The sequence below is a fragment of the Halichondria panicea genome, chromosome 5 (assembly GCF_963675165.1).
Source record: "Halichondria panicea chromosome 5, odHalPani1.1, whole genome shotgun sequence".
Lineage (NCBI taxonomy): Eukaryota > Metazoa > Porifera > Demospongiae > Suberitida > Halichondriidae > Halichondria > Halichondria panicea.
In genome coordinates this window covers 5,057,904-5,303,377 of record NC_087381.1, presented here as the reverse complement: position 1 = coordinate 5,303,377, position 245,474 = coordinate 5,057,904, and the positions used below count along the sequence as shown (strand labels likewise).

The 245,474-nt window shown below is 40.2% G+C and overlaps 20 protein-coding genes and 7 long non-coding RNA genes across 40 annotated transcripts; 16 read left to right on the top strand and 11 right to left on the bottom strand.

The window, feature by feature from the left end:
* Positions 1 to 1,644: 1,644 nt before the first annotated feature.
* LOC135335736 (uncharacterized) lies at positions 1,645 to 14,887 on the bottom strand. The gene is made up of 10 exons (XM_064531277.1): positions 14,776 to 14,887; positions 8,344 to 8,379; positions 8,229 to 8,270; positions 8,085 to 8,147; positions 7,367 to 7,465; positions 3,421 to 3,540; positions 3,192 to 3,366; positions 2,485 to 2,655; positions 1,996 to 2,359; positions 1,645 to 1,841 (listed from the first exon to the last, which is right to left on the bottom strand). The coding sequence occupies exons 1-10, from the start codon at positions 14,883 to 14,885 to the stop codon at positions 1,819 to 1,821; spliced, it is 1,203 nt and encodes a 400-aa protein (XP_064387347.1). The 5' UTR covers positions 14,886 to 14,887; the 3' UTR covers positions 1,645 to 1,818.
* Positions 14,888 to 20,225: 5,338 nt separating this feature from the next.
* Positions 20,226 to 22,720, top strand: LOC135336392 (heat shock 70 kDa protein 12A-like). Its single transcript, XM_064532154.1, has 3 exons — positions 20,226 to 20,336; positions 20,471 to 20,698; positions 21,410 to 22,720. Exons 1-3 carry the CDS (start codon positions 20,226 to 20,228, stop codon positions 22,718 to 22,720), a joined length of 1,650 nt encoding a protein of 549 aa, XP_064388224.1.
* Positions 22,721 to 32,097: 9,377 nt separating this feature from the next.
* LOC135336056 (C4b-binding protein alpha chain-like) lies at positions 32,098 to 36,100 on the top strand. Its single transcript, XM_064531830.1, has 4 exons — positions 32,098 to 32,215; positions 33,539 to 33,730; positions 33,785 to 33,955; positions 35,162 to 36,100. The coding sequence occupies exons 1-4, from the start codon at positions 32,149 to 32,151 to the stop codon at positions 35,383 to 35,385; spliced, it is 654 nt and encodes a 217-aa protein (XP_064387900.1). The 5' UTR covers positions 32,098 to 32,148; the 3' UTR covers positions 35,386 to 36,100.
* Positions 36,101 to 36,280: 180 nt separating this feature from the next.
* Positions 36,281 to 38,289, top strand: LOC135336391 (sushi, von Willebrand factor type A, EGF and pentraxin domain-containing protein 1-like; the record flags this gene model as incomplete). Its single annotated transcript, XM_064532153.1, has 4 exons — positions 36,281 to 36,452; positions 37,533 to 37,703; positions 37,788 to 37,958; positions 38,064 to 38,289. Coding segments are annotated over 4 exons (708 nt in total), but the record flags the coding sequence as incomplete, so codon positions are not given.
* LOC135336389 (CUB and sushi domain-containing protein 1-like) lies at positions 38,270 to 40,550 on the top strand. Its single transcript, XM_064532152.1, has 6 exons — positions 38,270 to 38,273; positions 38,306 to 38,476; positions 38,557 to 38,727; positions 39,498 to 39,677; positions 39,729 to 39,920; positions 40,010 to 40,550. The coding sequence occupies exons 1-6, from the start codon at positions 38,270 to 38,272 to the stop codon at positions 40,315 to 40,317; spliced, it is 1,026 nt and encodes a 341-aa protein (XP_064388222.1). The 3' UTR covers positions 40,318 to 40,550.
* A 2,466-nt stretch (positions 40,551 to 43,016) lies between these two features.
* LOC135336388 (sushi, von Willebrand factor type A, EGF and pentraxin domain-containing protein 1-like) lies at positions 43,017 to 53,201 on the top strand. Its single transcript, XM_064532151.1, has 31 exons — positions 43,017 to 43,227; positions 43,312 to 43,405; positions 44,451 to 44,545; positions 44,609 to 44,782; positions 44,854 to 45,027; positions 45,090 to 45,263; positions 45,326 to 45,499; positions 45,567 to 45,740; positions 45,804 to 45,977; positions 46,045 to 46,218; positions 46,282 to 46,455; positions 46,511 to 46,684; positions 46,742 to 46,915; positions 46,961 to 47,134; positions 47,190 to 47,363; positions 47,426 to 47,599; positions 47,667 to 47,840; positions 47,904 to 48,077; positions 48,133 to 48,306; positions 48,377 to 48,550; positions 48,613 to 48,786; positions 48,842 to 49,015; positions 49,083 to 49,256; positions 49,314 to 49,487; positions 49,545 to 49,718; positions 49,785 to 49,955; positions 50,016 to 50,186; positions 51,129 to 51,308; positions 51,355 to 51,546; positions 51,697 to 52,811; positions 52,964 to 53,201. The coding sequence occupies exons 1-30, from the start codon at positions 43,167 to 43,169 to the stop codon at positions 51,957 to 51,959; spliced, it is 5,055 nt and encodes a 1,684-aa protein (XP_064388221.1). The 5' UTR covers positions 43,017 to 43,166; the 3' UTR covers positions 51,960 to 52,811; positions 52,964 to 53,201.
* Positions 53,202 to 55,243: 2,042 nt separating this feature from the next.
* Positions 55,244 to 76,995, bottom strand: LOC135335998 (uncharacterized). Its single transcript, XM_064531747.1, has 16 exons — positions 76,904 to 76,995; positions 74,836 to 74,883; positions 74,563 to 74,622; positions 71,560 to 71,610; positions 71,489 to 71,509; positions 71,365 to 71,406; positions 71,277 to 71,309; positions 71,172 to 71,222; positions 71,083 to 71,118; positions 69,966 to 70,043; positions 68,063 to 68,164; positions 64,233 to 64,410; positions 63,994 to 64,170; positions 56,074 to 56,232; positions 55,693 to 56,007; positions 55,244 to 55,464 (listed from the first exon to the last, which is right to left on the bottom strand). Exons 1-16 carry the CDS (start codon positions 76,915 to 76,917, stop codon positions 55,426 to 55,428), a joined length of 1,404 nt encoding a protein of 467 aa, XP_064387817.1. The 5' UTR covers positions 76,918 to 76,995; the 3' UTR covers positions 55,244 to 55,425.
* On the top strand, positions 61,937 to 63,101 carry LOC135336142 (uncharacterized). The gene is made up of 2 exons (XR_010394756.1): positions 61,937 to 62,076; positions 62,135 to 63,101. It is a non-coding gene; the product is annotated as an uncharacterized LOC135336142 (long non-coding RNA).
* A 240-nt stretch (positions 76,996 to 77,235) lies between the features above and the next one.
* LOC135335960 (heat shock 70 kDa protein 12A-like) lies at positions 77,236 to 83,887 on the top strand. The gene is made up of 3 exons (XM_064531699.1): positions 77,236 to 77,650; positions 80,215 to 80,442; positions 82,408 to 83,887. The coding sequence occupies exons 1-3, from the start codon at positions 77,285 to 77,287 to the stop codon at positions 83,746 to 83,748; spliced, it is 1,935 nt and encodes a 644-aa protein (XP_064387769.1). The 5' UTR covers positions 77,236 to 77,284; the 3' UTR covers positions 83,749 to 83,887.
* A 5,409-nt stretch (positions 83,888 to 89,296) lies between these two features.
* Positions 89,297 to 94,347, bottom strand: LOC135336088 (TBC1 domain family member 17-like). The gene is made up of 12 exons (XM_064531879.1): positions 94,210 to 94,347; positions 93,743 to 93,922; positions 93,505 to 93,654; positions 92,714 to 92,930; positions 92,552 to 92,644; positions 92,295 to 92,468; positions 91,786 to 91,954; positions 91,402 to 91,548; positions 91,144 to 91,225; positions 90,654 to 90,811; positions 90,342 to 90,483; positions 89,297 to 89,519 (listed from the first exon to the last, which is right to left on the bottom strand). Exons 4-12 carry the CDS (start codon positions 92,714 to 92,716, stop codon positions 89,411 to 89,413), a joined length of 1,077 nt encoding a protein of 358 aa, XP_064387949.1. The 5' UTR covers positions 92,717 to 92,930; positions 93,505 to 93,654; positions 93,743 to 93,922; positions 94,210 to 94,347; the 3' UTR covers positions 89,297 to 89,410.
* Positions 94,334 to 104,115, bottom strand: LOC135335968 (small G protein signaling modulator 1-like). Of its 4 annotated transcripts, none has more exons than XR_010394651.1 (12): positions 103,948 to 104,115; positions 102,503 to 102,660; positions 102,181 to 102,256; positions 100,902 to 101,637; positions 100,424 to 100,592; positions 99,961 to 100,107; positions 99,684 to 99,774; positions 98,192 to 98,340; positions 97,782 to 97,923; positions 95,705 to 96,739; positions 95,184 to 95,414; positions 94,334 to 94,557 (listed from the first exon to the last, which is right to left on the bottom strand). XR_010394651.1 is itself a non-coding variant. In XM_064531707.1 (10 exons), exons 2-10 carry the CDS (start codon positions 102,648 to 102,650, stop codon positions 94,449 to 94,451), a joined length of 1,767 nt encoding a protein of 588 aa, XP_064387777.1. In that variant the 5' UTR covers positions 102,651 to 102,660; positions 103,239 to 103,376; the 3' UTR covers positions 94,334 to 94,448. The 4 variants fall into 4 exon arrangements, 1 of the variants encoding a protein (XP_064387777.1); XR_010394650.1 differs by lacking the exon at positions 103,948 to 104,115 and adding an exon at positions 103,239 to 103,375; XR_010394652.1 differs by lacking the exons at positions 97,782 to 97,923; positions 103,948 to 104,115 and adding an exon at positions 103,239 to 103,376.
* Positions 104,116 to 104,231: 116 nt separating this feature from the next.
* LOC135335921 (uncharacterized) lies at positions 104,232 to 108,859 on the bottom strand. The gene is made up of 2 exons (XM_064531626.1): positions 108,432 to 108,859; positions 104,232 to 106,885 (listed from the first exon to the last, which is right to left on the bottom strand). Exons 1-2 carry the CDS (start codon positions 108,805 to 108,807, stop codon positions 104,538 to 104,540), a joined length of 2,724 nt encoding a protein of 907 aa, XP_064387696.1. The 5' UTR covers positions 108,808 to 108,859; the 3' UTR covers positions 104,232 to 104,537.
* A 328-nt stretch (positions 108,860 to 109,187) lies between these two features.
* On the bottom strand, positions 109,188 to 111,150 carry LOC135336061 (nucleoside diphosphate kinase homolog 5-like). The gene is made up of 5 exons (XM_064531836.1): positions 110,972 to 111,150; positions 110,412 to 110,509; positions 109,957 to 110,165; positions 109,631 to 109,749; positions 109,188 to 109,370 (listed from the first exon to the last, which is right to left on the bottom strand). Exons 1-5 carry the CDS (start codon positions 111,107 to 111,109, stop codon positions 109,302 to 109,304), a joined length of 633 nt encoding a protein of 210 aa, XP_064387906.1. The 5' UTR covers positions 111,110 to 111,150; the 3' UTR covers positions 109,188 to 109,301.
* Positions 111,151 to 111,188: 38 nt separating this feature from the next.
* LOC135335924 (cold shock domain-containing protein E1-like) lies at positions 111,189 to 130,221 on the top strand. The gene is made up of 29 exons (XM_064531632.1): positions 111,189 to 111,346; positions 111,440 to 111,650; positions 112,148 to 112,242; positions 112,469 to 112,508; positions 112,704 to 112,800; positions 113,179 to 113,303; positions 113,469 to 113,546; positions 113,736 to 113,792; positions 114,087 to 114,184; positions 114,538 to 114,601; positions 115,063 to 115,125; positions 115,629 to 115,712; positions 115,996 to 116,177; positions 116,677 to 116,851; positions 117,961 to 118,056; positions 118,421 to 118,468; positions 118,680 to 118,748; positions 119,301 to 119,392; positions 119,793 to 119,892; positions 120,427 to 120,519; positions 123,636 to 123,715; positions 124,308 to 124,440; positions 125,434 to 125,496; positions 125,851 to 125,970; positions 126,643 to 126,750; positions 127,338 to 127,534; positions 128,013 to 128,075; positions 128,738 to 128,821; positions 130,022 to 130,221. Exons 2-29 carry the CDS (start codon positions 111,642 to 111,644, stop codon positions 130,050 to 130,052), a joined length of 2,544 nt encoding a protein of 847 aa, XP_064387702.1. The 5' UTR covers positions 111,189 to 111,346; positions 111,440 to 111,641; the 3' UTR covers positions 130,053 to 130,221.
* A 1,886-nt stretch (positions 130,222 to 132,107) lies between these two features.
* On the bottom strand, positions 132,108 to 143,311 carry LOC135335911 (adhesion G-protein coupled receptor G6-like). Its single transcript, XM_064531614.1, has 16 exons — positions 143,216 to 143,311; positions 141,857 to 142,002; positions 141,499 to 141,630; positions 140,602 to 140,760; positions 139,788 to 139,928; positions 139,498 to 139,701; positions 138,160 to 138,392; positions 137,847 to 137,990; positions 136,817 to 136,911; positions 136,049 to 136,556; positions 135,952 to 135,994; positions 133,979 to 134,082; positions 133,780 to 133,901; positions 133,461 to 133,729; positions 133,276 to 133,342; positions 132,108 to 132,821 (listed from the first exon to the last, which is right to left on the bottom strand). Exons 1-16 carry the CDS (start codon positions 143,278 to 143,280, stop codon positions 132,290 to 132,292), a joined length of 2,964 nt encoding a protein of 987 aa, XP_064387684.1. The 5' UTR covers positions 143,281 to 143,311; the 3' UTR covers positions 132,108 to 132,289.
* A 911-nt stretch (positions 143,312 to 144,222) lies between these two features.
* On the bottom strand, positions 144,223 to 145,378 carry LOC135336138 (uncharacterized). Its single transcript, XR_010394752.1, has 3 exons — positions 145,136 to 145,378; positions 144,957 to 145,066; positions 144,223 to 144,693 (listed from the first exon to the last, which is right to left on the bottom strand). It is a non-coding gene; the product is annotated as an uncharacterized LOC135336138 (long non-coding RNA).
* A 455-nt stretch (positions 145,379 to 145,833) lies between these two features.
* LOC135336133 (uncharacterized) lies at positions 145,834 to 148,898 on the top strand. The gene is made up of 4 exons (XR_010394746.1): positions 145,834 to 146,680; positions 146,861 to 147,345; positions 147,562 to 147,654; positions 148,692 to 148,898. It is a non-coding gene; the product is annotated as an uncharacterized LOC135336133 (long non-coding RNA).
* Positions 148,899 to 155,746: 6,848 nt separating this feature from the next.
* Positions 155,747 to 159,898, top strand: LOC135335967 (uncharacterized). Its single transcript, XM_064531705.1, has 4 exons — positions 155,747 to 156,455; positions 157,357 to 157,938; positions 158,016 to 158,357; positions 159,524 to 159,898. Exons 1-4 carry the CDS (start codon positions 155,888 to 155,890, stop codon positions 159,799 to 159,801), a joined length of 1,770 nt encoding a protein of 589 aa, XP_064387775.1. The 5' UTR covers positions 155,747 to 155,887; the 3' UTR covers positions 159,802 to 159,898.
* A 3,987-nt stretch (positions 159,899 to 163,885) lies between these two features.
* On the top strand, positions 163,886 to 164,966 carry LOC135336049 (uncharacterized). The gene is made up of 2 exons (XM_064531823.1): positions 163,886 to 164,517; positions 164,704 to 164,966. The coding sequence occupies exons 1-2, from the start codon at positions 163,977 to 163,979 to the stop codon at positions 164,964 to 164,966; spliced, it is 804 nt and encodes a 267-aa protein (XP_064387893.1). The 5' UTR covers positions 163,886 to 163,976.
* Positions 164,967 to 165,026: 60 nt separating this feature from the next.
* On the top strand, positions 165,027 to 170,909 carry LOC135335983 (adhesion G-protein coupled receptor G6-like). 2 transcript variants are annotated; one of them, XM_064531728.1, is made up of 10 exons: positions 166,731 to 166,908; positions 167,332 to 167,561; positions 167,821 to 167,964; positions 168,024 to 168,118; positions 168,529 to 169,015; positions 169,072 to 169,114; positions 169,229 to 169,332; positions 169,401 to 169,522; positions 169,583 to 170,064; positions 170,319 to 170,909. In XM_064531728.1, the coding sequence occupies exons 1-9, from the start codon at positions 166,857 to 166,859 to the stop codon at positions 169,890 to 169,892; spliced, it is 1,587 nt and encodes a 528-aa protein (XP_064387798.1). In that variant the 5' UTR covers positions 166,731 to 166,856; the 3' UTR covers positions 169,893 to 170,064; positions 170,319 to 170,909. The 2 variants fall into 2 exon arrangements, with proteins under 2 accessions (XP_064387799.1, XP_064387798.1); XM_064531729.1 differs by lacking the exons at positions 167,821 to 167,964; positions 168,024 to 168,118; positions 168,529 to 169,015; ... (3 more) ...; positions 169,583 to 170,064; positions 170,319 to 170,909 and adding exons at positions 165,027 to 165,276; positions 165,378 to 165,716; positions 166,394 to 166,624 and having other exon boundaries at positions 166,706 to 166,908; positions 167,332 to 167,474.
* A 1,609-nt stretch (positions 170,910 to 172,518) lies between these two features.
* On the top strand, positions 172,519 to 231,959 carry LOC135335855 (uncharacterized). 9 transcript variants are annotated; one of them, XM_064531454.1, is made up of 40 exons: positions 172,519 to 172,642; positions 172,819 to 173,045; positions 173,240 to 173,538; positions 179,804 to 179,905; positions 183,382 to 183,597; positions 184,035 to 184,127; positions 184,285 to 184,389; positions 185,891 to 185,995; positions 186,234 to 186,338; positions 186,397 to 186,498; positions 186,554 to 186,658; positions 186,718 to 186,822; positions 187,060 to 187,164; positions 187,223 to 187,324; positions 187,380 to 187,484; positions 187,544 to 187,648; positions 187,708 to 187,812; positions 188,048 to 188,152; positions 188,211 to 188,312; positions 188,359 to 188,463; positions 193,970 to 194,071; positions 194,121 to 194,225; positions 194,670 to 194,774; positions 194,871 to 194,975; positions 199,665 to 199,766; positions 199,902 to 200,003; positions 202,361 to 202,462; positions 202,517 to 202,621; positions 218,213 to 218,314; positions 218,364 to 218,459; positions 220,445 to 220,549; positions 220,599 to 220,703; positions 221,749 to 221,850; positions 221,905 to 222,009; positions 225,879 to 225,980; positions 226,029 to 226,133; positions 228,596 to 230,883; positions 230,947 to 231,021; positions 231,181 to 231,525; positions 231,762 to 231,959. In XM_064531454.1, exons 2-40 carry the CDS (start codon positions 173,041 to 173,043, stop codon positions 231,768 to 231,770), a joined length of 6,543 nt encoding a protein of 2,180 aa, XP_064387524.1. In that variant the 5' UTR covers positions 172,519 to 172,642; positions 172,819 to 173,040; the 3' UTR covers positions 231,771 to 231,959. The 9 variants fall into 9 exon arrangements, with proteins under 9 accessions (XP_064387524.1, XP_064387522.1, XP_064387525.1 ...); XM_064531452.1 differs by having other exon boundaries at positions 218,364 to 218,468; XM_064531455.1 differs by lacking the exon at positions 184,035 to 184,127 and having other exon boundaries at positions 218,364 to 218,468.
* On the bottom strand, positions 176,803 to 177,381 carry LOC135336153 (uncharacterized). The gene is made up of 3 exons (XR_010394769.1): positions 177,261 to 177,381; positions 177,078 to 177,197; positions 176,803 to 176,942 (listed from the first exon to the last, which is right to left on the bottom strand). It is a non-coding gene; the product is annotated as an uncharacterized LOC135336153 (long non-coding RNA).
* On the top strand, positions 179,914 to 181,110 carry LOC135336121 (uncharacterized). Its single transcript, XR_010394729.1, has 2 exons — positions 179,914 to 180,815; positions 180,937 to 181,110. It is a non-coding gene; the product is annotated as an uncharacterized LOC135336121 (long non-coding RNA).
* Positions 231,960 to 237,106: 5,147 nt separating the features above from the next.
* On the top strand, positions 237,107 to 241,113 carry LOC135336387 (uncharacterized). The gene is made up of 11 exons (XM_064532150.1): positions 237,107 to 237,279; positions 237,832 to 238,559; positions 238,619 to 238,704; positions 238,758 to 238,923; positions 238,990 to 239,081; positions 239,139 to 239,334; positions 239,415 to 239,561; positions 239,670 to 239,846; positions 239,896 to 240,200; positions 240,652 to 240,659; positions 240,709 to 241,113. Exons 1-11 carry the CDS (start codon positions 237,174 to 237,176, stop codon positions 240,960 to 240,962), a joined length of 2,265 nt encoding a protein of 754 aa, XP_064388220.1. The 5' UTR covers positions 237,107 to 237,173; the 3' UTR covers positions 240,963 to 241,113.
* LOC135336038 (uncharacterized) lies at positions 241,057 to 243,509 on the bottom strand. 2 transcript variants are annotated; one of them, XM_064531807.1, is made up of 4 exons: positions 242,112 to 243,509; positions 241,852 to 242,006; positions 241,493 to 241,662; positions 241,057 to 241,439 (listed from the first exon to the last, which is right to left on the bottom strand). In XM_064531807.1, the coding sequence occupies exons 1-4, from the start codon at positions 242,291 to 242,293 to the stop codon at positions 241,227 to 241,229; spliced, it is 720 nt and encodes a 239-aa protein (XP_064387877.1). In that variant the 5' UTR covers positions 242,294 to 243,509; the 3' UTR covers positions 241,057 to 241,226. The 2 variants fall into 2 exon arrangements, with proteins under 2 accessions (XP_064387877.1, XP_064387876.1); XM_064531806.1 differs by having other exon boundaries at positions 241,064 to 241,439; positions 241,493 to 242,006; positions 242,112 to 243,507.
* On the top strand, positions 243,498 to 243,895 carry LOC135336135 (uncharacterized). The gene is made up of 2 exons (XR_010394748.1): positions 243,498 to 243,547; positions 243,666 to 243,895. It is a non-coding gene; the product is annotated as an uncharacterized LOC135336135 (long non-coding RNA).
* LOC135336099 (uncharacterized) lies at positions 243,553 to 244,847 on the bottom strand. Its single transcript, XR_010394693.1, has 2 exons — positions 243,853 to 244,847; positions 243,553 to 243,731 (listed from the first exon to the last, which is right to left on the bottom strand). It is a non-coding gene; the product is annotated as an uncharacterized LOC135336099 (long non-coding RNA).
* Positions 244,848 to 245,474: the final 627 nt, after the last annotated feature.

The window sequence follows — 245,474 nt, the reverse complement described above, 5'->3', positions numbered from 1 at the left end:
CCACAGGTGGCTGACTACCATGCATCCTCCACAATTTCTTGCTCTTTGATTTGCAGTGTATTCTCAGGAAAAGTTCTTGATAACAAAGTGCATGGGCTGCGACTGCTGCTTGTATTCTCAGTAGTATATGCTCAGCCTATATGAATGCATGCATGCATGCATGTGCTGTGTATACAATGGCTATGTGCTGCCACACTGTAACACAGGCCTTATTTTGCACATAATTATGGCTGCCTTATACTGTTATCGTCAGTGACCAAGCAGCACAGATTATAGGCTAGTAATATATTCTGTATTGGAGTTTAGATCTACATAAACATTATAGCCATTGATTCTCAACTCAACCTCCTATTACCGTTGTGCTGCATGGCTTGACTCCACTGCTCAGAATAGACTTCTCTAGGGGGGCCCTATAATCACTAAGGGGGGCGTATACCGCTAGTGCAATGGGGCCCCCCTTACACCCCAAATCGCTAGCGTTTTAGGGCCGGGGGGGCCCCAAAATAAGGGGGGGCCCATATCGCTTCTACACCGGTCTATAAAAGCGTGGGTGAATATCTTACGTCAAGATTGTGGGCTACATATCGCCCACGTTCATAAAAATCCTTGTGGATCACGCGATTTCCCGAACCAGGCCTTACTTTTTCTTAACTGTACGCCCATTTCTTTCTTTGCTGCCTCACGATGTCTTTATGGATGAACAGTGACAACAGCAAGAAAAAGTAAGGCCTGGGATCGAGGCTATACATTTTGCATGCAGCACAAATACCTACTCTGACTTAACGTTTCACAGGGAAAATATTTAAATTTCCTGCTACAGTGCTGCTACATTGCAGCCCATAAAATCTGCACATTTCCTGAAAAATGGCTGTCCTGCAAGTGTCCTGCAACCTACTTACAAAGGATAGTGCAACGTTTTCTGTATAGTTTCCTTTACTATTCCTGAAGAAGTTCAGGACATGTGTAAGATTCATAAAGGAAAGTCTACAGGAAATTTTGTACTATCCTGAAAGTATAGGAAATTTAGATATTTTCCTGTGTTTGACCGCGCCCACATTTGACCACAACAGGAAGCAAAATTTTAAGCCAGAAATTGTGTTTCTACAGTCCTGAAAAGTTGATTTTCAGAAAATTTTTGTTTTAGGGCTATTTTATACCCCACAAAGAACATTTTAAGGCAAAAAATAAAACTTTATTTTTTCATGGTACCTTCCCTTTAAAAAATAGTTTACCAACATCTTTCAACCTTTATTGGAAAGGAAAAACTCATCAAGCTAACTCTCCTTCCTCTCATGCACCATCATACTGGCAAACATCACTGTTCTGCATAAACTCTTCAGATCTCCAATTCAAGATACAACATTTTGGATTATGTCACACCAACTACAGGCTATACACCAGATCCTCGGACAATCATAGATTAAATCACACGTACTAACGTACGAACACTCTCAGTTTATCGTCTCCCAAGATTATGGAATAGCCTGCCACCAATCGAACATGAACCTCACGAGCAGCACCATCAAAGCCACATTGAAGAATTTCCTCTGGCAACACTTCCTCAGCAATTCCACTATATAGTACTTCAAATGCTCATGCAACAAAATTTATGTTGCAACATTCACATAATTATATATAGTTTTGTTGTTTATTACAATTATGGTAACCTGTTTCTATATACAGGCTTGCCATCAGCATTTCTAGGTTAGTACACTAGCTGCTATATACATTATTTATTTTGTCTATACGATATATTCATACTATATATATACTCTCTTCGATCTTCGATTCTCTTTATATCTCATTTCTGTCATGATTTTAGTCCATGGTACTTGCAGTATCTATATAATATATATACATCAAGCATTCATAATGCATAAATATAATACTGGTTATGCATCATAGCAATTAAACTGGGTGAGGTTTCACTACCATGCATAATTTATTATAGAGCAGCTATTATATCAGGACGTTATCATTGGTATGTATGTATACCTGCGGCTGGTTGCTGTGCATTTGTTGCATCCGATGATCCTGAAACAGTGTCTTCATTGTGAACACTGCTGGTGCTAGTGACCACCACTCCTGGGAGGAACACCGTCCCTTGATAGTTGTGGTATACAATGGGGCGAAGGTAGCTCACAGGTATTTCTGGATTTTCTTGAGGGTCTGGAGTTCCTCGGACATACTTCCACTCATGAAGTTCTGATACAAAATGTTTTTCAACGTTGGAAATGAGGTATGGTGGGACTCGTTTGCTCATTTTTACACACAGGGATAGTGCACTTTGAACAAATTTGTCCATGTTTGTCAATTGGCAACACTGCTTAGTTTCCTTGAACTTTGTTAGCATTTTAGGCTGTATAATTATATAATAACACTATCATCATCATATGCATGTATCATGTTACTCATTGTAACAGTATAGGTATATGTAGCATCTGCATGCATGCATGCATGCTGCGTTGTATTATAATTACTCACATAGAGGGTGAAATCCTCCTTAACCTTTGGGATATTAACAAGGATAGAAAAAGCACGCTGGACTTCTTTCAGATTAGTCTCCGCATCAGGGCTCGGCTGAGGAGTGAAAAGAGCTCTCAAACAATCAGCCATTCTCTCAATTAGCTCTTCCTGTACACTGTCACCAATGTCCTAATATTTAATTATTATGATTATAATTATGCAGCCTTCATAATTATAAATTACGCCTGACATGCACCCTTATAGTTATTGTCCACTATAATTATATGTATGGCAGTAAACCTCCGAGGCCGAGGGCAAAGCCCTAATAAGGAGGATGGTCACTTACGTTGCATAAATTCTAATGTATATAATTATATAGTATAGCAGTGGAGTATACTGACTTGTCAATGTCCCATTAATTGAGCTCCACCCTTTCCCCCGCCTTCCTGCATGGTGTTTAACGAGCCTAGCTCACCCACATGTCCTACCCTTGCCAACCAGTGTCTATAGCTTCATTTTGGTTGTAGTATAAAATCAGTGCACCCTCAACTCGGGCCTCAAGGCAAGGAAGTTTATGAGGAATGTGGAGTTTATGGTTTACCCCACCCAGTTGCTATGATACAGACCCAAGTGGGACCCCGATAAATAAGCACTGACTTTTTGCAGCATGTATATACATGCCAGTGAAGTATAATCATGATCATGCATGCAGTGCATGCACTCACCATGAACATGTCACAGAAGACACGGAGGATTTCATTTTTCTGTGAGTAGGTGATGTCTTTGGGTAAATCTTGAGCTTTATACAGAAATAAGTCATTCCACAGACTTCTCACAACACCTTCTTCTAACGAGTTATCTTGGTAACGTGCAAAGTCGGTATTTATTTTGACAGAAAACCTGTATGTTAATTGACACATTGTTAGCATGTCAATTATAAAATAATAATGCTACCTCTGTAAGGTAGTATCCTTGTCTTTGATGTCATCTCTTAACTCTTTTATTTTTTGCTCGAGTTCAGGGCATTGTTCACATGGTTTCCAAAACAGTTTGGACCAAATTGAACCTGATTTCCTGCATGCATGCAACCACAAAATAATTATTATAACAAAGCTGAAATTTCTCCAATCACTAAATCAGTATAGGTTTTACATAGGATTGGCAGTGGGTTTGCCTGTGTTTAGCAATATTATTTCATTTCATAATATTATTTTGACTCCTGTTTAAACTGTTCTATCTCTGCAGGGAAAGGCCACATCAAGAAACTGAATGGACAGATAGTTTATATAGCCTTTTCTCTCTTTGTATGTAAGTAAGTAAGTTTAATTCTTGCCCAGCATTTTCTCCAAGTACAGCCATATCCAGGACATTCTGCACAGGGTTTCCAAACGACTACAACCTAGATTACAAGCGCTTCTTCAAATTTGCGATTGCTTCCACGAGGCAGATGACCTCTCAGTCTCTACTTCTCTTACCTAGACAATTCCGCCATCTTTACGTTGTGGCCAAATAATAGATAGGCGTAGCTAAAAAACTGTGCGCTATGCAGTGCTTTTCCAGAGCCTGAGGTGTTGCTTTTCTTTACACTATTCAGCTCTAGCTCCCTTCCTCTGACAGGTATGCTATAATTATGCACTGGCTAGATATCATTGAAATAACTTAAAATGGCTGTTATAAATTTCAACATATCAAGCAATAAAATTATTGCACTATTATTATTAGTCCTGTCTTCTCTCTTAAACTTCTGTACTGCATGCCTCTTGACGTTCCACTTATCCATGTCATGATATGTAAAGTTATACTTATGTACTGAAAAAGAAAGGGAATCCGACTAGAAAAACATTTGCAATGTGAAAATTGCTAGGATTGGCGGGGGGACCACCGAAAAGCGTGGAAACAAGAAATCAGACGAGAGCATATAACTCCAATCCGTTACATTATAGTATAATTATAGACTGTGTTCCAGATCCATCTACCAGCTTCCATTCACCACATCATTCCATGCAGATCACCAGTAATGCATGTTACTATACGCATGGATGGACTGTGTGTACCTGTGCTCAACACTGCATGTATATTAGGAACATCAATTCATCACAAATCATCATGATTATATGCCCGTACATTCCAAAATGGATGTATATAAGGGATCGGTCCTCACCCCACCAGTAAAAATTGCTTGGATTGGCCGGGAAAAACATGGAAAACAACCAGTATATACATGTGAATGACGTTGTAACGGATTGGAGTTATGCTTTCATCTGATTTCTTGTTTCCATGCTTTTTGGTGGTTCCCCCGGCCAATCCTAGCAATTTTCACATTGAAATTGTAGTTGGATCTCATATAACTATTCCAAACATGGCTATAACTAATACATAATTTTCTAAGAAATTACAGCAAGTATATAGAGAGATACAATTATTATCTCGACAGAATGTCACATGGTGGGGGACAATAATTATAGTATGACTTTCTAACGTCAAAACAATTATACTCCCTCCATCACGGGCGAACTAATAGCTGCATGGTAAAAGTTGCAACTATCCCAAAGATTATAATTGTCTACGTTTATATTACCCCTCTCACCATGCATCAAGAGAGTATATCAATCACCTGCTTATAATTATCTAGCTCTCTTTCCAAATTTGACTATTACTGGCGATTTCATGATCAATTGCCCTAACGGTAACTGGTCTTCTCTTTCAGGCCCCTGTCTATACACTTATACTCCCAATCTCTATGCGATTTCATCACAAAACTGGATCAACCAATCCTTACGCTACTCCGATCACTTCTTATAGTTTTCACAGCCCAATCAAAATCGTACATGTAAGCAGCCTATTCCACAAGAAACTTTAAACTACAAACCATGCACAGGGGCGGATCCAGGGGTATAAAATAGGGGGATTATCCCCCCCCCTTCCTTCTAAGAACCTTCATCTAAGACTACAGTAGAACCTCGCTAATCCGGACCCCTTTCATCCGAAACCTCGCAAATCCGGACAAAATGCAAACTGAAAAAGAGGAGAGGCTGTCAGTACAATAGACTACTGCGCATGCGCAATCCATATTGCTTCATTCATAAACTGCTCAAGACAATTATGGCCACTGCAAAGAAAACAAAGAAAGAGCTCACAAGACTCACTGTATATTGGAGAGAAAGTTGAGATAAAAGACTGTTCTAGCTAGCAGCTTCCCTTCTGGCTACAGTAATATCATAATACATGTATAAAAGTGTCGTTGTTAATGATATTCATAATCAATTAATAACATCCGTTGATCCGGAAATTTCATGTATTCAGATGGTGTCTGGTCCGGCTCTATTCGGATTAGCGAGGTTCTATGATCTATCAGCTACATGTACTTACTGGATCACGATATGTAGCTAGGTGACATTATCATGACCACATGCACCCAGTTTGATACTGAGCATGACCGAGAATTCTTGATGAGCCGTGCAGAAAACACAAAAATTGATCCAGACAATCACCTCAGAACTAGAATATAGCTATACAGTAGACTCTCGCTATTCCGGCTCTCTGAAGTACGGCCACCTCGATATACCGGCCATTTGGCTTGGCACAGAATGCTAGCTATAATGTTTACTGCACAAAACTCACCCTGAAGTACAGACACTCGCTATTCCGTTTACCGGCCAGTGCTGGCTGTCCCAAACAAGGTTTTCAATGTAATTTTATACGTATAATTATTACGGCCGGATATAACGTTTTGGGTGTGGTTTAGCAAATAAAATTGAATTACACTTAAATAGAGAATAGAATAATTCATTATCCTACACTATCCTCGAGACAAGAACCGCAAAAGTAGTCATTAGATTCGAGGTATAAGGTAGTTTTTAAGCCGCGGCTATTTCCTGAGCTGCAGCCACCTCGCTATTCCGGCCAAGCTGCATGGTCCCAAGGGTGACCGGATTAACGAGAGTCTACTGTACACTGAAAAACAGTTGAGCTTTTTGACCTTTTTTTTTAGAAAATTGTTTTGTGATTCTCCCCCCCCTACCAACATTCCTGGATCCGCCCCTGAACCAATGTCAAGAATTACCCACAACAGCAAGGATAAACATAACGTGAAACGTATTAAAACCTGGACTTGCTCTCTGAAAAGGAAACATGCATGCATACTATACCGTAGCAAGCTATGCAAACTAGAGCAACTACAATTATACAAAACCAATCCCTCAGCTAAAATGTATTACGACACAAAACTATAGCACTGAGACTAGCAGCCAAACCCCAAAAGCTAAATTGAAACATTTGACTAAACTCCATGGGTCACAATTTAGCCTCCCTATAAACCCTACGAAGACAACATGCATGCATGCAGGTATATCGACAACATCAACCCCAAGGTTTTAAAAGTATAATTGTGCAGACTAGCTGAACCCTTAACCGACATCTTTAACCAAAGTTTCCAGCGAATGAAAACACCACAAATTAATATTAAATACATGCAGATACAAGCCTAGCAACCAACTAATACCGCCCCATGAGGAGCATCTTCTTCTCCAAAACAAACTAGACATAAGTTGAATAGAAAATTTATGCAGACCGATGATGCTATTATGAAAGATTCTGAAGAGACTGCAACATGCAGCCTTTACTGTGAGTCAAACTATAACCATAACTCGAGAAATAAGCTTTATAGTTAATACTTCCACGAATCAAAATTCAAGAGAACGTGGCTAGAAGCCTATATAGAAGCTGTTAGTTTTCGTCGCATTGCAACCATTGAGCAGTTACATGCAGTGGAACAGACACACACACAGACATACACACATGCAGTCATCTCTTTATTGTATTCCTCGTGCGGCTACGCCTCGAAGTATACTAATATAGACGAGATAATTATATAACGGGTGATAGAAAATATATAGCTTACCCAGCATGGGTATTGCCGTAATCTCTTTGACTACATGCACAGACCCGGGTGTGATTTTTGTCTGTCTCCATCAGTTTTTCCTTCACAAACTCTTGATGTCTGCACGATAAAACAAATTCTATCTGAGCCAACTGCATTGGATTGGATACCCCACATGCATATAGATTGGCTGTAGTTTTTTCTGTTTCTACTGCCACAAATCCTGTTAATTTAACCAAGGCCTTGTCGGCCCTTATAAGTATAGTTCTATATTATACGTATAGGGAGTACGCAGTATATATAGGCCTTAATTGGCTGATCATGATATTACTAGCATAATTTCGTAAGTGCGATGTACTTCTGAAAAATAAAAGTGTAATATTTATATAAGTTTGAAAGCCTATACTTTACTGCTGGCATGTTATGTATGAAAATGATTTTTCTATGTTTGCATACACATACAATAGCGTTGCGGTTCTATATTATATATAGATGACGTAATTCTCTTGAATTTATTTTAATGCATAACTAACTAGCTGCTTAAGCCTCCCACTCACTTATGTTTATGGATCTACCACTGTAAGGTCAGGGGTGTGTGCTCGAGTACCCTCTGCTATATAATTATGGCTGACTTGAAATGCAATTGCCATGCAGTTTACAAGCATGCATGCATGCACATGCATCACGTGAGCCTGCATGCATGCTATTATAGCCAGATATGCAAACAAACTAATCTTACCCATCACTTATCTCCTTATACTTTTGAACTTCCTGTTGCAACGACAATTTGTCTTCTCTGAGTCTTGTATATTACGTGAAAAATCAGTATAAGGTATAATTATAAGCATGTTAAGGGAATGCACCATCCATGCATGCAACTTACTTTTTACAGTCAGTTTCTAAGTTTTTGATGTCTTGCTGAAGACTGAAATTAAATGTCCCCAAAGTATAGAGAGTATATAATTATAGACTGTAGTCACATTACATGCATGATTTACCTTTTGATAATGCATGCCGATCTACACGAGCACTCTCTGGAATATATAAGCAGCAAGTAAAAATTAATGGTTACACAGCAATAAAAAATATCATTCAACGGCATCTTAACAAAACATATATTGCATGCATCATTATCATTAGCATGCCAAGGACTTTAAACGTCTGAATTAAAAGCACCATTGCACTTGGGTGCTTTTATTAATTCAGAAGTTTTTAGACGTTTCTATACCGTTTGTATAATTAATGGATGATAATTATACTAGGCTGGGAGAAGTACCATAATGCTGGAGAGAGAGAGAGCCGTACGTCAATCTGTAATAAGACTAACAACACCATGAACACTCTAGATTATAGCTATATATAAAGTACATTAATTGTTTAATGAAAGCACCGCGGGTGCTGATGCCTCGGTGGAGGTGTCAAAGCAAAGCTATAGCTTTTACACACATTATAATTATCATGATGGCACATTTTCTACGAGCATTACCATGAGGTACAGGGTCATTAAGTTAACTTGCACACCAACTGTACACACACCTAACTAGTTATGTTGATGATCATTACCTATTGTATATAACTTAAACTTGAAGATGCATAGATCCTTACCCACTAACTTCCACTAATGAATGAGTGGCCAAAAATATTCCTAGTGTTATCCACTTCTCTTGTCGTTTATGAAAAACATTTAGATGCACAAAGAAACTCAATTACGAGTGGGTAATGATCGACCATGATTGTTGTTAAAAATGATGGATGCCAAAAGTCTATAAAATGAATGGCTGCATCAGCAGAGCCTTACAGCTCTCTTCTCACTCTTGCGGTTATACCAATAGCTAGCGTTCTAGTGTAGAGCTATAACTACTAAGTATAGAGTAGTAACACTACATAGACAAGTTTTGCTACGCACTCTTCTGAAAAGGCTGCAAAGGCATTCCAAGTAAGCAAAAGTAGGCGAGAACGAAGTATTATTTTTGCAAATCCACGAATTAAAATCCATGACTATAGAAGCCTATATAGAAACTCTTACTAATATAGTTCATTGATCCTTGAGCAGCTGTAACACAGACAGACAGACAGACACACACACACACACATGCACACTATACCGTATACCTCGCTTGCATGCGCACCGAGGCATAACAAACACGGTCCACTTACATATAATATTATATGCATGATTGATAGTCATTGTCACTTATACATTTCGTGAAAACCGTTATATACACCGAATATCATTTTCATTAAATTGGCCTGTGTGCATGGGTGTTCCGACGTTGTGACGTGTTTTTGAGAATTATCACTTTGTGCATGAGATAAATAAAAAAGTGGAACTTTAAGGAAGCAATGAACTATTGGTTGAATGTTAAGAAAAGAAGACAGGACAGGGAACAAGCCTTTATTTAGCAACAATTATGTTGCTGAGGATATAACTTTGTGAGTTGATAAAATTATATGTCTGACAGGTAATTGGGCAGCTTAATTGAAGCCTAATCAGTCACTGTGTACTTTTAAGAGAGGTGTATATAGACTTAGTGCATGGAGGGAGGCCGCCTGCACGTCATGGATTATTTTGCCCCCCCCCCCCACCGACAACTAATCTATCCTTCAGTTCTTGTCCCTAAAAAACATTCATAAGATGCAAGCTGCATGCGCTGTGCTAATGCCTCTCACCATGCATGTATGTTGTTTTGCAAATTGTTGAATGAACCCATGCACACTGTCTTTATATAGAATTAAGAGGAGCTAAAATTATAATTAGACACTAGTAGATAAGATCTACATGGGAAGTACATGGGGGAAATGGTCAACAAATTGTTAGTAAATTTTTTGGCCTACTCAACATGCATGGGGGATGGGGGTAACATGGGGGAAAGTACACAGCTGATACATGCATGGGGGAAAGGTCACTGATGGGTTGTCACTTCCCCACGTTTCCCCCATATATCGCCCCAGGTGGGGGGGGGGCATATCATTGATAGGTGCATTAGCAATAGCTTTTATACACATAAATTATTAGAATATTAATTTTGCTGCATGCCGAGAAACTCAGAAGTGGTTTTGTCTCCAATTTAACACTAGGTCGCCTCCTCGAGCATGATTGTTGTTAAAAACGATCGATGCCAAAAGTCCAAATTAATGGCTGCAACAGCAGCGCCTTGCAGCTCTCTATAGTCTTCTCACTCATGCAACTACCAATTAATAGCGAGTGTTCTAACGCAGAGCTAACTACTAAGTAGAGAAGCAACACTCCATGGAAAAGATTTGCTACCCACTCTTCTGAAAAGGCTGCAATGGAATTAGCAAAACTAGGCATAACTCGAGAACCAAGCATTATTTTGCAAATACATGAATTGAAATCCAAGAAAACATGACTATAGAAGCCTATAGAAACTCTTACTTGAACTTCATTGTGATCCTTGAGCAGCTGTAGCAGTCTGTCTATACACTAGACACACTGACAGACAGACAGACAGATAGACACACACACACACACACACACACACACACACACACACACACAAACTACCGTATATACCTCGCGTGCGCATGCGCATGCACCGAGGCATAATTATATATAGCTTCTATCCTTGAAGATGATTCATCAAGCCATGCTTCAGATAGACTTTTGTTTCCATTAATTAAGCTATGATGTTCCAGTGTATGCTGGAGCTCCTTCAACGTGGAGGGAATGTATACACATAAATAATAGTTAGACACTGTTTTGGAGGTGCATGTCCATGGGATTTAGAAGCCCAAAGGCACTGATTTAGTATCTCGAACGTAGCGAGGGTACTACAAGTGGCTGAGGGCTTCTAAATCACATGGACACCGACAAAACTGTGTCTAACTCATTTAGATACTATAGTGCGCGTGCGCAAACCGCTTGACTAAAATACAATTACTTGACAAAACGGAATATACTAAGTAAATTTGCAGGTATACTAGCTAAGGTCACTGTTAGTTGCATACTTGTTTCAGCTCAACCTCCCTCCTCGGGTTTTGCTCACCTCCTCAATTAAGTCATTATTGCTGATGTCAGCCATTTTTGAGGTCAAAGTTCTTTTTTTTGCCGACATTGCAGAGCCAGTGTGTAAAAAAAATCAAACAATTTTGTTCAGACTCTGTCCTTTTGTGTATTTTTGTCAGTTAAAAAAACAGGAAATGACGTCATCATTTATCTGCTAAACCACACCCAAAACGTCATATCCGGCCGAATTAAACGTGTTAAAAACCTATAGTTTGGGGAAGCCAGCATGCACTGGCCGTGCAGTATACGGAATAGCAGAGTGGCCGTACTTCAAGGTGAGTTTTGTGCAGTAAACATCTAGCTATAGCAATCCGTGCCAAACCAAATGGCCGGTATATCGAGAGTCTATATACTGGGCATACGTATACATATACAGGAAAAATGAAAGGGGGGGGCTAGTAGAAAGGGGCGAAGTGATAAAAGTGCCTCAGAAATTTTGTAGCTTTTTACACTTTGCTCACAATTAGACCTTTGAACTTTCATATTAATGAGTGAATACTGAATCGAAAAAGCTTATTACAAAAACTCGTTTTAATCATGAACAAAAGGATTGTATATACGTACTTTATAAAATTAATGAAAGAATCACAATGCCTACTGCACTGAGAGTGAGATGGGGTGAGGCTGCTAAGCTTGCTTGCAACTGGCTAGGCTGAAAAAGTCTGAGATCTGTGCTCCATGTTGCATGCAGTAGACTAGCCTCGTTCCGACCTAGCGTTCAATTGGAGACGGATCGGCCTGGGAACGAGGCTAGCAGTAGACTAGATCTAGCTACAGAGGAGGTAGACTGGAAACCACGCCCCTTTCTTTAGGGAAAGAGACTGGCCAGGTGACTATCAACGACTCGTCCCAACGGAATGCTTGGAATGTAGTGTGTGCATGAATGCGTGGGAGATATCTAAACCTCAATGTTGCACACTAAGCATAAATTTTATTTATAATTGATATTTTTAGCTGTACAGTTGCAGTAAGTCTACTTAGCTAGCTGTTTGGATATAAGTTAGCCTCGAGACCAGCCGTTCGTTATCTGAAAGAACGCCTGGTCAAGTTCTAATGTGCAACTTGTCTAGCTGAGTCAGCGTTTTATAGCATCATAATGATATTCATGGGTAATACACCTTGTGCGGACCTTGTGCGGGCAATTACCGGTCCAAGAAATTCCTGGACCATAGAACGAGTGCTACATTAGAACTTGACCAGGCGTTCTTTCAGATAACGAACGGCTGGTCTCAAGGCTAGATATAAGTTGTCTATCAGTACTTCTCCAGAAGCAATTCTAAAGTTGCTACAACTTGGCTGGCTACAAGGCCACTGCAAAAATAACAGACAGAAGTAGCAGAGATGCAGAGATATATTTGTCTCTCTGCCGAATGGTTTATGGAAAGTCCCTTTGCTTTGCCCTATTGCAAGCAACATTTGAGTTTCTATTACAGCGGTATCATTGCCACAGACAGGACAAGAACTAGGTACATCCAGGTGACAGCTAGCTCCAGACTTGGACATAGTTTTGCAGCAGTTGACTTGTGATTGAAATTAAGTTTGGTAGGTGGCTGAGCTAGCTAGCTTGCTAGAGTACAGTAGATCTAGCCAAAGTATACTAAACCGCAACACTGGTGACCACACCCTTTTCCCTGAACCACTTCCGCAAAATTCAGTACGCAATGAAGACGAGTCGTTTATAGTCACCTGGACAGTCTCTTTCCCTAAAGAAAGGGGCGTGGTTTCCAGTCTACAGAGGAGGTTGGTCACGATTAATTGTTAATTAATCTTCTAATTTTCTTTGTAACCTCCAATTCCATGGAAACTTGAGAGCTAGAGAAAGTAGCTATCCTAGCTAAGCCAAAAGGCTGAAACGATCATAGCCTTTTATACTAGTAGGATACTCAGTGATACTAGAACGTGAATACTCGAAGTAATAAGCCAGAAACTAAGATTAGTCACAAAGTTCCAGTTGTTGCTGCACTTTCCTTGTTTCTTTGACTCCTGTATTAATATAGCAGGTGTAGCAACGATTGTTTTAAACTACTATGACTCATAGGCTAACAGGAGACGTAATACAAAACAGATAAACGCTCGAATGCCAAAATAAGATAAAAGTGCTGACTCAGCGGGTTGGGGTTCCTTCAATGGCTTCTGTGCATTTACTGTAGGAATTGGAGGTTACAAATAGAAGATTAATTAACAATCGTGACCAACCTCCTCTAGATCTAGCACAGAGAAAGTCCGACAACCGTGTGCCTAACATTCAGTAGTAATGTTTGGCAAACATTAATGTTAGGCGCACAGAGTCTGTTTGCTGAATCAGCATTTTCATAAAACTTGCCTTTAGAGGTAGGTGTTGCACTCTTGTTAGACTTAGCCCTCTGTCTTGTATTGTTAGGCCTAGTTTTAGTAATAGGAGCTCTAACTCTCCTGTAAAGGCAAGTTTTATTAAATGCTGATTCAGCAAATATTAATTCTAGGCGCACGGTTGTCGGACCTCCTCTAGCCTCGAATCCAGGCCGATTAAAATACGGCCTGGTATATATTGCATGTGTAATTAATCATAGGCGTGGTCCATACACGCCCATGTACTATCTACTATGTATATGAAGCTTTGTAGCCTAGCTATAGCTAGCTGTGGCCCTCTATGGTATTGTCGAGAAGGCAGAAGAGGCTCTCATCTACCTCTATAATGGTTGGATGGTCGTGTGATGTTCAGTTTGAACTTGGTTTCTGTACAAATGAGAGCTTCTGCTGGCTTCAGACTAGATGCAAGCCTTCTCGACAACACCATAGAGGGCCACAGCTAGCTAGCAAGCCTTCTCGACAACGCAATAGAGAGCATAAGCCACAACTTCACAGGAGACAAGTATTTGTTAAAATTAATACGGAAAGAAACTAGTAAACAAACCAGTTTACGGTATAATTTTACAAAGGTTTACTATAAAGTATACAAGTTACCCATATTCTGGGAGACTCAGTTAGCGCATGTGCACTATCACGCATGCAATAGAGACCAGGCCGTATTTTAATTGGCCTGGTCTCGAGGCTAGACCTCCTCTGGATCTAGCATGCAGTTGCAAACATAGCGCAAGCAGAGGAGGTACGACATAAGTTGACCTTTTTGCTAATGAGTTACTCCCGTATTGCATTCCTGCAGCATGACAGGATGTAACGCCCACATTTAGGTGTGGCCTCGCGTCATAATTTATCATCAAGTTTCACGGAGGAATTGTGAGTGTACGGAGAAAGAAGAGAATATACGGAAGCACAACACCAAAACTTGCTTTCCTAGCTAGCTAAAAGACTACAAACAATCATAGTACTCCACAGTAGTTATAAATAATGCCTAGCTATATCCTGTGACATAAGAAAATGAATACCATTGTCATAGTTGTGAAGAAATGAGCTATAAACTTACAGTGTAAGAGTTTGTTGCGCTTTCTTAGACTCTCCAGCCAGCCCTTCCTCGGGGTATAAAGGAACTTGTGGATTGCCTATCTGAGAGTTGTGCTGGTGGAATTTTAGCATGACATCGTGTATGACATCACCATGTGGTTTGTAATATCTGATATGCGTGGGTTGCAAATGGCTACACAATTACAAATAAGCTCCCCTTGCTTAGTTTGTGGCAGAGAAACCAAGAAACCATGAGAACTGGTTGGTAGAAGGCTACTGTCAAGCCCTTTCCATCCCCACATACTTTCAGACTGGAAAGATTTTCTCCAATGTAAGACAAGTGGTGCAAATCATCTACATACTAAAGTCACTGGAGGATTTGTCTCAATTGCAGCTTGATTGATAAGCTCTGCTTGGTCGCTTAATCTTGCACTAGCACAGTCTTGCCAATCCATCATGCATTGTACCACAAAGAAACTAACTAAGCGATACTGTGGGCGTAAGAATGTCACATGACATTGATACTGCACTCTGATTGGTCATTACCAGATTCAGGTAACGGCACAACTCTCAGATAGGCAATCCACCAGTCCCTTACCCCGAGGAAGGGCTGGCTGGCGAGTCTAGCGCTTTCTATGGCTCCTGTGTTAATGTAAGGCCACTCCAAGTGATACTCTGGTTTCTGGTCCACCGCCCGCATCAGATTTTATTCTATCTCATTATTGGATTTCTATCTCACTACGCATGCGCAGAATGGTCCACGTGGTACAAAATAGTGTGATAATGATATTTATTTGCAAAATAATGAGGTGAAATTGATATTGACATAATGAGAAAAGCCGCCCGCCCGCATGCAATTAGAAAAACTTCAGGACCAGAAACCAGAGTGTCACTTGGAGTGGCCTAACACTTATAGTAGATACTAAGATTGATAGACTAGTAGAAAATGCCTCTTGGAGAGACTCCACAAGAAAGCACAGTAAAATAGCGCTGACAGTGCATAAAAATACCTGCTGAGTCAACACAAATATCATGTGGGCGTGACACCTATCATGTTCCCAAAAATAGGGGGACAGTTCTACCATTCGTTCTACTGCATCCCGTACTAACTATGAATATCATTAATATTAGCCGGGCCTCTAACCACAGAGCTCAGCTTGCTGCATAGAAGGGAGGAGCTGGGAAGCCAATAAATGCATTACGTAAGGGCTATACAATCTGATTGGTGCTAAATGCATTATGTAAGCAGTCTGCAATCTGATTGGTGCTGCATGATTTTCTGCAGCAGAACGAATGCTAGATAGGGCTGCAACTCTTAGTAGTTAGACCTGGCTGTTGTCTATAGCATCTCTTAAGTCAGTGAGTCTACAGATGCATGCCATAAGTACAAGGTTGCATGGTGGAAAATTTTGTAACCTCAGACTAGCAATACATATATAGGTAGTTTTTTCAAAAGGGGGGAATTTAGCCCCTCAAAACCACCCCCTGGATCCGCCCCTGCGCAGGCGCCTCGCGGGAAGCTCTGATTTTGTTTTATGTTTGATAATAATAGCTAAATGAAAAGTAGAGAAAATAACTGTCGGATCAGACATGCAGTCGACTTGTCCTGTTGGAACTGTGATGTGTATAGTGTTAGGTCTAGTATCAGATCCACGTTGTTGTGAGCTTATAAAATATAATTATTATAAACTGTCATTGTACTTTTACTTTCTCTCTGCAGTAGCTAAAATAAAAACGTCATGACACTGTTTCAGTATAGATCTACTTTGTGATACCTCTAATATAATATGAGCTGACCTCTGCATGCTGATCTGCCTGCTGTCGCCTAGCTCTTGCTCTTCTGTCCCTCCCTAGCCTCGATCCCAGGCCGAGTTTTCGCTTTTATAATGGTTAGGCGAACAACTAGGCCTGGTACTAGTTGTCTGCGCATGCGTCAGTCGTTCGTCAGATTCTGACAAATGGATATTCTCGTTCACTTTCGTGACATTTATATTCGTGTACTATCGTGTACTAGAAGTCAGTTCCCATTTTATCACTATTGGAAGTTTGGAAACTAGTTTGGAATGGCTCTTAGCTGAAGCTTCTCTCTTCTCTGAAGCTTAGAAAACATTATTCTGAAGACTGAATAACAAGGGAAGAGGTATAAAGCTTTGTCAAGCTTGTTAAGGTTAGATATTTTTGTGTGGGCCCTATATGCTATCAAGTCTTGTTCATGTTTGGCAAGATCTATATAGGTAGACTACTATAGTTTCATCATTAATATGGTGGATAAGTGAAGAGTGTGAGCTAGAGAACTTGGTGCTTGCTGCCATCATCAGCTCGTCGACAATGACACTATAACTACGAGAAATTTAATCTACACGTATTTAGAATGTCTACTTCTCTGTACAGGAGCAATGGCTAATATCCAACTATCCCAGGCAACAGTGCTCCTCTTGGCTATCAGTTTGAGGTAAGGGTTTAACCGTCTTTGGATAATATTATCCTATACTCACAGGACTGGAGTATGACCTGCTCGTCCGAGCGTTGTTGGGTAGCTTAGAGGCATCAAGAGAATCTACGTTTTCTCAAGAAAAATTTAACTGAGTTACGAGTTGGGGCCTATAGAATCAGAGAAGTCCAGCAGCCTGCTAAATCTTTTTGAAACTTAATTTGAAGGCATTCAATCATCCTGAAGTTGCCCTGCATAGGTCACTGTAATCGTGCTGCAGCACAACTGGTAACTCCCCAGGCCCTTGTGAAGCAGCTCCGTATGTGCATCTTTTGTGTACTCACTCTGTGCAGTTTCTGTTCTGTGTACAAATTTCGATTATTTACTTATTAAATATTTTGCCGACCACAAATACAAAGAATATTTGACGCATGCGCAGACAACTAGTACCAGGTTCGCTTAACCGTTATAAAAGCGAAAACTCGGCCTGGGATCGAGGCTATAGTCCCTTCCTTGTGTTTGATGCACATGCAGACAGCTATATATAGAGACAGCTAGCCTATATGCATGTGATCTGAGCAAGAGAAAGTTGCACTGGCTTGCAGAGTTGCAGTACGAGGTGGCCACGCCTATGCATCTAGGCAAGTGCATCGTTTGTTTCTTTATTGCCTTATAGCGCCCCCGGGGGAGCCCAACCCACATCCGTTACAGACATATTTATATATATATCCACGTGGGCCAGAATCAGGTAGCACGATTATTCGCCTCACTTCCCGCTCGGCAATAAAGAAGATGGTTGATCTGCAATGAGTCCAAGTTCACAAGGGCTGCTGCATGCATGGCAGTGTATGTATACATGCATGCATCTTTAATTGCAGGCTTGCAGCTCTTTTCTGACTCTTGTATACTATAGCTAACAAACAGCTAGCACTTTACAGTTTAGGCCACTGTTAGTTGCATACTTGTTTCAGATGAGAATACTAGCTCGACCCCGATGAGGGAGGGAGGCTTTCATTACCCATTATCCCATTATTTGATGACGTCATATCCTGTTTTTTTAACTGACGAAAATACACAAGAGGATGGAGTCTGAACAATAATTATATAAAAATAGTTAAATTTTTTTACGCACTGGATTTTTGGTGCACAATGCAACTTGCAACATGGCACATGGTAAAATAATGCAATGTCGGCCAAAAAAGGACTTTGACCTCAAATAATGGCTGACATCAGCAATAATGACTTAATTGAGGAGGTGAGAAAAACCGGGGAGGGGAGATTGATCTGAAACAAGTATGCAAATAACAGTGGCCTTAGTACAAACTCATAAGTTGGATAGAAAGTTTGTGCGAACAAATAATGCGACTGCAACAGCATTCGATGTGAGTCAAACTAGCCAAAACTCAAGAAAGGAGTTTAGTTTACAAATCCATGAATCAAAATCCAAGAAAACATGGCCAGAAGCCTATAATACTATGTAGAAGCTGTTATAGATTTTGTCATATTTGCAACCGTTGAGCAATTATAACTATACAGCTGGAATTGACAGACACACACATGCATGCATGCACATACATGCATGCACAGTCAGTTTTACAGTATCCCTCGTGCAGCTACGCCTCGAGGCATAATTTAGCTATTGAGTAGGCTCAAACTCTTCACTGATTTCTGGGTGCATACATGGGCGTATTATATAGAGTCATATATAATACGTATTTTCATGAGGGACGGTATGGGTCACATGAACCTATAATCCAGCTCACCTCTAACAGCCCATAATTCATATTCACGATTGGTTGTATAGGCGTATATATACGGTTATTATCAGCCAACAAATTCCTGGCTCAGTAAGTTAGAAAGTGCCTTATATAGCGGGTAATTTCCGTGGGGCAAAATATTCGTGGTTTTCGTGGTTGAAGGTCTGACCACGAATATTTTACCCACGAATGAAGCGACCTTGCCTACCTTTACCTGTAGTGCAAGCAGCAACCACGAAAATATTACCCACAAAATGTCTCAATATTGCTGAATCACAAATATTTTGTCCCCTGAAAATTACCCGTTATACGGTATACATGTAATTGACCAAGCATTTTTCTGTCGGCCTAGCTAGTCTAATTGAGGGTCGAGGTTACTACATAGAACATAATTAGTTATAGAATCTTGACCGGGTTCTGCATTGTATGCATGTATATATATATAGCTCTATAGATATGTCTATATTTTTTTGTCGGATTTATCGTTACACCAAGCGAGCAACTCTATTCCTGTGCGCACACAGGGTAACCCATAATTCAGTATAATGCATATATAATTATTATAGACTATAGATATAAAGTTTAATGCATCAAACACAATTTATTTAGCTATATACACCTACTATGGCATGCATGCATGCATGTTTGGTAAATTATACTTAGAGCTCACCTATAATCAGTGGATGCCATTTCACAAAGAGACTGAAGATAAAACTATTACACTGATCAACAGCCACGACTGCATGTGCTCTCAGAGATTTAGAATCTTGCATGCAAGACTATAATGTAATGCTCATCGGATGTAGCCTCGATTCCAGGCCGCATTAAACATCGGCCTGGAATCGAGGCTACATCATGCAGTACACGTAGCCAACTCACCTGATCTTAACTAAGGTCATAAAATTAATTTTATAGAGATCCTTAAAAGCATGCCTGCATGCAGTTTACTAGATCTATAGTAAATTGTGATCGGTATAATTATACATGTACTTGCATGCATGGTAGTATATATATATAATTATGGCTACTAAGTCAGAGAGAATCGTATGTGACGACAACGGTTGCCACAAAGCAACTCGAGTAACTAAAACTTTGGAATCTTTTCGCTCGACTCCAAACTCAATTGTCGCCATTGATTTTGGAACAACGCATTGTTCTGTATCGAGTCTACTTGAAATTAAGACGCACCCCAACATTTCTGCATTGAAGCCATCGCTACTGAAACTTGATAATGAAGACCGAAAGCGAGTTCCTTCTTGTATTCTTTTTGATAATTCTGGAAAAATGAAATCCTTCGGAAAAAAAGCTAGAGATCAATATGCAAAACTTCCGAAAACAGAGATACCAGGTTATACCTTCTTTGAACATGTTAAGAAAGAAGTCCAAAGAACGGAAGTAAGTCTCAGCATGCATGCAAGGTATAATAATATTGTTATGTGAGGTAAAATAGCAAAGGAAAGCTCCTGATTATACAGTTATCAATCATGATGATGACATGCACACACACACACACACACACAACATTCTAGAATGTGGATAGGAACCACAAGATTCAAGCAATGAATGGAAAACAGTACTTCCTCATCGATGTAATTGCGCACATTCTATACTACCTAAAGGAAAAAACTCTCAAAGAGTTTCGGGACTCTAGGCTTTACAACAGCCCTCTAAAAGCTCCAGACATCGACTGGGTTATCACTGTTCCTGCCATCTGGAAAGCAAGAGGAAAGAGAATGATGCGGGAGGCTGGATACATGGTAAAATATCCACACTCGCATTATACTAATAATTATAGCTTATACTGATAAATTATGCTCGGAATAATTTTAGCATAAATAGCTAGGTGTCTAAGAATAATTGGCATGCATCAATGTCCATTTTTGCATGGTAAATATCATTACATTAAGTTTTGCATAACCATAATTATTCACATGGCAAACAAATGGCTGAAGGTGAATATTATGGATCAGCAAAACAACGCTGCATATAGTATAATTTATGTGTCTTGTGTCAGTTGTGTGCTGTGTTTACGCCTGTGCTAAATATTCATCACTATTATTCATTCTCACTTGATCAGCCTATTATTCAACTTCATCAGCCTAAGTCATTACTTTTTAATTTCAGCAGCGAAATGACACAAAAATGTGGTTTCAATTAACATTGTGGACTAACAATCATATCAAATTAGATTTACTGCCATGTAAATATGGGCGTGTTCTGAGCCATTGCACTTGATGTGCTTGATGTGCAACTCAATTAAACTATTTTCACAGTGCCTATTATTCAAAAAAGACCGCCTATATTACTCAAAAAATTATTCTGGAATATGTGGCACAGGCCTATAGCTGTGTTTATGTCTAGTCTTAATTTTGTCTATAATTTATTTTTTATGAAAAGCATATAGGGCCTACTATTAATTTATTAGTAACTGACTTAACTAACTAATTATAATGAGTATTAATTTACAGGCTGGCTTTTGTGATCCTCACGTGACGATGGGTAATCTGGAAGAGGCAACAGGACGAGTACAACCTCCACCAAAGGAAGAATTAAATCCTGAAAAACTATCGCTTGCTCTGGAGCCCGAATCTGCAGCAATCTGGTGCAAAAAAATGATTGATATCTCTCCTGGTGGAAATGATGTCAAAAACTACCTCATTGTTGATTGCGGTGGTGGCACTGTGGATATTGCTACTCATGGAATTATCGGCGGCCACGTACACGAATTAGCACCTTCAGCAGGTAACATGAGCGGCGGAACAACCATCAATGAAAGATTTCGGGACTTTTTAAGTCATTTTGTTGATGATCCTGGCTTTGTTCAATATTTCAGTGTTTCTGATGTTGTGGAAAGATCAAGGCGGAAGTCGGAGATAAACAAAATTGTGTACACCATCTTTGAAGATCAGAAAATGTATTTTGGCAGTGCTGAAATTGAAGAAGACAGCTTTGTTGTGGAATTTTGTCCTAATTTTGCACGAAGCTTTAGTCAACTGATGGAAGGAAAATCTGTAAAAAATGTGACGATTGAAGATGAGGGAACGCAGATGAGATTGTCCCATGCAAAAATGACAGAGTTTTTTCAACCGACAATTGATAAAATTGGTAAATTGATTTGTGACCACATTCATACAAATAATTTGGCTTCTAAAATCGACACAATATTTTGGGTAGGAGGATTTGGTGAGTGCCAATATTTGAGAAATGAACTTGAAGCAGCTATCAATCGGGACTTCTGTAAAGGAGAGAAAAAAATTCGATATAGTTATCCACCGGAGCCAAAGTTAGCCATAGTAAGAGGTGCTCTAGCATTTCGGTATGATCCTAGCGTAATACAGCAACGTAAAGCTGACGCTACGTACGGTATTGCATGTAGAATACCATTTGACGAGAATAAACATCCAATAGAGTACTGCGTGGATGATGAAAATGACTGTTCTAGAAAGTGGTGTAAGCACATTTTTTCAACCTTCATTGAAAGAAACGAAAGCATTTGCACAAATGAAGTTTTCGTTGCTAACTATTCTCCAGTGCGAAGCTCACAGAGAGTAAGCAGGTTAACTTTCTACAGTGCTCCACATACGAACGTTTGGTTCACAACTGATCGTGGTGTCACTGAACTAGCCAAAATGGATATCAATATCGCTGGTTATGGTCGAGATAGGGACATCGAGGTAGTTTTCGATGTCACTCACACTGAAATACAAGTGTGCGCTCGAGACAAGCAAAGCAAAAATGAATATAAAATTGTTGTTGATTTTTTGTTTTCCGAGCAGTAAACTAAAAGCTTGCTTTCACTAACATTTAAAATACTGATATTATACTTTGGAATAATTATAGACTATCGTCAGTTTAATTTTATTCTAGTTGATTTCCTGTTTTCTCAGCATACTAACTGAGTACGAACTAAGATAAATTTTAGCACGTAAAATAGTATTTGCCACGTAACGTTTAGCTTAGTTATTGCTGATTATCATTTGATGCAACTATATAATAATTGTAGTGGGTTGTGCAGTAATACCAAGGGCGTATAATTAAAAAAGAGAGAGCATGCAACTCACTATATCTAGTACATTGGCGGATGAATAATTTTTGTGAATTTGCATGAAGTGTTTTCTGTTTGAGTGATAGGAATCAATAAAGCATGACACAAAGGATTAGCAGGGTATTCCAAGAACTGATGCATAGCCTACAAAGATGATAGTCTGATAGATCTTACTGTGTGCTAGCCTCGAGACTAGGCCGTTCGAGGCTATAACTGTGTGCAAGTAGGATTGTGCAGTGGCGCAGTCAGAACAAAAGAAGTGACACTATTCTAAAGGAGGAGAATGTGCGCTGAGCGGCGCACAGAACAAAGGCGATTACAAGGTCAGCATTGTTTGGAGAAATCATTACAATGACATCACCGCATTCTCTAGTGCTTTTACACTTCACTATACCAAAAAGGTACACAGAGGCAGGTAAGGATTATTTACTTTTTAAGGAAGCTCATGTTTAACTTTACTCACCCTATATCCATATATCCCCCTCACATGCACCCCAAATCTGGAAAGTAGGAAGGAAAGGGTAGTTAAATTACATAAATAATATAATTATAGTGTCTGACAAAATAACGTTACGATAATAGTGCATGTATGAAAAGCTATATTTCCATGGCAGGATAATAATTACACGGCACTGAGCTCTGTAGCTGCAGCACGCATATATTAGTTGTTATACTGGCTTACAATTATTACAGGCTGGCCCCGGTTGTGTAATCCTCATAATTATGACAACACTGTTAAAAATGGGATGTTAATTAATTAACACACTAAGTGTGCTCGTTGCACTACTTATAATTATTTAAATATGCAGTGCAACGAGTACACTTGGTGTGTTAATTACACCCCAAAGAAGCTACAGGACGAACACAACCTCCACTAAAGGTAATCCTAGAATCTGCAGCAATCGAGTGCAAGAAAAATATCAGCTACAACGAAAAAAGAAATTCTTGATTGTTGATGTGGTGGCGGTACAGTGGATTTTTTGCTACCCATGAAATTATTGATGATTACATCCACGAAATACACTGTCGGCAAGTAACATGAGTGGTGGAACAATCATAAATGTGATAATTGGTGATCTAGTTTTGTTTGATACCTCAGTGGGTCTAATGCTATGGAAAATGCGAAGTGGATTTCGGAAATAACCAAAATTGTATACATAAACAGAAAATGACATTTGGTAGACTTCCCCCTTCGACAGCTGCTCGCAAGACTATCAAGTTTTTTCAGCCAACTGCATACATACAAATGATTTGGTTTCTATAGCTATGATCGATGCAGTGTTTTGGGGGGAGGATTTGGTGGTTGCAAGAATTTGAGAAGCCAACTTGAAAATCGCGAGTTCAATAAAGGTGAGAGTAAAATTCTAATTGACCCATCGTTAGCTGTTTTATAGTGTAAAAGGTACTCTAGCGTTTCAATGTCATCGAAGTGTAATACAACGAAGAAAGGCCCATACTACATATTGCATGCAGAATAATAAGAGTATACATCGAAAATACGTAAATAGTGGTGTAAAACATTTTGTTGCGAAAAACGAGAGTGTTGCACCAATGAAGTTTTTGTTGTTAACTATTCTCCAGTGCGACGCTCGATCTGTCTCTCATCTCTCTCTCCTTCCTCCAAGCTGAAGACATACTCGAGATACAAACGTGTGGACGGTGTGGTACACAAGTGATTGCAGTGTCATAGAATTAGCCAAAATGGATGCTGGTGATGGTCTAGATAGAATGCTGGTGATGGTCTAGACAGAGACATCACTGACACTATAGTGTGCGCCGGAGATAAGCAAAGTTGTTGATTTCCTGTTTTCTCAGCATATAATAGTAACTGAGTACGAACTAATATATTCCCTACTAGTTTAGCCATGTTTAGTTATTGGTATTTGCATTGTATTACAACCTTTTTCACCTCACTTGAAATGTACATTTTAGAAACAAAAAAAGAAATGTACCACTAATTGACCTCAGGTATGTGTACATATAGTAATGGTCAGAGCTGGGCATGCTCACAGTAAATGAATGATTGCAAGTAATAATGGGGGAACCTGGCTGTACAAAATCCTATAATTATTTGTATCTGAGGTGGAGAATGGTATGGCAAAAGCTTTTCAATTGCTGTACCATCGGGAAGCAGCAGATAGATTGTTTGTTGCTGAAGCTACTACATGTTTGGCCCGATGGTTGTTGATAGATTTCAATTCACTGGAAATGTGTCGCTGCTTATAAAGCCAGCCCAAGGGAGCACTGTCTAGATGATCTCACAATAAATTGAAATTATTTGTGAAAAGCTGACTACCTAAAATTCAGACCCAATTGCTTCAGTAGTTCAGATTACTGGTAGATCTAAAGTGCTGCCACATTATGCTGTCTACTTAAACGCCTAGGATTCACTCGAAAGAAGGCTAAACACATCAATACAACGCTCTAAAATAGATGTAGGTCTTGCACAACCAATCATTCATTTACAATTTGAAACTGAGCATCCAGCTCTGACCATTACTATACACATACCTGAGGTCAATTAGTGGTACGTTTCTTTTTTTGTTTTTAAACTGATATTTCAAGTGAGGTGAAAAAGGTTGTATAGTGGGTTGCATGTGCTACAGTAAAATTAATAGCGATCCAAGATCTATTGTTTGAGTGATAGCCTAATAAGAATGAAAGTCAATAATGTCTGCATGACTCTAAGGATGAGCAGAGTATACTAAGAACAATAAACAAAAGACAATTGTAAATGATGCTTCTGTGTGCATCTTCTACAACAAAGGTAGGGGATTGCGCTCTGGCGCTGAGCGGCGCAATAACTAGTACATAACAAAAGAAGTGACGTATAATGGTCTAAAGGCGTGTACACAAAGGCACATAAAAAAAAAAAAAAAAAAAATCACAAGGTCAGCACAGAAGTAGGTAAGGATCATTAAACAGACAAATTAATTTTTAAGGAAGCGGCTACAATCGAAATGAATATTCTTTACACACACTATAGCATAATTATATGCCCTCCCCCCCTCACATGCACCCCAAATCTGGAAAGCAGGAAGGAACACAGGTGGTTAATATATATAGTCAAAATAATGCTACGATAATAGTGCATCATGTATGAAAAGATGGGAGGATAATGATTACAGGGCAGTTCTATAGCTGCAGCACAGCATGTAGTTGTTATAGCAGCTTACAACTTTTACAGGATGGCCCGGGTTGTGTGATCCTCATGTGACAATGGGTAAGCTGGAAGAAGCTTGCAGGACGAACACAACCTCTACTAAAGGAAGAGTTAAATCCTAGAGCTTGAATCTGCAGCAATCGAGTGCAAGCAGTGACAACGAAAAAGAAATTCTGTCTGATTGTTGATTGCTGTGGCGGTACAGTAGATATTGCTATCTGTGAAATTAAATAGCACCATCAGCAGGTAATATGGGTGGTTCAATGAAATGTCCCCTGAAATGATCCTGCATGGCTTCGTTAAATACCACCTCAGTGTGTCTGAACTGTGCTGTGGTGACTCTCCAACCATTCCCACTATGAATGTATCCAGGGCCTTCACTGGTACAATAATTGGGGAGACAGCTACATACACTTGTGATGATGGGTACCAACTGTCAGAATCATCCACAGTGACCTGTCAGGCTACTAGCCTCCTTCACCGGCCTTCATAGAAAAGAAGGCCTGCTATCGACTGCTTGCGTATGTGCAAAATTATTGGATATTTTTCCCGTAACATTTCCAGAATTCATCAGAGACTAAAAGTCATACACAGAGCTATATATAGCTATAGCTAGCTAGAGACAGAGCTGTGTAGGTTTGTTGTACAGCTATATTCTTTTACTCCGTTTAGACTATTGTCATCCACACGGTTGCAGGCTGTGAGTCATTTGTTAACATAGCAGGCTAAGGGTAGCTATCAGAGAATGCTATCCGATGGGCTAGAAACCTTCAATCGAACTTCCTTCAATCCACTTCCGTTCGTTGTGATTTCATAGTTTTACTGAGCATATATACGATGTTATCCAAAGCCCCCAGATACCGGAGGGGGATATTAGCGCATGCGCAAGCAGTCGATACCAGGCCCACTTCCCTAAGTGAAGTGGGAAGTGTGGCCTGGGATCGAGGCTATCAGGCTATATGTAGTGAAAGTTGGGATGCTATATACCAACTAGTTGTCAACCAACGTACGATTTCTACTATACTAAAAATAGAAGCAGTAATTTTATGTGCATGTGTCCCCTAGCTGTGGTGATCTTCCGACCATTCCCAATCAGTAGTGCCAATGAAAGTCCTATAGACCCATTGAATAGGTCTAGAACTTTCACCGGCACTACTGTGAAGGATCGCATTTCTGCACTGTGCATGTCAAATCGACAATAACAAAACTCAACACTTAATACAAAACACCTACATCTATATCTAGAATGTTCCACCTAGTTTCTCCAATGTGCTGTTCCTATAATATGAATACTATACTCTACTTAGTTCATTAACTACATGATTGTATAGAAGTGAGATTATGATGTTGTGGTTTCCCACCTAACTAATTACTTCCTCTAAACAACCACAATCAGTCCTTTAAACTCGTCCCTCTTTCTTCAGCGACTGATATATTCTATCGTAGCGGCCCGAGAGAGTGCATCCGCATTTCCATCCAGTACGATGTTGAATCGAAAACTGAATTGGCTGCATCAAGTATATATAGCCTAGAATTGTTTTCCTTGATTCGATCCAGCCATTCCAAAGCACGATGATCTGTCTGAATGGTGAAGGGGCGTCCTACACATGAAAGGCCTTACATGCCTGTAGCTCTTCCATGGGTACAGTTTTCGACTGAAGAAAGCCACTTGAATTATCAGACTAACAATTGAATGCACATAATTATTCATCCAACGTACACAATTAACACAAAATGTACGCATAATTGTAAAAAGATACATTATGCTCCATCAATAACCAATAATACAACCTAATACATTGTTCAAGCCATTCTGATGAATGAGTAGGCCTAGGATTAGCTTCATTTGGTCTGAGGAAAGATTCATGAAAGCCTGGAAAATTACACACAAAGTGATTTTTTACATACTGTCTATTATAATTCATTCCTTACTGTTTCATCACCAGTGAGTATCACCTCCTACTTGCTATGACTTAGATATATGGCTACTGTGTCGACTATAAGCAGAGTTTCACTATATAAGTATTCACTGTCTTTGTTTATCAACAATATTGGCAGTATACGCTAACTGGGCTGCACCCGTTCTGATGGGTGCAGCCCATGCAGCTAGCAGTACACATGCCCGTTCTTCCGGGTGTACATTTGAGAGTATTGACAAATTCATTCAACACGACACACAACTCCTCATTTTGTGTTGTACTCAGTTTATCATTTAATAGTGACCTGCTCGTCCGCGTCTTGCCTCAAATAGCTCGTCCATATAGCAGCTCGAAGGGAGAGAATCCAGTAGAAGCTGAGGTACCTCCCGGTAGGCAAAGAGGACATGCATAAGGCAGTAGCTATCCCAGTATTTCCTGAGGCACACTTCCTCCGCATGGTCTACAGCTATAGTATCTGATTGAACCGCTCCACTACCATGCATCTGTCTGCGGGTGGTAAGGGCTTGTCCTAATTGCTTTCACATGTATCATGTTGTACAGTTCCGCTAAGAGATTTGTGTGCCCTGGTCCGTTAGTATTTTGTTGGGAACTCCATCCCCCTGGTTCGGCCACATGTTCTGCATCAATGGACTTTAGATCAAATGCCTCCGGATAGTGGGTGGGGCATAGTCGCACACCACTAGAATGTACTTTTTCCCCATTCGGCTTCGTGGTAAAGATCCCACAATATCCATATGCATTCGGTTCTTCCATAAAATAGGGAGTGGTATCATTGGTGCTCTTGGTTCCTTCCGTGTTGGTATTCTTCACAAGATCTGCAAAAATCCGACACATCTTTAAAGGTTTGGGCCAATAGATTCTCTGCCTAGCTGTTTTGTTTTTCCCGAGATGTCCAGCAAGGGGTATCTGATGGGCAATCTTCGATACTGCCCTTCGACAATAGTACAAGCTGCTCAATGGGTTCTACAATGTCATCTTGTCCTGGTACGGTGGGTTCTGGACTTTCACTAGTACCACATTTGGAGATACGGCCATGCATCTATACCTGTGACAAAGGGTATCAACTGTCAGGATCAGCTACAGTGACCTGTGAGGCTAGTGGAAGTTAGAGTACTGTGCCTACTTGCTCATGTAAGATTCTTAACTCTTTCTACTATACACTATACACTATAATTATAGACGGATCAGTGTTTTCTGTTTTAATTCTGGTTTATTTGCAGCAAATTCAAATATTTGTAGAAAGATGTATTTTGAGCTGCGTTTTAAGGTTGAATGGAAAGCTTGGAGTCAGATAGAAAAACGCTATGGACAGTCTACTCTCCAAATTACAGAGAGATTCATTTTGCGTTTTATTATTAGGGCAGACACACATAATCTATAAAATTACCGTTTACCCGTTTATATTAAGCTAAATAGAAGAAATCAAGTCTTAAAAGTATATAGCTTAATTGCTGTATATTATTAGTAGCCTGCTACACTCTACATCTGTAGCATGTCTCCTGTGGTGACCCTCCGACTATTCCCAATGGGTCCAGGACTTTCATTGGCACTACATATTGGGATATGGCCACCTACACCTGTAACACTGGTTATCAACGTTCAGGATCAGCTACAGTGACTTGTCAGGCAAGTGGAAGTTGGAGTACTGCACCAACTTGCCCACGTAAGATTCTTATATCTTTCACAGTTACTATAATTATATTATAGACGGTTAATTTGTTTCACCCCAGTGTTTGTTTTTAGATTTCTGGTGGACCTGTAGCAAATTCATGTGTATTTTTAAGCTGAGTGTTAAGGTTGAATGGAAAGTTTGCAGTCAGATATAAAAACTATATAGACACTCTCTACTTTCTTTCATTAGCTGTACAAATAAATTAGCGCGGACAGAATAATTATTTAGCATTTATTATAGCAATTCACTAAAGTTAGATCTACTGTAAATACATTAAGCTAGCTAAATAGAAGCAATCAAGTCTTACAAGTGTACCTTAATTGCTACTTTTATGTCTCTAAATCTGTAGCTGTCTCCTGTGGTGACCCTCTACCAATCCCCAATGGGTCCAGGACCTTCACTGGTACGACATTTCAGTGGGGATATGGCCACCTACACTTGTAACACTGGTTACCAACATTCAGGATCATCCACTGTGACTTGTTAGGTTACCAACTTGCCCATGTAAGATTTGTAGTTCTTACCTATCGCATAAGACAGAATGTATAATCAGACAGCTGCCAGATGAGAACGTATGTGTGGAACAAGCTGATTTTTCACAGGTCTACCTATGAACAACTTAGCTAACCTCCAAAATTAATAAAACCCAATTCTAAAATTAATATGCATGATAATTATTAGCCTCGTTTCCAGCCTCGTTGTTTCTAGCTAGGCCGCCAACTAGGCCTGGTATTGATTGTATCTGCATGGGCGTGATTAGGAACCAAAAAACAAAAGCAGAGAGATTTGCAAAAACAACACACCTGTCGACAAGGGCCGGTAGTGTTGATCCTACCTACTAGCTTGTAGTCCATCACAAAGGGCAGTGATTGATAGCAAGAGACATGCCATGCCATACTCTGTGCATGAAGCCGAGATATTTCAGCCATCATTCATTTTCAAATGGCTAAAAATGATGAGCAGCTGATTTCAAATTCAAGTTTATCTACTTTGAGTTTTGAAAGCTTAACTTTATCCTAGCTATGAGGCAGAATACAGGTGTGAAGTAACTCTCTCCTCATCCCAACTGCCAAATGACGTACTAGTTACAAGTGGAAGTTATGAGCTCACTTTTGACAGGGTAATAATACCATTGATTTGTATGAGGGGGATAATTGGACCCAAAAAATGAGGAACTGGTTCTCGTAGAATTACATGTGGTTTCACACTTGAACACCCATACACCAGATACGATTGATTTCACTACTATTATTGTGGGCGCTGCCATGGCGACTGTCATTGTGTTGCTGGTTGTTGTCTTTGTTGTTGTGATTGCCTTCAAGAAGTATCAAAGCAAAATTCGTGATTCTATGTAGGTACAGATATAATTATTATATGGAATGCCATTGGGTGGAATATCAGTCAGGATCGTTCATTTGCAGTGACCTGTCAGGCTATAATTATAGGTAGCGGAAGGTCATTTACCATTATTTTGACCATTTAAGTGTGTGGTTTCTCATAGAGTCACTCACTCAACAACAACACTATTAACCTGACCACTATAAATTCTACATAGCTTATTTGGATAATGGTCATTCACATGGCTAAATTAAGGCCCTTGACCACAATCTACTACCGGGACAATAAACAGCTTGTGTCACGAAATGCCATGCCTTAAAAACCCTTTGCTGCATATAGAAACCAGCATAGAACCACTTGCTGCGTAGATGTGAAAAAAATAATTCGGTATACATTTTGTTCTGTTTTTGGTGGCTGGAAATGAAATAGTAACTGCATCGAAACCATGCATGCATGCATATGCTGTCTAGTAAATTTCCCACAGGAATCATTAATGTCTCGTTGAATGTGTCACTATAAAAGCAATGATTTGATAGTTTGGGTGGGAGGTGGGAATCTTTACCGAAAGGTCAACTTACTGCAATAAAAAAATTATGCCATGTATTGGCACTTGCTATTCCTTTGATCTCAGAGGTCAAAAGGCAACAATATCCATTACTGAAATGAAATTTCATGATGACGTTTGTGGTCTTTGTTTTCGAAGTTTGAGGCCAATCAGCGAAAACTGCAAACATTTTATGCCTCGAAAATATCCCGCTATTATAGCTTAGTTGTATATCAATATCTATGGATTACTGAAATTATTTTATTCCGCCGGCAACACATGAATGTTCAATTCGGTATGTGATCAATTTTCGTGACGAATGTTCGTTGTCTTTGTATGTTGAAAGGTTTGCCTGTAAATGCATGTATGTTTATCTACCATAAGTACTAATTATGCAAAAGCAACTATAATTATATAGCTACATATACATCCAGTTAAGTGGGTTAAAGCTAAAAAAGCAATTACCTTACATGATTCCCAGTTTGGCACTGAATTGAGTTATAAAATGGCGTACTACATGAACCAAGCCAGAGCACTCTTGATCTTTTTTCTCTGGCACTGCATCGTTGAAGGTATGGGTGAAAATTCTAACTCTATAGACTGCTTTCCCCTTTTCTGTCAATTTTCTGTGGTAAACAGTTGGGGTATTAGAGAGACTCTATGACGGTGACCATTGGGATATCGTTTATATATAGTCCGGCCCCCTAAATATTCTACTCTCACTTCTATTCCATTCTGATTATCACGTGATATTTAGCGGACGGGCATGTGGATTTGGATTAATTAATGTATATACGATTTCAGTGCGAGCTGTTGTTTTATGCTTTAATTCTTCTCTTGTTGGAATATGTAGCGTGGAAAATTGCTAAAACACAATGTGAAGTCAAGCTGTGTACAATTCTTAAGATGATAGAAACATGAAAATAATAGTGAAGAATCAGCAGCGTAAGAATGTGGCCGAATTATGCTAAGTATAATAGTATGCTAAAAGAACTGAATGCACAACCTAGTATAATTATATAGACATAACTCCTGCTGGACCCAAGTGCAATAAATATTGTTGATGAAAAACAACTGTCTTCCCCAATTAGTGGGAGCATGCAGTAAGATAGTTGAGTGATTAGGTTTTATTGGCTAGTAAAGTTGAAGGAAGACCGATCTATTAGTTGGGTATGCTCATATTACTCAATGCAACATGTTATACACATTACAATACCATTACGTGTGCAATGGTCCAACAGTTATTGCTGACTTGAATGCTCATGCAATACAATAACATCCTTTGAGCTATGGATAACATGTAATTTGTTAATGTCCGTTGTTGTATTTACTGCTGCTGTGATTGGCACTATATATATAGATGTTATGATAAATCTAAGTTATCACTCAGGGGAGTTCCGTACCATCCTTGTCACATGCACAATAGATTGAGTGGATCTGTTACAATATAGCTATTTTTACGGGTGTGTAACAAATTTCTATTTTGGTACTAATCTGATGATGGTAATTTTCTATTGTTTATGAATTGCGTAAAATACCAAATTCAAATTCCTCTAGAAACAAGGTATTCTAAACAATAATTATAGAGGTGTGCACATAATTTACATAATTATAGTCTGTGCAGACTGTGAACAACAGTGCTCATTTTAATATAGATGAGTTCATTGCATGCATGTGCCATGGTGTAGTATAGATCTATAATCCTGGTGAAAACTTTTGTTTTAGTTATATATATATAATCAGGTAGATCTACTGTTTCAACAAGATCTCTAAACTGCATCTATGGAACCAAATAAATATTCATGTTTCTTCTCTGCATTGTTGAAGGTGTCAATCAGTAGCCAGTCTGTTTTTAATAATGGCAATTACCGTTCATCTATACATTTTATGTCCAGTTTTAGGTCCTCCTACATTCAGCTGCATAACACCGCCTACTATTCAAAATGGCTACGTCTCTTCAAGTACGTCCTTCTCAGCAACGTACAGCTGCAACACAGGGTACCGACTGTCAGGATTCCGCACAGCAATTTGTGAAATGGAAGAATTTGATTTATTTTACTGGGACTCTATACCCACATGTATAATAGGTAAGTATGGATGCTACAATTAATTGTGGTGTATATAAATTATGTAAATAATAGTGGATTGTGGTCCCTCTCCCTCTATTTCCAATGGGTCACCTGGTACTCCAACAAAGACAACATTTGGAGGGACAGGGACGTACAGCTGTAATACTGGTTACGTACTGTCAGGATCATCCACTGTTACATGTCAAGCCAGTGGAAGTTGGAGCACTATACCAACTTGTCAACGTAAGATTTGTAACTCCTGCTATCACACCATAGATAGAGTTGAGAGGGATTGGCAATGGAAGTGGTTCACGTGATGCTTCTAAAATGGATTAGTCTATGTGTAGCTCAGAAATAATCCGTGTTTCGCTTTCTACCCCGGGAAACTTATTGAGCCCTATGACCATGCGTCTCTCTAAACACTTAAACAAGTGCCCCCTGATAGTGAGTATAATTTGGAAATGAATCCTGATTGTCGTAAAGTAGCTACAGGGCCAAGCCAACTTAATTACATGCATCACAGAATGCAGCGAGTCTCTTTTTGAAAATCTAAAAAATCCCACAACCACCCACTTCATACCCTTATAAGGCTTATTTGTGACCACAAATTACCAGTGGTTTGGGAAGCCTAACAATTTCTCAAAACACCCACTTTCCCTTCATTTTTAATGAGTTCACGATTATACCTTATTATAAACTGGTACTAATTTTAGCGAATTTGTAATTAACGCTAAATTAAGTACGCGCTATAATAATAACGCAATTGAATCTCATTAAAAAAAAGTAAATACATTTGTTTTTCTTTTTTTCTAATGTACTTTTGTATAATGTAATGTACTTTTGAGAGTATGCTAAGCAAGCTAGCCCTTTTTTTCATCTGTATCTGACTCCAAACTTTCCATTTAATTTAAAAACTCGTACTTTACATTTTTTACTAATACTGTGGTAATGTATTTGCTACAAATCCGCCAAAAATAGTATCCTAAAAACAGAGAAAAATCTGAAAATGCTAAAATTACCCGTAATAATAAGGTATATATTACAGGCCTGGCTGGTCTATAAATTGCTAATGAAAGTCCGTGAAACATGTTATAAGTTGGCTTGGCCTATATAATTATATTTAGCTAGTCTAACACAGAGCGATTTTTCATGCTTTTGTTAATTTATTAACACAATTTGCAGTTGCATAAAAAGCATAAATAATGAGACTTGTATGAGTGATGATTATCATTAATGTTATTCCATCAGCATTGTTCGATTGTATCTCAATTGGCTGCATGTGCATGGTTACAAGAGTATAAATTATGTACTTTAATTGTGACGTAGGTCTGGCAGAATGCGACGTGTGCATGTACAGTCTATTTGAGGACTCTTTTTCTAATAGAGTATTATTATACTCTTCCTAATGAACTCTCTATTTAATAAAAATGTGTTAATCGCTCATTGCAGCCATCTGTGGATCCCCTCCTTCTATCTCAAATGGATCTCCTGGCACACCCACTAGCATCATACAAGGAGGGACTGTGATGTACAGTTGTAACTCTGGCTATCAACTGTCGGGATTAGCTACTGTGGTCTGTCAAGATAGCAGAAATTGGAGCCCGAGGCCAAATTGTTTAGGTATATCTACGTTACATGCTCATTATGTGTATGCATTCTGCTGTAAGCTATAATAACTGTACACTTCTGTCATCGTAATCACAGCTATGTATAGGATAGACTACACCTAAGAGTAGAATATGCGTCTATGTAACCTCCGCGGTTGCGGTTAGCCCGAGGCGCAAAGCCGAGGGAATCTAACCGTAACCAAGGCGGTTACTAAGACGCATATTCTACAAGTGGGTGTGGTCTATCTAACTTGGACTTCATTGCGCATGCGCGAGGCGTGGTTATAAAAAGCCAGGTTTGGTGCGTAGCAACAGAAATTGAATTTGTGCGAGCTGGAGAGCTGTGAGAGACACCAGTTGACAGAAAAAGATAAGAAGACGGCTTCAAAACAATGAAAAAACTTAGTAAAGCTTGTGAAACGCTTCTTGAAGATACTGGAAAGAACAGACAAGTAAAAAGAACCTAAAACTATGCTAGAACTGACTGTAACACTACAAGAAGAAGAATGAAGCTCTGTGGTGGAGTGGAGGGGGTATAGAGCAGACTGGACCGGCATGGAACCTTAAAAAACTCAATAGAAAGTGTCAAGCGACTGCTAAAGTGTTTTTGATGCTTCCTGGCCCCCCTTGCCCATGCCCAACTGGAAAAAGCAATACAAAGCAACAGTGGACATGGAAAGAATGGATATTGACTGAACAAACTATTGCATTCTGTGTTTTTATAATGTTTTTGTCATCTTCTTGTCACTTTCACTAAAAATTTCATTTCAACTTTTGAGAACTTCCTGCAAATTATTTGTCACTTCCTGTAGAATATGTGTCCATTTCCTGTAGAATATGTGTCCACTTCCTGTAGAATATGCGCCCATTTCCTGTAGAATAAGTACCTTCTTGTAGATTATGCTTCCATGTAATCTACTGTTTTTAGCCAATCAGATCAATTACAGATGATGTAATGTAGTCTAATTGTGGCTCCCCACCATCAATTTCCAACGGGTCACCTGGTACACCAACAAGCACAGTAGCAGGAGGAACAGTGACATACACCTGTAACAATGGCTACCAACGTTTAGGATCCGCTACAGTGACCTGTCAGGCTAGTGTAAGTTGGAGTACTACACCAATATGCTTAGGTATCAAGAGTTCATTAGGAAGAGTATGCAACTCCACTTAAAACCCCAGTACATGTAGGCGTTCTGTCCAACCTACGTCACAACCATAAACTGCATGTGAATTAGGAAATTTTCAATGCATGCATGAGTGATGATTATCATTAATGTTATTATGCCTCGGTGCGCATGCGCAAGCAAGGTATAGGTATACGGTATACGGGCATAGTGTGTTTGTGTGTCTGTGTGTGTGTGTGTGTGTGTGTGTAGACTGTTTCAGCTGCTCACAAGGATCAATGAAGTGAAAGTAAGAGTTTCTATAGGCTTCTAGTCATGTTTTCTTGGCTTGGTATTTGTGGATTTGCAAAATAAAGCTTCGTTCTCGAGTTATGGCTAGTTTTACTTACTTGGAATGCACATTGCAGCTTTTCAGAAGAGTCCATAGCAAAACTTGTTCACCGAGTGTTGCTACTCTACTTAGTAGTTAGCTCTGCACTAGAACGTTAGCTATTGATAGCAGCTGCAAGAGTGAGAAGAGAGCTGCAAGGCTCTGCTGACGTACTTGCAGCCACCATTAGACTTGAACTTTTGGTGTCGATCGTTATTAACAACAATCATCGTCGATCATTACTCACTCTTTGAGTTTCCCTGTGGATTCTACATGCAGCAAAATTAAAAATGTTCATCATGATAATTATAATTATAATCAATGTGTGTATAAAAGCTAGCTATAGTAGCTTTATGTTATGTAGCTTTGGCACCTCCACCGAGGCATCAGCACCCGCAGTACTTTCATTCCATCAGCATTGTTCAATTGTATCTCAATTGGCTGCATGTGCATGGTTACAAGAGTATAAATTATGTACTTTAATTGTGACGTAGGTCTGGCAGAATGCGACCTGTGCATGTACAGTCTATTTGAGTACTCTTTCTAATAGAGTATTAGCCTCGACCCCAGGCCGATCTGTCTCCAATTGAACGCTAGGTCGCCTACAACTTCTCTCTATTAAAAAAAATCGGCCTGGAAGAACCGAGGCTAATAGAGTATATACTCTTCCTAATGAACTCTCTGTTTAATAAAAATGTGTTAATCACTCATTGCAGCTGTTTGTGGATCCCCTCCTTCTATCTCAAATGGATCTCCTGGCACACCCACTAGTATCATACAAGGAGGGACTGTGGTGTACAGCTGTAACTCTGGCTATCAACTGTCGGGATCAGCTACTGTTGTCTGTCAAGATAGCGGAAATTGGAGCCCGAGGCCAAATTGTTTAGGTATATCTACGTTACATGCTCATTATGTGTATGCATTCTGCTGTAAGCTATAATAACTGTACACTTCTTTCATCGTAATCACAGCTATTTGTGGCTCCCCACCATCAATTTCCAACGGGTCACCTGGTATACCAACAAGCACAGTAGCAGGAGGAACAGTGACATACACCTGTAACAATGGCTACCAACTGTCCGGATCACCCACAGTGACCTGTCAGGCTAATGGAAGTTGGACTGCAAGACCAAGTTGCTCACGTAAGATTCTTAAATGCACCAAAATCACCAAATTGTGCACGTTAATGATTTTAATACTTTTATAGTTATATGCATGAGCTAGTGTGTACGTGCATAATTCTGTAGCTATCTCTTGTGGCAACCCTCCGACCATTCCCAATGGGTCCAGGACTTTCACTGGCACCACATTTGGAGATACGGCCATCTACACCTGTAACACTGGGTACCAACTGTCAGGAGCAGCTACAATGATCTGTCAGGCTAGTGGAAGTTGGAGTACTGCACCGACTTGCCCACATAATAATTCTATACAAAATTAATGATCTGATCTCATGTGTATATATAATTATGTCTGTACATCTGTATAGCTATCCCCTGTGGTAGCCCTCCGACCATTCCCAATGGGTCCAGGACCTTTACTGGTACGATATTTGAGGATACGGCCACATACACCTGTGACGATGGCTATCAACTGTCAGGATCATCTACAGTGACCTGTCAAGCTAGTGGAAGTTGGAGTGCAAGACCAACTTGCCCACGTATATATACTAAATAATAGAAGCAATCAAACCTTATATACAAGTGGCCTGATTTCATGTGTATGTCTCTACATCCGTAGCTGTCTCCTGTGGCAACCCTCCCATTATTCTCAATGGGTCCAGGACTTTCACTGATACAACAATTGGGGAGACGGCCACCTACATCTGTGACAATGGCTATCAACGTTCAGGATCAGCTGCAGTAATGTGCCAGGCTAGCGGAAGTTGGAGTACAATACCAAGCTGTAATGGTGAGCAGTATATATTATCTTAAGTAGAGCTGGTACGAATCAAAGACCCATGCAATCATCTTGCTTGTTTGTTATTGAAAGTTCAGTTTTCAATTGACACATTCATAGTACATCGCGTAATAACTTTTCTGAGAAGAATAACAAACATGATCCTTGATCTGTATAACAGCTGTCTCCTGTGCAACCCTCCAACCTTTATTTTGGACATCCACTGGTATATTCCGTAGTTAACCGTCGAACCGGCCACTTGTTTTGATAGCTTCATTTAGGCTAAACAAGGGGTGGGCGGATATTTTATTATGTGGCTACTGAACCGTGCAAGCGCCCATCCAAGAGAATTATGTTGGTACTTTCTGTGAAAACTACACAGCTCCATCTTCTTTACAGTGACAATGGGCGGTTTGACTTTTAACTAAGGTACATCCTTTGGAGAAATCGCCACCTACTTCTGTAACACAGTGTTCCAGGCGTAGGTGGCAGTTTCTGAGTATTCCAAGTGTCAGGTGACATGTCAAGCTAGTGGAAGTTGGAGTAGTAAGACCAAGTTGTATTGGTTGTAATGATATAGAGTTTTCTTGCTTTAAAACTATGTTGATTCCTCAGCTTCACAAGCTTTCTATAAACAGCTATAGTTTTCAGTTCATCACTTTTATGTACATCTATACATCTATACATCTTTATTGTAAATTCCATTTAGTTTTTGTTTCGACTTGTATCATACATAATAAAATACATGCATGCAATTGCTTTTTGCACATCTGTTACATTAGCTCCTCAGCCTGGCTCTTGTGACAATCCTCCGACCATTCCCAATGGATTCAGGACTTTCGTTGGTACATCATTTGGAGAGTCGGCATTTTACACCTGTAACAGTGGATATCAACGTTTAGGATCAGCTACAGTGACCTGTCAGGCTAGTGGAAGTTGGAGTACTAGACCAACTTGTAAAGGTGTGTATGTATAGCTCATAGTTCTGTCAGTTGCTATTAATTTCAATGCAGCAATTTGTCCTCCTCTCACTCTTGTGAATGGAGTGGTTGCTTACCTTCCAAGCAGTTCCGTCATACTAGAAGGAACAGTAGCTCAACACAGCTGTAACACTGGCTACCGTCTCTCTGGAAACGGTACGAGACTCTGCAGCAATAATAATGGCACTGCTGGTGTTTGGAGTTTGCCAAATTTATCATGTAGAGGTGAGAATACGAAATAGCAACTGTGTTACACATGCACATAAGAACACCTGAATTAATTCGTTGATTAATTTCACAATTATGAACTTTAGGTATCATAATTCAACTCCGTTTTGGTGGTGTACGTAATTGCAGTCAGTACATTGCCTCTGAAATGGTTCAGAAAACTGATGACATCACTGCCACACTTGTGCAAGGTGTCATTGCTTCTTGTAATTGTCGTTTAAACTCAACTTTCTTGTTTAACGCGTTTCTGAAATGCTTTGCTGATTCTTCACAACATGTGACATACAGAGCAACATTGTTGAGCTCAAGTGATCTGTCCACATCAAAAGTGCTTGAGTATAATTATAGAGAAATGGATTCATTCCACTTCAAGTGTGATTATTCAGAATCTTAATCTTAACCTCAATTCAACTTGTCCAACAGTTATTGCTGACTTCGATAGCTTGGAATGCCCAGTACAAGACCCTTTGTCCGTTTTGGATAACATTGCTGTTATTACAAGCTCTGTAATGGCTATTGTTATTTTTATGTTCGTTCTGTTTGTTGTTTTTGTTCTCATCAAGAGACGTCGAAGCAAAACTGCCAATAACCGGGACTCTTTAGAAACGACAAGGTATTTCATAACATAGTAATAATTATACACAGAGCTTTAAAACAATGAACATTCATTTTTGTTCTAAAATGCAGCAGTAACAGAAATCTGAACACTACCGGAACTAATTTCCCAACCATCCCTCGCCCCCATGTGGGTATCCCCTCACTCTCTACGGAGTATTAAGTGCCTGAGGCAACAGCATACCCAGAGTATGATGAGGTAGGACCTCCTGTGGTGAAGGATGGCAAGAATCAGTACAGCTTTGACGTGGATCCTTGTCCTGCGTACGGACAAACGACTTTGAAGAAAAGATCACCTTGACCTCAACTAAAATGGAACCCCAGTATAGTGACTATAATTGTTTTGTTAGACTAAAAATAATAATTATGCTTGACAATGTATTAACATTTATATATAGCGCTTATACAGTGCCATGACTGTAATGTAGATTAATTAGTGCACTTGTTTTTATTGTGTGAAATGCTGTCAGTATGTAGTTTGATAATACGTTGCTGCAAATTAATGTATATTTGGTGGCCAAAAGTTAGGCCGAAGAGGTATCAAAAATTAATGAGGGGTGAGGCTTTGTTTTCTCCTTTTTTAATTCCCCTTGATAAAACAAAAAAAGAAAGTAATTGTACATCAAATCGATGGCTAATAAATAGTTTGAAACACTCTTAGTGTAGCTTATCAATATTTGTCCGTCTCTAAAAATCAGACGCTCACAAAATAATCTGCAATGCAAACTTTTACTTTTGTGCGCCACAATGAAGGCCTGCAGCTATAAATTATACTGAAAGAGGTTTGATGATAATCTGGAATGTCTGCCGTTTATTGTTAATGAAAGTAAAGTTTCTGGTCAACCTCCGCCTTATTGATTTCATTGCCTCATCAATTATTTGTTATGACGTCATTCACTGACTAGCGATCTACCTCATGTACTACTTGTGGTGTATACGTCTTTGACATGAGTCCTTTGTCCTGCATACGGGCAGACGCTGAAGACTTGATCATGACACACACCTCAAATAAAATGGAACAATGACTGAATCACACTATTGTGACTAAGATGTAAATACTCACTAGATGCACATTCTTACATAGTCTGTTGTGCCGTTCAATCAAGCTCCTATTGGTATGTACTGGTATCGTTCTTATATACTTCCCTCCTATAGCACGTGCATGTCTTTGGATTTCAAATTCAAATTCACAACTATAAGACTGTGATCATTCAGAATCTTCATTTCAACCTCAATGCATGCAACCTGTCCTGTCCAACTAGATCTACATGCAGTTATTGCTGACTTTAATAGTCTGAAATGTTCAGTACAACAACCTCCTTCATTAGCTATGGATAACACTAGCTGCTGTTAGTATGGGATCTGTGAAAGCTACATGCATGCAATTATAGGTTTATTATGTACTGCTGGTTGACACTGTGGTAAATCTAAGCATGCAACATTCCTATCATGCACTCAGGGGAGTTCTGTTAATTAATCATCCTTGTCACACCCGACAAATATGCTGGTATAGATTTACCTGCAATATCCCAGAAAAATTTTTCGTGCAAGGTAAATCGTGCTTATTATTATGGTCTATTTTTTGGGTACTTGTTTACTATTGTTGTGGTTGCTTCCAAAACACATCAAACACAAAATTCCTCTAGAAACAAGGTATTCTAAACAATAAACAAATCTAGAGGTTGTGCGCAGAAATTAATCACATAGTCAAATAGTCACTTCGTTGAAAATAATTATTGGTTGGAACTAAACTCCTAGCCTCCTTCACAGGCCCTCCTTTTTCTGTTCTTTGTCACAGGAGGTCAACATAAATATTACGGCAGGAATTGGAGGAACAAAAAAAGAAATAAGAAAAAAGGAAGCTGTGACAAAGAACAGAAAGCAAGGCCTGCAAATTACTAAACTCCACTGACCTTCTTGTCTACGAAACACTTTGCTGAGTCGTTCCGCTTTGACTGTGATCATTCAGAATCTTCGTCTCAACCGGGATGCAACCTGTCCAACAGTTATTGCTGACTGGAATACCCTGTACAACAACCTCTTTTGTCAGCCAAGAAAAACACTGCTGTTATTATGGGATTTGTAATTGCTACAATTATTGTTATTTAGTTGCCCGTTGTTTTATTTTATTGCTGTAGTTATCAATAGATCTATCTCTTACATGGTAAAAGCAAAATTTCCATCACTCGAAGTCCATTCGTATCACCAATCCACGTCGGAGGTAGGTTCCACCTGGACTTCAATACTGAGTCCATTTTAATCATGTATGCATGAACCATCCCTGTCACACAATCTAGTCAGTCAATCCATGGATATAATACCGTCCGGTACGCATTTAAATCTATTACGGGTGTGATAAACTTTGTGGTACTGAACAGATGATTGATACTGTTGTGATTGCTGCCAAAACACATTACAAAACAAAATTCCTCTAGAAACAAGGTATTCTAAACAATAAACAAATCTATATACATGGTTTCCACATACAACTAGTGAATAAATCATGTACATGTGTATATATAGGTGCTCATTTGTACTACAGTAGATCTGAATTGTATATGGTTTAGCCTATAATAATAGTCAAGGGTTTCAGTTACAATCAAGTATAGATCCGTTACTGTTTCTAAAATGATTTACTGCATGTACCAAGCGAACAAAGCCTTCATCTTTCTTCTCTGTATTGTTGAAGGTATCATATCAGTGTAGCTATAATATTAATCTAGCCAGTCTATTTCAATGACAATTATCGATCGTTTATGCACCACATGTCCAGTTTTAGGTCCTTCTCCATCCAGCTGCTCAACACCACCTGCTATTGAAAATGGCTTTGTCTCTTCAACTATGTCCTATTCAGCAACGTACAGATGGTGTGCCCCAAGGTTCGGTTTTGGGTCCACTATTGTTCATTACGTACATAAACCAAGTCACAGATGTTATTTCTCAAGACAGTAAGCTAAATATGTTTGCTGATGACATGGCCTTATATAGAGTTATCACATCTACTAATGACTACGTGAATCTTCAAAAGGACATTTCTAAAGTCTCAAATTTTTTGAACACTAAATTATTAGAATTTAATCTTGGCAAGTGTAAGTTTATGTCCGTTTCTAAGAAAACATCGCGCTCATTGAAGGCTCCAACTCTACTTCTAAATGGTTATGTACTGCAGCAGGTTTCTAACTACAAGTATTTAGGAATTACCATATCGGCTGACTTGAGCTGGCACACTCACATCAATACGATTTGTAATAAAACAAGGAAGTTGATAGGTCTCCTACATCGCAGGTTCTCTGAGAATTCTTCTCCAACAACACTGTTAAAGTTGTATACATCGTTCGTGAGACCACATCTGGAATACGCATCCTCTGTATGGAACCCATTTCACAAGTGTGAAATAAACAATTTAGAAAAAGTCCAGAGATTTGCTATGAGAGTCTGTCTGAAGAAATGGAATTTGAAAAGTGAAGAATTACTCACCTTGACCAGGCTTCCTTCTCTGCAGCTGAGGCGCCTTGCTGCGGTGCTTTGCCACCTTTTCAAAATACTACACAATCTAACTGACTTCCCAAACAACCCAGCAACCAAGAGAAATATGACGTACAGTAGTAGAACTGTTAACTGTTTTACTCTGGTCCCCTACCAATGTAGAACATCCTTTTACAAATTCTCATTTTTTCCGCATGCAATCACAATATGGAATAGGCTGGTTAGCCACAAGGACTTTACTTTAGTAGACTGTACTAGTATAAGTTCATTTAAGTCTCATCTGTATTCACATCTAGTTGACATGTTGTAACTATTAAAGCGTATGTTATAGGACTCACTTCACCCTAGCTTTGTAGCTATTTGTGTATCCTTGCAATTAATTGCTAAATCTTTCATAAAAAAAAAAAAAAAAAAAAAAAAAAGATGCAACCCTGGGTACCAACTGTTGGGATCTGCCACAGCTATTTGTGAAATGGAAGAAATTGATCTTGTTTTCTGGATCTCCGTACCTACATGTATAGGTAATTACTATAGGCATGCATACTATAATCAATATAACTGGGGTTTACGTATAATTATTATAGCTGTGAATTGTAACTCTCCTCCATCTATTTCCAATGGGTCACCTGATACACCAACAAGTACAACTGTTGGAGGGACAGTGACATACAGTTGTAATACTGGTTACGTACTGTCAGGATCAGCTACAGTGACCTGTGAGGCTAGCGGAGGTTGGAGTACTAGACCGACTTGTGAAAGTGAGCATGCAATGAGTAGCTAGGAGACTTTAATTGTCAGATTAAAATCCACCGCCTTTCCATTATAATAGTCGTCTCCTGTGAGTCTCTTCCCTCTATTTCCAATGGGTCACCTGATACTCCAACAAGTACAACATTTGGAGGAACAGTGACATACAGCTGTAATACTGGATACGTACTGTCAGGATCAGCTACAGTGACCTGTGAGGCTAGCGGAGGTTGGAGTACTAGACCAACTTGTGACAGTGAGCAATGACTATGGATCGAGACTGTATCAGATTCAAACCTATTTCGCCCATTATAACAGTCGTCTCCTGTGGGTCTCTTCCTTCTATTTCCAATGGGTCACCTGGTACTCCAACAAGTACAACATTTGGAGGGACAGTGACATACAGTTGTAATACTGGTTACGTACTGTCAGGATCAGCTACAGTGACCTGTGAGGCTAGCGGAGGTTGGAGTACTAGACCAACTTGTGAAAGTGAGCAAAGAGTATATATAGCTAGTTGTCAGATTAAAATGCACAACATTCCATTATAATAGTCGTCTCCTGTGGGTCTCTTCCTTCTATTTCCAATGGGTCACCTGATACACCAACAAGTACAACATTTGGAGGGACAGGGACGTACAGCTGTAATACTGGTTACGTACTGTCAGGATCAGCTACAGTAAACTGTGAGGCTAGCGGAGGTTGGAGTACTAGACCAACTTGTGAAAGTGAGCAATGAGTAGCTAGGAGACTTTGATTGTCAGATTATAATGCACCGCCTTTCTATTATTATAGTCGTATCCTGTGGGTCTCTTCCCTCTATTTCCAATGGGTCACCTGGTACTCCAACAAGTACAACATTTGGAGGAACAGTGACATACAGCTGTAATACTGGTTACGTACTCTCAGGATCAGCTACAGTGACCTGTGAGGCTAGCGGAGGTTGGAGTACTAGACCAACTTGTGAAAGTGAGCAATGAGTATATATAGCTAGTTGTCAGATTAAAATGCACCACCTTTCCATTATAATAGTCGTCTCCTGTGGGTCTCTTCCTTCTATTTCCAATGGGTCACCTGATACACCAACAAGTACAACATTTGGAGGGACAGGGACGTACAGCTGTAATACTGGTTACGTACTGTCAGGATCAGCTACAGTAAACTGTGAGGCTAGCGGAGGTTGGAGTACTAGACCAACTTGTGAAAGTGAGCAATGAGTAGCTAGGAGACTTTGATTGTCAGATTATAATGCACCGCCTTTCTATTATTATAGTCGTATCCTGTGGGTCTCTTCCCTCTATTTCCAATGGGTCACCTGGTACTCCAACAAGTACAACATTTGGAGGAACAGTGACATACAGCTGTAATACTGGTTACGTACTCTCAGGATCAGCTACAGTGACCTGTGAGGCTAGCGGAGGTTGGAGTACTAGACCAACTTGTGAAAGTGAGCAATGAGTATATATAGCTAGTTGTCAGATTAAAATACACCAACTTTCCATTATAATAGTCGTCTCCTGTGGGTCTCTTCCTTCTATTTCCAATGGGTCACCTGATACACCAACAAGTACAACATTTGGAGGGACAGTGACGTACAGCTGTAATACTGGTTACGTACTGTCAGGATCAGCTACAGTGACCTGTGAGGCTAGCGGAGGTTGGAGTACTACACCAACTTGTGATGGTGAGTGATGACTATGGATCGAGATTGTAACATATTGAAATGCATTGCATCTTAGTCATCTCCTGTGGGTCTCTTCCCTCTATTTCCAATGGGTCACCTGGTACACCAACAAGTACAACATTTGGAGGGACAGTGACGTACAGCTGTAATACTGGCTATGTACTGTCAGGATCAGTTACAGTGAACTGTGAGGCTAGCGGAGGTTGGAGTACTAGACCAACTTGTGAAAGTGAGCAATGAGTAGCTAGGAGACAGATTATAATGCACCGCCTTTCCATTATAATAGTCGTATCCTGCGGGTCTCTTCCCTCTATTTCCAATGGGTCACCAGGTACTCCAACAAGTACAACATTTGAAGGAACAGGGACGTACAGCTGTAATACTGGTTACGTACTGTCAGGATCAGCTACAGTGACCTGTGAGGCTAGCGGAGGTTGGAGTACTAGACCAACTTGTGAAGGTGAGCGATGAATATGGATCGAGATTGAAATGCACTGCATCTTAGTTATCTCCTGTGGGCCCCTTCCCTCTATTTCCAATGGGTCACCTGATACCCCAACAAGTACAACATTTGGAGGGACAGGGACGTACAGCTGTAATACTGGTTACATACTGTCAGGATCAGCTACAGTGACCTGTGAGGCTAGCGGAGGTTGGAGTACTAGACCGTCTTGTGATGGTGAGCGATGAATATGGATCGAGATTGTAACATATTGAAATGCATTGCATCTTAGTCATCTCCTGTGGGCCCCTTCCCTCTATTTCCAATGGGTCACCTGGTACACCAACAAGTACAACATTTGGAGGGACAGGGACGTACAGCTGTAATACTGGTTACATACTGTCAGGATCAGCTACAGTGACCTGTGAGGCTAGCGGAGGTTGGAGTACTAGACCAACTTGTGAAAGTGAGCAAAGAGTATATATAGCTAGTTGTCAGATTAAAATGCACAACATTCCATTATAATAGTCGTCTCCTGTGGGTCTCTTCCTTCTATTTCCAATGGGTCACCTGATACACCAACAAGTACAACATTTGGAGGGACAGGGACGTACAGCTGTAATACTGGTTACGTACTGTCAGGATCAGCTACAGTGAACTGTGAGGCTAGCGGAGGTTGGAGTACTAGACCAACTTGTGAAAGTGAGCAATGAGTAGCTAGGAGACTTTGATTGTTAGATTATAATGCACCGCCTTTCTATTATTATAGTCGTATCCTGTGGGTCTCTTCCCTCTATTTCCAATGGGTCACCTGGTACTCCAACAAGTACAACATTTGGAGGAACAGTGACATACAGCTGTAATACTGGTTACGTACTCTCAGGATCAGCTACAGTGACCTGTGAGGCTAGCGGAGGTTGGAGTACTAGACCAACTTGTGAAAGTGAGCAATGAGTATATATAGCTAGTTGTCAGATTAAAATGCACCACCTTTCCATTATAATAGTCGTCTCCTGTGGGTCTCTTCCTTCTATTTCCAATGGGTCACCTGATACACCAACAAGTACAACATTTGGAGGGACAGGGACGTACAGCTGTAGTACTGGTTACGTACTGTCAGGATCAGCTACAGTGAACTGTGAGGCTAGCGGAGGTTGGAGTACTAGACCAACTTGTGATGGTGAGCGATGTCTATGGATCGAGATTGTAACATATTGAAATGCATTGCATCTTAGTCATCTCCTGTGGGCCCCTTCCCTCTATTTCCAATGGGTCACCTGATACACCAACAAGTACATCATTTGGAGGGACAGGGACGTACAGCTGTAATATTGGTTACGTACTGTCAGGATCAGCTACAGTGAACTGTGAGGCTAGCGGAGGTTGGAGTACTAGACCGACTTGTGAAGGTGAGCAATGAGTAGCTAGGAGACTGTAACATATTGAAATGCATTGCCTCTTATAATATAATTATTTTAGTCATTTCCTGTGGGCCCCTTCCCTCTATTTCCAATGGGTCACCTGATACACCAACAAAGACAACATTTGGAGGGACAGGGACGTACAGCTGTAATACTGGTTACGTACTGTCAGGATCAGCTACAGTGACCTGTGAGGCTAGCGGAGGTTGGAGTACTAGACCAACTTGTGAAAGTGAGCAATAAGTATATATAGCTAGTTGTCAGATTAAAATGCACAACATTCCATTATAATAGTCGTCTCCTGTGGGTCTCTTCCTTCTATTTCCAATGGGTCACCTGATACACCAACAAGTACAACATTTGGAGGGACAGGGACGTACAGCTGTAATACTGGTTACGTACTGTCAGGATCAGCTACAGTGACCTGTGAGGCTAGTGGAGGTTGGAGTACTAGACCAACTTGTGATGGTGAGTGATGACTATGGATCGAGATTGTAACATATTGAAATGCATTGCATCTTAGTCATCTCCTGTGGGCCCCTTCCCTCTATTTTCAATGGGTCACATGATACACCAACAAGTACATCATTTGGAGGGACAGGGACGTACAGCTGTAATATTGGTTACGTACTGTCAGGATCAGCTACAGTGACCTGTGAGGCTAGCGGAGGTTGGAGTACTAGACCGACTTGTGAAAGTGAGCAATGAGTATGGATCGAGACTGTAACATATTGAAATGCATTGCCTCTTATAATATATTTTAGTCATTTCCTGTGGGCCCCTTCCCTCTATTTCCAATGGGTCACCTGATACACCAACAAAGACAACATTTGGAGGGACAGGGACGTACAGCTGTAATACTGGTTACGTACTGTCAGGATCAGCTACAGTGACCTGTGAGGCTAGCGGAGGTTGGAGTACTAGACCAACTTGTGAAAGTGAGCAATGAGTAGCTAGTTGTCAGATTAAAATGCACTGCCTTTCCATTATAATAGTCGTCTCCTGTGGGTCTCTTCCCTCTATTTCCAATGGATCACCTGGTACACCAACAAGTACAACATTTGGAGGGACAGGGACGTACAGCTGTAATACTGGTTACATACTGTCAGGATCAGCTACAGTGACCTGTGAGGCTAGCGGAGGTTGGAGTACTAGACCAACTTGTGAAAGTGAGCAATGAGTAGCTAGTTGTCAGATTAAAATGCACTGCCTTTCCATTATAATAGTCGTCTCCTGTGGGTCTCTTCCCTCTATTTCCAATGGATCACCTGGTACACCAACAAGTACAACATTTGGAGGAACGGGGACGTACAGCTGTAATACTGGTTACGTACTGTCAGGATCAGCTACAGTGAACTGTGAGGCTAGCGGAAGTTGGAATACTAGACCGACTTGCCCACGTAAGATTGTAATTTTTGCTACAGCATTAACTATACTAATTAAACCTTCTACATTATTTTGTATAGCTGTTTCCTGTGGTGACCCTCCGACCATTCCCAATGGGTCCAGGACTTTCACCGGCACTACATATGGGGATATGGCACCCTACACCTGTAACACAGGGTACCAATTATCAGGATCAGCTACAGTGTTATGCCTGGCTAGTGGAAATTGGGATACTCTATCAACCTGCTTAGGTATAATAATTATAATAATGTATGCAATAAAATTTATTTGAGTAAAATAATTGCATGCAGCCATTTGTAGTTCCCCTCCTTCTATCTCAAATGGATCTCCTGGCACACCCACTAGAATCATACAAGGAGGGATTGTGGTGTACAGCTGTAACTCTGGCTATCAACTGTCGGGATCAGCTACTGTTGTCTGTCAAGATAGCGGAAATTGGAGCCCAAGGCCAACTTGTTTAGGTATGCATTCTATATAAAGGCTATAAAAATTATACCAGGAGCCCATAAGAGAAGGAGCGGCTGACTACGGGGATCACGTTTCGTAAGTGGTTATGACCGCATTTCCATATAATTATGCAGAGTCACTTAAGTGGTTGAATCCCTACACGTGTTATACACAATACAGGGCTGCGGTTTGCAAGCACTTAGTCGCTTCCAAACAAGGAAGTGCGGTTTCACCGGCAATTACGAGATGTGATCCCCGAGTATACGTTGAAGTTAGCCGTTCCTTCTCTTATGGGCTCCTGATTATACTAATTATGTATGTGTGTATACTAACTTTTATTAGGTGTAATAAAGGGTGTCACTGTCCACTATCCCTATTTAATAGCCTACTGTAGCAATTTTGTGGCATCATTTGCTTTACACAGCATAAAAAATCTATCATTCATACAAATCACAGCTATAGATCTAGTTGTGACTCGTCATTAATTTTCAATGGATCACCTGGTACACTAACAAGCATAGTATAGCAGGAGGAATAGTGACCTATACACCTGTGACACTGGCTACCAAAGTTCAGGATCGGCTACAGTGCATGCATGACTTGTCAAGCTAGCCGAAGTTCGAATACTATTATATATATATATATAATTATATAGTCAGACCAATTTGTAATGTTTGGCGATCATGAGAGTTCATTTCATGGATGCTTTAAACGAGGGTATAGTTATCATCCCTCGGGCAAGCTACAGTGAACTGTGAGGTTAGCAGACACTATAACGATAACACACAGATACGCCATGCCCACATACTAAAAATGCAACTATACAAAGTTACAATTAAAGCGCCAAGTATATAGCACACCGATCTATATACTGTACCTTTATTGTAAAATCAATAGTTTTCGACTTGTTAAAAAAAAAAAACTGTTCGTAACATGGCTTTTATGCACATCTGTAGCTTCTCAGCCTGGCTCCTGCGACAATCCTCCAACAATTCCCAATGGGTCCAGAACTTTCGCTGGTACATCATTTGGAGATGCTGCATTTTACAGCTGTAACATTGGTTATCAACTGGCAGAATCATCCATAGTGACCTGTGAGGCTGATGGAAGTTGGAGCACTGTACCAACTTGTAAAGGTGTGTAGCTAATAGTTTTGTCAGCTATAACTAAATTTTAATGCAGCAATTTGTCCTCCTCTCACTCTTGTGAATGGAGTGGTTACTTACCTTCCAAGCAGTTCCATCATACTAGAAGGAACAGTAGCTCAACACAGCTGTAACACTGGCTACCGTCTCTCTGGAAATTATACGAGACTCTGCAGCAATAATAATGGCACTGCTGGTGTATGGAGTTTGCCAAATTTATCATGTAAAGGTGAGAATACGGAGGACTTTAGTTATACATAATTATACGAAGTGTTGCAACAATTGCAACTGTGCATGTTACTCATGCATGCATATAAGAATACCTGAATCGATTCATGATACTCGTTAATTAATTCAAGTACAATTATCTTAACTTCAGGTCTTATAATTCAACTCCGTTTTGGTGGTGTACGTGATTGCAGTCAGTACACTGCCTCTGAAATGGTTCAGAAAACTGATGACATCACTACCACACTTGTGCAAGGTGTCATTGCTTCTTGTAATTGTCGTTTAAACTCAACTTTCTTGTTTAACGCATTTCTGAAATGCTGTGCTGATTCTCCACAGCATGTGACATACAGGGCAACATTGTTGAGCTCAAGTGATCTGTCCACATCAGAAGTGCTTGAGTATAAATTATAGAGAAATGGATTCATTCCACTTCAATTGTGATTATTCAGAATTTTAATCTTAACCTCAATTCAACTTGCAGTTATTGCTGACTTCGATAGTTTGGAGTGCCCAGTACAAGTCGATATGGAAAACACTGTGGGCTCTGTGATAGCAGGAGCACATTACAGAAGGAGCGTCTAACTGTGCATGGGTTCGGAAATCGCATCTCGTGTGCTTTCCTAAACGCGGCATTGCCAAGAAAAGTGTGCAGTACATAAAGTACAGACCGCGGTCAGCCTGTGAATATCATTATAAACAGATTTTGTATGTAATGCAGCAGCAGGAGAGCTAGGTTGAGCCAGAAAGAGCTAAAATGAATAGCTAGATCTTTGATGGATGTTGGTATACATCATGGAAGAGGCTGTCATCGGTAAGGTACAGAAAGTTCTAAAATGGGAGCATATCCAGTCACTTTGTACAGAGAAAGTTTGCTAGACTTAGACTAACACATACTAGGCGTTTTGTTTTTGCAGTAGGGAGTCTTACTGGGGTTGTTAGAAGAGAGAGCTTACTACCAGGCCTATATCTAGCTAGCTAGCTGTAACTTTTCACTTTTATTGACCTATGCTCTGTAAAAGTGCATCGTCAGCTCAATTAGCACTCGCCCGCAGACCCACTTAGTAGTTTTGCATATAAGGTCATGCTTTGCAAACTTCCATGAGATGCGATTCCCGAGGTAAGACGCGCCTTCTGTAACGTGCTCCTGGTGATAGCTACAAGTATTATCATTTTTGTGATGTTTGTATTTTTAGCTGTTGTGATAGCCACCAAGAAACATTGAAACAAAATTCCTATCGCTCAGAACTCTTTTAAAGGGACAAGGTACCAAACATTCCCTCCCACTGATTCAATAATTTCGTATAATTACGAAAGATATAGTAACAACTTAACGTACTCTTTAGTCGGTCAATGCATGCATGATAGCGCTAGCTGTTATTTACACATTATATGCGTTAATAATTTTTTCTATACAGCATCAGGAATGTGAACAGTGAAGAAACGAACATGAGCAATTTTCCTCTCAATAAAGTGCCAGAGGCAACTGCGGACTCGGAGTATGACGAGGTAGGACTCCCTGTGGTGAATAATGGGAGCAAACAGTACAGTTTTGACGTGGGTCCTTGTCCTGTGTACGGGGGCACACTCTGAGGACACCTCAAGAAACAAGAATGTACTACGACTAAACAACAATGTGTACTTTCATTAATTATTAATAATAGCAGACTGTAATGTATTAGAATGATGCACTTATAATTATAGTATCTAGCTTAGTATAATTAGTTTTGTTGCATTTATTGTTGACTAAATTTACTGATCATTATACTAATTTTATACACTTGTCTCTATAGTATTAATTTTATGCTAATTATAAGTATAATTTTCCATTAATCTCTTACCCCCATGCATGTATGTGGATACCCCCGAGACGTCATTTAGCAGGTAGCCGAGGGTGTGCACTACAGTTTGGTACCAACCTCATCATGTCCTCACCTGATATATATAGGAGCTGTTTCTTCAAGTTGAACGCGCAGAATACTCCTTGCCTCTCTTGCTCAGCACCTATTACCTACCACTTTTTCTAGATCCGCCACTGATACATGGCCTTAATCAATAATTGTGGTCTATATATACGTGCATATATTTCCCACCTACTACACTTTTGCCATGTAGTCTAGTGGGGTTTAACTGTCATAAATTGGCACCTCAGGGCTACAAGGGAACATATGGCTCATAAATTATTGGCACCTCAAGCATATGCAGTAAAAATAAATTAATGGTGTTTTCGATGAATGAAAATGTCTTGCATGTGAAACAAAATGTCATAAATGAAAACATAGAGACAGAGGGTGTAGTCTGTAGACTAGTTCATCAAAAATTCTGCTGTGTGCTTGCAGAAGGAGCTGCTTTAGAGACACTCTGGGAGAGGGCTAGGGCTCACCTTGCTCACTAGCACTAGAACTGAACGCACTGCACTAGGCCTGTTCAGCTTCTGTATTAAATAAAAAGAAGCCAGTTTAGTAATAATATAAGAGTGGCTATTTTAAGCTTACCTTTGCTTGCCTACTAGCCTGGCATAGCTGAAGAGAGCTGGTCTAGACACCGTCACGTCTAGAGCTAGCTGTGTTGTTCAGTTCTTCTCTGGTTGCTGCGTAGTAAGTGGAGGGAGGGGCTTACTAATTGAACAGAGAGAGGGAGGGGCTGGCTGCTCATATTATTCTGTCCAGGCTGCGCAAGGATTTGAGTGTGGACAACAGCCCTGGTGTGAACAAGCTATTTTTTCCTAGTTGTCTTCTTGTTTGAATAGTGTTGCTATGTGGTAGTCATGCAGCTTGATGCATAGCAACCAGTCAGCCAATCAGATGGGACATATATATCGCACAGTGCCTCGGGGTTTATGACAGTAAACCACACCTCCCCCTCGGGCTTACGCCCTTGTAGTCGGGAGGTTTACTGTCATAAACCCCTCTCTACACTGTACATTAACTAATACATTAACTAATACATAATTATATCTGTTTGTGATTTGTGGCTCCCCTACCTCTATTTCTAGTGATCGCATGGAACGCAAGCACGAACAACATTTAGAGGAACATGCAGTAGTGACAATGACCTAGAATACAACTGTTTGCCTGTTATGCCAGAGGAGGTCCGACATGTGTGCACAAATCACTAAAAGTTCAGTGCATTCGCCTGGACGTTATCACATGTGACCCCAAATAACATGCATCAATGCACTGAACCAAGGGCGTATACAGAGATACGCCCTTGACTGAACCTTGTAGTGATGTGGCTAAGAAGAGATTGTGTATGTCGTTAGAATAATCACATTCCATTGTGCCGTGACTTAATTCGCGTAAAGAGTGCTCAGACGTTCCTCCCTGTGAGGATAAATAGCTACAGTGTATTAGGGGTTTGAAAAAATGTCGGTACTGATTGTTGTTTTATACTATGGTATAGCTGCCAAGAAACAGCAAAGCAAGAAGTTACCATTATCCATTATAATTACACAAACGTTCAATTTGAAATGTTCAGTCAGGATTTAGCAAAAAGGCATTACGTAATGCAATAATGTCATAATAACAAGGTACAAAGGTCAATTGGCAAATCCATGAGGTGAGCTGGAAACTAAAGTCAAAGTTGCAGTGGCAGCCTAACCCACACTCTTGTTTTGTTACTTCAGTTCGCATGCTATTACAACCCTATATATAATTATAGCTACTCTTCCCCATTTTTTCACAAAATGTTTTTTTGCTAAAATTATAGTGATAGAACCAAAGGTATGTTATACAAACGATTGGGGCATGGCTATAGATCTATATTATAATACAATAAACTATATAACCAATCTAGCTATTATAATTATAGTATGTAACAATAACAACGCCTAAAGTGGTATAGTTCTAAGCTATCCAGTTGAAGCAGTGACGTATAGAGATCATTTTTCCTCTTGTGTAGACTCTGAATTGCTTCCACACTGCATGGATGTATCAACAAGCAATGCTCAAGACTTTGCAGCTATATAATTATATAAGCCCAAAAGCAGATTTCATCCACTGCATTCACATGCACACAGTGCAGCATCTCGTGCATGCTGGGCAATAAATAACTTACTCCCCATTATTTACTCCTGGACACACATAATAATCAATAATTTTACATACAAGTCTTGCTGATATTGCAATGAATTTTTCCAAATCGGTACCTGATTTTGTGTTGAATCAGCCTGGCCAGTATTTCCCAGATTATGAGCATCAATGACACGGCGGCTGCTTACCACCATTCCCGGAATAAGAACGTGTCCTTCATAGTTGTAGTAAACAATTGGGCGAAGATAGTTCATAGGCATTTCTGGGTCTTCTTCAGGGTTTAAATATCCTTTTACAAATTTCAGCTCATGAACTTCTGACACATAGCACTCTTTACTAATGGAAGCGAGGTATGGTGGGACTCGTGTGCTCATTCTTTCACATAGCGATAATGCACTTTCAGCAAATTCACTGTTTATGGATTCGTCAAGCTGTATAAAATGTTCGTACGTACATCATTGATTATGCGTGCATGCATGGATATAATAATAACTTACACATATGCTTTGAGGAAAATTTTCCCTGACATTTGGGACATTAACAAGAATAGAAAAAGCAGTTTCGAGTGTTTTCATGTTCGAAACCTCTTGATCTGAGTCAGTGCTTGGAGTGAATAGAAGTTTCAAGAGATCAACCATTCTCACAATGTCCTCCATCTGCACAGTAGAAATATTTAAAGTATGATACTTCTATAATACTTATATTGCATTTTGAGTGGGCACAGTGGCGGATCCAGACAGGTTCCATGGGTTCCATGGAACCCCCCTTTCACACAAGAGCACACTGGAGATCAACTTACCAAGCTAGCAACTCAGCTTAAATGATCGTGATTCGTATAGTTACTAGGCTGATTTCTATTGATATGTGGGCAGGGCTCTCTATTGCGCATGCTCATTGCTTAGGAAAAGTAATGACCTTTTTTTTTTAGAACCTCCCTCTCAATATTCCTGGATCCACCACTGCATGGGGCAGATCAAAGGAAACACTGTGCCAATATCTGCCATATGGCACAGGTCAAGCCGTGAACTGTGCCACTATCTAGATACTGGCACAGTAGTATGGCATCAGTATGGCTGAAGTGCCAATATCTGCTATATGGTACAAGTCAAGCCGTGAACTGTGCCACTATCTAGATACTGGCACAGTAGTATGGCATCAGTATGGCTGAAGTTACCTAAAGCCCACCCTCTAACCAGTAACCTGAAACGGTCCCTTTTATAGTATAACACTGTTAACAGATTCAGTGGTAGGCAGAAAACGTTTTTCATGCGTCTGGTGCATTCCACAGCCACCACAAGTAGTTAAAACTAGTTGTCCTATAAAAGGAGTGATGTGTACACGGAAAGGAATGCACAAGGAATGCAACAAATCAGTTGTTATACAGCTCACTCGTGCGCACATTGGATATAATTATTGGCTCAGTAGTGCCTTTGCCCTCGAGGCCTGCGGCCCTCGGGCCTAAGTCACTACTGAGCCAATATATCCCATATGGCACTCGTGCATGTGTCACAACTATAACGTAAAATGTCTCGGTGCGCTCTCACTACTCAAGTGTATATAGGAATTTATGGTGAGCCTTTTTTGTTTCAATGGCGATACAAAATACTGTGTTTGTATCTTAAACTGGAAGGATAAATTATCAATCGACTCAATCAACTCGATGTATTTTATCAAATCAGGTGATTTCGTCTGGTAAAGGATCGACTCGATGTGTTTTATCAAATCGATATTATCAAATTGATCGGGATTAGCCTTAAGCGACCTAGCGTTATTTTAGCGACAACTCTGCCTGGGAACGAGGCCATATAGATTAGTCTCCGATTAAAATATCTATATAATCGGCCTGGATTTAAGGCTAACAGTAAAACTACAGCTGGTTGACTCGGTGAACTCAGAATCAAACATTTCAACATTTCAACATGATTTATTATTATTCTCTCAATGTTTCTCCACACCCAAAATGTGTTCAGCCCAGCTGTTGCCTAAATTATGGTGGTGCTTCTAAAGCTTAGTATAATATGGGTTAGGGTTAGGGTTAGGGTTAGTTATAGAGAAAATGGGTGTGACATAGCTCAGTTTCACTCGCTAGCTAGCTGCATGCACCATAGCCTTGGTTCCCAGTGGCGGATCCAGGAAAGGGGGTTCCAAGCTAAGAGTGCGCAGCGTGAGTAGTGAAAGTCGCGCAAAGAGAGTTGGGGTTACGCCCACTTCCGGTCACACGTTGGGCAGTAAGACTATGGAAAGTCCCATAATAGACTTTCGTAGAACTAGCTAACTGCCACGAACAGTCAACTAGCTTGCCTATAGATAGATAGGCTAACCTGATCGTACGGTGGCCCTGAGCACTACTAGCAGTTCATCGTAGCTACTTGATAGTTCACCTACCTTAGCTACGTGATAGTTCAACTACCTTAGCTACTTCGCAGTTGACCTTTGAACTGTATGTTAATTCTAATTAATGCTGCTGTAGCCATGCATGCTCTACATTTACATAACGACTAGAGATCAATAATAAGAGCTACATATATAATGTATACAGGTACTGAGGATTATCTGCAGCCGGTCAGTTCTACCCTATATGGGTAACAGCAATGCCAAGACGAGAGTACCACACTTATTCATTTGGAAGTTACATGTTATTCAGCAAATACAATACAATACGATAGAGCTAGGATTAGGGGACCTCTTTCTCCTAGCTCTTCCCCCTCCCCCCTCTGAGAAAAGGTCTGGCCCCAGACCAATACAATACTGTGACATGCAGTTCAAGTTGTCTACGTTTATATTTAGTCGCTATGTAGAGTATGGCTTAGCCGGCTACAGCAGAATTAACATGCATCATACAGTTCAAAGGTTAACTGCGAAGTAGCTAAGGTAGGTGAACTATCAAGTAGCTAAGGTTGAACTACAAACTTAGCTAGATAGTTGAACTATCAAGTATAGCTAAGGTTGCATGAACTACAAACTTAGATAGTTGAACTATCAAGTAGCTAAGGTAGGTAAACTATCACATGGCCCTGAGCGCTACTAGTAGTTCACCTTAGCCACCGTATGATTGACTTTGAACACTCCTTTAATTGGCAGTTGATACATCAAAACAACAGGTACAATCATTGAATCAAGTTACAATAGCTAATAAATAGCTAGCTGGTATAGCTGTAGTAAAGCCACAATAGCTAGACTAAAAAGGGAGATCCGTGGTACCCTGGGATCTCCCCAGGCTAATAATATGTATTTTAATCAGCCTGAATTCCGAGGCTAGCTGCGAACTGACTCATGAACAACATTCATTGACTGTAGCTATGGGTTAGACAACTGTTTAGACGTGTGAAAAGTCAAGGATGATTCTTGGTGTCTCAAACAAGCCTTTTATAAGCGCCAGAAATTAAGAAGGTATAGGCGCTTCGGTTTAAGCGCTTCCTTTAGGGCCTCAAAAATTATATGCTGATGCCCATGTGGTGCTTAAATTTAATATGGTGGCGCTCGGCTGTATTAAACTATACATCAATTACTGTAGCACTCATATATAACATGCAGGCACTGGCAAGGTGAAGTAAGAGCTAGAATTATAATTAGGGTTCTATAGTTTCTTTGTTTATCCCTAGCCCCAGAACATACATAAGAGCTATTCTATAAGTTTCTTTGCTGACTGAATTTGCTGTGATCCTAGTAGTCCACAGTATATATAGGTCAGTCTCATCCATACTAAAGCTTCGTTTTCAAAAGTTTCAGCATGCCTAGCTGTATTGATAATTGCTCATGTTACATGCTATACTTAGCCAGTTTCCATGCTTCATACATATTATTATAAACAACAGCCGAGAGTTAGCACTTCAGTACAGTGTTCTAGCTAGTATTTGAGAATAGCATGCTTTTTTCATGTGGAATTAATAGGCTCCACGTATATATCCACGTGGTTGCTCGTGTGATTACAGCTGTAGACACACACACGCAGTCCGTATTTTTTGTGCGGCTACGCCTACAAGTACATGCATGCCACCACCCATAATTTATATTAGGTATCGAGAATATAATTGCAAAGAAAGCATGCGTGTATTCAATAGAACACAATCATTATTATTAACAGGGGAATTTGGCAAATTTTACTGAAGATCCACTATATAAATTTAAAGCCGCCAATATTAAAACTAAGCAGTCGGCGCACATGCATGCATCATTAGCATAGTCACGTCTGAGCCGCCAATTAAATAAACAAATTTTGTTTATTCGCTTATACTGTATAGAGAGATACCCATTGCAGTGATATAATCAATAATTATATCTTTTTATATACATGCAATCGTGAATGAAAATGGATAGCAAAAAGCACAATTTGTAGAGAAGGTTATTTATCCTCAAAACAAGACCAACTGAAGGTGGCAAGAAAAGGTACCTGAATAAGCTAGATATGGCTAGGTCCTTCAAAATGCGGCTGAAAACAAGGAGGGGAAAGATGAATTTTACTATAGTGGAAATGAGCACATTGCAATGAATATAATTATATTATTTTCTTATGTGTGTTCGGAACAGTTGGCTCTATATTTGGCTATAGTTACAGTTCATTTAGTCTAGAGAGTAGATTACCACAAATGTGTGAGTAGTTGTACTTAAATGTAAATATCTTTTGATTGGAGCATTTCTAAGAAATGGTGTTGATACCCGTGTGTAGATGAATGACTGAACTACAACATATCCAAAAACGTTTCCATGAAAACATAAGGTGGTGGGTTTGTGGTGATTAATAGAACAACAGCAAATTGTTATAGTGGGTAATCGGTTAGAGTAATAAAACACTAACCTTAAACAGCTAAGGTCTTAGACTTTTATCACACAATTGTTTAATGGTTTAGGTATCCTGGCCATCCCTTTATGGGTCTTACAAATGTTCACAGTGTTTATAATTCATGATTTACCGGTTTTTAGGTACACTTTTGGTTAGAGTAATATCTTCTGAAAATTTTATACCTTAGCTTTAAAAGTTCTCTGGTAAGTTTACAAATAAATTAATGGGCTACATTTTGATACCAAGAACATCCTCTATACTTATTCCATTGTTGAGATATCACTGAAAAACTACTATTCTACTATTTTCTACCGTTTTGATGACATCACAAGCTGCTAACCACAAATCGATGACACTGTAAGTAACCACATAAGTGGGCGTACAATAACTGTACGCCCACTCTTAATTACGTTTGTGGTTGATTAAAGCATCATTGGTTTGTGGTTTGCAGCTGCTGATGTCATCAAAACAGTAGAAAATAGTAAATTATGTAGCTTTTCAGTGTTATCTCAGCAATGGAATAAGCATATAGGATGTCTTGGTATCAAAATGTAGCTTATTTATCTGTAAACTTACTACAGAAATTTGAAAGCTAAGCTATTAATTTAAAAAAAGTTATTACTCTAACCAAAAGTGTACCTGAAAACCAGTAAATCATGAATTATAAACACTGTGAACATTTGTAACACCCATAAAGGGATGGCCAGGATACCTAAACCATTGAACAATTATGTGATGAAGTCTAGGACCTTAGCTGTACTAGATTACTGTTTTATTACTCTAACCGATTACCCACTATAACAATTTGCTGTTGTTCTATTAATCACCACAAACCCACCACCGTATGTTTCCATGGAAATATTTTTGGATATGTTGTAGTTCAGTCATTCATCTACACACGGGTATCAACACCATTTCTTAGAAATGCTCCAATCAAAAGATATTAACATTTAAGTACAACTACTCACACATTTGTGGTAATCTACTCTCTAGACTAAATGAACTGTATATAATTATGATTTGTGACATTAATTTTGTGTGAAGTACCGTATAGCTGGTAATTTTCGTGAAATATTCGTGGTTTTCGTGGTTGGAGGTCTGACCACGAATATTTTACCCACGAATGAAGTGACCTTGCCTACCTTTACCTACAATCCAAGCAGCAACCACGAAAATATTATCCACGAAATGTCTCAATATTGCTGAACCACGAATATTTTGTCCCCCGAAAATTACCCGCTATACGGTATATGAACTGAATTGAACATTTTTTATTAGTTACTGGAACAGCAAAACTGCAAAATATATACAAGCCATTCTCCATGTCTCAGGCAGCTCAGCTGTATCCTTGGTTGCATGGGGATGCATAGGCTCCAACTGTACCGGAATCTCCGGGACAGTCCTAGAAATTCAACTTTATCTTAGGGTCCCGCAGTGCCCTACTTGTTCACTGTTGTTGTCCCGGAAATGAAAAATTGTACTGTAATCATCATTTCTATGTGTGACGACCACAACCTACCAATCATTGATGATAGCTATCAATAATAGTTCCTATCGCCTATAAAACTACTTCTGAGTGACAGTACTGTACGGTCTGTGACACTCAAGTCTCTCATCATGGCAAGCTACCCAGGCCCTTCGAACAAGAAACCCAGAAGGATGTGTCACTTTGATCGCAATTGGATTGCCGAGTTCCCTGGAATCGGGAGTAGCTCAAAAGGTAATTGACAAAGACTACACATACACCAATAATCATAATTATGTCTTAAATCATGCAGGTGATACTTATGTTCGATGTTCGATGTGTGCCTCCGATTTAAGCTACTGTAACATCATTGCACCACTATAGTTATACCTCATTATCTGCGCTGTACTGAAAAGTGTATGCTTATAATATTCGTCAACCTTTTTTTATCTACTAACTGTCCCTGAAGGCTATTCGAAAAAAAAGTTGGAGCCTATGGGGATGACACTTGGGAGTCAGTATAGAAGTTCTTGTCCTTATCCCTACTACTATCCGACTAGAAAAACATTTGCAATGTGAAAAATTGCTAGGATTGGTCAGGGGAACCACAAAAAAGCGTGGGAACAAGAAATCAGACGAGAGCATAACTCCAATCCGTTACAACGTCAATCACATGTATACTGGTAGTTTTCCCATGTTTTCCCAGCCAATATGCCACGCAATTTTTACTGGTGGAATGATGACCAATCCCTATATATATTTATTATACATCCATTTTAGAATGTGGGGCACATAATCATGATGATTTGTGATGAATTGATGTTCCTAATACATGCAGTGTTGAGCACAGGTACACACAGTCCATCCATGCGTAGTAACATGCACGGACCGTACTGGTGACTGCATGGAATGATGTGGTGGATGGAAGCTGATAGGTGGATCTGGAACACAGTCTATTATTTAATATACTATGTATTGTACATGTTCATGACGTTGTAACGGATTGGAGTTATGCTCTCGTCTGATTTCTTGTTCCCACGCTTTTTTGTGGTTCCCCTGGCCAATCCTAGCAATTTTTCACATTGCAAATGTTTTTCTAGTCGGATTCCCTTCTTTTTCAGTACAGTTTACGTATCATGACATGCATAAGTGGAACGTCAAGAGGCAGTACAAGAAGAGAAGACAGGACTAATCAGATATCTTCTCGAATATCTCTGGACTAATAATTATAGTATAATGAGTAATAATTTATTGCTTGATAATTATGTTGAATTTGCGAATCAGTATTAAATGACAGCCATTTTAAGAGCATGATATCTAGCCAGTGCATATAGCATGCCTGTCAGAGAAAGGGAGCTAGAGCTGAACAGTGTGAAGAAAAGGAACACCTCAGGCTCTGGAAAAGCACTGCTGCACTGATTTTAGGCGCACGGTTTATTAGCCACGCCTATCTATTATTATTGGCCACAACGCAATTGCTGAGCCATTAAAGATGGCGGAATTGTCTAGGTAAGAGAAATAGAGACTGAGAGGTCATCTGCCTTGTGGAAGCAATCGCAAATCTGAAGAAGCGCTTTGTAATCCAGGTTGTAGTCGTTTGGAAACCCTGTGCAGAATGTCCTGGAGATGGCTGTACTTGGAGTAAATGCTGGGCAAGAAACTTACTTACTTACTTACTTACTTAGTCAGTCAGACAAAGAGCGGTGAAACGTCGAAATAGTGCAATTTTTAAAATGAAAATATTCATTCATTAAAATGTTTATGGATTATGAAATGAGAGATAAAAGGCTAAATAAACTATCTGTTCATCCAGTTTCTTGATGTGGCCTTTCCCTGCAGAGATAGAACAATTTGAACATGAGTCAAAATAATTGAAATATTGCTAAACACGGGCAAACCCACTGCCAATCCTATGTAAAACCTACTGGTTTTACTAATATAGGAGTTCAAAAATCACATGAGCTGCACAAATCTGTTGCATGCATGTGTACCTCAAAATGGCGGCTATTCAAAACGTGATTTCAGAACTACACCCACTGCAATGGGTCTACAATTATGCTGTTACATTTTTCAGAACATAATAATTGAGCTCGTAATTATATAAATGAGCCTGACAACCCTGCAAAGAGGCATTTTGCACTGCAAATCTAACTGTTCATTGAGCTAACTTACAGATATCTTGTCAACTGGGATTTCGTTATTAACAAGCTGCTCCCAAAGGATCTCACGGGCCCTTTTAACTTCTTTCAGGTAAATCTCAGGGATCAGCCGTTGACTAGAGTTGACACTAGCTTCCAAGCAATTAGTAATTCTCTTAATGAGCTCTTCTTTAACACTGTCAGCAATTTCCTAATGGTTGTGGAAGATGCAACAGATATGGTATACTGACAAAATATTTATGCATATCTCACCAAAAACTTTTTGCAATAGTCTTGGCGGATTTCATTTTTTTTGGAGTGGTCGCAGCTTTGGGGAAAATCTCTCTCAGCATCTTTGAGAAACAATTTATTCCACAGGCTTCTCATTTCTGCGTCCTCCATTGTGTTACCTTGATGATGCCCGAACGCAACATTTATCTTGGCAGAGGAACTGCATAATTACAGGCACAGGAACCTTGATAATATTATTTGCAATAATTAATTACAATAATAAATGAAAGCACCGCCGGTGCTAATGCCTCGGTGGAGGTCTCAAAGCTACATAACATAAAGCTAGTAGCGCAACACTCCACGGACAAGTTTTGCTACGCACTCTTCTAAAAGACTGCAATGACATTCCAAGTAAGCAAAACTAGGCAGAACTCTAGAACCAAGCATTATTTTGCACTTCATTGATTCTTGAGCAGCTGTATATGATCGAGATCAGTTGTATCTTCATAATTATTGGCATATTATCAACTTTGATGTGTTTGAGTCCACTCCTATTCAACTTGTGAAATTAACAAATTTGAGATAAAAACATGCATACCGTATATCTTCTAATTTATCGGACACTTCTAATTCCCTGGACACTCTTTTGGGCAATTTTCATTGTTCTAATACAACGGACAATCCAGTGCTTTAATATTACATTTGTTCTAAATATCCGGACAACACCCTTGAAAAGTTGATCATAGACGGCAAGTAAGACTTAGAGTGCTGCAGTTAGATAGCTTTGAGAGCTAGTTTTAGATAGCTATTGCAACTATTCAGTCGTATCTTGTTCTATTAAACTTAGCTAGCTCGCATGCAGCTGCTTGCTTGTTCTAATTATTCCGGACACTTTGCATGCTCTATAAAAATCTGTTCCAATTATACCCGGACAATTTCCAAAATAATTATTTTTTGCTGTCCGATAAATTAGAAGATATACGGTATATGACCTTTTCATCAACTTTCTGTACGCTTTGGATATTGTGATGTTTTCATTATGATATATAGCTACGCAGACCAACAATTATTGTAGTAAACAGTGCAAGGCCTTGCCATCATGTGTTTATAATACCAAATTGCTGACTTGACCATCGCTTCTTCATCTGGAGAAATAGGCTCAGCTTGCTTTGAAGATGTAATGGCTTTCGTCTTACCAGGGATAGCTTTAGATCGTATGTCCTCTTTGCTCTCAGTTACTGGATCTGCGAACCTACTCAAACTCGCCATAACGTTTCAGCAGCTATAGCTACCAGCAACTGATTTAAAACATAGCTGGATGAACAGGTGCAAAACTGGTTTAACACGCACCACGAGGCTAGAGCTCACGTGACAGTACTAAATCTTTTAGAACCCACCTATAGCCAAGTCACGTGTTTTAATGCTGGATGGCCTCTTAGTTACGTAATGCATTCGCTGCGCGTTGAGCACCACCACGTTAACCTCGAGGCCATCCTTGGCTATAGCCAACGTGCAAGGTAAGCTAGTTCCAACAAAGGTCTAAGGTCAAAAGTCGCATGGCTATCTTCTTCTGGCTAGCCACACATTTAATTTTACTTTGAGTTTCCATGTGATTCTTCCTGCCAGCAGTAATTGTGTTCATCATGATATCATGTGAATACTATACTAGTAGCTTTAGCAGCTTATGTAGGTTTGGCACATCGATCCACCAAGGCAGCGGTGCTTTCACTATAATTATTTTTTTTCCGATGATTTTCAGTATAAACGATGTGAAAAAGAGTAAAAACTTTACATCTGCTATAGATAGCTCGCTTCCCCGCCCCTTCAATATCTGCATAATAACATAACTACGAATGGAAGACAGAAGCTCTGGTTTCTTTTTTGGCTTTGTGTAGGAGCCCTCGTTTTTTGAGCAGTACGCTGGGATTTCTTACTGCAATGGGGGAGGAGCTGGATGTAGGGAAATGTTGGTGGGATTCCAGTGTTGGATTCTTCACTTTGTTCGAGGGTAGTATAGGAGCCGCTTGTTTCTTAGTCTCATGCAGGCAATAACGTTGCATCCACCGGAAAACTTTAATTTAAAATTGGCAACCTTCAGTAAAATTCACCAAATCTCCAAATTAAGGTATCCAGGAATTTTGATAGGGGAGGGGGGGAATCACATTGTATAACAACTGTTTTTCAATGCTTTACAAGTGTAGCTATTCTAGTTCTGAGGTGATAGTCTGGATCTAGTTTCCTGCATGACTCATCAAGAATTCTCAGTCATGCTCAGTATTAAACTGGGTGTGGTCATCATAATGTCACCTAGCTTAATTAAGGTTAAGGTATACTAATTGCTCATGAATAATTCATAAGATATTTATTTTCTTTATTTCTCACCACAACATTATTTTTGTAACTTGCAATGATTATCAATGAAAAGAGAACGTGAAACAATGCTAGCTATTATTATAGCTAAAAGTATCTATGTCTTGTAATCCAATGAAGTGGTCTGGGGTCAGCTGGAAAAAACTGAAAATTTTGGCGTCAAGTTTTGTTGACTGCATAGCTTCCAGGTTGTCTTTCTGACCAGTATTCGATGCCTAAAGACTTACTGGAGGGCGACTCGAAGAGATCTTGTTCATAGAGACCTTACAGCAAAAAATATATCCTTGTTACTACTCTACAGTCGCCATATTAGCCTACAAAAACAGCTAGAAATGGCCGTAACTTTGTTTCAACTTACTCTCTTGGGGAAAACTCTTCGAGTCGCCCTGCCCCTTTATTCGTATAATAAGAAACAGCAGACTATACGGTAAGGAGGGGTTTCCTCGTTCTTAGAATTGACGCCAAGTGACCATTGCCAGATGAGAGCCATTTTACACTGAACTTGCATTGAACACCCACGCAAATATGAGCGTGGGTGGGTGGAACAGTATACCTAACCTTAATCCAGTGCATGCAGTGATAGCCTCTGGTTAATAGCTAGCTAGCTAAGTAGTAGACTGGCAAGCCACTCCCTTTTCTCTGATTGGACGGGGGTGGGAGAAAAGGGACTGGTGACTCTGGGCTACAGCTTCTGTCTCTACCAGAATTTGGGTAGAGATTGTTCATTGGTTTTTCCACGTGATCCAAAAATTGCGTGAGGTTAAGTAGAATTGCGTAGCCTGCAAAAGTGATCGCGGGCTTCTTAGCTACAGTTTGAGAATGGATGCTAGTGCTAGAAAAGAGACGATTGATGGAGTAATAACAACATCAGGCATTCAGCTAGGATATGACTATATCCTAGACTATCTAAGAGACTAGCAGAGATTAACTGTGTTTCTGATGAGAACTGGCAGCCGAAAGTCAGTGTGTTATTGGTTGCCCAAGGCTTTTGATAACCTGTACAATGCAAGAAAGATAATGGCAGAGGGCAGCAGTTGAATTGAGAGTAGTTGTCAGACTTCTACAAGCTGTCTTAACATCGCTGCCACTCCTCGGTTCAAGAAGGACTGCCAAGATTTCTACGTTTATCAGCTGTTCCATGCTAATCCACAAGTTGTGGCACAACAGACACTGTGGTACAAGGATCCATAATATCAAAAGGCTGGCTTACTTAGATCTGTATACTTGCCTTTAGCTTTGACTCTGCTTTGACGCATAATTTGCACGTGACATTATTATTTAATAGCATTCCAGACTTACACACAAGCTGTATAGCCCAGAGTCACCAGTCCCTTTTCTCCCGCCCCCGTCCAATCAGAGAAAAGGGAGTGGCTTGCGAGTCTAGCTAAGTAGCTGATATAGATCACTATAAGATGAAGATTCTGCCCCCTGTAGCTATCTCATTGCCCAAAACACTCAAATGGGACACACATTTGTATATAGCTCTATAGTAATAGTTTTACCTTTGTAATTTAGCCTTGTCAGTGCGGTAAAAACAGGACACTTTGGGTTGGGAGTCTGTGGAGTAGGGTTGTTCATCTTTTTTGAACCATTTCTTGCAACACCTTGATGTGTGCATGGGTAGGGGTTGGTAGATTATGCTGGGCATAATTTTGAGGCATAGTAGGTACATTTTTTTGGTGAGAATTATACTGGCATAATAGGCACCTTTATAACATTATTTTATCAGAATGATAGGCAGATTTTGGAAGTATAGGTCAGTATTTAACCCTTTCCCCGCTGAAGCCGTCTTTTTCCGGCCGCACTACTGACTATTTTCAAAATTTTTTTGTCCACGCTGTGTTGGAGCTATGCACACGCTGTAGGTACCAGCACATGCGCATTGAGCTGCTCTTTCACGTGGTATATTTAATATCGTGCCTCGAGGTACACTTCGCACAGTACTGCTCAAAGAAAAGTGACCGCATGTGACTAATCGATAATGGCTTCGAGATGTCGAATTAACTAATACATATACTCTCAAAAAAACGCTAATGCGAGGCCGCCGTTATAGCGATGGAAAAAATGGACAAAAAGACAAACCCCATGCATGCATAGACAAAATATAATTGTCTTACTGTCTGTATATAAGATAATTATGCTGCTTACAATATATATACTTGAGAGCTATGATAGGAGACACAGTACACTTATAGTTAGCTATATATTAGAGGGACAACACTTAAGACTTGTTATCCCTCTAGCAACTTGACAACAATCGAAAAATATTTTCGACATTTCTAAGTGCATCTGATGCCTATACCATGCAGCGAGGGGCATTGTTTCGAAGCTTTAGGAGGGTTTGAAAGGGTCTAGATTTGCTTTTAACAGCCATAAACTTGGGCTGGCAACGCAGATAAATTAAGCCACATCCCCTGCACAAAAGTAGATGTTTTGACAATCGATTATACACACACATACCCAATAAAGTCTTTTCATTACGATAAAAATTTATAACATTTACAGTGCGCATGCATGCAACTTAACATGCACAATATATACTGTAGTCTACCGAGATTACGCCCACGTCCTAAATTACGCCCACCCCCACTTTTGAGTGAAAGTTCTTGCATAGGCTAATTTACCTCGAAAATATGCCCACCAGGAAGTGATGCATATTTTGTTAGTGAGCATGCAGTTGTTAAGAAATGTTTGGCAGTAGTTTCTTGTGCAAGCTGGTTAGCTCTGAAATATATATATATAATTAATAACGAGTGCTGCAAGCTGCGCTGTCTTCAATCTTCTCTGAATCTCTGTTGAAAACTCTGACAGTGACAAGAAACAACCTTCTGATGCAGAATCTTGACTCTTTATCCCTATTTACCCATGCATTAGGCCATGCAAAGTCAATTTGTAGTTTCTTAGGCTAAAATAGCAAGGGATTGAGGCATTTGAATGATGTTCATAGAATTTTAATTGAAACACACCCCTAACTTCCTCAATAAGCGGAAGTGCATAATTTTTACTAACTCTCATAATTATTTCATGACCAAAAAAACAAATTTATCATTTTCTTTTCTTTTAGTGCCTTTAATTTGAGGTCACGTAATATTTAACTTTTTAAAGCTGCCAATTTCCAAGCGCGAGGGCCTGAGAAACTACAAATTGTTGTATATATACAACAATGCAAAGTCAATTTGTAGTAATAATAATTTATATTATTGATGTATTCGTTGTATTTCAAGAGCTGGCAAGCCTCAGACGCAGACAGAAAAGACTCAGTTTCTTAATGAGTTCGCTTAATTTCGAGGTAAAACTATACTGTTTTCAAATTAAGCAAATTAAGCCCATCCCACCTGTAGCGCTTTGTAGCATGCAATTAGGGTGGGCGTAATCTCGATAATAATACGATACTAACTTACGTACCCAGACACAGTGGAAATAAGACCTCGATTTCCTTGACTACTGTCATTCAATGGGGGATTTCCAGTTTCCTGTTGGTTGCTGCAAAATGTATGCAGTATTTTATAAACTTTGCACCAAAGATTAGAGGCTTCCGTTGTGTATATAGCAAATATGCTGTCTGACCATGCACAGGGGGATTTTGGAGAAGGGGGTGCTTTAAAAGATTTGCGCCCGATTTTTAGCCGCACAGCGCCGAAATTTTGTTGACCGGAAACCACACCTCTTATTAGTGACGTCATCTGCATAGTTGGGCGTGGCCCAATGCATAGAGAAGCCTACATACGAATATACTTAGCAAAGCCTCCTTGTCCATCTCAATTGGGAGCCTTACAGGCACAGACTCGTGATAATCTCAGGATAACATTATATTATTACATAAAAGAAACAAAGAAACAAGGGGCTGCAACTGTGCGGGTCAGTATTGGCAAGTCTCTCTCTCGAGGCCCTTGGATGTCTGCAGTCCTCTATGCACTGTACAAGGCAGCTAGCTAGTACAGTAGCCTCAAATCAGGCCGATTAAAATACGTGGTCTCGAGGCTACTAGTTTTAATTATATTGAGCTCCACCCAGTGCATGCAGGAAGTGAATAGCTGAACCCTCTGTGACCTTCCATGCAGTTTGCAAAACCAGTATGCAAATCAATAAAAAATTAATCAGGAGTCCAGCTACTAACTAAAAACCACTCTCTTAGGTGAATATAGCTAGAATACCTAGTTCAGTATGTAGCTAACAAGCTAAATCTGGAGTGCTGAGCTCAACTGGATCTTCAAGTAAGCTAAGTAGAGTCAGGTAGGGGGGGGGTGCTCAAACACCCACAGCACCTCCCCTGCATAGCCCATGGTATATATATATGCATGCGTGGCTGTTATACTACATTATATACCATGCAACCATAATAATATTATACCACGTGGTAAGAGTTAATCTGATAAACCATGCAACTCGTCTTCGTCTCGTTTATCACTGACATTATATTCTCGTGTGCATATATATATATACCATTCGAGGCTATTAGCTTTAACTATATATATTTATAATGCTTCTAATACTTAGCATTACAATGAAGCATGCACAATACCTTGTCGTCAACTCGTGATTTTCATCCTGCTGAAGCCTGCATGTATATGGAGGGAATTGATACACAATAATAATAATTAATTTACTTACTGACAAATTTTTGCTGCTACATAAGTTGAATATTCTCTCTCTTCCTTAAGACTGGGCATGGTGGTTGTACAGTAAAGCACAGTTACTGCTGATCTATATAATTACCTTGCTTTTAACTGACTGTTTTCAGCCTCAAGTCTGCATAGTATAATAATTATTCATTCTGACATACATTAAACAAATAATTAATTACTCTCTAATTTTTTCTTCTGCATATTTCCTGTCATCATGAAGCCTGAATATTGAATATAAGATTAAACGGTAATGCAGTCATGCCTGCATGTACGTATATAAAATGTCAAGATCAACTTGTTTACCCCCGGATTGTAGCCTCAAGCCTGGAGGAAATTGAGGAGTATAATCATCAGCTAGAATTTATGAGGCTCACCGTTCTTTTTCACTAAGAGGTTTAGCAGGTTCATGATGGCGAAACTGTTTTCTAAAAGTGACATATACAGTGCATGTGACACATTTGGTTAAATCATAAGTCTACAATCATAAACACATGCATGCATTGAAGCATAATTATTACTCTCATTTACTGAATTGGGGTGCTTGAGCCCCCCTCCTGGCCACAACTATCTGTACCAGAAGTGGGCGTGGCAGCAACTTTTGGCGCGCAAACCTGACCAGCTAAAAATTGATGGCTATATATACGGCCTTACAATTGCATGATGTTATAGAGACTATAATAATATACTTATACCCTGTGCGTGCGCAGCAGAGGTGGTATAGTCTTAGCCTCGATCCCAGGCCGATCCGTCTCTAATTGAACGCTAGGTCGCCTCCTCGGCCTGGTATTGATTGTATCTGGGCGTGACCGGAAACTGGTAAGTATCAGCTATGTACTGTAAAAATCTTCAGTTTATCACAGTTGGCTAAAAATACAGCAATATAATGATATAATGACACTAGAAATTAATACTGTGCACAGCAGTACTGCGTCCATAATAAATGCAGATGTTTAGAAGCGAAGATCTCAAACAAGAGCTTCCAGGAAGACTGAATAAATACTGCGTTGGATATGCCTGCTAAGCCTTCAGGTGGCATAACAAAGATTGTGTGTTCACAGTGCATCAAGAGACAGTATAGAATCCTGATGTCACTGGTCAGGATAGCAACCACAAGTGTTGAAAGAGCCATTCCACGTCAGTAGTTTTAGTGCAGGTAGTTCTATAAGATCGGACCCTTGGGAAGGACACAAGTGGCACTGGGGCATCCTCTTTCAATGAGTTCACACCCATCAGCTAGGAGGAGTACGACAGGGGCTGGAGGGGAAGGTTCCATTTTGCTCCTGTATACAAATTAGTATGAACTTAAATTCACCATTCCACTATACATTTTGTAACTCACAGTGATGGTCCACACAAACTACCCACGATCCCAGGCCGCACTTCCTTGAAGGCCGGTGAAGGAGGCTAACACAACACCAGTGCCAGTGCCGTAATGTCATATCTTGATCCAGATACCAAGGATTGGGCTATAGGCTATAGTGTACAATTTCCAATGATGAAAGGGTATTATTGATTTATATCGCTCACCTTGACAATACATCCCAGGCCCAGCCACTTGTGGACACCTGAGCATAGTATACAAGAGATCGATGGCCAGAGTCTGAGGATAGACTCTACCAAGTGTATCTGGCAATCAATGGTCTAATCAAGCGCTTGTATTAAATTGTGTAGTCAATCAAAGGTAGCCACTGATAGCAGAAACTTGAGAACCTAGGTCTGTTCTTTCACAAGAGTGATGCTCTTTCTTCCTTTGCACAAGACAGCTCCTCACACTCTAGCTAGCTAAGCCTATATCTATGACAAACTAAACTTGCAAAGAATAGACCTATGACACGGAGTTCTTTGTGATTTAACGGTGATTTTACAGAGTAAGTATGCTTACATACACTATTAGTGTTCTATTCGCTCCACCTTGCTCAGGTATTCGCTCTTTTTTAGCGAATACCAGAGCAACCACAGCAACCACAGCACATGGCCCAGATACAATCAATACCAGGCCGAGGAGGCGACCTAGCGTTCAATTAGAGACGGATCGGCCTGGGATCGAGGCTATGGTAGTCTAAGAGTGCTTGGTGTGTGTTTGCATGGGACACAAAATAAGCTATTTAAAGTGATCGAACTAGACCCTTTCATATGGACTGCTAACCATTTAATTGTACAGCTCAGGATAGTGACGTTGCAGTGGCAGATCTAGGATTCTTGAAAGAGGGGTTCCAGAGCGAGACAAGCACTCTGAATTATTCCTAAAAAAAGATCGTCACTTCTTTGAAACATTCGCATTAGGAAATTAATTTTACGGAAACCAAACACTCAGCATATGCTGGAGAGTTTTCAGCCTTTTAATTCATAAAGCTGCACAAACACAGGACTAACGAGTGTTGCAAGCGTGTGCTTGCTAATGCCTCTCGCCATGTTATGCTTTCGCTCAATGAATTTTACATTAAAGTTAGCTTATCTATCACTGAGAAGAAAAGACATGCATCTATCGTTGTTATCTATTGTATTTATATGTGGACCTCAAGAAAGAAAAAAATTGATTCTTCCAGATCTGGAGTTCAGTGTATATATATAATTATCTATCATAACTGAGAAGAAAAGTGTACATGCATATTGTTATCTATTGTTATATGGTAGTGTTTTGTGGCTTACCAGGCCCTCAAAAAAAATATGGTTCTGCCAAGAGGATCTAGATCTTGGATAATATTTTCTCACACGTGGGGAAAGAGCGCGCATGCGCATTACATCCACAGGAATAATTAAAGGGTGTGTATAAAGAGATCAATTTCACAATTGGCTACTATAGCTAGCTATAGCTAGCTGTTTTAACAGATATTATCTGACTCTTGTAGCTAACAAAAAGCTAGCGCTTTAGTGCAAGGCTAACTCATATGTTGAATAGAAAGTTTGTGCGAACAGATGATGCTATGAAAGTTCTGAAGAGACTGCAACAGCCTTCAATGTGAGTCAAACTATAGCCATAACTCGAGAAAGAAGCTATAGTTTGCTAATCCACGAATCAAAATCCAATACAATGTGGCTAGAAGCCTATAGAAGCAGTTAGTTTTCGTCGAATTGCAACCGTTGAGCAGTTACAGCTGGAACACACACACACACACACACACACACAGTCAGCTTTACCTCGTGCAGCCTCGAGGCATAATTAATTTTACAACAACTAAAGGTAAGTGGTAAGTGCATGTGAAAGCTATAGTAACGAGGGTTGCAAGCTGCGCTGTGCTAATGCTTCTCGCCATGTTTTGCTTTTGCTCAAAAGTATTAGGGGGAATATGTTTTTTCAAATTTACATTTGAATTTCGAAAGTGATTATATCTATCTGAGAAGAAACGGTACTATATAATTTATGCATGCGGGCTTACTTTGTTTGATGTCTCCCTTTAGCATCAGCAGCAGTGGCATCAGATGGTTGACCCAATTCTCTGGAATAAACCACGAGTTACACAGTGAAAACTGTTACCATGCATGCATGCACATGTGGCGTGATAGTATTATGACCACTTAATACGCCACGTATACAAAATACGTAAGGATTGGCCGAGAATACAAATCAAGGAGCATGCAAACAAGTGACCGATCGAGATAGCCCAAGTGTATATTCTGATAAAAGTACTTATGGAATCTGATTGCTTTACTTTTTAGCAACAGGAGTCTCTTTAGCAGCACCCTCATGCTGTGGTTTTCTGGAATGAAATAAACGTCATACAATGTACATGGCGATTGTGATTGAATCAAGAAACCATGCACAATCAGTGCAAGTAATTATTTCATATAATTATTGCAAAACAAATCATGCAAATCAAAGCTAGACATGTATAGGTGTAATTATGTGGATTATACACTGTATAGCGTATATAGCGCGAAATTTTCGAGGCACTTATATTTCGTGGATTGGCCTCTAAAAGCATTCGTTGCACAATGTTCGCGGAATGGCTGCTTACCGGAAGCCACGCCTTTAAATCTTTGCACGTTATAGCAGGTAATTCTAATAATTTTTGTGGACTTAATTTTTGTGTAGGATTGCTAACCCACGTATTATCGGCCAAGCATCAATCAAATATCGACTAGGCTACTATATATGGAGAAATACAACGGTAATCCATACTTTCGCTCTAGTGTGTCAGTTTGCAAAGAGATATCAAGAGTCATCGACTTTTAGGTTACTAGTAAGTAGTAAGTCAGCTATTGTAGTGTTTCTATGTTGATGGTAGAAGAACTGTCCACCCATAAATTTACTCGATGCGTCCAAAATAGGTTATGGAAAAACTAGATGTGATGCCATGTGTTGGGTAGAGAGACGTATGTGAGGTAGAAAATCGTACTCAGGGGTTCTAAAATACCAGATGGGTGCTTTATGAAGAGGAACCTAAGTCTTAGACTTTGTGCTGTGATTCTACGGCTGCCATGGAGTATGCATGGATGGCATGCTATGGTGCCCGAGGTGAACAAAAGAGCTTTCAAAGCAGCTGAAAGAGATCAGGCCAAAACAAAGAAAGTAGAAAAGATGCAAAAGAAAGCAGAAGAGAGGCAAAGGATAGCACCGGAGAGGCAAAACACGAACAAGAAAAAGCTTCCACAAAGAGGAATCATGCCACAGAAACGGAAAAAACCCTCAGCCTCTAATTATAATTATAATTATGTACATTTGTTCTGTACTCTTGTATAGTGTCTGTTCAGATATACCTTTGCACAAAAATGAAACAAGAAAATTCAGGTAAAGGGTTGTCCGACCTACTGAAGATGATGGTGTGCGTTAAATTGCACTGTTTTGCCTCGTTATGATACACTTTGTTGTTGCTAGTCGATAATAGTATAGTTGATATTAAATAGAAAGCAGTAAAATGTATAGAGACCGATAATCGATAGCTGTGGACGATAACTAATTGACCACTACATGCACTCTTGGGGTTCCCTTTCAAGGTGAGAAAGCTTATGGAACTATACTTGTGCTTGTAGAAGAGGAGCTGACCTTTGTGTAGAAACTTAAAACAAGTGCGGTATAGGTGCAAACCCCGGTTGATAAAATTCAAGGCTGTAGCAAGCGGTCAGGCTGGTCAGGTTTTGGCCTGACCACTTTTTGGAGCTGGGTAGGTAATGGTAGTCATTCTTGAAAATTGCATGATCGCATCCTATAGCTGGTAATGGTCGTCAATGTTGCTACTCAGGCCCGGATCTAGGGCTAGGGGGTGGGTTTCAGGGGTTGCATGCATGGAATGCCATTGCAGCTTTTCAAAAGAGTGCGTAGAAAAACTTGTCCATATATGGAGTGTTGCTAGTATAGAGTAGCAACTTGCTCTATACTTAGTAGTTAGCTCTGCACTAGAATGCTATGACATTATAATTATATTTTGTCATGCCCATGCATATATACAATCTTTACCAGGCCTATAGTTGGCGTTATAGAGACAACTCGGTCTGGGGACGAGGCTATAACCGTATTACTAGAATGTTGTGCTGGTGAAAACTTTGCGAATGAGTAGAAATTTGGCCCTTTTTGTGATGCGCTTGGCAAAGATTGTGTGTTATTACCAGTATACCAGTTTAGGTTAAGGAATTATTATAGCATGGTGCCTATAATAGTAAATTTTTAGCCCGTTAAATAGTAACACACCAAGGTAAAAGTGACATGCATTATACAACTCTCATGCTTGTGGAGTAATAATAATTGTGGCAACGCATGCACTAAATATAATCATAGCTCACTTGTCATTGTCCATTCTTGCTTATCAGTTGGAGTTGGGCAGCAGGCTATTTTAATACAGAAATGCGTGACTTTGACTATTTTTATACAATGAACATTCACTTGACACTTCCTGTATAATTTACCATACAACATAATTAATGCGAACTTTGCGAGGGTCAATTCGCAACAATAAAATCGCAAAATCTATTACGATCCTTGCCAGGACGCAATAATTAGATCACAAAGGGCCAATTTTTCTGCTAACTCGCAAAAGTTAAATATTCACACTAAGTCATGCCAGCGGCGGAAGCCTGATCAGAGCTACCACTTTTACCTATAAAAGAGATTCACCAGGTCAATTATAGACATTCCAAACTCAAAAAGAGTTAGTCTGTTAGAGTATGGCAGATAAAGTGAAAAGCCAGAATGGTTCTTCCAAAGCAACTCGAGTAACTAAGCGTTCAACTGACTCTTTTCGCTCGACACCAAACTCCATCGTTACCATTGATTTTGGAACGACACACTGTTCAGTATCAAAGCTAACTGACATCAGGACATGCCCCAACCCTTCTGCATTGGAGCCAGTGATGCTGAAACTTGACACTGAGGGTCGAAAGAGAATTCCTTCTTGCATCCTCTTTGACCAGTTTGGCAACATGAAATCCTTTGGATATCAAGCAAGAGATCAATATTTGAAACTTTCAAAGAAAGAAAGACCACTTTCTGCTTTCTTTACCCAAATCAAGAAGGAAATTCAAAGAAAAGAAGTAAGTACATGCATGTGATGTGTATATATATAATTATAAGCTATAAGTTATATATATACAGCATGATGCTGCGAAGCCTGCATGTGATGCTGCATGCTATACTACCTCGGTGCGCATGCGCATGCAAACTTGCAAGCTTGCCGATTCAAAAATTCAAACGTGTGTGTGTGTAGACTGCTAGCTACAGCTTCTCAAGGATCAATGAAGATCAGAAGAGTGCGTAGAACACTTGTCCATGCATGCATGGAGTGTTAATTGCTACTCTATATTACTTAGTAGTTAGCTCTGCACTATAGAAGGGCAGCTATATATTTTTTTAATTGGTAGCTGCAAGGCTCTGCTGATCCAGTCATTAGACTTGGACTTTTGGCATCAATCGTTTCTAACAACAATCACGGTCAATCATTACCCATGCATGCATGCATGCACTCGTTGAGTTTCGTTAGTGATTCTGGATTCTGCCTTTGCAATTGCATGCAGCAAAGTGCAAAATGTTCATTATGATAATTATAAGGATAGCTATTATGTATAATATAGCTATTTATTGCTTTTTAATAAGTGCTGACATCAGCGTTTTACATTAAGAAGCGACTCATCATCAAGTGTTGTGCAGATATTTTTCCATATCGCACACCCGGAAGTATTATTGCACACTTGTTATTGCATTTTTATTTAGAATGAAACGTTTTTCCAGTGAGAGAACAAGAAAAATAATAACTTACACACATAATTCTAAGCAATGTTTATGTCATGTTTTCTGATGATCTGTGTTATTTCATTGCTCTTTAGCAGCGAGGCTGAGGGTCAGGAGGGGTGTCGTGTCAGTGTTCAGTTTAGCAGTCATTGAACTAGCCTCGAATCCAGGCCGATTAAAATACGGCCTGGTACCTATTGCATGTGTAATTAGCGTGGTCCATACACGCCCACGTACTATCTACTATGTATATGAAGCTTTATAGCCTAGCTAGCTAGCTGTGGCCCTCTACGGTGTTGTCGAGAAGGCTTACACACTAGTCTGAAACCAGAAGAGGCTCTCATCTACCTCTATGATGGTTGGATGGTCGTGATGTGTTGAACTTGGTTTCTGTACAAATGAGAGCTTCTTCTGGCTTCAGACTAGTGTGCAAGCCTTCTCGACAACACCATAGAGGGCCACAGCTAGCCAGCAAGTCTTCTCGACAACGCAATAGAGAGCATAAGCCACAGCTTCACAGGAGACAAGTATTTGTTAAAATTAATACGGAAAGAAAGAAACTAGTTTACGGTATAATTTTACAAACGTTTACTAAAGTATAACGAGTCACCCAGATTCTGGGTGACTCAGTTCGCGCATGCATGTGCACTATCACCCATGCAATAGAGACCAGGCCGTATTTTAATCGGCCTGGTCTCGAGGCTATCATTGAACAGGCATTAGTGTTGGGAGTGCTAAGTTCTTTGAGCGGAATATTGCACATGTAAAAGTGTACTGCACCACCATTTAAGCCTGTTCAGGCTCTTGTAAGTCGTATTTGCTTCAAAACGGTTGTCACTTTTCTTCTGCTATAGCGGTGCATATTTCCTCTTCTGACATGATACACTGGAACATGATAAAAAGCAAGCATATACGCTGTTTATCCTCCATTTTCAAAAGGGTTGCTGGTTGTCAACGTTTTTTCTTGTCTGTTCTCTACAAAATCTCTAAGTAGCCTTCTGCAAGCTCTCCTGGTGTTCTAGAGTCTTCTTTTAGCCGTTTTCTTCCTCTTAAACTCGTCTTCAACTGTGAGAACTCAATTTTGTTGCTACACATCCTTCTGGTTGATAAAGCAACCGCATGTCGCGCATGCACAGATTCAACCTGCATTTTGGTTGGATAATATCGTAGCTTTATGTTACATATAGCTTTGACACTTTCACCGAGGCATCAGTGAAGAGCTGGTAGACTTGACAGACTGGACCGGGAGTCCAAAGAGTGACACTGACTGACACTATATAGACCATGCATTATATAGGTCCAGGTGCTAACTCTAGCTAGATGACCACTTTTTGCTTTGTTTACTATACACTGCAGAGGAAATGACAAATTAAACAAGTTACCAGTTGACACGAAACGTACAAATATTGAGTGGGTGCATGACAATTTGACATTTCATATCGTATAGCAGGTAATTTTCGTGGGGTAAAAAATCGTTCAACTCGAGAAACGGTGGTTTTTGTGAGTACAACTTTCGTTTAGTCTCGTTGCCTGCCTGTATTTCTATGTTCCGGTAAGCCACACCTATGTTAAAATTTCGTGGAGGTCAGCTTGGCCACGAAAATAACGAATATTTTACCCCACGAAAATTACCCGCTATACGGTAATGCAATGTTTAAATATAGAACATAATACCTAACCAATGTTTTAATTTGTACGTTGAGTTCTTCCGATTGCCCCCTATAATTTGTTAATAAAAGCACACTTAGTACGCGTGTGGATTAAGATTTAAAAACATGATGGTCATGTGACTATAATACTATTATAGATAAGCTGATTAGCTGGATATCATGTGACAACACTAATCATAATAAACATGCACACGTTCTAGAATGTTGGTAGAAACCACAAGATCCAAGCTATGAATGGAAAAGAGTACTTTCTCATCGATGTGATTGCACACATTCTATGCTACCTAAAGGAGAGGGTTCTCGGAGAACTTAAAGATTTCGGGCTTCACAAAAGCACTCCAAAAGTTACAGACATTGACTGGGTTATCACTGTCCCTGCCATCTGGAAAGCAAGTGGAAAAAAAATGATGCGGGAGGCTGGATACATGGTAATTTCACTGGCCATGCAAACTAATTAGTATATGTATCTACTTGATTAAACGCCCGGGTGTTTATTTCATATTGAAGTATAGTCTGTAAAGGGGGAGTTTATAGACACTTATTCAAAATGGGCGTTTATCGGTCATGTTTACTCCAAACTCTTGCACAGCAGCAGTTATTATGCTCTTTTAGCTGTTGCCACAGCTCTCAACTTAAATGTTAAGTGGTATTTCTCCCTCTGTGTTGGTATCTCTCTCTCTCTGCCATCATAATTATCTATGCTGCCATGCTAGCTTGCAACTGGTTCCACCTGCTAGTTCAGTTCCACCCTAAATTCTTAGGTTTTGTTCCCACAACTAATGGAAAAAGTAGTAGCCTATAAAAGGACAAAATGAGTTATTGGGTGGGGCGGATGGGTGATAAGTCCAAAACCAGATTTCTTTCTCGAAATTGACTGCATTTACACACAGTGCAAGTGCATAATTATAATCCCAGTGCAATATGCCATTATTATAATGCAGTGCAATATATCCATGGTTGTTATGGTAGTGATGCGACATGCCAATTACAGAACACTGGATTGCTTTGATCTTCCCACTCACTGGGTTACAAATAGACCAGTTATTTTTCATGTAAGCGATGGAATGTGCTGAGCTGGTAATTACCTTGTGACGTCACGGCTGGATGCCATCGTGGGCGTTAGATCTATGCACAAGTCATTGTAAAATTCGAGACTTTACACATGCACTGTGCGCATGCTATTCAATGTATCCCAGTGTAAACAATTTCTAATGAATCTGCATTTCTCTATGTGCAAGTTGGTCTTTGTTACAAGTCAAAAGAGTGTACATGCAGTTCTAGAGGTATAGAACAAAAAGGCAATATAACTAGACATAATTAAATACATGCATGTTCCAGAGAAACACTAAGACAAGAGACAACTATATTCCTTTCACAGACTTCCTAGAGACACAAGCAGGAGAGCTGAATGGCTAGAGCTACTCCAGCTAGCTCCAGGAAAATTTTTTCAAGCCAGGTTCACTAGTATTCTCCAGACACTTTTCTTCTTCAGCTGGAGAAGCTCTAGCCATTCAGCTCTCTTGCTTGGGTCTCTATATACACTGTAAAAATTGAAAAAGTGTGCTATATGCGACGGTTTTAGTGTGCTCACCGCACTTTTTTTCAATCATTTTTTACAGTGTAGGAAGTCTATGAAAGGAAACAGTTTTCTCTTGTCCTTGTGTTCTCACAAAACATGCATTTAAGTCCACAAATTTGCCTATTTTGTCTCTATCTCTATAGAACTGAACACTCTTTTGACTTGCAACAAACACTAACTTGCACATGGGAGAACTGCAGATTCAGCAGAAATTGTTTCTTACTGGGATACACTGAATAGCATGCGCACAGTACACCTGTAAAGTCTCAATTTATGAATTTTACACTGACTTGTGCATATAGATCTAACGCTCACGCCGGCATCCAGCCGTGACGTCACAGCAATTAAAAGCTGATTAGCTCTTACACATGCAACTGGTCTATACTGATAGTAATTATAAAGCTGCCAAACGTACAAGATAGTTCTTTATATTATATATACACACACATTAATCATATGCAGTATAACAATTATATAGGGACATCACCTAGTCCGTTTTCCATACTCCATAATTATAGACATAGTCATGCGTGCATGCATGAATGATTTGCATGAGAGGAAACAGACTACATTATTTTACATATTGTATACCGGGTTATTTTTGTATAATCAATAGTGGAAATTTGTTCGGATCAGTATATAGAGCATCTACAACTGCAAAATGTTTCTGGCACAATAGATTCAACGCAACTATCCTGAGCTACGAATATTTAAATAGTTAAATGGCCATACGAACATTTGCACCAACAAAAATTATATATGCTTTTCTTATTATTGTCCCATGGATATGCACATGCATGCACGCACATTTCAGGCTGGTTTATGTGATCCTGTTGTGACAATGGGAAAGTTAAAAGATTCTGCAGCGGAACCAGGACAACGTCAATCAATGGGGGAATCTCATCCCGAAAAACTATCTCTTGCTCTGGAGCCCGAATCTGCAGCAATCGAGTGCAAGAAGGCGATTTCAAAAGATAGAAATTCCATAAAGGATGTGAAATACTATATGATTGTTGATTGCGGTGGCGGTACTGTGGATATAGCTACCCATGGAATTGTCGGTGTTCATGTTGAAGAATTAGTACCTTCGGCAGGTAACATGAGTGGTGGAACAACCATTAATGAAAGGTTTCGGGACTTTTTGAGTGATTTTGTTGGTGATCCTGATTTTGTTCAGTACTTAAATGTACCTAGAGCTGCGGACAAATCAAAGCGGGTGTCAGAGATGAATTCAATCGTGTACACAAAGTTTGAAGAACAAAAAATATGTTTTGGCAATCAAGTGCCAGGAAGCAAAGAAAGCTTTGTTGTCGAATTTCCCTTTGCATTTGCACAAGACTTTGGTGAATTGATGGAAACGAAGGCAGCAGAACAGGCAAGAATGTTAGGCCACACAAATGTAGGGATCGAGGATGATGGATCACGAATGAGATTATCGTATGAACAAATGGCCGAATTTTTCAAGCCTACAATTAAAGAAATTGGTAAATTGATCTGTGACCACATTAAAGAAAATAACTTGGTTTCAACAATCGACACCATTTTTTGGGTAGGCGGATTTGGCGGGTGCAGGTATTTGAGAGATCAACTTGAAGCAGATATTGGCAGCAACTTTGGTACGAGTAAAATTCAGTATAGTTGTCCACCAGAGCCACAGTTAGCCGTAGTGAGAGGTGCACTGGCGTTTCGATGTGATCCTAGTGTGATACAGCAGCGAAAGGCTGATGCTACGTATGGTATCGAATGTAGAATACCATTTGATAAAGATAAACATCGATTAGACTACCGTGTCGACGATGCAGATAACTGCTCCAAAAAGTGGTGTGCAAATATATTTTCAACTTTTATCGAGAGAGGCGAGAGTATTTGCACAAACGAAGTTTTTGTTTGTAACTATTCACCAGCCTCTCGCTCACAGAAAACCATTAGGTTAACTTTCTACAGTGCTCCACAAAACAATGTATGGTACACAACTAATCGTGATGTCACTGAGCTAGCCAAAATGGATATCAATATCGCTGGCTCTGGTCGGGATAGGGAGATCGAGGTAGTTTTCGATGTGACGCACACTGAAATACAAGTTTGTGCACGAGACAAGCTGAGTAAGAACGAATACAAAATTATTGTTGATTTTCTGTCTGCAAAAAATGACTAAACGATTTACATATACATTACTGCATGTGTTTTTAAGTACACATGCATTTACAGTGGTTTTCCTTACCTTTGCAGGCTATACTGCAAGAGCACTGCAACCACAATCATTATGTAGTAAATATAGTATTTTGGTTGGCTTCTGTTATGATTGTTAGTAACATTACAAGCCAACAAAATTACTTGCTATGGCCTGCAAAATGCAAACTGTAACTGTTTTAATTTGGCAATTTCAAAACTGCCAAATTAGTGGACCTAATTGCTGTAGTAGCCTAAGATGTCAAATTAAAAGTCGCCAAATTCTAATAGCTCACTCGCCAAATAATTATAATAGCCGCTAAATGTTCCAGGTGTCTCATATTTTATCTGACTGAAGTGATGGTAGCTCTGATGGTAGCTCAGCTAACTTGTTGCTTGGTTCATTGTGGCGAGCTAAAACTTGTATGTATAGCTATAGGGAGCGGAGGGCCTGTATTTACTAGGCTCAAAATTGGATATTTCCGAAAGCAGCTTGTTGACCTCAAGGCTGTGAATAGAAGGAGTGCTGTGAAAGTAGAGTAGTAACCTGTGTGAAAAGTCTGCAATAGCCAGTATTTTACCCGTCATTGATTTTTGTGATGTGTGGGTGGACTAAAATAACACAGACAGGTTATCACTACATTGTGGTTGCAGTGCTCTTGGAGTATAGCCTGCAAAGGTATGGAAAACCACTGTAAATTTACAATAATAAGTTGAATAATTTAGTAGTTATAAGGCCACTCCAAGTGACACTCTGGTTTCTGGCCTTGAAGTTTTTCTAATTGGATGCGGGCGGGCGGCTTTTCTTATGTCATTATCAATTTCACCTTATGAATCTCATTATTTTGCAAATGAATATCATTATCACACTATTTTGTACCACATGGACCATTCTGCGCATGCGTAGTAGAAATAATGAGATAGAAATCCGATAGAAATCCAAGAATAAAATCTGATGCGGGCGGTGGACCAGAAACCAGAGTATCACTTGGAGTGACCTAATTATATAGACTCTACGTCATACGTATGTAGCTTATATATATTAATAATTATGTTTTTGCAAAATAAGAAAATTAATTTAATACACAATACTGTGGAGCCTCCGAATAACGCACAAGTTGGTAAAAGAGAGTAAAAGAGTATATAAATGTACAAAATAATAATGTAAACTTTGCGAGCGTTGATCACTTCGCTGAAGAAAGAATTACAAAATTATTGTTGATTTTAATACAGCTATTCTTTCGCCTAATTGACGTAATGGAGTATCATTATACTGTACACTAACTGGAAAATTTGGCGGGTATTATTATTATAATTATTTGGCGAATTCGAATGAGCCGTTTGAACCGATTTGGCGGTTTTTACAAATTGATTTAAGTTGGTGTTTCAATGACGTTGGGTTCACCGGGAAACTTTAATTCCAGTACGTTGTATACATGTATAGATCTACACTTCATTATGGGAGAATAGTACGCCTCTGCATGTATGGAGTACTTCGTTTAGCTATAATATACATATATTATTACACATGCATGCATGCCTATAGCCTCGATCCCAGGCCGAGTTTTCGCTTTTATAACGGTTAGGTTCGCCTAACCGTTATAAAAGCGAAAACTCGGCCTGGGATCGAGGCTAGCATGCCTATAATTTAACGTGCATGCATTGTGGGAGTACTTTGCAATAGCTATACATGCATTCATGCGCCTAATGGGGATAAATCTGTACGCCTCTTGGGAGTATATAATGTTACAAGCTATACACATGCATACACTGTAAAAAATGGTGTGTGGTTTTGACGCAAGTGCGTGACTATTGTGGCAATTATCAGGAAAAAACGCAAGAAAAAACGCACGTTTGCCACAATAGTTACGCACTCTGCGTCAAAACCATGCACACATCATTTTTTACAGTGTAATTGTATGTAGATATTATATACACATTTATAATGCATGTATATACCATACTAATTGGTGTCGTATAAAAGGAGTGATGTGTACACGGAAAAGAATGCAACAAATCAGTTGTTACACAGCTTCACTGTATAAATTATTGGCTCAGTATAATTATAGTGTCGGGGCCTGCAGCTTTCGATAGGGCCTACGTCACTACTGAGCCAATATGGCACTCGATCGTACATGTGTCACAACTGCTGTTGTATATAGCTTGTAACATTATACTCCCAAGAGAGGCATATAGATTTACCCCCATTATAGGCATGTCGTTTTTGTAAAGGTATACTCCCACATTAGGCATGTATATAGCTATTGCAAAGTACTCAACACTTTTATGCAAAGATTCTGCAAACTCCAGTATATAACATGCATGCAGCATGCAGTGTATATAGAGCTTGTAACCACATTGTACTTATAATTATGCATTATACTGCATGCACACTTGTGTATTATACAGATTTACCCCCATGCATATACACCTCAGGGAGTACTAACCAGACTACATATGCATGCCTAATGGGCCATTAATTAGGCATGTAGATAATTATTTATAGTACTCCCATGAGGTACTATATATATACAGTGCTTTTCAAGTAGGTTGAAGATCATTCAAGGTTGAATGTTGAAATTCAGAGTATTATTATACTCACAATAATTATACAAGCCACTAAACCACAAAGCTGTGACAAACCTAGCTATATGGGGGTACAGTGGTTTGCACAACAGTTGTCCAGAGCAAATAAGGCATAGCAAAACCACAATAATCCTTTTAAGGTACTCAGCTATGAATATCATCATGCATGCTACTCTAGGTGGCTGACGTTTCTTCATACAAGTATTTGGGTTTGCTCTGTAAAGAGTCCTTACTTGTTATTCTGCATGGGCACTGTAGTTACAGAGCAACAAAATCCCATACCATAGCCGGAAACCATTGGTCTTTTCTCTCCTACCCGATTACCCACTTATAACAATTTTACTGTTCTATTAATTAATCACCACAAAACCACCCAATATATTATTTGGATATGTTGTAGCTTTAATATTCACATACACAATGGTATCAGCATATTATCTTAGAAATGTTCCAATCATAAGATATTTACATTTATAAGTAGTACGCATGCACTACAATGTTATGGAAACTGCATGGACAATTTTTCACTAATGCTATTGTGATTATGCCTCGAGGCGTAGCCGCACGAAGGTTATTAAAGTAGTCGAGCGCCGCCGCCCTCCTTGAAGGAGGTCAGGAATCAAGCGCCTATCCACAGTTTTGTTCTGGCCTGTTACACAACAGCATAATTATTATGATATTCATAGCTGACTACCTTATAAAGATAACTGTGGTTTTACTATTGACTGTGTTGCCTTAATTTGCTCTGGACAACTATTGTGCAAACCACTGTTGTTCAAAGGTGAATGTTGAAATTCGAGTATTATTATATATATACTCACAATACAAGCCACTAACAAAGCTGTGACAAACTCCAGTATACTAGTATACATGCATGCATGTGTATATATAGCTTGCATGTAACACTATACTCATATACCCATATACCTCATGCATGGGAGTACTAACTATATAGACTACATGCCTAATGGGCATGCAGGTATAGATTAATTTATACCCCAGTAAATTTGTAGCTAAATACAGCACTCTCACTATAAAGTATAATTATTATTTGTGTTGAGGTTGACCTTCACAGTGTTGTCATAACTTAATTGACTAAAATTCAAAGGTTCGTATACCATTCAGTGGATTCTTTGTTAAAAAGCACACTTACATCTATATGCTGTAGAGCTGATAAGCTTCAACCAGCTAAAAGTTGGAAAAAGGAGTGATGTGTATATACATCAGAATTTTCTATGTACATGCTAGCCTCGACCCCAGGCCGATCCGTCTCCAATTGAACGCTAGGTCGCCTATACTAGCCTCGACCCCAGGCCGATCCGTCTCCAATTGAACGCTAGCTCCTACTATAGGCTACAGATGTACTCCATTAGGCAGTAGCTATTGTAACAGTATACTCCCATGCACTAGGCTATATAATTATACAGATGTACGTTATACTCCATGCATGCATTAGGCAGTATAGCTATTGTAATAGTATATGCTATACGATAATTATAGTGGGAATAATTATTATTCCCACTAGGCTACAGATGTACTCCATAGCTATTGTAACAGTATACTCCCACTAGGCTACACAGATGTACTCCATTAGCCTAGGCATGCATGTATTAGCTATTGTATATAACAGTATATTCCCACTAGGCTACACAGATGTACTCCATTACCCTATAGGCATGTAGCTATTGTAACAGTATACTCCCACTAGGCTATACAGATGTACTCCATTAGCAATTGTAATAGTATACTCTCACTAGGCTACAGATGTACTCCATTAGGCAGTATAGGTATTTGGTATTGTAACCAGAGGAGATCGAAATGTGTGCACGAATCACTACAAGTGCTAGTGCATTTGCATGGTCTTAGGCCAGGTATGCAAAACCTTGTCACCCTAATGGGGTCTAGGGACCCTACAGTATTGATTATGCACCTATCAATGTCAGTCCCCACTATCCCCCCCCCCCTGCGGGGCATAGTGGGGACATAGTGGGGTTTTGTTTGGGTTTTGATTCAGCAAGTAACCCCGAGGTGTGGGATAGGGTGGGGAATTTGACTTCCTCAAATACAAACTTATAACAGTAATGTCCGGAAAAGTATAGCACATGCATGCACGCGTGTATAGTCAAATCCCGGGATTGTTAAGTGGGGGTATATGCATGGGAGGAGAAGTGGGGATTTGATTTCAACCAGGCCCCCTGGGGTGGGGCAGTTGATATTGATGTAAATCAAATCCCCACTAAACCCCGACATAGCCCGCATGGGGGGTAGTGGGGACTGAAATTGATAGGTGCATTAGTACTACATCAAAGTCAAAGTGCAGTAACTCTTACTGTACAATAAATGTGTACTTATGTAACTGCCAGTACAAATCATATAGGGAAGGTTCCTAACTTCCTAGGAAGGGAGGGATGCAGGTAGTATACGTTATCACATGACCGCAATGATACTGAACTTTTAGTGATTTGTACGCATGCATGTCGGACTTCCTTTATATTGATACAGTATATTATACTCCCACTATATAATTATACCTATATATACAGATGTACTCCATTAAGCAGTACGTAGACTCTAGCTATTGTAATGTATATAATTATACATAACAGTATATACCGTATATATAGCAGGTAATTTTTGGGGGACAAAATATTCGTGGTTCAGCAATATATTGAGACATTTTGTGGATAATATTTTCGTGGTTGCTGCTTGCACTGCAGGTAAAGGTAGGCAAGGTCGCTTCATTCGTGGGTAAAATATTCGTGGTCAGAGCTCCAACCACGAAAACCACGAATTACCCGCTATACGGTATATATAGCCGCAGTCAGAAATAAATGTGTAATAGATATTTATACTAATGCTATTATGTGGGCAGCTATCATAATTACTGCATACTCTTGTATTAACAGTAATATCGATTTTCTAATTTAGTAATATAGATTGGTACCACACACTGGCCATATCCTAGCAACCGCAGGAAAACAGGATAATTTTATACATGCACTGTACGTAGATACAACGCGGATGAGAGAAAAAATACGATTAAATTAACAGTAATGATCGAACTAAAAGTCTATCTCAGCAAATCCCCTAGTGATGTTTTGTCTACAATACTTGTAAAACAGTTCCTCTGCTTGTGTCAGTACTTCAGTCAGATTCATCTTCATGGAGAGTCTGTGCATTGGAATGACATTAATTTTAGTTAAAAACTTGAAAACTTGATCATAGAACCACCAACAAAAGAACTACCTGAAAGGATATTTTCATTACAGTGGAACCTCCATAACAACCACTTCGGAAGAGCAACCACACGCTATAAAACCGCCAAGAGCTCAGGTCTGGATTGAAACTACAATGCATGTAAAGCAACCACTCAGAGAACGGCCACCTTTCTACTGCGTATAACGAGCAGTTTTCTATAGTCCTAATCAGCTTTAGCAATTGAAAACAACCTCCCAAAACGGACAGCCACACCCAGAATTAGCATTGCTATTTTGCACAACTGTGAAAACCTAGCTATAGCTCGTCCCTACAGCCTTTTACAGCCTTTTCAAAGCTTGCATGAGCTATAGAGATAGAAGCAGTTAGCAAAGATCCAAGATTGATTTGCAGCAGGAATGTATATCTCGGAGAATCTACTTTTACATGCATCTGTAAAGGTCATGTATATTGTAGAGGCATTGTCACACTGGTACCAGAGGAGGTCCGACATGCGTAAACGAATCTCTATAAGTTCAGTGCATTGTGGTCATGGGGTCACGATAATGTCCAGGCCAAATGCACTAGCACTTATAGTGATCCGTGCACGCATGTCGGACCTCCTCTGCACTAGCTGGTACTATATATCAACTACCATGTGACACATGGAGTGCGAAGACAATATACATTGTACACATATCTAAGTTATAGAGTACTCTAAGTAAACTATACCAGCCTTAATTGGCACAGTTGATTGACAATAGAGCCAGTATTGATACAAGGTCATGTTTCACTCACCCGTTGAGACAGCCATAGATTCCAGCAGCATCAGAAGCCTTGCAAATGTCATTACTATTCATTGTCAGAATGGCCACACACACGAAAACATCAAACGTGAACTCCAGGTTGACCTCTGATCTCTCAGAGCGGGTCTCACCAGCTGAAGAAAGAAAATATACAAGTGTATAATACAGTACTCGAATTCCTTTATCCATGCAATTGGGTATTTGTATGTATAGTACTATTTTAACTTAATAGACTACCTGCACCTAATTGTACATACATGTATGTATAGTACATAATTATTATCCTTAAATTAAACGAGCTCACCATCCATTTCAAACTCCTTGGCGATGACCTTGTCTGTTACCACGAGAGCCCGGTCAGAGTTGAGCTCTAGGTACTGACTGTTGAGCACCTCAAATATCCTCAGGGCCTCCTCGAAGGGGAATTCCCTCTTGAAGTCCAACAACAGCCATCTATGCATGGGGAAAAGAGATATTATTTTAACGAAGCCTTTGTTACAGTCAGTGCAAAACACTACAGGGATTTGTGTTAGGTAAAGATCAACCATTGTTACAGTGCAAAACACTACAGGGATTTGTGTTAGGTAAAGATCAACCATTGTTACAGTGCAAAACACTACAGAGTGCGTTTGTAATGTGGATATCACACCACCACCTACGCATTCGGTTAAATTGATGTAGTCTATATACTGTATAGAGGTAACAGTGTAGTATATTCAAACGAGCAACCTTCAACTATAGGAGTAAGCAACTAATTTCCCATGCATGGACACACCCCACTCACCTGTGACAAAAAAAGGTAGTCACGACAATCAGACTTGTCAAAGAAGCCGTACAACTCTCTATCCACCTCCCTCACCAGGTTCTTCACAAATGCTGCAGACCAACAGGAAAACATGCATTCAGACAATGCAAACTATTACAATTATATACTCACACACACCTAACTTGTACAGTGTACGGGCCACACTTAATTGGTAATCGTTAATGCAAATCACAACTCTATTACAGCACACTACATGCACTAGTGATACAAGAGCCACTGCACTCACCAACTTTCCTCATCATGGTGTGCTCGAGGAAGTCCTCTCTCTTCTTGGACATGTAGCTGGCAAACAGCCAGTACGAGTCAACCTCCGAGTCTGTCACCACTAGGAACCGGGCCAGGATGTCGTTCATGCCCTGGGCATAGCCAACCTCTGGAGGGGGGAGAATGACCAATCAAATCACTAGATATTACATGTGATAGTATGTTTCTTATAATTACCATGGTCACTGAAAACTTAATACGTGACTGTAATGTGTACTGAAGAACTATACATACACAATAAATAAAGTCAATTACAGCAATTACAGCAATTACAGCAATTAGGAGAACTCTTATACAGACCACTCCTTCTAAACTGCGTACAGTATATACTATAGCTCTAACTCACCCGGGTGAAACATGGCGTAGGTGAGGAGTATTCTGTGGACCTTCCTCAGGTTGCGCTTGTGAGTAAAGTAGTGATAGTTCTTGTCAGTTCTGGCCACATCTCTGAGAACTATTCTCCTGGCCTTGGGGTAGCTGGTCTCCAACTGGACAGGCCGGCGAGCTGCGTACACCTGTGTTGTGTGGGAGGAGTGTGCGTGTGTGTGTGTAGTGTGTGTGGGGGGTGGTAAGTGAATGTGGTGTGTGTGTGGAGGTGAGTCAATGTTCGAATACATTGCACATGTATGTAACCGTGCACAAGTATTTACTCGTACACATTTAATGCGAGAAACTGTAACTGCTAAATATGAACTTTATGCTCTATTAGTCTAAGCTCTATATAGGATTCCATACGCCCTTACATATATAATGGGCAACATTCCTTACATTCTTAGCTTAATTAAAGAAGCAGCAAAACAAAATATGCATGTATTCACAGTACTCGGCACATTTACTCTTAATACACTGACTCACCCGCGAAGGGAAATCGAGAATCTTCAACAAAGCCTCATCATCTTGACTCAAGTTCTCACAGCTGCTCTTGAACTCACACACGCACTTCTTCACACTTTCCTCCCTCTCTTGACATATGCCACACTCGTTGCTAGTCTCTCCAACAGACCAACTGCAACTGCGCGCACGAACAATCTGCAACTCTTTAATTCAGGCATAATTCAGAATTTATATTGGCTTCTTAATAGTATACACGTGCAACTTGTATGTATACTCACTCGGTGAATTTTCTGTGTGTGATGATTATTTAGGAATGTACAGTATAATTTTTTCGGAGAATCCACGTTTACAGTATTCATATACACGTGTATCTGTAAAGGTCATGCATATAATTTACTATTATTATAGAGGCTCTGTCATATTGGTACTACATGAATTACCATATGAGAATTCCCCCTTCGAAGAGGCCCTGAGGATATTTGAGATGCTCAACAGTCAGTACCTGGATTACCATAAAACGTTGAGACAGCCATAGATTCCGGCAGTATCAGAAGTCTTGCAAATGTCATTACTGTTCCTTGTCAGAATCACCACACTCAAACACATCAAACGTGAACTCCAGGTTGACCTCTGACCTCTCAGAGAAGGTCTCACCAGCTGAAGAAAGAAGTTTATAATACAGGGGTAGAAGTTCTTTACTTGAATTCCTTTATCCAATCAATACTATACATAAATGATAGATCGTTAACTTAACAGAATTAACCACAGTCATGGGTATAGAATTATTGTATCTAATGAACCCATGCAGGCACAGGACTGTACATGTAGTTAGACAATGTTTCGGAAGTTTTTACATGATTTAGAAGCTCAAAGGACTGGTTGTAGTATCCCGAACGTAGTGAGGGTTCTACTAGCCCTGAGGGCTTCTAAATCATGTGGAAACTTCCTAAACAGCATTTTAGATCATAGCAACCATGAGTATCTAGCCAATCAGATTTGAATGCTAATCTTTGCTACATGATTTTCTAAGTGAAGTACATGATTTTATAAGTTGGATAGAACACTTCCTTTAGCCAATCAGATCGCAGTATTTATGGCAAACATGATCATCTATATAGCCATTAGGGTTGAGTATTTGTACGTATAGTACAGTACTCTTCTAACTTAATAGACTACCTGAACCTAATTGTACATGTATGTACAGTACATAATAAATTAAACGAGCACTCACCATCCATTTCAAACTCTTTGGCGATGACCTTGTCTGTTACCACGAGAGCCCGGTCAGAGTTGAGGTCCAGGTACTGACTGTTAAGCACCTCAAATATCCTCAGGGCCTCTTCGAAGGGGGAATTCCCTCTTGAAATCCAATAACAGCCATCTATGGAGAATAATTATTACCCTAATTATTAATGGAGTGGCAAAACAAAATAAATACACTGTATTCACAGTACTCGTCACTGACTCACCCGCGAAGGGAAATCGAGGATCTTCAACAAAGCCTCATCGTCTTGACTCAAGTTCTCATAGCTGCTCTTGAACTCACACACGCACTTCTTCACACCTTCCTCCCTCTCCTGACAGATGCCACACTCGTTGCTAGTCTCCCCAACAGACCGACTGCAACTGCACGAGCTCTGATCAACACCCTGACACCCGTTTTTCATTTGGGGATAAAATTGAACCATTAGATCTAGTTTCAAAACTGGTATCCCCCTTAATGGCCACCCCCGAAGAAAGGTAAACTCCCAAACAAACAGTTTGTGTATAATTATACAACTCAACAAAAATAATTAATAAAGGCTACCTCTGTATAACACATCGAACAAAACCGTACTCGATACTCCCCAAATTAATGTATCCGTTATGAAAGGGTGCCACTATACATATACAATGTCATGCATGTACATAACCATAACCACAATGATCCACTCACAGCGGAAGAGAGCCTCTCTCATGGCCGCCTCCTTTACTAGTATCCCATCAGAGTCGAACCAATCACTGAACTCCGAGTCACTCACTGGGTTACCATGGCGACGAGTGTTAGCGTGTGCCATCTATTTAATACATCCATACAATTCCTTAGACCATAATGAAGTGTGTCTTAAAAAGACATGCACTGTAAGTAGATATAACGCGATGAGAGAAAAATATACGATTAAAATAATGATCAAACTACAAGTCTATCTCAGCAAATCCCCTAGTGATGTTCCGTCTACAATACTTGTAAAACAGTTCCTCTGCCTGTGTCAGCACTTCAGTCAGATTCATCTTCATGGAGAGTCTGTGCATTGGAATGACATACTTAGATGGAATTGTTATACTTGATCATAGAACCAACAACAAAAGAACTACTCGAAACTGTTACAATGCATGGAACCTCCACTATCCAGCCACCTCTGAAGAGCAACCACACGCTATAGAACGGCCAAGAGCTCAGGTCCGGATTTACAATGACTCAATGTAGCAACTTCTTAGGAGCGGCCACCTTTCTACTGCGTGTCTATAGTCCTAATCAGCTTTAGCAATTGAAAATAATCTCCCAGAAAGGACAGCCAAACCCAGAATTAGCAGCTATTTGCACAACTGTGAAACCTAGCTGTAGCTCGTCCCTATATACAGCTTTTTCAAAGCTTGTATGAGCTATAGAGAAGCGGATAGCAAAAATCCAAGATTGATTTGAGGCAGGAATGTATATTCGAAGAATATGCTTTCACATGCATCTGTGTATTACTATTATTACAGAGGCATTGTCACACTGGTACTACATCAATTACCATATGGCAAATGGAGTGCAGGGACAAGATACATTGTGCATATCTAAGTTTTAGAGTACTATAAGTAAGCCTTAATTGGCACAATTGATAAACAATAGAGGCATTGTCACCAGAAGTCACATGTTTCACTCACCCGTTGAGACAGCCATAGATTCCGGCAGCATCAGAAGCCTTGCAAATGTCATTACTGTTCATTGTCAGAATCGCCACACACACGAACGTCTCCAATTCGTCGCATAGAGCTGGGTACTTTGTTTCTTATGAATGGATACAATGCAAATTCGTAGACAACTGTTGTAACAATACCAAAACATCAAACGTGAACTCAAGGTTGACCTCTGACCTCTCAGAGCGGGTCTCCCAGCTGAACAAAATATTACAAGTTTATAATACAGTGGTAGAAGTTCTTTACTCGAATTCCTTTAATGATAGATCTTTAACCTATAACAGAGCTAACATCACTATGGGGTGTAGCATTATAATTATATAGCCAACAAATCAAATGTACCCATGCAGGCATAGGACTATATATGCATGCATGTAGAGGACTGCATAGGGTAGGGAGATTGTACGTATAGAGACTACCTGAACCTAATTGTACATACATGCATGTACAGTACATAATTATTATCCTTAAATTAAACGAGCACTCACCATCCATTTCAAACTCCTTGGCGATGACCTTGTCTGTTACCACGAGAGCCCTATCAGAGTTGAGCTCCAGGTACTGACTGTTGAGCACGGGCGAGAGCTGGAGCTGTTGGGGAGAGAGCACCTCAAATATCCTCAGGGCCTCCTCGAAGGGAAATTCTATGGAGAAAAGAGATATCATTTAACGAATATTAACCATTGCTACAGACAAAACTCTAAAGGGATTTGTAAAGATCAACCACATTGTTACAGGTCAATATGGGCAGCAACCATGGTTACTACTAATTACTATAATTATGTAAGTACAATAAATAGTGTGTTCTGGAAGATGTTATTAGCTTAGGTGATGACCATCCAATAGAATAATAAGGACATGTAGTATATATAATTATATTAGCTCTGCATGCATGCCATGAGCATATTATATATGCCATATATTCTAGGCATACAATCATACTTTTAGAGGTGCATGCATGTGATTAGGGGGTGCATGGTTTAATCTTTGTTCTAGATCTACAATGTCTGATAAAAACCCCAGCAAGCTAATTGGGCCAGGGCATGCCAGCCACTGTCGTCTGCATTATAAAAGATCAAATTTTCCCCCTATTTTTATGTATATAAAATTATATTCTTTTTATGATACAAGAACGTTCTTTGAGATTCTCTATCCAAGATAAGCGCACTTACAATTGAAAGCATAATTATGTTGGAATAATAAACAGAACCATGAACATTAGAATATAGCCTCGGAATACATTCTTAAATTATAGGCAACTTTTTTGCATAATTATTGGTTATTAATGCCTATAATTATAGGCCAACTAATACGTTTATAGGATTTTTTAGCTTGGCTTAAAAAGACATGCACTGTATACGTAGATATAAGGCAGATGAGAAAAAATACGATTAAAACAACAGTAATAATCAAACTACAAGTCTATCTCAGCAAATCCCCTAGTGATGTTCTGTCTACAATACTTGTAAAACAGTTCCTCTGCCTGTGTCAGTACTTCAGTCAGATTCATCTTCATGGAGAGTCTGTGCATGGGAATGACATACTTAGTTAACTGCATAGAACCGCCAACAAAAGAACAGTGGAACCTCCATAACAACCACTTCCGAAGAGCAACCACACGCTATAAAACGGTCAAGAGCTCAGGTCCGGATTGAAACTATACAATGACTTCAATGTAAAGCAACCTCTCAGGAGCGACCACCTCTCTATACTGCGTATAAAGAGCAGTTTTCTATACTCCTAATCTGCTTTAGCAATGGAAAATAACCTCCAGAACGGACAGCCACACCCTGAATTAATTGCTATTTTGCACAACCGTAAAAACCGAGCTATATAGCTCGTCCCTATACAGCATTTTACAGCCTTTTCGCATGAGCTATAGAGAAGCGGTTAGCAAAGATCCAAGATTGATTTGCAGCAGAAATGTATATCAAACTTTATTCAGTATTCACATACACGTGTATCTGTAATGGTCATGCATATTGTATTACTATTATTATAGAGGCATTGTCACACTGGCTACATCAATTACCATATGGCAAAATGGAGTGCATGGACAATATACATTGTAAGTTTTAGAGTCTACGTAAACTATACCAGCCTTAATTGGCACAATTGATTGACAATAGAGGCATTGTCACACTGGCTACATCAATTACCATATGACAAATGGAGTGCATGGACAATATACATTGTAAGTTTTAGAGTCTACGTAAACTATACCAGCCTTAATTGGCACAATTGATTGACAATAGAGGCATTGTCACACTGGCACTACATCAATTACCATATGGCAAATGGAGTGCATGGACAATATACATTGTAAGTTTTAGAGTCTACATAAACTATACCAGCCTTAATTGGCACAATTGATTGACAGTAGAGGCATTGTCACACTGGCACTACATCAATTACCATATGGCAGATGGAGTACATGGACAATATACATTGTACATATCTAAGTTTTAGAGTATAAGCATACTATAAGCAGCCTTAATTGGCACAATTGATAAACAATAGAGGCATTGTCACCAGTATTGATACAAAGTCACATGTTTCACTCACCCGTTGAGACAGCCATAGATTCCAGCAGCATCAGAAGCCTTGCAAATGTCATTACTGTTCATTGTCAGAATTGCCACACACACAAAAACATCAAACGTGAACTCCAGGTTGACCTCTGACCTCTCAGAGCGGGTCTCACCAGCTGAATAAAGAAAATACAAGTGTATAATACAGGGGTAGAAGTTCTTTATTCGAATTCCTTTATCTATGGAATCAATACATGACTATGGGGTGCAGCATTATCTATAGCCAATAAATGTACCCATGCATGCAGGCACAGGACTACATGCATGCATATAGAGGACTGCATAGGGTAGGGAGATTGTACGTATAGTACTCTTCTATAACTTAATAGACCTATACAAATGATTGTACATGTTAATTATTATCATGCATAAACGAGCACTCACCATCCATTTCAAACTCCTTGGCGATGACCTTGTCTGTTACCACGAGAGCCCGGTCAGAGTTGAGCTCCAGGTACTGACTGTTGAGCACCTCAAATATCCTCAGGGCCTCCTCGAAGGGAAATTCCCTCTTGAAGTCTAATAACAGCCATCTATGCATGGGGAAAAGATATATTATTTTTTAACGAAGCCTTTGTTACAGTCAGTGCAAATAAACACTACAGGGATTTGTGTATGGTAAAGATCAACCATTGTTATAGTGCAAAACACTACAGGGATTTGTGTTAGGTAAAGATCAACCATTGTTATAGTGCAAAACACTACAGGGATTTGTGTTAGGTAAAGATCAACCATTGTTATAGTGCAAAACACTACAGGGATTTGTGTTAGGTAAAGATCAACCATTGTTATAGTGCAAAACACTACAGGGATTTGTGTTAGGTAAAGATCAACCATTGTTACAGTGCAAAACACTACAGGGATTTGTGTTAGGTAAAGATCAACCATTGTTATAGTGCAAAACACTACAGGGATTTGTGTTAGGTAAAGATCAACCATTGATATAGTGCAAAACACTACAGGGATTTGTGTTAGGTAAAGATCAACCATTGTTATAGTGCAAAACACTACAGGGATTTGTGTTAGGTAAAGATCAACCATTGTTATAGTGCAAAACACTACAGGATTTGTGTTAGGTAAAGATCAACCATTGTTATAGTGCAAAACACTACAGGGATTTGTGTTAGGTAAAGATCAACTATTTATAGTGTAAAACACTACAGGGATTTGTATGGTAAAGATCAACAGTGCAAAACCAGAGGAGGAACGCCAGGGTCAATAGAGTCACGTTTAATGAAGGATTAAACATTCTTGTTCTGGGTTCTTGACCTTTGCTGCATATAGCAGCTTAGCGCTTCTGTTCTTTATTTGCCTGCTTGGAAAGCTTGCTATACCTAGGTCTATCCAGTGCAGCAAGCCAGTACATCAAAATTTATACCCTAGCCATGGAAGGCTAATTTCCATATCTTGTGGTTTTGAAGAATGCAGTAAAAGGACAAAGGTTGCAATTAAATCCTGGATCTCCTCTCAAGCTGATTCCTCTGGGGCGCGATAGCTCAACCGATTTCTGTTGTGATTATAAAGAGGATCAAGCTATTGGTGGTGTATAAACTCAGGGGCACGAGGGTAAACTCAGTTTTACATGTAAAACATAGGGCCATATGGTGTTTTAATTAGTGACCTTTTGACACTGGCATTCCTCCTCTGGTGCAAAACATTACAGGGATTTGTGTTAGGTAAAGATCAACCATTGTTATAGTGCAAAACACTACAGAGTGCGTTTGTAATGTGGATATCACACCACCACCTACGCATTCGGTTAAATTGATGTAGTCTATATACTGTATAGAGGTAACAGTGTAGTATATTCAAACGAACAACCTTCAACTATAGGAGTAAGCAACTAATTTCCCATGCATGGACACACCCCACTCACCTGTGACAAAAGAGGTAGTCACGACAATCAGACTTGTCAAAGAAGCTGTACAACTCTCTATCCACCTCCCTCACCAGGTTCTTCACAAATGCTGCAGACCAACAGGAAAACATTCAGACAGTGCAACCTATTACAATTATATACTCACACACACCTAACCTGTACAGTGTACGGGCCACACTTAATTGGTAATCGATTATGCGGAATCGTTAATGCAAATCACAACTCTATTACAGCACACTACATGCACTAGTGATACAAGAGCCACTGCACTCACCAACTTTCCTCATCATGGTGTGCTCGAGGAAGTCCTCTCTCTTCTTGGACATGTAGCTGGCAAACAGCCAGTACGAGTCAACCTCCGAGTCTGTCACCACTAGGAACCGGGCCAGGATGTCGTTCATGCCCTGGGCATAGCCAACCTCTGGAGGGGGGAGGGGGGGTGGCCAATTAAATCACTAAAAATGTGTCGAACTTCCATTTGGAGTGTCATTTGTGACGATGTAATGTATTACATGTATTTAGTGAAAGTATGTTACTTATAATTGCAATTGCCATGGTCACTGAAAACTTACTACGTTACCAGGAAACAAAAACATGTACATGACTGTAATATGTACGGAAGAACTGTACATACACAATAAATAAAGTCAATTACAGCAATTACAGCAATTAGGAGAACTCTTATACATATCACTCCTTCTAAACCGCGTACAGTATATACCATAGCTCTAACTCACCCGGGTGAAACATGGCGTAGGTGAGGAGTATTCTGTGGACCTTCCTCAGGTTGCGCTTGTGAGTGAAGTAGTGATAGTTCCTGTCAGTTCTGGCCACATCTCTGAGAACTATTCTCCTGGCCTTGGGATAGCTGGTCTCTAACTGGACAGGCCGGCGAGCTGCGTATACCTGTGTTGTGTGGTGTGTGTATGTGTGGTTCGTGTGTGGGGTGGTGGTAAGTGAGTGTGGTGAGTGTCAATGTTTGAATACGTTGCACATGTGTAACCGTGCACAAGTATAAACTTAATGCTAAAAGGAGAAACTGTTAATGCTAATTAATATGAACTTATGCTCTATTAGTCTATATAGGATTCCATACGCCCTTATATATATATTGGGCAACATTCCTTACATTCTAGCCTAATTAATAGAGCAGCAAAACACATGCACTGTACTAGCTCACAGTACTCGGCACATTTACTAAAAACACTGACTCACCCGAGAAGGGAAATCGAGGATCTTCAACAAAGCCTCATCGTCTTGACTCAAGTTCTCACAGCTGCTCTTGAACTCACACACGCACTTCTTCACACCTTCCTCCCTCTCCTGACAGATGCCACACTCGTTGCTAGTCTCCCCAACTGACCGACTGCAACTGCACGAGCTCTGATCAACACTCTGACACCCGCTGCCATCGCTCGGGGATAAAGTTGAACCATTAGTACTTGAGGTTGTAGGTTGAATATTAGTCTCGCACCCAGACTCATTTTCAGAGGATGCAGACAGATCAACAGTTGTGCGCCTACATGTAACTCCATCATTTTCAGAACTTTTTGATTGGTCACTTTTTGTACAAGTACATGAGGAGAATGTCGTGTTTGAAGCTTCTGAAAATCCGCTTTCACTGTTTGTAGTTACAGAGTTACTTAAAGAGCCCGAGGCTATCATCTTGTGACATCGGCTACACATTTCTCCACTGCAGTCCAAACTGGCCTCTATCGAACCTGTATCATCATTGGTCGGAGATTCATCATTTGTGACAGGGGATTTTTCATTGGAGGAGGGGGAATTTGATCGGGATTGATTAACTATTTCATCGTCGCTCAGTTCTAGATACGAGGGTTGGTCATGGATGGTTGTTTCGGGGGATTGCATTGTATTATCGAGGATTTGCCAGCGTTGTCGAAGTGCCAGGTAGTTAGCTCTGTTCTCCAGGTCGATGGTTCTCTGGTCACTGTGTGTGTGTGCGTGTGCGTGTGTGCGTGTGCGTGCGTGGTGTGTGTGTGTGTGTGTAGGTGTAGGTGTGTGCGTGTGTGTGTGTGTGTGCGTGTGTGTGTGTGTGTGTGTGTGTGTGTGTGCGTGGTGTGTGTGTGTGTGTGTGTAGGTGTGTGGGTGTGTGTGTGTGTGTGTGGGTGCGTGTGTGTGTGTGCGTGTGTGTGCGTGCGTGGTGTGTGTGCGTGCGTGTGTGTGTGTAGGTGTAGGTGTGTGGGTGTGTGGATTAAATAATATAACAGGGATTTTGAATAACTTCTGCAATACTGTAGTGGAATCTTCACAATGTATCCTATTACAGCATATCGACACTTCTGTCTGCCAAATTTTAGTACACGTACTTTCCCGCATTAACACAGAGAGTACAATAAAGAAGAGTAAAGGACACCTCTCAAATTACCCCAGTTTGGGGGTTTCACTGTAGCCTTACTTCTGTTAGGTATAGTGATAATTGTGAGGCTATAGTGATGCCCTAAGGGTGTACTGTGTGTGCATGGTTACTCACCGTCTTGTTGAGTTGAGGGGGTATATTTCAAACAGGAACTTCCAGAGACAGGGACGACATGGAGAGGACACACCCACTAAAGGGAGGGGGTAATTGATTGCATGATTGCGGTAGTTATTATAATTATTAATGTATGTTCACTAAGAGCTAATGGCCACCCCTGAAGAAAGGTCCACTGCGATATAAAGGACAGGTCCCAAACACCTCAACAAGGCTACCATCGTACAACGAACAAAACTATACTCCCAAAATTAATGTGTCTGTTATGAAAGGTGCCACTACATGTACATGTACATAATCATAACCATAATGATCCACTCACAGCGGAAGAGAGCCTCTCTCATGGCCGCCTCATTCACTAGTCTCCCGTCAGAATCGAACCAATCACTGAACTCCGAGTCACTCACAGGGTTACCGTGGCGATGGTGAGTCTTAGCATTTGAGAGTGATGCTCCGTTAGAGTAAGACATGTTTGTATACCTGTAAGTATCACAGTGGAGCTTTAATTATTAAACGGGCTTTTTGTTAATTAACTTTGTTGCCTAAAATGTGTCTGCTATTAATTAGGGACTGTACACATGATCGAGCATTGCACTAACTTAAAGTGCAGCAATAAAAGCAACAGATTCTTGTATTGTAAACAAGCCAGGAAAACAATAACACAAACTTGAAGAATGTCAACTGGTAACAGTATCACTGTAGCTATAGTGCAAGCTTATTAGACGTGTCATCATTATATTATTATTATGCATCGATATCAACCAGCTTGATAATATAAGGTGTGGATATCTGCAAACACGGTTCGGACCCTAATGTACTGTAGCCAAAGCTTGGTTTAAGATTTCTTAATGGTGGTATGATCACTATTGAGATATTATACGCTATTCACAACCACAACATAAATATCCACATCAGTACCTTGTAAATTAAGTCTCGGAAAAAAGACAATGACATAATGATAGCAGATACAAACACAATCAAGCTCTCACAATAACCTCAGATACAGTTCGTACTTAAACTAGGTACGTACTAAGATAAATAAGATAATTATAACTCACAAATAACTTCTTGATTGGCGCGTATAATGGATGAAGAAGACTTTACTGAATTCAGGTTGTTTTTTGATACTAATAATAAATCTAAACAAGCACAACTATTTATAAACACAACTGTACATGCTGCTGAGGTGTCGTTATTCTGTCATGTGTCTTTTCAAAACAACAAATACTATAAGCTGAACCAGCTAGTACACGAGTGTTACAAGCTTTTTACAAGAGTTGCAAATGCCTTTACAAGCACATGACAACAAGCGGAGGCTTGCACAATAAACAAAATGTGACATTAAACAATAATTATCTTTGATGGTTGGAAAGCAAAACACATGAGCTAAGCTTTGTTAGAACATGTACACACAGCACATGATATACTGACTCAACATTAGACACATGCTGAACTGTTAACTCAAGTTGCAGCATCAAAGATTGTGAACTGTACAAATACAAAGTGTGAACACTCTACCGGAATCAAAGCACGGGAATTTCCTTTGTGTACGACATAAAATACAGCCCTAGAAGTTACACAAACAAAAGAAATCAATAGGATCATCAGAATGCTATAAAAAGGGCAATGGCACAAAATAATAAGTGTGTGCGCATTTACACTACAATAGCGGACGCTTTATCCATAGATACGATGTATCGTTTGGTTGTCTATTAATTAACAAACGGACGCGACACAGCCATTTGTCATGGCTTTATCACAACATACCAGCAGTACAGTGTACAAGTGTGGGATCAATCCTAGACTTGTATCAGTCAGTACGTGGTTACTCAGAGTCTCTCTTGGGAATATCCACAGTGATGTAGACCTATATACCTGTCCTGCAACAGGCCGTAGCCAAAGAGCCAGAGTTGTGTACACGTAGATCTACATGTGAATCGAGCCTCTCCCAGCTACGCCTACTTCTGATTTTTCTACTACTTTTTCATTGTCTAGTTAATCATCTTTACCCATTATTGATATTGAGTCTGAGAAGCTTATCATAGATGGTCTAATGTGGAATCCTTACAATAGCAAACACAAGACAAACAAAATAATAACACAAAAAACTAAATAAAAAAAGCTATAATTATATATAATTATGACTGCACAAAATACAGTGATGCCAAAAACTAATTAGGTTCTTCTCTCCTCTGCATGTAACCTCTGTATCCACACATAATTATACATACTCCAGCCGATTGGTTGCATATAAGACAATCCGATAAGAACAAACATAACTATAAAATTTTAGGTATAACTGAATTGCATATTAATTTTATTATTAAACATAATGGGGATTGTGTGAATACAAAAAGCTAATTGTGGAAACGTCTTTTACTTGTGTATACAAATTGATGAAAATCACTCATAAATAAGCTAATGATGCTGCCAACAAAATATCTAGCTATAAAGTATAGAGGAATACCAGGAAAAATTACTGAGCATATAAGATTGTTAAGAAAATTTGCGATCCAAAACGAGTTTTTACATGTTAAATGTATGCATAATAGACACCACTGTTGGTATCTCATTGATCCATTTCCTTCTAGTGAAAAATATCCAAGAGCGTTAGCTAAAACACCCAAAACATAAAAATTAAGATAAAGAATGCACAAAAAGAAAAGATGAGTAGTGACACACTTGTTCCAGATATAACCTCTCAAAGCATACAAAATCACAAGTAGAAAAATTGTGAAACAAAGCATAACGTAAGATTCAATTGTTTGAATCACTAAAAAAAAATATAGAAAGTGCAATAAAGATTGAAATGAGCCAGTCTTTCCCATTTGAACGCGAAAGACAACTGAAGAATACTGCAATGAAAACCAACACTCCAATGAAAAAAGCAAATACTTCAAAATCTTGACAATGTTATGTGCAAAATTGTTTTGTGAGCAGAAAACATAAGAATTGTCAATTAACTGTAGCAAGTCATCAGTGATAAAGTTCATGAGCTTGTCTGGGCCACTAACTGTGTCACAAATTGTACAAGGGAGGTATGTATAGCCAGTTTCGGTAATGGAGAGCAATAGGTCGGATATCAATACTTTGCATACACTCGTGTAAGTCTGAGAGCACGCTTTGTTCAGCAATGTGTTGTTTTCTTCTAAAAATGTAAGCGTGACATCTAGAATAATACTTGAATGGTTGCTCTCTAAGCCTCCTTGTTGAGAATAAAATAGAAGAACTATTATTTCTTCTGAAGAAAAGTAGTGATCTTCTGTACTTAACAAAATTCTAGCTAGCTGTCGTATGTTATGCTGTTCGCTAGTGATAAGTTGGTCTTTTTGAGCTGGTTCTTTAATCGACTTTATAGAAGTGAGATAATTATAAAGTTTCTTTGTATAATACTCTACGAATGTTGTTTTGAAGTCAGATTTCAATACATTTTTTGAATCTATCAAAATCTTCTCCCTAAAATATGTTTTTATTAGCTTATGCAACTTGTATCTTTCTCCAAAAATGTGAGCGTACCTTTCAAAGAGAGACCGCTCAAAAAGATTGTTGACCTCATCACGAAATTCTCTGAAAAACGAAAATGAAAGAACATCTTCATCAAATGAACCAGGAAATAACGAAAAGAGATATGCTGCTCTTATGGAGTTGTTGCTGAGATATTGACAAGCAGTGTCCATTACAACATTGAATCTCTCACGCCTTGGAAATTGTGAAGAAGATATCACATCAACATTTTTTGCCTTTAGATCTTGGATTAACATTGTCGGGCTAATTGTTTTGAGCAGCATAACTGCCACCTTAATTGCCAAAGGGCAGTTTCCTACGAGTTCAACTATTTCAGTTTGTAAGTGATGATTCAAATTTGGTCGAAGAACACTGATTAAGGATTTTGAATCCTTGTCACTTAACTCTAACACTTCAATATCAGTAAAGTGGTCCACAAAAGAAATTTTTAGCTGGCTTGTAATTATGACCTTCAAATTATTTCTAGATGACTTTCTCAAATCTAGTATAAACTCTTGGAATTCATCATGCCATTTATTGAGAACAGGATCACAGTTATCAAAAATCAAAATAGAAATGTTTTCAATTGTAGCTGCCCAGTTCAATAGGTGGTCACCGTTGACAGACCTGCCTAGTAAACGTTTCCCAAAATTGTCACCATGTATCTGAACTCCTCTGACATGGCTTCTGGCGTGAGGTTGTTGCTCAAAGGATAGTCTGAATTCGCTTAGATCAACGTAGCTTACACTAACGCCTTTTTTGTTCATGACTTCATGACCAACATGAATAGCCAATGAACTTTTTCCGAACGCAGGAGGCCCAAACAATCCTACTATTGATGTGTGGGTACCAAGAAGACGTTGTATTATTTCGTTTATTAATTCTTTTCTACCAACAAACGGCATGGGGCGAGACGGCAATGGTAAACTGATGTTAATTAGAGGTGCATTTGGCCTGCCATAACTAATTTGCTTTGGCATTTCGTCATCACTTCTTTCAAACTCATGTTCTAAAATTTGTTGGTCTTGACCAATACCCAAAAAAGTTATCTCAAAACGTCCTTCAACATAATTCACACATCTGAATCCAATTATCATCAATACAAAAATTGATATTATGGTGGCGATTGTGCCTCTCACACAGCACTTCTTTGTTAGTCCAGGACAAGATCTGTTTTGTCCAGCTGGGCTTGCAATAACTTCTAAATTTGTGAATGTAAGCATAAATAATAAATTGACGATTACGTGAACCTGAGAATTCAGACCAAAGCGTATAAATATAATTATTGTCATCATAATTATTTTAATGAGACATGCTCATGCATCATCACAGTGAAATCTACAATCAGTTCCCGGCACATAATTATACCAACTGCTCATCACATGTGTATATATAGCTACACAGTAGACTCTCGTTAATCCGGTCACCCTTGGGACAGCTAGTGCAGTTTGGCCGGAATAGCGCGGTGGCTGTATTTCAGGAAATAGCCGCTGCTTAAAAACGACCTTACCTCGAATCTAATGAGCGGTTCTTGTCTCGAGGATAATGAAGGATGATAATTAATGAATCATTTTACTCTCTATTTAAGTGTAATCCAATTTTATCTGCCAAACCACACCCAAAACGTCAAATCCGGCCGTAATAAAATGTATATAAAATGTAATTAAACGTAGTTAACGCCAAAGGGGGTTACCCAGGGTGCGGCTGTGGCCGCGCATGCGTATTAGGATGACCAGCCTCGTGCGACCACCTGTTTAATATTGTACTGAGAGCGGAGTAGCTGCTTCAATCATTTTTCCCACCCACCCGGTCCTCTAGGGGGTTGGTTTTCTTGGTTTTCTTTTTATTAGTTTGGGAGCCAGCGCTGCCCAGTATACGGAATAGCGAGTGGCCGTACTTCATGCAGGGTGAGTTTGTGCAGTAAACATATATTCGTGCCAAACCAAACGGCCGGTATATCGAGGTGGCCGTACCTTCAGAGAGCCGGAATAGCGAGAGTCTACTGTCATCATAGTACGTGTTACCGTATATCTTATAATTTATCGGACACTTCTAATTACCCCGGACACTCTTTTGGGCAATTTTCGTTGTTCTAATACAACGGACACTCCAGTACTTTAATATTACATTTGTTCTAAATATCCGGACAATATAAAAAATTGAGTTACCATTCATTGATGGCAAGTAATTATACTTAGAGTGCTGCAGTTAGATAGCTTTGAGTAGCTAGTTTTAGATAGCTAGTGCAACTATTCAGTCGTACCCTGTTCTATTAAACTTAGCTAGCTCGCATGCAGCTGCTTGCTTGTTCTAATTATTCCGGACACTTCGCATGCTCTATAAAAATCTGTTCCAATTATACCCGGAAAATTTCCCAAATAATTATTTTTTGCTGTCCGATAAATTAAAAGATATACGGTAGTACTTTTCGCTGTTTTTGAGGGAATTAGCAACCGTATACATGAAATGATCTGCTATAACGTGTAAAGATTTGATGACATGGCCTGGGAATGTTTCCGGTAAGCAGTCAACCCACACAATTTATTCAACGAAATGCCTCGAACCGGAAACACTCCCTCCACGTTATAGCAGATAAAAAGCAATTTTCATGTAGGATTGCTAACCCACGAAAAAAGCGAAAATTAAGCCCTTTGAAAATGTTGCGATATACAGTTTTACTACCTGATTGATCACTACTTACTAACTACGTTGCATTAATTAATATACTCTTAGCTACGCTTACGTACCATTCTTAAATCCTGGCGAAACATCTTTGAGATGGTCGTATTCTTCTCTCATTCGCATAACGACCGGCTTCAACTCAAGATACTTGTCGCAGCAATCGAGGATGGTCAGTAAATTTGAGTTATCAGACTTAATAGACTGTATTATAGCACCAACGAGCTTTGTAGCCTTATCACTCTCACTAAGCATGACGTGTGTTATACTACTAACTGTGGCTTGAGAGAATATTTCAGCTTGGAAGAGATCCCAAACCAATCTTGTTAACACACCATCATTGAGAACTTCATGAAGCTCACTGGAATGCTTAACAAAGGCCTGCAATTCCAGAGACTTCTTCCTTAGCTTCTTGGTTTTCTTGTTCGTTGTACGGTGCCTCATTTTCGTAGATCTAGCTACAAACTTGTTCGTACACGTACCTCTAGTACCAAAAAGGGGCGTATCTGATTTGCCTATACTATACGCATGACTTAATTGTCTAGGCATATTAAAATAATAATATACATAAAATATTATTGTTTCCTTAATTAAGGTGGTGGGTATAAACGTATTTGGTGGTTTATGAAGAGCTATAGTGGACAATAATTATACGTATCGCTTTAGCGATGGAAAAGACCAATCGTTGTCGGTTTAATAAGGAATCTAACATAATTATGCGTTGGCTAAGGTCTAACTGTTTGCACATTAAATTTTCTATCTTTGATCAAAAATACTGGTAGTAATACATTTTTACGATCACCCTCATTTTCACCTAAAATAACTTAAATTCCCGCTGCAGGCACTACATGTACCACTGTGGTCATACCAATTGCATAAACATGAACATAAAAATGTAATGTGCTACACAGTTTCTGTAACTATAATTATGAATGAGTTCATGTGTCCACTTCTGTCACTTTGGGTTTGTTAGGATTGTTGTCCAGCAACCATTGAGCCAGCCAGGTCTGCAAGGGAATAAGTGGCGTGAATGATGCAGATAAGCAAAATACAATTTTGAGCCTTTAAGTTGTACTTTACATGATTATACGCTTATGTAGGTGAATAGTTGGTTAGGGTAACTAGCAACTGCATACAAATAATTGTCCTCAAAATGGAGCAGGGGATGGGCAGTATAGATTCACACATGAAAAATAGTCGTACGTCACGTGTACATTCAACTGATGCATTATTATTTCCATCACATCATTTTAATGATTGTGCGTACCAGTGGGTCTTCTGGTTTTTGTTTGGACAGATGTGTGAGAGCCTTGGTGAGGACAGGGTTCACTTTGCTCTGGAGATAGTCAGTTGCATCTTGGCCGTGGTAGATGGGCTCTGTGATCGCTGCAGACAAAGAAAAGACAGAGATAATAATTATGTATTCATGTATTAGTTTAAATTCTAGAAACGTCGGTACCTATAATTATATATCATTACTGTATACGTACACTAAAATAATGTTTGAACCTCAGAAACAATAATTTCATAATATGATGGAAACTAACTAATTAATGCATGTACATGTACATGAGTAGCCCTTCACTTATTTACATTCTGAGAACATGAATCTGATCTCCCTCTCGGCCGTATGGTAGCTATCACTGCCGTGCAGCCCATTTCTTGTTTGATCATGCCCATACTTTGCCCTGAGTGAGTCGGGAGCTTCTTGCTTGGCTCTGACCGCATTCGTGGGTCCCAGCAGATCCCTCCACTCTTGAATAGCATCACGCTTGGCCAGAACCAGTGCTATGATGTCAGCACTGCAAGGAATACAAGGTTTTATACCAATGAAATTGTTGGCAAATAATTATAAGGCCCATCCGGTGCGTGTAACTTAGTACTCTAAGAGTTTACCAAAAAGGTACATGCATTCAACTCAAACACTTCATGGAAATACTACAGAATTTTGAGCCATCACACATTTTTGATCTACATGTACACACCATCGAGATACTGAATGCTCCTCAGAGCTACTAAATATATCTTGTGAGATTAACCCATCATACCTTTGCATGTAAGCGATGAGACTTGGGAAGAACATTTTGCCATAGTGCTCAGCATAGAAGTCGGAGGCCTGTTCTGGAGTCAGCCTCAACCTGCGTTGCTGTGATGAGAGATAAAGATTTGGTGATGGCAAAAGGGCATGCAATAAATACACTCTACTGCATCTTTACAGGTTTCAGAGATTGTATAATTACAGTGGAAGCACTTAAACTGCCACCACCCATGAAGAAAGGCCAACCAAAAATTTCCCCAAGGTGTCCGTTCTCTACTAGACTGTAAGTTACCTGAATATGCACATGTAAGGTACATGTACTGACTATTCTGGGCAGTACAATGAATTTAACGTACAGTTTTTAACTACAGGTGAGCATAATTTATCTAAATTTCAGTGTTCCACAAATCCGGCCTGTTCGCTACATGTACGTACGTACAGGGTATGTACATCGTCTCAGACGTCTGCAAGACTAATCGTATTTGTATGAATGTGAATATGAAAAAATAAAGTTATAAGGTGCATTTTAATATTTCAGAAATTAATTTATTTTTGAGCTCTACAACTCACATTTAGAATGGAAAATTCCAAACTTTTGATGTCCTCCATAACCTCATCTGCTCTATGCACTGCATCAGGTTTGATAATAGCCAGAGTTCTCTCCACAGTTACAACAGGAGGGTCGGGGAAAATTGGAGTGTCTTCCATTTTTGCCTTCAAAGTTTCTGTGGTTGCTAATAGTAACAAGCAAATTTAATGGGCGAGCTAACAAAAATAATTAATATTTAATTATAAATCTTGCTGACTCGACTTGCACCCATTAATTAGTGGCTTTGGCTTCTTTGGGCAGGAGCCAGAACTTCTTTATCTCTGTAGATTAGGTTTCTTTCTCTTTGTAGCGTTTTTATAAAGCACACCAAATTGGCAAATCACTCAGCATAATAGGTGAGATAATAGTGTGTTTTATGAACATGTAAGATTTGCATAAAAAATTCTAATTCTAATTGATGACCACCCTTCTTTCACACACGTTCACAGGTTCAACACAAATCTGGACGATCTCTCTCTCTTTTTTTGAAGCAATCATATCTTATACAGACTGGTTTTTACGCATTTTAAAAATTCGATATCCACATGTACGATCAATAAATATAATCAAGACGAAAAGAATCAAACAAAAGTCGGACCCAATATCTGAATGAAATACTTATAACATTGAACAAACAAAGAGACACCACAAATGTTTTCGGTAAGTACTTTTGTTAATAGATTCTCTTGCTGCATCAATACATGAAGGTTTTCATACAAAAAGTAGGCTTAACAGGTTCACACAACAAGTGCAACCAACTCATGCTTTATTTCTATACCTGTACTGGTACTCAACAATTTTGTAATAGTTGTACACGCATTGACACGTAGCTATACTGTTAATGTGTTATTGATTGCACATTGTTGTGCATGATGTGCAATACTCGACTACATATACTGACTGTATACTGGCAATTAATATATGGAACCCCTTAGCTTTCATAACGGACGTATTTGGTGAACAAGATTTTGGCTATTTAATACAGACTTGTTGAGGGATTGTTTTCCCCTCCCACAAATTGCTAATTTGGGACCTGGCCTTGATTTCTCAGTTATTTGGCCGGGGTGGCCATTATATAGCATCAACTGTATCCTTTAGACACCCACTCCACACACACATAACAATCCACCCACCCACACGCACACATGCACACACAGGATCCATTTGCGGGCCGCAGTCGAAGCGGCAGTTTCAACAAGAGTGGGAGCTTCAAGTCTCAGCAACCTAGCTCCTCATCATTCGTGGCCACGAGGTCAGTGTACACAGTGCCGTATCAACTGTTGATATGCACATGTGCTTATAGGGTCAGTTAACATTGGCCATGCTTTTGAATCATGCTGAGCTTATAGAGAAAGCTTGTTTTGGTTGATGACGTGTCCTTATACTGTACTGTACTTCAGGGAGACATCGTTTATGGGTTGCACTTAATTTATACTGTACACACACTCACACATCATTATGCTTATTGCTTGTTGCAGTGCTAGCATCAGAGAGACTGGGATCATTGACAAACTCATGGTAGGCATCATCAGTGTGTATAGTGTACTTGTCGATCAGTACATATAAAGTTCTTGAAGAATTTAAACCCAAAACCTGTCCCACATCCTACATTGCATTTCATACTGTCTGTGTACAGTTACTACAATGGCCATATTAACCGCATGACCTCTTTCTGCATATTCAACCTCTTTGTACTCTGTGATTATTCTCCAGCAAAGCTTTGGGTTCATCACGTGCTGTGAGAGGAATGAGTCCATCTTCTTCCACTTCTCACAATACAATGGCAGTGCCTCAGAACTCAGCTCTGGAGGTACCTCATTGTGCTGTCTTGTGTGCATGCATGTACATTGCTGCAGTGTTCCTACATAGCTCCCAATTGCAAACTAGTAGATACAAATTATGTACATCATCATCATCATGTGTTCAGATAGTGTCATAAGTACATTGTATAGGGCTAATTGACGATGAGTGTTCTAATTGACGATGAGTGTTCTAAGAGGTCCCTCAATTTTAATGTCTACTTAGTTACGTATCTAAATCAATAATTTTGAATTATTGTGCTCGTTTTTGAATGGCTGTAAAATATTGACACAATAAAAATAAATTACCAACTCGAAGTCAATTCATTCAATAGCTTATTCAAAGACCGTATGTGTTGAGCATGGACAATACATGTACCCCCCTCCAGATGAGGTGGAGTTTGAAGTGGGTGTGGACTCCAGGACTGGTAAGCTGATAGCACGACGACTGGTCCTCCTACCCACTGGCACCGTCTCCTTCGAGAGCATCAGCGAGGAGAGACTACTGGGAAAGGTATATTACCATTAGCAACACGATATTCTACTGGGGATATTTGTCAAAACTGCCGATTTTTACTTTAAACGGCATTCCACATGCTGTCAAACGTGGACATTTTTGGTACCTATGTTTGGTGTTATCACGTAATCATAAAAGTATGTGCCCTTGTCTCTCTCTCAGGTTGACTGTGAGCCCAAGATCATCTCAATAAGAGGGGCTTCCCCTTCAGAGAGAGATGGGCCGGCCAGAGGGTCAAAGGTGAGAGTGAATTCTACTGTTGCAAGTTGGTAAAGAATTTAGGTCAATCAATTCTGACAATAAAACAACAAGTCCAAATATTTGATGCCTATTCTATTATAAAGGGTTGCCTGCTTATTTCAAGTACTGTACCTACCCATGTTATACATGTACTTAGTCATAGATGCGTATGTGTTTCTTGTTGCTCAGGTGAAGCAGACCTACAATGATCCCATGATGGGCAGGATCATCTACGAGAGGAGTGGGGTGCGTGAGCACTAGCACAATACCGTCATGTACTCTACAAGTGTCTGTGTCTGTGTCTGTAGTGTGCGTACACTGTTTCAGTACTACAGATGAGCTGGATAGTTGCACAACAGCAGGGTTTCATCTAGTGGGGGTTTGAGGGGTTGTTTTGTTGCATTTGGTACCTGCCTGGCCTTTATAATCATTTCATAGTTGGCCTTTTCGTTCAGCTTGGCCGTTAAGATTCCACTGACTGTACATGTGCGTGTACATGTTAACATTGATAACTTACTTCTGTGTTTACTTTTAAATTAGGAGGTCTTCTTTGTGCCGTACACATTCACTGATGTCAACGATGAGAGAGACATTCGCAAGGGAGATGAGGTCTCCTTTTACATGGCCAAGAACAAGAGGTGGGTGTGGTTAGGATGTGACCTTAATTTTTCAGATTTCTAGGAGAGGGGGGGGTCCCAGGGCGCCCCCCCTCTCTATGAAACCCTATTTTTAACTGTGTCTGTATACAGAGCATACAGAGCATGTATACAGACAGTACTGTGTGTAAAGCTTTGTTGTACAAGTACAGTGATGCCCCTAAATGCAGTAGATTCCCTGAAATTGGATCAACCAAGTCCGTACAATCACGCAATGAAAACAGTCGGTGATTTTGACTGCATTAAATGTTTCCCCAAGTACTGACTGCACATGTACTTGTCCTCTCTATTGTTATTAAAGCTGAATTACATGTACATGGATTATTCCTATGCAGGACCGGAGCTCTTAAAGCCAGGCTGGTGAGATTGGTGCAGCCAGCCAAGGTGGAGACTGTGCAGGTAATGATATCTTATACAGTACACATTCAAATGAATACCGTATAGCGGGAAACTTTCGTGAGGTGCAACATTTTTTTGCGTTTTTCGAGGGCAGAGCAGTCGACGCAAAACTGGGATAAACTCCCACGCACCAGTATTTCACATACAAAGCTATTGGTGGGTGTGGTTTCCTGGCATTGAAACGCGAATATTAGAACCCAAGAACATTTCTGCTGAGGGCTCTGGAGCCAAATAGCTGCACCCGCGAAAATTTCCCGCAATACGGTACTATTACATTGTATTACAAACAAGTACAGATTGTATAATCCTTTCGAAGTCTGCCTTTTATGCATGTACATGTACAAGTGTGTATAAGGCTCTTTGTACCTGTATGCACTTTAGTAGTCGTGTAGAGAGATTGCCAGTTACAGTGTGCTTGTACTACATACACTTCTCAACTGTTTGTTTCCTTCCACGTGCAGGGAATAGTGAAGACAATGAAGGACTCCTTCGGGTTCATCGAGAGAGCTGACCTTGTCAAAGACGTGAGTCCTACATGTACATGTATAGCAGAATACTGTTATGATGATGAATGGTGTACAGTGGAACCACTAATTAAATGTAGACTCCCTGAAATAAGGACACCTCTTATAATCAGAACACTCAATCAAGTCCCAACTCTAGCACATACATGTGCATACATGTACGAATGAACCCGTCAATAAAAAGGACGCTTTCCATAAGTTCCAAAAGTGTCCACATTTTGATTTTGCGGTTCCACTAGGTGTAGATGCAGTTTTACACATACGATTAATAAAATGACCCTGTCCCCTATATCCGCCACTGTACCAGAGGAGATCGTGTACGACAGGCGCGGTGCAGCTCAAGATATTAGTCTTTGATTGAGCACCAATTATCCGCCCACGCTGAGTGTAATTGCTGAGTGTAATCAGAGGCTAATTGCTTGAGCTGCACCGTGCCTGTCGTACATTGTGTCCCCTATCCCCCACTGCACCCTTACACCCACGTTACACCACTCCCCCTACAGATCTTCTTCCACTACAGTGAGGTGACTGGTGAGTCCAGTGTGGAGGTAGGCTCCTGTGTGGAGTTCGTGGTGCAGAACAGACAGGTGGGTGGTGGGCTCGGGCATTGCTGTACTGGAGATTGTATGAACAAGCGTGTAGTATGGATACACTAGTATTGCATTGTGTACATGCACATACATGTATTGTTGAAATCTAGCATGCCCTGTATTTGGACATGTAGTTCCACACTTGTATTCAACTTAGGGCCTCATTTTGTGAGATACATGTAAGAGCAGCTTAATTTTCGTTTAAAGAGTGGATGCATGTACATGTATATGCAAAGGCTATGTGTGTTTAGTGGATGTTTGTTTCACCCCTCTCTCTTAGGGTAAGGACGTAGCTGCCAACATCCAGCTCCTCTCCGCCGGGTCAGTCCAGTTTGACGAGGTAGCGGGGGACTTCTTACAGGGGGTGGTCAAGAAACCTGTCATCCGCTCGTTCACCCACGGCCGCGGGAAGGAGACGGAGAGCACCCAAGGGGAGGTCACGTACATGGAGGACATGGACGGGTGAGTTGATGATACTAGTAGGATATAGCAATGCAGACCAAGGTAAATTTTATACTCGATTACAATATTGACGACCATAATAATTACCAGGAAACATTATGCAATTTTCAATAATGACGACCATTACCTACTTAGTTCCAAAAAGTGGTCAGGCCAAAACCTGACCAGCCTGACCGCTTGTTACGGTACCGTACTATACTATTGTGTTAGCGCTTTATTTGGTACAGTGACTGTGGTAGACTAACAGTGGCTGTAATAAGGAGGTGGCCTGTATTATAGAGTGTGGCCTGCTAATGAAGTTTTCCTAGAGTGCCTGACCATTATTGTGTACGTGAGCCTATAGCATCTACATGTACATGTAGCATTGAATTGCCTCGTACAGTGTTGACCGCCACTGTTGGGTAGATCAACAGTGGCTGTAATAAAACCTTGCTAACAGGTCAAAACACATGCTGCAGAGAGACTTAGTGACCTTCCCCCCACACACACACATGTACAGGGTTCGTGTGCTGTCGTATAGTGACACAGACCAGGTGGGGGACTTCACAATGCTCTCCGGGGACATAGTCAACTTCAGTCTGGCCATTGACAAGAGAGACGGCACAGAGAGAGCCACGGGTGTGAGGCTACACCGCCTGGTCGAGGAGCAGAAGGACACATCTCAGAGGGAAACGGTGGGTTCATTGTCAATATAATTATTGTAAAACAAATAGAAACTCTTCACATGTCATATTTAGAGCATGTACAATTAATAATAATATAATTATGTGTACTTATATCCCGTTGCCACGTTGTTACCAGGTGCAATATGCAGCATAATGCACTGCTGAAAGTCATAATGCACTAACCACAAAACGCCCCTCTGCATGGCATTAGACAGACAATTAAATTAAGCAGACAATTATTGTATCATGAGAAATAACAAGTATATATCAAAGTAAGTCCAGCCATGCAGGAATGTTCAGCACTACTGGAGTTTCTTTGCAACCATGCAGGTTTTTAAATTGTCCAAGGTTCATTTTGTGGAAGATTCTGTGTTCCTAGACCTAGTCCTCGACTTTGTGATGCATGTCAATTCTGCTTCACCATAGCACTAGAAGCGGCTCTTTTTGCTGGGGGCTTGAGCTGTTTTGCAGCAGTGTAGAGGCGAGCTTCTTTGGGTTGGTTGTGATGCCGAGGATAGTGGAGGGCTGTTCGAGCAGCAGTTTAAAATACACTGAGTAGTGGGGTGGGGCTGTTTCTTCGCAGCAGTAAGTAGGGTGGGGCTGTTTCTTTGCAGCAGTAGTGGGGGTGGGGCTGTTTTGCAGTGCTTTCAGCGTTGGATTTTGTGTCAAGCCATTCGTCGGTCATGCCAATCTAATACGCTGCATATACTGGCGTCTAGAAGAGAGAAGAGATGGAGCTGTGTCTAGAGTTGTCTTTGTCATCTTTTTGTGCAGTTTATATTGTGTTACTAAAACAGTGTTATGTTGCTATGCCCTCGGGATATAAACTAGTTATAACACGTGCACTCGGGATGCATGGCATATATTGCACTCAGCCCTCGGGGCTTACGCCCCGTGCTTCAGTGCAATATATTCCATACATCCCTTGTGCCCGTGTTATAACTATAACATATATTATTACATGTATAAATTATGTACATTATAGCCTGAGTTTGAAGCACCTAAAATGTCCGGCACATACTGATAGTGCAGTGGACCAGTCGCTTGGTCATGCATGTATATGTATGTATATTTGTACTGCCTGTGCATCATGTCGTTATTGCCTGCCTCCCCTACAGGGTGTGGTGGCGGCACTGAGGGATGGGTTCGGGTTCATCAAGTGTGCTCAGAGGGACATGAGGATGTTCTTCCATTTCAACGAAGTCATTGATCTCGTAAGTGTGCTAATGACAGGGTTCACTGACTGTGTACATGTATACATACATTGCCATTCATACATGTACAGTGTACATGATGTACATGTATAATTATGGCATGTACAATGTATATACTATTATTGGGAATATGTATATACATGTATGTACAAAATGTAGCCTCGGTTGATTGTGTAGCCTTGACAACCAACTATCGATGGTGGTCTTTACGTGAGGCCATACCGGTCAAAATCATTGTTCGAATCAAATTGTAACATGTCTAGTCCATTACAGTTGCAGTGCATAGGCAAACCAGTGCATGCGCATGTGTGTACTGTATTGTAGTCTAGCTGTCCTATTAGTTTGTGTTCTTTCTCCATTCCAGGACCACAAACTGGCGCAGTACGATGAAGTAGAGTTCTCTGTACAGAATGTGAGTACACTCATGTGTACATCTTTACATTGGAAAAAAAGTTAGCCTCTGTACATCGTACAGAGGGGACCTGGGTCCTGACCGTTATATACATGTATCTATTTTTAGTCAGCCTTTCTTTAAAAGTGGCCATTAAGAGGGTCACCACACTGTTACAGTAGTACATGTTATACTAGTCAGCTGCCCATTACTTATGTCTATGTTACTGCAGGACTACACAAACGAGAGACTCCATGCTGTCAGGATCAAGGTCATACCCCTGGGCACTGTCAAGTTTGAGGTAATCAATTTAGTACAGTCATGTAAAATAAGTCATGTAGAATAAGGCCATCACATACACTGTACACTGTGCATGTAGTTTTGTACATAGAGACTATTAGTACGTGTAAGACGGTATGTACATGTACATGTACATGCATGTAATGGTATTACATGTATGAGGAAGTTATTTGGTGGAAGCTATATTGAGTGTTGGCCGGGGCCACCCAAAAGTCTGTAATTATGATCTTTTATTGATGAATGCATTTTATTGATGAATGCAGAAGTCTGGTCAGAGTGGCATTCCATAAAACAGGTCACCCTCTATACGGTGTACATGACTGTACAGCTTGTACACTGTACAGTTGTACTTGTATGTGCACATTTTGTAATACGTGTACAGCCGTTAATAGGCCCCCTAGCATGCATTTGTACCTGTTAGCAGCTGTTAGCTATAATACAGCCAGTTTAATGGGCCTCAAAGTCTCTCCATAGCACGTGTTTCAAGTAGTGTTAGTAGACCACCTCTTTATTGCAGGGTACCCTCTATTAATAGCGTGTTTGTACCTTGCAGCTGTGTTCTAATGATGTGTACACTGGATCAGTGGAGGAAGAGCTGCCTGGAGATTGCCCTAGGAACCAACCCAGCGTGCACAAGATACAGAGGTGGGTGGTGGGTGGTGTGAGGGAGTCCCTAGCAACCAACCCTGCTTATACTGTACGTGTACGTGTACTCGAAATCCATGGAAACACACTCTGAGGCCTTGTGTTCTTTTCTGCCCTTGCAACTATAATTTTAATTGGATCAAAGCTACTGTACAAAACCATTTAGCAGCTCTAAGGACGTGGTGTGAATCTAAAAATTAAAACTAATATACATGTATGCATGTAGTTACTCTAAATCATCAAGTTTGCTATTGCTGGCAATTTTAATGTTCATAACATGTACAGCCAGCTTAAAGTACACATGACTTGTGCACGTATAAATTCTGTTGGTCATAAATGAACATAATAATTATTATACATAATTATGATATGACCCCCCCCCCCCCACACACACGCACAGTGAGGGTGACTCTGGGACTATTCGTTTCCTGGGTCCCACTGGTGATGTGGAGGTGGTCAAGTTCTACTGGTCCTCCGATCGTCTACAATTTGGAGATCAGGTGAGAGCTCGGGGCTTTAAATTAATTAGATATTTAGAAGATTGTTGATTTACACGGTTACTCATACTGGTGTATGTACATGTGGCTGTTGAAGTCTACGTTTTGGAGAGATCATAATTATAAGTGCAACAAGACTAGTGGTACACATTAATTGTAGAAATTGAGAAATGGGTCCATTTTGTGGTTAAGTGCGACGAAGCACTGTCCTCTGTGGAGGGTACTTAATACCAGTACAGAGGGTATTTATCGGAGGTTCCACTACATGCAGTGATACGTCTAATTTCGAAATGGTGGCTATAATTATTTCAATCCTCAATCTCAATTCAACAACCACATTTTTCGCTTTTACATGTATGTAGTAAACTAAGCCTAAGAGGTTTTTTTGTTGTCTAGAGGTGATTAGTACCAACCACCACCGACTAGTGTACTATACATGTATGTACATGTATAGTACTAAAAGGCCTCTGAATAATACTTATTATTTTGTCCTTCTCTCAATACTATCTACTGCTGAACAACATCTGTTCCTCTCAGGTTGAGTTCCAGGTGGCCACTCGTAGCTACGACAACCTCGTGTTCGCCACTGATGTGAGGGTGGTTCAGAAAGCCAAGGACATCAAGTTCAGGGTACGTACAGTGTGTGCTGGATCGTGTACATACAATGGATATGTAGCCTGGTACGTATTGTATATTATAAGCACATGTGCTTGTAGGGCTATGTATAGGTGAGCTTATGATTATGATATTGCCTGGCGAACTGATCACTGAGCTCATTAGAGAACAATCATTCAAGCATTGCGATGCTAAATGCCTCGGGGCATACATGTTTCATTGGTACTATCAAGAGTTTATGATAGAGAGAGAGTATCGAACGTAGGCATACTGTACATCAGATGCATGCGGAGAGTAACGTGACTTCCTGTATCTGTCACAAGCTTGGAATTTGCACACTGACCAATCCAAGCGTGGGTGATGTAATCTATCAACCCATCCAAGTGTGGGTGATGTAATCTACTTTCTTGATAGATGACATTTCCATAATTTTATTGGCAAAGAACAGCCCTTTCATAATAATTATACGTGGGGATGGTGTGCATGGAACTATTTTTCATTGTGTAATGTGTGCTTACCATCGGTAGATACCATGAAACTGTTGGTATCGTTTATACCGACAATAGTTGTAAACACAGTGACATTAGTAACAGAACTGCAGTTGACAGCATTGTCTCCCAATGGAATAATGTTTATGACCTCAAAAGAATTGGATGTGGCTGAAACTTCAATTCTCCACTGATAAATGGCCTCATTTGGTGCTGTGATTTCTGTTGACGCGTACAAAACGACATCCCCTTCTTGTACGGTGAGATTAAATGACACGCCACATTCGGAAATAGTGAATTTCCACCGAGCCTGCTCCCCACGTTCCAGTTCACCATTGTTGGTGGTGTTTCTTGGAACAGGTGTTGTAACTGGATTTTGTTTGAGAATAGTAGTAATTAATTATTGTAGGCCTGCATACATGTACGTATATATATAAAGGCTACAATGTCATATATATATATACAAATTATAGTGGTGCATGGGCCCTACGATAAAAATGGTATCGGTAATTACAATCATTAGCATGCACGGTATAGTACGTGCTAATAGTATAGGGTTGGATTTTAGTTGCAAATGAAAATGAATGGTTTACTTGTGCTGCAAATCTGTTCCTCTTGAGCACTCTGAACGCACGACAACTGTGAGAAGTCAACAGAATTGAAAATATACTGCTGTTGACTGGCAATGGCTACCAAATCTTCTCTCCGAAATCTAGTCCCGACTCCGATTGCAAACACATTAATAGGTGGAGAGGCAGCCCTCAAATCAGCCGCAGCTTCAGCAACTGATGAATAGCCACAGTCGTTAGTGTTTACTGTAGACCGCCCATCAGTTAAGACCATGGCCACTCTAAACACACTGGGATCTGTACGACCTTCAGTTGAGAAAACTCGGAGAAGTTGACAGAGAGCATCTTGTATGTTGATGTTTCCTCCATTATAAGGAATAGCTGCCACAGCATTTTCCAAAGATGTAGCGTTGCTGTGGGTGTCTAGACGAAATTGCTCCTGGGCAGAGGTGCTAAATGTGATCACACCTACTTGATTATCATTTGGTCCGATTTTCAAGCTGTCCACATACTGTGCAGCAAACTGTCTCACTAGACTAAAATCATCACGCCCAACACTGCCAGATTCATCCAGGACCATCACAATATTGCTATTAACCCGACAGGCTGTGAATGATACAAAGACATGCTGTTGATTAAATTAACATGAAATTATAATGCCATACAATGCTTTCACTAAGACTGAATCTGTTTGGCAGTAATGCATGCACTTGCCAACAAATTTATGCATGTACATGTATATCTTTCTCTTACGATTTTCGCTTGTCAAGAGGGTAACGTCTTCAATATATGTCTCCACAATGGTGTTACTGCTGTAGTGCGTACTCCAGTAAGCAGCCTGTCCTGGTATATCACACGGAATAGATTCTGTATCAGAAATGTTTAACAGAAACAGTCTCGCTGCTATTCCCGAATAAAGGGGAATCCTCAAATCCCTCCACTGCACACTCGGCCAATCAATGTTGAACGCCGTTCTTACGGCAACATTTCGTGTACTAGATCTATTTGTGTCTTGAATGCTCAAAAACTTATCTTCATCCACCTGCCATATGCCTCCATTTGTAGCCAGGTCGATACGTATCCGTGTCAGTTCCATCTCTCGATTCAACAAAAGCGATTCGCCTGAGAAGTTGTCGATCAAAACCGAACATAGCTATTTACTGCTGCTCTGACAACATCGGACCCAGATGCTTCTCTTTGCAAAGTCAAGTCCACTCCCTGAGCAGTCAGTAGAGGGAGCAATGCACTGAGAGTAATCAGCACACTGAAAGTAGCAGTCTTCATTGATGGATTGATTTAATGAGGATTGTTAAAGTCACAATGATAGTTTGATAATAATTTTGGTCATAACTCGGGTCCTTTTATAGCTCTTTAGGTTGAGTGGTGCATGCCTGTACCTTATGTGCACAACAACTTTGATGTGCTGATGTAAGATGCAGGCATGCATGCACTGAGGGTATGGTACTGGAAGCAAGGGGAGGGTAAGTACTGGTAGCGATTAAGGGGAGGGTATAGTGTACTGGTAGCAAGTAAGGAGAGGGTAGCACAGGAAATAACATACTGTGCATGGAAGTAAGGGTGCACATACAGCGAGGAACGTACAAGATATATTGTATAGCCAGGGTACCAAAATAATAATAATTAGCTTCCAAATGGGAGGATGCACATGTACTGTGACGTATAAGCTTACGAGTAATACGGTAGTGTGATCATACTTGCATGTGTGTCCCAACTTCCCCCAAGCCTGAGATGTCATTCTACATGTATGTAGTGAAACCTGAGTGTTGTATGAAATATACATGCAGGTATACAAGCTGGTGAGCTGCCTGCATGTATATTGCATACGACACGAATTTTATATCATAGCGATCTTTACCAAATTATGCCTCGAGGCTATACGTGACCGTGTAATGTTATAAAAATACGGTTAGGGACTGTATGAATTTCATTACTCGCTTGTTACCTTGACAACATGATGTTAAAGTGGTGGAGCTACCCACGCTCTGTATGAGTAATTGATAGCTAAGAACTTTTAATCACTCTAAATTTACTATGCGATCTGTTCCTCCCTCAGGGCTTTGTGGCTACTCTGAAGGACAGCTACGGATTTATAGAGTCCGAGGAGCACGACTGTGAACTGTTCTTTCCCTTCACGTGAGCAGGGCCGGGGTATTCGGTGTCAGGGTCGTGTTAGTGTTATGTTAGTGTCAGGGTCATGTCAGTGAAGTCATATCAGTGTCAGGGTCAGGGTCATATTTATAGTGGGGCTCCTTCTCGTGTGAAATAAATAGTGTGGAAATTCCACTACATGTAAATGCGTATATACATGTAGTGGAACTCCCCTTCTCTGATATTCATGTGCAGCGTACAGTACATGTACATGTATGTATGGCCTCACTAAGGCCCTATATGGAGGGCTGGCCACAGCTACATGTATTGCAATAACGAGTTTACATTTGCAGCAGTTTCATTACCATTTTGTATGCCATGGACATATTTTGTCAGAATCATTAGATTTTAACCAGTAACTTGTTCTAAGCTCTAACTATTCCATATGATACGTACATGCAGCTCCCTAAGAGCTACTGAATGCATACATGTACATGTATTATTTTAGTTTTGATTTTGAAAATTGGTCGATCCAAACTAAAAACTACAGTCAGTCAAAGATACAGCATATATGCGTCACTGGGATTGTAAGGCTGTAGTCATGGCTTGTTTACTTTTCTTCCTTTGTCACCTCCAGGTCATGCAACGGATTCTGCGACCCCCACGAGCTCAAGGTGATGGACGAGGTCGAGTACGGTATAGTACGCAAGAACAGCAAACTGTCGGCTGATGAGATCACCAAACTGCCCCAAGGCACTATTCAATCGGAGGTGAGGGTGTAGTGTTAAGGTTTTATTTAAAGGGAGGGGGCGCTAGTTAGGGCACATCTGGCTATAGCTGCCAATGTAAGCAATGTACATATACAGTACATGTATACAGTACATGTATACAGTACATGTATGTATGGTTTCTATTCTCCGTAAATGCCTAACTTTTAATGGACCACAACTTGCTGTTAGATCGGACCTCTTCAAACGTACGTGACAGATACAAGTGGTACCTGAGATAATTGTACTCAGTCTAAAAACAGTAAAGCACCCACAAGGATTGCACATGTACAGCTACATGTACTCTTGCAAACAAAGGAGTCGAACAAGAAAGCGCCATTAGAAACACACTCAGAGCACTATGTGAAGTGCTAAACCCTCAGCTGTTTTGTTGGCATGACTAATAAGGAAAAAAGTGCATGTGCTTCCAAAACTCGCTTCCACAATACAATTTGTCAGTACCTGAGAATGAACCGGATGTGCAAACATTTCCTGGAAAGGGGGTTGTCATATATACAACATGGAAGTGAATAATTATGTTAGGCCACTCCAAATGAGACTGTATAGTTCCCGTCCACCACTTGCATCCTGCCACTGCTAGTCATTTATCGGCACACAATAAGATTGCTTTCAAGCACATGCTGTTAAATTGGTGGTTCTTTAATGAATGATGTCGCACGTTTATAATGATATTCACGATAATACTGCACCTCTGACAGGAAACTACAGTTTCATTTGTAGTGACCTTATGGTGATGTTCAGGGGCGGGGGTTTAGAGAGTAGCAGAGGGTGCTCCAGCACCCCCTGACCTTGAAGAATTTAATCTCAAAATCACGTGTGCGTGTTTCCTTTCCTTTTGCACCTACATTGTACCTACCTACTTGTTTTTCCTATACTGGTAGATCCGCCCCTGAATTGTTCCATTTTAATAAGAGGCACCGCAGTACATGTATCTTGCTTGATACATTCATTATTCTTTCCCCACATGTCCTGCAGGCTTTGAAGCAAGGACAGTACAATGGCGTCGTAGAGAAGCCAATGAAGAGCACAGACAACGCTGTGAGCATTGTGTACAAATAATTATAGCTAGCACTAATGTGTGTACATTGTAGCTCTTGAACTAATGTTACATAGACCATGTGTTCACCAATACGTATACGTAACTGCATGTCAGGAGGGCACTCCTGGTACTGTATATTACATGTATGTGCTTTTTCCTTATTATACGTGTATGCTTTTTCCTGGCAATGCTCTTGCTGCATAAATTATACCTGGTAGTACATTGTACGTAGATGCATGTAGGCATTGTGCCAGTGCATACTGTACATACATGTACATGTACGTGTATACTTTAATACTTGTTCTCGGTATTGTCTGCACATCTACTTCACCCATCTCTCCCACCCTCCATAGCTTGACTATGAGGGCATTATCAAGCCTACTGGCGGAGATGGCCCCTCCCTTCCTCCTCAGCTGCCCTTCAGTGCCACGAGCCTCGCTGATCACAGAGTTGCACTAGCTCAGGGAGACACGGTACATAACATGACTGTACATAATTGTATGTGCACTGTACTTGCACTGTTCTTACACAGTTTTTTTACATGTTTCTCTGTTAAAATTCTTAAGCGTATTATAAAACCGTCTGGATTGTTACAGTATAGCGGGTAATTTTCGTGGGGTAAAAATTCGTTCAACTCGAGAAACGGTGGTTTTCGTGAGTAAAAATTTCGTTTAGTCTCGTTGTCTGCCTGCACTGCCTGCATTCCTACGTTCCGGTAAGCCACGCCTACGTTAAAATTCCGTGGAGGTCAGCTTGCCCACGAAAATAACGAATATTTTACCCCACGAAAATTACCCGCTATACGGTAATACTTACATGACGAAACGTTTTAGTAGCTTTTAAAGACCAAACATGTACTTGTACGTACATGTACAGTATCGTTGCTCTTAACCAAATCTATTTTCCCACTGTATAAGCACACATAGTCATATATTTACATGTAACTGCATGCATGCTTGTCGTTATTGAAAAACATGCAAATATACACATGTACATTTGTACATGTATGGCAGTTCTCTGGTTATGGCCGGGGATTGTCAACCCTGTTTTGAGTAATTTCCACATCCTGCATAAAACAGTACAATCTCATGTAATTAGATTGTTAATTTTAACACTCTGATCTAAAGCCCCTCCCATTTTCTCAGGTCCAGTTCCGGGTGGGGGTGTGTCCCCATTCCGACACTATGCGGGCCGTCAATGTGCAGTCATGCAAGAAGTTCCTCAGGGGCACTGTGGAGACCATCAAGGGAGAGGTGCGTACATGTTATAAACTAGAGACTACCGCTAGACAACACGCGCTAATAAAGAGTGTATTGTGAGGATTGTACCAACAATCTGAGCACATCACTGTACATGTGACTAGTACAAGCAGCTATTCTGCTTATAAGATGTTGCCTACAGGTATTTTAGGGTTCAATTTTCGGTTAAAATGAGAACCTTGAAACACGTGTTGTTTTAGAGACTTTGGACGTAATAACCTGGCTGTTTTATAGAGGGTGCATGCTGCTTTTGGGGTGACCACAATAGACAGCATGATATGCCATGTGGGCCAACCATGCACGTGCCATGTTTTATTTGGAATAGTCTAACTGCATGCATGTGTACTGTACATGTACATGCATGTTTACTTATTGCACCACAATCATTTGTGCATACACACACGTATACATATACAACTGTACCAACGTCCCCTCACACTCACACTCGCACACACACACACACACACACACACACACACACACACACACACACACACACACACTCACACTCACACTCGCACACACACTCACACTCACACGCGCGCACACACACACACACACACACACACACACACACACAGTACGGATTCATCACCTGCCACGGGTCCTTGTCCAGCCGTAGCAACAGCCCCACCAGTAATGGAGAGAGTATCTTTTTCCACATGAAATCTGTGGAAACTGATTTCACTGCCCTACATTCTGGAGATGAGGTCGAGTTTCTTTTGGTGAGCAACAGCAAATCAAAGAAGAATAGTGCCAGCCATGTCAAGAAGCTCAGGTGAGAGGGACACACGTACAGTATGTACATGTATGTGATGTGTGAGGGACACACGTACAATGTGTGTATAAGTGTTGTAGTTGAAGTGGTGGCTATTTTCTATCTCTCAATTCAATATGTACAGTGTAGTAAACTGCATCATAATCTCATTTGCTCCTGACTACATGTACATGTACATGCATGGAAGCCCATACATTATTGTCTTAGTGGTGGTTAGTACTAAAAGGCCTCTGAATGTTGGAAAAACGAACTTTTTGTAATGTGGACCTCAGCACTACCTGCATGTACACGTATACTGGTAAACAACATGAGGCTGTTCAATTTATCCCCATGCATACATGTACAGTACCTTAATTTATATACATGTATATGTATATGTACATGCATAAGAGTATACCTTAATTTATCTTTGTGTAGACTTTATATACTTGTATTGTGTCATGCTTGAATGTGTTTGCATACACATGTACATGTACAGTGCCAATGAAAGGCCAGAAAGGTTGAGAAGAAAACAAGTCACGCCAAGAGCTCAGGCCCCAATGTAAGTTTTCTTCAGCTGATCACTTCAATCTATTCCGAGGGGGAGTTGCCTGTGTAATTGCTACATTGTATATTTGTGGCGACCCCTCCTTACCAAATTATGCCTGGAAGCGTTTGACCGTGTAAGGGACTGTATGACTTTTATTACAATGCTTGTTACCTATGTAAGCATACAGTATATGCATGTACAGTAATTTGGCTATTGTAATGTTTCTCGTCATCCGCCTTGGTCGCATCAAACGTTCATTATGTGTCTGTGGCTTTATATTGCATCCTGTACGTGTGGGTTGCTTTAGTCAGCAGTAAATCGTCACTCTATGAATGATACGTACATCAGGGTTTCATCTAGGATTAAAAGTTTGGGGGGGAAGGTTTACGCACGCTGCAAAATGTTTGGCCACTCCCACATTTGTTGACCACACCCTCTATTACATAGTGCATCACAGTAGATCTAGTTACATATTGCACATCATAGACTGTACTAATGTATTATACAAATTCACCCCAGCCCCCCCCCCCCCCCTATAGATGAAACCCTATACATGTATATAGAAATATGAATATCATAATTATTATACAATCAGACAAATGAAGTAGCATGAACAAACACATAATTATACGTGCAAGTTGACATTATGATTTTCATTTCTTACACACTGACAGGAATGTGAGCCGTCAGCCGATTGGTCCGGACAGCAGTGGTGGGTTTGCTCCTCGTACGTTCCTCCCCTCCCCTGCTCTCAACCGGTGAGTGGGTGAACTGTCTTTCACATTCGTACAGTCCTGTATGTTAAACTGAGCCAATTCTTTCATTAGGGTTCTTGGTATTGCATATAAAATTATAATTATAATTATACATGTAGCTGCATGTGTGCTGTACGTGTTAGCATTGTACATAATTATAGCCTCGAATCCAGGCCGATTAAAATACGGCCTGGTATCTATTGCATGGGTAATTAATAATAAATTATGTGTGGTCCATCCACGCCCATGTACTATCTACATTGTATGGCCTGTGGTGAAGCTTAGCTAGCTCGTGTTGCCAGAAGGCTTGCACACTGGTCTGAAGCCATAAGAGGCTCTCATCTACCTCTATAATGGTCGTATCCATGGTCAGGATTTGAACTTAGTTTCTGTGCTGACTATGGCAAGTCTTTGACTTTGTGCTTCCAATTAACTGTGACTATATACGACCATCGTAAATACATGTATATACATGTAGATGAAACCCTCTTCTGGCTTTAGACCAGTGTGCAAGCCTTCTCGACAACGGAATAGAGGGCATAAGCCACAGCTTCACAGGAGACAAAGTATAAAAACTAGTAAACAAACTACATCAGTGTATATAGTTTACGGTATAATTTTACAAAGGTTTACTGACGTATAACGAATCCCCCCAGATTCTGGGGGACTCAGTTTGTGCATGTGCACTATCACCCATTCAATATAGATACCAGGCCGTATTTTAATCGGCCTGGATTCGAGGCTATAAGAAGCTTGAACTTGCACGTTAATTGGTTCTATACTATAGCTGTTCATGCGACCTTTATTTGATGTAGAGCTATACATTTGCAGCTGAAGTTATCCTTTATACCGGTCTCTAATTTGTAGTTTGTTGCTTCTGTATTAGATGGTTTTTGTACATCTATTATTTTATTCATATGTCAACAGGCGAGTTTGTCTGTTTGTGACATCTGCTTACCTGTGTGTTTGCAGTTTACAGCATTGATATACATGTAGCCTTCCACAACAAGTCATTAGTTTTTGTAGTGGCAGATTTTGATATTAAAGCTTCTATTGAGGCAAATTTGCATGCATGGGCATATTCTTGAGGCCCATGCAGGAACTTTCGCTTAAAGTGGGGCATGGGCGTAAATCTCAGTAGAATATGGTACAAAGGGATTTCAATGTCGATATGTGCTTATTGACTCCGTTTTCCCACTGTAGGAGTTCAAATGTGAGCCCCACTCCACAATAGTTAGTACCACAATGCAAGCTAAAGAACTGTCAAGTATCGAGACACCCTAACACAACGTGAACAATTATAATTCCTTGCTGTCAGTCATTAATATGGAAATTAATATAATTAGAATTTCTATTTTGTCACAATTTTGCATGCGTGTAAATGTATATAATTATACACTGTGTATATATTATAGCATGCATCCCATCTGTTATACAGTAGCTCTGGGAGTTAAGAAATATATAGTTTGAGATATACACCGTCCTGCATGTTGAATGCATGCATGAATGCTTACATCTACAGTGCAACAACCGTGCAAAGAGAGTATAGAACTTATCATTTTTTATGTTTTTGTGAATATCAGTCTTCTAAACTAAAATTTAATGTGATTGGATCAATTTGAGTGCAGGCACATGCATGTATTATAATATTATACTGAGATACAACAGTCAAATAGCTTAATTGCAATTCCCAAAATACAGACAATTATAAATTGCTAAAATTTTATGTTCCAGCTTTTAACCTACAGTCATGTAGTAGATCTACTTAGACTGGAAGGCAACAAATTACCGTATATAAAGCTATAATTATACTGTTTACAAAAATATATAGTACCAGGAGTGCATGAAGATGCACTCTTGTTAATCGGCCTTGAATCGAGGCTAGATAGTACTGTACATGCAGTGCAACAACCAATGAAAGAGAGTACGTAGAACTTTAGATTTTTTACGTTTTTGTGAATATCTTCTAAACTATAAATGTGATTGGATCAATTTGAGTGTAGGTACTGAAAGTTCAACTATTGGCGCTTCCATTGGGCCACCACCTGTTACATCATATGACATCATCATTCCAAAATGGCTGTTAGAATAATTATGTGTACATTGAAAATAATTATGTTAGGCGTAAAACTATCTTATAATTATGTTTGAGTTAAGATCTGTAATTAAATTTTGTTGTGCAAGTATTTTATTACCTTGCTATATAATACGGTAGACTCTTGATCGCTATATTCCGGTGTGCCCCCTTAGTTATTACGGCCATGTAAATAATCAGGTCACGTTGAGATTTTGGCAGTGCATGCCGGGACATTATAATAGTATAGCTGTTGGTGGAGTACACATTAGAACTTAGTGACTCATGATCATCTATACCAGTAGTTGTTGCATTTATACATTACTTTAACGGTTTGACTTCAAAGTTGAAGGATGTGTTGTTATGGTATTGAGGACACTCCATGCAGTTCAATTTTACACCTCAGAAGTGTTATTATTTTTAAGCTTCTGCTCATAATTATAATAATTATCATAAAGCTGGACAATAATTGACAATAAATTCGTAACATTTTGATCATTACCTACAATTACAATTACAGTGGCATCAGAGGGTATAATTAAAAATTATGATGGTTGAGAAGAGTCACCCACCTCGGCCTAAGCTGGCACAATTAACTGTGCGCGCGTGCATGCATGGTTAAACAAAAAACTTATAGGTATAGCCTTAACTGTAATTACTATATGTGACTCTCAGAATATCGCCCTACAGAAGAAAAGGTATAGGTTGTGTCTGATGATAGATTTTTTTGTCCATTCTTACCGTTTATCAGACACTAAATCTAGCACATTTCAGCTTTTGAAGACTTAGTAGTTGATATTTATCAATTCTTTTTTGCACATACATTCATAGTAACACATGCTTGATCAGATTGTGCAAAAGAAAACTTTTTATCACTGCTTGTTTCCTTAGAATGAGTGTCTGAACATGCATTGTGTCTGATTATAGATGCCTTACTCTAGATCTAGTTGTGGACTTCATTTAGCGTTAATTACAAATTTGCTAAAATTCGCTAAAAAATTAGTACCCGTTTATATAATAGTATAAAATTAAGGTATAATAATAGACATGTGTTTTGAGCGAATTCATTAGTTTTCCAGAATTCTATAGTAAATTCTTAGTTATACTTCCCACAACTAGTGTAAAGGAAGGAGTATAGGCCCTGATAAATTATGCTCAGAATAATTGCAAGGGTAAAAAGGATAATTGACCATCTACATAAATTATAATTATGCTTGTCTTCCTAGCAGCCCACAACTTTATTTCAGTACTGTAACATGTATAACATAAATCAGCATCTATATAATTATATGCATATAATCAACCTTCTATTCATATACTATAACTAACTAGATCTAGAAGTTAAGTTAAGCGGCTAAAAACTCAGCTATTTACTTTCATGATTTTGTCCCTTTGAGTTATTTCTTTTCTTCATTGTGTAGGGAATACTGCTTGCTTGATAATGTGCTCATGCTCGATAATTCCTCTCCGACAGTGCTAGAATTATCTCGCGGATTAGTGCTCCCTTTCTCAGAAGACACAAAGTTATCAGTATTTGATCTACAGCCACTAAAGAGTTTTATCCATAGCTGGCGGAAGTTAGTGTTTCGAATACCATATAGAATAAAAATCAGCACACCTTGAGAACCCACAAAGATAGAGAATATCACTTGGAATGTGAATGACAGCTCTACAAGACCAGAGCTTGTTGATACTAGTCCAAGGCCCCAACCCAGGCCAAGTACAATCGATAGGCACATTGCAATGATCAAGTTCTCCTTAACATTCCTCAACTGTTGACGTACGGAGCTCTCACGAAGTGACTGCAAGTTTCTAAAATGCTTGCAAATGGACACCATGATGGCAACAAACACAATCCAGTTGAGTACGTAGATGATGACAAAAGGAAGAATGAATCCAAAATAGAAAGGCCATTCAGTAGGACGACAGCTGAATGAATAATGATGTGTGTATGTGATCGATGGAATATACACATGTCCTATTGTATAACTGGAGCACTAAAGTGCAAACCCTCGGCTGGTGACATGATTATAAAGAAACCAGTAGAGTGATATAATGCAGTGCATGTATAGTGATGTATGACTGAGCTGTCTAGCACAGCAACTCAAGAGCAATAAAACTAAACCAGACTAGAGGCATGCTGTGAGAACAGAGTTTTAGTGGTACATGAGGCATGCACAGTGGACTAGGTCCAGGATCACACTATATACTATACTACTACTATACCCGTGGCCGCCCACGCGTGCCTCAGGTAACAAGAGTGAATGATTTGAACTACACGGAACTTCTTTTAGTGTGCTAGTATATCCTCCCCCACGCTAAAAATCAGCCTATAATTCCTTTCACAAACATTAATTTTGGAATTACTATATAAATCATTTACTAGTATGGGTTGCTGTAGTACTGGTATCCTGCTCCAGCACTGACGACTACAATCATAAAGGGCAGCACTGCATGGACAAAGCATCCTCATTATACACACACAAGAATCACTGAATGTACTATCAACTCATGAGTGCACAAGCAATCCATCAAGATAAACAATACACGATACTAGTGATTGCTTACACCAAGCTGAGAGTCCAGCCTTCAGCATAAACTTGGAGGTGAGGGACTGAGATCCCGTTACTACTACCAGTTTGAGATAGAGCCAGACAGCTTCTACAGCCATCCAGGAGAAAAACACTAGGAAGAAGTACTGCAAGAGGGCAGACATGAACCCACAGATAGGTGGGATACCAACAGCGAACCCTCCAATGAGGAAGGTGAAGTACAAACACATCAGGGAAATACTAATGTTGATGAGGATTTGGTTCTGCTTATCAGCGAGTAGCTTCCTAGAAATTTCAAACTTAACGTTGATGTAATAAGGTTATATTATACTTACTTGCTGACAAAAATGGTGAATATGAACACCAAAAGACAAACTACAGACAAGCTCAGACCAATGTATGTGATGGTGCTCAAAGCAATTGAAAGCTTTTCAGGTAATGAAGTTGGATTCAAATCCTGTAACCATGAGGAGATACAAAAGGTTGCAGGTATGTATATTGCCATTGTTGCCAGGTAGACTCTACTAAACTTACAAAGAGTATTCCAAAGTGGCCCAATTGTCTGCACTCGCAATCTTTTCTCCCATTGGAACTGGTTATCTCTCTACATCCAGCAGTGTCCCAAGCTCCAAATTGATCTGAAATAGCTGGCATTAATAAATGACAGAATTTTTTTTGTGAGCTTCTTAAAGCTGCATTTACCATACTGCAAACTCTTAAGGTCTTTTTTCGTTTTCAAACATACACCACCATGCATTATAATTTATGTTGTATAGCGATACATCTTCAAAGTGCTTAATTTTCACTGTTTTCGATCCACTATGAAAATTAGGTCCACGAAATACTTAGCTAACAGAAGACACAACGTCATTTGACCAAATTAATAGCGCGAAATTTATTATGCTTTTAGAGGCGATTCACAAAACGAATGGAGAGAGTGGAGTTAGTGGGTGGAGTTAGTGGGTGGCATATCTTCATAAGTTTGCAGTTATTCAGATATTTATTTGTAACGTTTTCCTTGGATATCAAAGGACCTGGCACCAGACACTATAATTATAATCAACCATGCATGATTATTCGCTTCTCAATCCTTGTTTCTATTATTATATCGTCATGAATTATTGGATGGTAATTCGCATGTACATAATTATAATAGATGCAACAGATGAGAATCTAAGAAGACAATAACTTGGAAGGCAGAGTATAATTATATATACTGAGTGCAACAGATGAGAATCTATGTAGAAAGACAAGAACTTGGAAGACAGAGTATAGCTGAGTGCAACAGATAAGAAAGTAGGAATTAAGACATTAAACTTGGAAGACAGTAGCTGCATGCAGCTAGCGGTTGTCTATCTGTTTGCGCGAAATGTTTTTTGAATTACTGGCCATTCTCTTTGAAGTTTCTGCTATCAGTGGCTACCCTTTGATTGACTATTATATAGGACCATTGATTGCTGGAAAGTTTCAGATACACCTAGTATATAGAGTCTACCCTCAGACTCTGGCCATAGATCTCTGCTCAGGGGTGTCCACAAGTGGCTGGGCCTGGGATGTATTGTCAATTAAGGTGAGCGATATAAATCAATAATACCTTTCATCATTGGAAAAGTGTACACTAACTATAGCTCAATCCTTGGTACCTGGATCATGCCTGGATCAAGGTGTGACATTACGGCACTGGCACTGGCGTTGTGTACCATCACTGTGAGTATAAAATGTATGGTGAATTTATTGTATACAGGAGCAAAATCGAGCCTTTTCCCTCCAACCCCCGTCGTACTAGCTGATGGGTGCGAACTCATTGAAAGAGTGACACTCGTGCATGTCCTTCTTAGGGACCGATCTTATAGAACTACCTGTACTAAATCTATATACTGAGATGGATATAGCTCTACCAACACTTCTGGTTGCTATCTTGCATGGCCAGTGACATCAGGATTCTATTGTCTCTTGATGCACTGCATGTGAACACACAATCTTTGTCATGCCACCTGAAAGCTTAGCAGGCACATCCAATGCAGTATTAAGCCTCTCTGGAAGCTCTTATTTGAGATCCTTGCTTCTAAACATTTGTCTGTTAAGACACAGTATTGCTGTGCAGTACACTCTACAAAAAACAGCTATTATCTCGGACTATAGCAGCATTAATTTCCAGTGCATATATCACTTAATCACTGATGTGACATGATGGCACAAAATAATAATACAATGCGCAATTTCCGGTCACTCCCAGATACAATCAATACCAGGCCGGGGAGTCGACCTAGCATTATTTTAGAGACAAATCGGCCAGGGAACGAGAGTAACAAAACAATAGCTCTAGAAACTAGCTATGCAGTCAGTTTTCAGATGTGATTCTTCTCTGCAGAGATATAACAGTTTAAACACCCGAGAATATATGTGAAAAGTGCTAAAAAGCTACAAGAGTATAGTGCCAATCCAGTTAAAGCCTATTGGTTTTAACAATAGTGCTGCATGTGTTACTGCTATCCAAGGGCACTTACCTTTAGTCTTATACATAGCACAACTGCTGTTATTGACATTATCCTGCAAACAAATAATGTAATAAATCTATACTGCAGAGTATTAAGTTGCTCATACCGTATTCCTGATCAGAAAGCTAGTTCGTATTGGTACTGTCTTGTTGGTCTGCAGACAAGCTAGTCTTGCAGCCACCACAATAGATCCCACCTGATTAGTACTTCTGTTCTCAGGAAGGAAAAGCACATCAGACAAAAAAACAGAGTAACTTAATCTCTGCCAAAGTGAAGTACGATTTATTGTAGGGCATTTTTCAAACAAGGAAGGGCTTAAGCGTAGAGAGGCAGTTGAGTTTTCAGTGTCTTCACTAAGAAAATCAATCTTTGATCTATTATCAGCATTAGTTGTCATCAAAGCATATTGGTCGATAACGCCAGTATTTTTTATTGCCTCTTCAACTGGACCTAAATCAACAGCAAATGTCTGGCCTTGGAAACTGTCAGGGTCTAAATCTTGCACTGTGATAGCAAATGTTTCAAAACTGAGAACAGTTCGATTGCTTGTGGAGTTTCTGAAAACAGTTGAAGTATTGAGATTGACCACAAATGTTTCGAGGCTTGCAAGAATCCTATACGAGGAGGGTAAAATAATAATGCTATAATTATAGCGTAAACATAAATTTTGCATGGCAAAGATTATATAGCATAATTAAACTGGCTTGCTATAACAATACAGTGTTGACTAAGTCTATTGATCAACAGCCACTATATTCATTATGAAATGGCTTTTGGCAACTATAAACACATGCAGGGAATTGAAGGTAAATAGCAAAGAGAATTAGGGAGTCCCACAACATTAATTACGTTGGCTACATGCATTATTGCATACCTTGTTGATGAATTCATTACCATCTGGCTCTCATAGATGACGTCAGCATCGGCTTGCTGAATATTGTTGATTGTTTGAAGATAGTTGTCTCTCACCTAAACATGTAAAATTCGGCAAGCTTTAGATCCCACTTGTGTGTGTTTAGCAGGGAATTAGCCATAATTTCATAGTCTCCCAGAGAATTATAAGCTTATATAGGGTATAAAGTTAAGTACACCGAGTGTACAAAAATGGGAATTATAAACTTGAGGGTATAAAGTTAAGTACAAATTGAGTATTATTATGCAGTACAAATGAAGCTGTAGCTGCAACTACAATAGGGCTATTTAGTGTTTCTATTTATAGCGCTTACTGGTTCGTAGGGTTCACCTGTAACTTTTCTTGTCTCTACGAGGAATACTGAGAGCTAATGATTTTAACTGTCCATTGTCACAAGCAGGTTTTTGTGTCTAAGTATTTGTCAACTTTGTCTTCCTGACTTCTGTTTCTATTCTGAAGCCATGTTTTAAAATTGTTTGTACGCCTATTCAGTAGACTCTATATAGTGTCTTTTTGGGAACGATAGTGTATAGCAAGTTGTTCCTTGCTAACTAGCCGTACAGAACTGAGAAGCTTGAGCTTTTTTTTGCAAAAAAGGGGGCTGGGCTCGTTTGTTGCAGAGCGCTTCCTGCAGAAGGTGGAGTCATACATGTAGTTAATCCACAATATTGAAGCTGGGCAATTCAGGGCCAATACAAAGGTTTTTTAGCAGGGAAGCAGAAATCACCCTGTCAGAACAGGGCAGTTTCAAAAATAAAGCTGTTGCTAAGGCTTGCTGCTTTTATAGATACACTTTTTTCCTGCATGAGGTACGGCTAGTACATATAGCCAATGAAAAGTGCATGGGATCAGTACATGTGCATTCAGTATCTATGGTTATAGTGTCCCTCATCCCTCGGGCAAGCCCTCGAGATTTAGGACACTATATATAATAGATACCTCATATCCATGCATGCATGCATGTATATACTAACTATCACATAATGTTCACCTCTTGGTTGACAGCAGCTTCTGCTGCTACTTGCTCTACTATTGCAGTAACCAAGGTGATATGACTTGCAGTCAGATTTTGTGGTCTGGATGTGATGTTGGCAATCTGATTGGATGTTTGCGTTGTCTTATTTGTTGAGAGTCCCTAGTAAAAACAGAATAGCATTTCAGTACAGTAAGTGGAAATGAATAGGAATTCAGCTAGCTTGTTCTAGTTGTATTTTTTGAAACAGTTAGCTACATATATATATAATTATATAGAATTAGTCCTGCAGTTGTTCAACAGATAATATTTATTTCCTCAAACCACTTACTAGTGCAATCTCACACAATTCCCGGGATATGTCTGAAAGTGTAGTCTCACAGCTGCTGAGGTCAAGCTCATCCTTCCACATACCTCCCTCACTGATTGATCCAGAGCACTGTCTGCTGACATTCCCTGCAAACACATCCAATACTTCTACACATGGACAAGGGGACAGTGCAGTAGACCCTAGTGCCGTGTTGGGCCAAGAATGATTCTGGTATACCTCTGCTTTACAACCAGCTGTAAAAGTGTGTGCATTGTACAAGACACATACAAATAAATCCGTTGCTCTATATATAAATGACACTAATGTAGCCGATGCTATAAGAGGAGTAAATAAAGCTGCTTGAACCAATGTACTGTGTACTACATGACCTTTGTAATCATTTAATTATCCCAAGGCACCAATTGACTTATATTATACGTTAATAAACATAAAAATTAATAATTACTATAAAACATCACGTTGTTTTTATTCCAAATAAAATAACTTTTAATACCAAAAATGTTGTGGTAAAAACCTTATGAATGAGCCAAATCAACAGAAAATCCGTTGCAATCTACCAGTACTAATTTAGGTGTTACGATTTATTATTGCGAATTGATTAACTCTCGCACATGCAGTTTACACATGTTTGATGCTCGCAAAGTAATACGGTAATTGTTATAACAAAAGTATCCACACACTCACTAGCTGCCACAAAAATCTTGTTGAGAACATTGAAAAAAATATGCATTTAGTATATTATAGTTAACTGTGTTAGGAGATTTACATATAATTATATTACTATAGTTTGCTTTGTTATAATTATTGTTGTGCTTGTAATTTTTGACAATTAACCCACGCAGCCATTATATAGAAGCTTAAATGGAAACAGAAGTCTATTACATATCTGATGGCTTGATGAATGATTTTCAAGGGATTTTCAAGGATAGAAGCATGTAAAAGTTGTAATAAGTATTTTGCACTTTCTGTCAAAAAAAGGGGGTATTACAGTGGTGACTATAGTGTTATACGGTTGTTACAATCGTTACATGCATGCAGTAGTGACTGGTGTTACAGGTGTTACAGTGGTGACAGTTATATATACAGTAAAAAACAAATTTGTTACATTCACATAAAACATGTTAAATAAAGTGTGAAAACACTATCAGCAAAAAAACATTTGCGAAAAATGTCCAGTCATGTGAATGATGTTGTAACAGATTGGAGTTATACTCGTGCCGAATTTTTGTTTCTACACTTTTTGGTCAATCTTAGCAACATTTCACATTGCATGCTATATACAGGCTAATTATAATCAAGGTATGGGCACAAACATTATTTTAGTTACATAATCCTTACAGCCATTGTCAATGACAATCAGATCCAATGTGTCACGTGCCAGTAATCCCCTTGGTGGCGTTGTAGTAATACTTAGTTGCAATTGGGCAGTCTCCATGGGCTCTTGAGCAATACTGTCTACCCGATACGTAACAATGATTTCTTGATTCACACCCGGACGAACTGTGTATCTGTCGGAACTGATCTGAAAATCTATGCCCACACCTGCAAAAAATAAAGCTAAAATAATAGCCAAACAATTTTTTGGGAGAGATTTCATTAACACAAAGAAATTAGACGATTAGCCTCACTTGCAGTCCCATCATCAGCTACAAGGATGTCTCCTCTGATAAGGTTGGTAACCGAGTCAGGTCGTTTAATGTACCCAATACCAACCATATAGCCTTGTCCCCTTTCAACTGCTTCTAGCCTCTCTTCAAGAAATCCATACACTGTGGATATTGCAATTGGTAGAACGTTACTTGTACCATGATGTGCTCTGACACTAAGGAATATCCATTGAAATTCTCAGGATACTCCAGAGTACAAATCCCATGTACCCTGCTAGGGTGTACATTAATTCATATACCCTAGGGTACATTGGCTGTGGTCAGCCTGAAGCCCTCCTACCCTTTAAGGACCCTCTCTTTTAAAGAATACTATACCGAGAAAAATTTTGTGAAAAGCAAAAAATGTGCGGGTGTCTGAAGTTGTAAATGTGGTTTGTCAAGTGCAAGCACACGCACACAAAATGTGCACAGTGCATGCACGGCAGGGATCGAAGAGTGTTTACTACTACTCAGCTGTAAATGGTTGGATAACAGCTTCTAATTGCTTCTACTGGTATTCATAGTACAAGCTACCTATACCATGGATATCTGCGTGTGTATATATTGTTATTGTACTACCTCGTGCAGTTGTATGTTTTCCCTCGGACTGCACCCTCAGGGAATACATAGAACTGCCCTCGGTAGTACAAATCCAATACACCCTTGATATCTATGGTACAACTATTACATGTATGTTATTATTGTGGTTACCCCCTGTATGCAGGTCACCCTCTATATATAATACAGCCAGATTAATGGGCCTCAAATTAAATACCTATATTGAGAGATTACATACCGATACAGTCGATGCATTGTCCCAGTAGGTTATAGGAGAGTCCGGCAGTGCTGAGACAACACTCTCTAACCTGAGCAGTAGCTGACTCGATCAAACTTACAGAAATGATGTCTCCGTTACACTCGACCTCACTATAGCAACCAGTGATGGAACGAGGACCTTAAAAAAGAGCAATAACTATTTACTTGTATAACCAAGATATTTTTTAGTCTAACACGATAGTAAATAACGTATATCAGGGAATTTTTGTCAATACAAATTTTCCTACTAACTATAATAATTACCCACTTTATTTCGTATTAAAAAGTTTCACCCTACTCAAGGTGGTGACTATTGCGCATTGTTGCATTTTGAGTGGGCAGATCAAAGGAAACACTGTGCCAGTATCTGCCATATGGCACAGGTCAAGCCTTGAACTGTGCCACTATCTAGATACTGGCATAGTATGGCTGAAGTTACGTAAAGCCCACCCTCCACCCAGTAACCTGAAACGGTCCCTTTTATAGTATAACACTGTTAACAGATTCAGTGGTAAGCAGAAAACGTTTTTCATGCGTCTGGTGCATTCCACAGCCACCACAAGTAGTTGAAACTAGTTGTCCTATAAAAGGAGTGATGTGTACACGGAAAAGAATGCACAAGGAATGCAACAAATCAGTTGTTACACAGCTCACTCGTGCGCACATCGGATATATTGGCTCAGTAGTGCCTTTGCTCTTGAGGCCTGCGGCCCTCGGGCCTAAGTCACTACTGAGCCAATATATCCCATGTGGCACTCGTGCATGTGTCACAACTATAACTTAATTTTCAGACGAATAATTAAACTAGCTACCAAAATGTGCACCGTACGAAAAATTTATAACTCGTATATACGGTAATTTGTAGAGATAGACTCACATTGTAAACATCTTCCTGCACTGTCTGTGTAAGCCACTCCCCCACCAGTAGCACAACACTCGCCACGACTCAGAGATTGGCTGGCATTAAAGCCATCAGTACAGCCAATGTTAGCCGAGCAAATCACATTTCCTGCATTTGAATGGAGAGAAATCATAAATTTATTATGAAACTAATACTAGCTGGAGTCGAATGGATCAGCACAGCCAGCTATAGGGATATAGTCGAGCAAAGCATGCACATTGACTACTAAGCACATTGCTCTACAAAGGATATTACTAGTTAAAAATGAGTTAAAATTTTCTAAAAAGAGCACAGTCCCCTCTTTAATTCACATTTTTAATACTGTGAATCTTACCGGAGCACAGTTGACAGATATCGGCTCCTGTATTGAAGGACAAGAATCCCTCATCACAGCAGTCCTGACCTGCGACTCTTAATGTTGGTCGTTCACTACTGCAACTGAAGTCTGCTGTACTGTAACATTCCGGACCTGACCCATACCTGTTCAATGCCAGAAAAATAATTATTGATGATACATAATAGATTAACCTTAAAAAACCCAGGCCCGGAACAAAAGCCTAGATTGTGATTCACATCATGTAACAGCTGGTTGCTTGAGCCATATATACCTATTAATTAATATACCCATGCAGTGATGATAAAATTATATCATACCACACTCAACGGCCGGCCAACTGCAATATATAAATCAGCCCATTTTTTGTGTACAACACATTTCCTACAAAGGTCACCTCTGTATAATGGCTAAAAGTTGGTTCCCAAATGTTTACGGTGAAAGAGGTTCTCAAAAACATGCACAGAGCCGAGCAAGCATTTGGATAGCCAACTGTTCGTAAGTATTTTGCCAGTAGATCATTAAAAATGGAGTGTTCACAAGAAGGGCTGCTGGCTGGCAGTATATACCAGCCAGCACTGCAGCCCTTCTTGTGAACTCTGATCTCATTGCATGCAGTTTTGCCAGCTTTTTTCTGACTCTCAAACAGCTATATAGCGCTTTTAGTGCACAGCTAACTCATAAGTAGTCTCCTTCACAGGTCTTGAAGGAAAAAAGAGTGCATATATATATGGCCTGGGATCGAGGCTAACTCATAAGTTGAATAGCGTGATGGTATAACTGACCAATCCGAGCGCCTAGAGCCGCCATGCACTTGCCTTGAGGCAGCAATTAATCTTATTACCACATTGTTATCATTGATAACGTGTTGCAGACAGAAAGTCTGAATACATTGATACAGGGCAATTTGCTTTGTTTGATACTCCCTCTCTTTTATTTATGGACTCTTGCATGCATGCTGTTATACAATAATTATAGCTTCTACTATAGTTCTAGTCATTTTCCATAATTTCCAGAACAATTCAGACAATGCAGGCAAAGGCTTTGGAAGCAAGCCAATGGCTAAATTCAAAGATCAAATAGTGCTTAAAATTTCCCTTCTAACCGAGCGAGAGGGGGAGCACCCCCTGGGCAGTCTGTTTTTTTGCCTGACCCGATTAGATCTACTTCCTTTGCATGGCCCTAAATTATGTTAATATGATATCTGCTAAAATATATATATCTGCCATGCAGAATAACACCCATGCACTGGAAGCAGCATGTCCTACCATCAGTATAACTGAATACATTCCTGCATTTATATTATTGACACAACAGTCCTCACATTGTATTATTTATTAAAAAAAAGCAGTGTCTTACCAGCAGTGGAATTGAGCAAGAGGATCAATGTCAGTAGAAGTTGACTTGAAACTCCCATCCTGCATGCATGTGTTCTTTTTGACAATGATTGCTTTGGTTGTAAGGCCACAGTTATGCTCATTCCCATGCATCCTGTTTATATAAACAGGATGAGGGAGAGCGGTCATTATTCATCATTGTTGGTTTGACATGCACCATTTGCAGGTGAAAATTAACAGAATGTCTGTTGATAGTTATTGTGTAATGTTTTATTAGTGTTTAAACAGTGTGTTTAAATAGTGTGTAAGTAGGAAATGTACCTATATCTAACCACACCAGGAGTGTACGAATACATGCACTTGTGGTGTTGGATAGTGCATTTCCTACTTCACAGTTTATACAACAACAAGACTATATATAATAATAGTGTTTGTGACGTAGCTTAGTCAAATTAGTTTATGGCCTTGCGTATTTTGGTCAGTATAATTATATCTATAGACGCCTATATATAATTATACTAACTTGTCTCACATTTGCTCTAAATATCGTGTGTATCATACTGGTGATTATATACATGTAGTATTACTGTTTAAAAGTACCACAGAGATCATAATGACAAACCTATAAAGCTGTGCGCGCATTTCTCTTTTAGTGTGAACTTGCCAACCTCACACTATAATGTTATACACTGTACTGTGTAACAGCAAAAACTCCTGGTAACAGTTATTCTGCATGTTTATTCACTGCATTACATATACATCTACATCCCTGTCGCACTGTTTGGAAGTACCACAGAGACTAAAATCATCAATAACAAACCTTATAGCTAAAGCTGCATTTCTCTTTTAGTATAATTATGATCATGCCGACCTCACACGAAATGTACAAACACATTCACTGTCAAAAGCTCCCTTTCTCTTTTGCAGGATCAGAATAGAATTATTAAACAAAAATTGTTTGATTTTTTGTCTATTTGTAAATCTTATCTGCATTGTTATGTTATTGTTGTATTCCATGATTGTGTTAACTTGTTTTTATTGACTCTGTTTAGCATACTAGATTTGAAGAAGCTAACAGAGATATATTTTGTATCACATAAACATGAAATATACACAACATTAGGTGTTACTTTGCTTTAGCTCTTGGTATACACTCTTTAAATGTTTTATTGTCTTTTTACGTAGATGACTGGTGGACGTAACTGGAAATCATACAAGAGTATTGAGGATTTCGTGACTGAATCTTCCCACTCAATTCGCTTCTTCTTGTTTTCTGGATCCTGTCTTCTTGCCACTATCCATTTGCTGTTGTATTTCCCTTCCATCCAGACAACTCTATACCTCTGAATCTGAGATCGATCGAACTTGAGCAATCCATGGCTCGATGTTACTGCTTGGACAGCTTCTGACTGCCAGCAACTGATCAATCTTAAGACCTGCTAAATCCTGCACCTCCCTAACGTCTGTTCGTGATTGCTTTCGGTAGGCCCCAGTGTACACCTGTATAACATCGAATTTGAAGGTAGATACCATGTGAAGCAAAGCAACCTAAATTTAGGAAGCCTGCTCAGTGACCTAAATTTAGGGATGGTATAATTTGTTTGTATGCACACATGTGACCTAAATTTAGGAATTGTGTGTATATACTTATGCATTACGTATACCTAAGTTGAAGAATTATGCAAAGTGACCTAAATTTAGGTTATTATAAATTTAGGGAAGGTGCAATAGGTGTGCTGAACTGTCGTATAATTATTGCTTACATTGCACTCTTCATTCTCTGCAGCAAATAGAGCTTGAAGCTGGGTATTCTGAGGCGCATCACAGCTCATATCTGCTGATCCTGAGGCTGGGAGTTGGGCCAGTTGACAAACTGTGTAATAATTATTAAAGTATAATGGTGTTACGTATATAATTCTGATTGAAATGAAAGTTTGCTCACCTTCTTGGAGATGTAGCAAGGGCCAGGGGGTAATTCCAAATTCAAATTGCTCCCACCAAATACGAGCATCATCAGAGATCCAAGACTAAAACTTTGGAATATCTATGTGTAGACGTGCGCGGCAGGTCTATCTTGTTGTCAGACAGGTGAGCTCTATTTGGAATGCCACATGGAATCTCCTGCAGTAAACATTTTGCATGTAAAGTAGCCTCGATCCCAGGCCGAGTTTTCGCTTTTATAACGGTTTCGCCTAACCGCTATAAAAGCGAAAACTCGGCCTGGGATCGAGGCTACATGTAAAGTTGTTAATCTACTGTACGTCAAGTAATAAATATGCAAGCCATGCACCCAATTAGATACCATTACCACTACGAAGATATACGTCATTCTAGGTACTGCTGCAAGCGATGAGTACAGCTACCCATTACCGCAACGCTCCTTGGAGGGTGAGCCGGACCATGACTGAAGGCCGTTAATATGGATAGGAAGCCCCTCTAATTAATTAGAGGGGTGCAACCTCGCTAATTAGATAATGATGAAGCGTTTCTAATAATTACGATGCTCCCCTAATTAAGTACTTGGGGGTAAAGAGGTGGCCTAGCCAACAGTCATAGCCACGGCTCGGTCATGTCGTAATGACAGAGAAATGTATAGAAACCAAGGGAGGGTTGGGTGTGGGGCTTTAAACTCAGGTAGCTATAATCGAGCACGAGGTGGTGTAGAGATAATTACGCATGCGCGTAGATGCTGGGCAGTACATAATGCAGTAGGCGGGGCAAGCGGAGTACCTCGATTAACCTTGTTTAACTACCTTAAACATCATTTAATCTACTGTACGTCAAGTAATAAATATGCAAGCCATGCACCCAATTAGATACCATTACCACTACGAAGATATACGTCATTCTAGGTACTGCTGCAAGCGATGAGTACAGCTACCCATTACCGCAACGCTCCTTGGAGGGTGAGCCGGACCATGACTGAAGGCCGTTAATATGGATAGGAAGCCCCTCTAATTAATTAGAGGGGTGCAACCTCGCTAATTAGATAATGATGAAGCGTTTCTAATAATTACGATGCTCCCCTAATTAAGTACTTGGGGGTAAAGAGGTGGCCTAGCCAACAGTCATAGCCCATCGGACGCATGTCCTACCCCCAAGGAATTAATACATCGATTGCGTAAAGGTAAGTATGCCACCTCAGCGGGGCAGTATATTATAGAGCAGTACATTATAGAGCAGAGCAGGGCAGTATAGTATAAAGCAGAGCAGGGCATTATATTATAGAGCCGTACATTATAGACCGAATAGCCGCGGTTATGATCTCATACGTAGTACCACCCACCGCGGAACCAAAATCCAATTAATTTTAAATTACTTTTATTATCAGCTCCTAGCAAAGAAAGATGCGTAGCTAAGAAGCAGTAGCAGTTTTCTGCAGGCAACTTTGTTGCAAACTAGTCAAGAATAGCTACTCTGCCAGGATCTCTAAGTTTCGAACGGAGGAGTATACCAGCCAAGGCCCCAGTGAAGGATCATTTCCCAAGTAAGCTCTGTGTGTGTGTATACAGTCAGCATTTTCCTAGTTCAGCCTTTATAAGCCTTTTGAGCTGATTTAATATGCTTGTCCACCTACCTATAGATAGCCTCTGAGTGTGTGAAATATACTGGAAGAGTAGCTTCGTGAGTTTAGAGCCTGTTTTGAGATTTATTTTCTCTTTTTCAGCCTTTGCCTCTAGCAAAGAAAGACGCATAACTTGGAAACAGTGACAGTTTTCTTTATTCAACTTCTTAGCAAAGTAGTCTACAGTAGTTACTGTGTCAGGATCTCCTGGTTTTCAACGAAACAGTCAACCCGCCAAGGACCAGAGCAAGGGATCACTTCAGAGGTAAGCTTTGTGTGCGTATATAGCAAGCATTATGTAGCTAGTATAAGCCTTCATAAGCCTTTGAGCTGATTTAATATGCTTATGCACTTGCCTAGATAGTTTATGAGTGTGTGAAGTATACTTGTGTAGAAGCTGAGTTAGTTTAGAGCCTGTTTTTAGAGTGTAGTGTACAGTGTTTGATATTCAATTTATTTGTTTCGGTGTGGCAAAGAAAGATGCACCCCTTAGTAACAGTAACGGTTCTCTTCAAGCTGCCTTGTAGTTTTATCTGAACAGTCGAAGAGTCAACCAGCCAAGGACAGAGCGAGAGATTACTTTAGAGGTAAGCTTTGTGTGCGTATGATTATTAGCTAGCTGATAATACTATACGCTTACCTGCGTAGCTTGTAAAGTATACTGGCTCCAGCAGTGTGTTGAAGCCCGAGTTTAGATACAGAAGCCTATATATGTACGCTCAGCAGTGTTGCAATGTAAAGGGGGTTATCATTGATTTGCTTAGCTATCTGTTGGTCTCATCCACGATGTATTCTGTTATCAGCTGTGAAGAATGCTGAACACCGAAAAGTTTGGGCCAACGGATTGGTTGAGATGGTGGGAGTCCATAGGCAGGCCAGGAGTGGAACTGCTTACAGTAAGTGGTGTTTGTGTGTGTGTGTGCGTGTGTGTATGTGTGTGTGTATCTTTCTGTGCGCGTGCGTGCGTGTGTGTGTGTGTGTGTCTGTATATGTGTTCCCATGCGAGTGTATGTGTGTGTATGTGTCTGTATGTGTGCCCGCGAGGGTGTGTATCTGTGCACACGTGCGCGCTTGTGTGTATCTGTGTGTGTGTATTGGTGTGCACATTTGTGTGTATTCACTATTGGTGCCCACGTGTGTGTGTGTGTGTGTGCGTGCCCGCCCGTGCCGTGTGTGCCTGTGGCATGATACTTCATACAGTGCTAACAATTTACATTATCAGTGCTGCCAAAAGTTAATTCTTATGCCTAGGCTTGTGTGAAGTTTCTGCATGCTTCCGACCAAGGTTACAATTCAATTAGGCTCACCACTCAGTCACTCATTAGGCTCACTGTGTACATGTATAGAGGTTGATTGCATGATAGTGTTCTGACCTTTTCAGGGGAAGCAAAGGCTTGTTGGGCTTATGAGTGTACTGTTTACTTGTGTAAGGACATTTTCATCCCGACATAATAGGCTTGTTGGTTGTGTTATGCTCTCCGGGTAGGATTAGGTCATAATTTGTAATTAGTTGGCTTGTGCGATTAGTTGGCTTGTGCTGTGATATGCATTGTAATTCTGTGCCCAAAGTTGAATCTTTTTATGAACTCCCAGTTTTTTGTAGGATCACAATTGCTTTATATGTGCCTATGAGCGCCATTGCATGTAAGTTTGCTTGTGTGGGCCTATACATAATTATGTCTAAGGTTGCATGATCCATAATTTTTTTTTTTTTCTTTTTTTTTTTTGTCACCCTTGTACGAGATGTACTGTACTTTGTGTATGGCTGTTCTTAGTATACTTCTTTAGGTTTGTTGGCTTGTGAGTTAGTGGTGTGTTACATGTATCTACCCAATTTTTTTTTTTTTTTTTTTTTTTTTTTTTTTGCTGTCTGTTATAGCAATTCAATTATAGTTATGTGGCTGAATGTTATTATAATCTTTTGATCTTTTAGGCACCACCCCAAAGGTTAAGGTGTGGTTTCCTCCGTCTACCTGGCATACCGGGCACCACGACACAGACAGGGTTGCCTTGTCCGGTAAAGGCGAGGGAGTACAGCTGGGTGTTAATGGTGGGCGGCAGTGTGTTGTGGCGGCCCCATTTCTGGAACTCTGTGTCGTAGTACAGCCAAGAGGGGTACATAAACTTTTTTTTTTTTTTTTGCCTAATAATTGATATGCTATAAATAGTGGCTGGGGACAGCATTCCGCTGTCTATGGTACCTGTGGGCGAGTGTGCGTCAGGGGGGGGGGTCACCAAGTGATAGATTGGCGGTATACGGGGATAGGGTGTATGTTATAGGCGGGGCAGTAAATTATGGAGCTGGGCAGTATTATAGAGCATTATTATAGAGCAGTACATTATAAGAGCAGAGCAGCCTCAGCGGGGCAGTCTATTATACAGCAGTATAGTATAGAGCAGGGCAGTACCTTATAGAGCAGAGCGGGGCATAGAGCAGAGCAGGGCAGTATAGTATAGAGCAGAGCAGGGCAGTATATTATAGGGCCGTATAATTATTATAGAGCAGTACATTATAGAGCAGAGCAGGGCAACGTTATAGAGCAGGGCAGAGCAGGGCAGTATATTATAGCAGGGCAGTATATAGTATGGAGCAGAGCGGGCAGTATTTTGTAGGCTGTTATAGGTGAGGGCAGGTCAGGGTGGGTAGAGCAGAGCAGCCCATTATATTATAGAGCAGTATACATTATAGGGCAGAGTGTATTATAGAGCAGTACATTATAGGGGCAGTATATTATAGAGCAGTACATTATAGGGGCAGTATATTATAGAGCAGTACATTATCGGGGGCATAGAGCGGGCATAGAGCGGGCATAGAGTGGGCATAGAGTGGGCATAGAGCGGGCATAGAGTGGGCATAGAGCGGGCATAGAGTGGGCATAGAGAGCGGGCATGGAGTGGGCATAGAGTGGGCATAGAGAGTGGGCATAGAGAGCGAGCATAGAGTGGGCATAGAGTGGGCATAGAGAGCGAGCATAGAGTGGGCATAGAGTGGGCATAGAGAGCGAGCATAGAGTGGGCATAGAGCGGGCACAGAGTGGGCATAGAGCGGGCATAGAGCGGGCATAGAGTGGGCATAGAGAGTGGGCATAGAGCGAGCATAGAGCGGGCATAGAGTGGGCATAGAGCGGGCATAGAGAGCGGGCATAGAGTGGGCATAGAGAGCGGGCATAGAGCAGAGCAAGGCAGTATATTATAGAGCAGTACATTACAGGGCGCAGTACATTATAGGGCAGAGCAGTGCAGTATAAAATATTATTATAGAGCAGTACATTATAGGGCAGAGCAGGGAAGTATAAAATATTATTATAAAGCAGTACATTATAGGGCAGAGCAGGGCAGTATAAAATATTATTATAGAGCAGTACATTATAGGGCAGAGCAGGGCAGTATAAAATATTATTATAGAGCAGTACATTATAGGGCAGAGCAGGGCAGTATATTATAGAGGCAGCATAATAATATAGAGCAGGGCAGGGCAACGTTATAGAGCGTAATATAGTTATTATAGAGGGCAGGGCGAGGCAGTATACTATAGCAGGGCAGTATAATTATTATAGGGCAATATATAGTATGGAGCAGAGCGGGGCGGTATTTTATAAGCTGTTATTGTAGGCAGGGCAGGGTGGGCAAAGACTCACGGTGATAAGGCTGGTGAGTCTGTTAAGCTGCAGCCAGGGCCTGCTCGAGGGTGGAGAGTCTTTCGTTGAGGGCCACCGGGTCGGCGGGTGTGTCCCTCGGTGTAGGAGAGATGGAACCAGAGAGAGAAGACAGCTTTAAACTCAGGTAGCTATAATCGAGCACGAGGTGGTGTAGAGATAATTACGCATGCGCGTAGATGCTGGGCAGTACATAATGCAGTAGGCGGGGCAAGCGGAGTACCTCGATTAACCTTGTTTAACTACCTTAAACATCATAGGTGTATTTTTGGTAAAGATCCTTACAGTAAAATGCACGAATCAGCGAAAATTAATACTCAAAATGTTACGCTATTATAGTGTAAAATCCAAATTTTTATGAGCGTAATAGGCACATTTTTCAAGAATTCAAGTATCGAATGGGTGTATTATCAGGGCCTAGAGAGCTGTACAATATAACGAACATCAGCGTCTGTAAAAAACCGCTATTAGCAACTGCATACACCCTAACACAAAGGGTGTTGCCATACATAATGTATGCATGTGCTTGTACGGTATTTATTATGATCACTGAAAAAACGTTATATATTACATGCGGACTTGCCAGAAGTAGTTTCACTGCTACATCATTTCACTGCTACATCAGCATTGCACCAAGCATCACTGCTCCAATGCTGAAAATATATCACAGCTTTCCCATCTTCTAAAAGAATTTGAAGCAATGTGGAAGAGAGTGACCGTTTAGTCCGTCAATACAAGGTTCCAGCCACGACCTCACATCAGAAATAGTATTGAGTACCTCAACCGTTGGGGTAGGTGTGCTTGACTGTGTAATCTGCTTTTGGAGATCTGTACAATTATACATGCAATAATCATTATGTAAAAGCTGGTCAATGTCCTCATGGGTATATTTATGACCAACAGGTAGGAAGTTTACCCGCACCTATTATAGCACAATGTATACAGTGTCATATGCATGCATGGGCAACCATGCATTGACAATGTATGCATGAATGATTATAATTGTAGTCATTAGGGCAGGGCAGTGCATGCAGTTGCTATGTAATAATTATTACAATGCTATAATAATGATACCTTAGTGAATATCTTCCGTTCTACCAACAATGCACAAAACCCCAGGAAGAACTTGTTTTGGTTTTCTTTTGTTGTATTGTCCAGTTGGATGTTCAGAACTGGTGGGAGATGATCTAAAGCAATCAAGGATTTGAGTAGCACATGAATTGTATATAACGTTGCAGTCATGAGGGAATTGCAGTATGTCAATGTAGACGTGAGCTAACTTTCCATGAGGTGCATGCCCGGGTGTGTACTAGCACTCCAGTGACGTGTTCTGAGAGGAAGCAATCCCTGCACAGACTTTGAGATCTTTGCGAGGTGAAGAAGATTGGTCTTGTGCTGATCCATGCCATCAATGATGAGGGTAACACTGTGCTGTGGATTTGTTCTAGATTTCTCCCGATGACCATAATACTTCCGCCTTCCTTGCCTGTCACCATAATAATAATAGCAAGATGGAATAAAATGCATAATTGTGAGTTACGTACATTTTATTGCTGTCTGACTAAAGGCAAAGAATTAATTGCGTGTAAATGTAATCTGTACTTGAATATAAGGTAAAGGCTTGCAGAGTCACTTACTGAACAATCTGTAGATGTTGATCATACTCCTCCTTAAATCCACTCTTCATTCTTTCCTGGTCAAACTTAGTGCAAATATCACACTTGCTGAAAGCGCTTTAATTTGCTGTAAATTGTTATAGTTGATATGGTTATAGTATAATTATAGAATACTTACACTGGGAATGAGCACCTTCGAAAAATCTTCTTTCCAAAAGCGGTAAAAGGTAGAAACTTTTACAACTGGGATTCCTCCAGCCATGAGCTCCCTCTTCATCCTGAAGTACACATCGTACTTAGTGAGGAAATGAGGAAGGTGTATACGCGATCGATGTGAGGCATCTTATCTCCAATGAGATTAAAGTATTGCCTCATCCAAGTCTCTCATCCAAGTATTCTTTGTGTTAATATAGCTTAGCTTGCTTAGCACTATTCTAAATCAGTTATAGGCCTCATCCAACGGTCACTATGGGATTATGAGACCCTCAGGCCCTTAGTAGCGCCTTCGCTGCACTCGGGGGCGCTACAGCCTCAGGCCCTCGGGGTCTCATAATCCCATAGAAACCTTGGATTCATCCTATAACTATATATAGGCAATTTCCTTGAGCACAACTAGATCATTATTATATTGCATTGTCTCTCTTTATTATAGATCAGCTTCTAACCGAGGAAGAAGTCATCACTGACACTACTATAAACCCCCCTGAAGTAGTAGTCACAGTCAATCTAAACACGGCCATAGTGGTACCAATTGTGGTGATCCTGCTCATTGTATGCTGTTGTATTCTAATACTCGTTGTCGTGTGTGGAGTGAAGGATCGTAAGAAAAAAAGTTGTCAATCCGATACTGAAACGAGTGCGTTTTTGGATAAAAAAAAAGATACGACTGACTGAGTACAATACTTGGATACTATAACAAGTGAAAAAGTAGTTAGCTAACATGAGAGTATTTTGAGCATTTTAGACTTTGTTCATTTGCATGCTGTTTTTGCTTCTTGAGTTTTCATATCAATTTCATGCTGCCAGCCCCTTTTTAATTCCTAACGAAGCGAGGCTCTAATCCAGGGCTGTAAGAAAATGTTTTATGGTGGAGGCACAAATAGAAATGGGGGCGAACTCCTGGGCAAGGCGGCTCTTGCGCTGGTGAAACTTAATTTAATGTTCTCATAGTTGTTAACATAGTTTAGATACATAATTGCAGTATGAAAACCTGCCCCCCAGCCCCCTTGGTTATTACGGCCGAGTAATCAGGTCACGTTGAGATTTTGGCAGTGCATGGACGTTATAACATTAGTGGCAGACACATTAGAACTTAGTGGCTCTGGTTGTTGCATTTACGTTACTTGAACAGTTTGACTTCAAAGTTGGAGGACGTGTTAGCTATGGTATTGAGGACACTCTATGCAGTTCAATTTTACACCTCAGAAGCATTAAGTGTTCTGCTCATAATTATTATATGCAATAAATTGACAATTCGTAACATTTTTACTGGCATCAGAGGGGTACAATTAGTATGATGGTAGAGAAGGGTCACCCGCCTCGGCCTATAGCTGGCACAATTAACTGTGCGCATGGTTAAACAAAAACCGCCAACAAAATTAATGTTCAGGTATATTTGATCAGTCTGCACAATTTCAAGGGTCAACTATCAATTCATATTTTTGCATTTTAATTAACGAAAGGTATTCCTTTTGTTGAAATGGCCTATAGCGTCGAGAACAGGCTGCTTGTTACAGACAGAACGCCTGGTCAAGTTCCAATGTGGCAATTGGTATACCAGGAATTTCATGGACTGGTAATTAACAACCATAACGGGTCATGAAATCGTTATGATATAAACATTCCATGGAATGGCTTATCAAAGGAGATCTGACAAGCATGGTGCAGCTCAAGCTCTTATTACTCTCTTCAAGAGTATATAGCTCTATATACAGGACCAAATCCAACTGACCTGCACTGCACTGTGCGTCAATGGCATGCACCACCTATCTTTTCAAAATGCACCTCTGTGCATGTGTATACAGTGGAACCCCTCTATAACGGACACCTTTGGTGAACAATGTTTTGGCCTTTATACAGAGGTGGCCTTTGTTGAGAGGTTGTTTTGTATACAAACTGTTCATTTGGGACCTGGGTGCCTGGCCGTTATATATAGCAGCTGGCCTTTATTCGGAGGTAGTTGTTAACTGAGATTCCACTGTACTATAAAAAACGGCTTTTACATAAGTTTATTTGGTCAATATCACTTTTTCCATGACTTTTGTTGATATCTGTATTGTTTTTTCTTCCTCGTACGTCCCTCCCCTCCCCTGCTCTCAACAGGCAGGTGGGTAAACTGTCTTTCACATTCGTACAGTCCAGACTCCTATATCACTACGTTTAGATAAACTGAGCCGGTTCTTTGATTATAGTTACACCGAAAAACAATAATTATAGTCTCAAAGTAGACTATAATACCATTATTATACTGCAGAAAGAGTGGCCAGATTTTGTAGCCTTCAAATGGCTAGTTGAACAACATGTCATGTCGTCTCCTATACAGATGCGCTGTGCTTTCCAAGTTTTTTGTAAGTCTTCAAGCTCGCAAACCACGCTCATTGATCTTTCTCATTGCTTAGTTGTCCGGTATATATAGCCTCGTCCAATGGTCACAATGGGATTTTGAGATCATCAGACCATTAGTTTATATAGCCCCCTCGCTACGTTCCATGTAATTTAAACTATGTCTATGCTTCGGGTCTCAAATCCCTCAATTGGACTCATTGTTGGTGCATGCATTGGTTTAGGTTAGGCCCTGATAAATTATGCTTTTTTTTCCCCATTATTTTATATTATTTTTGAAAAATGTACCTATTATTCTCATAAAAAATCCGATTATTCCCTGATTATTCTCATAAAAATGTAATTATTTCCAAAAAATGTGACATAATAATTATTGACGAAATTAAGACGTAGGCATAAACACAGCACATGCATGACTGACACATGACATAATTAATATGATCATGCATGGTTCTCAGTGTTATCTTGCCGACTTGAACTGATCCATAATATTCACTATAAAGCCAAGCCAACTTAATTACATGCTTCACGGATGCAAGCAGGTCTCTTTTTGTAAAAAAACACCCTTATAAGGTTTTTTTGTGACCACAACTTACCAGTGTGGTTTGGGAAGCCTAACAATTTCTCTAACAGCCTAAACACCCACTCTCCCTTCATTTTTAATGAGATTCATACTTTTTTTTTACAGGCCTAGCTGGTCTATAAATTGCTAATGAAAGTCGTGAAACATGTTATTAAGTTGGCTTGGCCTAATCAGTACTCCCCTTCAGCCACTTTTTGCTATGAGAACATTCGTTATGCAAAAATTGATTTCCCAAAAATGAACATTGATATCTTTAGACACCTAGATCTATTTAGCCTCGATCTTCGCGGCTGGAATCGAGGCTAAGATCTATTATGCTAAAATTATTCTGAGCATAATTTATCAGGGCCTAGTTGGGTATACAATGTTATGCTAAACAATGCACCAACACACACTTGTACACAGTCATATATCCTTTTGACATTTCACGATATTGAGCCTTGTTTTATGAGAGTACATTTCTGAGGTTAGAGTTTCCTACTTTGTGTGGGTTTGAGGTTAAACTTTCCTTGTGTGTGTGGGTATAATTTTCTTTCTGGTGGCCTAGTTTCCTTATGTGTGTGTGCATGGGTTTGAGGGCATAATTATAGTTTCCTTGTGCTGTGTACATGATTTTCTGAGGGATACTTCCCTATAGTGGCCATCATGCATCACTTTCTGCACTGTCAACATTTTAGTCGCCACATCACTTGTTAACTTAATCAATATATCAATGAAGACTGCTGCTTTCAGTGTGCTGATTACTCTCAGTGCATTGCTCCCTCTACTGACTGCTCAGGGAGTGGACTTGACCTTGCAAAGAGAAGCATCTGGGTCCGATGTAGTCAGAGCAGCAGTGAATAGAATCCAAGCTGTACTCGATTTTGATCGACAACTTCTGAGGCGAATTGCTTTTGTTGAATCGAGAGATGGAACTGACACAGATACGTATCGACCTGGCTACAATGGAGGCATATGGCAGGTGGATGAAGATAAGTTTTTAACCACTCAAGCAAATAGTGCACTGAATGTTGAGAGACATGACGCCATAAGAGAGGCGTTTGACATTGATTGGCCAAGTGTGCAGTGGAGGGATTTGAGGATTCCCCTCTATTCGGGAATAGCAGCGAGACTGTTTCTTTTAAACGTTTCTGATACGGAACCTATTCCGTGTGATATACCAGGACAGGCTGCTTACTGGAAGACACACTACCGAGTCTACCGTGGCATTTATACTTGTAATAAGGCTGACTCGGAGGAGACATTTATCGAATATGTTAACATCTTAGCAAAAAGAAACCGTAAGTCTAGATAATTATAAGCATGCATTCTCTGTGATACACATGCAGCACACATACAAAAGGGCACCCGCTCTAGCTGTTTGATTGGCGAATTGAAGTTAGGAATCTGTATACAGTAGCGTTAATCCGGTCACCCTTGGGGCGCAGTGCAGCTTGGCCGGAATAGCGATCACGAGGTGGCTGTATTTCAGAAAATAGCCGCGGCTAAAAAACGACTTTACCTCGAATCTATAATGGTTCATTTTGCGGTTCTATTTAGATGATAATAAAGGGTATTGAATCATTTTGCTCTCTATTTAAGTGTAATCAAATTTTATCTGCCAAACCACACCCAAAACGTCATATTTGGCTGTACGTTGAAAACCTAGTTTGGGGCAGCAAGTAAATATTATATGGAAAGCAAGCTAGCTATAGCAATCCGTGCCAAACCAAATGGCCGGTATAATTATGGAGATGGCCGTACTCGGAATAGCGAGAGTTTACTGTAGTCTTGTGTGCACAATGTACATGCATGCATGCAGTGTTGATATGCTAAAATTGAATGTGGGTAGCTACATATTGTTGTCATGTATTGTGCCACTATAATACATGTGCTTGAGGACATTGAGAATCTAATCCTGGCTCTACGCCCCTGATGTGTGCCAAATAAATGGCAAGACAGTTTATCTATACTGTCAGAGTCTGACCATAATTATACACCCTGTTTGAACTTTACACTGCATTGGGAAACATGATATGACAATTAATGTATAGTCCTCCGCTATATTACATAGTAAAATTCAGGTTTTTCGAAGCATGATTGCCTGACAGCATGTTAAATTTAGATCTGCAGCATGGCTTTACATGCATGCATGCATAATTATATACTAATCAATGAATGCGCGCGTCTTATCATTTACAGCCTGTCGAGTTGTCAACGACATTGTGATGGTCCTGGAGGAATCTGGAAATGTTGGGGAGGCCAACTTTAACCGGGTGAGAGAATTTGTTATTCAATATGTGGACAGTTTGCAAATCGGACCGAATGACAATCGAGTAGGTGTGATCACATTTGGCACTACTGCCCAGGAGCAATTTAGTCTAGACACCTGCAGCAATGCTACATCCTTGAGAAATGCTGTGGCAGATCTTCCATATAGTCAAGGAGGTACTAACATACCAGATGCTCTCTGTCAACTTCTCCGAGTTTTCTCAACTGAAGGTCGTACGGATCCCAGTGTGTTTAGAGTGGCCATGGTCTTAACTGATGGGCAGTCTACAGTAAACACTAACAACTGTGGCTATTCATCAGTTGCTGAAGCTGCGGCTGCTTTGAGGGCTGCCTCTCCACCTATTAATGTGTTTGCAATCGGAGTCGGGTCAAATGTCCAGAGAAAAGATTTGGTAGCCATTGCCAGTCAAGAGCAGTACATTTTCAGTTCGGCTGACTTCTCACAGTTGTTGTGTATTCAGAGTGTTCAAGAGGAACAGATTTGCAACACAAGTAAGACCCCATTTTGTTTGAGTTCTTAGCATGCTGAGCAAAAATAATGACATTATTACCCAAATCTGTACGTATAGTCGCAGCAACTGTTCCAAGAAACACCACCAACAATGGTGAACTGGAACGTGGGGAGCAAGTCCGATGGGAATTTACCATATCTGAATGTGGCGTGTCATTTAATCTCACTGTACAAGAAGGGGATGTCGTTTTGTATGCGTCAACAGAAACCACAGCACCAAATGAGGCCATTTATCAGTTGAGAATTGAAGTTTCAGCCACATCCAATTCTTTTGAGGCCATAAACATTATTCCTGCATTGGAGGACAATGCTGTCAACTGCAGTTCTGTTGTTAATGTCACTGTGTTTACAACTATTGTCGGTGAAAACGATACCAACATATTTACTGTATCTACCAATGGTAAGCCATAATTATTACTATAATTATAGCTATATACAATATACACACAAAACGTTGAAAAATCACTATAAATTGCACTAATTATGCCTCGGTGCGCATGCGCAAGCGAGGTATAAGGTAGTGTGTTTGTGTGTGTGTGTGTCGATCTGTGTAGACTGCTACAGCTTCTCAAGGATCAATGAAGTGCAAGTAAGAGTTTCTATATATAGGCTTCTAGTCATGTTTTCTTGGATTTTAATTCGTGGAATACCGCACTTATTCGATTTAAAGCCGCGACCCTCCAAATATGCGATACCCTCGATCTTTTCAAATTTTCTGACCTCAAAAAGAAGCAACTGCAGCATTGACAATTATTTTTTTTATGTCGCGTAGATCGAGGTCAAACTACAGCCTCGATTCCAGGCTGCAAGAAACAATCTAGGATATAGTAGAGTAACCTCCAATTATAGATGCCACCCTCTAAATATGCGACACCAGGACTTCAACATAATTTTCAACCTCCAAAAGAAACGACCTCTGGCTGTGGAATTATTTAAATAAGTACGGTAATGCTTCGTTCTCGAGCTTTATGCCTAGTTTTGCTTACTTGGAATGCCATTGCAGCCTTTTCAGAAGAGCACGTAGCCAAACTTGTTTACCGAGTGTTGCTAGTCTACTTAGTAGTTAGTTCTGCACTAGAACGCTAGCTATTGGTAGCTGCAAGAGTGAAAAGAGATTGCACGCGAGCAAAGCTCTGCTGACGGGAACCAAGCCTATCTATACAGTTTTGTTCTGGCCTGTTACGCAATAGCATCATTATTTTTAAGTGGGTGTTAGCCAATAGCGATGAATATCACTTGTGTTGGCCACGCCTTTCAGTCAATCCAGCGTGTGCAAAATTCACGTGGTAAAAGTGGGTGTGATCAAATACTGATTGGAATCTTTGACTTTTGATTTGATACACTCATATGACAATGATAGATTAGTTATTTAATGATAGAATATCTTTTGTTATAGATTTCTGAAGTTAAAACGGCTAGCCATTAAAACTGAAGCATGGAAATGGTGCGCTTGAGTCCATTTTAATATTTCGAGAGGTCATTTTGTATAATTACATAATTATAGGCAATTTCCTTGAGCACAACTAGATCATTATATATTGGCAATGCATTGTCTCTCTTTTATAGATCAGCTTCTAACAGAGGAAGAAGTCACCACTGACACTACTATAAACCCCCCTGAAGTAGAAGTCACAGTAAATGTTGCCGCTGCCATAGTGGTACCAATTGTGGTGATCCTGCTCATCGTAGGCTGTGGTAGTCTAATACTCGTTGTCGGGTGTCGGGTGAGGTGTCGTATAATAAAAAAAAGAAAAAGGTGCAAATGCTATCAATCCGCGCCAATACTGGGAGAAAAAAAGATACGGCTAACTGAGTATACAATACTCGGATACTATAATGAGTGAAAGTAGTTAGCGAACATGAGAGTTTTTTGAGCTGAATATTATTTTAGTCATTTGCATGCTGTTATATTTCTAGCTGCTTGAGTTTTCATATCAATCATATACTGCCCCTTTTTAATTCCTAGCGAAGCAAGGCTCCAATCCAGGGCCGTAAGATGTTTTATGGTGGAGGGCACAAATAGAAATGGGGGCGAACTCCTGGCAAGGCGGCTCTTGCGCTGCCCAGAGGGTGGGTCCGAGAGGGGGGTGTTCCGCCACACCGGAGGCGAAATTTAATTTAGTTGTTAATAGATACATAATTGCAGTACGAAAACCTACCCCCCAGCCCCCTTGGTTATTACGGCCATGTAATCAGGTCACATTGAGGTTTTGGCAGTGCATGGACGTTATATAATGTTGGTGGCGAACACAATAGAACTTATAAATTAGTGGCTCTGCATATCATGGTTGTTGCATTTACGTTATTAAACAGTTTGACTTTAAAGTTGGAGGACGTGTTAGTTAACTTACGGTATTGAGGACACTCAATTTTACACCTCAGAAGCATTATTATTTCTAAGCGTTCTGCTCATATTAATTATAAAGCTGGACAATAATTATTCTTAAATTGACACTTTGATCATTACCTACAATTACAGCATCAGAGGGTATGATGGTTGAGAAGGGTCAAAGGTCAATTGCATTCTAGTTAACGCAAGGAATATATTCTTTTTGTTGAAATGGCCTATAGTGTCGAGAACAGGCTGTTTGTTACAGATAGAACGCCTGGTCAAGTTCCAATGTGGCAATTGGTATACCAGGAATTTCATGGACTGGTACTGGTACTGGTAATTAACAACCATAACGGGTCATGAATATCATTATGATATAAACATTCCATGGAATGGTACGGAAGCCCATAGGGGCCATTCAGTTCCACTCTAAGATCCCACTCTAGAATGCACTTCCACTCTGACTGTAGCAAGGGCTACTGAAATTCAGCCGTTATAATTATAGCTACACATCTTTGAGATTACAAAACTGACCCCCCCCACACATAATTATAGTGTATTAAAAGAGTGTGCATGGGAGTATAGTGTCCTCAATGCAAGATAAAGTCCCGCCCACCAGCTCTGCCCTCTCTGATGTTCAACCAGAGTGGAGCCTGGAGGTATATGTCAAGACTGCAAAGGTCAAATTGACATCATCTGGTCTGTACATGTTCAGGCACTTGGTAACAGAACTGGTAGCTATGAACATTAAAACTGCAGTTAGAAATTTAGCGTTTATTGATGATTTGTAACATTTATATCAATTTGTGCATGTGTTGGAGACAGATCATTAGCATTCGTGTCCCCAATGCTGTCACCGTATAACAGTGGTTGTTTGATTGTGTCCTAAATATGTTTCAGAATAATTATTACAAGCAGTAGCTGTTGGGGATTAACTATCCCAAGCCGAGTTTTCACTTTTATAACGGTTAGGCAAACAACGTTGTTCACCTAACGGTACCGTTATAAAAGCTAAAACTCGGCCTGGGATCGAGGCTAGGGATTAACAAGATAAAAAACACAGGCCTGTAAGAATACCCATGCACTCTCAAAATATTAACAAGTTTCTCAACTTCACTATAGCCATTTTTCACACTGGATGGAGACAATAACACAATGGAATTTCAGAATGGAATTTCAGAATGGAAGTGCATTCTAGAGTGGAATTGCAGAGTGGAAGTGCATTCTAGAGTGGAATCTTAGAGTGGAACTGAATGGCCCCTATGGGCTTCCGTAGAATGGCTTATCAGATGAGATCCGACCGGCATTTATTATATTGCAGAAAGAGTGGCCAGATTTTGTAGCCATCAAAAGGCTCTTTGTAAGCTATTTTCTTCAAGTTCACAAACCACGCTCATTGACCTTTATCTTTGCTTAGTTGTCCAGTATAGCATCATCCGTGCTGTCAATTGCGTATCTTAGTCTGTATGCTTAGCCTTATATATAGCGCTATATATTTATGCCTCGAGGCGTAGCCGCACGAGGGATACGGTAAAGCTGACTGTGTGTGTGTGTGTGTGTGTGTGTGTGTGTGTCTGTGTGTGTGTGTGTCTGTTCCAGCTGTAACTGCTCAACGGTTGCAATGCGACGAAAACTAACAGCTTCTATAGGCTTCTAGCCACGTTCTCTTGGATTTTGATTCGTGGATTAGCAAACTAAAGCTTCTTTCTCGAGTTATGGCTAGTTTGACTCACATTGAAGGCTGTTGCAGTCTCTTCAGAATCTTTCATAGCATCATCTGTCCGCACATACTTTCTATTCAACATATGAGTTAGCCTTGCACTAAAGCGCTAGCTTTTTGTTAGCTACAAGACTCAGAAAATATCTGTTAAAACAGCTAGCTAGCTAGCAGTAGCCATTGATCTGTTTGGACACACCCTTTATTATTCCTGTGGATGTAATGCGCATGCGCGCTCATTCCCCACGTGTGAGAAACCAAGATCCAGATCCAGATCCTCCTGGCAGAATCATCTTTGTCTTGAGGGCCTGGTAAGCCACAAAACACTACCATATAACAATATAGATAACAATATGCATGTACACAGGTCTGATATTATATACACTGAACTACAGATCCTGGAAGAATCAATTTTCTTCTTTCTTGAGGTCCTGGTAAGCCACATAATACAATAAATAACAACAATAGATGCATATAAATAAGTCTTTTCTTCTCAGTGACTTTATATAGGTAAGCTAACTTTAATATAAAATTCATTATAGAAACTAATATAACAGTCTAATACTTTTGAGCGAAAGCAAAAACATGGCGAGAGGCATTAGCACAGCGCCAGCTTGAACACTAGTATAAACCAGTTTTAGGCCTCGTCCAATGGTCACTATGGGATATTGAGATCCTCAGACCGCTAGTATATATATAGCGCCCTCGCTACGTTCGGGTATGTAATTTAAAGTATGTCGATGCTTTAATTGGATATAAAAATCCCCAAATCCCTTAATTATAGACTCATTGTTGGTGTATTGTTTGGGTGCAATAATATTAACCCAAACCACGTATATACTGATTAAACAATGCAGCAACACACACTTGTACACATAATCCTTTTGACATGTGGTTGATGTAGTGCATGTCCATGCATGTGATTAAGAAGCCCTCAGCTACTCGTAGAACCCTCTCTACACACAGGATACTATAAATCAGTGCTTCTAAATCTCATGGACACCTCCAAAACAGTAATTATGCTTACCTTCTACTAGTACAGCCTTACAAATAAGAAGCTTAGTAGAGCATTCACTCCCGTGCGTTGAACTTGCAGCGGAAAAACGAGATAACTGCTTTTTACCGTAATGACCTTAACATTATGGGGAATTGTGAATTGATGAATATCTACAATTTACATCGATCAGACTTAGTTTTTTTTTTGTTTTCAAAGATTTCCTCAACTATATAAGTATTTTCAACCTATACTGTCTCATTAGCAGCTAGAGTAGTCCATGCATGAAAGTGTCTAGTTCGCTCAAACAGCTCATTAATATTGTGTCCACACACACCAATCACCCTACCCCTGCATGCTGCGCACGGGGTAACTATAATTATGTACTATTATAAGGCATCCCTAGCTCGGATCACACTTACATCTACTATATCAATGGAAGCATGTGTCTATGGTGGAAGTTACAACGACCACGACTGACTTAATTTCTTCCTGCAGTGCATTACCAGGGGATGTTTGAACTGGCATGCAGTGCATAGAGTACAGGAAGTGAGGGTATTACTTGGAAGTGAATGATTACAGATAGTTTCAAATTATGAATGGTAATAACAAAAAAAATATAATAATATAAAAATACATGTTTGTTGCATATTGACTCCTGAGATCAAAAGAAACACTGTGCCAATGTCTGCCATATGGCACAGTTCAGACGGTACGTGCTGTGCCACTACTGAGCCAATATATCCCATGTGGCACTGGTGCATGTGTCACAACTATTACATACTGTTATAGTGCTTCCATACATTTCCCTCTTGGCAGCTGTTTCATTATTATTGGCTGGGAGACAACCATTTACTACGTGGAAGTTACACCTAACCACGACTGAATCATTCTCAGAAAGAACACTATCCATGATTATAGTCTATATAATTATACACATGGATAAGATCCTATAAATTCAACTTTAATCAACTCAATGAAGGCTGCTACTTTTAGTGTGCTGATTACATTGCTCCCTCTACTGACAGCTCAGGGAGTGGACTTGACCTTGCAAAGAGAAGCATCTGGGTCCGATGTTGTCAGAGCAGCAGTGAATAGAATCCAAACTGTGCTTGATTTTGATCGACAACTTCTCAGGCGAATTGCTTTTGTTGAATCGAGAGATGGAATTGACACGGATACGTATCGACCTGGCTACAATGGAGGCATATGGCAGGTGGATGAAGATAAGTTTTTAACCACTCAAGCAAATAGTGCACTGAATGATGAGAGACATGACGCCATAAGAGAGGCGTTTGACATTGATTGGCCAAGTGTACAGTGGAGGGATTTGCGGATTCCCCTCTATTCGGGAATAGCAGCGAGACTGTTTCTTTTAATTTCTGATACGGAACCTATTCCGTGTGATATACCAGGACAGGCTGCTTACTACAACCGAGTCTACTGTGGCTTGACATGTAACGAAACAGAGCAGCACTTTATCGAGAATGTTAACATAATCTCGGCAAACAGAAACTGTAAGTCCTTAATACAGGTTTAAACCGCAAATTGATAAACGTATTATGCCAAAATACGATTTGTACAATCATGCATGTACAATTATACATAGTTTAATATCCATGGTATTGTATAATTATATATATTGTAAGTTCAATGTTTTATTTAATAGAAGAATGACTGCACTATAATATCCTGATTTACAGTTAATAGCGACATTGTGATGGTCTTGGATGAATCTGGCAATATTGGGAAGACCAACTTTAACCTGGTGAAACAATTTGCTGCACAGTATGTGGGTAGTTTGCAAATCGGACCGAATGACAATCGAGTAGGTGTGATCACATTTGGCAGTCATGCCCGGGAGCAATTTAGTCTAGACACCCACAGCAACGCTACATCCTTGAGAAATGCTGTAACAGATCTTCCTCATGCTGGGGGAAACATCAACATACAAGATGCTCTCTGAAAACTTCTCCGAGTTTTCTCAACTGAAGGTCGTACAGATCCCAGTGTGTTTAGAGTAGCCATGGTCTTAACTGATGGGCGGTCTACAGTATACGATAACAACTGTAGCTATTCATCGGTTGCTGAAGCTGCGGCTGATGTGAGGGCTGCCTCTCCACCTATTAATGTGTTTGCAATTGGAGTCGGGAAAGATGTTCGGAATGAAGATTTGGTAGCCATTGCCAGTCAAGAACGGTATATTGTCCGTATTGATAACTTCTCACAGCTGCCATGTGTTCAAAGTTATCTAGAGGGACAATTCTGCAACATAAGTAAGATCATTCGTTCATAAATAATTATTGTTACATAAGCCCCGTATGGAGTTCTTATAAACAAGAAGTATTATAATTATAATGTCATTCCATTTCTGTAGCAACAACTGTGCCAAGTAACACCACCAACAATGGTGAACTGGATCGTGGGGAGTTAGTCCGATGGAAATTCACTATTTCTGAATGTGGCATGTCATTTAATCTCACTGTACAAGAAGGGGAAGTCGTTTTGTACGCGTCAACAGAAATCACAGTGCCAAATGAGGCCATTTATCAGTGGAGAATTGAAGTTTCAGCCACATCCAATTCTTTTGAGGTCGTAAACATTATTCCTGCATTGGAGGACAATGCTGTCAACTGCAGTTCTGTTACTAATGTCACTGTGTTTACAACTATTGTCGGTATAAACGTTACCAACATGTTCACTGTATCTACCAATGGTAAGCCCTAGCTCAATGCACTTATATACAAAGTAGTCTCCCCGGCCCTGCATGTTTATATGTTTTTGTTGCCCAGTGAGTGGGCAGATCAAAGCAATCCATTGCTCTGTATATGGCATCACTATACCACCATGCAGAACATAGGTTTCAAAAGACCTCTAATTTTGACTAATGCCACACCATCCCACCCAATAACCCAATTGGTCCTTTTTATAGAATCTACCTTTTGTACTAGTTGTGGGAAGCAAAACTAATGATTTATGATGGAATTCAGCAAAACTAGTGAGATCACTCAAAACACATGAGAGAAAAACTTGCCCAATCAGAAAAGTTTGACGTCATTGGACAAGTTAGTTATTGCAGGCGCCCTTGTGCAACATGCCAAATAACTAGATAACTTATAATCCGCACTTGTGCTTGGCAATAACTATAATCATAGAATGAGAGAAGAAGTATTACCATTTCATTTTCATGCTTCTATTTGAGCTGCTTTTATTTAGCTGTGGTGATGGCCTATAGTTGATGAGATCAGTCAGAGGTAAAGTATGTTGGATTGTGGTCTGCCACAACATGTTCACCTGTAGTTGTTGAGTTAGCACCACAGCACTGCATGTGATTCTTTCTAACTATGGACGATATGCTTGTCAATTGGTTAATTTTATCACCGCCTTCCTCAGCCCCACAGACTCAGTGTCCTCCTCTACCGGCCATTCTCAATGGATTCATCACCTACGCTCCTGACAACACACCTGACTATGATCTGGGAACTGTGGCTACTTACGCCTGTGACATTGGGTTTGTTCTAGACCTCTCCCTAGGAGGATCTGAGATTAAAACTTGTGCGGACAATAATAGACTGGATACTATTGGAGTGTTTGATAACCTTAACCAAACTCCAAGATGTACCCGTGAGTTAGATATCTCCTATAAAATATACCCTATTTTGCAATGTACACTATTTTATTGCAAATCTTCCATCTGTATTACAGCCATTGAGTGCCCTCCTCTACTGGACATTCCTAATGGCACGATCTCCTACTCTCCTGACGTCAGCCCTAATTTTGATCTGGGAACTAATGCAACCTACACTTGTGACGATGGATTCTATATCATGGATATCACTGAGGCACGAGTTTGTATATGGATGAAAATGCTATGGGAGTGTGGAGTGGTCAGAAGCCTCTTTGTGTCGGTACGTTAATGCATACTTTAAATATACCGAGGTAGTACATGTCTCAGACTTAACGAAATTACAGCCATGTATGCATGGAATTTAAGCATAAGTCTTGCAATGCATGACATATATAAATTATACATGCATGTATACATGAATGTTTAATAAAGATATTTTAGCAGAGCAATAATTATAGAGACATTGCATGTGTCTATTGTGCACGACCTTAATTTGTATTTGAACGTCCATGCATGCATACTCTGTTTTTGTTGCTTAGTAAACAAAGTCATGCATTTCATCCAGCTATCAATTGAGATGCTGATGATTTGACTACCTAACTCTTATCTGCAAAGGAATTAACCGTAGCTACATAATTATGCTTAACAAATCATTCTCTCTTCTATAAAACTTATAATTACAATGCACAAAATTATGTTTCAGCTGGCTGTGTAGCGGGTATACACCAGGATCATTCTTGGCCCAACACGGCACTAGGGTCTATTGCGCTGTCTCCTTGTCCATGTGCTGAATTGGGTGTGTTCGCAGGGAATGTCAGCAGACAGTGCTCTGGGTCAATCAGTGAGGGAGGTATGTGGAAGGATGAGCTTGACCTCAGCAGCTGTGAGACTACACTTTCAGACATATCCCGGGAATTGTGTCAGATTGCACTAGTAAGTGGTTTGAATAAGTGTATAGTATAACATCTGTGTCATGTTTGTTATAGCCAGCTATAGGATTTAGCCACTTTAATTAATGTACTGAAAAATCATGGAGTATAGCAAGTCCATCGCAGTAAGAAATATATATAGTGTCCCTTAGTCAGTGTACTCGCTTAAAGTGAAACAAATGCTTGGCCCGGTGCCCCACCACCCAAGGTTTTACTCGTATCTGGATGGTAAACGTTGCTGTAAATAAGAATAATTATTATAGGCACTCTCATCAAATAAGACAACTCAAGCATCCAATCAGATTGCCAATATCACATCTAAGCCACAAAATCTGACTACAAATCAAATCGCCATGGTTACTTCAATAGTAGAGCAACTAACAGGAGAAGCTACTGTCAACCAAGAGGTAAACATTGTTACTTGAAGTCAAAATTAATTTTAATGACTCTTCACATGTCCATGCAGGTGAGGGACAACTATCTTCAAACAATCAACAATATTCAGCTAGCCAATGCTGAAGCCATCTATCAGAGCCAGTTGGCAATGAATTCATCAACAAGGTATCACATATATATATATATACAGCAGATTTAGGGGGATATACGAAGGTGAACATGACGCATGAGAAGTGATCATTGGAGCTTTACCTGCAGTTCAAGCAGAAAGTGGTAACCACGTGCACAAAATTCATATCCACGAAGACAGAACTGACTACAAACTTAACCTTCCGGAAATTACCCGCTATAATTTTACGATAAATTATTGCAAGCTTGAGCAACTCCAAATGCTTGCCGCTCATATACATGCACTTGCTCTTAAAAGTCCTTGGTCTTTCCCAAATGATCGCTGCTATAATAAGTATATTGTACCATGCATGCAGTAGTGGTTTTTGCACTATGTCAACACATAATAACTTTATAACGTTATACAATAGTTGTGAGCATTAATGTATCTTATTTTACTGGCATAGGATTCTTGCAAGCCTCGATTCATTTCTGGACAATCTCAATATTTCAACTGTTTCCAGAAACTCCACAAGCAATCGGACTGTTTTCAGTTTCGAAACATTTGCTATCACAGTGCAAGATGTATACCCTGGCAGTTTCCAGGGCCAGGCGTTTGTTGTTGATTTAGGACCTGTCGAAGAGGCAATTAAAAATACTGGCGTTATTGACCAAGATGCTCTGAAATGTAATGGTGGTAAAGGTAATACAGCTGACAAAAACTCAACAGCTTCTCTGCATTTAAGCTCATCAATTCTTGAGGATCACCCAGCAACAAATCGTACCTCGCTTACGCAGAGATTAAGTTACTCTGTTTTCTTGTCTGGTGTGCTTTTCCTTCCTGAGAACAGAAGTACTGATCAGGTGGGATCTATTGTGGTGGCTGCAAGACTAGCTTGTCTGCAGACCAACAAGACAGTACCAGTACGAACTAACTTTCTGATCAGGACGAAGGTAATTATAAGAAACTTGAATCTTAATAGCTACTTAATAAGTTACTTTGCCTACAGGATAATATCAACAGCAGCAGTTGTGCTGTGTTTAACACTCAAGGTTAGCGACTAGAATAATTGAGGACACTTTTACTATTATGAATCATCATGGTGAAATAGCTTTAGTATAAGCTCACAAACAAAAAGTATACTGTCATAATGCCGACTATTTCAGATCGGTTTGGAGCTTGGGACACTGCTGGATGTATAGAGATAACCAGTTCCAATGGGAGAAAAGATTGCGAGTGCAGACAATTGGGCCACTTTGGAATACTCTTTGTAAGTTTATATCTGCATGGCAACGAAATGAATGAAATCACAACCTTTTATGCACCTCACGGTTACAGGATTTGAATCCAACTTCATTGCCTGAAAATCTTGCAATTGTTTTGAGCACCATCACATACGTTGGCCTGGGCTTGTCTGTAGTTTGTCTTCTGGTGTTCATGTTTACCATTTTTATCAGCAAGTAAGTGGAAGCCTGATTACACCAACTTATATAAGCTTGACATTTCTATTTCCTTCACAGGAAGCTACTCGCTGATAAGCAGAATCAAATCCTCATCAACATTAGTATTTCCTTGATATGCCTGTACCTCACCTTCCTCATTGGAGGATTCACTGTTGGTGTCCCACCTCTCTGTGGGCTCATGTCTGCCCTCCTGCAGTACTTCTTCCTAGTGTTCTTCTCCTGGATGGCTGTAGAAGCTGTCTGGCTCTATATCAAACTGGTAGTGGTAATGGGATCTGATTCCCTCACCTCCAAGTTCATGCTGAAGGCTGGACTCCCAGCTTGGTATAAGCACTCACTCCAGTGTGTGTTTATTATATTTTATTAGTATGCATGCATGCATGTAATTAAGGGATAATTCTACAATTGAACGCAATGTCGTGCATGTGCTTCTTGACTGTATAGTGATGATGATTTACCACTCCACATGCAGTACTCCCCTTTGTGATTGTAGCCATAAGTGCGGGGGCAGGCCACCAGCACTACAGCAACCCATACTAGTAAGTGCGGAATTGGTGAAGTGAATCGGTATAATTATGGATAGAATTAACTTTGCCGATTTTTTAAATCTCAGTAAAAAAAGATGGGTCTGGGGAAGTCTATATAGCACACTTTAAGTACTGGATCCTATATGAGCTTTGTGTATAGTTGATTAATTATCATAATGTATAGTCTCAATACTGGAATATTAGGGCATGCATAATTATGATACACCCCGTCATTAATTCACATACACACATCATTATTCATTTAGCTGTCGTCCTACTGAATGGCCTTTCTAGTTCGGATTCATTCTTCCTTTTGTCATCATCTACGTACTCAACTGGATTGTGTTTGTTGCCATCATTGTATCCATTTGCAAGCATTCTGCCAATAGAAACCTCTCATTACAAAAAGAAACCTCCCAAAGTCAACAGTTTAGCAATTTTAAGAAGAACTTGACTATTGCAATGTGCCTATCAGTTGTACTTGGCCTGGGTTGGGGCCTTGGACTAGCATCAACAAGCTCTGGTCTGCTGGAGCTGTCATTTCCGTTCCAAGTGATATTCTCGATCTTTGTGGGCTCTCAAGGTGTGCTTATCTTCTATTTTTATGGCCTTCGAAGTACTGATTTTTGCCAGACGTGGATAAAACTCTTTAATTGCTCTAAATCTAACACTGATAACTTTGTGTCTTTTGAGAAAGGAAGTACTACTCAACGTACGGTTTCTGGCACTGCAGTAGAGGAGTTATCGAGCATGTCAAACACATTGCCGAGAAAACAGTACGCCCAACACAATGAAGAAAAAGAACTATAGGAACACGAGATAAAACAATAGTTGCATCACTTACTTGTTTGTTCCTATCCTTTTATGTGTATAATCTGATTGTGAATGTTGAGACGGTCAGTACGTTTATACTGTATATAGCAGGAAATTTTCGCTATTTAGTCAGTAGAAATATTTATGGGTTCTAATATTGCGTTTCAATCCCAGAAAACTACACCCACCAATAGCTTTGCATGCATGTGAAATACCGGTGCATGGGAGTTTAATTTTTGCGTTAACTGCTTTGCTTGAAAAGGCACCGCACACACATTTCCCGCTATGCCGTAGCATTATAGTGAAAACGTCGCATGCACTAAACATTAATTTTAGCCAATAACATGAGCTAGGTTTCTATCTATTATATAGATCTAGTGTATATAGTCGAAAACTCTGATTGACCTTTGTATTTGTATTATATTTTGCTGAGCTATATTCAATCATCTAAACTGGTAAATTCTTCTAGTGAATGACGTAAAAGAACAGACTGTCCTCCATGCATGTGCTTGCACGACTCAGTTTTCCAAGCACATCGACGGACTGGTAACCAGAGGGACAGCTTGGGTGTGAAATATCATACAGGAAAGTCGTCAAAGCTCGCGTAATCAATCACCCCACGTACAACACCAACAAAAAGTATCCTTTTTGACCAATTATCTTGACCACACACACGATTCTTCGAACACAAAACTGAACTCACAAAATAACAATAAGCTACGGAGCATTCTGTATACAAAGGAATAATGCATAAAGTCTAAGATACCGGTAGTGCATGGTCACTACATCATTCACATGACCCAAGCAGCAGGCCCAAGCAATTTGCAAAGGTAAATCCTTATTATGTACAGCCAATAATCTGTATAGATTGTACAATAATAGGATTGACACTGCTATATATTGTGTGTGTCTTCAATTATATATTGCACACTGCATTTTCACTCTTGTTCAGATAGATCTAGGATGATGTCATTGTATTACTATTTGAGGAGCCATTGCCAGTAAAGTTATATGATGACTTCTTGCAACTATTGTGTGTTCAGAGTGTCAAGAGGATGCAACGCAAGTATAAGACCCTTAATAATTAACCTCCCCCCCCCCCCGTTTATATCAGCACTGAGGTCTTAACTATAATTATGTCATTCAATTCTGTGGAGAATCAGAACGTGGGTAGCAGGTCCGATGGAACTTGATTCACATTTCTTAATGTGGCATGTCATTAATTTTAACCTCACTGCACAAGAAGGATGTTCTTTTGTAACTTAAAGTGTCCACCAAATGAACTATAGGCCATTTATCAGTGGAGATTTGATACCAGTAGAGAATTGAAGTTTCAGTCAACAGTGACATACAAATCTGTTGAGGTCACAAACATCATTCTTCCATTGAATTTGAGCCGATGCTGTCAACTGCATTAAAATTGACTCAGAGGTAACTGAGATTGTGTAACTGAGATTGTGGTCTCCACAGCATGGGAATTTAGTAGTGCATGGCTGAGTGATATCCAGTGAGCTGGTGTTGGGTTGCAGGTGTGTGCATTAATTGTTGTCATTCCTAGATGTATATGATTGGTTTGTGGTTTTCCACTGTAAATATATGGCACCATCCTTTCCTGTGTGGTGTGTACTGACGTGACCATGTTTGGTAGTGTGTAGAATGATGATTTGAACCAATCATAATTATTGTTACTATCTGTCTGGGTGAGTTTCAGAGCTGTCAGTCTGAGTGTTGTGTATAGAACTATATAGAGTGAGAAGCAACTCTATACAAGAATTAGGTAAGGCAAATTAATGCGGAATCTTAAGGGGTATCTGCATGGAACCTTGATTATCTGGATGGCTTTTAATAATACAAGTGGGTCTGAATAATCAGTCTATAATGTATCTTGTACATCATTATTTGCATACTTCCCTTGTGACACTGCACTAACCATGAATGATCGAATTACTGCAGGTTTAATCTATACCCCTTTTTGAGGCTGAGCCGTCACCATTATGAGTTGGTACTTGGTATATGAATTTGCTCACCAATCCTCCCCCTTGAGTCAACACACACTTTGTGAATCTGCTGTGTATTAATTGGAGAGTGGCTGCTACTGATTATATTGATCGTATATGCAAGCCTTGAGTAAGCTAGTGACGTTACAGAGACATAGGAAGCAAGTCACTGCCTGAAATGAGGTTATAATTATATAACAGTTTATATATATATGGTACATCACACCACTTTTGTTTTACTGTTTATGACATGCAGCCATCAGTTGGCATGGTTTTGAACACTAGCTATACAGCTATCGTAAATTTATCACAACATTATCACACACATGCACACTTATATATATTTTAATCATTGCACTCATCTTATTTTCCCATAGTGACAACCTTGCTGAACAACTCTACTGGGCTAGCAGTGATGGACGTGACCAAGAAGTGCTTGAACTGCTACAGAAAGGAGCTCCACCCAACAACAGTCACTACTACAGCGAGCAGGGTGGAGGCACTCCACTCCACAGGGCATGTGCTAATAACCATATTCGCAGTGCAGACCTACTCATCAAGTTTGGAGCCATTGTAGCTGCTAAAAATAACGATGGCTACATCCCCTTACACTGGGCATGTGTCTACAACAGTATGGACACTGCTAGGCTGTTGCTGGAGCACCACTGTCCCACAGGTGAGCCTGGGTGTTAGTCCAGCTGTGTCAGTAGGTGTCTGTTATTTTGTCTAGGTGTAGTTGTATGCATGGCAAGCCAAACCGATCAAAACTACGTGATCTAAAATCCAATGCAAATCGTTGATAATGTATAGGTTATTACTCAATGACATGCATACACGAGGAATGTAAAGCTAATACAACCCGAACGTGAGGGGCGTAGTCCCGAGGGTAAGAGTTGTATTAGCAGTATGCAGCACGAGGGCATGACGTAATAACCTTCAAGGATCCTTACCTAATGGACCAATCAGATTGCAGGATTCTACCCGACTGCATTGGAAGTCTCCACGCATCAATGCACTCCAGTTTCATAAAAGCTAATAGGGTGGTGGATATATGGTACTTTCAGTGGCATAGCCAGGTGCTCAGAGGTATTATAATGGTCGCAAAGCGCCCGCCATGCAGCAAATGAGAAATGAACGACAACAGATACCAGACTCTTGGTAGACTATTGCTTTCACTTGTACAGTACGTATACGGCCTGGGAAATAGTAAAACAAAGAAGTGAGATATACCAATGTTGTCAATACACAGGAAAGAAGAGTGGAGAGGTGGTGCAAAGGGTGCATGTGCCCTCTTTATATATAATGCCGGATGATACTAGATCTACAGCAGCTATAGTTACATATAATTATACAGCATTTATTATATAGGATACATGCATGGTTCACCACAAGGTTAGTATTTCAGCGACTGCTCCCCCTAGCCCTCAAGCTCTGAAGAAAATTGTGTTTGATCGTTGAATATTTACGGTTTTTTACTATTAAAACGTCCAGAAACCAAAGAGGTCAAAGTTGAACATAATATTATTCCTGTATTTAGTCGCTTTCCACACAGACAGACACATGCATGCACACAGTCAGCTTTATCGTATCCCTTGTGCCTCGAGGCATAGTAATAGGCCAGCCATACATTCACAGTCCTTAATTGTAGACATTAATTGGACAGTGCATGCCCTCTTACCTTTTATAGATTTGCCAAAGCATAAAAGAAATATATTTTTGGTTTGAGAATCCATATCAATTCAACAACGTAATTGCATGAAACTTGGTATATGTATGAGGAATGATAACATCTCAGAAAAAATTTTGGGTTTGTAAACAATATGGTTTCTGAGATTGAAAAATGCAGAAATTCCCCACTTTAGAAACTGGCTGCTGTTAGTTAAACTGTAACTTTCTGACCATTAATATTCAAGACTAAGAATGTATATCATCTTGTTGCCTAAGAAATTCTGCATCATTTGGCATGTTGTATGGCTTCACTCGATAAAGTTTGGGTATTGCATCTAATTAGTGTTCTTTGAAGTCTGGCTTCTCAAAAAACACTGTTCTTTTCTGTACTTTTTTGAGTATCATGTTCCTTATACCATTCTCTTGAAGTGTGACAAGTTTGATTCTGGGATTCCTATGGGATTATGAGATATGTTGTGGGATGTAGTGTGATGTGGGCAATATTTGTGGTTTTTAGAGAATAAACGCCTCACACACAGCTTACTTACTAAGGAAAAGTGCATTTGTTGAAAAACATTTCTGCATTCTCAATTGTTACTGTGCACTTTTCCTTAGTAAGTAAGCTGTGTGTGAGGCCCTTTGTAATATAAAAAATCTTGTCAATTACACATTATTTGTCACAAAATGTATTGTAAACAGGAATACCTTTCATCTGATAACATTATTAACATGGTTACTATCTTGGTATGTGCGTTAACTGTGACCAAATATGACTTGCCTTAGAAGCTTGCGCATAAAATTGATACGCAATCTATGAACTGCGCGTCTTTGCTAGAGCGCTACGCCTACGGTATAAAAGGGGCAGGGCCCGGCTGGAAGTGAATGCTGCTGCAAATGGCGGTTAATTCAAACTCTGGATGCTTTCTAACTCTATCCACAGACACGTACAGTATACAAACACACTTATTTTACTGCACATGCCCAGAAGTAGCCTTAGAAGGCCTGAACACATGGCAGCAACACTCCTAAGTTTTTCAAGACCCACATGGTTTTTTTGTGGTACAATGGCTTCTGGCAGCTCCAACAGCGATGGAAATAGAGATATAACAGTAAGCACAATAGAACAATGTAAAAAGTCATACGAATCCATACTTTAGCTAATACTAATGAGTGGGGAAGCAGTTCCAAGTAAATGGGTGGACAGGTTGAACGACTTTCTTCAGAACAACCAACCAAGCGGCAATCGCAGAGTACAGCTGACGTTGAATGCAACACTAGACACTCATAGTGACGACTCACCAGAACCAGAACCACAAGAAGGTACATGTACATAAAAGTAGAAATAAACACACAAGTTATTAGAATACCTGCACCATGCTCGTGGTTACCAGCACAACCCAGCAACTCCAGTTCTCCGTGGCATTGATCACTGCATACACTGCCTGTGTTCACCGTGTGTGATTCAGCTTCCTCCAGACTTTCTAAGAGGATCTTGTGGCCCCATCCTGCCAACGATGAGAAAAGACATCAACTGTACAGAACGTTTTGGAGGTTGCTGAATACACTGAGAGTGTGGGTAGATGATGAGTATTTTGCTAGGAAGGAGACAAGGAGGACAGTGATACATGACAAGAGGGAAATAATGTGTAGTTTTAGTAAGCGATAAAATTTTATAGGTATGTACATGTACTGTTTCTCTTGTGTAGGAGAGGTACCCCAGCCACAATGGCATATATCGTGACTACAGGTAAGGCCTTGATATCAAATGGGATAGTGTGCTAAGAGACTAGGAATTTAGCATAGGGGGGAAGCTCTAACGAGAGCAAAGCAAATACTCCCCCTCTGGATAGTTAGTACCCAGACCCTTATTAATTCTATTACAGATCAACATTTGAGGCAGAAACTGATGAGTATTTGCCAGAAGAGGCTGGTATGGAAACCGAGTCCACCTCTAGAGAGTGACTGCCTTAGATTAACTATAATTATTCTGTACACGCCAATTATGTAATAAATAATTATGCTAAAACTCATTAATTGTTAGTCAGCCATGTCATCATAAATTTTTAGTCGTCCATGTCTCGTCCTCAGCCTCTGACTCGTCAGAATACTCTGGTGGTATCACTCCGTTTTCTAAGTTCACGTCATCATTCTGCTCCTCTATACTGCATCATCGTCTTCGATCAATTCTCTACGAAAGTTACATGTCAATTAAAATTAATGCCCTTACATGTATACGTACACATTGTAATCATACCTCATATCAGCTTTGTTTTGTTCAACATACATTGCCCATAGCAAAGCAACAAATTAAAAACCTTTCTTCACCAAGGCTTTCATTGCTGTGCGGCGATCTGGTTGTCGAAGGTCACTCACTTTGATCATACTGGTGTAAGAGTGATTGACGTTCTCATTCTAGAATAAAGCAATTATCGATATAGTATAGACTGAAATGTAAAGTAAATGTAAGCTCTAAATACTACTACAAATTAGGGTACGAGAAGCTCTCCCCCCGCATAGTGTACACATAATAATACTCCATGTACGTACCCAATCCAAGACAGCCAAATTCGTTCGTATTATGAACGTCTCAGTTGAAAAGTGAATGCGCTTGGGCAGGTAGGTGAGGAGTTGATGGTTGAACGACTCAACCCAGTAGGTATCACGACACTATACAATATACGGGTATGTTATACAAGCTGAATTAAACAACACATGATGTTTAATCCTTACCGAACAGAAAGCTTTAGCATAGCGGTAAATGTACGTCGTATGGAGCTGCTTTATGAGAGCTTCTATAGCCTTTCTGCTAACAAGCTTGTCCCTACTGGGTGTGTAGTCGTCCATGTGGCAATTGCAAGTAGAGGAAGGGTGGAAATTTGTGTGGATTCTCACAAAAACATCAATGTATTACTATAATAGTAAACACGTACAATAATTAACAGTAACCTGGTAGTGATTTGGGATATTCATTATTATCTCCTTTAGTTTCTCAGCAGACCCTCTGCAATTTTTCATTGCCCAATACAGGTGGATCTTTGGTACGGATCTTTATACTTCTTCCTATTAATGCACACCTTACTAGTGTAAACATAAAAGTTTAATTAGTAGATTCTTACGTTTATCTGATAATTCAGGAAACCAAACCTTCCCTCTATCACGAACTAGGCCCTGCGTTGCTTTCTTTATTTCCTTTGACACATTGTTCGTTCCTAAAATGTGTGTGAAAATGATACAATATATACCACACATTTTCTTACCATGCCAAGTGTCGTAGGAATTGATGAGTCCCAACTTGTCTGACACGTACTTTGCGACCTGCGCCTGCATATCATGAGCTACCTCGATGACTTCAATACCTAGATTTGGCAATAATTATTATAATTATGTGCATTCATTTATTATGAGGATAAACCTGATAACAAGCTTGGTACACGCAAGTTCTCTGGTCTGTGCAGTGGAGTGTTCGGCCCGAGAGAGAGTTGATATGCCGAGTATCTTCTTGTTGCTGAAAATATACAACAAAACTGACAGGGACACTTCCCACCTTTCAGACAGGCAAGGCACAGTTGTGTGGTATGCTGCGTTGGCTGTCGAGTCGTGCCGGGCATCAGTGATTACCCACTTAGTTTAATAAAATTATTTATACAACCGTAACGCGTATTACTAGAAATATTTTGTGGGTGAAAACCTTTGCGAATGAGCCAAATCAGCAGAAAATTTGACCCTTTGCGATCTAACTATTGTGTTCTGGAAAGGATCGTGTGTATTTACTAGTAATAATTTAGGTTTTATGGATTTTATTGTTGCAAATTGATCAACCATCGCAAAGTTCGCAAATGTTTGATGCTCGCAAAACATTCTAGTAATACGGTACACAAACACACCTCTCCTTTGTTGGTGGTATACTCAGGAAGGGCTTTCACATCAAAAACAGCCGACATCATGCTCACGTTTGCTGCCCTTTGTACTATGTCACGGTAACCTAGCTTTCCGTACACCGAGGAAACACTATGAATTTACTTACACTCTGTCCCTAAACCACAGAACTGACTAAAGTGGGTGTATTGGGAGGGTAAAATTCCAGCACACGTAAACCCATAAACAACCCTACATAAAATATACCAGAGATGCAGTAAACACATAAATTTGGTCTATAATTATTTGGTTTTGTATCCATAAGCTTACTTCTGATTCACCAAATAATGGCCTCCAAATACGTGGGAGCTGGACCACTTTCTCTTCTGCACCTTACAGCGTCGTCAGCAGCAAAAAAGAGCTCATACCACATGACCTTTCTACAAAAAAACACATGTGTATTTTAAAAACTGACAGTCAACTTTCAACACACACCTGTACTATTGACTGGACTTCCCAGGGACTTCAAGTTACCCCATGCACACGGACAGGGTGTGGCAAGCCCTTTCACTAGGTCAATTATTGTTCAAGATGATGTTGCTCTCTCTCATAGTCCTCTGTAGTGCAGTATTCAAATGCTTGTCGCCGCTCAATCAAATAGCTGGCGTGGTGTCAGTACTATTTTGCTGTTCGTATATGATTGCTGTAAACTTGCTTTAGCTATCAGTCGTTACAGTTTCTCGGCTGAAAATGTCACTCGGCCAAAAGTTCGAATTCTTCCTTGTGATAACATAAGTTCAGGAAAGTTAGCACACATAATTATATTTCCCAAATCACACTACATCCCAAAACATATCTCATGATCCCATTGGAATCCCAGAACCAAACTTATCACACTTCAAGAGAATGGTATGAGGAACATGATACACAAAAAGAAAAAACAGCGCATAGAAGTACCGTACTTCTTCTAAATAAGCGCCACTTTTTAATAATTACCTTTTTGAGACTATAGTGTATGCAAAACAAGAAACAGCCTATGAATTTATATGGTGCCTTATGGCCCATGGGAGAAATCTCCAGGTGGCACCTTATTAGAAGGTCGCCTCTTTTAGAAGAAGTATACGGTATTGAGAAAACGCACCTCAAAGATTGTTCAATTAGGAAATAAGGTGATGGTGAAAGTTTAAACAAAGCACTTTGGTGGAAAGGGTTGGATTTAAAGCATCAGATTTTATAGATAATGTAGATACGTATATGCCAATAACATTTTATTTAAGATTTTATATTGTATAGCCATAAATTTAGCTATAGCTCAATACTAAATTCTCTCCAAAAGTCTTATTTTTCCAAAGCCTGTCACATAATTATGATTGTACTGTAAGTTCATGCTCAGCTCCTGTTCACAACCAATCATGCAGATATCAAGGACATTATTGAACGGACTGCTGCTGATTTGGCCAGAGAGTATGGGTACGATGCCTTGGCTGACTATGTGGAGGGGTTCCAGCCTGGGCCTAGAGGTGAGTTGACCATCAGCTGTTGTACACAGCAGTCAGTAGATATCTAGTGAGTTGCATTGATCACTGCCATGCATGGTCAGTATATATACAACTAGATCAGTGGTTTCTCTGTGATGTCGTGCGGTCCATAATAATAATTTCAATACAAGTGACACGTCTGTTGAATCTCATGCAGTTAGTGTTATGTTAGTTATCTGAAGGTATTTGAAATGCAAATGTGCTTGTCACACATATAATTATTATTGCCTAACCTCGATCCACCACTACATTCATAGAAAACGTGTTCATTTTATTGCCCTCCAGTTTACTTATACATATCCCTATCACTACTCCTTGTATATACAGTGCTAGCCTCGATTCAAGGCCGATTAAAATACGGCCTGGTACCTATTGCAGGGGTGATAGTGCGCATGCGTTAGTTTATTCACCAAAATCTGGGGAATCCCCTTTTTCTCCCTCATCTATTTTCTATCTTTGTAAACATCAGCTTAGCTCTCTATTGCGTTGTTCCAGAAGGCTTTCACACTAGTCTGAAGCCAGGAGAGGCTCTCATCTACCTCTATGATGGTTGTATGGTCAGGATGTCTTACCATGGATCTGTACAGGCTATGGGAAGTGTATGGTGCCTCAAACTGCTACTCACAAAGACAACCCGGCTATAGGACAGTCCTCAGGGCGATCCTAGGATTCAGTCAATGGAGGTGCTCATTGCGCGCGAAGCGCGCCGCAAAATTTAAACCACGCCCACTTCCGGGGATAACGCCCCTTTTGTCGGCAACGCCCACTGTTTTCTAGATGGTGCACAGTACTGACATATAATCAGTACAGTGCCATCCAGCAAGTCAAGAATGTTTATGACCAGAAGCTCAATTCGCCTGGGGATGGCAAACTCTAGCCAACTCTTCTTAAGGTATGTCAAATGTCAATGCAATCATATCTAGTCTACTCTGTGTAAATGTAGAAGTGTAAGTGATGATAAACGTTTGTTCCTTTGCTTGATCTGACGACAGTCTTGATTCTTTTCTTTTCAGGCCACTAAAAGATTGATCAGCTTACCAGGAGGTGACAGGCAGCGTACAAAGTATGACCACCAGTACCTTGATGTTGAGGAAAAGAGACTTTGTAGTTTACATTGCAAACATTGATTATTATTAATTTATTGTACATACATGTAGGCTTAATTATATAATTATACTATACATTCATGTACCTCATGTACCTGGATCCAAGAACCTTGTTGTGCTGCATGTTGTGAAGCAATCAAGTGTTCTATGTGTTTGATACAGCAAACCACTTCCTGCTGCCTAGCCTTATTATTGAGCCCCTCCCCACTCTTTACTAGTCCCATGGATATCCCAGTAACGATCGAAGAAAAGTAAGTTTTTTAGGCCAGCTTAGCTAGCTAGCTAGATCTAACTGGTATAAAGTTATTGTAACTATCACTATTAAGCTGTAGATAGCTGCAGTAAGTGTAGCTTCCTTCTAGCCAGCCAGTGATGGTTGAACTATCTACTTGAGCTTCTCTGAGTCTGTATAGGGTGCTGGAGCACCAGAGTCTGGATGGGGGTGCTGGAGCACCCTAAGCACCACCCTGTGTACACCCCTGGTCCTAGACGTAGATGAGAGCATCTTTTGTCTTAAAACTAGTGTTCAAGCCTTCTAGACCAACGCAATAGACGGCATAAGCCACAGCTTCACAGAACTCAGTCATAGAGATAAAGTATTACGGAACATATTTAGTAAACGAACTAATTTCCGGTATAATTTACTAAGGTTTTACGTTCGTGGTACGATTACCCATATTCTGGGTAATTTGTAGCGCATGCGCACTATCACCCCTGCAATAGGTACCAGGCCGTATTTTAATCGGCCTTGAATCGAGGCTAATACAGTGCATGCAATACCACAGATGCAGTGGCGTGTACAATGGGGGGCTTGAGCACCCCCCTGTCCTCCCAGACAACCATGCATGAAACTAATCCTATCACTCAGTAGCTAGCTAGCTAACTGTGCAGCTCCAGAGATACGTGCAGCTCTATCTCATTGACAACGATTACATGTACAAGTCATGACCACGCCCAATTGAGCATGCACAATCAGTATTGCCATTCTAATGTTTGTAATGCATAATACCGTATAACGCGAAATTTTCGAGGCACTTATATTTCGTTGATTGGCCTCTAAAAGCCATTTCGTTGCACAATGTTCGCGGAATATTTGCATGATAGCAGGTAATTCTAATTAAAGAAAAATTTTCGTAGACTTAATTTTCGTGTAGAATTCTAACCCACGAAATCTGCGAAAATTGAGCCCCTCGAAAATTTCGCGCTATACGGTAGCTGATCAAGATCCTCTGCACTCTCACCTCTTGCTCCACTGAGAGATACTGAGAAACAATGACTAACACTAGAATGACTGGACATCCCCATTGCAGTGATTGACCAGTTTGCTAGGATGTACCCCAGAAGAATAGTGCATGGAGATCCTACAAGATGACTGACTCATAATTATGTCTTATTATCACGCTATGCATGTATTAGATCCCATTTGAGTGTATTTAGCAGGAAACTATGAGCTATAGTACCGGTACTATAGATTGCTCTGGGCTACAAACTACAACATTATACATTGTATTGTCATTTACAAGAAGATACACATGTAATAACATAAAAATTACTGTAGCTAGATGCTTTGTCTAGTATCATAGTAACAGAACTAGAATGGAAGAGAGAAGCTCTAGAAGAGAATAGTAGGAGCCGCTCTTTTCTTGGGCAGTGTGCTGTACTTTTTTGCTGCAAGGCTGCATGGGGGAGGAGCTGGATGTATGAAAGATTGCGCCGCAATAAATGCGAGCTATGCGCGCCCCATTTTTTCTGTACTCTTGAGCCAGAGGAGGTTGGACACAAAGCCAAAAAATTAATGATGACGTAGTCTTTTATTAAAATACTTGAACCTTGAACCTACTTTAACAAGCTCTTTTCTAGCCAGCATGCAGGCCACCTTTTCATTCTGGAAACAAGAGTATACTTAGATGATGATATAGCTGAGCTATACATTCACTCTACAGCACGGTAGCTCCTACTTTATAAGGGTCAGAGGTCAGTTTGACATGACAGAACTACGACCTTTGTGAGAGGTCACCCTTTTAGGCAATGCACGATTTCTCTGGATGGGCGCAGTAGCTAAAAGTAACTAATTTACAGCAGCAGTAACGTGAAGGGGCTACTTTATCACAAGAATCAGGGCGCGATGTGCAGTCAAGCTTGCAAATTTACTGCACAAAACATAAGCTCACGTGATGATTCATTAGTGACCTTTTGACCCTGTCCACCCTCCTCTGCTCTTGAGCACCCTCCTGCTTCAATCTCTAGAAACGCCCCTGAGATGTATATAACTACATGCACAATACACTCAATATACTACAGAGTCTCTTTGGCTTCTAAATGTCATTAATACCTCCTACACATTGTATGTAGATCCCCTGTCCTCGTACCCAACACTGGAACAGCTGAGTCAGCTGAAATGTGAATGTGACCAATGGCTTCTACTTGGTGTTTGCTTGGGATTGGTCAATGATGAATTGGAAACCATAAAGAAGAGCCAACATCCCACAGCAGAAACTCTCAAGGAAGCCAAAATCAAGAATATTGGCATCCAGTGGAAGGATATTGTGGAAGCTCTAGTGAGCATTGGTGAGTTTAAGTTGGCAGAGAGCTCGAGTGTGTGCACTTAGCAAGGTCAGTATAATTATTATGCCTCGGTGCCCATTCGCAAGCGAGGTATACGGTAGTGTGTTTGTGTGTGTGTGTGTGTGTGTGTGTGTGTGTGTGTGTCTGCATGTGTGTGTGTGTACGTAGACTGCTACAGCTGCTCAAGGATGAATCAAGTGCAAGTAAGAGTTTCTATAGGCTTCTAGTCATGTTTACTTGGATTTTAATTCGTGGATTTGCAAAATAATGCTTTGTTCTCGAGTTATGCCTGGCAGCTGTAGCAGTCTACACAGACACACACACACACACACACACACACACACACACACACACACACACACACACACTACCATATACCTCACTTGCGCATGCGCACCGAGGCATAATCATTATATTGTCTCAATACCAACTGCATGCAGGGGAAGGTAAGAGTGCTCTATCAGTGAGTGCATTCTGTGGCTGGCTGGACTGTGTCAAGCATTTTGTGAAAACTGTGGGCCTCGATCCAAAAGGTGAAAATAATGCTTCAAGAAAAAGTTTTTTGCTTTCAATCCTATTCAACTTTATACCTTTGTGCCGGTCTGAGCCCACAACAATTATATATATTATTTGCTTATTAGTCATAATTATTAGATTGATGATCGGGGGTTACTTAATTGGTGTTCACAGAGCCAGTCAACAAGGCTGGTGACACCCCACTCTCTCTGGCCTCTGCCAATGGCCACTTGGACACAGTCAAGTACCTTGCGAACGAGCATCATTGTGACCCTAGAAGTAAGTTTTGTGTATTACACCCACTAATTGTATAGTGTTCTTCTTTGATGTTCTTGCTGTGTTGAGTTTGACCTTCATTGTCATAACTTTGTCATACTTTACTGAAAATCAAAGTTTCATATACCTTGTTAAAACGCGCTTTTACATCTCATATCTGTATGCTGTAGACCTGGTATAAGCTCCAACCAGTTAGCATTTTCCATGTACATGTAGAAGTCCCAGGCATACTTGGTTCACCACATAAAAGCATAAATGAAGCCATAATTGAACACATAACTTCTACCATATTACTAGCCTCGGTCCCAGGCCGATTTTTCTTTAATAGAACGAAGTTGAAAAATACGGCCTGGTATTGATTGTATCTGGGCGTGACAGGAACCAGAAACAAAAGCAGAGATTCTTCACATTTGTTTCCTGCTTTTTTTCTGTAATACTAAAGGTGTACGTAGAGGCATTTTACTCCCGTAAAAGTTACAGTAATGTAGCTCCGTGTTATGTTCTCAATTTATAGCTAGCTAGCTATGGCATGCAACGCGTTGTCTTGTTTGAAGCAAGATGGCCTCACTCTCATGGCAGAACAGGCCCAGGCTCTCAAGCTCCTGTTTGAGGGAATGGACGTGTTTACGGTATCTGGTTCCCAACGGGGTATGGCAAGTCTCTCTGCTATATCAGTTGCTACCCTTTTTAATGGACTACAAGCTAGGTAGGACCAAGGCTCCTCCTGTTGACAAAAGTGTTGTTCTTGTTAATTGTCTCTCCCCTTGTATCTCTCATCATGAGACTCATGATTGACCAGGTCAGGAGTCTAAACAATAGCGGTGTTTCTGCTGCCATCCTCAGTAGCAATAAAGGAATCGACAAAGATTTGGTTGCCACTGCCAAAGAAGTGTCTTCTGGGAAGTATTTCCTGCTGTATACTGCCCCAGAGCCTGTTGTTGAAGACCACTGTTGGAGGATTCATTTTTTGTTGTACCACACAGAGTCAATTTGTTTTATGTATTAAAAAATCACGCCCAAATACAATCAATACCAGGCCTAGTAGGCGACCTAGCGTTCAATTGGAGACGGATCGGCCTGGGGTCGAGGCTACCATATTACTAGAATGTTTTGCGAGTAACAAACATATGTGAATTTTGCGAGGGTTGATCAATTCGCAACAATAAAATCGCAAAACCTAAATTATTACTAGTAAGTGCACACAATCCTTGCCAAATCGCAATAGTTAGATCGCAAAAAGTAAAATTTTCTGCTGATTTAGCTCATTCGCAAAGGTTTTCACCCGCAAAATCTAGTAATACGATATGTGGCTATCTTGCATGATAAAAATAGAACCGGATAAAAATGATTAGCTTACTTATTATGCGGTATAAATTATAAGCCATGTACAAAACTATTATTGTTTGTATTGTGTACATGCATGCATGACTAACCTTATTTAAACATAACTATAATTATACTCTTTTTAAATACTATGTTAAAATAATTATGTATAATTATACAGAGCCAGTCAACAAGGCTGGTGACACTCCACTCTCTCTGGCCTGTGCCAATGGCCACTTGGACACAGTCAAGTACCTTGTGAACGAGCATCATTGTGTTCCTAGAAGTAAGTTATCGTTGTACGTATACACGTATATAGACCCACTCATTTGTATAGCTTTTCTATATACAGACATAATAAAATTTAATTGTTGTATATAAATTACATATACATGTTGTTATCTTCAATGTTGTGGCAATTATAATGATCTCCTATTACGCCACTATAAAAACTCCCTATAATTATTAAATTATTCTTTAGAAGTTTCAAAAGGAACCAATGTATGCATGTGGTGTATGTACAGGTACAGTCAACAAAGCTGGTGACACCCCACTCTCTCTGGCCTACAAAGGTGGACACTGGGAAGTGGTCAAGTATCTTGCTCAAGAACATCAGTGTGACCCAAAATGTGTGTATACTGCAAACTGTTAAACCTTTTAGTGTTTATGATTTGCTTGTATCCACAGTTGCAGTGAATGAGGCTGGAGACACTCCTCTTTCTCTTGAATGCTCCCGTGGTGACCTGGAGATGGTCAAGGCTCTCATCAACAAGCATGTTGATACAAATAGTAAGTATTCATCAGCAGTACTGTTACGTTGTTGATGGTGGTCCTTCACATGCAGAACCAGTCAACAAGGCTGATGACACCCCACTCTCTCTGGCCTGTGCCAATGGCCACTTGGACACAGTCAAGTACCTTGTGAACGAGCATCATTGTGATCCTAGAAGTAAGCATTGTATGACACATCAATTGCTGCATCACTTCAGTATATAATTATATATACAGAGCCAGTCAACAAGGCTGGTGACACCCCACTCTCTCTGGCCTGTGCCAATGGCCACTTGGACACAGTCAAGTACCTTGTGAACGAGCATCATTGTGTTCCTAGAAGTAAGTTATCGTTGTACGTATACACGTATATAGACCCACTCATTTGTATAGCTTTTCTATATACAGGCATAATCAAATTTAATTGTTGTATATAAATTACATATACATGTTGTTATCTTCAATGTTGTGGAATTATAATGATCTCCTATTACGCCACTATAAAAACTCCCTATAATTATTAAATTATTCTTTAGAAGTTTCAAAAGGAACCAATGTATGCATGTGGTGTATGTACAGGTACAGTCAACAAAGCTGGTGACACCCCACTCTCTCTGGCCTACAAAGGTGGACACTGGGAAGTGGTCAAGTATCTTGCTCAAGAACATCAGTGTGACCCAAAATGTGTGCATACTGCAAACTGTTAAACCTTTTAGTGTTTATGATTTGCTTGTATCCACAGTTGCAGTGAATGAGGCTGGAGACACTCCTCTTTCTCTTGAATGCTCCCGTGGTGACCTGGAGATGGTCAAGGCTCTCATCAACAAGCATGTTGATACAAATAGTAAGTGTTCATCAGCAGTACTGTTACGTTGTTGATGGTGGTCCTTCACATGCAGAACCAGTCAACAAGGCTGATGACACCCCACTCTCTCTGGCCTGTGCCAATGGCCACTTGGACACAGTCAAGTACCTTGTGAATGAGCATCATTGTGATCCTAGTAGTAAGCATTGTATGACACATCAATTGCTGCATCACTTCAGTATATAATTATATATACAGAGCCAGTCAACAAGGCTGGTGACACCCCACTCTCTCTGGCCTGTGCCAATGGCCACTTGGACACAGTCAAGTACCTTGTGAACGAGCATCATTGTGATCCTAGAAGTAAGCATTGTATGACACATTAATTGCTGCATCACTTCAGTATATAATTATATATACAGAGCCAGTCAACAAGGCTGGTGACACCCCACTCTCTCTGGCCTGTGCCAATGGCCACTTGGACACAGTCAAGTACCTTGTGAACAAGCATCATTGTGTTCCTAGAAGTAAGTTATCGTTGTACGTACACGTATATAGACCCACTCATTTGTATATAATTATAGCTTTTCTACATACAGGCATAATAAATTGATTATATAATTATACATGTGGTTATCTTCAATGTTGTGGCATATGTAATGAATTATAATGATCTCCTATTACGCCACTATAAAAACTCCCTAAATTATTCTTTAGAAGTTTCAAAAGAAACCAATGTATGCATGTGGTGTATATGTACAGGTACAGTCAACAAGGCTGGTGACACCCCATTCTCTCTGGCCTACAAAGGTGGACACTGGGAAGTGGTCAAGTATCTTGCTCAAGAACATCAGTGTGACCCAAAATGTGTGTATACTGCAAACTGTTAAACTTTTTGTTGTTTATAATTTGCTTGTATCCACAGTTGCAGTGAATGAGGCTGGAGACACTCCTCTTTCCCTTGAATGTTCCCGTGGTGACCTAGAGATGGTCAAGGCTCTCATCAACATGCGTGTTGATCCAAATAGTAAGTTTTATCAGTCTGTTACGTTGTTGATGGTGGTCTTTTACAGAACCAGTCAACAAGGCTGGTGACACTTCACTCTCTCTGGCCTACCAAGGTGGACACTGGGAAGTGGTCAAGTATCTCGCCATCACTCATCATTGTGATACAACAAGTAAATCCCATCTTTTAAGTTTGTTTACGGTTATCAATTTGTAAAACCAGTAGGTTTTACATAGGATTGGCAGTGGGTTTACCCGTGTTTCGTTTCACCGCTCTTTGTCTGACTATATAGATTGAAGAGTTAGAGGGATAGGAAACGGAGTGGTGCACGTGATGATTTTAGATTGAATCTGCAGTGGAGCCTCGAAAATTATCCGCGTTACGAGGCTATTAAGCACATTTTTGCCGGGTAACTCCCAAAGCTGTGTTTCCTCGAGACATCATCTCTTTCAGCAATTTATAACACGCCTAGTCCATGAGCCACGTGTAGTGCTTGCTAATGACTGACCACACCCAGTAAAAAAGAGACTTTCCTATAAAGTTATATGTTCCCAAGGCTGTTTTAGAGCTATTGGAACATATAACGTGTAAGCGTGCTGGTTATGACTACTACAATAGGTATAGACCTTGAAATATAAGTGAGTTGCACGGACTAAGCACAGTTACTTGTAGTTATGCACTGAGTGTAGAAATAGATATTGTTGTGATGGCCTCGATTAAACCGCAGCGTAGCGCGGATGTTACTCGAGATACCAACCGTTTCCTATCCCCCTCTAACTCTTCAATCTATAGTCTGACTGACTAAGAAAGCGAGTATTACAATTATATAGGTGGCTCTCCTCTGCCCTTTGGTGTGACATTAAGTATCATTTTGATGGGCGTATATATATATGTCTTATGCACCGTTTGGGAAAATACGAATAGTCCCATCAGTGGCGGATCCAGTGGGGCGCTTTGGGGGCTTGAGCACCCCCCTGGCCTTGATCTGAAAAATAGAATCTAGAGCTATAATTATGTTATAGCTATCAACTCACTGCATGCACGTAGCTACGGTTACATTATCATGGCCACACCCAGTTTATTATGAAAGCATTGATGAGTCATGCAGGAAACATGTGCTTGAAAAACAGATGACTTTTTTTTTTTTTTTTAGTAAAATATTTTTAGCTCCCCCCTATCAAGAATCCTGGATCCGCCCCTGTACCCTCTTGTACCTAAACAGAAAATAGTGGGCATATATTATTCGCGAGGGTATGGTATAATTATTATGAACCAATGCTTGTTGTTCGTGGCGATGAAAGTAAGCTAAAAATACTGGAGGATAACTGGTTGCTTATTGATCAGCAAGCTAGGTGGAAGTTAGAGCCACTATATCGCTTTAGCGATCCACTAGATAAGGCACTTGGAACACAGGCTCACGATGACAATGTAGACCCATCGCTGGACCTTCCTGAGGATCAAGTTCACGATGTTACTGATCAGGATTCACAGGACCAAAGTAGCAATGTAGACCAATCTACTGAGGATCAAAACAACTCGCAACCACCTTTTTTAGGTCAGACTTAGGCAATCAACATAATGTGGAGGGTGCAAACTTTCAGGGTACAAACAGGACTTAAGGGCTATTTGTGCTACCTACTGCCCAGATGTTGTTTGTCTAGTAGAAACATGGTTGTGTAGTGATATTATAGATAGTGAGTTATACATTCCTAACTACAATGTATTTAGATTAGATAGAAACAGGAATGGTGGCGGTGTTGCCATGTTTATTCACAAAAGCATTCATTTTAACATTTTACTTTTAGGGCCGCTTGGTCTAGAATTTGTGCTGGTCACTTTAATCAGAGATCACCTCAAGTTATGTCTTGGTGTCTTTTATCGTCCACCGTCCTCAAGAAATTCTATTTTTGATACTTTCTCAGATGCACTACTCACTATAAATCAGTCTTGTCTATCCGATTTAATTATTATTGGTGACTTCAATGTTAATTTCCATCCTTCGCATTACATGTATGCACACTTGTTAGAATTGTTGTGTAATTTTTCGTTATCACAAATTGCCAAGTGTCCCACTCGTTTTTCGAGCACAGGCCATTCATCAACTATTGATTTGGTGCTGGTTTCAAGGCCGAACAATGTAGAAAATTGTACATCCATACCTAAACTAGCCAATTCAGATCACTTGGGTTTATTTCTCACCCTGAAAAAATACTGTCCCCTCAAAGAAAGAGTTATCAGAAGACAAGTTTGGAGATATTCATTAGCAGATTTTGATCGGGCCGCTGAATTAATAGAAATGACTAATTGGGAAATGGAGTTCTACTCGAATGACATTGATTCCTGTGTGTCAGCTTGGAACTCGACCTTCCTGCAAATCATGGAAGTTAGTATACCCCATTCAAGTATCAAGGTTAAAGGAAAAATTCCTTGGATCAACAAGGAAATTATCAGAGCGATAACCAAGAGAAATATACTTTTTAATTAAGAGATCTAAATTATCGAATCAAGCTGGTGATGGATGCTAAGAGGTTTAAAAACCAAAGAAATCTTGTGGTATCCATGATTCGGAAAAGCAAGAAGAACTTCTTCGACAGATTGAATACTAAAGATGATAAACTGTTTTGGAAAACAATAAAAACCCTGAATGGTAACACTTGTTCGATCCCTACACTCAAAGAGAATGGCAGGACATTTGACAAACCAATTGAAAAAGCCACTGCACTTAACATTTTTTTCCATTATTGTTTCAATCTCAAGTGTCCTCCACTAGAAATAAATGACTTTGCTGACCAATTTGTTGACCTAGACCCTTCTGATTGCCCAAAAGATCTGCTGTGTACAGAACAGGAAGTAGGTCTATATGAATATCTTGTTAACCTAGAAACTGGCAAATCTATGGGCTGTGATGGCATATCTCCTAATATGCTAAAAAGTACTGCAGAAAATAGTGCCTCTCCACTTGCAATGTTGTTTAATTTATCAATCAGCACAGGTAATTACCCTTCAGCATGGAAAAAGGCACGAGTTGTTCCTGTACCCAAGAGTGGTGATCCATCACTTGTCAACAACTACCGGCCAATATCAATACTACCAGTTGTAAGCATGACCCTGGAAAAACATGTGAAAGCACTTCTGGAGGAGCACATGAAATTACATTCACCAATTTCCCCAAGGCAATGGGGCTTTATGTCGTCACGTTCAACTGTGTCAGCTCTCATTCAAGTGATTGATGACTGGAGCAGGGCTGTCGACGGGAGATATGAGGTCTGTATTGTATTTTTTGATGTCAAAAAAGCTTTTGACTCCGTCCCACATGTTGCTCTTTTGAAGCACCTTCAGTATATGCACGTCAATGAGTACATTGTTAAGTGGATGAAAAGTTATCTACTGGGCAGAGAGCAATTTGTTGGAATAGACGGATGTTTTTCAGCTAGTCTACGAGTCCTTTCTGGAGTTCCTCAAGGCTCGGTCTTAGGCCCCCTATACTATTCATCTCTTATATCAACCCAGTAACAGAAGTTATTTCACAGGACAGCAACCTCAACATGTTTGCCGATGATATGGCCCTGTATAGAGTCATCAAGTCTAATAATGACTACATAAATAATGACTATCTTCCCACCCATCATACACGGGCTCAGAAAAGCACGTGCAGACCTAACTATTGTGTAATAAATTAATAACATAATGTATACCACGTGGCCAAAAATACCGTATTTAACGCCCATCTCGTTTAAACGCCCATGGTAAAAGTTATCTTTGTTAATAAACGCCCATTTTAAATATTCGCCCATGTATGGAATAGCGAGCAAATGGGTATACCTATCCCGCACCTTACAGGGCATTTCTTCCAGCCTTTTACCCATTGAAGGAACAATCAGAACCAAGCTCATCCCCTCTCTCACAGGAAGACCGCCACCGAATGACTGTGAAAGGAATCTCCTAGCTCTACCTGCTCGCCTAGGTGGTATTGTCTTGGCCAACCCTATCCAAGCTTCGGATACAGAATTCCTCGCATCACAGAGGGTAACTGAGCCCCTTCAACAATCCGTTCTCCAACAACACGCTCAGGTTTCCAGCAACAGTGTGGACTTACAGCTGAACGCCAAGAAGGAAGTACGCAAACAACGACGTAAACAAGCTAAAGAAGCCGCACAAAACTTGAAAGAAGAACTTCCTCACACTCTCAAGCGAGCAATGGAGCTTGCTCAGGAGAAATTAAAGGCGCCTCCTCTTGGCTCACTGCGCTACCCATAGAGGAGTTCGGGTTTAACTTACACAAGAGGTCCTTTCAAGATGCCCTTGCACTCAGATACAGATACAATTGGCAGCCACAAAATTGTCCCGCTACATGTGGCTGCGGAGCAAGATTCTCGATAGAGCACTCTCTATCTTTCTCTAAAGGCGGTTTTTCCATCCATTCACCACAACGAGATTAGAGATCTGACTGCAAATCTCCTAACAGAAATATACTCTGATGTTCGAATAGAACCAGATCTGCAACCCCTATCTGGTGAAACTCTCTCATTTGCCACCTCTATAACTCACAGGATAGGGCAAGACTGGACATTGCTGCTAACGGTTTCTTTGACGTCAGAATTTTCAATCCCCATGCAGGCTCCAACCGACAGACGAGCCTAGCCGCTTGCTATCGCAAACATGAAGCCATCAAAAAGAGGGCATATGAACAGAGAGTGAGAGAAGTAGAACACTCGTCATTCACTCCACTTGTATTGTCTGCCACTGGAGGCTTGGCCACGGAAGCCACTACTTTTAACCAAAAAGGTTATCCGCGTGTCTTGCCGACAAATGGGAGCAATCATACTCAACCACCCTGGCCTGGCTTCGCTGCCGCCTTACCTTCTCTCTTCTCCGATCAGCTATTCAATGCATTAGAGGTGCTCGTTCAAGCATCGGACACACTTCCAAAGCCCCGCCTTCTATTGACTTGGTCACAGCCAAGATGGACAGTCATAAACTGAACTGTTAACACCATAAGCAATTCTTCAACAAACAAAAAATAATAATAGCGGCATGCACCTACATGCTAGCAACTACCACACTCTCTCTCAAATGTTTGGCTACTTCTATCCAAGAGATAGCCTCACACAAAGATACTTGTTTTTTCCTACACTATACGGACTTATCCGAAACACTGATTGTGTCACGGATTTTACGTGGGTGAACATTGGTGTTCCCTATCCATCTCCTTTTACAATCCGTGAGTAAATACAGTACTAGCCTCGATTCAAGGCCAATTAAAATACGGCCTGGTACCTATTGCAGGGGTGATAGTGCGCATGCGCTTCAAATTACCCAGAATATGGGTAATCGTACTACGAACGTAAAACCTTAGTAAATTATACTGTAAATTAGTTCGCTTACTAAGAATATGTTCCGTAATACTTTCTCCACGACTGAGATCCGTGAAGCTCTGGCTTATGCAATCTATTGCGTTGGTGTAATGTCTATATCTCATTCATTGTCAATCAACTATAATATACTTATAGCACAGCGCTAGCTGCTTGCAGCACTCGTTATTATTAGCACTCGTTATTGCTGTGTGCATAGTGCCTTGTATGCTGAACCTCATTCGAAGCATTGCCATGCTTTCTCATCAAATTTTATAAATCAACCAACACCTACTTTTCCACATTTTCTACAATTTGCTTGTATAGTTGCAGTGAATGAGGCTGGAGACACTCCTCTCTCCCTGGAGTGTTCCCGTGGTGACCTGGAGATGGTCAAGGCTCTCATGAACAAGCGTGTTGATCCAAATAGTAAGTGTTTATCAGTGGCTGTTATGTTATTGAAGGTGGTCTTCCACAGAGCCAGTCAACAAGGCTGGTGACACCCCTCTCTCTCTGACCTGTACTAATGGCCACTTGAACACAGTCAAGTACCTTGTGAACGAGCATCATTGTGATATTAGAAGTACGTTCATGGTATGATAAGCCCCGTTTACACGAGGCCTTTAATCCGGGTTGGAATCCGGATTAAACCTAATCGCGTTCGTGTAAACGGCCCTTATCCAGGTTCTAATCCGGATTAGCCAACCCACCTTTGGAGGTGGTTCAGATTGTGTCAGTAGCGGTTTAGCTGTGAGTAAGCGCAAAGGGCTAATTCTGAGGTGTTGTACATGTTCGTGGGTGTTTCTAGAGTAAGCCTGTAGCTTCCTATCAGTCCAATGTTTGCGCAAATGAAATTAGTGGTCATTTTACTATGCCCACTACTCAGAAAAATCTGACCCGGATTCAATCCGGATTCGACCCGGATTAGGTGTCGTGTAAACGGGGCTATAGAATGTAAAAATGGAACCTTACAACATACAAAGTATACTCAACTCAGTATAATTATATGGCCTGTATACATGTACAGGTACAGTCAACAAGGCTGGTGACACCCCACTCTCTCTGACCTGTACTAATGGCCACTTGAACACAGTCAAGTACCTTGTGAACGAGCATCATTGTGATATTAGAAGTACGTTCATGGTATGATAGAATGTAAAAATGGAACCTTACGACATACCAAATATACTCAACTCAGTATAATTATATGGCCTGTATACATGTACAGGTACAGTCAACAAGGCTGGTGACACCCCACTCTCTCTGGCCTACAAAGGTGGACACTGGGAAGTGGCCAAGTATCTCGTCATCATTCATCATTGTGATACAAAATGTAAATCCCATTTTTTAGCATTAACTGTTTATGGGTTCTGACAATTGCATAGCCTTGTTTAGAAGGGTACGGTGTAATTATATATCCGGGTAATCTCTTTAATTGGCACATTGGAATTGGTCAATTACATTCTGTGGTAAAACTGTTATCAATATGATTTGCATCAATGAGAATACAGTATATTTTATTTCGTATGGTGGAAAGGGGTTATGCCCACTTACGGTTCAATCTCTGCCCACATAAATGTGCATGGGAAATCTCCATCTCTGCACCAATAATTGCAGAGTTTGCAACGCATTCAGTATAGAAAGAAGTATAAAGCTTTTAGCTATAGCTTCTGTTCGTTCTAGAGTGGACATATAAGCAAGTAAAACATAACTGTAAATGACTGTAGATTGCTAAAAATAAATTCTGGCAAAGGGGGGGGTTCTTTTGCTACCTTGGATCACCACTGAGCTTCTAGCTTAAAGCTAATAGTAGAGGGTGGAGCACTGGATTGAGCCCTCTTCTGGATCTTAGCCAAGTATTTGCTATCCATGTCATGAATATGAATTACATCAAATGAGAATATAATTATTGCCCATGTATGCTTGTATATAATTATTTCGATGGTAAGATTAGACCTTCCTTTTTCATCAGTTATTGTCTATACTTAAAATGTGGACGTTTTGAGTAACCGCATATACAATTAATGTTTTCAGAGTCGAAGCAGGTATAGCTACAGAGGCAATTGACTCCTGTATAGTATTTGAACCATTGCCAGTATCTTCATGCATGCATGCTTGCAATTATTCATCTATAATGATATGCCGCAGACAATATACTTTTCCACATTTCTGGCCAACTATATAATTGGGGCGAGTGAAGCAAGTCCCTTCCTGTCTGTGTGTCATGGACCGGTGTCATAACATTTTATAGACCCCCCATGATTTAACATTCTAGGCCCCCTCTTAAAAGTTTAGGCCCCCCCCCATTAACAGCGAAACATTAACACAGCAGTAATTATTATTATTTATGAGCATTGAATGTGTATTCTCAAAGTACAACAACATAAAACCAGCTATATTAAGTATGATACAGTCTATTCAGTGCCAGTTGCTGAATGAAGCTCTCCTCACATGCACACATTTCCGATGCAACTCAGTGGTTGACCGGCTGGTCACAGCCATCACAGCATGCACCATTCCATGAATCAGGCCTCATGCAGCATGAAGCACATAGGGGCCAACTGTCCCGACCGGATTTTCAAGGTTGCTGCTTCTGAGCAGCTGGGTTACTCCAAAAAGCTTATCAAGCCTGGACTACTAGAATTTTCAAACAATAAGCTTTACACAAGATAAACTAGCTCGATCAGTCTAACAGGGCTCACTTGCTTGTGCACTTATTACATGCATGTACTGTGATTCCACCATAGATAAAAGAGTTTCTCTCTTCTCTCTATATAATTATGATTCCATATTGAGAGCTGAGCTATATACTGGAGCATCTCCACAACAATTTACATTGATCTTCTTCCATGTAGGAAAACATATGGAAGAAGATATGAATTGTTGTCTTTGCACTGAAAATTGTGTGCTTTATAATTATTGTGAATTCACAACATTTACCCTCCTTTGGCAGCCAGCCGTTCGGGGGATAACGCTATACCATGTTTTGTCCTGCTGGGAAAGTTGGAATGGCGAAGCTAGCACGAAGTTGCAAATAATTTTATAGCGATAGCTGTAATGCACAACATCGATTGTCTTACAGGCAGATCCAACATTGCAGAGTTGCATCAAAGCATTTAACTCTTATATAGGTATAAGCATGAGTAACTTGAAGGTAAATCTTCCATCACTTTGAATTCCATGATAGCTAACATTTTTGCTAGTACAGAGTCTTTGCATGCATGTCCCTTTGATGCTTTGTCAACTAATAGAGCTAACCTTATCATAATAACTTTTTTTGACTTCGTTCATCTTTGTTCTATCTGTGCAGAAAAGGATAGCAGAAAAGAGGGGGCCTAATCTCACAGTTGGGGGGCCTAGAATTTTAACAGAATGGACCCCTGGGGGGCCTAAACTGTTAACGTTCTAGGCCCGGGGGGCCCAAAATATTAAAATTCTAGGCCCTGGGGGGTGTAAACATGGGGGGCCCAACATTTTATGACACCGGCACGATATTTGTTTTTTGTAATTGTGACCCTTTACCAACTTCTACGTGAAATGCTGCACATGGGTAGCTAGCCTCAACTCCAGCCCCTTCAATAGTGGGCCTGGTATTTACTGTTGGCGCGTGGGTGGACAATTAATTTATTATTTACCGTATTTTATGTCATTGAACATTTAAAACAGTATTTTATCTTATTGAACGACTGCGATAAAGAACAGAAAAAAGAAAAAGGAGAGCTACCTCTCTGTATATACTATATACTGTAGACAGAGACAGCTAAGTAAAACCTCAGCTCTGTAGATTTATCCATTAACTTGAGGCTCGGATCGGATACACACTCAGGCGACAAGTCAATCTCATAAGAAATTAGTTAAACCTGTAGGTAAAAATAAATGTGGATAAGTACAGTGGCTGCGACGTAACATAATGTGAGGACTACTTATTGATTTACACAATAGATTTACCATTGAAAGCACTATCCATTAATACACACTCAAGCAACAAGTCCCTCGGATCGGATATGGATACACACTCGGGCGACAAGTCCCTCGGATTGTAAACACATTCAGGCAACACATTTCTCGGATCAGATACCACGTACTTACTCTGTGACCAATTTTCGGCAAATGTCACAACAATGCTTCCTTCCAGAGAGAATGGCACTGAACGTCGAACAGACACACCAACACTTTGAAGATGGCTTCACTCAGAGAAACAAGAGGAGAAATCACCATCACAACACTTCTTTCAGAGAGAGGTGCACTGGTCCTGTCAAGCTTCACTTCAATCAAGAAAGGGAGAGTCTGGAAAGCAGATGGACTTGCCATAGCCGGTCGGTACGGTACCCACATAAACACCAGCGTACAGACACTTCAACGCCTCCAGCTGCTTGTCTTTCAAGACTAGACCTGGTTTTCCAACACAGGATAACGCGTACGCGAGAGCAGAAGAGAAGGTAGCAGCCATTATGCACCTATCAATTTCAGTCCCCACTATCCCCCATGCGGGCTATGTCGGGGTTTAGTGGGGATTTGATTTACATCAATATCAACTGCCCCACGCCAGGGGGCCTGGTTGAAATCAAATCCCCACTTCCCCTCCCATACCCCCACTTAACAACCCCGGGATTTGACTACACGCGTGCATGTGCTTTACTTTTCCGGATATTACTGTTATATATATATTGAGGAAGTCAAATTCCCCACCCTATCCCGCACCTCGGGGTTACTTGCTGAATCAAACCCCAACAAAACCCCACTATGTCCCCACTATGCCCCGCAAGGGGGGTAGTGGGGACTGACATTGATAGGTGCATTACAACTTGGACTAGATTTCTTTTCTCAATGACATTATTATAAATGAAACGGATATCAATGTTTTACAACTAAATGCGGAATAAGAATACTGATAAATATACTACAATTTACGATTACCAAGATTCTCTGGCGCATGCGTAAACAGTGTTTACCAGGCCGCCTTTCCCTGCGGCCTGGAATCGAGGCTAATGGGTAGCTAGCTCATTTCACCAACGAAGGAAGATACAGAGACTCTTGAGGTCACACACATGCATGCCTACAGCAGGTCAGAGCAGCTCAGATGAGGACATTCTGAGCCTGAGATCACACAGGCACGCCTGCAGGAGGTAACAGCAGCTTACTTGCTATGTTTCATCAAGGATAGGTCACTTCAAGCCTTGTCTAGTGTGTCTTGTGATACTAAATAAACCTGCTAGCTTAACAGGACTGGCAACACAAAGACCAGACACTACGGCAGGTCAGAGCAGCTCAGTTAGAGGTATCTAAAGTCACACAGGCACCTTTACAACATTATAACAGGTCAGAGCAGCTTTTATTAAGGATTGTTCACACAGTACATGGTAATACTTGTTTTAAGCCTTGTAACCTGAGTCCAGCAAGAAACAGTATTGTGCTCATTTTTCTTCAGTCCTAACCTTCTCCTCCTTTTAGGACACATCTTTCCCCATGCTGTGTAAAATTAATGTTGGGCCATAATTATTATTGATAACATGATAAACTTTCATTCATAATTGATATAGATACGTTTCACTCTGACCTATCTCATCATTGGATGCAACTTCGGGGTTAGAGCAGATCAAGAAGGGTTGCCTTGTTAGATGAGCTGGAATCTACATGTATCATCCTGCATGCTGATGTTTCTGGGCTGGAGCTATCACCATAAAGCAGACATGCAACTGTGTGGGCCACATTCATGTGTGCAATTACACACTAAAAAGTCAAACGCTTTCTTGTACTTGAGTCCAGAAGGAGTTGTTGTGGTAACCTTTATCTTCCTGTTAGGCTTTGCACCCAGTTCTTTTGCTGTAATGGCTATAGCATTGATAACCCATGCATGCAGATACATATTTCGCGCACGCTCGCTCTAAACATGCTCTGCATGCTTCTAGTTATATAGTTGATCATGAAGTATCTTGCTCAAACATCAGTGTGACCCAAAGTGTGTGTACTGCGAAATTGTACCTTTCTATAGTACGTGTCCACAATTTGTTTGTATCCACAGCTGCAGTGAATGAGGCTGGAGACACTCCTCTCTCCCTTGAGTGTTCACGTGGTGACCTGGAGATGGTCAAGGCTCTCATGAACAAGGATGTTGATCCAAATAGTAAGTGTTTATCAGTGACTGTTTTTTTGTTGATGGTGGTTTTCCACAGAGCCTGTTAACAAGGCTGGTGACACCCCTCTCTCTTTTTTTTTATACCAAACAATCACTCAGTACATGGCCTATATACATGTACAGGTACCAACAAGGCTGGTGATACCCCACTTTCTCTGGCCTACAAAGGTGGACACTGGGAAGTGGCCAAGTATCTCGTCATCACTCATCATTGTGATACAAAATGTAAATCTCATATTAACTGTTTATGGTTATGATAATTGCATAGCCTTGTTTAGAAGGGTACGGTGTGAACTATCTGGAGCATAATTTATAGCTGGATTAAAGTGTCCCTCTTCTGGATCTCAGCCAGGAAACTTTAATTATACTGTAATCATATATCCGGGTAATCTCTTTAATTGACAAATTGTTTCCGCACTGAATTGGTCAATTACATTTTATAGTAAAATTGTTATCAATATGATTTGCTCAATGAGAATACTGTATAGCAATTTATTTCGAAGGGGTTACGCCCACTTACGGCTCAATTTCTGCCCACATAAATGTGGGAAATCCCTATCTCTGTATAATAGAGTTTGCAGTGCGATCAGTGTAGAAATAAGTATAGCTATAGCTTCTGAGTGGACACAAGTAGAATAGATGAAACATAACTGTAAATGACTGAAAGGGGGGGGGGGGGGATTCCTTTGCTCCCTTGGATGTCCCCCTGGATCAACACTGATCGAGCTTCCTTTCATCAGTTGATTGTCCACTTGTAGACCTTTTGGGTAACTCTATTATAGAGACTGTTCTCACAACATGCAAGCCATGCATGACATAAGGACAGCTAGCTACAGAGGCAATTCACTCCTGAAGTATAGTAGTGCTGAACCTCATTCGAACCATTAATTGCCATGCTTTCTCATCAAATTTTATAAATCAACCAACACCTATACTTTTCCACATTTCAGGCCAACTATATATAATTACCGACTAGAAAAACATTTGCAATGTGAAAAATTGCTAGGATTGGCCAGGGGATCCACAAAAAAGCGTGGAAACAAGAAATCAGACGAGAGCATAACTCCAATCCGTTACAACGTCAATCACATGTACTGGTAGTTTTCCATGTTTTCCCGGCCAATATACCACGCAATTTTTTTACTGGTGGGGTGATGACCAATCCCTATTATACATCCATTTTGGAATGTGCGGGCATATAATCATGATGATTTGTGATGAATTGATGTTCCTAATACATGCAGTGTTGAGCACAGGTACACACAGTCCATCCATGCGTAGTAACATGCACGAACCGTACTGGTGACCTGCATGGAATGATGTGGTGGATGGAAGCTGGTAGATGGATCTGGAACACAGTCTATATACTATGTATTGTACATGTTCATGACGTTGTAACGGATTGGAGTTATGCTCTCGTCTGATTTCTTGTTTCCACGCTTTGTTGTGGTTCCCCTGGCCAATCCTAGCAATTTTTCACATTGCAAATGTTTTTCTAGTCGGATTCCCTTTCTTTTTCAGTACAGAAGTATAAATTTACGTATCATGACATCCATGTAAGGCCACTCCAAGTGACACTCTGGTTTCTGGTCCTGAAGTTTTTCTAATTGCATGCGGGCGGGTGGCTTTTCTCATTATGTCATTATCAATTTCACCTTATGAATCTCATTATTTTGCAAATGAATATCCACATGTGGACCATTCTGCGCATGTGTAGTAGAAATAATGAGATAGATAATGAGATAGAAATCCAAGACTGAATAAAATCTGATGCCGGCGGTGGACCAGAAACCAGAGTATCACTTGGAGTGGCCTAAGTGGAACGTCAAGAGGCAGTACAGAAGTTCAAGAAGAGAAGACAGGACTAATCAGATATCTTCTCGAATATCTCTGGACTAATAATGAGTAATATTTTGCTTGATATGTTGAATTTGTGTTAAATGACAGAGAAAGGGAGCTAGAGCTGAACAGTGTGAAGAAAAGCAACACCTTAGGCTCTGGAAAAGCACAGCACTGATCGTTTTAGCGCACGGTTCAAGTTCTTAGCCAGGCCTATCTATTATTTGGCCACAACACAATTGCTGAGTCATTAAAGATGGCGGAATTGTCTAGGTAAGAGAAATAGAGACTGAGAGGTCATCTGCCTCGTGGAAGCAATCGCAAATCTGAAGAAGCGCTTTGTAATCCAGGTTGTAGTCGTTTGGAAACCCTGTGCAGAATGTCCTGAAGATGGCTGTACTTGGAGCAAATGCTGGGCAAGAAACTTACTTTCGATATACTACTTTCGAAATAGTACAATGACAATATTCATTCATTAAAATGTTCATGGATTACGAAATGAGAGATACAAAGAGAGAAAAAGCTAAATAAACTATCTATCTAGCCAGTTCCTTGATGGCCTTTCCCTGCAGAGATAGAACAGTTTGAACATGAGTCAAAATAATTGAAATATTGCTAAACACCACTGCCAATCCTATGTAAAACCTACTGGTTTTACTAATATCTTTCTCAGGTGACCCAAAATGTGTATGCTGTTAATTTCTGGTAAAAAAAAACTATCCACAATTTGTTTGTATTCCCAGTTGCAGTGAATAAGGCTGGCGACACTCCTCTCTCCCTTGAGTGTTCCCGTGGTGATCTGGAGATGGTCAAGGCTCTCATCAACAAACATGTTGATCCAAACGGTAAGTGTTTATCATAGCTACTATACATGTTGTTAATGGTATAGTTTTCCACAGAGCCTGTTAACAAGGCTGGTGATACCCCACTATCTCTGGCCTACAAAGGTAGACACTGGGAAGTGGTCAAATATCTCGCTATCACTCATCACTGTGATCCAAAAAGTAAATCTCAATTTATTTCAAGTTTGCTGACCTGTTATTGCACTGCATTGAATTTTGGTGATAATGCTGTTATACACATAATAGCCACGGTATATAAATATCTAAAGTATGCATACAATTAATGGTGTATAGTGCTAATAGTAGAGGGTTGAGCTGGATTGACTAGAAAGGGCCCCCCTCTTCTGGATCTCAGCCAAGACCTATTATTACCCGAGGCGCGCGTGGGCGGCCACGGGTATAGTAGTCCGTTGGTCTGTTTGTTTGTTTATGATAGCCTTTTCTACTCACCTGGATGGTACAGCACTGCGTTTACAGCATGGATAGCCTTCATACAACAATATCTTGGTTTAAATAGTGGCAGATTTTGATGTTAAAGCTTCTCTGTCGAGCAAAAGCTAAGAAGCTTGTTCTTGCACGTTGGCTACACGTGGCCTTGACTATGTATTTGCAGCTGAATTGATCCGTACCAGAATAGGGTCAAAGTAGAATTGTAACTGGGTTGGTTGTTGTTGACTGAGTCAAGCTCTGGATCCTACTCTCCAGCCTGGCAGGAGCCTAGACTTAGAGCTTCTTTGCTGTGATCCCAGTCCATAGTGCATGTCTCATGCATGTACTTTGTTATGCCTCGGTGTGCATGCGCAAGCGAGGTATACGGTAGTGTGTTTGTGTGTCTGTGTGTGTGTGTGTGTGTGTGTGTGTGTAGACTATTTCAGCTGCTCAAGGATCAATGAAGTGCAAGTAAGAGTTTCTATAGGCTTCTAGTCATGTTTTCTTGGCATGCTATTTGTGGATTTGCAAAATAAAGCTTCGTTCTCGAGTTATGCCTAGTTTTGCTTACTTAGAATGCCTTTTCAGAAGAGTCCGTAGCAAACCTTGTTCACCGAGTGTTGTTACTCTACTTAGTAGTTAGCTCTGCACTAGAACGCTAGCTATTGGTAGCTGCAAGAGTGAGAAGAGAGCTGCAAGGCTCTGCTAACTTGCAGCCATTAATTTTAGACTTGAACTTTTGGCATCGATCGTTTTTAACAACAATCATGGTCGATCACATTACCCAGTATTTGAGTTTACCTGTGATTGCATGCACAAATTTTCATCATGATAAATGTGTGTATAAAAGCTAGCTATTAGTAGTTTTATGTTATGTAGCTTTGGCACCTCCACCGAGGCATCAGCACCCGCGGTGCTTTCATTAGTTTAGTTTTATTGCTCTTAATTGAGTTGCTGTGCTAGTCATGCATACATGCTACATGCACTGTATTATAATTATATCACTCCCCTGGTTTCTGTATTATCATATCACCAGCCGAGGGTTTGCACTTTAGTGCTCTAGTTCATGTCATGAATATGAATTACATTACTTGTAATATATGGCCTCTTTCATCAGTTGATTGTCCACTTTAAACCTTTGGTTTTCAGAGTCGAAGCAGGTAGCTACATTGACCTGGAGATGGTCAAGGCATTGATAGTAGAAGAAGAGGGATTGGAAACGCTAACAATTACGGAAAACAACCGCATTGCGCTTGCTCCGTAAATTATCGTCTATTAACAATTAATGGAAGTCGAAGCGTTAGAGCAGCTATTAGCAGCTATCTGGAGGACGAGGAAATCCTATGTGTCTGTTCCAGCTGTAACTGCTCAACCGTTGCAATGCGACGAAAACTAATAGGCTTCTAGCCACGTTCTCTTGGATTTTGATTCGTGGATTAGCAAACTATATAAAGCTTCTTTCTCGAGTTATGGCTAGTTTGACTCACATTGAAGGCTGTTGCAGTTTGTTCGCCAATGCGACCTGTTTCCATCTAGAATGAAGAGCCAGGATAAAGAGCAAGGTTAGTATATCAAGGTAGCAATGAATATAGTAGACAGCAAGTGACAGCTAGAATGTAGACCTATGCATGTGAATGAAGAGAAATTAAGGTAGCAAGGGAAAAAACTGGAGCCAAGTGCTGAGCTGCAAATCGCCCAAATGTACAAGCACACAATGGGTTGTTACTGTCTGTGGCCTCTATTCAGCAGCAGAACATGCAGTGGCAGCAACAACTGTGGTTTATTTGCTATTGCCGCTGCATACCACGAATTTAAGGAGACAATTTGTATCACATCATCCTAAATGAAGACAAATTGAGGCACCACCTTGTACGTTGTTTAGAAGATTTTTGTCAAAAGAACTGAATAGCCACAAGAGACCAGAGAGATTTTCCAGTATTGTTAATTATATACTGCCCTTGTCTCCACTCTGACTTACAGTGTGATACGTATGGGGTGCCAAATGTGTCAAAATTAAAAAAATTGCCCGTATTTATATATCTGTGTGTGTATTTATAAATCCACGTCTGTATTTATAAATCCATGCCAAGATTTATATATCTATGCCTAGATATATTATATCTATGCTCAGATTTATAAATCCATGCCAAGATTTATATATCTATGCTCAGATTTATAAAATCTATGCTCAGATTTATAAATCCATGTCTGTATTTATAAATCCATGTCCAGATATATATATATCTATACTCAGATTTATAAATCCATGTCTGTATTTATAAATCCATGCCAAGATATATATATCTATGCTCAGATCAGTTTATAAATCCATTCTCCAGATTTATATATCCATGCTCAGATTTATATATCCATGCTCTGATTTATAATTTATATCCATGTCCAGATTTATAAATCCATGTCCAGATTTATATATCCACACCCAGATTTATATATCCATGTCCAGATTTATAAATCCACACCCAGATTTATTAATCCATGTCTATAGATTTATAAATCCACACCCAGATTTATTTATCCATGTCTAGATTTATAAATCCACACCCAGATTTATATTATAATGTCAGTCAAGTGATACTCACATGATTAATAGGTTGCAGAGGAGGCTGGAACCAGTTGACCTTAGCTAATTAAGGTCACTAGACAATCATGTACTTCAAGCCTGTGCTTGTATAAGCTATTTTGCAAGTGGGGGTCAGCTAAGGTCAAGTGGTTCCAGCCTCCTTTGCACTAGCCTCGAGACCAGGCCAATTTTAATCGGCCTGGATTCGAGGCTACCTTTGCACTAGCTATTAATCACGTGAGTATCACATGACTGGCATTATAATATAAATCTGGGTGTGGATTAGACATGGATAAATAAATCTGGGTGTGGATTTATAAATCTGGACATGGATATATAAACCTGGGTGTGGATTTATAAATCTGGACATGGATATATAAACCTGGGTGTGGATTTATAAATCTGGACATGGATATATAAACCTGGGTGTGGATTTATAAATCTGGACATGGATATATAAATCTGGGTGTGGATTTATAAATCTGGACATGGATATATAAATCTGGGTGTGGTCTATATAAATCTGGACATGGATTTATAAATCTGGGCATGGATATATAAATCAAACTAAAAAAACATTTGCAATGTGAACGTTGCTAGGATTGCCAGGAAAAGAAAAGCGCGAAAAAGCGAAGAAACAAGAAATTCGGCGAGTGCATAACTCCAATCCGTTACAACTTCATTCACATGTACTGTTTCAATTTTTTGTTCGTTTTGTGCTTTTCCTGCCTGGCCAACCCTTCATCATACAATTATAGTGAATTTTTTGCAAGCTATATAATGTTTGTGATGTTTTCCCTTACAGTGTTGAGCAAACATGCAAGTGTTGGATGTGTGGGTGGATGATTGTGAATTCAGTTATTCGCGGTTCATTTTTACCCAAGTTGTATTTTGATTCTAAAATCATTATCAACAGTAGGCCACTCGGCTGTACATGTTCATGGCGTTGTAACGGATTGGAGTTATGCACTCGCCGAATTTCTTGTTTCTTCGCTTTTTCGCGCTTTTCTTTTCCTGGCAATCCTAGCAACGTTCACATTGCAAATGTTTTTTTAGTTTGATTCCCTTTCTTTTTCAGTACAGCAGTATTTTTATACTCTTCAATAATGAAATGTGAAATGCCTAAGAGGAATGTCAAGAAGCAAGAGAAGTTCAAGAAGAGAAGAGAAGACAGGCCATGCAGACTGGAATATAATTATGAACACATAATTCTTATTACAGTGTTCATTTATCTATGCATGTTAAATACTAGAGTGTATACTTCAAAGTGCAAAAGCATGGAGGCCTATGGTAGATCTAGCCAGTAGCATACCTGAGTTGAGAATGGAGAGAAGTTGGAGAAAAGGACTAGACTAGGGACTGTTTGTGTACCGATCGATGTCACAGCCGGTTAACCAGCCACGCCCATCTCATAAGTTGCCATGTGCGTTGCTGTGGCAGTCATTTAAAGATGGCGGAATTGCGTAGGTAAGAAAAGTGGAGCCTGAGAGGTCATCTGCCTCTTGGAAGCGAAAGCAATTCTGAGAAAAACGCCCATGGTCCGGGTTCTAGTCGACTAGAGGCTGTATCTAGAATCTTCTGAACATGTCTGTACAAGGAGGAAATGCTTTCCAAGAATGTTACTTACTAACTTACTTACTTACTTACTTACTTAGTCAGTCAGACAAAACGCGGTGAAATATGAAAATAGTGCAATTTTTCAAATATCAATAGTAATGCATGAGAATATTCATTGACTATAATTTCACACATTTAGACAGATAAAAGGCTAACTAAGCTATCTGTCAACTCAGTTTCTTGCTGTGGTCCTTCCCTGCAGAAATAGAGCAGTCTAAACACGAGTCAAAATTTGTGCAATAATTGAAAACACACACAACTGCACTGTCAATCCTATGTACAACCTACTGGTTGTACTAATCTGGACATGGATATATAAATCAGAGCATGGATATATAAATCTGAGCATGGATATATAAATCTGGAGAATGGATTTATAAATCTGGAGAATGGATTTATAAATCTGAGTATAGATATATAAATCTTGGCATGGATTTATAAATATAGACATGATTTATAAATCTGAGTATAGATATATAATTATATCTGGACATGGATTTATAAATACAGACGTGGATTTATAAATCTGAGCATAGATATATAAATCTTGGCATGGATTTATAAATCTGAGCATAGATATAATATATCTAGGCATAGATATATAAATCTTGGCATAGATTTACAAATACAGACGTGGATTTATAAATACACATATAGATATATCAGGAGCACATTACAGAAGGAGCGTCTTACCTCGAGAATCGCATCTCGTGGAAGTTTGCAAAGCATGACCTTATATGCAAAACCACTAAGTGGGTCTGCGGGCGAGTGCTAATTGAGCTGACGGTGCACTTTTACCAAGCATGGGTCAATAAAAGTGAAAAGCTACAGTTAGCTAGCTAGCTATAGGCCTGGTAGTAAGCTCTCTCTTCTAAGAACCCCAGTAAGACTCCCTACTGCAAAAACAAAACGCCTAGTATGTGTTAGTCTAAGTCTAGCAAACTTTCTCTGTACAAAGTGACTGGATATGCTCCTATTTTAGAACTTTCTGTACCTCACCGATGACAGTCTCTTCCATGATGTATACCAACATCCATCAAAGATCTAGCTATTCATTTTAGCTCTTTCTGGCTCAACCTAGCTCTCCTGCTGCTGCACTACATAGCAAAATCCGTTTATAATGATATTCACAGGCTGACCGCGGTCTGTAATTTAGGTACACAGTACTTACACACTTTTCTTATAAGGCAATGCGGCGTTTAGGAAAGCACACGAGATGCGATTTCCGAACCCATGCACAGTTAGACGCTCCTTCTGTAATGTGCTCCTGGATATAATATAAATACGGCAATTTTTTTAATTTTGAAACATTTGGCACCCCATAGATACGTGCAACTCATGGTATCATTATACGTTATTAAAGTATCTCCACTCGGAGAATAGTTTTGTTCTATAACTATATATAGTTGTAGATCTAAATAGAATTTTTAGGCTTTCGTTATCTTCCACTGCTGTTTTTGTTTTTCATGCACTGTAATAATATGCACTGTGTTGTTTTTGTTTTCATGCAGCGCCAATGATTCTAACTATTCTGGGTCAATTGTCACAAGCATGCATGAAAGCATGTCTTTTACATGTAGCATTTGTCAACTTCGTCCTCCTGACTTCTGCATGTTTCTATCCTGCAGCCATGTTTCAAAATTGTTTACTTCAGTAGACTCTTGGGTCTTTTTGGGAATGATAGTGCACTGTAGCACAAGGTGGAGTCACTAGTTTGTCCATTCCAATGTTGAAGTAAGGCCAATGCAACGGTTTTTTAGCAGAGAAGGAGAAATCATCTAGCTTGTCAGAACAGGACAATAAACCTGTTGCTAAGGCTTGCTGCTTTTATAGATGCACTTCTTGCCTGAGGCAGCCAATGAAAAGTGGGATCTAAATCAGTTAGCACATGTGCATTCAGTGTCTATACGGTTATAGTGTCCCTCCTCCCTCGGGCAAAACCCTCGTGATATGGGACACTTAGTCTATAACACATATATAGATACCTCATGCCCGTGTACTGTCTATAACAAAGAGGGCCCAAACCCCCCCGATTTTTAGCCGTGCAGTGCCGAAATTTGGTTGACCAGAAGCCACACCTCTGGTTAATTACGTCATAACTAGGGATACACTGGAGTGCAAACCTCGCTACGCATGTTTATAGCATCTGGACCTAATAATCGTCACATAAGAAAGCTAGGTGTATGTGCATTCAATCTGGTAAGACGTATAATGGTCAACACACAAGAAAGCTAGATTTAAGTTCGACCGTCCAGGGTCCGGTTTAGCCACTCCTGGCTGTTGCTGAGGTCTAAGACTGTAAGCCGACGTCCCTCAGCATCTGCCAAGACTCCACGCCAAGTATCAAAGCCTATACATGCTCACCGTAGAGCTCCTTTTGCTCGATGTCAACCACCACCACCACCACCACCACTGCCGCCGCCACGGAAAATCTCAATAGAACCCGAACATAACCTCGCTTCGCTCAGAATTAATAGTTGGGCGTGGCCCAATCTTCCAAATACAGGAATATTCCAAACTTTGACCTTTCAATTTTATTACTTAAAAAACTCAATTCCCGTGCATGATTAGTTGGGCGGAGTCCAACCAACGCTGCGCTCTGGGTTGGGTATCAGTACACGTAGCAGTTTTGTTCCACCAGTACTTGAGACAAAGTATGAATATTGTTTAATCTTTAAGTGGCTGACAACCGCATGGCTCAGGGGTGCGATATAAAGAAATCAATTAACTATTTGGATGGCTATTCTAGCTGACTGGATCTAGCTATAGTTGTTTTGGAATTCAAGAAAGACCTCAGACTCTTAGAGAAAGTAGAAGAATACTGTAGCCTGTAATATAAGATTTAGTACAGGCAGAAATAAACTTTTTCATAATAGTTAGACATCTAGCACAAGGAGAGGTACAGCCAGCTATAAGACTACCCCAAGGCTTCTGAGAAGCTTTTCGAAGACCAAAGAAGGCATACATAACACAGGTTTTGTCCAAACTAATGATCTAATCTTATTGGTAGCACAACAAAACTTAAAACAAAGACAAGTCCTTTTAATTAATTAATTAATACATACTGTTCAAGCTTCATTCATAGATGCTAAGATAGACTATGCTTCTTTTCTAGTAGCCTAGATATCCAGCAGGAGCTGTTTCTGCATTCTCCAGAGAAATACAGTGTCCCAGCTCGCCTTGTCAGCTAAATTGAGCTGTAAGGTTTCCACTTGAACGCAGCAATCTGATTGGGCTGCAAATTTATTGCAGTGGGAACAAAACTGCTACATGTACTGATACCCAACCATGAGCGAAGCGTTGGTTGGACTCCGCCCAACTAGTGCATGATTATCAACCTCATGAAGCTCATGAAAGCTCTGATTCTCCTGGCTCTTGTCCAGTCATGCCATAGTGGATACCTATATAGCCACTCAGTGTCTGACAAGTTTCTGAAGAACAGCGGTGGATGACATCTGGTATTGAATGGAATGGAGTTTTTAGAGATCAAACTGTATACTGACAATTTATATTATTATTCCATGACTGAGATCATGCCTTCACACTGTATACTGTGTATGTAGATCTATAAGCTTAATATACTCGTTACTAAATTAATGTTATATAGTTTTGACTTTACCATACATATACTCTTAAACTCACTCGCTAGCTAGCTACTACTGGCTGCGACTCGACTCAGTCTCTTGCATGTATTTACGTTGTAGGTGAATATGTATAGATAGATAATGATTATAATTATATTATATCATGTCATTGTCCTCGTGAGTGTATTGTTTTCATAACACAGTTAATGTACAAATAATTATGATACGTGAATGTCATGTGCATGAACGAACCCAAGTGATAAATAAATAAAAATTAATGTTGCTGATAACATACACTAGATCTATAAGCGCTCAATGTTGTAACAGTCTGGATTAGCTTAACTTAGCTATCACTTTGTCCGTATTAATAATATGACTCAACTGACAATACAGGACAGAACAGGCCAATAAGAACATGTATATAAATAGCTATATACATTACTCATAATCATTATTCATTGATCTCTAAATATAGACTGTTCAGTCATTCCACATCTCCCCTTTAAGTGTAGGTTAGTCTCTCAGGGGGACGGACCATAGTTCCCGTTTGTGAACGAGTCATAATTCTTCTTGGTACTTCTAGATTTAAATCGGATTGTTCGTTCGGATTAGAATCAACTTGTTCGGATTGTTTATTCGGATTAGAATCAAGTTGTTCGGATTGTTCCGTTGTCTCTTGTGTTGGAGCCATTGTAGGGGCTACATTGAGTTGTGTGCGATTGCGTCTCAATTCACCATTTAGAGTCACTATCACGTAGGACCTAGGTGTGTCAACAGATTGTGCCACCTGTCCTTCTAATCTTTGTCCATTTGTTGTGATCCACACATCTGATCCTTCAGATATTTCCACTTGCTCCTTTACCCGGTGTCGGCTATCGAACTCCTTTTTTTGCTTTCCTTTAAAGGAAGTGTTTGCTTTTAGGAAATGGGGTAAATATGGCCACTTGGGGATAAGATGTTCTGTGGTTTGCGGTACAGTCGTTCTTATCTTCCTTCCCATCGACAACTCAGAGGGGGATAGTCCACACCACGGCATTGGTGTCGCTCGATAGGACAAAATTGCTAAGTGAGGATCTTCCGATTTCTTTAGGATGCGTTTTACGGTTTGAACCATACGCTCCACCTGGCCATTGCTCTGTGGGTAGTGGGGACTCCATACGTTTGAGCAAATTGTGTAAACTCATGCGAGGAGAATTGAGGACCATTGTCGCTGCGTACCGTTTCAGGAATTCCGTGTCTAGCAAATATTGCTTTTAGAACCGTTATGATATGAGCAGAGGTAGTTTGAGACAACTTAATACACTCGGGATAGCGAGAATAGTAGTCGACTACTACCAAATACTGCTGACCTTTCAGCTCGAATAAGTCGGTTCCTACCATTTGCCACGGGTAATCTGGTAGAGGTGTAGGAATCAATGGTTCCCTTTTGGGTTTGCATTCCTTTGCACATTCTCGGCAATTTTCGACATATTGTTTGACTTCTGCTGTCACACAAGGCCACCATACAGAAAATTGGGCTCGAAGTCGACTTCTTTCAATTCCTTGATGTCCTTCATGTATATTTTCGAGTGTTTCTTTTCTTAGCTTTAACGGCACCACGATGCGATTATTATACAATAGTAATTGTTTGACCAATGTCAATGAAGCTTTGACTTTCCAGTAGGGTTTGAGCGAACTATCGATACTGTTTCTGCTTGGCCATTTTGTCCTATCGAGCGACACCAATGCCGTGGTGTGGACTATCCCCCTCTGAGTTGTCGATGGGAAGGAAGATAAGATGTTCTGTTCAGTCATTCCACAAATGTAGTCAATACCGATGACAAAGTTATTCCTTGCAATTGTAGATGTACATAGACTACTTGTGTTTTATTAAATCAGTACAACACAGAACGTACTGCACCAGTACTATAAAGCTTCAGTGAGAACACACATACAATACTCCCTTGTCTTACAGCTAATTCCCACCTAATTTTCCACCAGAGTAAATGGAGACTGGGTTTAAATGTTATTCATGGTTTGCAGACAATTACATCATTGGAATATTCCTATATTTAGCTTCACTCCAATCTTCTATTTGCATAAAGAAGCCTATTTTGCTACGAAAGAGAACTATAGTCTATAGATCTAAGCCAGAATAGCTCACAGTGTTTAAAGACCAATTCGTTTTGCTTGCCTACTGGCTATAGCTAACTGCAGAAAGATCTGGAAGAGAAGGGGGTGCTCAGCTAGACAATCAGGTACACTTTGTGTACAATCTCAGATAGAAAGGGGGTGCTTGAGCACCATGATCCCCCCTGGCTACGCCCGTCTAGCTACGCCCCTGGATACGGTCAAGGGCGTATACAGGAGTGCATGCAACTCACCCTATTCTCAGAATCATCCGACTTCGTATTGAGAACTGCCCACAAAAACTCCCACGCGTAACCTTTGACCGCACAAGATCTTTTTTTATATCTGCAGGTACTATAGGTAGCTATAGCTAGCTCGATTGCAGCATGGATAGAACTAGTTCTCAGCAGCAGTATGGCTCGTACTAGCAGTGTCAAAGGCAAAGCATCCAACAGTTGCAACGCCAAGAAGATGAAACCTAGGACAATTAAACCTGTCTTCCTGAGTCTCTGGTACAATACGCCCAGCACTTAACTTCCCACTCGAAGGGGTTGTCTTGGACTAGGACTGGTCATGACACTTCTCTAAAATAATAAGCTTGCCTTGCTAGCTCTGATGTACACGCCAATAATTATAACTATTAACTCCGTAAATAACACCGCCCACTTGTTCCCGTCCGTATACTGGATTCTATTTTTAGTACCTTGTATATCCGGCCTTTGATACGAAGTCAGATGAGTACGTACGGCACATAGTGAGTTGCATGCCCTCTTCTCTGTATACGCCCTTGATACGGTCAGAGATAGAGTAATAGAGGGATTGGCAACGGGAGTAACTCACGTGATCATTTCACATTGATTTCATATTGATTTCCTCTCAACCATCCTTGATGCGCATTATTTCCCGGCACAATGCCCGCGAAATGAAGTAATATTACTTTTAGTTAGTTATTAGTCTCATGAGACTTTAGAATTGCATATAGTAAGGCTACACGTGTCCTGTGCTTTATTTAAGTGAAGTCCAAGCGTGGAAGAATTGACTGTGGTGATCTAGAGCTTGAAAACTAGTTATTATTGGTCTGTGCCCCCTTTTAAGAAGCACTGCCGTAGCCATAATTATGATGTTTTGCCTACAGATCCTGCTTATTTGTGTCTATGTTGACGAACTGGCCTGCATACATTTCCTTGGTTATAATTTCTTTTGTATGTTTTTTACATTTATAACCAAAATGCAATTAATGGAGGCTGTAAAAGACGAGAAAGTGTTATATTAGTTTGTGCCCCTTTTAAGAAGCACTGCTGTAAGCCTATGATGTTTTGCCTACATATCTTGTTTTGTTGTGTCTCTGTTGATCAACTAGGCTGCATAAATTCTTGATTTTGATTTCCTTAAGCATGTTTTTTTTACTTTTAGCTATAAATAGAGGCTACAAAAGATTTAAAAAAAAAGTCGATGACGTAGCGCATCACGGATAGTCACATTTTTTCGACCGTTGCCAATCCCTTTCCTTCCTTTATAATATCTCTGATACGGTAAAGCTGACTGTGTGTGTGTCTGTTCCAGCTGTAACTGCTCAACGGTTGCAATGCGACGAAAACTAACAGCTTCTATAGGCTTCTAGCCACGTTCTCAATTCGTGGATTAGCAAACTAAAGCTCCTTTCTCAAGTTATGGCTAGTTTGACTCACATTGAAGGCTGTTGCAGTCTCTTCAGAATCTTTCATATAGCATCATTATTTTGTTTGCACAAACTTTCTATTCAATTTATGAGTTAGCCTTGCACTAAAGCGCTAGCTTTTTGTTAGCTACAAGAGTCAGAGAGAGCTGCTAAAGAAGCTAGCTATTAAAATTTAGTAGCCATTATTGAACTTGCAAGACACACCCCTTATTCCTGGATGTAATGCGTATGCACGGAAAAAAATACCACGTGTAAGAGAATCCATCTTGAACCCCAGATCCTGGCAGAATCAATTTTCTTCTTTGTTGAGGTCCTGGTAAGCCACAAACCAACCTTTTCTGATAATTCTTTTAGACTGCTTGTTATAGATACTACTTTCTGTGATTGAATTCTGCTTATATTACAGACTACTGACCATATAATTATGCCTTTGACAAAGGTTTGCTTCCACTGTTTGGCTACAGGCCATTCAGTATGCACTATTAACTGTGGACACCTCTTTCTTGTGAAACAATCAAAGCACATTGCAAATTATTTACCTCTTCTATAACACTGTAATACTTTTGAGCGAAAGCAAAAACATGGCGAGAGGCATTAGCAAGTGCACACTTGCAACACTCGTTACTGAAGCAATTTGTTGAAAAGAAACAAGATTACTACTGAGTCAATATCTGGCATATTGCACTCTTGCTTATGCAATTAATTGCATTCTTCAGCTCATACCGTATAGCGGGTAATTTTCAGGGGACAAAATATTCGTGGTTCAGCAATATCGAGACATTTCGTGGGTAATATTTTCGTGGTTGGAGCTTGCACTGCAGGTAAAGGTAGGCAAGGTCGCTTCATTCGTGGGTAAAATATTCGTGGTCAGACTTCCAACCACGAAAACCACGAATATTTTGCTCCACGAAAATTACACGCTATACGGTAGATTGCAAACTCAAAGAGTGGGTAATGATCGACGATGATTGTTGTTAAAAACGATCGATGCCAAAAGTTCAAGTCTAAAATTAATGCAGAGCCTTGCAGCTCTCTTCTCACTCTTGCAGCTACTAATAGCTAGCGTTATAGTGCTGAGCTAACTACTAAGTAGAGTAGCAACACTCGGTAAACAAGTTTGGCTACGTGCTCTTCCTCTTCTATATATGGCTTTACCGTATCCCTCGTGCGGCTATGCCTCAAGGCATAATCATTCTGTAACACTCTAACACGAAACACGAAAAGCAAATACATGGCGAGAGGCATTAGCAACCGAAATTTGGTTACCCGGAAGCTACGCCCCTCATAAGTAGCGTCACAATTACTTATCTGGGCGTGGCCCAATCTTCTATTTGCAATTACAATCGGTATCTATTTTTTTCTTGTTCTTTGTCACAGTTCAATAAGAACACAGCTAGGCCACAGACTTGTGATAAGTATTATCATAGATAGAAGAGAAAGGGATTGGCAACGGGGGCAGTTCACGTGATGCTTTTACATTGAATGTACACAGATGGGCCTGAAACCATCCGTGTTTCGCCCTAAAACTTCCACGAAAACCCGAGAAACTTATTGTGTCTAATGCCTACTTCTCAAAGACCCCTCCAACACTTAAACACATGCCTCCTGATGGTAGGTAATCATTTAAAATATAATCTTGATTTTCATGAAGTAGCTAGAGGTACAAAGAGCCTCTGTCAGAGGCTTTTTCATGCTTGTGTTCCTATAGCACCTATGATATAGCTAAGGTTGTGTTACTAAGTAGTGTGCTATGTCCCAAATCGCTACACAAATGAGGTGATTCAGAAGTTGATGTTTAGCAGTAGAACTGCTTGTAGAATTTTTTTACAGACAGCAAAAAAAATTCTCATGAATTATTTATGTTTAGACTCACGTTAGAAGTAAGCCTCGAGGCGAAATACGGGTGGTACCGGAAGTGCACTCCGTTGCCAATCCCTTTCTCTTCTATCTATGGTATTATCAAGAGTGCATAAGAAGAGAAGAGTGTCGAACAACTGATACTTCTACACAAACACTGCACAAAGTAACGTGACATCCTGTCAATTGCACGTGAGCAACTCGCAATTGATGACGTTTGCGCATAATTACGCAACGCACAGAATTTGTTAATAGTGAGTAAAGAGTGCAAGTAAAGAGGATCAACTCGACTATTGTCTCTATTTAGATGATTTTTGTGAAGAGATCGTCTCCTATCAGTGTGCAGTGAGCAGCTCCATGAGCTCTGAACGTTGAACGCGAACGACTAGCTAGAAATTGTTCGATTACCACACCGTCACGGTTAACATTTACTAGGAGATTACTAGTAAGTTTACAATACTTTATCACGTGCGAGTCATGTTACTTTGTGCACAGTGTTTGTGTAGAAGTATCAGTACTTCGACACTCTTCTCTTCTTATGCACTCTTGGTATTATTGTACAGACTTGTAATAATCTCAGTATTGCATCCATAGTATTAATAATATGGATCGATTATTACAAGTCTTTCAGCCCTTGTTTCCCCTTGTTTCTTTGTGCAATAATACTATTATTGCACAAAGAAACAAGGACTGCAGGCCTGAAAGGGCCGGGCATACATCAGATCTGGAGCTCACGCAGTTAGCATACCCCATGTTGGCATTGCAAGTCTTGGATGTCCTAGGAACGGTAATATTAAGCTCCACCCATGCATGCAGGAAGTCAATAGCTGACCCTGACAGAGCAAGCTTGTCCACAATGCTTTCTTTTTACTTTCTGATAGTTTGAACGTGAGTTACCATGGTAGAGGAGTAAATGCGCACTTATAGCTAGCCAATCACATACGATATATAACACTCATCAGTGGCGGATCTAGTGGGGAGTTTTGGGGGCTTGAGCACCACCCTGGCCTTGATGAAAAGCCTGAAGAATAGAATCTAGAGCTAGCTATCAACTCACTGCATGCACTGGATAGCACGTAGCTCTACGGTTACATTATTATGGCCATGAACAATTATTGATGAGTCATGCAGGAAACACAGTCATTGTTAGTAAAATATTTTAGCTCCCCCCTATCAAGAATCCTGGATCCGCCACTGCTCATACTATGGTTGCTAGGGATTTATGGTAACGTAAACCACACCTCGTGCTTGGTGGGTTTACTGCCATAAATCCCTAGAGCATGGTATCTAATAATAGGGTAAGCTAGAAAGGACCCCTTTTCTGGATCTCAGGTTGGAATGCACATTTGGTGGCGAAGTCCATGCAATGACGTACTAGACACTAAGTATAACTAAACGTATACTGTACGTGCATGTGCATGGGTATTGACTATCAAAGCTGTCGTAATCACAAAAATAGCTCCATATTATATTTTAATATAGCTATTAAATTTTAGCTAGCACACTGGTATAGAGCTATAGATCTATGGCCAGTTAAGTTTTGATTTCAATGAAGCTTATGCATGCACTACGTTGTGTCAAATGAGCATCAAGTTCAAGCTGTCACACACCTGTGTGAAGGAAGAGACGTTTTTTTCTATCCCATGCCTATTTTCCGTTAAATCAGCCTGGGAACGAGGCTATTCGTAGCCCATGCATGCATGTAAATAATTTGTAGACTTGTCCATTTAAAATGTATACCGTTTGGGTACCCCATAATGTTTTCACAGTCGAAGCAACAAATTCTATAGAGCTACAGAGGCAATTGACTCCAGTGTTCTTCAGATTAAGTAGTGCTGAACCTCATTCGAACCATTGCAAACATCATCTTGCTTTCCACAATTTGTTTGTATACACAGTTGCAGTGAATGAGGCTGGAGATACTCCTCTCTCCCTTGAGTGTTCCCGTGGTGACCTGAAGATGGTCAAGGCTCTCATGAACAAGGATGTTGATCCAAATAGTAAGTGTTTATCAGTAGCTGTTATTTTGTTGATGGTGGTTTTCCACAGAGCCTGTTAACAAGGCTGGTGACACCCCACTCTCTCTAGCATATAAAGGTGGACACTGGAAATTGGCCAAGTATTTCGTCATCACTCATCACTGTGGTATAAAAAGTAAATCATTTTCAAATTGTTAATTGTACAGCCTTTTCAAAGCGCAAAGCTCCAAGATTTATTTGCAGCAAGAAATTACTAGTACTCATATATAGAACATACATAAAAATAGTTGGCAATCTAAACCTACCAAGGAAGACTACCTCTATATAATAGCCAAAAGGCTGTGTTCCCCGATGGTGTCCGTTTTATGGAGGTTCTGCTGTATCAGAGCATAAGTCCACTGTCAAACTCCTGTGTGAAGGAAGGGGCGTTTTTGTGTTGTTCCCTACATGGCTTGGAGTCTCTGCATGTGCTACCAGTGGTTACCCTTTATGATTCTGAATAGGAGTTCAAGGAGGAGTATATCTAACTATGGCAGTTGTAGTACAGACCACGTTACGGTAAAGTATGTCATCCTACGTCACTCTCAAACCGTATTTTAAGTGGCCAGGTGCGTAGGTATAGTGGTTAATTAGTAAAAATGATATCAGTATACGCACGTACACTGTGATTTGTACCTCCAGCCCAGTTTACACAACTACAAGTGTTAGTGATGTATTCAGTCCTAGATGTAGAATGGAATGTGCGTGGGAGTTGGATACTCCTCTTAATGTCCTGATATCAGGAATAGTATCAAGAGTATTATTGTATACCGTATAGCGAGTAATTTTGTTCAACTTGAAACGTGAGTAAAAAATTTCATTTGAAATCACTGCTTGGACTGCATTGCATTCCGATAAACCACGCCTATGTTTTCATGGGGGAAAAATTTCGTGGAGGTCAACTTGCCGAGCAAATACCAAATGTTTTACCCCTCAAAAATTACACACTATATAATTATACGGTACTATAATATTATATTATCTTTCGTGTCATTTCTCGATACTTGTACAGCATACCGTATTATATGCTTGTCGCGGCTACATAATCGTTAGACAATGTTTTAGGAAGTTTCTACATGATTTAGAAGCCCAAAGGGTTGGTTGTAGTATCCCGAACGTAGTGACGGTTCTACTAGCCCTGGGGGCTTCTATATCATGTGGAACTTCGCAGTGTCTAAGCATTTTAGATCATAATTTATAGCAACCATGGGTAATCTAGCCAATCAGATTTAAATGTTCTTATCTAATTTTTGATACATAAGTGAAATACATGATTTTCTAAATAAGTACATCATTTTATACGTTGGATAGAACACTTCCTTTAGCCAATCAGATTGCAGTATTTATGGTTAACATAAAATAATGTTTCATTTTGCTGGCAGAGGAGGCTACAATTCGAGAGAGGCCATTGTTCAAGAGAGGTGTTTTAGCTCTAGCTAATTCAACAGCGTTTAGTTTGTCATAAAAAAAATTTAATTTTCACGTGCAAAAACTCGAACTCTGCCATGAAAAAGCTTTTGTGAAGCAAAAGAAGCTGCTACCTAGCTACGCGTACATGTAGCTAGCTGCTTAGCTGCTAGTATTAAGCAAAAGAGGCTACTATTTGAGAGCATCCTTTACACAAGAACGGCCTCTGATCAAGTATATAATTATACGGTATTTAGAGTACAGTTACAATCGTTATAGACACACCTAGATACAGTCCTATTTTCGGTTAAATCGGCCTGGGAACAAGGCTAATCGGCTAAGGCTAGCCCATACATGCATGTAAATATTTGTAGACCTTTCATCAGTTGATTGTCACTTAAAATGTAGACCTTTTGGGTACCCTATATAGAATGTTTTCACAGTCGAAGTAGCAATTACCTAGTAAGCACAAGTTCTATATAGAGCTACAGAGGCAATTGACTCCAGTATTTTCTTCAGATTAAAGCTCATAAATCAGAGTGCTATATACCCCACTTTTGTATCATAGCAACTGGGTGGGGTTTAACTACCCGCATTCCTCATAAACTCCCTTGCCTTGAGGGCAAACTGTACTATAAATCTACAACCAAAAGCAACCCAACAAAAACTCAAAAGCGAGAAGCTAGACACATGTTGTATTCATAGTTGCAGTGAATAAGGCTGGAGACACTCCTCTCTCCCTTGAGTGTTCCCGTGGTGACCTGAAGATGGTCAAGGCTCTTATCAAAAACATACACATTGATCCAAATGGTATGTTTATATCAGTGACTGTTACTTTGTTGATGGTGGTCTTCCACAGAGCCTGTTAACAAGGCTGGTGACACCCCACTCTCTCTGGCATATAAAGGTAGACACTGGAAACTGGTCAAGTATCTCGTCATTACTCATCACTGTCATACAAAAAGTAAATCACTTTGTTAATAGGTTCTGTACAAAGTCTAAGAAGGCACGGTGTATGAATATCTGAAACATTGTACATTGTATGTAATAATAGGGTTGTGCTAAGGGAGAAAAGACCCCTTTTCTGGATCTCTGCCAAGACAATATAATTATGGAGTCATTTTAGTGATGACTATGATCCCAGCAATTAAATGTTGCCAATTAAAAGAGCTCTGTGGTTAATTACATTCCTTATTATCCGTGATGAATATAATTTGCATCAAAGATAGTATCCTAGCCCTATCCTCGTCGCCAGGCTGATGTTTCAATTCTAGGTCGAAAGGTAGGCGTCTGGAGAAGATTACGCGTGGGTGGAATTCGCACTTTTTTGGCGAATTCCATGCAATGACTATATAACTATAAACGTATACTGTACGTGTGGGTATTGACAAAGCTGTCGTAATCATAGAAATAGCTCCATGTTATATTTTATATCTTAGACGAAAGCTATTTATAGCTAGCGCAGTGGTATAGCTATAGATCTATGGCCAGTTAAGTTTGATTGAAGCTTATGCACTGCATTGTATCAAAATAATGAGCATCAAGTTCAAGCTTTTTTGTGATTGAAGGGACGTTTTTGTGTAGTTCCCTACAAGGTTGAAGTTTCTGTGCTACCAGTTGCTGCATGCCCTTTGTGATCGACTACAAGCTTGTTTAGCTATGGATATCAGGAATAATAATTATCAGGAGTATATAATCGTTAGAAATCTATCCCAGGCCTATTTTCCATAAAATGGCCTGAGAACGAGTAGCCCATGCATGCATGCATGTATAAATATTTTGCTGGATAGATTAGACCTTACTTAAAATGTAGACCTTTTGGGTACCCCATAAGAATGTTTTCACAGTCAAAGCAGCAAGTAATCACATTATAATATCAAGGTCTATATAGAGCTACAGAGGCAATTGACTCCCGTATTCTTTAGCTCATAAATTAGAGTAGTATATAGTGCTCATTCAAACCATTGCCAAACATCATCGTGCTTTCTACAATTTGCTTGTATTATTAGTTGCAGTGAATGAGGCTGGAGACACTCCTCTCTCCCTTGAGTGTTCCCGTGGTGACCTGGAGATGGTCAAGGCTCTCATCAACAAGGATGTTGATCCAAATAGTAAGTGTTTATCAGTAGCGAGTCTGTTATGCTATTGATGGTGGTCTTCCACAGAGCCAGTCAACAAAGCTGGTGACACCCCTCTCTCTCTGGCATATAACGGCAGACACTGGGAAGTGGCCAAGTATCTCGTCATCACTCATCACTGTGATACAGAATGTATGTTAATAGGTTCTGTACAAAGAAGGCACAGTGTACGAATACCTGAAACATGGTATGTAATAAAAATGGTTGAGCTAAGTTAAGGAGAAATTACCCCTCTTCTGGATCTCAGCCAATTTAAGACAATATGGAGTTATTTTAGTGATAACAATCCTAAATTTTGCCAATTAAAAGAGTAGCCTCGTCCCAGGCCTTACTTTTTCTTGCTGTTGTCATTGTTCATCCATAAATAGAAGGTAGCAAAAAAGAATAGACAAAGTGAGGCAGCAAAGAATGAAATGAGCGTACAGTTAAGAAAAAGTAAGGCCTGGTTTGGGATCCACAAGGATTTTTATGAACGTGGGCTATATGTAGCCCACAATCATAACATAAGGTATTTCTCCCACGCATTCAGACTGTACTGTACTGTACTGTACTGTACTGAGCTAGTTACTGAGACAACCACCAACCATGCAAGCTGTGCTGCAAGTCAGATCAGGGAACGTGGCTAGCTCTGGTGGCAGTTAGTAGCTACCTGCTACTGCATGCTAGATGATAATGATGACTATAAGCTATTAGTTTAGATTTAGCATTTAGAAAGACACAAGAAAGATAGATGGTGATAGTCTGAACACACGATCTAGACTAGTAGATCTAGCTAAGCCCAAGGTAAGTGCTTGCAAACTTCCAATTCCAAGCCCATGTCCAGCTTGCTGCATGTGAAGTTTTATAGTCATAAATCTCTACATGCGTGGGCAGTCTAACATCTTTAGCACTGCATGCCCACGCTCATTTTCACCCTTCTACCACCCTTCTACCACCCTTCTACCCTCACGCGACTTCCTGATACAGGCTCTCCTTTTTCCTAACTCTACGTCTATTTCTTTCTTTATTCCTCCAATTAATACCGTATTTTATCTCATTGAATGTTCGATTAATACTATGATATTATGCAGGCACTCGTGCAGTTACTGGCACAGACTCGTGACAATCTTCAGTATCCATGGGATAATGCATTTATTGCTTGGCAACCAAAATGCAGGTTGAATCTGCGCATGCGCAACATGCGGTTGCTTTATCAACCAGAAGAATGCGTAGCAACAAAATTGAGTTCTCCCAGTTGAAGACGAGTTTAAGAGAAAGAAAACAGCTAGAAAGACAAAGAAATAACACTCTAGAACACCAAAAGAGCTTGCAAAAGGCTACTTAAAGATTTTGTAGAGAACAGACAAAAAAAAAAGACAAGAAAAACGTTGACAACCAGCAACCCGTTTTGAAAATGGATAGTTCTGAAGGATAAACAGCATGTGCTTGCTTTCTATCATGCTCTAGTGTATCAGAAGAGGAAACATGCGCCGCTATAACTGAAGAAAAGTGTAATAACCGTTTTTGAAGCCAAAACGACTTTATACAAGCCTGAACAGGCTTATATGGTGGTGCAGTACACTTCTACATGTGCAATACTCCGCTCAAAGCACTCACTCCCAACACTTATGCCTGTTTGATGCATTAAATATGAACACTGACAACTTCCTGACCCTCAGCTTCACTGCAAAAAGAGCACAGAAGTGAAACAGAGCATCAGAAAACAGGAAACGAGACTGATAAACATTGCAATGCATGATTATAAGTGTGTAAACTATGTTTTTCTTGTTCTCTCACTGCTGAAAACCAAATAAGAATCACTTCCTAGTGTGCAATAACAAGTGTGCAATAATACACTTCCGGGTGTACGATATGGAAAAATATCTGCACAGTTGGTGATGAGTCGCATTCTGTGCAATTTGAATGTAAAACGCTGATGTCAGCACTTATTAAAAAGCTGTTTTATCTTAGTGATAAGAACAGAAAAAGAAAAAGGAGATCCTGTGTAGGAGAGCCTGTGTAGAGGCTATTAAAAGAGCTCTGTGGTTAATTACATTCCATGGTAAAACTATTCCATGTGATGAATATGATTTGTATCGAAGAGAGTATACTAGCCCTTATGGCAAGCCAAACCTATCAAAACTACCTCATCTAAAATCCAACGTGAATCCTTATATGACTTCGTGATATAGTAATTTAGGATAGGATATACCATCGTGGACAATGTCATAAAATCACGTTGTGTCATACCATCTTAAATCACGTCGTGATATAGTAATTACGATGTCATAATTATACCATCATAAATCACGTCGTCATAATCATTACACCATCGTAAATCACGTCGTCATACCATCTTAAATCTATATAGTAATTAAGATGTCATTATTATACCATCATAAATCACGTCGTCATAACCATTATACACCATCGTAAATCATAATCAAGCCCTTCCACAAGGAGGGCGGCTGATTCATGAGTCTATTCACGCATGTGCATGACTTCGTGGCAAACGTTGCAGTCAGACTCTTCTCAATGCCATAACAAATTCTTGATTTAACAAGCAATATTTCTCTTTTTGAACAAATAACATCGTCTCCATGCTATAGGCCAAGTTAGTAAGAACGCAGTAAGAAACAACAGGGGGTTATCTTAGATATTAAACACTCAATGGAGATTAATTCACTGACTGCCACGTGTGCCACATGCATGAATAGACTCATGAATCAGAATTGTGACTGTGCCGCAAGGTACAACACATCTGAATATACATTTACATGTGGAGATATGAACATCTTGCATATGCATGATGGGCACATTAAGTGGTAAGTACATGTAGGTTGTCAGAGTTAAAGTTTTGTGTTCAAAGTACTCTCATGCAGAAGTAGTAATAGAGAGTATTTTTGATTAGAGTTAGTGGAGTTGCAGGTATTCGTGGTAGGCATCGAGTTCCATAATCTTGCAATACGATTGAGGTAGAAGTGTCTACTTGCGCTGTAGTGTTTGGCTTTGACAATGAGTTTGTTGTTGCAACTGCATGAAGCGGGTGCGACCAGCAACAAATTTGACATGGTCTTTTACGTTAAAGTTGTCTTATGGTTCCTTCAACTAGAAACATTATCTTGAATTTCAAACCAGTATATATACATTAGTGGTAGTAGGTTCAATTTGGACAGCCTCGATCTTTACGAACTTGAATAATCGTTGAGTTGGTCGCTCTCCTCTGGATTCTCTCCAGTTTTAGAATGTCCTTGATCAAATTTGGTCTCCAGACTTGGGAGCAGTAGGTGACTTGGGATTGAACTAGCCTTATGTATATTGACTTCTTTGTACTGGTTTCTGATTGGTTTGAAATGCGTCGGATGAGGTTAAGAGCTCGGTAGGCCTTAGACGATATGAGGTCATAATGCAGTGACCGGGAAAGGTTGCTGGCTATGCACAAGCCTAGGTCTTTTCTTTTGTAGCAAAGTTGAGGTGAGAATTGCAGTGGTGGATCTAGGAAAGTAGTAGGTAGGTGCTGAGCAAGAGAGACAAGGAACATCCCGCGCGAAAATCGAGGGTTACGCCCTTTTGCGTCATTTCTGGTGGGTGCGGTATCAATGTGACATAAATATTGTCAAGTGGTTTACCACAACTGTAGTGGTTCCGGTAAGCCACGCCTATACGTTAAAATTTCATGGAGATTAGCTTGCCCACGAAAATAACGGATATTTATCCCACGAAAATTACCCGCATGTAGCTATAATCTACGTGTATCAGTCAAATCAGTTGAGAAAAAGCCTCTTACATACATCAGGAGTGCATATACATGTATGTATATCCATTTTGATCTAGCACTTGGTACAGTTCAGACAGGAGATTACATATACACAAAATGCATGTATACAATTATTAAGCACAAGTTCTATCTCTAGAGCTATACAGAGGCAATTGACTCCAGAGTAGTATATTACTGCATGAACCTCATTCGAACCATTGCCAAACATCATCGTGCTTTCCATAATTTGCTTGTATTCACACAGTTGCAGTGAATGAGGCTGGAGACACTCCACTCTCCCTTGAGTTTTCCCGTGGTGACCTGGAGATGGTCAAGGCTCTCATGAACAAGGATGTTGATCCAAATAGTAAGTGTTTATCAGTGACTGTTATGTTGTTGATGGCGGTCTTCACAGAGCCAGTCAACAAGGCTGGTGACACCCCACTCTTTCTGGCCTTCAGAGGTAGACACTGGGAAGTAGTCAAGTATCTCGCTATCATCCATCACTGTGATACAAAAAGTAAATTCCTTAACTTTCTAACCAGTTGATTTTATTCCGCTGCGTTTGGCGTTTAATTTTGGGGTTCTGTAAAATTTACAGAACCCCAAAATTAAACGCCAAACGCAGCGGAATAAAATCTAATTAATCGGAATTAAAAAATTAATGTGCATATAATTATCATGATAATGATCATGAAAGTGCTAATAGTAGAGGGTTGAGCTGGATTGAGGAGAAAGGGCCCCTCTTCTGGATCTCAGCCAAGACACTTGATCGAGTTATTTTAGTGATGACATTAATTTTGTGAATATAATTATTATCGGCAAATCGTTGTAGCTTTCAGCACTAGCTGAATTGGTCAATTGTATTCTTGGTTAGTACTGGATGTAAGAACCACGAAATAAGCTGTGTCAGCGTTTTAACCTATATAGCATTATTCTATAGTATCTATAGTGTCCAATAGTGTCCAATAGTGTCTATCAACGCTATTTAGTAGTGCCCCATGGTGTACTATAGTATCTACGGTGTTCTACAGTTTCTCAGTGGCGTTCAGTAGTGCCCGTGGTGTCCTATAGTGTCTATGGTGTCCTACAGTTCTCAGTGGTGTTTTGTAGTGCCTGTGGTGTCTATGGTGTCCTATAGTGTCTATGGTGCCCCATAATGTCCTACAGTTTCTCAGTGGTGTCCTGTAGTGCCTGTGGTGTCTATGGTGTCCTACAGTTTCTCAGTGGTGTTCAGTAGTGCCCGTGGTGTCTGTGGTGTCCCATAGTGTCTATGGTGTCCAACAGTTTCTCAGTGGTGTTCAGTAGTGCCCGTGGTGTCTGTGGTGTCCCATAGTGTCTATGGTGTCCAACAGTTTCTCAGTGGTGTTTTGTAGTGCCTGTGGTATACATGTCTATGGTGTCCTATAGTGTCTATGATGCCCCATCATGTCCTACAGTTTCTCAGTGGTGTCCTGTAGTGCCGGTGGTGTCTACGGTTTTCTCATTGGTGTTCAGTAGTGCCCGTGGTATCTATGGTGTCCTATAGTGTTTATATAGTGTCCTACAGTGGTGTTCTGTAGTGCCCGTGGTGTCTATTGTGTCCAACAGTTTCTCAGTGGTGTCCTGTGGTGTCTGTGGTGTCTATGGTGTCCCATAGTGTCTACATATGGTGCCCAACAGTTTCTCAGTGGTGTCCTGTAGTTCCCGTGGTGTCCTATAGTGTCTATGGTGTCCTACAGTTTCTCATTGGTGTACAGTAGTGCCCGTGGTGTCTATGGTGTCCTACAGTTTCTCAGTGGTGTTCTGTAGTGCCCGTGGTGTCTGTGGTGTCCCATAGTGCCCAACAGTTTCTCAGTGGTGTCCTGTAGTTCCCGTGGTGTCCTATAGTGTCCTACAGTTTCTCATTGGTGTTCAGTAGTGCCCGTGGTGTCTGTGGTGTCCTATACAGTTTATCAGTGGTGATCGGTAGTGCCCGTGGTGTCTATGGTGTCCAACAGTTTCTCAGTGGTGTTTTGTAGTGCCTGTGGTGTTTATGGTGTCCGACAGGTTCTCAGTGGTGTTCAGTAGTGCCTGTGACACCACGGGCACTACAAAACGCCACTGAGAAACTGTAGGACACCATAGACACCACGGGCACTACAGAACACCACTGAGAAACTGTTGGACACCATAGACACCACGGGCACTACTGAACGCCACTGATAAACTGTAGGACACCATAGACACTATAGGACACCATATAGACACCACTGAACAACTGTTGACATCATTCTAGATATTAAACGACACTATTGGACACTATTGGTCACTACACAAGACACCATATTGGACACTATAGATACTATAGAATAATAATATGCTGACACAGCTTATTTCGTGGTTCTTACATCCAGTACCAACCGTATTCTTTGGTAAAATTGTAATCTTGATTTGCATCGATTGTTGATTGTGTTTTGGAATCCGGATTAGGTTTAAACCGCGGATTCCAACCCAGATTAAAGGCCTGCATGGTGTAAACGAGGCTAGAGGCAATTGACTCCTGTTTAGTTCCAGTGTGTGCACAATTGACTCCTTCATATTAATTTTGCTTTGGAGCTCATTGCCAACTCAATCTGCTTTCATGCACCAAGTACCGCCAACCCATATCTTGTTTACGTTTTTTTCCATACTCTTCACATCGTTTTGTTATGCATGTATGTATATGAATGGAGGTCATGTTGATCAAATTAATACCTTACAAAATTGGTTCTATAGTGTCATAATGATGTATCTACCATATAGCGGGTTATTTTGGAGGCACTATATACATTTCGAGGATAGCGGTTCATATGACATATGACCACACCCCACAGTAGAGAGGTTTCAATACCGGATGTAAACCAATTTTCAAGGCACTAAATTTTCGTGTTCCTCAAAAACCTCGAAATAACCAGCTATACGGTATTACAGTATGAATCGAAGTTGGGTTAGCCTGAGTAATTAACTTCTGTACTATTCTAGGTTTCCTCTTACTAGCAGTGAAGTACGGGCCTGCTTCAAGAGTGGAGTTTCTACTGGCAGAATGCCACAGTGATCCGAATGTGATTGACAAAGAAGGCAAGACACCTCTCGATTTGTCCAACGACCCTAATATCATAAAGCTCCTCTTGAAACATGGAGCCAAGGTCGCCAATGTCTACAAGGAACACAGCAAGCTCATTGGAAAGCTCTCCTCCGAGCGACCCCCACACCTTCCTTTGTTTGTGCTCCTCACTGGTGACGGTGGCGTGGGGAAGAGCACTCTGTTGAAGTCCATTCTGACCCCAAAAGGGTTTTGGTCTAAACTACTACAGAAGGCAAGACCTGTAGATGGCGTCGATACAAGGACAGTGGGGATTATACCGTACGAAGTATACACAAAAGAGTTTGGGAGAATCATTTATTTTGATTTTGCTGGTCAGAAAGAGTTTTACACGAGCCACTGTGCCATTCTTGAGAATGCTGTTCAAACCTCACCACCCATCATTATTCTATGTGCCAAGCTTGTAGAAAGTGAGCAGGCAATTATTGATTCCATGATTCATTGGTTGACCCTCGTCCAAAATCAGTGCACCAATCTGAAAGACAAAGCACACGTGATAGTAGTTGGTAGCCATGCCGACCAGGTGAAGGAAATGGGAGAAGATCCACGAGCCAAAGAGAGCATTTTTGCCCCCATTATCAAGCAATTCCCTAAGTTTGAGTTCACAGAGTTCATTCCAATGGATTGCCGCTTTGCTGATTCAGTTGATATGAAAAAAGCGAAAAGACAGATCCAGAAAAGCTCCGCTATTCTCCGCTCTCCAGAAACTATCAGCCTGAATGCTCATACCTTTTATATTTACCTTGTCGAAAGCTTCAAAGACGACCTCGCTTTGTTGTTGGGAAAAGTACACGAAAAAATTAAGAGCGACCTTAACGAGGATCTGTCAAAACGCACCCAAGATATTCTTTCTTTTATACCCAGCACCATCTCTCACCTTGTAGAGATTTGTGACCAACTGCATAAAAGAGGTCTCCTCTTGTTTCTCCGTAATGACAGCTCTCCAGAGAAGTCTTTCTTAGTGATTGACCAAGCAACACTTCTTTCCACAGTCACTGGGACCGTGTTTGCTCCTGAAAGTTTCCGCCAACACTGCAAGCTAGCTTCAAGCACTGGTGTGGTGCCTTTGTCGAAATTTAGCAAAGCATTTAATGGCTTCGACATAGAGATGTTGATTGCCTTCATGTCCCATTTAGAGCTGTGTTTTGAAATCATAGACAAGAAAGTCTTGGATTTCATTTCGAAAGAGATTGCTTCTTCCACTGACAGAGATGCTTCTGTTTCTGAGTCTGACACTCGATACCTCTTCTTTCCAGGGCTCATTCGAATCGAGACTCCAGATCAAGTTTGGAAACACGCTCAAAGTATCAAGTACCACTTTGGTTGGATATTTGAAACATCTCAAGACACAGAGTTTTATGATCCTCGTTGCCTTCAAGTCCTCATTCTGAGGATAGTGTTCACGTTCCGACTTGCCCCTGCTAGAAAAATATTGCTCAATATTCCTTCCCTGCAGAGATTCTGCTCTGTGTGGAAGAGTGGAATTTGCTGGTGCAACGATGATGGGATCACCGCACACCTCGAGCTTGCTGAAAATGGTCGATCTCTTGTTATCAAAATGCGCTCTGACACAGTTCGACCTGAAGGTCTGATTCATCGCTCCAGAATTGTGAGCACAATCCGTGAAACTGTTGAAAGTTTTGGGCGAAATGTGAATGTGATTGAATCGATAATTGATCCAAATGAAGTTGTCAAGCATCCTCTGAAAAATTCCTCTGACCTCCCATTAGTCGACATCAAAGATATTGCAGCAGCTGTCTCCTCCAACAAAAGCACTATCAAGTCGACACAACAAGTTGGCCTCACCTTCGAGCACCTCTTTCAGTTTGAGCCGTATGCTGGCCTGGATCAAGCCACCATACAGTGTATCCACAGTAACAAGAATGTTAAAAAAAATGAGAAAATCTCCAGAGCTTTTATTTCCCATTTTGCCGAACTAGTTGCCAATTCAGACAATGAAACTCCTGATCAAGTAGCTCGAAACAGTCGCATGTACAGAAGAATCCTAAGCCAATTTCAAGCTTTAGTTGTCAACATTCAGTCGGTTAGTCCCAGACAGGAGGTGGTCCAGGCCCTTGAGAGGTGGAGGAGTGAGACTGAGGGAACTTACAGCTGTCTGAGGGACACTCTCAACAAGTACAGCGTCTTCACTGGGAGAAACCCTCTGGTGAGTGGAATTCAACTAGCTTATGTATAATTACTTTCACCAATTCTTTGTATGCACATACAGGACCTAGCTGGTGTGGCTCATGATGATATTGATCTCTCTGTATTTAGAAGCAGTGCAAGTCGTGATGAGCAATATGTGCGTTGTATATTGTGTACAAAAATTAGGGTAATTCTTCCCCACCTTGATGTGAGCTAGTGCTTCAGACTTGCTTTTTTGTGTACGCAGTATATAAGTCGGAAACTTTTACTGTGAGTTCAGAGACATTATTATTTTCTCAACATGTTATGTGTATAGGATCCAGGGACTACCAGCCTCCATGAGTTGATGGTCAAGCATAGAGTCACTGACGAGCAATTGGATCGAGAGATTAAACAAGACGACTTTGCTCCAGTAGCTATGCACTTTGATGATGTGGAGCTGTACCTCAACCCACTGAAGTTGACTGACAATGAACAAGCTGACGTGAGGCGAGAGACTTATTTAAGTAGAAGCAATCAAGTGGCAGTAATCAACTGTTTGTCAATTTGGAGGGGTCACGAACCCAGCGAAGCAACCTTCCGAGCACTGATTAGGATCTTATTGGATCTGAGGAAGGCAGAAATTGCTACCAAGATTGTTCAGTACTTGAATGAAATAAAGGTACGTAAAGTAATCATATATATACAGTGACTGTATAATAACTATATTTAGCTAATGTTACATGCAAGCTTGCATATATAATTATATGATTATAATTATTTATACATGTTATACAGCGTGCTAGCTCGTTAATTTCCAACTCCATGCCCATGCAGCTCCATGCATTATATAATTATATCGGACAAATTCATGTTACAGTACTGCTTGAGTGACTATAGTACTTTCTTTACATGCAGGCCCAGTGATTTATGATCATGAGTGCTGAACACGAGGTTGACTGCATGACTGACTAAAACTATAGAGCAATGTGTAAGACATATAGGACTCCTGTACACAAATGACATTTTTGCATTTTATATTATTAGCTATAATTATTATTATATATAGTTACAATTTTGGTATGTGCTTTTTATGAATGAATTTTATCAACCCTGCTTCAAATAAATGAGGACACACCTCGTCGATAAAAGTCGCAGCACTCTATTCTCATACCGATTATTCCCTGTAAATATAACAATTATAGTATATATAATCATAACACAAAAACAAACTGAAGAGACAATTATAATTTCCATTAATTGGGTATATAGTTCCACTAGTACAGAGTTTATGACTATTATTTTATTATGTTCTTGTTCTTGCCAGCTGACACTCTCATACTAGCTCGTGGCACTTCACCATACACCACCACTCTTTGCTCCACACTCCCTGGTGTGGGTGTGGTGTGTACATGTGTGTGTTGTGGGTGTATAAGTTTGGCTGTGTGGAGGGGGGGGGGGGTTAAACACTATTGCAATAAAAGCAATCAGTGTGTTGGTTATAGCTCTTGCTCCTCTCATCGCTATAAAGCTCTCTTCACTTTCACTCTCAGTGGATGATTCATCATGACTGGACTCCGCTGACAACTCTACCACTTTCATCTTCTTATATAGCTGTATGGAAATAACAGTGAGTATGAGATAACTGTGGCATGTCAGTTACATTATACATTACCTAGAGTGGTGGCATAGAGACCATGCAGTGGTGGTCAAAAACCATGCAGTGGGAGAGATTTCTATATCTTTGAACGGCCATAAACTTTAGTTCTGTTGGTCCAATACATTGCATTGAGCTCAATCAGATTGTATAGCCCTTACGTAATGCATTTATTGGCTTCCCAGCTCCTCCCTTCTATGCAGCAAGCTGAGCTTTGTGGTTAGAGGCCCGCGGCTAATATTAATGATATTCATAGTTAGTACGGATAGTAGAACCATGGATAGTAGAACCATAGCCTCGATTCAAGGCCGATTAAAATACGTATTTTAATCGGCCTTGAATCGAGGCTAGTAGAACCATAGATAGTAGAGGAGAGAACGAATGGTAGATAGGGCTGTAACCCGTCCCCCTATTTTTGGGGACGGGCATGCCTATCTAGTTAACGCAAGGAATAATTTTATTCTTTTTGTTAAAATGGCCTATAGTGTCGAGAACAGGCTGTTTGTTACAGACAGAACGCCTGGTCAAGTTCCAATGTGGCAATTGGTATACCAGGATTTTCATGGACTGGTATACTGGTATACTGGTAATTATAACAACCATAGCGGGTCATGAATTTAATTATGATATAAACATTCCATGGAATGGTACGGAAGCCCGTAGGGGCCATTCAGTTCCACTCTAAGATCCCACTCTTGAACTGATGCACTTCCACTCTGAAATTCCACTCTGGAATGCACTTCCATTCTAAAATTCCACTCTGCACTTCCATTGTGCCAATCACATGATATCACGCGTCGGCCTCATCTTGTACCAAGATCGTGTCTATATTTAATTATTAAAACCAGTGACTAAACTGCTCTGATAAATCGTTTGTGAGTATGGTATATATTACATGTGTGTGTGTATAGTAGACTCTGCAGTTGGGAATGGTGCATGTTTTTGATGACCTCCCACATGCAAGTAGTTTAATTATTTAATTGATATAAATTACTATTCTGTAGCAAGGGCTACTGAAATTCAGCCGTTATATAGCTACACATCTTTGAGATTATAAAACTGACCCCCCCCCCACACAAATAATAGTGTATTAAAGGAGTGTGCATGGGAGTATAGTGTCCTCAATGCAGGATAAAGTCCCTCCCACCAGCTCTTCCCTCTCTGATGTTCAACCATAGTGGAGCCTGGAGGTATATGTCAAGACCGCAAAGGTCAAATTGACATCATCTGGTCTGTACGTGTTCAGGCACTTGGTAACAGAACTGGCAGCTATGAACATTAAAACTGCAGCTAGAAATTTAGCGTTTATTGATGATTATTTTGTAACATTTATATCAATTTGTGCATGTGTTGGAAAGACCCATTGCAGTGACGTAATTAATAATGTGACGTAATTAATAATGATGTCATTGGAATGTCAGCCATTTTGAGGTACCCAGAGGAGGATTCCCCTCAATTAGACACAACGAGCTGAGAGATATCACAGCATCGCTTTTAAAAGAAACTTGCCATGGAGTGGCCACTGAACCGTCTCTACAACCCATCACAAGCGAAACATTCAACAGAACCACCGCAAATCGACAGAACGGTGCCCGTCTTGATGTAGTGGCTAATGGTTTTTGGGGAAGTTCTTTCGAGAGAGCGTTCTTTGACGTTAGGGTTTTTAACCCATTTGCTCCCTCGAACAGACACTCCTCTCTAACCGCATCTTATCGCCACCATGAGAACCTGAAAAGAGGCACTATGAACTGGCAACGTATAAGAGAAGTGGAGCACTCCTATATTACCCCCCTGGTCTTCGCTACCACAGGTGGCCTTGGCCCAGCAGCTGGAGCCTTCTACAAACGCCTGGCCAGCATGCTCTCGGACAAATGGAAGCAACCATACAGCACCACCATTGGCTGGCTAAGATGTAGAATATCTTTCTCTCTACTCAGATCCTCCATCATGTGTCTGAGAGGCGCCAGATCTTCGAAGTCATCCTTCAACGGCCATCTAGCTGCTTCCGTGGACCTCACCATTGCGGACTCCAACCTCTCTGTCTAAACTCTGAATAATTATAGCTTCACTTTACCCTGCCATATCTATATCTCAGCCTCAGTCACTCATTAAAAAATATTTTGAGGTACCAGCAGCAGACTTTCACGTACAATGAACACGATTTGGCTAGTATTTAGTACCAAAAAGATACCCTTTGTAGAAGGTTATTTATCTTTAAAACAAGACCAAGGTGGCAAGAAGAAGTACCTGAACAAGCTAGATATCATTATTGGGCTAGATCCTTCAAAATGCGGCTGAAAACAAGGAGTGAAAAGATGGCTCTGTACTAGTGGAAATTTGCACATTGCAATGACATAGAGTTATTTTCAAGTTTATGTGTGTTAGCTATATTTAGCTATAATTATGATTCGTGACATGTGTGTGCAAGTATGAACCGTGAATTGAACATTCTATGAAAAAGTTACAGGAACCGTGGCAGCAAAACTGCAGAAAATACACAAGCCATTCTCTGTCTCAGGCTGCTCAGCTCTAATTCGTTGTCTCTTTGACTTGGGATGACACTTGGGAGTCAGTAGAAGTTCTTGTTTTTATCCCTACTACTAGGATTTCCACAATAATTATAAAAGTACAAAAATCACTAATTTTACCTGTAAATTGCACAAAATTAATATCTGTTTGATGTGTGGTACCCCAAAATGGCGGCTATCATTGAAGTATCAAAGCGTGACGTCATAACCACACCCACTGCAATGGGTCTATCTATGCCTAGTCTCGAGGCCAGACTCCTCCCGGGAGAGAGTAGTCTGGCAAACAGAGTCACTTTCTTGGTTTTCAGACAGTCAAAAGTGGGCGTGTCGGAAATGGGCGTGGTGACATGCTAAAACTGGCTGGCTATTATCTCTACTCCTATACAGATTTAGTGAGATTTGAAGTGAGATTTGAAAGATTCTCTGTGCTTGAAATAACATTTTTAGTTGATGTATACAGGAATTTAAGTTAGCCATTGCCTACTGGCATAGTTTTAAAAATGACAAAGGTCAAGTACTATCAACCTCCTCTGTGAAGTGGAATCATGTGACAGTTTAATTGCATTCTTGCGAATCTGATTGGAGATGTCAAATTTTGACCAGAGGAGGTACGACATAGGTTGACCTTTTGCTAATGAGTTACTCCCGTATTGCATTCCTGCAGCATGACAGGATGTCACGCCCACATGATATTTGTGTTGACTCAACAAGTATTTTATGCACCGTCAGCGCTATTTTACTGTTCTTTGTGTTTATCTCTTCTGGAGTCTCTCCAAGAGGCATTTTCTACTAGTTTATCAATCTTAGTATCTACTATAAGTATTACATTAACACAGTAGCCATAGAAAGCGCAACAAACTCTTACACTGTAAGTTTATAGCTCATTTCTTCAACTACGACTATGCTATTCATTTTCTTATGTCACAGGATATAGTTAGGCATTATTTATAACTACTGTGGAGTACTATGATCGTTTGTAGTCTTTTAGCTAGCTAGGAGAGCAAGTTTTGGTGTTGTGCTTCCGTATATTCTCTTCTTTCTCCGTACACTCACAATTCCTCCGTGAAACTTGATGATAAAATATGACGCGAGGCCACACCTCCTCTAGGTAAATGTGGGCGTGACATCCTGTCATGCTGCAGGAATGCAATACGGGAGTAACTCATTAGCAAAAGGTCAACCTATGTCGTACCTCCTCTGAATTTTGACATCTGAACCAAGAAAAGTGACTCTAGCCTCGACTCCAGCCCCTTGAATAGTGGGCCTGGTATTTACTGTTGGCGCGTGGGTGGACAATTAATTTATTATTTACCGTATTTTATCTCATTGAACGTTAATTAAAACAGTATTTTACACAGCCAAAAATCCACGGGGCGTGTCAGGTCCGTTACATGTCCGTTACAGGACGTTTACCACATCCTGATACGGGACCGTTGGGTAGACACTACTAAACAGGCCGTTCACATACAGCCCGTACAAACGGCCTGTATTCAGCCTGTATCATACTGTTCTCATGCACAATTTAATAAGCTAGTATCATGCTTCAAAAGGTCACAATTCAAAGACAAAGAAGACAAGAACAAGATATATATATAATTTTTAATATTAATTTCTGTTCAGCTACATTATATTATGTCTCTCATTATCATGTCTTATTGTGATAAAGAACAGAAAAAAGAAAAAGGAGAGGCTACCTTATGGCGCAATATTAGTGCCAAAATTAGAGTATATACGTATTTGTATCTAGGGGGTACTCTTTTTGTCAACTGGTATATATAGAAAATAAACATTCAGGGGTACACTTTTTGTCAACTGGGGTATGGAAAATATATATTCAGGGGTCTTTTTGTCAACTGGTATAAAAACTGAATATATACACTTATCAGTTTAGGTCCAAAAAATAATTGTTTAGCTACAAAACTAACTACTGTCTTCTATATAATTTTAAATGTATATACCTGAACTGGAAAGAGTACCCTCAAATAAAAAGAGTACCCCCAAATAAAAAGAGTACCCCCAAATAAATCCTAAGGTTAAAGTACATGTACTTTAACCTTTAGTGCACATGCGCAATAAGCTTCAACACGTGGCTCAGTCGTAGACCAAAGATACTGTTATCTGTTAGTCTTCTGTTAGCAGTGTGACATGGCTACTGGAAACCCAAACGGTTATCCATATAATACAGATGGAGTGAAAGCTACGAGAAACTTCTTGAGGCAGGCTCTTACAAGACTTCCTGAAAGAAGTGCAGGTGTGATTACGTTTATAGTATCATCATTTATATTACGAAGAGTTAGAGCTAGAGGGATTTAACTATTGGTCTGTGACCATTCAATAACTAGTGTGTCAAAACTTGTGATGTTAAGAGGGGGGGGTAGTCTCGTGGACCAGCCGATATATTATCGTCTGGCAAATTACACATGAGCCTAAGTGGCTGTTTACATTGATAATTGGTTAGTGGGTGGAGACGGATGTGTGAAACCACATAATTAGATTTGCCAAATCTACTTTAGCTAGCGGTGCAGCTGTGCGGTTTCACAACTTACTACAAACACTTATCAGCCACTTAGAGCGCCACAATATTTGTGGCGCGGTCAACACAACTCTGTACGGTGAAATTGGCCAGACCCTTATTCAGGGTCTGGGTCCGCGAGACTAAGGGGGGGGGGGTCTAAAAATTAATGTCGTAAGAGCTTTGGAAGTACCCCTAACCTTATAGAGTATGCAGCAGAATAAAACTCTCATAAGTGAGAGCTTAATATAATCACTTTGGGAATTCACATGCTATGTTTTTGATATGCAGGAAGGGGTGTCCAGCGTCAGCAGATGATGCAACCTGAAAGGAGTGGCCTGCAACCTCTCCAGCTGATGATGCAACCTGCTAATCAAGCACCGAGTGGTGTTCAACCTCTCCAGCAGATGATGCAACCTGCTAGTGGTGTTCAACCTCTCCAGCAGATGATGCAACCTGCTAATCAAGTGAGTGGTCTGCAACCTCTCCAGCAGATGATGCAACCTGCTAATCGTGGTGTGCAACCTCTCCAGCATCAGCAGATGATGCAACCTCGCTCGCAAATGCTTGGTCGTAACACTGCGCAAGTGCAACGGCCATCCTGGATGCAAAGAAAAGGAAAAGGGCCCAAAAAGTCGAAAAAAGTGAAACTTAGCCTTTGGGAGCACGAGTTCATCTGTTTAGCTAGTTGTGGCCAGTTGACTCCACCTTCGTCAATGGAGAAAATTGATCTAATTAGGGCAGGTCTAGGTCCGAAAAAGATACCATTCCTTGACTTTGGAGAGCCTTTCGAATTTCATGATGAAATCACCAGTGCATTTCCAAAGTTACGCAACGCTGGTGGCTACGAGTTACTACGCACCCAGCAACACAACAATCGAGAGCTATTTGTCATTAGCCCACCATCTGACGGATACACTGCAGAGTATCTGCGTCGTATTGTTGGCCAGGCTAAAGTGTTTGTTAGGCCGATTCAGAAAGACCTGTCATTGGATCCACTAGTGGACAAAGATGACTTGGTATGCTATTTAGTTGTGTGACTTTTGTGTTATTGTTTACTGGGCATTGTTTATTGTAGGGAATAGCTCCTGTTGAAAAGTGTATGCACTGCGAGAAGTCAGTACCAATGCACCTGATGAGAAGCCACATCAAAGCTTGTGTCAGGTAATTTATTAGATTGTGCGTTAAAACTGTACCAACAACTGTTGTGTATATAGGGATAACAAGTGCTCCCCACCTGAAGCAGGTGAGTGTTCGGAGTATTTACGAAGTGGGGATTACATTCCTTCTGAGATGGAGGAATTCCTAGAAGATGGTGGCTGCACACGGTCCCCTACTTCTCCAACTGCTCCCCCATTTTCTCCAATAACGCCATGCCAAGGGGTAATTTGTTATTGTCTTGTTACATATACGATGTGACTGGCTTACTGTGACTGATGTGTGTTTTAGGCTATCTCAACTGCTACATCAAGTGTTGATTTAACATTTGAAAGTGATGTGTCAGAAGCAATTTCAAGAAGCCTGCAAGATGCTGTAGAAGGGTATGTGTTAGACGTGATTTTTTGGCATATTATGTACAATATAATTATTGTGTGTAGCGTGGAGGAAGAAGTTGACACACTGCAGGATGTAGTGGTGATGTTGCAGCAAAAAAATGGTATCAAGCTTCCGAGTACTGATGAGGAGTGGGATATGACCCCTCGTTGTAGCTTAGATGTAAGGAGGAGTCATGTGGTTGTTGATGGTGTGAGAGCAGCTGAAAAGAAGCGATTCAATTCTACTAACCTACTTCGGGTATGTTGTTGCAGTACAAGTATATAGTGTAGATACTTGGGTTGGTGTTGAACATTAACATTTCTATAATACTTTCACAGGTTCACTTTGTTGGTGAAGAGGGTGTTGATACCGGTGGTCCTTCTAGAGAATTCTGGCGTCTGTTTGCCAGTGGTGTTTCTTCTTCTTACTGTGTGTCCAATGATAGCGGTGAATGTTTCCTAGACAAGAATGTACCAGCTCTGCAGGTTAGTCCTCGTAGCACTGTGCCTATGATTATAGTTAAATCGAGGCGGGTGTCATGTGTCCACTATGTTAGTCATACAATTTTATGTTTATGTTGTCTTTTTTTATAGCGGGGTGACTTTAAAGCTATTGGAATGTTGATTGCCATGTGTATTGTGCAAGGTGGTTCGGGCTTACCAGTGCTGCACCCTTCCGTCTACAATTATATTGCTACCGGTCAGTATATTGGACAAGTGGTTAATGACAAGAAAGTTGCAGATTCAGAAGTTCGGGTTTTGCTAGAGCAGGTAAGGTTGTATATTTATAGTAAGTAAGTACAAGCACTTTTATCTTTAGATTGAGAAAGCAGACAAAGACGAAGACCTTACATTTCTATTTGATGACGACAATCCAGACAAGGCTAACGATTCCCTTGTGTGTGAAACTGGATTCCGTAAGGCATTATGTTTGCTGACTGTTAACGATAAAGACCACTTGAAGAAAACCTTACGGGACTATCACACTCTCATTAAGACGAAGGCAGAAATGGATCAGCTGTGTGAGGGTTTACAAAACCAGAGTGTTCTGGAAACAATAATAAAGTACAGTAGAACCTCGATTATCCGGCCCTCGATTATCCGGAACCTTGATTATCCGGCTTGGCAGTTTTCTTTTTAATCAGATTACATAATTCAGAAAATGGGCGTGTCCCTCAAATGCGCATGCGCGTTGCAGCTGTTACCATGGACACATGCCTGCTTTTCTTTTGCGCATGCGCAGACAACATGTGGCACTGCTGTTCATCAATAAAGTGGGTGGATCAAGGCGTGGTTTATCTATTCGATTATCCGGCATATTCACTTATCCGGCCTGCTTCTGGAACCAAGGTGTCCGGATAATCGAGGTTCTACTGTACTCTTTTTTGATGAAACCTCTGTTTGTTGCTGAGGCTACTGTTCTCAACAAAGGTAGTCACTTCTGAAGGCCAACTTTTCTTCTGAAACTAATCCTCGAACATGTTTCTACTAGACTTCATTGAGGAATGTGAAGGTAATTATAATTAATTTATTTTTGTAAGTGACTTATACATTCAACAATACACATTTAATTAAGTGGATATTGTTCAAAGGTTGTAGGTTACGGCGGCAATCTTTTTTCCCTTAATTGCAGATCGAGACGTTATTACAGAAAATGGAGAGGTGGTAACTGTCGAAGACATTCTCATTTTCTTTACAGGAGCATCAAAAGAGCCTCCTCTTGGATTCCCCACACGACCTGTGCCGACTTTCATTGAAGGACAGCTGGCAACAGCCAGCACATGTGACCTTCGTATAAGGATTCCCTTCAAGCATGACAATTATGAACAGTTCAAGCAGTGTTTTGTACTCTCCCTAAAAGGAAACGATGGCCTTGGCATCCTTTGAACTGAACAGTGACTTTTCATTTTTTGACTCATTTAACCAACCCGTTACTCACTACTTTGCTCAACTGCTAGTGTTCACATCACACTCATTTCTCATTAACCGGCCGTTAACTGAATATAATTATGTGCAATTATCATAAAATTAAAGAGGATGTCAATTAATGGTTATGGAAGCTCACCCCCACTCGGTTATAAGTGTAATAATCATAATAAATTATTGTCAGTTTCATACACACAAAGTCACACAACAAATTAATATCTATCTCTAACTAATGTGGCTGTACACATATTGAATTGTTCTTGCATACACATCTAACCCATACTCAGAACTTAGCTGAACAGGATCAATTTGTATACACAGCTGTTCATAATCGTCACTGGTAAGAGGTACGTCTGGTGGATCCACGCATACAACACCATCATTGTCAGAAGTGAGTGGCCCATTCCAATCCAACCCAAACTGATCGAGTGATGATACCTAAACAACGTGACGGAGTGTAAATCATTTACATCACTGTAATGTAAGCTTACCTCATCATCACAGAAATCTGGATGCGTGCCAGTCAACCAAAGTTGATTTGGGCTCAGATTACGCACTGATGACAATGGGTGATTATTCCATGCACTTTCGAACTGTTTTAGGCTTTCATTGATGCGAGGCACATACACATAGTGCAGTGAAAACAGGTGTAGTGGATCATCTATGTTTAATATACCAACATCTTCCTTGTAACAAAAAAGAGAGTAGTACACAATAATACATGAGCTGAACACATCATGCCAAAGCCTTTCAATGCGTTGATTATGCACGCTTTGGCCACCAATAAAGCTGCCTCTTCCAGATCCACGTAGGGCAATCATATAGTCACTAACAACAACATTTTCCTCACCTCGGTCAGCCCTCACACGACTTGGATTGCCATAATAGCGGACAGCTTCGGAAAAAGCTTGCATAACAGTGTCGGCTCTGTTGTTACTGGAACACTTTAAGAACACTATCAAACGACTGTAACCATCTATCCCACCATGGGTTACTAGCTTCCACCTGAGACCAAAATGTAAATACTATTTTTATATAGGGCAGATTGAAATGTCATGTCAGGCCAAACTGACGAGTAATTACACCTTTACACCTCTACTTTTAACTTACCGGATCAGCTTGTGGTGTCCGTCAATACGCCATAGGTGTTGAGGACCAGGTACGGAGTAACATCGCCTCCTGATAATCTGGAGCCTCCTTAACACACTACCTTCTGGGTCAACTCGAGACTGTGCCTCTTGTACCCGGTGATATTGAACCCGAATACCACGAGAAATGAGATGGCCATACATTTGTCGATTTCCAGTTAGGAAATAGGCGCTGGATGTCAGCTATGACCTTTTCCAGTTGATTATCACTGAGCTGTGAATAAGTTGATCGAATGGACATATTGTTCTCAGACATTCTACGTCGAACGGTACGAATTGACACACCTAATAGCTGGGAAATTTGAGGTACAGAGAAACGGTAATCAATAAGGTATCTGAGCTGATCACAGGGAATCTGAAATGAAGGCCTTCCCACTTCTCCAGAAGCTAAGGTAGGTGTACAAAATCTGCTCGCAACTGGTCGTGCCACCAGCATATCCACCAAATTGCTCATTTCCTTATAAGCTTGTGCTACATAGCCCAGGGCTTCCGTTTCTGTTTGACTCAAAGATCCATCAACAATCTCTGTAGCCAACAATTCTCTATACATCAACTCTATCCTCCTCTTGTAACTTAACTATCAGCAGCTTCCAGCGTAGTTACACCAGAGTTCCCAGTATTCAGATCGTCGATAAGTGTTCTAAGGGACTCTAATAACCATGAAGACATGCTGTACTGCACTGTACTATACTGGCGAGCTGTACTGGTACAGTAAGTAGGGATACACTCAAACTCTAAGCCTGCGCTTTAAATAGAAATACAAGCGAGGTTAAAGTACGTGTACTTTAACCTTAGGATTTATTTGGGGGTACTCTTTTTATTTGAGGGTACTCTTTCCAGTTCATGTACATTTAAAATTATATAGAAGAGTAGTTAGTTTAGTAGCTAAACAATTATTTTTTGGACCTAAACTGATAAGTGTATATATTCAGTTTTTATACCAGTTGACAAAAAGACCCCTGAATATATATTTTCCATACCCAGTTGACAAAAAGTGTACCCCTGAATGTTTATTTTCTATACAGTTGACAAAAAGAGTACCCAGGGGCGTACACAGGGTGGTGCTTAGGGTGCTCCAGCACCCCCATCCAGACTCTGGTGCTCCAGCACCCTATACAGACTCAGAGAAGCTCAAGTAGATAGTTCAACCATCACTGGCTGGCTAGAAGGAAGCTACACTTACTGCAGCTATCTACAGCTTAATAGTGATAGTTACAATAACTTTATACCAGTTAGATCTAGCTAGCTAGCTAAGCTGGCCTAAAAAACTTCGATCGTTACTGGGATATCCATGGGAACTAGTAAAGCTAAGAGTGGGGAGGGGCTCAATAAATAAGGCTAGGCAGCAGGAAGTGGTTTGCTGTAGCACAACAAGGTTCTTGGATCCAGGTACATGAGGTACATGAATGTATAGTATAATTATATGATTAAGCCTACATGACATGTATGTACAATAAATTAATAATAATCAATGTTTGCAATGTAAACTACAAAGTCTCTTTTCCTCAACATCAAGGTACTGGTGGTCATACTTTGTACGCTGCCTGTCACCTCCTGGTAAGCTGATCAATCTTTTAGTGGCCTGAAAAGAAAAGAATCAAGACTGTCGTCAGATCAAGCAAAGGAACAAACGTTTATCATCACTTACACTTCTACATTTACACAGAGTAGACTAGACATGATTGCATTGACATTTGACATACCTTAAGAAGAGTTGGCTAGAGTTTGCCATCCCAGGCGAATTGAGCTTCTGGTCATAAACATTCTTGATTTGCTGATGGCACTGTACTGCACTGCACTGTTCAGTCTGCCCTAAGACCCCCAAGTTTTCAGTATTTGCAAGACAAGACAGGAAATACATACCACAAGTATTTTAATGGTTTCATAAGGATGACATCACAAAAACATTGTTTTAATGAAATTCATAATTATATAATGAGATTCATAATGATGCACCCTACAACTCTGTCAGATTGTAGTGAAGGGTGATTTTTTTCTGAATTTCCAAAGCTCATAACACAGACCATTTACTGAACTAGAACTTGTTACTAGGAGATAAATTAGTTCAATATGGAATGTATTGACTCAGCAAGTTTGGACTGGATTGAGATAGTGTGAACAGCTTGCGCAAACTCTCAAAGTTAGCTCATTCTGAATAATCTCTGTGGTTGGTGGAACTCATGGCTGCATATCTCCAGATGTGAATGGAACCAGAGACTGCCTAAAGGATCAACTAGTGCATCTGATGCATGTGCATGCTTAGCAGCAAGCTAGAAGGCTTGAAGTCATTCATGAAGTGTTCTATGCTATTGCCAAGTTGTGTATTTATTTCAAAGTTTGTGTAACTGCTTTGCAAACACCATTCATTTGTATGGCATTTACCTTGAATATGTTGTAATTTAGATCCTTTTGATTTGATCAACCAATTTTTAGCTTGCTACGTTGATGGTGAACAGCTTGCTCAAACTCTCGAACTTTCCGCAATCGTTTTCACAACTTAATGCCAGTTTGACCCAAATTCATATTTTAAAGTGTTTATCGTATGTTAAACTGTCTTCTTATTACATATTTCAACTTAGATAGCTCTAAAAACCTTTACTTTTATCAGAAACAAAGAAAAACTGTTCTCATTAATATATTCATGAGGCAACTTGTAGCACTTCCTGTCTTACAACATTTGGGGTCTTAGGGCAGACTGGTTGTATATACTGTCAGTACTGTGCACCATCTAGAAAACAGTGGGCGTTGCCGACAAAAGGGGCGTGACCCCCCCCCCCCCCGGAAGTGGGCGTGGTCAAAATTTTGCGGCGCGCTTTGCGCGCAATGAGCACCTCCATTGACTGAATCCTAGGATCGCCCCTGGTACCCCCTAGATAAAAATACGTATATAGAGTAAGTAACCTATCTTAGCCAGATACCTATAATCGGCGGCTATTGCTCGAAGCACAAGACGATTTTGCACAAAACTAACTACATGGACCTACAGATGGGTAAGAAAGTAACAGCTCCCAAAAATTTGGAAAGAATAACTCGCTTGCGGACGGAGTGGTGGTCATGAGAATTGAGCTGCCGAATTGATCAATTGTGTCTTATTAAGTACTGAAACTACCAGCACTAAACAATACTTCTTGGCACAACTCTAACTAGTGAGCACTACTTGCAGGCAAAGCAGCGTTAGCTGCAGATCGAGCCCCACCCAGCTAGGCATGACGAATATTTTGCAAAAAATAATGCTGATTCAGCAACAATTGTGCACAGTCAGCAATAATTAAAGGGATTAGCCTCGATTCCAGGCCGCACTGAAGATTATGTGCATAATTATTGC

What these genes read in the sequence shown, in the direction of transcription:
- LOC135335736 (XM_064531277.1), bottom strand. Translation starts at nt 14,885, where the DNA reads ATGCTAAAATTCCACCAGCACAACTCTCAGATAGGCAATCCACAAGTT. An exon ending in GCGCAACAAACTCTTACACT is followed by an intron (nt 8,380 to 14,775) that starts GTAAGTTTATAG and finishes TATATATTCCAG; the next exon opens with AGAGTGCTCGTGTAGATCGG. An exon ending in TATAAGGAGATAAGTGATGG is followed by an intron (nt 7,466 to 8,084) that starts GTAAGATTAGTT and finishes TTTATCGTGCAG; the next exon opens with ACATCAAGAGTTTGTGAAGG.
- LOC135336392 (XM_064532154.1), top strand. Translation starts at nt 20,226, where the DNA reads ATGAAATCCTTCGGAAAAAAAGCTAGAGATCAATATGCAAAACTTCCG. An exon ending in AAGAAGTCCAAAGAACGGAA is followed by an intron (nt 20,337 to 20,470) that starts GTAAGTCTCAGC and finishes ACAACATTCTAG; the next exon opens with AATGTGGATAGGAACCACAA. An exon ending in TGCGGGAGGCTGGATACATG is followed by an intron (nt 20,699 to 21,409) that starts GTAAAATATCCA and finishes ATTAATTTACAG; the next exon opens with GCTGGCTTTTGTGATCCTCA.
- LOC135336056 (XM_064531830.1), top strand. Translation starts at nt 32,149, where the DNA reads ATGGCGTACTACATGAACCAAGCCAGAGCACTCTTGATCTTTTTTCTC. An exon ending in CTGGCACTGCATCGTTGAAG is followed by an intron (nt 32,216 to 33,538) that starts GTATGGGTGAAA and finishes TTTTATGTCCAG; the next exon opens with TTTTAGGTCCTCCTACATTC. An exon ending in TATACCCACATGTATAATAG is followed by an intron (nt 33,731 to 33,784) that starts GTAAGTATGGAT and finishes TGTAAATAATAG; the next exon opens with TGGATTGTGGTCCCTCTCCC.
- LOC135336389 (XM_064532152.1), top strand. An exon ending in TACAATACCAAGCTGTAATG is followed by an intron (nt 38,728 to 39,497) that starts GTGAGCAGTATA and finishes CTGTTACATTAG; the next exon opens with CTCCTCAGCCTGGCTCTTGT. An exon ending in GCCAAATTTATCATGTAGAG is followed by an intron (nt 39,921 to 40,009) that starts GTGAGAATACGA and finishes TATGAACTTTAG; the next exon opens with GTATCATAATTCAACTCCGT.
- LOC135336388 (XM_064532151.1), top strand. Translation starts at nt 43,167, where the DNA reads ATGATTTACTGCATGTACCAAGCGAACAAAGCCTTCATCTTTCTTCTC. An exon ending in TACTAGACCAACTTGTGAAG is followed by an intron (nt 46,916 to 46,960) that starts GTGAGCGATGAA and finishes ACTGCATCTTAG; the next exon opens with TTATCTCCTGTGGGCCCCTT. An exon ending in TACTCTATCAACCTGCTTAG is followed by an intron (nt 49,956 to 50,015) that starts GTATAATAATTA and finishes AATTGCATGCAG; the next exon opens with CCATTTGTAGTTCCCCTCCT.
- LOC135335998 (XM_064531747.1), bottom strand. An exon ending in GCAGAAGAAAAAATTAGAGA is followed by an intron (nt 71,310 to 71,364) that starts GTAATTAATTAT and finishes TATACTATGCAG; the next exon opens with ACTTGAGGCTGAAAACAGTC. An exon ending in GACAAGGCTAAATTACAAAG is followed by an intron (nt 64,411 to 68,062) that starts GTAAAACTATTA and finishes GTAATTATGCAG; the next exon opens with TTCCTCTGCCAAGATAAATG.
- LOC135335960 (XM_064531699.1), top strand. Translation starts at nt 77,285, where the DNA reads ATGGCAGATAAAGTGAAAAGCCAGAATGGTTCTTCCAAAGCAACTCGA. An exon ending in AGGAAATTCAAAGAAAAGAA is followed by an intron (nt 77,651 to 80,214) that starts GTAAGTACATGC and finishes CACACGTTCTAG; the next exon opens with AATGTTGGTAGAAACCACAA. An exon ending in TGCGGGAGGCTGGATACATG is followed by an intron (nt 80,443 to 82,407) that starts GTAATTTCACTG and finishes CGCACATTTCAG; the next exon opens with GCTGGTTTATGTGATCCTGT.
- LOC135336088 (XM_064531879.1), bottom strand. An exon ending in ACACACAGAAAATTCACCGA is followed by an intron (nt 92,469 to 92,551) that starts GTGAGTATACAT and finishes AAAGAGTTGCAG; the next exon opens with ATTGTTCGTGCGCGCAGTTG. An exon ending in ATCTATGGCTGTCTCAACGG is followed by an intron (nt 89,520 to 90,341) that starts GTGAGTGAAACA and finishes TCCAATGCACAG; the next exon opens with ACTCTCCATGAAGATGAATC.
- LOC135335968 (XM_064531707.1), bottom strand. Translation starts at nt 102,650, where the DNA reads ATGTCTTACTCTAACGGAGCATCACTCTCAAATGCTAAGACTCACCAT. An exon ending in GAGAGAGGCTCTCTTCCGCT is followed by an intron (nt 102,257 to 102,502) that starts GTGAGTGGATCA and finishes CCCTCCCTTTAG; the next exon opens with TGGGTGTGTCCTCTCCATGT. An exon ending in CACCATGATGAGGAAAGTTG is followed by an intron (nt 99,775 to 99,960) that starts GTGAGTGCAGTG and finishes GTTGGTCTGCAG; the next exon opens with CATTTGTGAAGAACCTGGTG.
- LOC135335921 (XM_064531626.1), bottom strand. Translation starts at nt 108,807, where the DNA reads ATGAGGCACCGTACAACGAACAAGAAAACCAAGAAGCTAAGGAAGAAG. An exon ending in TTCGCCAGGATTTAAGAATG is followed by an intron (nt 106,886 to 108,431) that starts GTACGTAAGCGT and finishes TCACAAATTTAG; the next exon opens with AAGTTATTGCAAGCCCAGCT.
- LOC135336061 (XM_064531836.1), bottom strand. Translation starts at nt 111,109, where the DNA reads ATGGAAGACACTCCAATTTTCCCCGACCCTCCTGTTGTAACTGTGGAG. An exon ending in CTCATCGCTTACATGCAAAG is followed by an intron (nt 110,166 to 110,411) that starts GTATGATGGGTT and finishes TATTCCTTGCAG; the next exon opens with TGCTGACATCATAGCACTGG. An exon ending in CAGATTCATGTTCTCAGAAT is followed by an intron (nt 109,750 to 109,956) that starts GTAAATAAGTGA and finishes CTTTGTCTGCAG; the next exon opens with CGATCACAGAGCCCATCTAC.
- LOC135335924 (XM_064531632.1), top strand. An exon ending in GAGCTGACCTTGTCAAAGAC is followed by an intron (nt 115,126 to 115,628) that starts GTGAGTCCTACA and finishes CTCCCCCTACAG; the next exon opens with ATCTTCTTCCACTACAGTGA. An exon ending in GAACTGTTCTTTCCCTTCAC is followed by an intron (nt 123,716 to 124,307) that starts GTGAGCAGGGCC and finishes TGTCACCTCCAG; the next exon opens with GTCATGCAACGGATTCTGCG.
- LOC135335911 (XM_064531614.1), bottom strand. Translation starts at nt 143,280, where the DNA reads ATGCAGGATGGGAGTTTCAAGTCAACTTCTACTGACATTGATCCTCTT. An exon ending in TATCTGTCAACTGTGCTCCG is followed by an intron (nt 141,631 to 141,856) that starts GTAAGATTCACA and finishes ATTCAAATGCAG; the next exon opens with GAAATGTGATTTGCTCGGCT. An exon ending in TGCAGGAAGATGTTTACAAT is followed by an intron (nt 140,761 to 141,498) that starts GTGAGTCTATCT and finishes CTCTTTTTTAAG; the next exon opens with GTCCTCGTTCCATCACTGGT.
- LOC135335967 (XM_064531705.1), top strand. Translation starts at nt 155,888, where the DNA reads ATGAAGACTGCTGCTTTCAGTGTGCTGATTACTCTCAGTGCATTGCTC. An exon ending in CATCTTAGCAAAAAGAAACC is followed by an intron (nt 156,456 to 157,356) that starts GTAAGTCTAGAT and finishes TATCATTTACAG; the next exon opens with CCTGTCGAGTTGTCAACGAC. An exon ending in GGAACAGATTTGCAACACAA is followed by an intron (nt 157,939 to 158,015) that starts GTAAGACCCCAT and finishes CTGTACGTATAG; the next exon opens with TCGCAGCAACTGTTCCAAGA.
- LOC135336049 (XM_064531823.1), top strand. Translation starts at nt 163,977, where the DNA reads ATGAAGGCTGCTACTTTTAGTGTGCTGATTACATTGCTCCCTCTACTG. An exon ending in AATCTCGGCAAACAGAAACT is followed by an intron (nt 164,518 to 164,703) that starts GTAAGTCCTTAA and finishes CCTGATTTACAG; the next exon opens with TTAATAGCGACATTGTGATG.
- LOC135335983 (XM_064531728.1), top strand. Translation starts at nt 166,857, where the DNA reads ATGGATGAAAATGCTATGGGAGTGTGGAGTGGTCAGAAGCCTCTTTGT. An exon ending in TCAGAAGCCTCTTTGTGTCG is followed by an intron (nt 166,909 to 167,331) that starts GTACGTTAATGC and finishes ATTATGTTTCAG; the next exon opens with CTGGCTGTGTAGCGGGTATA. An exon ending in TTTACCATTTTTATCAGCAA is followed by an intron (nt 169,523 to 169,582) that starts GTAAGTGGAAGC and finishes TTTCCTTCACAG; the next exon opens with GAAGCTACTCGCTGATAAGC.
- LOC135335855 (XM_064531452.1), top strand. An exon ending in GCATCATTGTGATATTAGAA is followed by an intron (nt 194,226 to 194,669) that starts GTACGTTCATGG and finishes ATACATGTACAG; the next exon opens with GTACAGTCAACAAGGCTGGT. An exon ending in CAAGGATGTTGATCCAAATA is followed by an intron (nt 199,767 to 199,901) that starts GTAAGTGTTTAT and finishes ATACATGTACAG; the next exon opens with GTACCAACAAGGCTGGTGAT.
- LOC135336387 (XM_064532150.1), top strand. Translation starts at nt 237,174, where the DNA reads ATGGCTACTGGAAACCCAAACGGTTATCCATATAATACAGATGGAGTG. An exon ending in CTGCAAGATGCTGTAGAAGG is followed by an intron (nt 239,082 to 239,138) that starts GTATGTGTTAGA and finishes TATTGTGTGTAG; the next exon opens with CGTGGAGGAAGAAGTTGACA. An exon ending in AGAATGTACCAGCTCTGCAG is followed by an intron (nt 239,562 to 239,669) that starts GTTAGTCCTCGT and finishes CTTTTTTTATAG; the next exon opens with CGGGGTGACTTTAAAGCTAT.
- LOC135336038 (XM_064531806.1), bottom strand. Translation starts at nt 242,293, where the DNA reads ATGTATGGCCATCTCATTTCTCGTGGTATTCGGGTTCAATATCACCGG. An exon ending in GGACACCACAAGCTGATCCG is followed by an intron (nt 242,007 to 242,111) that starts GTAAGTTAAAAG and finishes TTTTGGTCTCAG; the next exon opens with GTGGAAGCTAGTAACCCATG. An exon ending in CAGATTTCTGTGATGATGAG is followed by an intron (nt 241,440 to 241,492) that starts GTAAGCTTACAT and finishes CACGTTGTTTAG; the next exon opens with GTATCATCACTCGATCAGTT.